General features: G+C 41.7%; 3 protein-coding genes, 1 long non-coding RNA gene and 1 pseudogene across 11 annotated transcripts in view; 3 read left to right on the top strand and 2 right to left on the bottom strand.

The window, feature by feature from the left end:
* The first annotated feature begins 66,706 nt into the window (after positions 1 to 66,706).
* Positions 66,707 to 91,151, top strand: ELAC2 (elaC ribonuclease Z 2). Of its 2 annotated transcripts, none has more exons than XM_037494780.2 (24): positions 66,707 to 66,948; positions 67,556 to 67,606; positions 67,740 to 67,810; positions 69,870 to 69,934; positions 71,311 to 71,368; positions 72,350 to 72,418; positions 74,292 to 74,399; positions 75,331 to 75,389; positions 77,688 to 77,746; positions 77,835 to 77,907; positions 78,563 to 78,675; positions 80,093 to 80,188; positions 81,111 to 81,249; positions 81,332 to 81,417; positions 82,975 to 83,093; positions 84,251 to 84,347; positions 86,128 to 86,266; positions 86,763 to 86,801; positions 86,932 to 87,041; positions 87,638 to 87,737; positions 87,813 to 87,933; positions 88,162 to 88,240; positions 88,865 to 89,009; positions 89,488 to 91,151. In XM_037494780.2, exons 1-24 carry the CDS (start codon positions 66,722 to 66,724, stop codon positions 89,722 to 89,724), a joined length of 2,460 nt encoding a protein of 819 aa, XP_037350677.1. In that variant the 5' UTR covers positions 66,707 to 66,721; the 3' UTR covers positions 89,725 to 91,151. The 2 variants fall into 2 exon arrangements, with proteins under 2 accessions (XP_037350677.1, XP_037350676.1); XM_037494779.2 differs by having other exon boundaries at positions 74,292 to 74,405.
* ARHGAP44 (Rho GTPase activating protein 44) lies at positions 90,740 to 237,611 on the bottom strand. Of its 4 annotated transcripts, XM_037494783.2 has the most exons (21): positions 237,492 to 237,611; positions 156,795 to 156,834; positions 156,329 to 156,433; positions 148,246 to 148,322; positions 143,517 to 143,628; positions 141,498 to 141,574; positions 134,500 to 134,617; positions 127,219 to 127,287; positions 125,216 to 125,297; positions 124,631 to 124,758; positions 121,104 to 121,215; positions 120,708 to 120,789; positions 118,614 to 118,694; positions 116,492 to 116,605; positions 115,737 to 115,828; positions 113,985 to 114,165; positions 104,195 to 104,416; positions 99,710 to 99,867; positions 96,623 to 97,000; positions 94,522 to 94,573; positions 92,219 to 92,257 (listed from the first exon to the last, which is right to left on the bottom strand). In XM_037494783.2, the coding sequence occupies exons 1-20, from the start codon at positions 237,542 to 237,544 to the stop codon at positions 94,566 to 94,568; spliced, it is 2,289 nt and encodes a 762-aa protein (XP_037350680.2). In that variant the 5' UTR covers positions 237,545 to 237,611; the 3' UTR covers positions 92,219 to 92,257; positions 94,522 to 94,565. The 4 variants fall into 4 exon arrangements, with proteins under 4 accessions (XP_054545749.1, XP_037350681.2, XP_037350682.1 ...); XM_054689774.1 differs by lacking the exon at positions 94,522 to 94,573 and having other exon boundaries at positions 90,740 to 92,257; XM_037494784.2 differs by lacking the exons at positions 94,522 to 94,573; positions 104,195 to 104,416 and having other exon boundaries at positions 90,740 to 92,257.
* Positions 220,639 to 220,854, top strand: LOC119232645 (60S ribosomal protein L38-like; annotated as a pseudogene).
* A 10,949-nt stretch (positions 237,612 to 248,560) lies between the features above and the next one.
* The window catches only part of MYOCD (myocardin), an 83,110-nt gene continuing 43,312 nt past the window's right edge, over positions 248,561 to 288,358 (bottom strand). For 2 of the 4 annotated variants that reach the window (XM_037492543.2, XM_037492546.2), the window contains 9 exons: positions 277,340 to 277,512; positions 274,416 to 274,541; positions 270,313 to 270,578; positions 268,949 to 269,102; positions 262,091 to 263,032; positions 259,617 to 259,760; positions 258,536 to 258,664; positions 256,206 to 256,263; positions 248,561 to 254,134 (listed from right to left, as the gene is read on the bottom strand). In XM_037492543.2, coding sequence (XP_037348440.1) covers positions 253,563 to 254,134; positions 256,206 to 256,263; positions 258,536 to 258,664; positions 259,617 to 259,760; positions 262,091 to 263,032; positions 268,949 to 269,102; positions 270,313 to 270,578; positions 274,416 to 274,541; positions 277,340 to 277,512 — 2,564 coding nt within the window. In that variant the 3' untranslated portion in view covers positions 248,561 to 253,562. The remainder of the gene's footprint in view (positions 254,135 to 256,205; positions 256,264 to 258,535; positions 258,665 to 259,616; positions 259,761 to 262,090; positions 263,033 to 268,948; positions 269,103 to 270,312; positions 270,579 to 274,415; positions 274,542 to 277,339; positions 277,513 to 288,358) is intronic. The other 2 variants (XM_037492544.2, XM_037492545.2) reach the window with 2 other exon arrangements.
* Positions 276,741 to 288,358, top strand: part of LOC119231721 (uncharacterized) — a 200,155-nt gene continuing 188,537 nt past the window's right edge. Inside the window, exon 1 of the long non-coding RNA XR_008549774.1 lies at positions 276,741 to 276,750. This is a non-coding gene — a long non-coding RNA (uncharacterized LOC119231721). The remainder of the gene's footprint in view (positions 276,751 to 288,358) is intronic.

Raw genomic sequence — 288,358 nt, 5'->3', positions numbered from 1 at the left:
CTGCTTGTACTAGATGTTAGTGTGATTTTAAGTTTGATCTGTTAGTGGTATGATTCGGTATTTTGTTTTTGGGATCTGGAAACCCTCAAAACATTTTCCCATGTAAATGAATGGTAATTGCTTCTTTGCTTTACATAATTTCCAATTATGAAATGTTTTGTAGGAATGTTCGACTTTCCAATAGTGTGGGAAATCTGTAGACAGGTCCTTCTCCTTTTTCTATACTCCACAGAAGCTCATCAAATTTCATGGTTAATATAACTCATGTGATTTTAATACTAAAAATATAACTCTCCATCTCTGGTCAGTCTTTAGATAGCCAGGTTTTAATAGCAAATAAGCTACTTGTCACCTTTAATTTGATGTATCACAAAAGAAAATGTCCCCCATTCTCAAAAAAAGAATAAACAAATATCTCATTGTCCTACAACCACCAATCTCACCCATCTTGTTAAATGACACCACATTCCATCTTTATCAAACCCATAACATATCCATATTTCCTTACTGACTCTGCTCTTTAATATCAAGTCCATGACTAAGTCCTGTAGATTCTGCCTCCACAATCCAATCATTAATCTCTACCTCCACTTGCCTCTTGGCCCAAGATCTTCCCAGATCCATCCTTTTCCTTTTCTATCTTTTCTCTAAATAAGAGATAGAGCAATTATAAAATGTAAATTAATTTGCATTTACATTTGATCATTGATCATTCTACCTGCTTAAAATTGTTCAACAGCTCTCATTCTAATTAGAATAAAATGCCCTGTCCCTTAAAATGTCCCCGCTTTATGTGGCTTCTACCTGTCCATACTCTCTAGCTACATCCCATACCACCGTTAAACAAATCCTATTACTTGTTCAATAATTTCACTTCTCAACTATCTTTCTCACCTGTGTTAGTAACTGAAAACCAACCAAATGATAAACAAACACTTGATTCAGAGCCTACTAAGGAAGGAAGTCAGCAGCCATCACTTGCATTTTGGCAGAGACTCAAAGGCAGACAGAGGAGTGACAAGTATTTACAGTGGAACAGAGGGAAGGCTTCAGGGGTGTCCTGACTGGAGACCATTGACTGGGGAAGCTGTAAGTGTATTAACTAGAAGTGAGGAATCCTATGTGATAAGTTAGGGGAACTTAAATGACTTTCTCTGGTTGATCTTCAATTGGTACTTAATAGGGAAGAGGAAAATAGTTTCCTCTCTGAAAGAATGCAAGCAGTTTCTGAAGGTTAGGGCTAGTTGGGGATTCAGGGGAGGCATGGGAGATAATGTTATAGGGCAGGGAAATGAGATGGCCTGGGTGTGAGTCCTCACCCTTGTGCTTAAGAAAAAAGAAAGAAAAAAAACCACCTCAGGATATAACCCAAAGGCAAGCACACAGAGAAAAGTTAATAAAAGGTTTATTTACAAGGGAAATTAAAAGAGGGGGAGCACACACACACACACACACACAGAGAGAGAGAGAGAGAGAGAGAGAGAGAGAGAGAGAGAGCAAGAGAGAGAGATTAAGAGCTATTAGTTGGTTAATACATCCTACCCATAAAGTTGCCTGAGCTGGGACCCTGGGTGCAAGCTGAAGGCAAAACCAAGTTCTCTCCAGCCCACATGTCCTTCCTTTTCTATCAAGCATGGAACTTAACTCTAGCCTTAGATCCCAGCAATTCCCTTTCCAAGTACTCAAGGGTTATGGCAGATCGATGGCATGATGGGAGTTGTAGTACAAGGCACCTGGGATTCTCTTCAGCATGGAGGTGGGGGGAGTCCATAAAACTTCAGTGAGTGGAGATCATTCAGGACAGATCATTCCCCCAACAGTAAGACATAAAAAGGAGAAAAGAGACAGATAAATTATAGAGAACCTAATATGTCATGCTTAAGAATGTGAACTTTATCTTAGGGGCCAGTGTTTTTCTCAAAGTGTGACCTATTGGCTGCTTGAATAAGAATGATCTAAGGCCTCTTTGTTATGCAGCTTCCTGACTTCCTTCCAGATCCATTAAATCTTGAATCTTCAGACAACCAGTAGTCATTACAGATAGTCAAGATGAGAATGTCAAATTTGGGGTAGAACTTGAGATCAACTTCATTCACAAGAAAGGAAGTTGTTGTAAAAGTTATAACAAGAAGCAGCAGGCTCTCATATATTCTCTGTTAGGAGAGAAAATCTCTACGTAAACTATTAAACTGAAAGAAAGGCCTACTTCAGAGAGGGGATTATTTTGTATCAGAGGTTATCAATGGCCTTTCATACTCAGTTGCAATTGTTAGCAAAATATTAAATCTGGCCTCTGTTCAACAGAATCTAATGCTCAGATTCTACTCTAGTGAAGAAAATTTGGGGGAGCCACCCCTTTTTCTTTACTTTGCTATGGGAAATTTCCTCTCCACCTAACCTGGAGAGAAAGCTTTTCTTACAAAACAAAAGGGTATTAGTTTTCACATTCCTTCTATCTGTTTCCAACTTGATATACCTCTGGCCCAAGATCAAGAGCTAATAATTCTAAGTTTTTCCAGATAGTTTGATAATTTTGTCTTTCAAAGTACAAATTTATTCACTCATTCAACAAAAATTTACTGAACAGGGCCTCCCCTGGTGGTGCAGCAGTTTTTGTGGCGAGGGTCCCCCCCAAAAAAATTACTGAACAACTTCCAAATGATCATCTCTGTGTAGGCACTGAGAATAGGGTGATGCATCCCACAATCACATTTTGGTCAAAGACAAGCTGCTTATGTGATGGTGGCACCAGTTCAGCTCATCATTCCTTTTTAAAACCTCACTGACCAAAATAATAACCAAATCAGAATGCTTCCCTGATAGAATTTAGGAAGCAGTGAATATTAACAACTGGAGACTCTTGGGAAGTAAGGAGCTAGGGGATCTGAGTCTGAACTTGATGGAAAATGCTTTCTGATGTCATTTTGATGAGGCGTGGTGTTTGGTGAGCACGGTTCCTGGATTACCTAAGAAAAGTTTTGGCCCACTGCAAGTTTACCCAGGGAATGAAGATGTTTGCAGAGACAAATGTAGGAGATGGTTATATTTCAAAAGGATAGGTTTATTAGGAAAAGGAGAAAGAAAAAGAGAGGCACCTGCATAGTCACAGATGAGCAGGAGAGTTGTGTTTTGCCAGTGGAGAAACTGCACTATTACAGTGTTCTTCTGAGGAGGACTCATTCCTTTATAGAATTGTTGTCTACTTTTAACTTAATTATTTCTAGGGTGTGACTAGGGTGATTTGTAAGGACCAGTGATATCTCCAATGGCCTTCCATCTCCATACCACCCCTGCCTCTGGTCTGTGCCTCCAGATACTTTTTACAGCAGTCTGATACTTGCTATAGCAATTGGTCCTAAGGATTTTTCATTTCTGTAGCTGGTTTAACATCTATGTTAATCATTTCTTCCTCCACCTCCAATTTCTGATCTTGTAGCACCTCCATCATAAATATTCTACTCTTAGTCTCCATCTCTTTCCACTGTACCCTCCTCACCTGTTTTAGCCTTGCTAGAACACCATTAGGGGCTGAACTGTGTCTCCCCAAAATTAATATGTTTAAGTCCTAATCCTCAGTTCCTGTGAATGTGAGCTTAAGTCAAAAATCTTTATATGGGTACTCAAGTTAAAAATTAGGTCATACCTACTAAACATAGAGCTTCCATATGATCCAGCAATTCCACTCCTAGGTATTTACCCAAAGGACACAGAAACATTAATTCCAAAGAGCACCAGCACTATTTACAATAGCTAAGCTTTGGAAACAACCCAAATGCCCAAAAATAGATGACTGGATCAAGAAGGTATGGTACATATACACCATGGAATGTTACTCAGCATTCAAAAAAGATATACACATGCAATTTGCAGCAACATGGATGGCACTGGAAGGGATCATGCTCAGCGAAATAAGCCAGAAAGAAAAAGAAAAATACTGGATGGTATCACTCATAGCAGGAATCTAGAAAACTTAAATAAGGGACCAGGAAAAAGAATAACTATAAGAAAGAAAATATCAAAATCAACAAATAACTATGAACCAGAGACACTCTTTGGGGGTTGGGGCAGGGAAAGGAGGGCTTGGGGTAAAAATAAGGGGGTTGTAATTGTATGGGGAATATAAAAATAAAATTTAAATTAAAAAAAAAATTAGGTCACAGGGGTGGGCCCTAGTGCAATTTGACTAGAGTCCTCATAAAATTGGAAAATTTGGAGACAGACTTGTACAAAGGGAGAACATCTTGTGAAGATGAAGATGAGATTGGGGTGGAGATTCTACAAGCCAAGGAAAAGCAAAAATTGCCAGAAAACCACAGAATCTAGAAGAGAGACATGGAAGAGAGTCTCTCTCATAGTTCTCAGAAGAAATCAACCTTGCTGACACCTTGAAGTTGGACTTCTGGCTTCCAAACTGTGAACCAATAAATGTCTGTTGTCTAAGCCATCCAGTTGGTGGTACTTCACTACAGCAACCTTAGCAAACTAATGCAGACACCAAAGCACTGTCATGGGGCAGCCAAAGTAACCTGTCATTAAGACATCCACAGAGATTTTATAAATGAATACATAAATCCATAAATGAGAGCAGTGACATTCTTAGTGACTCAAATTATATAATGTCTATAAAAATTTGTAGGAAATATATATGTTGTGTCAGGAAGGAATGGTAATTTCTTTCTACCCCTTTGAGTTCTTCTTGGTCAAATAATCAAATAAATATCAGACAGACCAATAGGAGAAAAAAACAAATTTAATTACATAAATATGGGGAATTATAGAGATATGGATTTCAAAGAATGAGGCAAAATGGGGTTGGGGGATATAGATCCTGAACTAAATGATGGGATTTGGGTCTGGGCTTCAAGGAAAGAGGAGGAGATTCACACACTGAAGACCAGATGCTCTGTCATTAGATGTTTCCCCTGCTACGTATATAACTTTGATAGGTTATTTTTGCTAAAAATCTTAATTCTGCATAATACCTATAATTTTCTTCAAGGTAGTTAAATATGTGATCAAAGTTTCTTTTGAGCCTGCAGGGTCTTGATTGACCTCAGCTCAAAATAATCAATTTGGAAGGGGCGGAGCAACATGGCGGCGAGGAGACGCTGCGAGTAAGATCTCCCATTAAAAAAAGTGAATAGGGAGGAAAAGCGGCAGGTCCCAGTGAGAACTGGGACACGGAAGATAAACGGGTGACGCCAGCGAACTGCCCGAAGAAGAAACTGGCCATAAAAGAGGACCAGAAGGGAGGGAAGCGCAGAACCCTCCTCCCCTCCCCCGCCCACAGAGGCGGCACTCTCCGACCGGCAGAGAGGAGGAAACAACAAACCAAAACGGCCCACAAGAACAAACGACGCAGCAAGCGGGACTGTGAGTGGAAAGGAACTATTGCAGCCACCACACCCCGTGAACGGGAGCTGAGGCGAACCCTGCAGGATCCGCCGCGGCGGTGAGCTGTGAGCGAACGGCTCCGGGCGCCATTAGAGAAGAACAAAGACCCCGGGAGACCCACACACAGCCCGGGCTGCCGGTAAGCTGGCGCAGAAACGCGGCGTGCTCGGCGCGCTTGAAAAGCAAGTGCAGACCTGGATCGCGGCTGCCCAGGTCCCCGCGCCTGCGACCTAGGCTTGCGGGGAGACGACCTAGGCTTGCGGGGAGACGCACGGAGGTCCTCACTGAGGTGAAGGTCCCTCCCTGAGTGAGCAGGAACCAGGCGCCCAGGCACGGGAGCGGGGTGCAAAAGGTGCCATTCCCGCGCCACTGAACTGGGCTACAGCCCGCGTCCTGGAACTGAGGGCTTTGAACTGAGACCCGGGGCACGAAAATTCGGGGCGTGGTTTCTCCACGACGGTGGGGCACAAGGCAGACACAGCACCCCAAAGCTGTTGAGGTGTACCCTACCATTCCCGCTCTGTTCTCTGTCCCACGGGGTGGGGGGAGGCGAAAAACAGCCCCCCAAGGACAATAGGAGAGATCTCTGGCGCCACCTAGCGACCAGGAAAAAAAAAGTCACTAACACCCTATAAAACAGGACATTTCTTAAGACTGCTTGAAAAGGGCAGAAGGTTTCTGGAGGACCCAGTGGCCAGCCGGGAAGTTATTCCACGCCAGGCCCCTTCCGACCAGCAGTCTGAGCCCACAGAGGGAGCAGGCACCCACGTCCGGGGCAGACCGGGTGCGCAGAAGAGTGTGCCTGAAACCGGAGGCGCAGGGACTGCATCCCGCTTCGCCATTTGAGAACAGGGACATTTCTTCAGTAAAAACTGCCTAAAACCAGCAGAAAGCTCCCCCAGAAGACAGAGATGGCTCCTGGAAGAGCCAGAGGGGAGCGGAGAAGTTCACCCAAGATGTCAGTCAGTCCGAGCAACACAGTGTCCCAACGCATACGACAAATTAGAAAACAGACAGTAGGGAGTAGAAGAACCACACGCAACCTAAAAACTCCTCAGGAAAGAAGCACACCACAAAAAGAAAACCACTCCCCAGATTGCAACGACAGCAACTTGGAAGAACTTCTGAGCCTTCCAGAAAGAGAATTTAAAATTGCCATGATTAAAAAAGTGATAGATCAGAAAAAGGAAATTGAGTCCCTAAAGAGGGAAGTAAGAGAAATGCAGGAGATCAAAGAATTAATGGAGGAACTAAAGAACTCTGGGAAAAGCAATGAAAGCAGAATAGATGAAATGGAAGAACGAATAAGTAATCTTGAAGACACAGAAATAAAAAGAACCAAAACAGAAAAGGAAAGAGAAGTACGAAGGAAAAAGAATGAAGAAAGACTTCGGGAACTATCTGACTCCATGAGGAAAGGAAATATAAGAGTTATAGGAATTCCAGAAGGAGAGGAGAGAGATGTAGGAACAGAGAAAATATTCATGGATATAATTGAAGAGAACTTCCCAAATGAGAAGAAGGAGCTGAAAATTGATATACAAGAAGCAAGAAGAACACCAAACTTCCACGACGAAAGGAAAAACACAGCAAGACACATAATAGTAAAGCTCCCAAGAATCCAGGACAAGGAAAAAATAATGAAGCTGACAAGAGGGAAGAAACAGATAACATTCAAAGGAAAACCAATCAGGCTGACATCAGACTTCTCTGAAGAAACACTACGGGCAAGGAGAGAGTGGAGGGACATAGTCAACAGACTCCAAGAAAACAGATGCCAACCAAGAATACTCTATCCCGCAAAGCTCTCTTTCCTCCATGAAGAAAGAATATGGACCTTCCCAGACAAAGAGAAACTCCGGAATTTCATTGCGACTAAACCCCCACTCCAAAAAATACTACAAGGAATCCTAAACCCAGAACCTCAGAGGGACTAATAACGAAAGAAGACCAAAAAAAAAAAAAAAGTTATTAAAAGAATAAATAAATAAAATCAAAGGAAAGACAAACATAATGGCAAATACAGATGCTAACATATCAATATTAACTCTAAATGTAAATGGACTAAACTCTTCAATAAAAAGACACAGAGTTGCAGCCTGGATTAAGAAACAAAACCCAACCTTTTGCTGTCTCCAGGAAACACATTTAGCTACAAAAGATAAAAATAGGCTCAAAGTCAAAGGATGGAAAACAATCCTACAAGCAAATGGGCCAAAAAAGAAAGCAGGAACAGCTATACTTATATCAGATAAAACAGACTTCAAACTCAAAAAAATAAAAAGAGACCCCAATGGTCACTACATTATGATCAAGGGGACAATACTTCAAGAAGAAATAACACTCATTAACATATACTCACCAAACGAAAGAGCACCAAAATATATCAGACAACTGTTGTCCTCTCTGAAAACAGACATCAGAGAAAACACATATGTAGTGGGAGACTTCAACACACCACTATCAACAATGGATAGATCAACAAGACAAAAAATAAGTAAAGAAACTAAAGCTCTAAATAAGGACCTAGAGCATTTGGGCTTAACAGACATCTATAGAACACTAAACCCAAAAAAAACGGAGTACACATTTTTCTCAAGCGCACACGGATCATTCTCCAGGATCGATCACATACTGGGGCACAAGACAAACATCAACAGATACACCAAGATTGAAATCATACCAACCATCTTTTCTGACCACGAAGGCATCAAACTAGAAATAAATCATAAAAAGAAGGCAAGGAACTATCCTACCTCATGGAGATTAAAAGCCACACTACTGGAAGACCACTGGACTAACGAGGAGATCAAAGAAGAAATTAAAAAATTCTTTGAATTGAATGACAAGGAGGACACCAATATCCTAAATGTATGGGATGCAGCAAAAGCAGTAATAAGAGGAAAATATATAGCAATAGAAGCTCACATCAAAAAACAAGAAAGAACTCAAAGAAACAACCTAATCTCGAAGCTCAAAGATCTAGAAAAAGAACAACAAAAAAAACCCCAGAACCAGTAGAAGAAAAGAAATAATAAAAACCAAAGCAGAAATAAATGAAATTGAAACTAAAAAAACAATCCAAAAGATCAATGAAACCAAGAGCTGGTTCTTTGAAAAAATAAATAAAATAGACAAACCCCTAGCCAGGCTCACAAAGGAAAAAAGGGAGAAAGCACAAATACACAGAATCATAAATGAAAGAGGAGAAATCACAACGGACACAGCAGAAATCAAAAGAATAATCAGTAACTACTATGAACAGTTATATGGAAACAAGTTCAACAATCTAGAGGAGATGGACAAATTCCTACAACTCTACAATCACCCAAAGCTAGATAAAGAAGAAATAGAACACCTAAACAGACCAATTACAAGCAGCGAAATTGAAATGGTAATTAAAAACCTCCCCAAAAACAAAAGCCCAGGACCTGATGGATTTACAAATGAATTCTACCAAACATTCAGAGACGAATTAGTGCCTATCCTTCACAAACTCTTCCAAAAAATTGAGAAGGAAGGGACAATACCAAACACGTTCTATGAAGCCAATATTACACTAATACCAAAACCGAATAAGGACAACACAAAAAAGGAAAACTATAGGCCAATCTCCCTAATGAACACTGATGCAAAAATCCTCAATAAAATTTTAGCTATCAGAATCCAACAATGTATCCATAAGATAATTCACCACGACCAAGTTGGATTCATTCCAGGGGCACAAGGATGGTTTAACATCCGAAAATCAATCAACGTTATCCAACACATCAACAAAAAGAAATATAAAAACCATATGATAATATCAATAGATGCTGAGAAAGCTTTCGACAAAGTGCAACACCCATTCATGATAAAAGCCCTTGAAATTCTTGGGATACATGGAACATACCTCAACATCATAAAGGCCATCTATGACAAGCCAACAGCCAGTATCATTCTCAATGGTGAAAAGCTGAAAGCAATTCCATTAAGATCTGGAACAAGACAAGGATGTCCACTCTCACCACTGCTTTTCAATATAATACTGGAAGTCCTAGCCAGAGCAATAAGACAAGAGAAAGACATCCAAGGAATCCAAATAGGAAAAGAAGAAGTCAAACTATCACTATTTGCAGATGATATGATAATATACATAGAGAACCCCAAAATCTCCACAGAAAAACTAATTCAACTCATCAATCAATTCAGTAAAGTGGCAGGATACAAAATCAACACGCAAAAGTCAGTAGCCTTCCTATACACAAACAATAAATCTGAAGAAGAAGAAATCAAAAAAACCACCCCTTTTATTATCGAAACAAAAAAAATCAAATATTTGGGAATAAATCTAACAAAAGAGGTAAAGGACCTATACAAAGAAAACTATAAAACACTGTTAAAAGAAACAGAAGACACAAAGAAATGGAAAGACATCCCCTGCTCATGGATTGGAAGAATAAACATTATTAAAATGGCCATCCTACCAAAAGCAATATACAGATTCAATGCTATTCCAATCAAAATCTCAATGGCATTCTTCAAAGAAATAGAACAATTATTGATGAAATTCATATGGAATCACCAAAAACCCCGAATAGCCAAAGCTCTACTGAAAAAAAGAGAAGGAAATGGAGGCATCACACTCCCAGACTTCAAACTATACTACAAAGCCATAATCATCAAAACTGCATGGTATTGGAACAAGAACAGACATACAGACCAATGGAATCGAATAGAAAATCCAGAAATAAACCCACAGATTTATGGTCAACTAATCTTTGACAAAGGAGCAAAGACTATGCATTGGAGCAAAGAAAGTTTGTTCAATAAATGGTGCTGGGAAAACTGGGTCGCTACATGCAAAAGAATGAAGCTTGACCACTACCTCACACCATACACAAAAATCAACTCAAAATGGATTAAAGAACTAGACATAAGACCTGAAACCATAAAATACATAGAAGGAAATATAGGCGAAACACTACGGGATTTGCACATCAAAGACATCTTTACAGACACATCACCCAAAGCAGTGATAGTGAAGAGAAAGATAAACAGCTGGGACTACATCAAATTAAAGAGCTTCTGCACAGCAAAAGAGACAATAACAAAAATAAAGAGAAACCCCACCAACTGGGAGAACATTTTTGCACCCAACACTAATGATAAAGGACTGATCACAAAAATCTGCAAAGAGCTGATGAGACTCAGCAACAACAAAGAAAATAATCCAGTCAAAAAATGGGCAGAAGAGCTAAAAAGAAACTTCTCTGAAGAGGAAATGCAAATGGCCAACAGACATATGAAAAAATGTTCAACATCACTTGTAATCAGGGAAATGCAAATCAAAACTACCATGAGATACCATCTCACACCAGTGAGAATGGCACATATTAAAAAAACTAGCAACAACAAATGTTGGCGAGGGTGTGGAGAAAAAGGAACTCTTGTGCACTGTTGGTGGGAGTGCAAACTGGTCCAACCACTATGGAGAGCTGTGTGGAGATTTCTGGACCTACTAAACATAGAGCTTCCATATGATCCAGCAATTCCACTCCTAGGTATTTACCCAAAGGACACAGAAACATCAATTCCAAAGAGCACCTGCACTCCTATGTTTATAGCAGCACTGATTACAATAGCTAAGCTTTGGAAACAACCCAAATGCCCAAAAATAGATGACTGGATCAAGAAGATGTGGTACATATATACCATGGAATATTACTCAGCATTCAAAAAAGATAAACACATGCAATTTGCAGCAACATGGATGGCACTGGAAGGGATCATGCTCAGCGAAATAAGCCAGAAGGAAAAAGAAAAATACCGGATGGTCTCACTCATAGCAGGAATCTAGAAAACTTAAATAAGGGACCAGGAAAATGAATATAAGAAATTGAAAATCAAAATCAACAAAAAACTATGAACCAGAGACACTTTTTGGGGGGTGGGGGGCGGGAGGGGAAGGATTGGGGTCAGAATGGGGCGTTTGCAATTGTATGGGGGAATATAAAAATAAAATTTAATATTTAAAAAAAAAAAAAAAAAAAAACGAATGCAGCCAAATTCACAGTTAAAACTACCTTCTGGGGATCTACTGTATAGCATTGTGACTATAGTTAATGATATTCTACTGTATACTTGGAATTTGCAGAGAGTTGATCTTAAGTGTCCTACCCCACCCCTACACAAATGTGACTATGTGAGGATATGGATGTGTTAGTAAGCTTGATGGTGGTATACATTATGTATACATTTCATTTCACAATGTATACATAAATCATCACAATATGTATTTTAAATATATATAATTTTTGCCAATTATATCTTAATAGAACTTGAAATTAAAAAAAGGGTTATGGTGGTGGGAGGTGACAGGGACTATATCTGAGGGGAGAAATCAAATAATGTTCAAAAATTAATGACAATGTAAGAAAATAAATAAATTTAATAAAAGAAAATGAAATCAATGAACCTTAGCCTCAAAAAAAAAAAAAAAAAAAAAAAAAGGGACCAGAAAATGATGCCTTGATGTAACTAGCCCAGTGAGATTCATGTTGAATTTCTAACCAACAGAACTGTAAGATAGTAAATTTATGTTGTTTTAGCTTATAAATTTGTGGTAAGTTGTTATAGAAGCAATAGAACGTTAATGCAGATTTGTCTATGTCATGTTTATTTTTTTTTGCCTAATAAAGGAAATATATGCGCCTTTTTGGGAAAAACTACAACACTCTCCTGACAAATCTTGGCTAGAGATGTATACATGCTCCTATATAGGAATAAAAACATTGTAAATATAAAAAAAAAAAATAAAAAAAAAATAATCAATTTGCCAAGTAACACATCTTAGGGAAGCCTGTTGTAAACATTTTGGGGAGGCCTATCCTTCAGCTGCTTCCATTCCTTTGAGGACTAATCCCTTTCCTATTTGTCTTTCCAAAGGAGTGGAAATCATGGCAGCCACTGCCTTCCCAAATCCTGCAAGTGAGCGACATAGGTTTCTCAATCAGACAACTACTAGCTCTGGGATTAGTCAGAGCTGGGCATGTAACTCACTCTGAGCCCACCCAGTGCCTCCCTGAGATTCCTCCTCTTGGAGACTAGCAAGAAAGTCTGATGCTTGTCTTTGGAATCTCAGCACAGGGAAGATGGGTACTTGGAGCTGATGACCATTTTCTAACCCAGAATGCACACATGCTTCAGGCGGCCCATCTGCAGTAGGAGGGAAATTGGTCAGCACACATTGGGAAGCAGAGCTCAGGGGAGAGAGAGAAAGTGCGAGAGGAAATGGCTGCAATGTTGGAGCTGCTAATCAACCACTGCTTCCTGTTAATAAAAGTTAGTAAATTCCCTTTTCTGTTTAAGCTAGTTTAAGTTACATTCCTATCACTTACAGGGAAAAGAGAACTGTGGGAGTCGATGCTTTTGCTTTTTTAAGAACAGCTCTCAATAGACTACAGACCTGTCATTGTCCATTTCTTAGTAAATCCCTTCAGAGGGATGCAATGAACCTGCGTTAGTAACACTTTTTCTTTCCAACTATTCACATTCCACATGTGGGTCAAGTGATGTACAGAAATGTCCTGTGGTCCTGTGCCACACTGTTTCAGCCTAAACTATCATGTAACTGCCATCATGCATTGAGATTCATGCAAATTGTGACTAGAGCTCAGTTGTTCCAGAAAATAGAGAAAACCCAATTACTGGTGCCACTACCACCCCTCTTGACCTCTCTTTTCATGAAATTCCAGCACCTTTTCTGAAAATACATGGAAATTTTTTAATTGAAGATGCCCGTGTCTCAAAGTGGACCCTTTTTTTTGTTTTGTTTTGTTTTTTTTGTGGGACTCTCGCCGGCGGCTGGGGAATGAACCGGCACTACAGAGGCTGCGGGCAGCCTCGCAGCCCAGCGCTCAACCGCTGCGCCACCAGGGGAGGCCCTCAAAGTGGACCCTTTTGAGGATAACCTCAAGGGCATCCAACTATAAGAGATGGGGTATGTTGGGGCTCTGCTCCCCACTCTGTTCAACCAGGGAAACTCTCCTTATAATTATTTAATACATTGAAAACTATAGCTATAGATAAAAAGTTAAGTAATGTTAAGTAATGTTAAGTAAATGTTAATTACTTAACATTTAGAGGATACTATGTTAAAAGAAACTGCTGTTAACACCCTTTTGGGCAGTAGATCCTGAGTAAATATTTATTGCATTAGTAACTTTTGGGTGGGCATTCAAGGACAGGGCTTCACGCCCTACCTGACATCTCCTGCCCCACTGTGCCAACAGAGCGACTGTGACCATAGGTCTGTACATGTGCAGCAGAGACGTTTCAGTGGGTGGTTACAGACATGGCATGGCACATCAAAAGAATCCCAGCTGTGCTATGAACTAGTTATGTGACCTTGGACTAGTTACTCAAGCATTTTTGCTTCCTTCTCTTATTCTTGTGGGGAATAGTCATAGTGTCCCCCCATAAAATCATGGTCCCTCTAAACATGTCATGACAATAGTGCCCACATACACAAAACCTGAAGAAAGTCCTAGGCATCCAGGGTCTTGGTCAGCCTCTGGCTCTGTATCTAAAGCTACTCCACATGGGGACAGTAAGTGGGGACACTGGAAAAGCTGGAAGGAATGTCCATCACACACATCTGTGATTGTGTGGTGAGGGACAGGGTGACTGATTCCTCCGCACACATTTTCCATTAAAAAAAAAAAAAGAAAACAGAAAAACTCTACACCATCCGGTACATCTGTCCCCTGGGTTTTGTAGAGGGAATGGCTAGCAATGACTAATCCAATATCAGAGGTAGTTTGACAGCCAAGGACTTAATTTATGAAGTGTTTAGTACATTCCTGACAAAAATCGGCTCCAAAATATGGACACACGTTCATTCATGTCTTATGGTTCCCAGCTGCAGCACTGTAGCCATAAACACTCATTGCTGGAAGGCTGGTGAAGGCTAAGAGTGGATTTCCAGGAATGAGTGTTTCTTCAGAGTGGCCCAAGAACAAGACTCCCATAAGACCCGAGAGCTTAGAAGGCTTAGAAGTATGGGGGTACCAGCAACCCCCCTGACTGGGGCACTGGGCCTTGTTTGTTGGAAGGAATTCCTTATGTTTCCCCTCTCCAGAATTCTGCAACTGATAACAGAGGGCAAGGGGAAGAGATTACTTCTTTCTTTCCAATTCATAGACAGGAAAGCAAAGAACCAGGACTTTATCGGTTGAATTAAATAAAAGATATCAACCATTTAACAGAGAGCCGAAACAGACAAGTTTTGAAGGCGATTTGGGACAGGCTCTATAGGCTATTATTTTAGGGAGAAACATTAGCTTGAGTTACTGAGGAAGTTACTTGAGGAAAGTTGAATGTGTGTTGAGTGAATGAATGAATGACTGGATTTGTGCAAGTTGCTCTTTTCAGGGAAACAGAAGTGTACATGAGAGCATACTAGACTGGGAGTAAGAATGTGTGGTGATTCTGGGATTGTCCATGATGTTTCCTAGTTTTGTGACGTGGGTCAAATTATTTACCATTTCTAAGCCTGTAGAATGGGGGTGGGGGGGCATACCCTGACTCCTTCCCAGGGCTGTTGTACAGCTCAAACAAGATGACAGTATGGAAGCACATTGTCAACTATAGAGCCAAAGTCAAGGCCAGGGGAATGTGATGCAGGTTATAGTGCACCCACATGGCTCCATGAGGTTCTGTGTCCCCTACTGCAGAGCTGGAGGAGGTCAAGAAGGAAAACCTGTAAGCACTGGTCACTGCACAGCCCCAGAGAACTCAGGTATTCCCAGGCAATGTTAAGTTCAAATAATAGTGGAACCCTTGACTAAGTTTAGTAAGGTGAAGTGAAGAGTTTTAATAACTATCCATGAAGTAATGCTACTGATCTGCCATATCTTGAGTAGGTATCTGAATTACAAGAAATATGTATGCTTGGTGGGAAGCTGTAGAGTTAATCAATTTCCCTTCACTTTCTTTTATTTTACTGACTCATGGTTAAGCAAATTTCTGACTTTTTTTTTTTTTCCTGGAGGAGTTCTTGGTTGTATTTGACAATTTATGCAAGGCTATGAGGAGCATGATAAAGAAAGAAAAAAGAAAACCATCTCTTAGCTTAGATGTCCCTCCTCTCCCTCCCACCCCCCTCCTTGTGGAGCCTGAGACAAGGATTTAGATATAAGTTTTTTATTTGGGAGGTGATTTGGGAGGCATTATGCGAGAATGAGGTAAGTATGAGGGAAGGGAAGAAAAGCCAATAATGTGTATGTAATTGAGTGTGTTGCCACTGTGGGTCGTGGGCTCTCAATCTCTACTTTTCTAAACTGTGTGGAAAATACCTCAGAATTTGAGAGGCAAAGGAGCATGGCTATTTATGCACTGATTCACACTGATCACTGCTTTAGGAATTCTCCTAAAAATTAACTCCCTAGTGCCCCTGGTCAACTCTAGCACAAGGTGAGAACATTCAAGAAGCCAGACAAAACCCTCAGACAGAAAGAGAGAAGCAGAGACTTCAGGAGGAAGATTTTAGGGTGTACAGGAAATATGTACAGAAAATACAAATGGAAGTACAGTTATTTCCAGAGTGGGGCAAGGCATATAGGAGAAGCAGAGAATCTGCCACACAAGGGATGTAAATCTGGGCAAAATTGTCTTAAAAATAAAGTATCAATGGCATCAATAACTTCATATCAACACCTGCCCCACTTGTGACTTTCTCTGGAGTCTAATGGTTCTGTGGAGCTTGGAACCTGAAAATAGAAGATAGGGTTTAAAATACCCAGTGAGTGAAGGGTTTTTCACTTTCAGCCCAGGATCTGCATCACATCTTCCTTCTGGACCTATTAAAAGACATTATTCCTCAGGGCCCCCCTGGTGGCTCAAGGGGTTAAGCACCACACTATGAAGCAATCTGCAGCCTCTGCAGCATGAGTTCGATTCCTCACCAGCCAAAGAGAAATCCACATGGCGAAGCAGACGTCTCATGTCTTGCCTGCTGCTCCCCTTAGCAGTGTATTTCATCAGTCTGCCTGTTCTGTTCCCTACTCTGTCTCTGGTGAATCCTCTTACCACACCCCCCACCCCACACCTTTGGCCTGTACCCCAGCTCTTATATGCATGAATAAATAAATCTTTTAAAAAAAGACATTATTCCTAGTCCCTACCTATACTGATCAAATTTGGATCTGGGAGGTGGGGGTGGATGGTGTGTACATTTTTAACAAATACTCCAAGTGATTCTGATAAAAAACTACAGTCTCCAACTCAGCAGCTCAACCATCACTTGAAACTTTAACAAAGAAATGGGAGACCTGTTTGTCTAAAGGCACAACCTCTGAGGCTTACATCAAGCAAGGAAGCTGGCCTAGGATGCCACAGTTACCCCCAGAACACTTCCACCCTGGCACCCTCCTTCCTAGCACCTTGGACTTGGCACACCCCGGTAATGGTCTCCCTTCTACTTTTAAGGGCCTCAAATTCAACTTTGCTACATCTGGGCTCTACTTTCCTTATCCATCTACCAAGGCTAAGAAGGAAGTAGCCATAGAGATAACCCAGGGAGAAGAATCTAGCATAATGTGAAGCACTAGGGTTGCTCACTAAATGGGGAAGAAATGAATGGGTCCCTGCGTAGCCTCTCTTTATTTTCTGCCTCGGGCCTTCTTACTCTCACTTGCCTCACTTCTGCCACCACTCACCATCCTTCTATATATAGTGTTCCTCTCTTGTCATGACCCTCATCCTCTTTCTTTATATGACTATAATATGGAATTTAAATATATCTGTTATGACGTGTCATTTGTGCTAACCACATTTTTCCTTAATTTACAAAGAATATTTGCCATCCATATTCATGGCTTTCTCTCAAACTCATCTACTTTGACATCTTAGTTCTCAAGTGTTTTTAACGCACAGAGCCTCTATATCTGGTTGGGAAATTAGTAGCAAAGAAAAAGAATATACTATTCGTAAGCACACACACAAACACACACGCCCCAAAATGTCTCAGGGGTGGTGCCCACCTGAATCTCAAGTTAAGAAACATGAACTCAGTGTTCCTAGTCTATGGTTGTTTTGTCATTCATTCTCCAATTTCACATTTAACTGCAGACAGTTAAGTAAGGATTTCAGAGAGAAGGGACTTTTGTTTAAATCCAAAAGAAATTGATGTAGCTTTTAAGATAAATAGGGAGACAAAGGAGAGGCCATGAGGATCAAGCTTTATTTCACATTACAAACTTGATCTCCACTGAACCCCATCCCACACGGGGAGGGGAGAATCATCTTCTAGCCACGTGATAAGCCAGCGGCCTAAAGCTGGAGTTAAGGAACAGAATACCATTCTGAAATGTCAGCTTGTTTATATCTCTTTTTATAGAAAAGTCTATAAATTCAGGAAGAGCTAAGAAGGAAAAGCAGGATCTGGGTGGGGGCACAAAAGGTGAGCATTGATGTCTAAAAGGAACAAGTGCTTAGTCTTTGATGATTTACAGTCATAAAATAAGGACAGAGAAGAACCAGGAGGGCTTCAAAAGGTCCAGCTGGAGCAACGCCTGCACTGTAAAGCACTGGGGAGCCCAGGAACACTTAAGGGTAGACACGGATTCTCTCAGGTCCATCCTTCTGTTTAAGGGTACTTTCAATGGGCACCCCTAGTCCAGAAATGGGAAAAATGAGGATTGGGGCGATCCTAGAAACCACCAGGAGGTCCTAGGAACCATCCAGGAGGTCTCCTTGGCTTTAAATTTATGGACTAAATCCAGAGCTTAATATCATCAATGTGGTAGTCTAATACAAGGAGCAATAAAGACTTCTTAAAGGCTGGACAAAAATCATAAGTCTTGGGAGGTGACAGGGCCAATGTGAATGGAGGACAAATTCATCAGGAGCTCTTTAATCTTCTCCGGTCCTTCTGTCCTCTCCCCCCGACAACCTCAACATAGGGAGGACACTGCAGTTGACATTAGTGCACCTCCCACCTTCCCAATCACAGTCAGGGAAGGAGAATGGGGGTGGAAAGGGCCTGTATTTCACAATTCTGTCTACACATTAGGTCAGAAAACAAGACAGGAGGGCCTTCCCGGTGGCTCAGCAGGTTGAGTACTGCCTGTGAAGCTGTCCCCAGCCTCTGCATGATTGGTTTGATTCCCTGCCAGCCAGGGAGATACCCACATGGTGCGGCAGCCCTCTCCTGCTTTGCCTGCTGCTCCCCTCAGCAGTGTTTTCAGTTTGTCTGCCTGTTCTGTTCCCCACTCTGTCTCTGGTGAATCCTCTTACCCTCCTGCGCCTCTGGCCTGTACCCCAGTTCTTGTATAAATAAATCTTAAAAAAAAAAAAAAGAAAGAAAACAAGACAGGAGGAAATTCATCACCAGAAGCTTCTCTTCTTCTCAACCATCAGGAGGAAGGGAAAGGATATTTTGGCATAGGTGCAGCTGCTCTTGTTTTCATACCAGCCCCCATCCATTCCAGTTAATACCTCAGCATCACACTGAGAATACACACACACACACACACACACACACACACACACACACACACATTCACTGTTCACATAGGACATTTAAACAGGAAAATGGTAAAACAAAACAGCAATGTGTAATTGAAGAGGGTGTCCATTCCTGTTCTGCTTCACTGTGCAATCTTCCAGTGTTTTAACGTGTCTGGAAGTTAAGGTCAACATCCAGATGCACGTGTTCACACCCATGCATGAACCAAGAAAGCCCACACAGTTTGAAGCAAGCCATGCCCCCAAAGCATTCACTCATTCATTCAACAAATATTTGAATTTCTGATATGTGCGCAGTGCTGTGATAGGCATTGTGGAAAGAGGTGATGCTTGCCCATCTCTATTGCTAGAGTTGATTTCAGGCTTAGTGTGACCCCAGGGTGAGCCAAAAAGAGCTCGCATCTCCTAAACCACAGTGCCCTTCCGTTGCTGGCATGAACTGTATCTTGAATCTTCAAAGGCATCCCTAGAGTCACATAATTCAGGAAGATTTGAGGCTGGGCAGATCGTTGGTCAGCTCTGGCCAGTTGTTGAGAATTTCTTTGCCAGACCATCTCTAGTCCCATTAATAATGCTCAATTTTAAAGGAGAAGATGCAGCAGGGGAGGGGATGAACCAGAAGGGTGTGGCAGGATGCGGGAAGGTTTTCTATGAAACATCATAAACTTTTCCAGACCAGAATTAAGAATGGAGATTAAGGGGTCTTTGCTCTGATGTGGTGAAGTTTGCCTCACAAAGGGAAGAGATGCTATTTTCCCCCAAATTAAAGCTAAAAGCATCCTGGGAACCCCATCAGTTTTTTTTAATTTTGAGGAAGGTTGAGTGATGTTTAAAGCAAATACAGGACTGAGAGAGACACCCACGGAGGGAATGCAATGCACTTGGCCCCAGTATCAAAGGCAAGTTGGCAGATGTTCCAGCTTCTGAGTCCAGTTTGGGTTTTGTTGGTTTCTGTTTTACTCTCATGCTAGATGCTGCTCAGGTCAGTGAGCAGAGCTGCTTGTTACTTCCTACCAAGAATCCTTCAAACACATGCGCTCACCACATGGCAGCCAATAATACTGAAAACAGCAGGTAAGTCCTGGAAATAATTCACACAACTCCTGGCCTAGTCCTTTCCAAAGACAATCTAAGCCGTAGTCTCTGTGTTACACAGCTGGGTCATAGGAGGGCCGCAGGGAAATCAACATCACTGGCATTGTATTTGTGTATCATCCTAAGCTTCCCAGAGAAATTACTATAGGACACACATGCACACACTCAATAAACCCTTGGTGAGTTTTGTGGGATTCTCAGTTATCCTTTAAGGGAAAGAGTGGGTGGTGAATTACTGATATTTTATTCTTAGTAAATACCCTGTGGCTCATAAATATAACACCCTGGGGCCTCCCTGGTGGTGCAGGCAGTTGAGTGCCACACTGTGAAGCTGTCTGCAGCCTCTGCAGTGTGGGTTTGATCCTGGCCAGCCAGGGAGATACCCACATAGTGCGGCAAACCTCTCCTGTCTCACCCGCTGCTCCCTTCAGCAGTGTATTTCAGTCAGTCTGCCTGTTCTGTTCCCTGCTCTATTTCTCGTGAATCCTCTCACCCTGCCACACATCTGGCCTGTACCCCAGTTATTGTATGCATGAATAAATAAATCTTTTAAAAAAATAAATAGAACACACTGGCTTGAAAGAGAAAGCCCACAAGGAAGGGGGGAGGGTGCAGGCTAAGCCTGGGGAGGGTACAGGTTAAGCCGTCAGATGCAAATGTTAATACCAGTGACATCCCACTGACTTCCCTCCAATATGTCTTCCTTCTGTTGCCCCTAGAGTCCTTGTGGAGCTGTGAGGAGCCCAGGAAGACAGACCTGGATGCTAGCTCTGCTCTGCCTGTTGGACAGGACAGCTTGAGCTGATGTTCTCTACGACTCCTTCCAACACTGAAGTTTTACAACTCTGTGATTACCTAAGATTTGAAAAACCAACATAGAGTCTTTTATACCCATAAAAAGAAACAGTCTTTGCCTCAGCTATTCCACTCTTAGGGATTTATCCTAAAGCAATCATATAACGTGTGTAAAGTTGTAGGTACAAGAACGTTCACTGCAGTGTTATTTATGACAGCAAAGAATTGAGAAAGCTCAATGTTCAGCACTCAAGGAGCTGGTTAACTCCACATTTCCTCTTGCGTTCTGTGATATGAATGCGCATGACTGAAATAAGAAAGAGATCACAACATTCTATGGTCAAAATTTTTAAAGAAACATTGCTTCAAATAAAGAATAAAGATTAAAAATAAATTCTTGAATGTGGAATTTCATTGGTCTGTGTGTAGCAAATATTAAGCATAAAATTGATAAAATTCATTTAATGATTGAACAGTTAAGTGATAGAGGGGGAAAATAGCTATTTGTTTATCTTTTTTTTAAGTCATAAAACATTATACTTCCCAATAGAGTGGCCATTGATAGAATCTAAAGGATAAAGGGTATTTTTATTTCTGTCTTTTATGTTCAGCCCCTTTTTCCTGGGAAAGATTTAAAGTGAGTGAACAGGTTACATCTTAAAAAATTCCTGGAAGTTAAGAGATCTGGCCTTGGGCATTTTTTAAATGGAAGACCCCAGGCCAGAAAATAGGCAAGCCACAAAGTAAATTATTCATGCACCTATTCCAACAAGCCTCTTCTGTTTTCTATAAGGATGGCTTGTTCAGAATGGGGAGATATATATATTTATTTGTTGGGAATCCCCAATCTCGAGTCTTCAACTATCACCTAGTGACACAACTTTTCACAAGCAATAAGGTATACTTTCTAAATAAGACGAGGGATGTGTATGTAATTTATGACTATGAGCCTTTACTCCCAGACTGTCCCCCAGAATTGTATTCCTGGTGAGCTGGGCTGGACCTCATGTGAGTTAGAAAGACTCTTTGTGCTCCTAGTACAAGACTAATCTAAAAGTAAACATATGACAAAAGCTAGAGTTTATAAACATCTTCACAGCCTGGAGTAAAAGAGTCAAAACAAAAAAAGTTATTTGCCACAATAATAATAGTTAACATTTATTGAGTGTTTAGGGGATGCCAGCATTGTTCTAAATGGTTTCATATAGATTTACTCATAACTTACAGCAATGCTATGAGGTAAGTGCCATAACTATCTCCTATTTTACAAGTGAAGATAACTAAGGAACGAGGGGTGAGGCAACTTACCCAAGTCCACACAGCAAATGATAGAACTAAGGCTTAAACCCAGCAGTCTTGTTTACAATAGAACTAAGGCTTAAACCCAGCAGTGATTGTATACCCAAGCATTTTGCCACCACACAATGCTGATACTTAAACCGGCCCAAGATTATTTTTTAAATTTACCCTACAACTTGATGACTTTTATAAAATGAAAAACTAACCACTAAATTGATCTTTATCACTGGATTTGTTTCACCTACTTTTGAACTTCATATAAGTGGAATCACATAGTATATGCTCTTTTGGGTCTGTTTTTTTTTTTTTTTTTTTCCTTATTCACCATTATATCTGCAAAGTTCATCTATGGAGCAATGGTTAATTTCCCTTCACTTTTCTCCCTTTGCTAAGAGAAGTTTTCACATTTTTTAATAGTTGAAAAAACTTTCTTTTTTTTTAAAGATTTATTTATTTATTTATACAAGCACTAGGTACAGTCAGAAGTGCGGGAGGGTGAGAGAATTCACCAGAGCCAGAGCGGGGAACAGAACAGGCAGACTGACAAAATACACTGCTGAGGGGAGCAGCGGGCGAGGCAGGAGAGGTCTGCGCACCATGTGGGACCCTCACCAGTGGCCGGGGATTGAACAGGCGTTACAGAGGCTGCGGGCAGCTTCACAGCTCAGCGCTCAACAGCTGCGCCACCAGGGGAGGCCCTGGTGAAAAAACTTTTAATGAATAACATCTTGTGATGTGAAAATTATATGAAATTCAAATTTCAGCATCCATAAATAAAGTTCTAGGGATGCAGCCATGCTCATTCATTTAAGGATTGTCTGTTGCTTCTTTCATGCTACAACAGCAAAGTAGCTGTGACAGCAAAGCCTATAATATTTACTACCTGAATCTTTGCAGAAAAAAAAATTGATTGAACCTTACTGCTATAGTAAAAACAATTGTGTCCCCCAAGGTCCCTATATTAAAATCCTAATGCCCCATGTGACAGTATTAAGAAATAGGGCCTTTGGGAGATGACTGCCCCATGATGGTAGAACCCTCAGGAATGGGATCAGAGCTCTTATAAAAGAGACGCCAGAGAGACCCTTCTGCTTTCTGCCATATGAGATTAAAGTTTAAAGATCATAGGCTAGGGGATCTTCTGCCCATTTCTTGCCTGGATTGTTTATTTTGTTTTTGTTGAGCCGTGTGGATTCTTTGTATATCTTTGTGATAAGTCCCTTATCCGTTGACTGGGGTGCAAAGACTTTTTCCCAATCAGTGGGGTGTCTTTCTGTTTTGGTTACTGTCTGTTTTGCTGTGCAGAAGCTTTTCAGTTTGATGAAATCCCAGGTGTTTATCTTTTCCTTGACTTTCTTTGCTTTGAGTGATGAGTCTTTAAAGATGTTATTGTGATGTATGTCTTGTAGTGTTTTACCTGTATTTTCTCCTATATGTTTTATGGATTCAGGTCTTAATGTCCTCATGGTTTCACTTACAGCAGGGTTATAGGGTTTCACTTATAGCAGGAATATAGGGGAACCAAATAAGACATCAGTGTAAAAAAATAATAACAGTACAAAACACAACAAAGCAAAAATGGACAATTATAAATCAGAGACATCCTGCAGGGGAAAAGGAGGGAGAGGGGTCAGAGGGAGGGAGGGAGGAGCACAGGGGACTGAGGTGATGGTGCATGGATGCATTGGTGAAGGAAACTCTATGGGGACTACACCTGAGTGGGTGGGGGGAAGAAAATATTGTTTAAAAATGAACAATGATGTAAAAAAATTTTTTTAATTTAAAAAAAAGGGCCTCCCCAGTGGTGCAGCAGTTGAGCGCTGGGCTGTGAAGCTGCCCGCAGCCTCTGCAGCGCCTGTTGAATCCTGGCCACTGGCAAGGGTCCCACATGGCATGCAGACCTCTCCTGCCGTGCCTGCTGCTCCCCTCAGCATTGTACTTCATCAGTCTGCCTGTTCTGCTCCCCGCTCTGGCCCTGGTGAATTCTCTCACCCTCCCACGCTTCTGACTGTACCCAGTGCTTGTATAAATAAATAAATCTTTAAAAAATTTAAAAAAAAAAGAGATGAACCCTTACCAAGGACTGAATCAACCAGCACCATGATCCGGGACTTCTCAGTCACCAAATCTGTGAGAAAAAAATGTCTGTTGTTTATGAGCAACCTATTTGTGATATTTTGTTGTAGCAGCATGAACACAATAAAACAAATGTTATGCAGTGCTTCATGGTATGAATAAACTATTATTATCCATTCATTTGTTGGTAAGCATTTGGCTTATTTCCAGTTGGGAACTATAATAAATAGTGATGTTATATACACTCTTGTACATGTCTTTTGGTTCACATATGTATACATTTCCATTGCTATGCCTAAATATGGATCTGTTGGGTCACTGAGTATTCATATTCTTAATTTTATTAGATACAATCAGTTTCCCAAAGCACTGCACCAATTTACACTGTGGCCAGTAACTGTTTTATAAATAATGTGAATATGTGTGAATTATTCTGGATTCTATTCCATTTTATTAACTTGTGTGTATATCCTTACATTAGTAAACCTCAATCTTAATTACTATAGCTTTATAATACATCTTAAAGTTTTATCATCTGAATTCTTCTTTGACATTGGCTATTCTTAATGTTTTCCATATCCATACGAATTTTAGATTCAGCTTGTCAATTTACACACATGCACACACACACATACACAAATCTTCCTGACTAGGATTGCATTAAATATATGTTAATTTCAAGAAAAGAAGATACCATAACAATACTGAATTTTCTAATCCATGATATGGTATCTCCCACCATTTAATGTCAGTAAGTGTGTGTAGTTTTGTTTATTTGCTTTTTTTTTGGTGAACAACTTGAATATCCTTCTTTGGACATTTTCTCAGTATTTGATTTTTTTTATATACTTTTCTGAAGCATATCTAAGAATTCTCCAAACACAAAACAACTCTACTCACTGATCCCTGAACACCCTGGGACATATGTCCAAGTTTTCTAGTCTCCATCTTCTGACATGTCCTCCTTGTTTTCCCACTTACTAAGATTTCAATTACATTTAAATTTTTTTTAATTCCATTTTTTACTTCAAATCTCCCCAAACTTTTCCAATCTCCACTGCCCTCAATTAGAGGCACTTTTTACCCTGCTACTTGGCCTCTTGGTAATAAGCTAACATACAACTTTTGATGTCTTGTGTTGCCAAATTAAGTGCACATTCACCAAAGATACACATTATCTTTTGCTTTTAGAATCCTTCAAATATTCTTTCAGGGTAGTGTGTTCAGAAGGAACTTCACATTAGTTTCTAGTTTAATTGAATCCTACTTTCATTTCCCTGAACATAGTTTAGTTTGAGGTTAATGCAAGCTGGTGAGCCATTTCCTATTCTTTCTGTAATTGACTCATACATCATACACATAGTAACATGTGGATTTAAAAATCTCATGCTTTAAAGCTAAAATTTCCAGTGAGTTAAGAGAAAGGTTTTTTTTTTTTTGTTTTCTTTTCTTCTATATTTTTGATCAAAGAGGTGGGCAGCTAGTTCATAAAGATGTTTGAGAGGAAACAAAGTTTTATCCTTGAGACTCTTTTATTAGCTCATGAAGACCCATTGAATGAGGCAGTAAAATTATAGAAGATGCGAATCCATTATACATAATTTGCAGTTGTTGACATGCAAGACCCCCCTGTGTGTATTAATAAATCAGTCTTCAAAATGCCAAGCAGCATTTCTTTTGGCTTCTAAATAGCAGTAATTGCCTATATGACCCAAATATTTTTTTTTACTCAATTGGGAAATCCTAGACATAGCCAGGCAGGTTTAGAAAAAAAAAAAAAGTAAAAATATAGAGGGAAGTAAGAAGGAAGTGGTCAGATTGAGACTTGGACCTATTGTACTTCCACACTGGCTTTTATGAAATGAAATCAGGCCAAATGACAAGGGAATAAAAATTAGAATGATTAGGCTTTTGACAGAGGGGATTTTCTGGAGAGTCTATACACAGATCATTTGGGGCTTATGTTTTGTGTATAAAAACATCACACCACAACAACCAGCCTGAGCTCTCAAAATGTTCCTAGCAGCTGGTTCCTAGAGATAAGGGAGAGGTATTTCACAGTCTTATATTAATCACATTTGAGCATTTCAAGTAAGATTGAATCATACTTTTTTCTTTCATAATATTGACTTTTAAGTTCAAAGCGAGATCTTGCTATATATATGAGAGATCCGCTCGGATCTAAAACATAAAACAGAGGGAGAGAGAAGTGAGGATGCAGCATGAGGCAGGGGGTAGGAATTAAAGAGAAGACTCTTGTCTTTTTCCAGAACCTAGTCATTAACATTGGAATTCTCATAAAAATCCAGGCTGCCGCAGCTGATACCCACATGAGAATAGATGGAGGCTGCGACCAGGACAGCCAAACCTGGGGGGGTGGGGTTGGGAGTGTGAAGTTCAAACACCCGCTCTGTCCTGGGACATTCTAGGATGTCACAAAGAGGACCCAAGGAGGAAAAGGCAAATCCTGAATCAGTATCAGCAGTTTCATTCCATCGCCACCCTTCCAGAGCGCACACCCCCTTCCCCAAGCAGCCCTGGAATTCTACATACTCTATGAACCATTGCAACAGAAAAGGGACTTGTCTATGCCAGAAAGGCTTGTTATTAATTAATTTCTTTTTCTTGAAACCATTTCTTTCCCACCTTGTCCATCTTATAGGTCTCTCATGTTTCCTTTGATGTATATATTACACTGGGTACAAGTCAGTGACTTCAGGCCCAAAACAGACATCCATTCTTAAATCAGGTCAACATGCAGGTAACTAGCAGTTAGTCACCTTTAACTCTGCTCTCTCCCACTGTCATTCCCCAATCCCAAACCCACATCGGATCCAAGGATGAAAAGTACACTCATCTGCTAATCCCATTTGCTGCCACACAAATACAACTTTATATTGCTATGCCTTTGTCCATGGTTTTCCTTTTAGAGCTCTAAATTATTTTAATTTTTACCGCTGCTTGTTAAACTTCTGGGTGTTATTTAAGAGCTGTGCCATTACCTTGTCAGTGATAATACCCCTAAAATTCCTAAGAAGAAAAATTTTTTCCATCCCATTGTCTTATCCTTCTCCTTATCTTGTGATACATGGCAAATAATCAAATAATTATAAGTCAATTCAATTTCTATTCCTAACAGGCAGTGAGCACAACAGGAGGAAAAATTATTTCTGGAACATCACTGCATCCATAATCTCTAGCTGTGGCTGGCACACAGTATATATGCAATACTATATTGGCTGAATGGATGGGTAGCTGGATGGATGGACAGATGGATGGATTGTTGCTCAGTTGGCGCTACAGGAAGGTTGGTATATAACTTTTCTATTATTTGATAAATAGACTCTGTTTTTGACAGTTGATCACTAACAGTATTTAGGAATTACCCCCTAGTCCATTTCTGCCCCACTCACAGGCAAACAGATAAGAATGCCCGGGTGCTCGTTCCTTTCATGTCAATGAAAGACTGAACCATGCATGGGAACCTTCACCCTGTCTCCACCTCCAAGCCAGTCTTTTCCCTGCTTTCTCAAGTCACTTTGGACTACCCTGGAAACTACACAGAAAGCCTTATTATGTGTGTGTAGCATCATCAGTCTCAACACCTGAACTAAATTTTGAGTAGAGGCACATTCACCTTGTCTCTAAGGAGTGACTAAAACATGCTCTAACAATTGACCACAAATTAGTGACTTAAAAAACAAATTTATTATCATTTAATTCTGTAGTTCAGCACCCAATATGGGTCTTCCCAGGCTAAAAGCAAGGCATCTCATCTGCATCCCTTTCTAAAAGCTCTAGGAGAGGATTCATTCATTTGAATTCCCCAGTTTCTAAAGGCTCCCTGTATTCCTTGGCTCTCAGTCTCTCCCTCCATCTTTAAAGCCACCTACACAGTATTTCTGACTCTGCTTACATCTGACTTCCCCACCCCTCTCTTTCCACAGCTGGAGAAGGATTTCCATTTTCAAGGACTCAGGCAATTAAATTGGGTTCTCCTGAATAAACCAGGATAATTTTCCACTCTAATTTTTTGTTTGTTTGTTTTGTTTTTTTGTTTGTTTGTGTTTTTGTTGTTGTTGTTGTTGTTGGACCCTTGCCGGTGGCTGGGGAACGAACTGGCGCTGCAGAGGCTGCGGGCAGCCTCTCAGCCCAGCGCTCAACTGCTGCGCCACCAGGGTAGGCCCTTCCACTCTATTTTTGTACTCTTACATCAACAAAAATCAAAGTTTATTTTGCTCTATCACGTAAAACATTCACAGGCTCTGGAGATTAAGGGATGGCCATCTTTGGTGGTGACCATTATTTTGTCTACCAGGGTAAACTAGATTGATCAATCAATAGATAGATGGGTATTGATACTTATCAGTCATTTAACCTAGTAATGAGGTTAATCTTTACAAAAAAGAAAGCAAAATTTGGGATTGGGAGAATCCAGGTCAACAATAACAAAATCTCACAGGAATAGAATCAACAGGAGATATAGTTATATCTATATTTGTCTATTTTTTTGAGAGAGAGATTATGATGAAGAATTGATTCACATGATGATGATAGTTGAGAAATACTATGATGTTGTAGGGTAAGTAAAGCGTAAGACTTCTTTGCCCTCCCACCATTAGGATTGATGATGGATCCCTGCGGTCCTGAATGCATGCCTGATAGCAGGTACCTGGAGTAGGATGTGGGCATGCGTAGGTGGGTACACCTTGGCTGAGAGACTGGGCTTATAAGGGCAGCATCACGGGGATGCCATGAGGGTGAAAGAGAGGAGAACAAGCAAGAGAGCAGAAGAGAACCAGCAGAGAAGCAGAAGCCACGAGAGAAAGCCAGAGAGCCCAGAGAGAGTGAAGACTGTCGTTACCTGGTAAAATTCCAATAAAACTTTGAAAAAGCCACAGAGGGCTCCAGGACTCTCCTTTACTCGTTAGTTGGATCATAGAGATCCTGCTCTGTGCCCTTCCTGGCACTACAGATGTGTTGTCTGAAAACTAGAGACCCAGGGAAGCTGGTGGTGTAATTCAGCCTGAGTCCAAAGGTCTGAGAGCCAGAGGGGTTGAAGGTATCTCAGTTTGAGGGTAGGAAACAGTTAATGTTCCAGCTCAATAGTCAGGCAGAGAGAGAGAGGGAGGGAGAGATTCAATCTTTCTCAGCCTTTTTGTTTTATTCAAGTCCTCAGTGGGTCCAATGATGCCCACCCACATTGGAGAGAACACTCTTCTTTACTCAATCTGAAAACATCTCACAGATACACCCAGAAATATTATTTAGCTAGTATTATTATCTGGGTACCTCATGACCCAATGAAGTTACCCATCACAGAGAGCACGACAGAGCTGGGTTTTGTTGATGTTATTCTCCTTTAAGGACAAGGAGTCACTCCACAGCCTTTGCTTCCTGTGGACATGTAGCTGGGAAAGATGGGAGGGTTAGGACACTGTCTTGCTTGGAAGGTTGTTACGTAGTGCTTGCATCACATCAGTGCCGGTTCCAGGGCCATCGTGGTCAACAAGCCAAAGGGTCTACACATTTGCCTATGGGAATGCCCCCCAGCCTCCACCTTGTACAGGGGCAGCATTAAGCAGATATAAACATGCGTGGCCTCCCTTCACCTCAGAGCTATGTGAGTTGGGTGTTTCAGTATGCCATGTTACAAATGAAGGCACAGATTAGAGAGGTTAAGTAAATTTCCTAAGGTTTCTCAGTTACTCAGTGATTGCTCTGGGATTCTAACCAAACCCTCTCACTCGAATGCTTTTTTCCACTTTGTGGTGATGTTTGGAATATATTTTGAGCTCCCCACAGTGCTAGAGAGCAATGGATGATTTTCCTTAAGCCTAGAGCTCTGAGACTCAGATGGAGTTGCTGCAAAGTAGACTTCACAAGGAGACAGGAAGTCAAGGTTCTGCCTCTTGTTCTGTCACTTCTTTTTAAGACCTTGGGTTGCATTTGTTTTCTAAAGATGAGGTCTAAGATATTTACATATCACTTATTTCAAAGCAGAGGCCACGTTATACACTAATAACACTATTTTAGTTCCTTGCAGGTCTATGATTCACTTTTTAAAGTAAGATACCATGATATATTGAAAGCCCTAAAGAGTGTCCTTTAAATTGTACAATCTTTACCTGCAGGGCTTAAAAAAAAAAAGAAAAAAGATTTAGAGCATATCTTCAGGGGGACGCACCCTGCTGGTGGTCATTCAGTAACAGCCAGTAGGTCAGAGTGCTATGTAAGAAAGTGTTAGACTGTGAACAAAGACATCTAGGTGTAAATTGCCTCCCTATTACTTATTACCTGTGTGTCCTATAGCAAATCACCGAAACTCTCTGTTTATAAGTAGCCTCAGCTATAATACGAGGATAATACTTGCCTTACCTCCTTTTTGATATAAGATTTAATCTCCTCATCAATATTATAAAGAATCCACCCAACCTAGAAACCTACTGAATGAGAGTCTGGAAGGAGAGAAGGACAAGGATAGGAAGAGAAATGGAGAGACTGAGATATTGCAAAGAAAGTTAAGATAGCCTTTGTTTCTACCTAAAGGCAGTAGGTTGTTTCGGTTCCCCATTGTGTCCGCAATAGAAATTATATTTACTTTCCTTGCTTTTTTTTTTCAAAGATTTTTATTTATTTATTTATACAAACACTGGGTACAATCAGAAGTGCAGGAGGGTGAGAGGATTCACCAGAGCCAGAGCAAGGAACAGAACAGAATATAACGAAATACACTGCTGAGGGGAGCAGCGGGCAGCATGAGAGGTCTGCGCGCCATGTAGGACCCTCACCTCGTGGCCGGGGATCGAACTGGTGCTGCAGAGGCAGCGGGCAGCTTTGCAACCCAGTGCTCAACCGCTGTGCCACCAGGGAGGCCCTACTTTCCTTGCTTTTATTTTGCTCCAGTCAACATCACAACTATGCACATTAATATGGGCACAATTGTTTCCCTTCTTGATTGACCTAATTGAACCATCCAAGATTTTTAAACTGTAAAAAGCTATACAAATATAAACCAATGCTGTTTTTATTAATGTCTGTAGAATCAGAACAATGTAATAGTTTAGAAGGAACTGTGGACCAAACATTGAGAAACTAACCCTGCTAGTAGTTACTTGGATGATCTTGGGCAAAATCAACTTTCTCTGCCCGTTGATCTCTATACCAGTAGAAACCTAGAGCCCATGATTTTTCCTAGTCTCCTTTGACTCTAAAATGTTTGCCTTCAACATTGACATTCTTTTTGGCATTTGTCGTGACCCATCTAAAGTGCTGGTTCTCGATCTGGTGGCCTGAATGCATTTTATATTCTGTATATTTTTAGATCTGGTGGTCTTTTTGATGTGTCTGCCTCAGCAGAAGCACATGTTAACAACAGTTACTAGTCCTGAGGCTGCTTGCCTGATTAAAAGAACACATCAAGCACGTGCAGATCTCCATGACCACCATCACACTGCACAATTCTTATGTTCAGAAAGACAGACATGGTCACTCCCAAAAAACATACCTAGAGGATGTCAGCAAAATATGCAAAGACGCAGAGTAGCAATTGAGTCCTCCCCTACTCACACTGCTTCAGAGATGTGCAATCTTGGACCTCCCTGAAATCCCAAACCAAGACTGAAAAATGTATGGAATGACACTATCTCACCCACATCTCATTTAACCTCTCAGTAGCCCTATGTGGGGCTTATAAAATTTAATATACTATAAAGGTAAAGGGAGAAAGGGAGAGGCAGGAAGAAGAAGAAGAAGGAAACGCAAGTCCTACTTCCACTGTTCCAGCCAGTCACCTAATTCATGATCAGAGCTCATTTGCTGGGCTTTTTTCCATTACTTAGTGCTTCCATTGTGTTTCCACAAATGTTAAGAGCCAAACATCCACCTTCAAATTTGACATTAAGAAAAAACGCCCTGGAGGCCAGAGCCCTGTGGCTCACCATTAGAGACGATCTCCCAGATGGATGTTCTTTGTTCTTCATCTCTAGATTCAGGTGCTCAACAAGGTACAATTATCCCTAGTTGTATCATCATTCAATCTACAATTTTTGCTCTATGTCAAGATCTTGCACACACAGCTCAAATGCCTTACTCAAAGTCAGTTAATTAGTTAAGCAATGTCAATTAAGATACAGTAGGAATTGGGGTGCTGCTGCAGGAATTTGGTGAAGGGAGTCAGAAGGTATGAATGTCTCCTTATATAATACGTAAGCCCTAGATATTACGTACAACATGGTGACTATGGCAAACAATATGTACTGTATATTTGAAAATTGTTAAGAAAGTAGTTCATAAAAGTTCTCATTGTAAAGAGAAATTTGGTAACGGTAAAGTGATGAATGTTAAATTATTAAATTATAAATAAATCATTTCACAATATATACATGTATCAAATTACTATGTTGCACACCTGAAACTAATACAATTTTATATGTAAATTATATCTCAATAAAACCGGAGCAAGGAGCCTGGATTAAGAAACAAAACCCAACTTTTTGCTGTCTCCAGGAAACACATTTAGCTACAAAAGATAAAAATAGACTCAAAGTTAAAGGATGGAAAACAATCCTACAAGCAAATGGACCAAAAAAGAAAGCAGGAACAGCTATACTTATATCAGATAAAACAGATTTCAAACTCAAAAAGGTAAAAAGAGACCCCAACGGTCACTACATTATGATCAAGGGGACAATACTTCAAGAAGAAATAACACTCATTAACATATACTCACCAAACGAAGGAGCACCAAAATATATCAGACAACTGTTGTCATCTCTGAAAACAGACATCAGAGAAAACACATATGTAGTGGGAGACTTCAACACACCACTATCAACAATGGATAGATCAACAAGACAAAAAATAAGTAAAGAAACTAAAGCTCTAAATAAGGACCTAGAGCATTTGGGCTTAACAGACATCTATAGAACACTAAACCCCCAAAAACGGAGTACACGTTTTTCTCAAGCACACACGAATCATTCTCCAGGATTGATCACATACTGGGACACAAGACAAACATCAACAGATACACCAAGATTGAAATCATACCAACCATCTTTTCTGACCATGAAGGCATCAAACCAGAAATAAACCATAAAAATAAGGCAAGGAACTCTCCTACCTCATGGAGATTAAAAACCACACTACTGGAAGACCACTGGACTAATGAGGAGATCAAAGAAGAAATTAAAAAATTCTTTGAATTGAATGACAAGGAGGACACCAATATCCTAAATGTATGGGATGCAGCAAAAGCAGTAATAAGAGGAAAATATATAGCAATAGAAGCTCACATCAAGAAACAAGAAAGAACTCAAAGAAACAACCTAATCTCGAAGCTCAAAGATCTAGAAAAAGAACAACAAAAAAATCCCAAAACCAGTAGAAAAGAAATAATAAAAACCAAAGCAGAAATAAATGAAATTGAAACAAAAAAAAAAAAACCTAAAAGATCAATGAAACCAAGAGCTGGTTCTTCGAAAAAAATCAATAAAATAGACAAACCCCTAGCCAGGCTCACAAAGGAAAAAAGGGAGAAAGCACAAATAAATAGGATCATCAATGAAAGAGGATAAATCACAACAGACACAGCAGAAATCAAAAGAATAATCAGTAACTACTATGAACAGTTATATGGAAACAAGTTCAACAATCTAGAGGTGATGGACAAATTCCTACAACTCTACAATCACCCAAAGCTAGATAAAGAAGAAATAGAACACCTAAACAGACCAATTACAAGCAGCAAAATTGAAATGGTAATCAAAAACCTCCCCAAAAACAAAAGCCCAGGACCTGATGGATTTACAAATGAATTCTACCAAACATTCAGAGACAAATTAGTGCCTATCCTTCACAAACTCTTCCAAAAAATTGAGAAGGAAGGGACAATACCAAACACATTCTATGAAGTCAACATTACACTAATACCAAAACCTAACAAGGGCAACACAAAAAAGGAAAACTACAGGCCAATCTCCCTAATGAACACTGATGCAAAAATCCTCAATAAAATTTTAGCTATCAGAATCCAACAGTGTATCCATAAGATAATTCACCACGACCAAGTAGGATTCATTCCAGGGACACAAGGGTGGGTCAACATCCGAAAATCAATCAACGTTATCCAATACATCAACAAAAAGAAATATAAAAACCATATGATAATATCAACAGATGCTGAGAAAGTTTTTGACAAAGTGCAACACCCATTCATGATAAAAGCCCTTGAAATTCTTGGGATACAAGGAACATACCTCAACATCATAAAGGCCATATATGACAAGCCAACAGCCAGTATCATTCTCAAAGGTGAAAAGCTGAAAGCAATTCCATTAAAATCTGGAACAAGTCTTATGTCTAGTTCTTTAATCCATTTTGAGTTGATTTTTTGTGTATGGTGTGAGGTAGTGATCAAGCTTCATTCTTTTGCATGTAGCGACCCAGTTTTCCCAGCACCATTTATTGAATATAAGACCTGAAACCATAAAATATATAGAAGGAAATATAGGTGAAACACTACGTGATTTGCACATCAAAGACATCTTTACAAACACATCACCCAAAGCAGTGATAGTGAAGGCAAAGATAAACAGCTGGGACTACATCAAATTAAAGAGCTTCTGCACAGCAAGAGAGACAATAACAAAAACAAAGAGAAACCCCACCAACTGGGAGAACATTTTGCACACAACACTAATGATAAAGGACTGATCACAAAAATCTGCAAGAGCTGATGAGACTCAACAACAACAAAGAAAATAATCCAGTCAAAAAATGGGCAGAAGAGCTAAAAAGAAACTTCTCTGAAGAAGAAATGCAAATAGCCAACAGGCATATGAAAAAATGTTCAACATCACTTGTCATCAGGGAAATGCAAATCAAAACTACCATGAGATACCACCTTACACCAGTGAGAATGGCACATATTAAAAAAACTAGCAACAACAAATGTTGGTGAGGGTGTGGAGAAAAAGGAACTCTTCTGCACTGTTGGTGGGAGTGCAAACTGGTCCAACCACTATGGAGAGCTGTGTGGATATTTCTGGACCTACTAAACATAGAGCTTCCATATGTTCCAGCAATTCCACTCTTAGGCATTTACCCAAAGGACACAGAAACATCAATTCCAAAGAACACCTGCACCCCTATGTTTATAGCAGCACTGTTGGCTTTGGAAACTACCCAAATGCCCAAAAATAGATAACTGGATCAAGAAGATGTGATACATATACACCATGGAATATTACTCAGCATTCAAAAAAGATAAACACATGCAATTTGCAGCAACATGGATGGCGCTGGAAGGGATCATGCTCAGCGAAATAAGCCAAAAAGAAAAAGAAAAATACTGGATGGTCTCACTCATAGCAGGAATCTAGAAAACTTAAATAAGGGACCAGGAAAATGAATAACTATAAGAAAGTGAAAATCAGAATCAACAAAAAACTATGAAACAGAGACACTTTTTTTGGGGGGTGGGGGGGGGGAGGGGAGGGATTGGGATCAGAATGGGGGGTTTGCAATTGTATGGGGAATATAAAAATAAAATTTATTATTTAAAAAAAAAAAAAACATCTGGAACAAGACAAGGATGTCCACTCTCACCACTGCTTTTCAATATAATACTGGAAATCCTAGCCAGAACAATAAGACAAGAGAAAGACATACAAGGAATCCAAATAGGAAAAGAAGAAGTCAAACTATCACTATTTGCAGATGATATGATAATATAAATAGAGAACCCTAAAAACTCCACAGAAAAACTAATTCAACTCATCAATCAGTTCATTAAAGTGGCAGGATACAAAATCAACATGCAAAAGTCAGTAGCCTTACTATACACAAACAATAAATCTGAAGAAGAAGAAATCAAGAAACCATCCCTTTTATTATTGAAACAAAAAAAATCAAATATTTGGGAATAAATCTAACAAAAGAGGTAAAGGACCTATACAAAGAAAACTATAAAACACTGTTAAAAGAAATAGAAGAAGACACAAAGAAATGGAAAGACATCCCCTGTTCATGGATTGGAAGAATAAACATTATAAAAATGGCCATCCTACCAAAAGCAATATACAGATTCAATGCTATTACAATCAAAATTTCAATGTCATTCTTCAAAGAAATAGAACAATTATTGATGAAATTCATATGGAATCACAAAAAAACCCCGAATAGCCAAAGCTCTCCTGAAAAAAAAAAAAGAAGGGAATGGAGGCATCACACTCTCAGACTTCAAACTATACTACAAAGCCATAATCATCAAAACTGCATGGTATTGGAACAAGAACAGACATACAGACCAATGGAATCGAATAGAAAATCCAGAAATAAACCCACAGATTTATGGTCAACTAATCTTTGACAAAGGAGCAAAGACTATGCATTGGAGCAAAGAAAGTTTGTTCAATAAATGGTGCTGGGAAAACTGGGTAGCTACATGCAAACGAATGAAGCTTGACCACTACCTCACACCATACACAAAAATCAACTCAAAATGGATTAAAGAACTAGACATAAGACCTGAAACCATAAAATACATAGAAGGAAATATAGGCAAAACACTACGTGATATTCACATCAAAGACATCTTTACAGACACATCACCCAAAGCAGTGATAGTGAAGGCAAAGATAAACAGCTGGGACTACATCAAATTAAAGAGCTTCTGCACAGCAAAAGAGACAATAACAAAAACAAAGAGAAACCCCACCAACTGGGAGAACATTTTTGCACCCAACACTAAAGATAAAGGACTGATCACAAAAATCTGCAAAGAGCTGATGAGACTCAGCAACAACAAAGAAAATAATCCAGTCAAAAAATGGGCAGAAGAGCTAAAAAGAAACTTCTCTGAAGAGGAAATGCAAATGGCCAACAGGCATATGAAAAAATGTTCAACATCACTTGTCATCAGGGAAATGCAAATCAAAACTACCATGAGATACCATCTTACACCAGTGAGAATGGCACATATTAAAAAAACTAGCAACAACAAATGTTGGCTAGGGTGTGGAGAAAAAGGAACTTTTCTGCCCTGTGGGTGGGAGTACAAACTGGTCCAACCACTATGGAGAGCTGTGTGGATATTTCTGGACCTACTAAACATAGAGCTTCCATATGATCCAGCAATTCCACTCCTAGGTATTTACCCAAAGGACACAGAAACATCAATTCCAAAGAGCACCTGCACCCCTATGTTTATAGCAGCACTATTTACAATAGCTAAGCTTTGGAAACAACCCAAATGCCCAAAAACAGATGACTGGATCAAGAAGATGTGGTACATATATACCATGGAATATTACTCAGCATTCAAAAAAGATAAACACATGCAATTTGCAGCAACATGGATGGCACTGGAAGGGATCATGCTCAGAGAAATAAGCCAGAAGGAAAAAGAAAAATACCGGATGGTCTCACTCATAGCAGGAATCTAGAAAACTTAAATAAGGGACCAGGAAAATGAATAACTATAAGAAAGTGAAAATCAAAATCAACAAAAAACTATGAACCAGAGACACTTTATGGGGGTTAGGGAGCGGGAGGGGAGGGATTGATTGGGGTCAAAATAAGGGGGTTGCAATTGTATGGGGAATATAAAAATAAAATTAAAAAAAAAAAGGAGCAGGGAACAGAAAATACATGCAAATGTAAAACATAAAAAGATGCACTAGGATTGCAATATTTCCTTGATTGACTAGTCTAGAAATTCCATCCAGAAGTAGAGGCATAGGTCCAGTCTGAAATCTCACTATTAAGGAATATAATTTTATCTGTGTGTATGCCATTTCTATCTGTAAGTGTTATAATGCCATTTAACACCATGCCTGATCAAAACCCAGACAAGAGGCTGAGTTAATAGCTGGGCCCCTTGCGAATTTAGGCAACAGTTGTGCTCACAGGTCTGGTACTCTTTGAAGAAGTCTCTTAGAAATCTGGGCACTGTCTCCCTGCAGTTTTCTACCTTCCAATTTTCCTGTGAGCCCTCACTATGCCTGGTAGTAGTTCCATTGTAAATGCTGTTAGGAATTCAGGAGAATAAGCTAAAATTTCAGAACAAAATCAATCTTAAGCTCATACTAGGCTCTGAATCAGGAATTTTGTCTCTAAGAACTGAGGATTAAGTTATTCAATCTAGGGTTAAGGGTGGAAGATGATGGCAATGGAATTTCTAGGAGATTTATTTGGTATAAAATGCTTTGCACAGATGTAAACATTGATCAAATTCACATGTTAATGATCCCACTCACCACTTTTCTTTGCTGAATCTTCTCAAGATGCTTCCACATGAGTGTCTGGTTCCTCAGACAGCTCTGGGTTCAGCTAGCTTCTTGGCAATGATAACTAGAGTTGGCTGCTGGGATCTTAGAGGATCAAAAGGAATTTTCAAAAATTGTACATGAGCCCAGAAGAAAGCCCATAAAATCACTTCCTTGTGTCTGTGGGTGCCTGCCCATTAATAGCCTGCCAAACCAAAATACCTGAGAAGGAAGCAGAGAGCAAGTGGGAGAAACTGCCGCTGGAGGACAAATGAAGCAATTCCCAAATTCTGGATCTCAAGGCAGATAATAGAGACCAAGGGGATATGTCCTTCCGGTGAATACCATGTATGTATGATTACAGAAAGTTAACCTTCCATGCCTGTAGTTAATTACTGTTCTTCATTTATTGTTCAAAGAAATCCACCTAATCTAGAAACTTGCTGAAATAGAGTCTGGGAAGAGAGAAGGACAAGGATCAGAGAAAAATGGAGAGACAGAGATAATGCAAAGAAAGTTAGTGACTCCTTTATTCCTACATAAATGCAGTGGACTCTTTCAGTTCCTCATTTTGTTGCCAATCTTCTCCCAATGAAAGTTATGATTGTTTGTTTGTTTTTGGCCCACAAAATATATCTATGTAGGCACAGTTGTTTCTCTTCTACACTTCGCGGACTTCATTAAACCATCCAAGATAATTTGTAGCCAGGCTACCATCAATTGAATTTAATTGCAAAGTTCACCTACTTTGAGTTCAACTTCACTGTGGATAAAAAGGCTCTTGACAAGTGAAGCAATCTGTTCCCACATGCCTCTGTGCCTTTGACAAGCTGTTCCCACCACTAACATTCCCTTTCTGTCTCACTTACCTAGTCCCAGTGACTCAACCAGTCTTAACTCCCAATACCTCTATCTCCATTCCACCCTGCAACAAGCCTGCAAGTCCCCTGCCTTCCTGCACAGGCATCAAACTTCCTCTCTTGTTTTTAACATTCATATGCTCTGGTATCATGCTCCTTACACTTCTGGCTTTCTTAGCTATGAATGAATCAAGGCAAGATCTCCAATTTACTCATTGTTTTATTGTTAGCATCAGTAAATGATGGTTGAATGAATGCTCTTTCATCAGAGAAAGTTCATCCCTTTTCTCTATCCCATAACAAATCCTGCACTTCATTCTTTGCTTTCAGTGAAGACAGATAGTTCATACATAAAAGATGGGAAGGATAAAGGCAATGGACCACATCACATATGCATGTATGTGGGTCTATAGATGGCTTATACATGGAGCATAGACTCAATTATCTTTGATGCAATTTATGTTTATTTATGGTTCTTTCCTCTTCATCACATGAGTAACCATATCCAAAATGATTACAGTAAGAATTAAGACATATTAAGAACTTCCATGCATGCTCAACAAATGATTGTTGAATGAATTAATTGAATAGTAGAATAAATGAATAAAAGCAATATGATTAAGGGCAAGTTTGCAAGATGTGGTAGTTATTTCCTGCAATTGTCTTTATTGTCTATGTGCTAGTTGGGGCACAAATGCTTAATAAATGTTAGTCATCATCATCATCATCAACAGTGCCTGGTATTTCCATTTAGCAATGACTCTATTATCATTAAAGTTGATATCCACCATTATGGTTTTTATTTAAGGTTCTCAGAGTCCGAGCCAACACAATCAGACAAGCAATAATAGCAACTGTATGTGCCAGGTACTGGACTGTGTACTTTGCAGACATTATTTTAGTTAATCCTCAGAAGAGTCCCATAAAGTAGGTATCATTATCCCTTTTTTTACAATTGAAGAAACCAAGGCTCCAAGATTAGCTAAATTGTAGGAGGTTTGAGCTAGTAAGTGGGGTTGCTGGAATTTACCCCACGTCTGTCTATCAGAAACAGCTATGCTTTTAGCATTATAATTTATTGATTTATAATAAAAAGAAATAAAAATTCCAAATGTTGACAAGCATTCCTTGCAAATAAAATGATTATCATTTCACAAAGCCCAAGATAGTACCTGAGGAACTATTATAGCAAACAAAAGAAATTATAAAACTATTAAAGCAAATCACAAAATAAATATTCAAAATGTATACCTTGTCTATAATAGCCAATAATATATTCAAAATATAATGGTATTTAGAGCTCTCACTCACAAAACAATTTAAAGATTGAAGCAGCACATCATATACTCCAGTCAAGGGGATTTGCTTTCTAGTATAATTTCCAGCCCAATTCACCAACACCCTGCCCACCCAAAAACTAGGGCCAAGTGTTTCTTGATAAGGAAAATTTTGCCAGGTTTTTGGCAAAGTGGGGGTGAAATTCATAAGTAATATTCAGGGCCTATATGAATAAAACAACCAAAAGTTTTAGTAAGAAATATATAAGAGAATAAATTAAAACAGACTGTATTTCTAGATGAGAAGATAAAACAAAAAATTTTTCACAAATTTGGTTTTACATTAACAATGCCAATAGAAACTGACAGAAATAGTTTATGAAATTTCACAAAATGGTTTTTAACATTCAGAGGGGAGAACATATACCCTAGAAAAGCCAAAAATATTTTGGAAAAGTTACTAAAAGGACTTACCACACAAATATTAGCATGTAATACATAAGTGCAATAATTAAAACAATATGTTACTTGTACCAAATGAGAAAAACAGAGTAATAAAATAGAAAAGGAAGTGTAATAGAAGATCCAAGTATACATATAAAGGTAATATCTGATAAAGGTGAAATATAAAATCAGTTAAAATAAATAGTTCAACAAATAGCTTTGGGAAAACTGACTAATCATTTAAAAAATAAATGTACATATCAAACTCACACTACACCTTAAATAAATTCCAGATGAAGTAAAGTTTTAGAAGTTTTAAATAAATTATAAAACATAGTAACTGTTTATATATAATTTTCAGCAGGATAGAGCAAAAGTGCTTCATCAAGGCAGCAATTTGAAAGAAAGGACTGAGACATTTCACTAAATATAATATTATAATGTTTGTAAGTAAAAAAAAATCATAAAGCAAATCACAAACAAAACCCTTGTAAGCTATGCCATAGAGAATTAATTTCTGCACATATAAATATCTTGTGTGAATCAGTTAGAAATGGATCAACATTTCAGTTAAAAGATCAGCAAAAGCAAGTGACAAAAGAAATACAAGTGGAAATAAACCCTACTACAGCTCCAAGGATTTTAAAGCAGTATCTTTGAGCTGCTGTTTCAACTATCCCAGTGGAAATAAATTTTTAATTTGTTGCTTAGATTAGGGGAAAGGTACTTTCACACCCAACTTGAAAAGATTTATACAATCTTTCTGAAAGATAATTTCTGTAGCAGGTATATAAAAGTGTGTAACCTTTTTGGGGAAGTAATACTAAGGAAGCAGTCATACTTGCAAATAAACATCTAACTTTCAGAACATTTATTGGATTGTCATTATATTGTTAGTTATAGTTACAAACTGAAAATAATTTGAACTTTGGAGAAATGATTTTAAAAAGTGAGTACTTGTCCCCACATGGAATACTATGCAGTCATTAAAAGTAATACTGTATGGACATATTCTATAATATACAAGATGTTCAGAATCAGTGATAAAAATTATCTATTGTATAGATAATTGTATCTATTATAGATAAAATAAAATATATATATTTATATATTATACACACACATACACACACACGCACACACACACTTGGATCTGCTATCTGTATTTAAATGCTTAAAATGTAGCTAGTGTAACTGGAAAATGATTTTTATTTATATTAATTAGTTCTAATTTGAATAGCCTCATGTGGCTATTGGCTGCCATAATGAACCATGCAAATCTATAGTTAATTCTATCTTTAACTACATATATATGTACAATAATGTATTAGAAATATATATATAAATATAAACAACAATAATCCTTGAGGAGTGGAACTATGGGTATTTTATTTGTTTTAACATGTTTAAATTTGTTTTAATAAGGGGGGGGCAGTTATTTGACAGATGGGGGTACAACATGCAATGGACTGCTTTGAAAACATTTTCTGTATGGAGAGTGGTGAAAACTCAGGGCCACTCTCATAGCCTCTGATGAGTTTGCTTGGCCACCCAGACTGAGTTATATTTAATTGAAGCCCCCAATTTTTCCCAAGGAACATTCCAGATGTTACTGCCCCACATCCCGGCACCAAGGATCACTTCCCCAGCGTCAGGGCCCTCGGCTTTGGTCAATGTTATTTTCTTAACAGTTTTCTTAACTGATGGGCAGAGAGTAAGAAAAACTCATGTGAATGATGGGGAGGGAGGCCTGGTTTTAATAGAAACCGTGCTGCAAGTTTTGGGATCAGCTGTGCATGCTTCCATTCAGCACTCCTTATCTCATCCACTGTCAAAGCTTTTCATCACATCATGTGCCCCAATCCAGGGAGATTTTCTTCTCATTATGGCTCCTAGCCTAGTACCCCATCCCAGGAGTCAGACCCAGGCATGCCTCCAGGATAAAATGTTATCCAAGCCGCTGGTACAATTGGAGAACTACTGCTCCCACTGTGGGTAGCTCAATGTGCTTAGGAACTCCTCTGATGGTGAAGAAATCACAATAGGATAAGTTCTGCCATATACCTGGGCCTCCTCCAGAACTCTTCAGGGCCATCCGCAATACTCCTTTCATCTTTATCTCTGTTTCACCCCAAGAACAGCACAGAATTATCAGGCAAAGATATAACCCTCTCCCTCTGCCCTGACTATTTATCAGTCACTGTATTTTATTTATCAGTCCAATGAGGCCTCAGCATCCTTCTCAACACAAGACAGTCATCATGCATAGACTGAATACATTTGTATTCTATTCATAGGTCACTATCCACACACCAGAAATTCTGGTCCCCAGAAATTAAAGCTCGCTGCCTCATTAGTCAGTGGTAGCAGAGCCCCTGTTGAAGCCAGTGTCTACTTTTGGATATTTGAGAGCAAACAAGAATTTTCTATGGTATTTTATTTGGAGACAGTTGTATAGTTTATAAAGCACTCTTGTGTACATATGGATATCTCAATAACTGTGTGAAGTAGAGAGGATCAGGGTTTGTTTCATGACTTGAGAAGCAGGCCCTGGTTTGCTAGGAAATGTAGTAATGTAGGTTAATATACTGTGATCTTACATCACCTGACTCTAAATGTTGGGGGAACAGTATGTCCTGAACATACTGCCAAAGAGATTGCAGGCACCTAGGACTATAACTCCCATCATGCTATGGATCTGCCATAACCCTTGACTTCCTGAAGGGGGAACTGCTGGGAACTAAGGGTGCAGTTAAACAGCCATACTTGATAGAGAAGGAGGGCATGTTGTCTGCAGGGGACTTGGTTTTGCCTGCCTTCAGTGTACACCAGGGGTCCCAGCTGGTGGTAGGCAACATTACTGGTAGGATGCATTGGCCAATTAATCTCTATATATCTCTCTCTCACTCTGTGTTCCCCCCCCCCTTTTCATTTCCTTGTAAATACACCTTTTATTAACCTTTCTCTGTGTGCCTGCCCTGAGTATTTTTTAAGCACATGGTTGAGGATTCACACGTAAGCCATTCCATTTCCCTTTGGGGTTCCCCTGTAACATAAACACAATGCTTCCTCCCCAACACAGCAGTATTGCTGGCTCAGCTGGCAGAGGGAAAGTTCCAAGAGATCTCAGGCACTTTACATCCAAGGGAGAGTGGTGGAGAATTCCTCAGTCCATACCACTGGGTTCAAAACTTGGCTTTACTGTTTACTAGTCTTATGACCACGGGAAATTTCTCTGACTCTGTACCAGTTACCTCAGCTATAAAAGTTGGGTTGTAAAACTATCTCACAGAGTTATAAAAATGAAATAATTAGCACACTACCTAATAAGCAGTCAAGTTTCACATGTGCCTCTGAGAACAACCCCAGGAAAGAGAACTTTCTTCTAGTGTGGGAGATCTTTGTACCCTGAATTAACAAGTGATTCTGTAAAAGACTGATCCATCACCCAAAAGAGAAGGACTGGCAGGGATTTTATCATAGAAGATGGTTCTAGGCTGAAGTCATTTTTCAGGTTGCTGTTGAGATGGATGGATTTGTCTATTTCCTTGGGGAGTTCAAGGCTGGTACCAAATGTGTTCAGGGTGTGTGACGTGCAGTAATCCGAGTAGAGTGCTCTTGGAATACGGTCAGCTCTCAATGCACTATTGCATCCAGCAACTGCCTCATCTCTGGGCCTCTGCATTATACCAGGAAAAATGAAGCTATCTCCTAGAAAAATTTAACTTTTGATAGTCTGCCATCCCATGGCCATAACTGGCAATTGCAGTCTTCCATCTTCTAACTCACCAAACATTTTTGTTGGGGGTTGTGGGAGACAGCAAAAAGGAGGGGGCAGGCCTGAGAGTTAGAAGAAAGTGGGAACTCTTTTAATCATCTAATGGGTTTTCCAGGAATACTTTGTGGTACAAGGTAAAGATTACTTGTATCTTAGGTATTGTTTTTCTATATTTGAGAAATTCATTGCTAATGAGGCAGTTTGTTACCACCAGCCCTATCTGTCTCTACATGTTCTAGTTGGATATACCAAGAATGCAAGACTCTGATCACCCTTTATTTGGTCCATTTCCCAGGGTGTGTTTACAACAAGCAACTTTGAGGAATAAAGTATCATGTCTTTCTAGACAGAGAACAGGTAGCTTACACTTACTAAGCCCCCAAGTTTCAGTTTCCCTCTTCCTTAATGCAACCCACCACATGTGAAGGCATTTACCAAGGCTCATCTACATTACCCCCATGGGACTTGAGTGTCATGGGGAACTGCCATGAACATAAAGCTCATGTTGCCTACTAAACTTTAATAGAGACCTTTGTCTCTGACCCAGGAGTCTCTTCTGCCAATATTCATGTATAGTAATAGGTTATCGAAATGGCCAATAAGTAGGATAAATTCTCAGGTCCTTCATAATTCTTGGCATTTATATAATGTATTTTAAACAAAATTTAGCATTTTGATGCGTTCTATCTGGCATGGTTTGCTAATGATGGAATATTGTTCTGGAAAGGTTATCATGGTGCCTTCACCCAGTCACTGACTATGCTGTGAAGATGCAGCAGGATATACGCCAGGTAATTCTTCCCATACCTAGTGACACTAGGATAAAGAAATAGCCAATTTATAAGTTGTTCAGCAACCTCAAATACATGAGCTAGGCCAGAATACACACAAGAAACACACTGTTAGCTATGAGAGCTGATCTAAAGTATAGTCGTAGTCATTAGCTAAAGCTATTAGGAAGCTGACACTAGGAATGAACAAAATATAAGACAAAGAAAGGATATGAAGAATCAAGAGAAGGAATAAACCAATTAGTAATTAGACAGAAAGCATAAGTCATGAGAAGATCAGCTGAATTATGATTAGTGGTGGACCACAGAGCAAAGACTCACACCTCCAGTTTTGGAAGTCAACCCATGAACCATTTTGGACTGAAAGCCACCCAATTCTTCCTGATCTGCTTGAGATCTCCTTGTCTGGCTTTTCAGGGGATTCTCTGCTTAGATACACTTTTCACAAACCTCCATTACTTAAGTCCGGAGTAAAACAATCACGCACCCACTCAATTCCTTTCATGGTCTATGTTGATGGAAGTGACACATGGTTTGGGGAGAGCTGAGCTGATCAGCACACCCCCTTGACTGCTTCGGAGCACTCTCCTAGGGCTGGTCTTATCTCTAATCTGACACCTGCCTGTACAATAGCACAAAGACAATCATTACATCATCTCAAATGTTGTGATTATCAATAAGTTGCTACCTAACCATTGATAACCTTTGATCCATTTTTGTCACCATAGATTGGTCTTTTTTAGAATGTCATATAAATGGAATGATATAGTACAGTACTTTCTGAGACTAGCTCCTTTACTTAGCACAAGGCCTTTTAAATCCACCCACGTTATGTGCATCAACAGTTTGTTGGTTTCATTGTGAGTAGTATTCCTTGGTGTGGCCATACCAATTTGTTCATCTACTCACCTCACGAGGACATCCTTCCAGGAGCCCACTGCTGTCTGGGTGATGGTGTTCAAGGCCATCTCCCTCTCCACCAGCTCAAAGAAGGGAGAATCAAGAGGAGAGAAACTACCAAGTATCTGATTCTCAGGATAGTGCTGTCCCTGCCCTTACTGTTTACTTCAATGGTACTTGTCCTCCCAGACATTGCTTTTCCATGTATACTGTATCTACCATGACACTTTATCCCCCCCTTTTTTTTTGGATCCTATGTTTGTTCCTGCATATGTGAATACTAAAATGACTTTTATATCTATTACCGCTCACTTTTGAAATCTTAAAAAAAGGACAGCATTGATCCAAATAGTAGCAGCATATGATACATTCTTCATGAAGCCACAATAATATTAACTGACATTTTTTCCACATTCTCATTTTCCTCCTTTCCAAACTTCTGTCCTACATTTAGCATCATACATGGCAAACCACATTGGCATGATCCAGCCCAAACCACACATCACTCTAGGGCAAATTAATAACAGCCTAAAGTAAAATAATAGCAGTGTTGAACAAACAGTTAAGTTTAAAATAAGTTTAAGTCATTCCGATTGAGAAAGTCAGTAAACCATCATATGAAATCAAACCCAGGAGTCTGTGAGGAATCAGAACAAATGATTTTGAGATAAGTTTCTCCAAAATCTTTCAGGTCAGTCACAGTCCATCCCAGGCCATCATGCAGGTAGCATCTGTCAAATTCCCCCCAATCATTATACAGTCCCGTTAGCATTTCAGGGCTGAGCCAACAACGTCTTGCCATACTTTGTAAGCACTTCAGCTAGAGATTTCCATTATTTTCCAAGACAGCTCAACTCTTATTACATGAGCCATTTACAAGGGATGTGGTATGCTCTTATCTCAATGTCTCCAAAGCTGTAAATTTCTCTGGGAAACACATTTACTCCTCCAAACGAATTGTTAGAAGGCTTCACTGATTGTGGAACCAAATCAACCTTTAATGGTCCACTCCGTAATTACAAAACAAAACCAAACCCGTTATACATGTTAACATACTCACATATTGACAAAGGTTGAGCAAAATTATATTCCCAAACCCATAGCAATTCCTCAGCATTTTAAATATGTTTAAATGTTTAGGTTTGTTGTCAGTTTTCTGACTGCAAGGATCTTTCTGGACAACTAAGTCTGTGTTTTATAAAGCCTCCTTTCCCCAAGAAACACTACTTATTTTCCTTATTATGATGATGAAGCAGCATATGACACAATAGTAACATTCCGTTCCAAAGCAATTATTGAGAATCAGTGATTGAGATTTAGCATCAGGCCTCAGTTTCCTCAACTCTAAAAGGAGGATAAAATATTTCCTCATAGGGTTTTGGTAAGTCTTGAGTTGTCAATGTAAATCACTTAGCGTGGGACCTGGCGCCTGGGAAGCATTTATCCATGTTAGCTATGTAACTCCCAGAACATTCTTTCCTGGCTTTATCACCTTGATAAAGGTATGGACAAATCTCAAGAGATCACAAAAGAACTATCTCTCACTTAAAGACAGTGTCACTCAGACTTCCCCCTCTATCTTGTTCACAGACCCCAGAAAAACAGCCCCTGCTGTAGCGGGGCAAAGGAACACCATAATGGGCTGCACCATTACTGGATTTGATGGGGTCGAGTCTCCCTAAGGATGGCTTCAGAACTCGGCCATGGCTGGCTTCCGGTCCTGGCCCACTGCGGAAACATTCTGTCCCGCTGGCCAGATATCAGGATGCCTCCAACTCTATTTAACCTGACCTCTTGCACACTCTATTTTTTAATTAACCTTGGATCAGCAAAGCAATATCTGTTCTCCAAATACAGTCATATTTTATGCAAGCAGTGACAAGCTAATTAAGTTAATTATTATAACACCTATCTGTATAATGAAACTAAGGTTGGATGATTCCAGCTGCTTCTCCTTAAAGTACATCCCAGTGATGATTAAAAAATAATTAATATTTCACCAAAGACAGGAACAAGAAGTTAATTAAAAGACGGAGGTGCAGTCTTAATGAAACATATCCAATTGTGTTCCACAATGCTCCACAGCCAAATCCCTCCTCAGAATATAGATGTACACCAGTGAACATCAGGCCTTTCTGGAGAGCATTTAAAAAACATTAACACCTCCCATTTACCCCAGCCAGCAAACATTCTAAAAATCGCTTTTACATTTTAATGAGATCAAAGAAACTCATTTATCTGTGCAAAGTCAGCTGGCTGAAAAGAACTCAAATTTGCAACAGTAATGTGACATTTTAGGGGAGCAACAGCATCAAAACCGTCTTTCTGACAGTATCACAGATACTTAAGTGGGTCTCAACTCCACAGGAAAGACCTACTGTTTGCATTTTCACTTAGCGCTCTATCCTAGCTTCGTAAGGGAAAGAAGAAACGTCATGGCTGGGAAAATTTAGAACTTTCATTCAGCTGGTTCAACTTCCATCTAGTGTGTTCCAGACACTGGTTTCTTTACAGAGGGGGGTTAAGAGGCTGGTCAGGATGCTCCAGGCCATGCCTGAGGTCACATAATGGCTGCCTGCTGGCCGATGGGACAAGAACAGAGGTGCAACAAATGCCTACGTCAGGAAGAATCCCAGGGCCCCAGGCACTCTCTGCAAGGTGAGGTCACTCTGCTGCTTTGGATGTGGAGTCTGCAGTCTCAAGGGGAAGAGAGGGGCATTAACAAAAGTCTAGTTTAGTCAAAATTGGAGCTGACAAACAATCCCTCTCAAAGATGGATGACCAGGGGTCCAGTCCTCATTCAACCACTGAGAAATTGCATGTCCTTGGACAGGATGCTCTGCTCTCTGAGCTTCTGTCTCCTTGTTAATCAAAGGAGGTGGTTGGGTCTTCACTCTAATTACAGTTCTTTTTCATACTATCATTCTATGGATCTATGATATCATCTTAGAGTTTTTGGAAGTGTAAAATGAGATAGTACAGGTATTATTAAACCTACTTTACAAATAAAAAGTCTGCTCCTCCGAGATCTTCCAGATCTTTATTAAAGTTTAGCCCCGTCTAAACCTCAGACTTCAGACTAAACACCAGAGGGCCTCCCTGTGGCACAAGGGGTTAAGTCTCAGCACTATGAAGCTATTGGCAGCCATTACAGCACTTCTGATCCCAACCAGGGAGCTGACCCACATGGCACAGCAGACCTCTCCTGTCTCACCTGCTGCTCCCCTCAACAATGTATTTCAGTAGATCTGCCTGTTCTGTTCCGCACTGTCTCTGGTGAATCCTTTCACACATACACACACACACCCCACCTCTGGCCCACACCCCAGCTCTTGTATGCATAAATAAATCTTAAAAAAAAAAAAACAGACTAAACACCAGAAACTAGGATTCCTTATCATGTGCCCAATTATTGATGCTTAAAGCAATGCATTAGCAACTAACAAAATCTCCAAATTCTTTTCCTGTGCAGAATGCCCTCCTAGATGTTGCCCCAAGTCTGCACGACGCCACTCTGCATCCTCCTCAATGTAGATCGCATTCTTCAGCTGAGTAAAGGGGGTGGGCTTTGTTTTATTTTATTTCCTATGGTGGGGTGTGTCCCAACAAAGGGGGGAGAGATTCTATTCAGGACCACATCCACATAAAAAGCAATGTAATGTAGTAATGTAGTCAATCCAGATGGGACTTAGCTACAGTAACAAATCCTGTGGCGCTCATCATTAACACCTCATTTGCAACAGGCTCTCGTGGTCTTCCTCTCAGGAAGCAATTACACACACATGCGCCCTGCCTCGAAATTTTATCCTGGCTTCTTCTTGGGGCCAGGGCACAAGCAAAACCTGGCGGAAGGGAGTTTCTTTCTCATTTATTTGGAATGGGGGATTTGAGTGCTGGTGTCCCGTGAAAGTGACGACATTTTAGAAAGGCTTTGGTGCCTGAAGAGGGATGGATGTGAAGGGGTGGGGGAAAGCTGTTCAGTGGCAGCGGTGGGGGAATCCACACATCTAAATGGCATTCTGTGAAGCCAGGCTGAGAAATGCCATTGTTTTAAGGGTTGGAATGTAAAGCAGCTTCTGATCCTTCAGGGGCTGTCGGCTACTGAGCTCTGAGGGTGTCTGGAAAGAACCCTTTCTCTTCAGAGAGCTCTGTCTCAAAAGGACCGTGGACTGAGTCCAGGCTCCAAGTAACTGCCTTGTGTGCTGAGTTAGTGCTGAGAAATCACACACATGTTCTGGGGAAGGAAGTGCACACTGAAGAGAATGTCCTGTTGGAAATCAAATTGGTGGGTTCTCCTCAACATCCTCCCTCTGCTGTTATCACTGGCGGTCACAGCGAAGAGTGTGGAACTTGGCAGACATCACTTTTTACTTACAAAGGACTGTCATAGCCACATCAAAACTGCACAAATAAGACAGCTATTGTCACCATTTCCACTTCTTAGATGAAGGAATTGAAGTCCAGAGAGGTATGTGGCTATGGCTAATGATACACGGGTTCTAAGCAGCATAATCATTACCTAGACCAAGAGGTCTGGATTTCAGCATCTCCACTGGAGACCTAACCTGTGGACGCACCCTCACCCCTCATCTCACTAACCCCTTCCCTCACTCACCAAGATTTCACCTTCTGATGTAGGCGTTTGAGACCCTTGGGTAATGCTAGAATCAACAGTACTGAGTAGACTGGGCACCATCCCCATATTTGAGTTCAAAATAACCCCATCTTTCAGAAATGAAATTAAGGAGATTTGAGGATTTGAGGTTGTTTTTTTTTTAATTTATTTTTTGCTACCCTAATTACTCCTTCCTTTCTGAAAGAAATCCAAGCCCTCTCTACCCCCAGGCTGCTCTGCAAGTTGACTGGTCCCTCTTTTACCTTTCCATGTAGTACATGGAAGAGCCCAGATGGTCGGTGTTAACTCAAGCATGGGCTGAGCAGGAAGACCTGGCAGGGAAGAGCTTGGACTCTGATTCAGATTCCCAGGGTTCATATCACATCTCTAAGTAAAACTCCGTATTTTGAGCCAGCTATGTCACCTCACTGTTCCTCAGAATCCTCACCTGTAAAAGCAGGGAAATAGTACCAGCTGCAAGGTTATTCTTGCCCTCTGCATCTCTTCCCTCTGGCTGTTCCAGAGTTATATCCTTTGGATAATAAGTTAGTGATCTAGTGAGCAAATGGGTTTCCTGTGTTCTGTGACCTGCTCCTACAAATTCTTTAAACCTTGTGGGAGACTCTGAAGCACAGGTAACATCCTGGGCTTGCAGATGGTATCTGAAGTGGAGGGTGGTCCTGGGAGGCTGAGCCCCTTACCTGTAGAGTCTGATACCATCTCAGAGTAGATAGTGTTGGCACTGAGTTGAATTCTCAAATACCCTGCTGATATCTGGAAATTTACTGGTTGGTATGGAGATGCCTCCACATACTCTCAGGACACCTAATTAGTACATAACTACCGTAGAGGCATGCCACTGTTGGAGTATACGTGCTTCCCAGCTGCTGGAAAAGTTGTAGCAGCAGATAGAAGGAGATGCTAATCCCAGTTGGGAGGGAGGCCTCAGGGAGGAAGTTAAATTTGAGTAAGATCCCAAGCAGCTGGGAGTCATAGTGATAGTAAGATAAATGCTTTGTACCATGGAGCTATAAAACCTGGGACACTGAGTCAGCGAGTGATCAGAAGCCTATTTCACTATAGCTTGACTGACTTTGACCCCTGTGGACCCTGAAATATGAATGACGGCAGATAGTCAAGAAGCACCCAATTCTTTCCACCTATTCCACAATTCCAACATATATAAGGAATTCCACATACTACAACTTTGTATGACATCAAGATGGGATTTATACTCTATGCAGCTAAAGCACTGGGAATAGTTGTATCCTAACAAAAACATTTTTTTAATTAAAAAAAAAACTAGTTACTTCTATTACCCAAGCAAATTCGCCCCTGGCACTGCAATCCATTCATTTCACTCACTCATTGTTACAATTCAACACTTCACTCACTTGCAGTTTGAAAATGTTGATGTAAAATGTGGCAGACATTTCCTGAACACACCAAAAATTTGACAACCAACTCCCAGGAGAGTCATTTCAAATCGCTCAGTGTACTTGCCACAACAGAATCCAGGGCCCCGTATGCATGCTGCATTTCAGTGGTTACAATCCTCTCCTTCATGGACATTTGCCTGGATTCCGAAGCCACAGACTATGGAGCAATTTGACATCTGGCAGCTCCTGCAGAAAGCAAAGATGCAGGGCGGGAAGATCAGGGTGGAAGGAGCAGGGTTTCAGACACACAAGAGGAAGAAGCAGGGCTATGGCTGCATAAATTCTGAGCTACTAGAGACAGCCATGTTAGTACAGCGAAAAGGAGAGGTCCTGATGCTGGAGGGGGAACCATCGGTCCCCACCAGAGGCTGGGGACTGGGACCACAGAAACCCAGAGGGGAATGGCCCGATAGGCACAGAATAAATGAGCATTAGGTTTGCCCCAGCCTTGCAGTCCATTCGGCAGGTTATTGCTTGCTGTAATGGCAGGTCTAATTCTGTTTCCCTTCAGTAGCATATCAGGGTTCCTCAGGTAATACATCTAGAGTGCTTAGGAGCAAGAAGCACTTGGAGTGCCCCTCATTTCAAACAATCAATAGCACTGTTTCCTTGACATCACAAATCAGATGTCTGTGGGCGCTAGAGGCAAGTTCCTCTCTGTTTCCAGAGAACCTCACGCCAGGGTTCTCCCTTCCAAAATTGCCACCCATCTCCAAGTCTCCAAATCAAATGTTAGGTCTCTCCTCTCCAGGGCTGAGCAAAAGCACAGGTTATAGACACACCACTTCCCAAATGCCGACTTGCAAGCAGATCACTTGGGGGCCCCATAAAATGTACAGATTCTGAGTCGGTGGGTCTGGATTAAGAGGTCTGAGCTTCTGTTTTTTGGACAAGTTCTCAGGTGATGCTAATGCTGACACTACTGTTCCGTGGACCATACATGGACTAATCTATAGTTGCAGAGGCTCACAGGGAAGGTACTGAAATCGGGTGAGAAGTGCACTTTTACTCGGGCAGATCCCACTAGGACACCCAGGGGTTGGGGGGGCGGGGTTGTTAAATGTATCAATTTCATCTTAGTGATGGTTTAATGAAAATGAATTTTATTTGTGGAGTAGCTACCTTTTATACATGCGTGTTAGTGCATTTCTCAGTCATACTGAGAGCAGGAGGGAGTTACACAAAATGACATCTGGTGTGGTTGGGTGGAAACTTTCATTGGTCTTGGAATCAGCAGACACAGATGTAAATACCAAGCTGTTTCCATCACTAGAGGGGGCTGAACATGCCCCCCCCCAATCATTTGAAAAATGGGGAAAAGTGATAATTGTCCCACCTAACCTAACACAGTTTCTTTGAAGACTGAACTAGATCAAGTATGGGAAATTTCAATGCAATTTCAAATGATAAAGTATTGATAACCCCCTATGGGCTCAGTGGCGTTATTAGCAAACATGAGATGCAAAACAACCCTCATAAAGAAGACTGTAAGTATTTCCACTATCACATTTCACGATCACTGCTTTGTTTTCCCTAAATTACATTTTAACACACTACCCCATTTTATTATCCCTCTCACGGGATAGTGACTCTTCAAGCCAAAGCAGAAGATGTGGTGTTAGCAAAACAGCATTCACATAAAACATGAAGTGGTCAAACATTCTGGCTCATTTTCTTAATATCAGAAAAGTGAGATGTATACAAATGTGCTGAATTCAAGCTTGGCTATGTGTCTGCCGAAATGCGTCCAGAGAGTGGCCCCTTTTGAAACACGGTCTGCTTTGGCATCGCACATTCCTTCCTAATGTCAGCCCTTGAGGAAACCATGACTGACAGTGACCCAAATGACACACCCAAGGGCTCCTCTTGGCTTGCAAATGGATGCCACATTCTCAGAAACCGTCAGGAGGACCAGAAAGGAGAAGCGGACAGTGTTAGTTGTAGAAATGGCTCACCTGAAAAAAAAGCCAAAGTTCATGAGACTAAGATCCGGTCAGAAATTAGGTCTCTATGAAACTAATAATCCCTGGATAAGTGTTTGCCAAGGGGTGCAAGCTGCTGCGTCCAATTTGTATCATATTTAGACAAGCAATGTTACAATCCTGGGTCTGTGCATTATACAATTACAGAAATGTGATTTTCATTATGTTATTAAAGCCTAGTTGTTATTACCGGGCCATACTCTCTGCAGATGTTTCTGCTGCTGTTGCCCCTGCAAAGCCGAAATTTCCAGATATGGGTGCCCTGTTCGTCCTGTTCATTGAGAGTCCTCTTGGGGTGAACAGGAAGGTCCTCTCAGCCCCCCTGGATTGCTTTTTGATTGGACTCCAAGGTCTGGGAGAAACTGGACTCCTGCAAAGCCCAGCCAAGTAAACAGAACTCTCCTCCCCAGTAGTCATTAACCCTTTTCTAGGCAGGCTGCAATTCACACAAATTTAAACCAGATGGATGCGAGAATCTTTGTAAGACGGAGGAAAACACATTTTTATAGGCTCCACATGGAAAATGAATAGGGGTGTGTTTTGTGCATTCATCATATGTTTCAGGAAATCTGTATTGAGTATTATGTGAAGTTGGAAATGCCCGGAGATTCAGATCAAGTGGGGGGAAAGGTCTTTACCAATCTTGGAGTAAGAAGACTCTGCTGACCATCCTGGGTCTAGGGGACCAGGATGTTGCAGGTCAGATGGGGTCAACCACAAATCAAAACTTTGGTTGATAATATCAGCTTAATCACTCAGCAACTATTTATTGTGTATATTCAGTGAGGAAGGGTCAAAAGACTTCAGACAGAGTTCAAACCCAGACTTTTAGGACAAGGTCAGAAAATGTCATCTCAAACTGAAGCTAATAAGAAGAAGCATGAAATTGGAGCAATTAGCCATCTGCAGGGGTAAGCCACCTCTTGGCAATGTGTTACTTACAGGATTGGGGTGTTCCCTAAATCTCCTGGAATGGAGACCTATCTGGTCTTCACAGCTGTTTGTTCCCCTCAGCAGTGTATTTCAGTTAGACCCTGTTCTGCTTCCCACTCTGTCTCTAGTGAATCCTCTCATCTCCCACACCTCTGGCCTGTACCCCAGTTCTTGTATGCATAAATAAATAAATCTTAAAGAGTATACCTAAATAAGGCAACTACTACTGTGAAGCTGGGACTGCCCTGCCCTAGCACTGCCCTTAGGCATCTCAGGGCAGATAGTACCTTGAGAGATTCACCTAGTTACCCCTTGAGGGAAGTAATGCCTAGGGCTAACCAAATCCCTTGGATTGATTCTGCACTCAGCAAGCAAACTAACCCTTCTGACTGATACCAGTTTCCTTACCCAAAAGACTGAATATATTTTCCGTTATACATAGCGCACATCATAGGGATTAGTGGGTTTTGCTAAAGTTTTGATTTTAGTTGTTCACCTGTTCATATGTATGTGTGTCCTCCTTCTAATGGATCTTGAACTAAAAAAAATAAATAAATAAAGGTATTTCTTACTATGGATTGTAGCAAAAAAGTTTGAATAGTTCTAGCAATGAGCCATGCCTCCCTCTCGGGTTGCCTGGTGAACTAACTTGTCCACCCTTGGTGCCAGAGCTTCAGGAAGGCTGATTGTTGACATTTCTTTGACCCTTCACCCCCACTGTACCTTCACTTCCCCAGTTCCTCCTACAAAGTATAGGGTCTGATTCCTACAATGAATCCTGTATTCCCTATTTTTTTAAGTGAAAAAATACCTGATTAGAAGAAATATTATACAGTATTTATAGTGACTTGTATTCAGGTCTAAGGTTCTACTAAAACATACAAAGAAAGTCCAGACAAAAAGTGACTTTAACAAGCAGAAAAGGCTCCTTAGACGAAGTTTAGGTCTTGAAAGATGAGCAGGTGCCCCCAGGTGTTGAAGAAAAAAACGACTCATGATACTTGTTAAAGATGGTAAAAAAAAAAAATAAAAAAGACTTGTGGGCGGTGGGGGGTGCTGTATCATCATAGGTAGGTGCAGGGATCACGGCAGTGAGGTTTTGCAGTGGGGAAGAGAGAGTGGACTCAACTCCAAATGCAAAAAGAAGTGGGAATTTAAAGCCAAGGAGCAGAGTGGATAAAAAATTGCTAAGAGATAATACTAGGGGGAATGGGGATTCTGATAAACTGACCTAACAGGACTCCCTCCAAAGGCAGGTGCAGGTATCAGACATCACCTGGGAGGAGGAATAAGAGGAGGATGTAGTACTGGATTAGATATTGAGAGTGATCAGATAGGGAGGATGGAGGATTCTGGTGAAACTGACATAGCAATAGTCTTGCTGAAACTAGACAAAGCAGAGATGAACACAGAAGTCCAGAAGCTGAAGTCTGATTGAAAAAGCGCACAGAGGAGCCTGAATAGGGTTGGATGAGAGAATCTGTAACAGAGGCATCTCCACAAAAAGGGGAGGAGCCAGGTTCCCTGGTTCACCTAATGAGTGGCAGAGCTGATGGCAGGTGAAGCTATAGAAGACTTGGAGGAGACACAGGAGAGATAGACACAGAGCAGAGACTTATGAAGGAGGGTGTGCTTGCTTCTCAGCTTTGGACTTGCACCAGGAACTTGGCGGACATGAAAGAAAACACTGGAAGAGACAAGCATATCTTATAAGAAAGATGTGGGTGAGAGACAAGTGGGGAGGCTGACAATGGCAGCCATTATCTTGATTTTCAATTTGACTTTGTTCCCAGACTTAACCAGTTCTGCCCCCATTTTAAGTTTCCCCACCAGAAGGTGCCTTAGACTTGTGGCAACCTTTCAGGCCTCAATGGCCCTGCTTCAGCATAACCCTGGTTGGCAGGGCATGTGGCCATGAGGGGATGAGTAACTTTAGGTGTTTTATTGTGTTGTTCTAAGTCACTAAGTGGGTGGCAATTTGTCACAGCAGCAGAAAGAAATGTATATGTGAACAAATGGAGAAGTGAGGTTTAAGACATCAGTGCCAAAGTTCACTTGGGGCCAAGAGATGTGTCTGTGTAAGGACATGAAGAACCATTTAAAGAGCTGGAAAACGGGACTCCCTGATAGCCTAAGGGTTGGGTCTCAGTGTTATCACCGCTGCACCATGAGTTCAATCCCCAGCCAGGGAGCTAACCCACATATGGCACAGCAGACCTCTCCTGTCTTACCTTCTGGTCCTCTCAGCAGTGTATTTCAATGGATCTGCCAGCTCTGCTCTCCACTCTGTCTCTGGTGAATCCTCTTACCCCCTGCACCTCTGCCCACACCCCAGTTCTTCTATGCAAAACAAAAACAAACAAACAAAAAAAACATTTTAAAAGAGCTGGAAGTGTTCCACATCCTGATTGCAGTGCTTACTCAGGGGTATCATCTATCATGCTACAAATCCAGAGCCTTCATGGTCCACATATTCTCTCCAATGTGCTGAGACATCCCAATCTTCTCTCCAAGGAGAATGAGGATCAAACTATCTTTTTCCTTCCCACCCACTGCCACACAGTGAGCACAAAGCAACAGCAAAAGGCAGGGTAAAAAAAAGATGAAATTCTATTTTCCCAAGTTGGGGAGGCGGGGGGGGGGGCTGGATTCCCCATTGCACCCAGGACTTTGTGCAGAGGAGACTCAGCAGAGACTGACCTCTAAGCACATTTGATGCCCTCAGTTAGACATCCAGCCCACTACCCGGCACAATTACTTTGCAATTACATTTATATTTCAGAGTGACACATGAGTGTCTCAGCAGAAAGTTTCAGACTTTCTCCTGGAGACCAGAAATGTTAAGTGGACAAGGATGACCTGTTACAGAATTTAAGGGTTCCAAAATATCTTTTTCACTGATTTCAGAATGCTTAGAATTAAAAGGGGTCTTAGCTTTCTTTAAACCTCAAGTGCAAAATAAAGGATCACAAAGGAAGATACAAAGCATGTCTCTTAGCATCGATCTGCTGATCAACATTAAGATGCTCTTCTGAGCAAATTCTGGTTCCGTGGCAGAGTGTGGTGGGGACAGGCACTGTCCACAGTAGTACAGTTAGCCCTTGGACAACATGGGTGTGAACTGTGCAGGCCAACCTGTGTATGGAATTTTTCTTATAAATTCAAATTATAAATTATAAATACAAATTTACAGCCTGGATAAAAACAAGATAGTAAATAAATGGATCGTCTCTTATTTATCATTTTCATAATGACATTTTACTTCCTTGATCTTATTTTTTTAATTATTTATTTTTGCACAGAAGAACTGGGGTGTAGGCCAGAGGTGCAGGGCGGGAGGGGTGTGAGAGGATTCACCAGAGACAGAGTGGGAAGCAGAACAGGCAGATTTACTGAAATACACTGCTGAGGGGAGCAGCTGGTGAGACAGGAGAGGTCTGCTGCACCATATGAGTTAGCTCCCTGGCCAGGGATCAAACTCAGGCCGTAGAGGTAATAGTGCTGACACTTAACCCCTAGGCCACCAGGGACGCCCTCCTTGATATTATATTATTGTAAGAATACAGCATGTAATACATATAACTTACAAAATATGTGTTAATGGATTATTTATATTGTCAGTAATAATCAGTAATTTCCAGACAGCAGCAGCAGCAGTTAAGTTTTGGGGAACCAAAAGTTATATGTCAATTTTTAACCACATAGGAGTAAGTGCTCCTAACCTCCTGTTGTTCCTGGGTCAACTGTGTCTCTCCCCAGATACCCTTGTCTTGTTAAGAGACTATCAAATGCACACACAGCCACCCATTCTTTAGAGGATAGCTCATTTTCTTTTGGCTTCTAAGCAGAAAGTCATTAAACCAAGCATCAAAGAAATACCCTATTTTTGACATAGCAGAGGATGGAGTTAGGAATCACTTGCATCATAAAACAGGGGGATCTTTCTGTTTCTTTTAGAGTCTGTCTATGAAAGCAGGACACCCAACCCTGAGTTTCAGCATCAATGAGAGCAGCACATCTGAGATCTGTCCTGCAAATGCTCATGTGGCCCTAGACCAGCACCTGCAGTATCACTTGGCAACTTTCTAGAAAGGAAATTTCACCCAAATATACTAATCAGAAGTCCTGGGGGTAGGGAAGGCACAGTCTGCTTTCTAACAAGCCTTGCAGGGGAGTCAGTGAGACTCAGGTTTGAGATCTCCATTGGACAGACTTGTCTTCCCCCTTCTTGAGTTACAGGCTCTTTTGAGACTCTGACTCAGGCCAGTGGCTAGTCCTAAGAAAAAACACACACAAAAAAACTTTTGCATACAAGTTGGGGGCTGGGGGGTTAGGCCTGTTTAAAGACCACCATGAAGCTCATTCAAGAAAAGCCCTGGCCGGGACCCTGGCTGAAAATGCCCACAGCGCCTTATAGATCCATACATTCTTAATGTTCATTTAAGGTCTCTGGATCTGGACTCCAGGCAGGTCGGGGTGTTAATCATATTTCATTCAGATGTCTGGAACAGCCTGCAAAGTTCCCAGCAGCGAGGCAGGTTCTCCAGCCAGGCTGTCATCAGGCACCTCAACAGCACCCGCTCGGCACTGCCCCTCACCCGTCAGGTTAACTGATTCCCAGAAGGAGAATGCGGGGAGTCACCATCAGGGTGGCACTCTAAGCCTTTTCATAATATTTTTTTTGGAAACCAAAAGCCACATTTAAGAAGGGAGGAAGAAAAATGTCAGTTGCTTCTTCTCCATAGACAAAGGGTGCAGCAACCCACTATCACCACTAGATGGCGGTCATAGACACACAGGTTCAGGTGGCTGGAGAGTCCTAGGGGCCCAAAATCAGCAGCCATGCATCTCCTTTTTGGCCCATAAAGTGCAAATATTTCAGGGAATTTACACAAAAAAATGTAGACATCCAGCCTCCCTTGCAAAAACAGTCCTGAGTCTGAACCTAGCTGGGCCTGCATCTCTGGGCAAACATCACTGGGCTCCGGGCAAAAGTGCCCCCTCAAATGAACTGCCACTCCAGTTTGCTTGTCTCTCTGCCTTGCTGATCACTCATGCACTTGACATGCCCAGCCCCTAGAGGCTATAGAAGTAGCTGTCTAATAGCCCAAAACCCACTTAAGTAAGTGTCAATAATTACTGATTCAAAGAAGCCAAACATAAGTTGGGAACTGCCGCACGTTTCTGTTCTTCTAACATCTACTCTGCACTCTCTTTGCTCTCTACATGCCCATGTATCTGACATGCATCCCCATGAAGCTTCTGCTAGGTGTCCCCACAGCACACTCTGAGTTCCCTAGGACAGGGCTGACCGTAATATCAGAGGCCCAGGTTTCTACTCTTCTCCCATTAGCTTGAAATTCTATGATAGCAGGGACCAAGATAATCTTGTACTTGGCTCTTCAAAGGAAACAAGGAAGCAAGGGAGGGAGGGAGGCAAGGAGGGAAAGGAAAAGAAAGAAGGGAAGGAGGGAGGGGAGGGTTTACTCAAACGAAGTGGTTCTCAAACCCAAGTGGACATCAGAAAGAAGCCCCTCAAGGACTTTGCTTCTACAGTAAAGGCACAGACAGCTGCCGCCTCCCCTGCCATGAGAGTCTCTGATTCCGCTGGTCTGTGGCAGGACCTGAGCATTCATATTTTGCGCAACTCATGGGTGATGCTGATACTGCTGGTTCAGGGACCACATCTGGAGAACCTCTGTCCCTGGTGAATCTTTTTCAAAAGACCAGTTTCTATAAGTAGTTTGCGAGTTTTCAATAATTCTCCTCCTCTCTTTAGTTTATAATCGAGCAGGTGCTCCATAAATAGTGGTTCAGTGGCACTTAAATGAATGGCTTTTGCTACCCTGCCTCGGAGGAAAGAGCAGCACAGTGACTCACTACACCTGTAACTCAGGCCCAGCACAGGAGAGGGTTCCCACGTGTAATCATTTTAGGATATAACATAGATCAGGCATCTCACCCTGCCATCCCCCAATCACATCGTGGCATAGAGGGGTGGCAAATACCTTGCAAGCATCGCTAAGCAAACACAGTTCTTGCCTGGACCTTGAGACCTCAGAGTCCTTAACACACCGCTCCAAGCTGCTAGTCTCAACCAATCTGAGTTGACACACAAGATGAGACCTACTTTCTGCCGGATATATTTGAAAGTAGCTGCTTGAGGAGCGATTTCAGTAAAGAAACCACTGCTATTCTTAAATCCAGGCCCTAATGTATCAGGGCAGATGGAGAAATCCCTATTGTTCTGGCAGAAAGCAACTATTCAGCAAACAGAACATAGTGTCACCTGAAAACTTGGTTAACTTCAGGTTATTGGTCATGGAGATGCAGTTGGCTAAGGTATTTTGTGAAGCCCCCAGAGAACAAAGCCCCAAACCTGTAGGGAGCTCTTTTCACTCCAGAGCAGCTCAGCTGCAAACCAGATGGGGGCGTGGGATGGTTCTACTTTCAAACCTCTGCCAACGGGGAGGAAAAATAAGTGTGCACTGCCACCAAGTGGTCGTGCCTAATAGTGTGATGCGGCTAGGGAAATGATCAAAACCAATTAAATATCTCATGAACGGATGCATGAAAGGATAAAAATTCTAGTTAATTTATATTAGCTTTTCTGCAGTGAAGTGAAACATGTATTTTCATTTTTTGTAGGTTAAATACTGAGGGAAAGCATCCAAGGAGGAGAGTCAAAATCTTTAAAGATCCCAGACCAGATATAACTGACCAAGAAAGAATGGATGAATTGGGAATTCAATTCAGGCCCCTTGGATTCCATCCAGATGTTCAACCAGCTGGTCACACTGAGTCCCCGCCAGTCAATTACTTTTCTTGATGTTTCTAATCAACAGTATTATATATGTGATGCTATAAACTTTTATATTTAATATTAGCTCATAACTCAAGATCCTAAACCAGATGTTTTGGGTGAGAAAGAAATTGATGACTTATCAGTGGATTGAACCCAGGCCACTGGCTGCTCTCCAGGCATTTCACCAGCTGAGCTGCAAAGCAGAGAGGTTGCTACCAGCTCCTTTCAGTTATAGGAAGGGAAAGGGAGAAGAAATGAAAATGAATAGGAACATAAAACTTCATTCAGGAAGATCGACTATGAGGTTTTTTTTTTTCCTTACAAGACAGGAGCCTGCAGTGTTGTCTTAGGATAATAACTGTCTGATATTTGCAATTCTCTGAATGCCTCCTCCTCTCTTTTATAACATCATGAAGGTGGGAATGGAGGAATGAAGACAGTAAATTATGTGGCCAAGAGAAAGTGACATCATCGACTCATGAATGGGGGTGGATAATGTCTTTAAAATTCTCATGAATTTTCCTCCCAGGGGTTTCTCCCTTTGGCTTCCCCCAACCAAACATCCAGGCCACTGCTGGGGTGGAGGATAGAGGCAGACTAGAGAGCAGAGAACAAGGCAGCTCTCTGGGCTGTGGCATTCAGCTCCTGACAGTGAAGAGGAATTCCTGCCTCACCATCCCTCTTAAAAAGAAAGCTCCCAATCTGTGGATGGGAGAGCAGTTATTAGAGGGTCCTGGAAAAGAAGGTCCTGACTGCCTGGGTAAGAGTCCTGGGGTGACAGACCCCAATGAGGGTGTGGCTGTGCTCTATCCGGCTAAGTGGGGCCAGGGTGAGTCTATGAGCGAATCGTGGGAAGCACTTAACAGGGTGCCTGGTACATAGAAAGTACTCAATAAATTGCAGCTGTTACTCCTCTTACTAGGATGCTCGTACAGTGAAGATCCCTATAACAGACAGAGGATACTTCTGTGACCAGAGACAGCCAGCTATGTCCCTCATCCCTTTTGTGTCCTTCTTCATGACATCACACATTTTCTTAAATTTGATTAAGAAAAACCATTTTCTTAATTTTAAGATTTTTTTTCTTTTCTTCAGTTTCTTACAATGAACAAACATAAATCAATGTGCGCTGGTTAATTCCATGTGTCAACTGGGCCAGGAGATGTACCCAGATATTTGCTCAAACATTATTCTAGAGGTTTCTGTGCAGGTGTTTTTTAAGTGATATTAACATTTAAATCAGCAAACTTTTAGTAAAGCGCATGATGATGTGGGTGGGTGGGCCTCTTCCAATCAGTTGAAGGCCTGAATAGAAAATAAAAAGAGACCTTCCCAAAGGAAGAGGGAATTCTGCCGGCAGCAGCCTTTGGACTTAAACTGAAACTCTTGCTCGAGTTTCCAGCCTGTAAGCTTACCTTTCTGATGTTGGACTTACCAGCCTCACAGTCACATGGACAAATTCCTTAAAATCAACATACTCTCTTTTTCTCTTTCCCTACATATAAGCACTCACACATACATTTGACTCTCTGGAGAACCCTGACAGTGGGAGAATACACAGCGACTGTACAAAAACACTTCAGAATCCACATAAATATGTTTTTCTTCAGAGTCCTATCACCACAGTGTTGGACTGGTGAGTGGTAGCCTTATGATGAGAGGGATTCTGAGGTAGTGTCTGTTCTCTTTCCACAAACTGACACTTGTGAAATGAAAGCAAGGAAGACAAGACTACTTTTGTCTTCATCCCAGGCCACATCCTCTTGCAACCTCAAAGGAGGCTCACTAGCTGCCTGAAGTGGGGAAGAAGAGAAGCAAAGAAGAAATATCTCAAAATAATGCCTCACTTTGTTTGAAATGCATTTAAAAAGTGACATAGAACGTGGATGGAGAGTAGAATGGACAGATGTTAGATATGTGATAAAGCATGTATAGCAAATGGTGACAGCGAAGTAAAGGGAGAGATGGGTGTTCAATACATGTTTGAAATTTCTCAGAATAAACTGGGGGGTGGGGGGCTGTGGGGGAAATGGGGACGTATTAGGTTCACATTTGCTAGCCTCCCTCCAGTCCATAAACTCTGGGTAAAAGTGGCGCTCTTGTTTTACTGGCATCACAGTGCTTAGCTTAACAGTTAGCAACGCAAAAAATAAGCTGTTAAGATTAGCTGGACAAGAAAAGAACCACCTCCTTCCAGGGACAGCAATCCCCAGGGCTGCGGCGCCACGGAGCCCTCTAGTGGCCGTGGTGCGCATCCCACTCCGGGGGACCATTGCCCTTTATTGCCCTGTGCTCTGACCCAGACACATGGAGGCATGATCGCACTGCAGATCGCATCTGCAGGAACTACTCAGAACATGCCTCATCAAGGATGTGGGATGGTCTAAAATCTTCACTGAGGATCTAGAAGACAATTACTAAATGAAGGTGGGGCTAATGCTCCTTCTATCAGGTGGTGGGGCCTTGCCACACAGTTTCCTTCTCTCTCTAGGCCAAGAGCCTTTGAGGGACTTTTTATTCTCTGGAACACAGCTATAAATCTGGGATCATACTCAGAAAAAGACCCCAAAGTTCTCCCTTCTAATGTCTAGGGGCAGCAGACACAGGGAATGCTGAAGAGTCCTGAGTAGAAGGACTCTTAGGGAGAAGAAGATGGAGTGAGTTCGGGGCTGAATTGTGTCTCCACTGCCCCTGAAAATTTATATATTGAAGTCCTAACTGCCCAGCCTTTCAGAATGTAACTATATCTGTAAAGAGGGTTTTTAAAGATATCGATAGGTTAAAATAAGGCCACTAGGGTGATCCCTAATCCAATTTGACTGGTGTTCTTAGAATAAGACATTTAAAACAGAATGACACTAGGGATGCAGAAAAAATGTCATGTGAAGACACGGGAAAAAAAACATCCATCTGCAAGCCAAGGAGAGAGGCCTCAGAAGAAACCAACCCTGCTGACACTTTGATCTTGGACTTCCAACTGAGACAGCCTAGGGAAAAGAAATCATGAGCCAGTGGCCTAAGAGCTGCCCCAGGTCCAGTTTAAACAGCAGAACTGAAACATGGACTGGCAAGCCCTGGCCAAACACTTGGCCCACCACACTAATGAGGCCAGGCTGGACAAGAAGCACTCGATCCTGACTAATGTACATATTGAAAATCTAGCTGCCTTTTTTTTTGGGGGGGGGGGGAAGTACATTCAGGTACTTAACTGATTTTTAAATGGAATTTTTTTATATTGAGTTGTATGATGATTGTGTATTTTGGATATTAACCCCGTATTAAATAAATGAATTGCAAGTATTTTCCACTCTGTCAGTTGCCTTTTTGTTTTGTTAGTTATCATTTTTATTTTGAACACTTATAGAGATGGTAGCATCATAATCTTTTTAGTGTTTAAGCCCTAAAGATGTAAGCAACAGCCTTGCAGTTTTCCTGACCCTCACTGGGATGATTTCAAGTGCAAATATGTTCTTACACAGTTGTGTGGTAATCTTCCATAAAAACAGGTTCGCATTTCAGTGGATCTTCCAGGTAAAATATGGTCCCTATTCATGGGAGCTTCTTGTATTTTAATAGACTTCACCGGGGTCTTTATTGGAGAGAGATCCTTATTTGCTATGTAAAGACGCAGAACTGTTCTTTTTCCCAAAGCTTTGGGACAACTGCCTGTGCGATGTCCCTGGTCAGCATTTCTTTAGACATCAGTTGAAATGTATTATTTCCTTTTCGGCTACCATTTCTTGAATGTCTTATATGTGTCAGTGCCACTCAACGTGCTCTCAACATATTACTAGGTGATTTAATTCTAAAAACCTCTAAATAGGTACTGTTATGAAACTGAGGCTCAGAGTAACTGACCCAAAACTCTCTTGCTCCAGAACTTGATCGCTTAATCCCTAACCTTGCTTTTCTTTCCAAAAGTCCGTAAAGACCTTTGAAATATGTATTCACCTTAATTACGCTGGAAATAAAATTAGCAAAAACTCTTATAGTACATAAAGCTACATAACTGACCTCCTCACAGTTACTCCTAACAACCTCAAGCAAGAACAACCCAGTTCATAATCGGTGGGTGGGAGCGAGACTCGAACCTACCAGCAGACCCGCACTCCAAGGAACAGCTTTTTCTCCAGTATTAATTTTCCGGGGCTGAACCCGGAAGTCCCGCCCCAAGCGTAGGACAATTTCCGGAAAGAATTGGCCTTGGGGAAAGCCGGAAACAGAGTAGGGGCGGGGCCGCTCGGGTCGCTCTAGCATTTCCCTACTCTATGGCCACCGCCAATTGACAAGTCTGGAGCGGCCAGCCTCCTCCCTATTGGACGCACGGCCTCACGTAGGCGGGCGGCTCAGTTCTCTGCACGTTGATTGGCTGATCCTGCCACGCGGGCGGAGGGCCTGTGTGTGGGGCACGCGGGCCGAGGTGACCGGCTTCATTCTCCACCCGGGTGGAAGCTGGTGGATGTGGGCGATCCGCTCGCTGCTGCGGGCTGCGGCAGGGCGCACCATGTCGCAGGGAGCCGCCCGCCGCCAGCGGCCGCCCAAGGACCCGCTGCGGCACCTGCGCACGCGGGAGAAGCGTGGCCCGTCTTGGGAGCCCGGAGGCCCGAACACCGTGTACCTGCAGGTGGTGGCGGCCGGCGGCCGGGACTCGGGCGCGGCGCTCTACGTCTTCTCTGAGTACAACCGGTCAGTCCGCCGAGCCTGACATTCCACGGGCCCCCGCAGTGTCTCCTCACCGAGCCCCGCCCGGCCTGCCTTGCCGCGCGCCCAGGAGCCGCACCCGGTTGTGAATAAGCACCTGCCGGAGCTCTGGTTTCCCTTGCTTGACACGTGGGATTTCACTGTCGCAACCGATCTTGGTCTTTCGGCGGGTGGGAGAGCCTAGGTTGCTTACATCCGACAGCCGCAGAGTGTCCGGGAGTCCCTGCAGAACTTCAGACTGGGGTGTAGCTTCCTTTTCCCAAGCCTCGGTGCCCGAGTTCTCCAAACTGTATCCCTTCCCGTGCATCCGGAGGAGAAGAGCCGCATCGTTGGTGTGGGGATGCGGGGCACACAGTTCTGGTGAGGAGAGTTGGTGGGGGAACATCCATCTCTCCCCAGCATACGCCTACACGGGCCCCCCCCATCCCCTCCGCGCCTCTGCTGAGGAGGGTTCGGAATCCTAATAGCAGAATGAGGGTCAGCAGTGCGGGGAGTAGACGTTTCCCCAGATTCTACCATCAGGCGTCCAAAAGGTGTTGAAATTTTAGAGTAAAGGGTCTTCTGAATGTCTTGTGTAATATCTGTCCTGTAGGTATCTCTTCAACTGTGGAGAAGGCGTCCAGCGACTCATGCAGGAACACAAGTGAGTCATCCGTTTTCTTATGGGTTGGGACTGATGATGGAGCTTGAAAGCTGAGGTGAGAGGCAGGTGTGTTTTTATAGCAGAAAGAAGGGTTCCTAGTCAATCCAGTTTGTTCTCAAATGTTTTCTCTTAGGCTGAAGGTGGCTCGTTTGGACAATATCTTCTTAACCCGAATGCATTGGTGTAATGTTGGGGGACTGTGCGGTAAGTGTATTTTTTGCAGGGTCAGAGGCTGGAGGGATGTCTCTGGGATTTGACCCTGTCCTGCTCCCTACACCCCTTATTTATTTATTTTTTTGGTCTCTTTTCTGAGTGCAGGGGAGCAGAAATTCTTTTTACATTAGCTCTGTCAGCTGCAGTACAACACATGAAAAACTGTGACTAAGAAAAACAGATTTTAACAAGGGGACTGCCTCCAAGTGTTACCCTCCTCCTAGTTTCTTGAGTTACTGGACTGGAGCTATGTGACAGTGAATTGGAGAGTGTGGTGGTGGTGATTACAGTGCCCACAATGTTTACCATTGAGAGTATCGGGCAGCTACACGCAGATACCCACTATCCAGCTTACCTCATATTCACACCCACCACCCGAGAAAGTCAAGATTGTGTTCCCACCAAATTTTGTAAGCTTTGTGATGTGGATAAGGAGTGGAGTATTGTACCATTCTATTAATTGCCGCGGACCAGCACAGCAGTAGACGATGAGGCCGTCTCAGGGTTGAGAGAAACGTGCAGGGTGGTCAGGGCGTCGGTGAAAGAAATGACAAACAGACACACTTCAAGAGAGAGTGTAAATCTGAGTGTAATTTTCTTTGAGTTTGTGACCAGTATATATATGTTTTTCAAAAGCACAGGAACAATGAATATCAAGAAATCAGCTTGCTCATGGGCTCAGCCTATCACCAACAGGGTGGTGATCTACATCTGGACCCAGCCTCATTCCTAAGTAGATAGACCATTAGTTTTGTTTTTAAACTATATAATCGCATTTTTTACTAACTACTTTTTTACCTAACCTATATTTTAATTATTACAGGGTTTAGTAATGTTTCATTTGAGTCAGCCTTGTTTTAAGGATTTCATATGATTTTTTAATTAACAAGCAATGACCTTTATAGAAGAAAGAAGGAAGTTTAGAAAGACAATAAGGGATTAAAGTTTGTAGTTCTAGAAAGACAGGATAAGGTTTTTTAGCATTCTTGTAGTGGTTCCTGGTGGTCGTTATCTTTTGATAAGCTTCTGTCTTTTCAGGGAACTTTGCTGTACTTCCCCTGCTTCAGGGTGTTTTGCTGTTCTCCCCCTGCACGCTGGGTCCTTGCCCACCCGGACCTAGTAGGGACCGTAGGGACCTTGGCAAAAGCCATTCCTAAAGGTCACTGCAGGGGGAGGTGCAGCAATTAATGGAGTTGAGAGTAGGGTGAGGCAAGGAGTTACCTAGGATGCAGAATTTAAGACCATCCCTTCACTTGCCTGACTTTACACATTGGTGCATCACTTTACACATGGGTGCTTCACCCCAGTTTCAGTCCTGCCCATTCTGGAGGCCGTTGAGGACCATTTGGTGTCCCATGTACCTCTGGCAAGCAGCATTTTTGCTGGAAATGCCAGGTCCTGCTGCCTGTCATTACAGAAAGCCAATGAGCAGAGACAGGAATTGAATCTCTAAGAAGCACGTTTAGATAGCTGGCCAGTGATCTGAAAGTGGTGGGCATATCACCCAGAAGAAACCACGCCAACATCCCATCTCCAATTGGCTGTTTTATAGTGAGTTGAACAAAAACAGTCAATCTTAAGTGAATCACTTTCTCAAAACAGCCCGTCATAGTTGATGTACTGGTATTTGTTATGTTCACCCCCCCCTTCCCAGAGTTTGCTATCAGCTTCCTGGTTATCTTGACCTTGGTACATCCTGACCTGCTTGTTTAATTTTTGATGGCATCAATGTCTAGCACTCATTGGGGCATCACCAGGGCAGGAATCTCAGTTCAAAGCAAGAGTTTTAGTTTAAAGAAAACAGAAGATTAGTCACATAGTGTGTATGTGCAGGCTGTGCTAGGTGCGTATATGCAGGGCCCTGTGCCATGTGTAGTGCTTTCCCTTCCTCCCTGACCCCCGTCAGTATGTCCTCTCTACACATGTTCCTGATAACCAGAAGCTGCAAGGAGGACAAGTAGGTCATCAGCTGGCTAAGTCAGGAGTGCTGCTCCAGGCAGCAACTGCAGGACAAGGTGACGAGGGACCTGATTGTATTCATCCTTTGTAGGAATGATTCTTACCTTAAAGGAAACTGGACTTCCAAAGTGTGTACTTTCTGGACCTCCACAACTGGTGAGTCTCTCCTGACTCAGCTTTTAAAGTTAATCTCTTTTATAAATGTTGTGACAAGTCTTTCCATTTTTGTAAACCAGTCTTCTACCTTCCAGAGATAACTGATAGCGGAGTATATAGTTCACCTTTCAAGTTAAAGAGACCTGAGTTCAACTCTTTAACAACTGTATGCCCTTGAACAAGTTAACTTTACCTCTGTTTCTTCTTGATCTGTACAATGCCTATACTGTTTCAGAGTTATTAGCCTAGATGACAAAACACTAAATGACCTTGATGTTTGGCACCAAGTGGGAATACAACAAATGGTAGCTTTTGTTTTTATTTATTTATTATTCAGACAGCTTTGTATCTTCCACACCAGCTTATTACATTGTCAAGAACTTGTGTGCACAGTTAAGACTGTTGAATGTAATAGTTCACATCCCAGTTCTTAAGAAGAATTACCAAGACTTCTTAATTCTATCTCCAAAATAATGTCTCATATCCTTCCATTTGTCTTTGTCTCATTAAGGCCTTCACGAGTTGTATACTAAACCTCTCTACTCTAATAGCATCCATTGCCATTCTTGCCCCTTTCTAATCCATCACAGCAGCAGAGTGACCTCTTAATGGCACAACTGCAGGCATGTCACTTCCCATCCGAAACCCTTCAAGGGCTCTGCATTGCATTATGACCCAAACATTCTCCTATGACCCACAAATCTTGTGGCCTTGGCCCTTGACCACACTTATATCTGTATCTGTTTCCAAGCCAGAGCTACATGGGCAGACTCAGGCTTAGCCCCCTGTCCTCCACTGAAGCTTCTTCCCACCTCAGGGCTTTCATTCATACTCGACTTCCCTTCTGTCCTCCATGCCTTTCCTTCTGAAGGGCTTAGCTGGATGTCCAGGGCTTAGCTGGACAACCCATTTACTCAGGAGCCTCCCTGACTGTTGAGACCAGTTGTATCCCAGCCCCCTGCCTTCTTCCTGCTTCTTCCAGAATACATAACAAGACTGCAGCTACTATGTTGTTTATGTTGCCATTTGTTTCACTTTTGTCTCCTCTACTGGATTCTAAGTCTCATGAGTGCAGGGACCCCCATCTCCTCATTGCTAAATCCTTGGCCTCTAAGAGAGTGGACACCCAAAAGTTGCAAGTTCAAAACACTTAATAAAGTTAATGTTGATACCTATAGTACCTGTTACATACTTGATCATGTCACTCAGTTCTGTATTTCAGGTTTAGTATACAACTCGTGAAGGCCTTAATGAGACAGAGACAAATGAAAGGATATGAGACATTATTTTGGAGACAGAATTAAGAAGTCTTGGTAATTCTTCTTAAGAACTGGGGTTTTCATTCTATCTGCTCACATCTTTATTTTCTTTTGCAGGAAAAGTTCTTAGAGGCTATCAAGATATTTTCTGGTCCATTGAAAGGAATAGACCTGGGTATGTCCTGATTGACATTTCTTTCTCACATATGCCTCAGTCTTTCAAATGAGACTTTATTAAAAAAGGAACCCAGGCCTCCCTGGTGGCACAGGGGTTCGATTCCCGGCTAGACAGGGAGAAACCCACATGGCGCGGCAGACCTCTCCTGCCTCGCCTGCTGCTCCCCTCAGCAGTGTCTTTGGTCCATCTGCCTGTTCTGCTCCCCACTCTGTCTCTGGTGAATTCTCTTTTAAAACGGGGGGGGACCTATATTAAACCTAAAAATTAAATGTCTTATCAACACAAGCTGATAAAAATATGGCTTATTGCACTTACTATACTCCCAAATATTAGCCAGGTGGGCAGGGGTGATTTCAGAACTGCCATATGCCCATATGGGTACTGGGTAGCAGTCTCCTGTTTGCACTGTGGCTCCTTCCCTAGTTCTCAGAGTGGTTCTCAGAGTTGCCTTGAATTCCTTGTAGTAGAAAGAGGGTATGTGAATAGAGCGACACACAGGTTTTGTTGCCTACATTTTACCCTGAACCTCAGCTCTGGCACTGCTGGCAATGATGTGGCCCTTTGATGCAATGAGACCTACATGAGGATACCAGCAGGGCCCTGGTCCTGGAGGCCGTGTGCTTCTCCAGCTTGTTAGCACTTCTTGTTCTGGAAACACGGATATTGTATTTCAAAATAAATATCAGCTCTTTCATTTGAGATGGTAGAATCTCTGGCTTCCCAATGCTGAGTGTTAACTTGGACATCTTAACTTTTGAGTATTGGTTTCTTTTTTTTCTTTTGTAATGGGTTGTCATCAGTGATCATGTATCTTTTCATTTGGCTGTAGTGACTCTGTTAACGAAAATACATTTTTGTTTCTTTCCTAAATAATTTAACTGGAAATTCTGAGTAAAGCAATTCATTTGCTGTGGCTAGTGATCTGAAAAGTTAATTTTCATGTTAATGCAGTCACTTTACTGTTTGCCTTTCTTGTAGCGGTGCGGCCTCACTCTGCACCAGAATACAAGGATGAGACCATGATGGTTTTCCAGATCCCCATATACAGTGAGTATGAGGTGTCCTAGGAGGAGGAGGTTGTAGGTATAGGTGAGGAAAGCATGGGTGAAAAGCTGCTGCTTGATACACACTGACTCTGTGTATCCTGCTCTGTGTTCTGGGATGACTGGGAAATTTTGCTGAAGCATGAAGATATGGTTCCTGACATAAAATCAAGGACTGGACATTCACATAGCAGACAATTCAGCAATGTAAAACACTCAAAAACAAGTGCAGACACCCTTGTTACCCACTTGTATGCATTCAGTGCAGTGCTGGGTATATTCATATGACTGAGGAAATTTCCTTACCTCCCTTTCTTCCAAAGCATCCAGATGCCGTACTGGTTGTTCTAGCATCTTTGGGAGAGACAGTTCTATCACTGAGCAGAGGTGCTGGAGAGCTTGGGTATCTTTGAGTACGGGGGGCAGTCCCTGATGACAGGACTGAGGGTAATATCAAGGGAGCGATCTTTGTGTGAGCTCATGGACAACTGCTGATGCTCTTTGATATACTTGAGGGCAACTCTTCTGTGTCTCCTCAGAGGGATCTCTTTTAACACATCTCGAAACAGTGACCCTACCCACTTCAGGAATAATCAGGCCTCTAAGCAGTTCTTGTTTTGATTCCAGGGCTGACCCAGAGTTCCTGGAGGCTCCCAGTGTGCCTCCATGTGATCTTCCTGATGGAATGAAGGAGAAAGAAAAATAAAGAGATATAGTTTCAGCCCTTCAGGAACTTATAAGCTATGGACAGACATTTAATTCATATATAATGATAGTGGTTATACTTTGGGATAGTACCTAATCAAGCTCTGTCAGGAAATAGATTGCTCTCCAACTTGCACATTTGTTGCTGAGGTTAATTTATCACAGATATAAGTACCTCCTTTGATGAGAACTTGGTAGACAGGTTTGCAGGGGGGGTTTGAATAAATATTGGTAACAATAACCAATATTTTGGTTATTGTTGTCAGCGGTCAGGAGGTCACACAAACCTTCTTGGGTCCCAGGAGAGATGTCAGCTCTCTATATCAATGCCATCCCTCAGTCTGTCTAAACAGATAATCATGGCTGGTTTTACCACTTTTGAGGAGTCATCTTGATAGTTTGCCAGGTACTGAAGGGATAGGGACAAGAACCCTTAACAAAGGCCAAAGAGTCCCAGAACTAGTGGGGAGGCTCACACTCTGGGCAGATGGAAGCTAGGAGGGCCGTGAAGGAGGGACCCAGCACGGAGCCACAAGCAAGTAAGGCTGTGGCCTGACTGGGACTCTCCATTCCTGGCTCACCTGGTCAGATGTCTTCTCTCCCCTCCCTGCACCACCACCCCCCAATCCCTCCACTACTCTTTCTAGCTCCCTTTTCCTCCCCCTCAACATGGAACAATTTGCTTCTATGTGTATTGTGTGACGGGTGCTGACCTTGTTTAGCTTGCCGGCCATGTTTTCCTAGTGTCCAGCAGGCATTTACGGGGTGAGTCTTGCAGGAGGGGAAGGCAGAGCACTGTGAGACCAACAGCCATGGTTTTGAGCAGTAGTTTTCTTTGTCTTGGCCTTGAGACTTCACTGACTGCTAGATTATGCTCCTTCTCAGGAACTTGGTAATCTTGGGTCAACGTCTATTGGAGAGTGGTGATAACAAAAAAAGCAGCCTACAACCTGCATGCTTTTTAGGCAGCAAACACCGTTATGTTCCTACTATAGTCAAGGCCTGAGCTGAGCAGAAACAAAAAGATAAGTCAGCTAAAAATGTGGCCCAGAAAGCAGACTGGGTACCTGGCACTTACTTCTGTGCAGGAGGCATGCTGATTTAGTGGGCTAGGCTTGGCCTGGGAGCTCACCTCTGTAGCGTGTGATTTGACTGTTTCCTCTTTTCATCAGGTGAACAGAGGTGTGAAGGGCAACAGCCATCGCAGAGTCCAGAAAGACTCAGTCCACAGCAGTCTTCTGACTCTGGGTCAACTGACAATGAGCAGCAGCTTCCAGATGGTAATGGTACTAAAACACAGCAGCTTGCTGTCAAGAGAATTCTGTTTTCTTAATCTGTCCCCTCTGGCTGCTCTAAGTTAGAATCTTGTCATAAGGAAGCCCTGTGTGTATGATGGATACTTTTTCCTTGGCACATTAGGCCTATGATGAGAGGGACAAGGGTTGTCATAAAGATGGCAGTAGGGAGCTTTGAGGGCTGGTTTGCAGGGCCCAAAACTTGATAGTCTGTTTGCCCAGAGGGCCTGGAAAATTTATACAGAGGGCTTTTATGGTTTACATTAATGCAGAAACTCTTAACCACTAAGATGACAAAGCAGTCATATCAATAAGTGCATCTGATCTTTTCTTCCAAAATGACATCTACTAGAACTAAATTACAGTTCCAAGATGAGATATAGTAAAGGAATGGGGCTGCTTAAGCAGTCTGTTGTCAACTGCTGGGCAAAGCTTGCTTAGTTCCTCTTTCTGTCTTGAGGTCTGCTCTGCCTGATGATGGAGAAGAGGTCAACCCTGTTGGCTATCCTTATTTGGATTGCATGAGTGAAGACTGACACCGCATTTTTTCTGCAAGCCTTTGAAGCTTTTGTGTAACTTCACGTATTCTTATGCTTATTTATAAAATGCATTACAACTTGTTTTTTCCTGCCTTCTCCAGGCCTAGGTAAAATATGTCATGTTTTCAACATTTTACCTGCTATTTCAAAGTTATTCTGGTTGGTGTTTGGTATTTTTCATTTACTCAGCTCTCATATGAATAAGAAAGAAGCGATCCGCTAGAGAAAGAATACAGTGTTTTCTTCCACCTTTGTATTGGAGGAGTTATGTCCATTTAGTTATGTGTGAAGTCAAATTAGGTATCACATCATTGTGGATCTGAGAAGCCTGGAAGCCTTCCCATTTACCTTTCTGTAACTGACTCATTTTTCCTCAGGTGTTCCCCGCAAAATGGGTGGCAGGGATCCCTCCTTGGTGGTAGCTTTCATCTGTAAGGTAAGAGCTCTTCCAGTGGGCTCCAAGTGAGCCTGTCCACCATGACCTGTGGTTAGAACTTTTCCAGTAATGCAAGGGGAGCAGCTCCTAAGTTATCTGTGCCAAGAAGAAACACAGATGCCCTATTCTCAATATTCTACCTATAATTTGACATACTCTCAAATTCTTTTCCAATTGTCTATCCTGTATATATAGATACATTTATATTTGCTTATGATTGGTCCTCTTGGACATCAGAAGTAGTTAAAGGTAGCTTTGCCTTCCCATAACTGAATTAGGCCTTTATGCCATTTCACTGTAGTGGTTAAGCTGCTAACATTGGACTTATTTTAATGTTGGACTCATTTAATATTGCAGACATAGGTCTGCAAATTTGGAGTTAGTCAGATTCTATGAAAATGTTTTTATAATAAGGTATTTTACAATCTGATGAATGGCCTGTTTTTAATAGGATCTTGCATTAAAATTTTATTGTAATCTTCAACAAATGCTTTCATCTAACGTGACCTATGCTCTGACTACACACTGTATTTCTGATTTTTTTAAAAAGCAGTGATGTTGATTTTAAAATATATTTGTAATTTCATACAGCTTGTAGCACCTACAAGTGAAAACAGTTAATAAAGATCAGTAGTAATGTAGGTATCAGTTGAAAGATCGTTGTCAGTATCACTTCCAGCAATGAGAATAATAGTAATAGTTTTTATAAAAGTTTAGCAATGATAGGCTTAATATTTGAGTGTTTGAGTTTTCAGGCAGCAAAATAATGTTCTTTTAAGTAGGTTGTATGGTAATCTTTAGGGTGCATTCTAGACGTCCAGCCTTCCTAAGTAGATTACGTGGAGTACTATGAAATGAGTTGCTTGTGATTCCGGCACAGTCTTGGAAACCCCAGCAGTGGGGGTTGTGACCAGGCAGCTGTTAAAGGAGCTGTAGGCTGCTGCCCTGGCCCTCTAAGTCTTTCCTCCCTGTCTGTCTGCTCCAGCTTCTGAGAGCAGTTTTTGCTGTATCAGCCTGAAGCATCTTTTCCCTCTTCTAAATTATTTGCTGCTTCCCAGCTAAGGGAGTGGAAGGCAGGAAAGCTGAGCCTGTTCAAGTTTTGGAGATCAGAGAAAACAGGCTGTGCAGGTGAGGATCTGAACGACTCTCATGGTAGGAGAGCCTGGACTTGGGACAGCTGTTTGCCTGCTCTGGGCCTTGTGGGCCTTGCATCCTGGCCCTTGTGTCTTCCAGATACTCTGCATTCCTCAGATGGGAACAGGTTTCTCCAGGGGTTGAATTCAGTTTATGGTGTAGGATATGTTTTGCCTGACCTCGGTCTGCAAGTTCCCGTTGAACTTCAGAAACAGTTTCTATCTGAAAATGCATTTGGGTCTGTGGTGCCAGGTCATTTTACATCATTATCTGAAGATGCCACTTAAGCTTTATCACCTTTGTGTTATATTCACATGCCTAAGCTGTCATCCTTCTACCAGGATAATGTTTTCAAGACAGAAAATTCTAGAGTCCTTATTATATTTTAGAATCTAAATTTGAGACTTTGCCCTCAGAATGATTTCTGACTTTGGGCAATTAAAAGGAAATGCGAAGTCTTTATAAAGATCTGAGGAAGAACATTATTTTTTTGTTATTATATGTGAAGCATGTAGAGCTCAAAAATGTTTGGACAGTTTTTAAGGACAGAATAATGGCATCGAGGCTTTGTGATAATGTTTTTCCTTCTTACATAATAAAAGAATATTGAGATTTTTTTTTTTTTATTCTAACTTTCTTCAGTATAAAAGCAACAGCTGGATATTGCCAAGTTTGTGAAAAACAGAGGAGAGGGAACCACCTACCCTTTCCTCACCCTATCGCTGTCACCAGAATATTGTTGTACAGTGACAGGCGTGGTGAGCATTTTTCTGTTAGACAATGTTCTGGCCTGTTCCTTTAGCTATTAATTGAGGAGTACAAGGTGATAAAACAGAATAGTGTTTCTCTTCAATGATACTTGAAAGATACTTTTAACTTGCTACGGATCAGTGACATTTTATGAAATGTAGAATGAGTTCCTGCGGATGATTAAGCACCACGTTTTTAAATCATTCAGCTTTTAGTACTGAAGCATTTCAAAATAAATAACTTCTTCAGAATAGAATATACCTTATCTGAGAGCAATAACCTAACCCCCATTTTAATGAATTATAAGAAAATAACATCAGTGAAAAAGCAAAACCAGAAAACATACTTAAACTTAAGTAAAACCAAGCTTCTTCCTTAGTCACTGAAATTACATTTAAGTTCTCTTTGTCGCAGCTTCATTTGAAGAAAGGAAACTTCTTGGTGCTCAAAGCAAAGGAACTGGGCCTCCCAGTGTGAGTGTGGGGATATGACTATTGGGAACCAGGGGTCGCCGTGCTCATCAGCCCCGTGTCTCACAGAGGGCTCGCCTCTTCATTGCAGTGGGACGGCCGCCATTGCTCCCATCATTGCTGCTGTTAAGGACGGGAAAAGTGTCACTTATGAAGGAAGAGAGGTGAGAACTCCCCTTTCTGTGATGTTTCAGCCATAACAGGTAGTCCCTGGAACATTGGACAGAGTCACTGTGGGTTTAGGCCCCAAAGACAGCACTTTTGAGAGAAGTAAACAGCTTGGATTTCAATACTTGATGACATGATAAAACTGGGTCACTAATCTAAACTTGTCTTGAAGTCAGCACTGCCTGCATGTGGTTATTTTCTCTAGATTGTGTAGGATCTAGTGGTCCTCGCCTAACAGGATGGGTGTTTTCCCTTATACTTGTTGGGTAGTGTCCAGCAACACACTCCATGATGCAATATTGGGCACCAAATATTCCTTTGGTGCGAGGCCCAAAGGAATGAAACTGTGTACTTTACCGATATGTTTTTTCGGGCACCTAAGGATGTTAAGGCCAGTAGCCACAGACTCAAGAGGACCTGTAGTGCCAAGTCTGGCTTGCTGGCCACTCTGGGCTTGAAATGCTATCTGCCAGCAAACTTCCTATTTAAGTAAAAGCAGAGAGTGGGAAATGTGTAGGTAGTGGTTCTTAGGTAGGTTTTATGCTTGCTCCGTCTTCATGCAATGTTGTTAGTGGACTTGAAGGCCAGTGGGTATGTTTGCTGAGCCATGACCTGGCTCTGGGAGAGCATCGTGACCCACTGATTTTGCAGATTTTGCCTGAAGAGATCTGTACTCCTCCGGATCCTGGTCTCGCTTTTGTTGTGGTAGAATGTCCAGACGAAGGATTCATTCAACCCATCTGCGAGAATGCTGCATTCAAGAGGTAATGAGGGGCCTCGAGGAGGGAGAAGTCAGAGCCAACGCTGCTCATGAAGCCCAGCCCAGCATCAACACAGGCACCTCACCTGATCTGCCAGTCGCTCCAGGCAGAGAATGTGTCTCTGGGAATGCTCAGCTTGAAATATCACAGCCAGACTCTTTACCTCAAGGCCAGCCCTACTAGCATGTTTCCATAGCTCTTGGTAATTGGTGGGCCTTGTGTATACAGCCTTGAAGAGAAGTTAGGGAAGAGTGAAAACCATATTCCACTGTGCACAGGAAATCAACAGCCAGTGAGAGTTCTGAGTCTAGACTTAGAATTTCCTTTACTCCCTGTATTCAAGTTAAGGAGGTAGGTCTGAGCTGTTTGAGAGTCTTGGTGCAGAGTCTGTGTGAAGGGACAGGAGCTCAGCTCAACTTTGTTCTGATGGCCTGAGTGCTGTTTTGGTGGCCCCCAAAATGTGACCGACCCATTTAGCAATTCAGGTTTGATCTTGAGTAGAATCTTTGCCGCACACGCACACATCCATGTTTAAATTTTTCTCCCATTCTTAATGTTTTATCTATCCATATTATTTTCCTGTTTTTAATTCTTATTAATCTATATATTTTCACTTATTGTTTTCGTCTATTTAACACAACAAATTCTTTTGGGAAGCTAACCCTCTTTTACATTAGTGTTACAAATGCTTCCTGAGTTCCATTTTTTATCCTCTTTGGATGAATTTGGGGCCCTGGTGTCACAGACTGTGTGTTTTAATAAAATTGTGGGCAGTTAAGCTGTCTGAAGTCACTGTGGCTGAATGTGAACTGAGCTGAGAGCCTTGAGCATTGCTGTGTTGCTGTGAGGTGTAGATACACAGCCATGACCTCTGTGTGTGTGTGCATGTGTCATGTGTGTGCGCTGTCTGTATTTTATTAAGGAAACTGAAAGTAAACATTCTTACTCCCAGTAACATCATTGTGTTAGCAGTTGTCCTCCTAGATGGTTGAATTACAACTTGGGTCCTCTGGAAGGTAGACACTCAGGTGGAATCAGGTGCAAGAGATTTATTAAAGGAAATGTCTGAAAAATTAAGGAGTGAGGGAGTGGGGGAGGCAGGGAGAGCTTGTTCTGCTCTGCAGTTGTGACAGGAGAGGACATAAGAGCTTCAGTCTGCAGCAGCCTGAGAAAGGCTCAGTCAGGGACAGGGAAACCCAGGGCTTGAAAAATAAAGGGCTCCTGTGTCAGCACTGGGGCTCTGCTGTGCTCAGGTCCTGCTGGGACCAGCCTGTGAGAGCTGGTGTGAAGGCTGTGGGCTTCCTGCTGTCCCCAGAGAATGCTGAGCAGTGCCCATCTGTGGCCGCACAGGCTCCGTTTGTCTTTGTGTATGTTCTGAGTTTGTATCACAAAGCAGAGGCCAACTCTTCCTTCTGCCCAGGTACCAAGGAAATGCTGATACCCCCCTCGCCCTGGTGGTTCACATGGCCCCAGAGTGTGTGCTAGCGGATAGCAGATACCAGCAGTGGATGGAGAGGTATGAGCCCCACCCAGCAGCATGCACTGGGAGAGGGGAAGCTCTTCTGTGCAGGACACATTCCGTCTATCCCCTGTCATTCTTAAGCTGCCTACCCAGCTGCCCACATTTTCTCTGGTATTCCTGCCCCTGAATCCTGGGAGCTCCATCTGCACTTGCTATGGAGAAGCACCACCACTAGGTGGCACAGTGTGTTCACGTCCGGCTTGGGTGGGGTCTGTTTCATATGCTTGACACCCTCCACACTGTCCGAACTTGCCTTCGTACGGGTAATTCCACAAGATCTCCTAATTCCACAAGATCTCCCACTCTCTTGGTAGTATGTAGAATATATTTCATTTTCTTTAATCTTCCTAACAATCCTGTGAGGCAGATGATCTTCCAAAATTTAGTAACCAGAGAAAAGGTCACTCAAATTTTTCCCTCATGGCTTCACTGGAGTTACTGAGTGAAGCTCAGAGTGCATAGCAGTCTTGGGTGGCATTTCAGCCTCCCCTTCTGTTTCTCAACTCTTTCCTCAGTAGCTCTGTGTCTCTTGCTTGTCTGCAATTTTCATCTTCTATTGCTTTATGGTTTGAGTCTTAGCATACATTAGGTTATTTCTTTTCCTTCTACTGGGCCCTTTCCTTCCACCCTGTGAAGACTTCTATTTTGTTACCAAACCTGAAGCTATGAGCTCCAAACTTCTTAACTTGTCTTGTTCAACTGGTGGTCTTTCCAACACACCCAAAGGCATTTGAGTTTGGAGAGAACACTGGGGTCTAAGACAGGAGTAGGATAATGCTGGGCCATTTAGCAGTAGTCTTTTTGAACGAGTCGCTTGTTCCCTTGGAACACTTCTTTCACACAGAGCTCCTAATCTAGCTACCACTTAGATGGAATGTTCCCTAGAGGATTCTGAATGTGTAGTCTGTTTTCTTAGGTTTGGGCCTGACACGCAGCACCTGATCCTGAATGAGAATTGTGCATCAGTTCACAACCTCCGCAGCCACAAGATTCAAACACAGCTCAACCTCATCCACCCGGACATCTTCCCCGCACTCGCCAATTTCCACTCTAAGGTAGAGTCACAGCACGGTGCTTGTTGGCCCAGCCTCCACGCCTTGCTTTCTCGCCATCGAGTGTGTTTTTTGTCTCCTTCAGGAAGCAGGTGCCGCCTTTAGTGTGCCCACAGTTCGGGGTGAATGCCTCCTCAAGTATCAGCTCCGTCCCCGGAGGGAATGGCAGAGGTGTGTGTGGGTCTGGGCTTATGGGATAGCTGGGGGTAGGGGGTGGCAAAGCTCTTTGTGGGAAGGACCAAGTAGTCATTATTCATACTTTCAGGCTGTAGGGTCTATGTTGCTGCCACTGCACAGCACAGGAGAACTAGACGAGTCAGTAATTGGCATGGCTGTGCGCCAGTTCATTCCCTGAAATAGGCTGAGCCTAGGCTGGGTTGAGGTGGGAAGATTGGAACCAACAATTATGCTTTCATAAAATTGTTTTCTCTGATAACAACAGTGATAATGTGTTCATTGTTCTGTAACATTGAAAGTAAGGGTGATAAAGAAAATCAATCCCCCATAATCCTACTGGCTCAAGATACTGAGTGTTAACATTTGTTGTGTTTTGTTGTTGTTTTTTTTTTTAACTTTGAGAACAGGGGACTATATTTAAAAAAAAAAAAAAAAAAAAAAATGTGGTTTTATGACCTGGCATGCTGTCAGTCCTTTCATTACAGACCCTTCAGTAATGAGATTTTTCTTGGTGTTCTAGATAGGGACGTTGGTTCATTTGAGATTCTGCCAACTTCTTGCTATTTTAATGAAATAATGACATCTGTAAACTTGTGATTGGAATTCTGTCCCGTTAGAGTAATTCTTAAGATGTGGGGATACTGAGACAACTATAAAGACTGTTGGTCAACATAAATTACCATCCAGAAAGGCCATGCCAGTCATTTTACACCCCAGCCAGTAACGAGACTTAGCCATGTTCTCGATTATTACTGGGTGCTCTGTGCTGTGCTATTGAATAGTTGGGCCCTCACAGTTGGTGCCTGACTGGGGCCTACCGACGGTGTCTTGTGGTTAAAGAGCAGGTTGTCTCCTTGTCAATGTCTGCACAGGTAGTCCATGAAGCTGTGATTGACAAACCTGATATTTTTACTCACCATGTACGTGGGAAAGATTTAGCTCTTGGGTCCTGCCCCAGGGACCTGCTGAATTTGAACCTTTAGAGTTAAGCCTGGAACTCACTTCCTAAGCACCCGGGTGCTCCATTAGGCTCAAGAGCCACCCATCCACAGCTGGCTGCTCAGTGTGTGCAGGACACTCAGTATGCGCCAGAGCAGCAGTGTCACATTGTGGGGGAGCTTGCTAATAGGCAGGGTATCTGGCTGTACCCCAGAGCCAGTGTCTGCATCTTGAAAGCCACTACCTTGGCTCTGGGCAGTTTTGCCCTCCCTCCCATGACTCCCAGGGGAATTGCTGGATGGTCACAGATCTAGAGGACAGGGAGGCTGCACAGACCTGGCCCCACCCCAAATGTCAGCAGTGCCAGTTGCCGGACTTTGAGCTGAGATGTTCTGAAGTCCTAGGGCTCTTCAGAACTTCATGAAACCCCCAATTAGCTGAGAAAGGTTCTATAAGGTAGGAGAATAGAACTGCCCGAGGTCTTAGTTGCTTATCTTTCCTTTTGATTTGAAAGAGCTTACCGCAAGTGGTCTCCATGCACTGAGTCTAGATATTCAAACCAGTGAGGCCACACACCCACTTTGGTCACCTGGGATGCTTTTCTGTCTGCAGGGATGCCATTGTTACTTGTAATCCTGATGAATTTGTGGCTGAGGCCCTGGAGCTCCCAAATTTCCAGGAAAGCGTACAGGAATGTCGGAAGGCTACCCAGGATGGTCCTGTCCTGGCAGGTGAGTAGAAGAACAACGACCACCACTCTGCTGGGCCTCTGCCCTCCTGCAGGTGTTTGCACAAAATGGTGTCACAGGGTGACAAAGTCTAGCTGGACTCACAGTGCTCCCCTATTTACAAACACCGGTGCCTGCCCTCTCTGACCAGTTAAGTGGGAATGTTTGGTAATAAAGCCCCAGCATCTTGCAGGGCACACACTGAGTGCAGCAGTTCTGGGAATTCCTGGAGACACTATGGAAAGAACTTTGAGCAGGAGCTTGGCCAACTTGGGACCTTGTCCTGGTTTTGCTATAAGTGTCCCTGGAAGATTTGGCCACATCACTCACCTTGTTAGGCCAGGAAAGTAGTTTGGGGAACTTCACAACCGCTGTTCCAGAACTTGGTTTTTCCAGTGGATGTTCAACTAATGATGGAGATAAGAGTGTGTTGAGACAGAAGGCAGGTTTAGGCGCTTATTCATAACCCAACTCTCCCAAACTTGAGGCTTTCTGTGGAAGTCTGGCTCAGGCCTCTGTGAATCTGTTGCCGCCTCCTGTCAGTCTTCCCATCTGTGTTTAGGAAGACTAACTTCCTGCCCTTACTTCCCTCTGGGTTTGTGTCTGGATTTCTGGTTTGTTTGTTGAAGGTCCATTGACTTGCTCGTGAACACTCACATGGGGCCCACCGTGTTGTCCTGTGAAGGGGCTCATGCTTCAGAATTATCCAGTATACTTGGGTTTGAATCTGAGCTCTGCCTCTCACTCTCTGGAGAGCAGATCTTCTGAGCCTCTTTCCTCACTGCAAATTGGGGCATTTCCTTACCCCACAGGGCCATTATGAGCACACATGGGAAGAGCCCATCTGTAAGAGCTGGATACCGGTTGGGTGCCAGCCCCTGTAGTAAATGAGGGCTCAAGGCACAAAGAAGTCCCCTTTCTTGTTTAAAAGACTTAGAACAATTCTGGAGAAAGGACTATAGCGATCACTTGTTCTCCCTCCCTACTGGCCCTTTAGTCATAGACTGGCCTCTCCCTAAAAAGGAGGCCATTAATATAAAGGTGCCTGCCTCATTGCTACATCAGTCCCTCTAGGAAGCTGAATCTACTCATCTCACAGCTGAATGCTGGCTCACTTTTGCCCTAAACAAGTGGAATCTTTCATATGTTTATTTGCATAGAGAAAAGAAGCCAGTATCCAGAAATCATCTTCCTGGGAACAGGGTCTGCCATCCCAATGAAGATCCGAAACGTCAGCTCCACACTTGTCAACATAAGGTATTACTCTTCCCCTGAAAACTTGCATCAAGGATCATGTTAATTTTTTAAACAAAAATCCTGCTCTGTGCACCAGGCTGATTTCAAATGCAGTAATGCAAAATCTTTTCGTTGTGGCTAGAGGGCCCCGGAGGTGGGCATTACTGCATTTTATAGACTCCTCAGCAGCTAACTTAGACTTCTGGGAATCACCACAAACACACTGTCCCCTGTTCTGTCTTTTGGTAAAAACGGCTGCTTCTACTGCAGGCCGTACACCTTGCAAAGAAATGATCTCAGCACTGACATTAATCTCGGGAGGCAGTGACTACCCATTTTATTGGTCAGTAAAGTGGTGCTCAGAGAGGTTTCTACTCTCTAGTTCCTCAGCTGGAAAGTGGCAGGTCACAGTGTGAATTGGTGTCTTAACTGCTACATGGGGTTATCCCTGTAGCCAGTTTCTGCTGATAAGGGAGACAGCTTCTGAGTTTTGTGCATTTATTTTATGTTCAGCCCCTTAACTGCATGTTGTTTCAATTGATTCTCTTGAATTGGCCTGCAGCTGTTTGTTTGCAGAGATTTGCAGGCATTGTGAAATGTTCGTGGTATTTCTGCCGGTGTGCACGTGAAGGCAGGCAGGTTGGGAAGTACCAGCTTTGTTTTTTAGTTTTGATTTGTCCTCTTAGATACTAGCTGTGAAATAACACATAAGATGCCCTGATGTGGTAAATATAGTCAGGTGTCAATTAATAACAGGGACATGGTCTGAGAAATGCATTGCCAGGCAGTTGATTTTGTTGTGTGACTGCAGCTACTACACCTCTAGGCTCTGTGTAGGGATCACCTGCACATGTGTGTAGGGTGTGTCATTCATTGCAGCTTCGTTAAGTGGTGCATGATTGTTACACAAATGAGGGGTGTGTTTGTCTTGGAACTGGAGAGCTGTAATACAGCAGCCTGGCAGGGCCCGGCCTTTAGTAGAGGTGGGATGTTCAGTGAAGAGGGTTTCATGCAGAACCTTAAGAGCGGGCCCTTAAGCCCACTGTAGTTCAGTGGAATGCACTGGCACTGTCTTGCCTTCCTTTGCTTTGCCCCCCAAATGTAGTGTGTCTCGTACCTTGATGCTCCCGTCTGAAGACGGAGCAGCTCTCTCAGTCTCACAGCTCCTCCCAGAGGACAAGGCCTGAAGGAGACATGATTCTCCCCTTAGAGTAGAGGTGGGGATGGGTTGCCCATCAAAACAGCCTGTGGTATTTGTGGAGCTGAAACTCCTGTGGAGCTGAAACTCCTACGGGAGCCTAGCCAAGCCAGAAGCTCTGATGGCAGCAAAGTCACACTCCCCTGGAGGAGCATCCATGTGGCCAGCTTTAAGGATGTGGCTGAGGAACGAGACCTGCTTGAAAAGGGAACAGATCAGATGTCATATGTACATAGTGCCTGTCTCTGGTGTTACTGACTGGAGTTGCACAGACTGGGGTCAAGCTAAATAACAAGAGTGTCACCAAGGGGACGATGTGCTTTTGCCCTCCCACATAAACTTTTTTTTGGATACATGGCATTTGCATAGCTCTGTGTTACTTTCTAATACTTAACAGATTTCAGGTTCCATGGTTAATTCTTTTATGGGATGACGATGGACCTCTAAAACTGCCTTTGTATTTATATAATCTCCTCAAAAAAAAAAAGAGTATGAGAATAAATGGAAGACATATTACCACAGCTGCTCCCTGCTCTTCTCTCTAAGACAACAATCTAAACCCTCGGGAGCTTTTCTTACCTTGGCCTCTGCTCTTCTCCCTAGCTCTGACAAGTCCCTGCTCTTGGACTGTGGCGAAGGCACGTTTGGGCAGCTATGCCGTCACTACGGAGATAAAGTGGACAGGGTCCTGGGCAGCCTTGCCGCCGTGTTTGTGTCCCACCTACATGCAGATCACCACACGGTCAGTGCCGGGGTGACCAGGGGGGCCTCCTGCCTAAGGGGAGCCGCACTCACTCTGTGCTGTCCCCTGCGTCCATGCTGCAGCTTCCCAAACTGGCCTCGAGCTTTTGTTTCCCACTGGGTGATGGTCTTTTCCAAAATCCAAGTTCAGTCATCCCACTCAATTTGATGGCCCAGTATTTCTGTTTTTCCACCGCCATGTCAGTAGGGTTTTGCCTTCATCCGTCTTGTCCTGAATCTTGCCTTCTCAGCTCGCCTGCTCAGAGGGAACTTCAATCAGGGATGGGAGACTTGGTCTCCTAGGGGCGACCTCTTTTCTGGTAACATAGCTGTGACATTTCAGGGTTATGGCTCAGCACACACCAGCCCCCAATTCTGACTGTGTTGGAGGGCTGGCGCTGGTAGGACTAGGAACCCCTGCAGGGGAGGACTCTAGGACCAGAACATGGGGGAGAAAGTTTGCACATGGCTAACCTTGTCTCGCTTTTCCTTCCCAGGGCTTGGTAAACATCTTGCTGCAAAGAGAACATGCTTTGGTGAGTGTGGCCTCTGATTTTACTGACTTTGAGTTTTGGTGAGCCACACATAACCATTCAAACTCCTATTCTAAACATGTTTATCAAGATGTTCTCTCCTTGATTTGGCTCTCTGATTGCGCTATTTCAGGCATCTCTGGGCAAACCATTTCACCCTTTGTTAGTGGTTGCCCCAACCCAGCTCAAGGCCTGGCTACAGCAGTACCACAACCAGTGCCAGCAGATTCTGCAGCATGTCAGGTGAGTCCCGAGCAGCCTGGCGGCTGAGGCCACTGTTTTCTACTTCCTTCGTGAGCCAGAAGCTTCTCCTGGGGAGGGTTAGCAGTTGCCCCCAGCAACCTTGCCCTAGACTTGGTACCAGATAGCAGAAGCAGGAGAGAAATGCTTTGACTGAACAGAAACCATTAGGTGGTTCCCACTCAGGCCTCATTTCAGTTCTGTTCAACTTTTTAGACTTTTGCCACCACTCTTCCATGAAACAGTTCAGGGCCAAGTGCCCAAGTAGTGACTGCACGGTCGTGCCCACACCAGGTGGAAGAAGGACCCATGTCCACTCCAGGGGAGCAGGTCCACCTGCCCGGCATCCATCCATTGCCAGAACTATGGGCAATGCTTACTTGTTAGGTTCTTGCAGGGGCCAGGTGGGGTTAGGTTTTTTGTTTTTTTTTTTTTAATTGACTACTCTTTCCCCATTTCAGTGAGTGATTTAAACTGTTCTTTATAATGATTTTGAGGGACTCCAGCCAAAGACTTATTCAAGTTAAAATGTTTAATGTTTACTTATTTTTTTAATTTTTGCTTAAAATTTTTTCTTCTACTGTTTCATCTTCTCACAGTATGATACCTGCTAAATGCCTTCAGAAAGGAGCAGAGGTCTCTAACCCTGCAATTGAAAGGTTGATTAATTTGCTGATGGAAGCCTGTGATTTGGAAGAGGTAATGGGGTGGGTGTCCACGGGAGTGGGAGGGTCCGGTGGAAGCACAGCTGCAGAGCAATTTGCGCCCCTTCAGTTTCAGACCTGCCTGGTCCGGCATTGCAAGCATGCCTTTGGCTGTGCACTGGTCCACACATCCGGCTGGAAAGTGGTCTATTCCGGAGACACCATGCCCTGTGAGGCTCTGGTCCAGATGGGTGAGTAGAGGAGGCAGTGAGAGTGCTTTGGGTTTTGTGGAACTGGCGGTAACCTTGCAGAGGCAGCAAACTCTGGTCCCACCTGACAGCCTCTGGTTGTCCTCCTAATATGCAGACAAGCCACTTGGCCAGGGCTGAGAGTGATTGGGCCAGAAAACAGCTGTGGACCCAGGGCCGAGTGCTTCTCAGGCAGAGGACTCTGCTCCCAGGCCTGTGTTTACTCCCTAGGGAAAGATGCCACCCTTCTGATACATGAGGCCACACTGGAAGACGGCCTGGAAGAGGAAGCCGTGGAAAAGACACACAGGTAGCAGAGACAGCTGAGCCCTTGTCACCGACCTGGCCTCCCTCCCCCAGGAGGGAGCCTCACATTGGCCTGCGCAGCCTCACATTGGCCCCATTGGGGAAGACTCCCTTCAGGGTCACGAGGCCAGCCTGCTTCCTTCCAAAGAGCCATAGGGTCTTTTGAACTGGGGTGCTTCTCTTCAGTACTTCCCACTGTTATTTCTACAAAGTTCCCTCGGCAAGATTCTGGGGGAGGCAGTTTTTGAGTGAAAGGAAAATATGCTGGGAAAAAAAAAAAACATAAGCCACATCTGGAAATTTCCAGGGGAAGTTGAGGAATGGGGGGACTGGATCCTGGCCACTTATTGTCATGAATGAATGTCTTACCCCAAGTAAGAAGGCCCTGCTTTTTCTCAGGTGCCCTCACTGACAGGTTTGACAGGCAGTACCGAGCCTGGGCTTCATTTGGGGGAGCACATGGAGATGTGGCTCTTGGAATGGTTTGTCAGCTAAAGATATACCAACTGAGGAGCCTGCCTGCTGGGAGGTTCCTGGGAGCCGGAGAAGACTGTGAGCTGGGCCTGTGCTGGTGCTAAGTCCTGCCCTGCTGTCCAGCTTCAGTCTTACTTCCTTTCTTTCTTTGCAGCACTACCTCCCAAGCGATTGGCGTGGGGATGCGGATGAATGCGGAGTTCATCATGCTGAACCATTTCAGTCAGCGCTATGCCAAGATCCCCCTCTTCAGCCCTGACTTCAACGACAAAGTTGGAATTGCCTTTGACCATATGAAGGTCTGTATCTCACAAGGACTGTGTGGGGTGGCCTGGGGGAGAGAGAACCCTCCACCCACATACTTGAGGCTGGCCCATGGGAGGACCCTGTAGGCAGACATAGGGTCCCATCGCTGGAAGTCACTGAGAGCCTTTTGGGGGGCCTGAACTTTGAGCCTCACTCACGGGAGATAAGGGTGTTCTCTCCTCTCCTTGCTCTCAGCTTCTCAGAATGAAGGGTGGGGGATGAGGTTTTGTTTGAGGACCTTGGTTTTCAAAGTCCTGACAGCCTTTCCTGAGGTCCATTCCATTTGCCACCCTCAGCCCAGAGTGAGGAGTCTGCACCCCTTTCTGTAGAGGGCCTCCTCCCCATCTCTGTGTGGCAGTTTCTTTCTTCTCCCAGTTGAGGGTTGGTGAGGAAGGGGAGTGGTGCAAGCAGACGACTCCTTCCACTCCAGCCCTCTCTGAGGTATGTCCTTGCCCTTCCTCTTGCATCCAGGTCTGCTTTAGAGACTTCCCGACAGTGCCCAAGCTGACTGCCCCCCTGAAAGCCCTGTTTGCCGGTGACATCGAGGAGATGGAGGAGCGCAGGGAGAAGCGGGAACTGCGGCTGGTGCGGGAGGCCCTCCTTTCCAGAGAGCGGGCTGGTGACCATGAGGACAGCGAGCCCCAGCAAAAACGGGCCCACGTGGAGGAGCCTCTTAGTCCACAGAGCAAGAAGGTCAGGGCAAAGTGAAGATCCTGAGGCTCTGAGCTCTGCAGGCTCACATCTCCTGCCCCACACACAGGCAGCGCGGGTACTTCAACAGGAAGGAACTTTGGAGTAGGTGAGTTGAAGCAGGGCCTTGACTTGGCTCCTGGGTACTAGCCTGCTAGATCCTCCTATGACTGGTGTTTGGCAAAGCCAGGAACAAGAGGCTGCCCAGTGGAAGCAAGCAGGGAAGTAAGGCATAAGGAAAAACTGGCACCACCCCCCACACTTACTCCAGCCAACTGATTCCCTCTGCAAGCCAGCAACAAGCCAAGTCCAGGAACCTTGGGTGGTGTACATGAACTCTTAAGTATCCAAGATTAAAGGAATAGTAATTCCAAAGAAACAGAATGCAATAAAGATTCCATTTGGAACCTGCGTGCTTTGCTTCATCCTGGTGCCACCTCCAAGCAGAAGTTTCCACGGGCAGTGTCGCTGCTGCCAGGTACCTGATGTGCCCAGAAGCCAGCTCTGATGGAGACAAGGACCCTTGGTGCCTGTCCTAGGCAGCCAGTACTGCTCAGCAGTCTAGTTTCTTGACAGAAGTCAAGTTTTACTGGCGCAAAGCAGTGGTATGGCCTTTACACACTCAAGAGCCCGGGACCTGTGCAGTGGCTCAGGAAAACAAGTCTTCCTGTTGTTCCAGGTGAAAATGGAGACAGTAGGTCTGCTCTTCCTTGCCCATAATGAGAACCAGAGTCACTAACTACCCTTGAAGTATTGAGAAATATCACATCAGCTGGTCCCCTCCCCCTTCTTTTGGGATTTAACAACACAGGTTAGTGCTTAGAAATCGAGAAAATTCATTTTCAATGAATCTGGCATTTATGTATTCTCCCCACTCAGGAGAATATAGAGAAAGAACTAAAACTCAGGTGATGAGAGAGACCCAGATTAAGGACTTGGCCTTGCCCAAACCTGCCTCAGGTTCCTCCTGAGGCAGCTAGAGATTGATTCCCTTGTCCCGCAATTTCATTATTAAAACAAGATATGCCACGCCACGCTCAGGGATAATAAATCTATTTTAATAACGTTACTTTTGACAACTATTTGTACATGTATTTAAAGGTAACTTTCCATCCCCGGGCTCCGTTACAAATTGGGTACTGAACCACCCTTTACCAGGAAATGAGCAAAGCTGTTAACATCAAAAATCTGCAAATCCTGCTGTCAGTTAAGGGTTATTTTACACTGTGTTGGGAAAAATAACTGAGCATTTAAGTTTCTCATTGTACATCTGTACATTGGTTTAGATTGAATGGCTCAAATTAAACAAATATAGAGAGATTTCATATATACAAATATTATAGCAATGTTTAGGTATATCATATCTATTTTAAAAGGATAAAACTGTGAAGTTTGACTGTGCATGCATGATCTGAATCTGTTTCTCGCTCCCTTAATCCTCAAGTGTGACCCAGCCCCCCAGTGCCTTCCTGGCCCTCCTCCTCAAGAGTGGGTGGGACTCCATGAGACAGGGTGAGTACCTGTGCAGGAAGCCAAGCTGGTGGCACTGCAGGGCCCTTCGCGCAGCCTGCAGGCTCTGCTGGCTGGTTCCACGGTCCTCGGCATGCTTTGGGTAACAGAATTATTGCTATTCACTTGTGACCTCCAGAAAGAAGAGGCAGGCTCCTGGACCCCAAGTCCCCATTGAGCAGGGTGGCCTTGGGAATGTGAAGGAATAGAATTATATCTGATAGCTCATGTTTTGGGATGTGGGGAGCTACCTTTGGTTCCTCCAGACACCCTCAAAATCATATTTATTTTTTTTTAAATCAGACATAAGAAACAATTTCTGTTCCAGGCCATTTACTTTAGATGCCACCAATTAATGGCAGCCCTATAGGCTTTCATAGTGGCTGGCCCTCCCCTCCAGCAGGCAAAAGTCTGTGCCCCAAGATGCCTAGAATTCCAGGGTTCATCCTGAAGGAAGTGTAAGGGTCCCCTTACACTTCTACAGCTGACATAGCCAGGCTTGATGTTAGCTCTCAGGGTGCAAGAGGCAGCCCCCAGGTCTAATAGACAACTCCCCCACACCCCCACCCTGCAAAGGACATTGCCCACAGGCACTCTCTTGGGTCAAGAGAGGGGTGTTGCTTGGCATGGAAGTTGAAAGTGGATTAAAATAGGCACAAAGTCAAAAGGCAAAGATCAAAAAAAAAGGCCAAAGTCACCACCTGAAGGGAACAAACACAATCTGTACCACCGACATTTGCCACACGGGCTGGAGAGGGCAGTTTTCTGCAAAACTCCAACCTCGAGTTGGCAGTGACAGCAAGGAGCCAACGGAGAACACTTGGCAAGCCCAGGGAGCTCTGGCGGTATGTGTCTGTCTGGGGCTCATGTATGTACACGCGTGTCGGGGGCAGGGCGCCATGTCAGAGGGCGGTGCTCTCAGACTCTTCCTCTGAGTCCCTCTTCTCAGTCACCGAGTGTCGCCGCACGTGCTCCAGGGGACTCAGGCGGAGCGTCGACCCGAGCTCTACGTGGATGGAGGGGATATCAAACTGGACAAGATCTGCAAGTTGGGAGAGAGTGAGGTGGCTGAGAAGGGGCGTCCGGCTAAGGGGACACTGGTGGCAAGCAATACAGCCAGCATTGGGAAGCGGCGGTGGACCAGCCACTGAGGGCCAGCTCATTTAGGGGCCAGCTTAAGCATTCTCTTGCAGGACTGGCCAGTTTGCTGCTACATTACAAGCCTATAGGACAGTTTCGAGGATCTTGCTGGACAGTTTAGAGGAACGCTACACCGCCTCCCCAGGAAATGTCAAGTTATACTGATACCCTCGCCTCAATAACAGTAGAAGGGATGTTCTCTGGGTGGGTCTCTATCCTTTGGGGATTCCAGGTCTGCATTTAGTTCCCTATAATCCTGCAGGTTCAGGGTATGAGATATGGGGAAACACCCCATTTCCTGTGAATGAATAGGGAGTCCTGGCATGGTGCTCTCTATGACCTGAAAATACATTCTGGGTGGTTGATGGCGGTGGGGTGGAGGGGCTTCTTCAGGACCCTGAATGTTGGGGCAAGCTGCTTCCCAACTTTGGAAAACCCAGCATAAGGGAAGCTACTCAAGTTCGGTTCTTACTGGGAGCTTGAAAGGTCATTATTTCTGGGCGCTGATCAGAAAGAACAGACTTGCAGTAACAGGGTTCAACCTCTGTGGGATGTGAGCAACTGCGAGTGGGCACAGACAATGCGTGTCCTCAGAGCCAGCAGCCCCGTGAGGAAAGTGGTATGTGCTGGAGTTACTGCTCCCAGGAGGGGTCTGGTGAGCTCATTGATTCCCAGGAGCTAACTGGGCCAGGAGGGAGCCAAGAACCACAGGCCCTGGATTTCTACTCTGGAGTTATCTCTTCCTTAGTCTCCTCAGCCTGCTGACAAGCTGGGCCCACAGCAGCACTCAGGTTGACAGAGGAAATGTACCTGCAAGAGGGATAGCCCTGGGCTAGACTGGCAGGGTGGGGGGGCTTCATTTTTGAGGGAGTTTTCAAAAACATTCAGCTCAAGGAAAACCATAACAGGTGGACAGACATACATGATACAAACATGGAAGCTCTGGGACATAGGACCTTCTCTCTCGTCCCCCTCCCCTCCAACAGGCCTCATCCCAGCCTGTCCTTATGCTGCCTGACAAGCAGAGACTGGGGGGTCTGAGGCTCAGCCTGGCCAGTGCCACTTCCTCCTCTGTCCCAGAGCCTGCCTGTGCCCTTCCTCTCCAGTACCTACGTGCCAGGCAGCCTCCTATGGAGGGAAGGCAACGCCCTAAGTGGATTCAAAATCCCAACTCTGCCCGCGACACATGTGGGAATGTGACCTGAGCTAGTTTACCTTCCCTGTGCCTCAGTAGTCAGGGGGCTGGAATGATGATTTCAAGGAGAGAGTGCAGACACCATTTCAAGACTGCAGCCCCAAACAGGCGTGAGGGGAGCGAAGCAGCTCAAAGGGAGCCAGGGAACAGGAGTTGGAGCTACCCCACTGGCATGGGGACCCTTGCTTTGGAAGCAGCTCAAAATGACTACAGGATTAGCTTTCAGGGGTACTAGGGATTGAAATGGGGTAGGGGGTTTTACTCCAGCTGCTATTCTACTGAGACTGAAACATCTAATTCCTTCTGGCCTCTTTCATGTTCTTTAGACATGAACCTGGTATAGACAGAACCTGGTATAAATGCTCCCCAAGTGTTACTGAGTTGAACAGGAAGGATCTGGCTGGGGAAAAGCAAGCTCACAATGAATACTAATACTATGGATTCTTAAGGATTTGCCATTTGTTTCATGCTAGGCTTTGCATCTGAGAGTGGAGTGCTGGGGCACGTGATACAGAGAACAGTCCAGGCCATGTGGGGGGGTAGTGCCCACTGTGACAGGTGGCCCTAAGGACACGCCCCGAATAAGGTGTGTAGGGTGAACACTCTAGCAGGCAATCCACTGATTCAGATTTGTGGTGTGAATACAGGTCTATCTCCCCTCAATTCTGAGTCAAAAGGAAAGGGAATGAAGGCAGGCTGAGAGCAGGTGATTCTGTTGAAAGGGAAGGTGGGGAAAAGAGCTCAGCCTGTCTGCTCATCCCTCCTCCCCTCAGATCCTAACTGAAAGAAAGACATAAAAAAGGCCAGTGAGCCCAAGATGTCAGAGGACCTCATGGATCTGGTCATTTCCTGAGGCCAGAGACGAGAGCAGCTGCCATGCGGTTGGCCTGGGCCACATGCAGAGAGCAGAGCAGAGAGCTGCCACCTGCCTAGCCGGGGCGAGGGGTAGGAGGCAAGGCCGGGGCGCTTACCCTGAAAATCCCCCTCACACGTATCCAACACTGCGTCACTCATGTCACACAGCTGCAAGAACACAATGATAGGATTCGGAGAAAGGAATAGACACGATGAAACAAGTACGTAACAAAACCGCCAAGTTTCACAGGCCGATGGGCCACACTGGGTCACTGCAGATTACACTGGCCCAGAGACCTGTACGCACGGGACAGGACCGCAGCCTGCTGCCAAGACGGTACACAAAACAAGTATGCGGGGCTGGGCCTTAGCTAAAGTCATGGGATCCTGAGCTGGCGCAAAGGAAAGTGGATCACTGCCTTCCTCCGACACTTGTGGGGGCACCATCGCCAGTGCTTCTGTTGCCCATATATGCCCCAAATTTCTCCTCTCCTGTTTCCATCTGTTTCTCTGAGTGAAGGCCCTGCTCATTCACTGCTTCCAGCCTCAACGTGGCCTGCGTCCCTGTCTGGGGCAGGCTGATGTGTGGGGAGGAGAAATTGAAGGGTGACCATGACTGTGAGCCTGAGGGCAGCAGGCCTATACCCCCACAACCCACAGGGCCCAGCCTGCACCACCCAGACCTACCCGTGGCCTGTGGGAAGTGGTGCTCACTCCTTCAAGGTGGAGCTTTCTGAGGGTTTTTTTTTTTTTTTTAAATAAGCCTCAGGCTAGATGAGCATGTACAGCTCAGCAGCTGTACTTTCAACATTAATTATCCAAAAATAAATAAGCCAAATCCACGGATGGCTGCTTCGCACAATATTCCAATCTCCTGACCCCTCACAAATACTCCAATTGGACAAGACGTTTCCCAAGTAACAAGGAGCTGACCCCAACTCAACCTTCCATTTAATCAAGGGGAAAACATCACTCTCAGAGGTGGTGGGGATAAAAGCATGATTGTTGTGAGAAATCCCAGTACACCTAGGACCCAGGACTGCACTGCCCGTGTGTGTGTGTGTGTGTGTGTATGTGCGTGTGTGCCTATCTGCGGCATATATGTGTACATATCTGTGTCTTTCTAGTGTGGTGTGTAAGTTTATGCAGTATGTATGTGTGTGTGATGTGTGAGTGCATCTGTGCCTATCTGTGGTTCCCGTGAGTGTATGTGTGGGATGTGTTGTGCACGTGCTTGTCTCTGCAGTGTTCTGGCTGTGTGTCTGTGTGAGTCTATGTGACGTGTGTATGTGTGTGTGTGTGTTCCACCTTGGGTTGCCTCCCCCTCTGCTACTTGGCTCAGCACCAAACAGACGAGCGCAAGCTCCCCGCCCCCCGTCTGGGGCAATGGTGGGCTGGCTCTGTTCTGAGACGCTGCTTTGCCGCCTGCACAGGGAAATGGCCTCCACAAATATACCCTGACTTTCTAATCTCATGCAGTCAAAGTGTCTGGAGAGATGGTTCAAAAATGTCCTCTTTCCAAACCAACAAATAGTTTTCGCTAAATGTGGTGTGTGTTTATGATTTCATGCTTACACATTTTTTATTTCTAGAGGAAAATAGCTCCATCTTTGATTTTACATTTAAAGCAAAACTAAATTTAGTAGTTGTGGGCTTGTCCAATTAACTCCTCCAAGAGCCAGGGGGGTGCTCATGTTTTCTAAAACTGACCCCTCTCTAAATATCTCTTCCTAGAGTTATAGTTCTCTAATAAGGCTGACTTCATTTATAGGAAAATGTGTCTTTGGTTCTTGGCCTCTGTTTCCAGGACCAGGACTTGTACCTACTGAGATGCCTGGGCTCCAGTGAGGAAAGCCTGGAATACCTCACCTGTGCTTTGATGGCGGCGGTTCTGCAGTCACAATCTGGCTCCCAGTCTCTCCTAAAGCACCCTCCAAAGGACACAGGGTGCTCAACCCGGGAATTAAGGACAGAACCCAAACCCTGGGCTGGGAGAAAGCCCCTAAGAAGTCCCTCCTCAAGACAGCGTGGCTCCAGGGCTGCCTCATGGGGAGGGAGGCATGTCTCCAAGGAGACCGCGTTGGAAGCCACACACGATGCCCACACAGTGCCCCCTGACCAGCAGGGGCTTGCTAACTGCAGCAAACTAACAATCCCTCCCTGCGGCACATCCTGCTAAGGCTCATGGAAAGATGAGAGGGAGTGTGGGGTGGTTACCTGTAGACATGCTTTCCCCCGGGGACATGCCGTCTAGCACGGGGTGCTCCGTGGACTGTGGACTAGAGGCTGGGAGGTTTACTGTGGGAGGCTGAGGTGGTGGCAGACTGGGTCTCTGCCGGGGCTTAGGGGTGGGCCTCGATTTGGTTAAAGTGCTTGTGAAGACGGAAGGAGAGGCCAGGGGAGGAGCTGCAGCCGGGGAGAGCGGGCCTGAGGCCAAGGAGTACCCCTGAGGGTAACTAAGTCCGTAGGGTGAAGGGGTGCTAGGTGGGGTGGGGGACAAGCTGAGTGGGGATGGCTGGCCGGCGGACTGGTCAGCCATAGTCCCCGGCTGGCCAAAGGGGACCTTGGGTGGAATTGGTGCCAACTTCTTAGAAACTGAAAGAGAAAACACAACAACAAAACACAGTTGTTCAGCGTAGTCTGTCCGTGAGGCCTGTCAGCACATACCTCACACCTCCTACCCCTGGTGCCCACCCCCGGCTCTTACCACACTGAGAACAGCCAATACAGTCTTCAAAAATTACCCCAGAACTGCAGGTTTCCATATCTGACCATCTGTTAACTAATTTCTCCTCCTCGTCTCTGAATGCCTGCCATGATCTATACACACACACACACACACACACACACACACACACACACCCAAGCCAAACTGGAGAACAAATTTCCCATCCACAGGCTGATGTCCCAGTGGCCTCTAGTCACTGCAGAGTGGGGAGAGGTATCAGGGTAGAAAACTGTTGGCTGAACCTGCCCAAGGGCTCTTGGCTCTAGTGACCATGACAAATACCAAGTCCTTCGGCCACAGAAGCCCAGTGCCTCCATCACTCTGTCCTTCCCCTCAATCCTGAGCACCTGCCTCAGTGTGTCTTCTTTCAAGAATTATACTTCCAGGTGTAGATACACGCAGACCCATTGCAGTTTTCTAAACACATCATTGCCCCAACCCCCTGACATTGCCTTCATTTTCCTCTTTTTATTTACTTAGTCATACCACAGAATGACAAATACATTATAATTTTAAATGAAAATGAATTGGTAAGGATGGCAAATTCAAACACTCAGAAGAGCCCATCAATAGTAAACATCTTAAAATAATAACTAATCTATCAGAATTAAGGATGGGATGGCTTTGGATAGCACTAAATATAAAAGAAATTGTCTTTTAAGACTCCCAGGTGCCCCAGGGACCCATCTCTCCCCTACCCTCACCATTCTCCATGGAACACAACCACTCCAGAGACCTGCCTGCGCTGCCCTGGCTCCAGCAGTGCCCATGTGGTGGTTGCACTCGATAATCCCACCAACTTGGCTGCAGATTCCCATTTCACCTGACCCACTATGTGCCCTGAACGATCTGTTTAAACCTCTCCTATGCAAAGGGAGGAAGATTTTCTTCACAGCACTGTAATCATTCAGCAGGATCAAGTATGGAATGTCCATAGAATCATGACATATAATAAAGCCCCTTCTTGGCTCAGCTTCCTGAGCCCGGGGTAGCTTTCCCAGCAGCTGCCACTGAAGCACAGAGCAGCCAGGGGCCACCACAGGAGTGACCGCACTGGACGAGAAACTAGCAGTGAGCTCACGAACGTGTTAGCATTTGACCATGCCTTCTAAATGAGCTGGAAGGGGGCAGCAGTGCCATTACCAGGATGTTGGTGATGACATTTACTAGGGAGTGATGTAAAACTGTAGGCACACTGTCAAAACCTGAGGTGGTTAAGTACATAAATCAATCAAAAAGCTAAGTAGTAGTGGAAGGTAGAGAAGACAGTTCTACTTTTCAAATGGTGGCTCTGAAATACTGAGTGCCACTTGTAAAAGGGACCTGAGCCATTTTAGGCTGCATTCCTTGCACAGGCCCAGTGTGCTGTGAGAACCAAAAAGGTCAACCTGCCCCTGGCAGCAGGAGGTTGACTAGCCTCACCCCAAAGGAGAAAACAATGGCTTCATCATTACCCTACCTTACAGGGCTGGGAAGGGGGTAATGAGCTTGTAAACAAGATGCTAAAGAACCAATATCTGTACTCAAAGAAGACCTGTTGGTGCCAGAGAAAAACGCTGAATGTCAAAATCCCATTGCCAACTGCCCACACATCCCCACAGTGCCCCAAGGCTCACAGTACAGGGCACCACCTTATACTGCAGGTCCACGTCTACCTTTCTGGTGAGGCTATGCCTGCCACTCTGATATACCCTCCGTGCCCAGCACAGAGCTCTGCACATAGTAGGTGCTCTTAAATGTTTGCAGAATGGATAGGGAACTAACCAGATGGTATGGGGTGGGTGAGGGCAGAGTTGATAGTGGGATTGCAACTTCTGTCTGGGCTGGTAAGAACCTGTCAAGAAGGCATATGTAGATAGTGAGCCAGGCCTATTCCACAGATTCCAGAGCTAAAGCCACACCTGAAAGCTAGAAAGGCTTGAACTGAGAGCCAATTAAACACTGTGCTGCTTTGAAAAAGTTAAAGACTGTTCAGAGATGATGAAAGGTGAAAAGCAAACAAACAAAAGTCAGTTCCCCACTTATGAATTACCACCGCGTCATCATGCGGTGTGTCTTTAGTTTTGGGAGTCACCTTGGAGTAAATGAACAAGCCTTTTACACTGTGTCCCAGCAGCAGGTTTTAGGGTAGATGCTCATGGTCAAGTGTAGACATTCTCAGGCCTTTCCAAACAGAAACATGCAAGGTCAGGACTTGATCCCCTCTTTCGTGTTGCCTTCTATAAGCAGCAGTGTGAGGCCCCAGTTGAGGGGGCAGGGGTGGGGGTTCCCATATTAGACTCTGTACAATGATGGTGGGGGCTGGCAGGGGCCATGGAAGACATATATCACTGCATAGCCATTTTCTGCAGAAGTCTGGGTGCACGGGAAGCAAGGCCCGGCATAGGTTCCTAATGAGTCCTCTGTCCAAATGAGTAAGCTGAGGAATAATGATAAAATGATCCCTCTAGGAGCTGTAATGCCCAGAGTAGAATTTTTCAGTAAGCCACATGGTTTCTAAAAATCCACACTAACTGAGGGAACAGACCGGTCACTTCCGACTGCCCAAGACCCATGCAGAGGGCGCCACACCATACCTTTCCGCAGGGTGTGAGGGCTCTGGTCTGCAGGTAGCTGGCTGGGGCCTGCGCCTGGTTGTGCCCCTGGCTGCGTTCCCACACAGGGTGCCCCCTGGTTGGAGCCTGGACTTCCTTTCTGTGCAGATCCTGGAGAAAGCTCCTTGCTTTTGGAAGTGCTGAAAAACAAGCACACAGGACAAGAGAGGCAACTGAGCAGCACCTGCATGACTCCCAGGCCCATGTGTTCCCCTGTGCCAGCTTGGTGTGTCCCAGCTCTGGTCTATCAGGCAAAGATGCTCCCAGAGGTGACTGTCCCTTCTCGGGCCTCTCATGGCCAAAGTCCTGAGCCCATGTCCCTGCACCTAGAGTCAATGCCAGCTCCAATTCCCTACTTCCATGCTCACTGCACACAGAGACCATGAGCAATGTGACATAGGGTCCCTGAACTCCCCACTGTGATCAACATGGGGATTCTAGGACATTCTGATGTCCACGTCTGGTCTCCATGCTCTCATCCCTTCTGTATTCATAGGACACCAGACCTAAGAGGACTTCTCAGGAGCAGAGTAGGCATAATTGGGCTCACACTGCCACACCTTCATGACTTTCCAGCTCTCCAGCTGCTTGCCCAAGGCCTCCATCACACCCCTAAGTGTGTGTGTGGTGGTGGTGGTGGGGATTCTGGGACCATTCTACAAACTCAGTAACATCTGCTAGCTGATGGTAGGTTGACATAGTTCCTGACTGTGCTCCTGAACATGGGGCAGTTCAAGCCAGTCTCCAGGCTGGAGGGGTGAGGGTTGACATTAGTGAGGGCCTCTAGGGCCCCTCAATTTGATAAGGGGACACTCTGGATCACCAGGTCCCAAAGAGGATTCACCCTTCAGTGTTGGCTCTTTATTAGGGTTCCTCCCAAGGTGACAGTTAAGACAGCTACTCAACTCTACTCCATAGACCAGGGATAGTAAAAAACTCACTGGCCACCCACCCCACAGCAGACTTCACTAACTGATCTCCATACTTCCCTCCCACAAAGGGCTCTCACTCAGTTTAACATAATGCTCCAGACAGCCTCTAGCAAATCAGGGGAGGTGATCTTGGAGTCGGGGAGCTATATGCCACCCTTTTACTTAAATAATGATGTGCTCAGGCAGGGCAGAGGGTGTGTGGGGAAACTAAACTCTTTGCAATGGTTAGTGCTTTCCCATTAAAAAAAATGCTGCTGGGGCCTCCCTGGTGGCGCAAGGGGGTAAGACGCAACCAATGAATCTTTCTGCTGCCACTGCAGCACGAGTTTGATCCCCGGCCAGGGAGGTGACCCACATGGCACAACAGACCTCTCCTGTCTCATCTGCTGCTCCCCTCAGCAATGTATTTCAGTAGATCTGCCTGTTGTGCTCCCCACTCTCTCTCCGGTGAATCCTCTCACCCCCCACACCTCTTGCCTGTACCCCAGTTCTTGCATGCATAAATAAATAAAATCTTAAAAAAAAAAAATGCTGCTGATTCCCACTAGGGCACAGTAAAGATGCTGCAAGGGAGGGAACTGGACTGGAACAGCCAACATTATCGAAGCACGATTCATTTCTCCATGTGAAGAAATGGAGAGAAGATGACATTCAAGGAAGCAGTAAATTCTTTCCAATGGGGATCAGAGCAGGTCACCCCAAAATGTGTCACCTTGGCATGTTATTTTACACTAAAGTTAGTTAAGGAGTATTAGAAGAACACTCTCACACTCCTTTGTCCTTGAGATGAATTCCCCATGTGAAAAAGCCCCCTACCTATAAAGGAAAAGTAGAAGTCATCCGTATCACCAGACATAGGAAATTTATGAAGGAAGCTTTGTTACTTCTTTACTGATCTATAAGCCCAAACTTTTCTTTCTTCCCAATTCATCTTTGTCATTTCTCAGAGTCAAAGATCTCTGGGACTCCCATACATATGAAATTCTTTTTTTTCTACAATTCATCTGTCTTATGCTAATTTAATTATTAGGCCAGCCAAAAGATGCAAGAAAGATAGGGGACAAATTTCCTCTCCCCTCTCTATCTCCTCTTCAGGATGAGTTTTATTCTATATCCAGGAGATTCCCCAAGGAAAAAGCCATTTCATCCAAAGGAGCCAGAAGAATAACAATTCTCTATTCTGTTAAAACAACATCAAAAGCAAACACAGGAAACCCTTGTCTCACTTTGGTTGAATAAGAACTTAACTTTTATTCTTCTTGAGAACCCCAGATATTAACACCAAATATCTATCTAATCTTCCATCCTTTCTGTCACCATCAAGAAGAGGGTAAAACAAAAATGAAAAAACATGAAACAAGCAAACAAAAATTTGCTTTACTGGCAGCTGGGGGGTACTAGACCTTTCTCCTTTACTCTAGATATACAAGACATCTGTCCAGGGAATTTAGGGACCCAAGAGCTCATCTTTCCTTTCCCTCCCACCTGATTCACTTTTCCCACCGCAGAAACAAGTATTTACCTACTGAGCCTTGTTCCTCTCTCTCCAGCACAGGTGCAGCTGACCCAATGGGGAGAGGTAGGGGATAAGGAGGTTGTTAGGAGAGCTAGATGGATGAGGTACGGTTATGCACATTTGGGGGCAGGTTAGTTCTGGGGACACATGATTTAGTCAATGAGCTGGGGTAACCAGGGGCAGAAAGCAGAGTTTGGGGTTAGGGTTAATGCCAAGCAGATGAACAGGAGGTGGAGGCTGAGCCTGGCTGAAGAGCCACCAGGCCTGGGCAGGATGGACCTGGGTGGGGAATGGAAAGCTGGGATAAGCCAGAGGGAGGGAAGGGCCTGCCATCCTCGGGGGAGGGGGAGCCGTAACAGGAATCCCGCAACTGGAGGAAACATCATCTGGGCTGCAAATGTCCAGAAAACAGAAAAACAAAAACAACAACAACAAAAAAATGGAACACCTGTTTGTATCAGGAGGGACTCCATGTTGGGAGAGAGAGTGGTCACAGGACAGGTAAGAACACCAACACCCAAAGGACAGCTCGTAATTGATCACCCAGGAAAGAAGGGCAGAATGAGGTAGATGTACAGGGCATGGAACTGGCCTTTTAAGTAATCTCAACCGGGGTCCATGTTCCCTGCCTGAGAGTGACTCTGCAGGGGCACCCATCCACAGTATTCTAGGAAAACCTTCAGAATCTGGGGAAAGGCATCTTTGAGGGGCATTTCCTAGAAGTAGCATTTATACACCAAAAAGTCATTCTGTACCCGTCTCATTTATAAGGAAAATCATGAGGCCCCAACAAGGGAACTGTCCCAGTAAACCTTGTATCTGTCTGCCCATCTCCTCCTGAGCAGCCTAGTGGGCGCAGAGTGTTTCTCCATAAACCTGCTCTCCCCCACCCCCATCTCCCAAGCTGGCGTGAAGCCTGCTGCATGCCCCACCAGGACAGTGTCTGCTCGTCCAGAGTTTGCGCCATCTGCAGCAACCCAAGCACATCCAGCGTCAGACTCCCCTCCCCAACCATCACTGTGTCCTTTCTAGTTTGTCATTTTCCCATTCCACAGGGAACGTTCCTTCCACCCACTGAAGGAAAAGAAAGGCCCAAATCCCCTTATTTAGGAAGTTTGCACTTGTGTGTGTTTGTGTATGGGTGAGTGTTGGTGGTGATGATGGTGTGCATGTGCATGTGTCTGCTTCCCCAAGTTACCAAAAATTTTCCAGCAGTGATAATGGAGAAATGCTATATCTGATGCAAAGTAACTTTCCTGCTTCTCCAAATTGTTTTTTTTTTTAAGCAGAAGCAAACAGCAACACCCTTTCCTTGAGTAAGTCCCACTTCCAGAATCCCCTCTGACCATGACCTTTTCAAGGAAGGGTCGTGGTCGGTTCCTTCAGACCCTGAGCTGTCATGATTTGCCAGTGCCTGTTTGCCCACTGGGACGTAAACTCCTCAAGCACACAGATAGCATATTCACCTTTGGCTGGACACAGTCCTCTGTAAATGTTCACTGAACTAGTGATGGAGCAAGCTCATTCCCTTTTTTCTTCTAACATAACAGCAATGCAGCCACCCAACACAGCATGCTGCAAAGGTCACCAGACCCAGCATGACATCACCACCATCCTAACCAGATTTGCACCCATTTTTGTATTAAAAATGGCCCCTGTGAATCTAAGGTAAAGCAAAGGGAAAAGACATTAAAATTCTACTTTTCAAAATAGGGAAATTATAATGGCAGAGGCAGGGAGAGATGCAGAGTTGGAGAACTTTGATTCCTCACACTGCTGTAGCAAGCTGCCACTTTATACGTTTGCTTGGGAATGCTATTCTTGGAAAGACTGGGCTTTCTCTGACAATCCAAGGTACTGTGGATGATTTATTTGGTGCCAGCACGATGCAGGAAGCCAAGCATGAATGCTTAGAAATGGGGAATGGGGTTGGACAATGACCAGATCCAAGAGGACTCCAGAGGGTGCAGCAAACCCAGACACCCCCTGCATCACAGGCCAGCCTGCCCCCGGGCTTACCTGGTCCGCTCAGCCCCGGGCTGGGGGCCCAAGCTAGATGGAGAAAGCGAGGGCACTGTGGGGCCATCTGGGGGCTGCTCCAGAAGGGGCGATGGCAGAGGCGCAGCAAGCTCGGCGGGCGGGGCGGGAGGCTGCATGGTGGGTGGGGCGCAGGACGCTTTTCGGCCGGCAGAGGAGCCTCTTCGAGCCACCCAGGATGTATCCATGACCCTCACGCCCATGCTGGCGAGGGACACAAAGACACCTGCTTACCCACACATGACAGGCGACAGGCTCCCTCCCCCACGAAGCGGACACATTCAAGCACGTCTGTGTTAGAACAGCAGCGCAGCCTTAGCACCCACCAGGGGCCAGGGAAGCGAGCATGAGGCCGTGCCCCCTGGAACAACGTCGCTTGGAACATCCCGGCTGTTTGGGATGGGCCTCACACCAGCAGCCCTGACATGGCTGGCAGCTGCCTTCCACCCTTTGCCAAAGCCAGCTGGCCTTAGACTAAATCGCCGACAAGCTCCCTGGGCATGAAATCCAAGCTTCCCCAGAGCAGGATGCAGCCTGTCTGGGGGCATTCACTCCTCCCGCATGGGAGATGGAGGTGGACATGGCAGGGACCAGGCAGCATCAGATGAGAACATGGAACCGATCAGCAAGAGACAACCAAATATCCATTCTTCCTCTTTCTGTCACTTGGGGGTCTACAGCATAAGACCCATTGAGGATTCCTGCCCTAGCTGCAGGAACCTGGCCAAGCCACACCTCTGGAGGCCACACCCACTTGTCTACACTGCAGGAATGAGGCTGATCATGACTAGGGTTACTCCCTGCTCCAATTCTGTCTTAATGATGGGAACACAGTCAGCTTCAAGTAAGTCGGCCAAGCAACCAAACACGGCACATTCAGCCTCGCAGAGCCTCTAGGCACAGCTTCCTTGGTTCTCAGAGATTGAACATGGCCTCGTGGCTACCAGAGGATACCGTACCTTTGGATTTTCCTAAGGCTGCAGGGACAGAAACATACAGATATTAGTGTCAAAAAAACTATGCCTTCCTATGGACACACAGGCTGTCTCTTGTCAAGGCCAGGGTCTTAAGTGCTGGGCTTCTACTGTGCCATGGAATTATTTCAGTTTGGTTGGTCTCTGCAGTTAAAGTGACTCTTCTATTTGTATGAGTGAAATCTTATCCTTCCAAGCACACAGATTAATAAAGACAGCAGTGGAAGAGTAGGTATTGGTATATGTAGGGATTGGATGGGAAGGAGAGGGTGTCATAAGGGAGAAAAAAAATCAGTGAAACTAGTCATCTGCTTGCTTCTAAGTTATATGACTCAGAAGGCTGTCAATTCCCTTTCTTTGGTCTAGAAGGTAACTGGTATGGTAATAGTCAAGACCTTCACCAACAAAGGAAAGAGCTAATGTTTAATATGAAGGGCTGTACAAACACCCATGCAGTGAGAAAATGTACTCCTGCTGGTGTCTGCCTCTTCCAAGTGTATGCACAGTGGGGTGTGGCTTTGAGAGTTATTGTGCATTTACTCACACCCACATGTGGCAGTTGAACAGATTTGAAATCCTGCCTGCCTAAAAGTCTTATTTCCTTTGTAGAAGTACAGCAAAACTAAAAAAAAAAAAAAAAAGTAAGTAAATAAACCCAAAGGTGCAAGTGTAGAGATGAACTGCAGCAAGTAGGATTTGAGTCCTTTAAGAATAAGTCTCAGGGAGGTACACTGTGGGGAAGTAGATGGGGACTGCCTCCTGACACTTCCTCTGCAGCATCCCCAGAGACGCCAGCACCATGAGCGAAATTTCTTGTCTCTCTTGGATGGCTCTGAGCGGGTGGAGATAGCTCTTTCCAGCACCCAGGAGCTTTCAAGCGATTTTAGGTCTGAGATCCTCCACCTTCTACAGCGATCCAGAATCACTTGTGGAGGCCACTTAAATCTCTGGGACATGGTCCATTTGCATCCCCTGATATTTACAGTAGGCTGCAAGGGAGTGAGGAAAAGACTATCAAACTATGCTCTTTGGGCTCCCAAATTTATTAGGATAAAAAGAGCAGAAAGTTGAAGAGTCCACTTGGGGAAGGGAACTGATACCACAGAGCTGCAATGGTGGGTGAGCATGGCAGGCTTGTAATGCATTTCCCATGGCGATTTGCAGCAGGGGAGCCCTGTAGGAGGTAAGCCTTACCCTGTTTTCCCTTCCTTACCCTATTCTCATTCACTTAGAAAGACTTCTCTCACTGGAGAGAGAGGGGCACTGGCTGCAGATTCAGGGCAGGTGGGGGATGCCTCCCACTTCCAATGGCATCTTCCATGATCACTAACCTCAGACAACAGGTCACCTGGTGATCTTTCTCCTGGTTTACCAAGGGAAGGTGCCAACTAGGGCAATGGGTGTGGACGAATATGACCTGTTACATAGCAGCAAAATGTCAGCAGCCAAGAAATAAGAGCTAACCATACACTTCTGCTTTTACAAAGAGACTGCCGTGGCATCTGTAATGGCTACTATCCAACCGAAACTACTTTTTGATGGGAGGCAGCATCACAGAGAATAAGCATCGAATGTTGACTGACATTTTCAAAAAAGCAATATAAATCTTTATAGAGTGAATCAATCACTAAGGCAGTAGCAATGCTTTTGGAGGTCTACAAGTATATTTATGTTCATAAGCAAAATGGATTAATAGTATCTTTAAATGTCTGAATGTCTAGATAAAACTCAGCCCCAAAACAAAAATTATAAAGTTAGTTGGCATGTTGCCAAGAAGGGGAATCTACTCAAAGGTGGAGGAATATAACCAGAAGTTAGTATCAGCACTTCACAAATTTGTATTCATTGTTTTATCACATAAAGCCAGAATCAAGAAACTGCTTGAATTGCAAGTGTAATTAATTAAAACAATCAACGCCAGCAGAAGTCATTGCACAGCCTGGCTGTCAGAGATTTCCATGGTCCACTGCTTCTAGTTAAAACAGAGAAATTTGGTTTTCCGATCCCTTTATAGATGAATCAAGGCAAAGCAAGAAGACAGAGACCAGGAAGAACCTTCGAGGAGCAAAGGATTAGGACAGTAATAAGCAGGAGGCTGGAGGGCATGGCAGAATCTAGGAGAGCGCTCAGGCAAGCCGCTTTTGGTAGGAAATGAAGACCTGCAGCATTTGGAGAGCTGACCCCCTCCTCTCTTTCAGAGTAAGGAGACAAGGGTCAGGGTACCCAGAATTCTCACCCCCTTATCACTGGGATTCAGATGGGATTGGCCATTCACATTTTGGTACAGTAACCCCACTGATGTATAAGCTGCCCTGTTTAACTCCTCCAAGTCTACCAGGACCTAATATTAGCATGCAACCTATCATAAGCCACACTTTATACTTTTCATGAGAGAGAGTATCACGGAATAGGTTCAGCAACAATGCAGGCCTCTACTTCTGCTAAACCGTTCACTGATCCAGCAGACCTCTCTCCTTATTACACATGAGATCTATGACTTTAAAAATCAAGAGACCAAGGCCTGTTTCTCCTCCTCTCTGAACCCCCAAACTGAAGTCTGTTGGAAGATCCTCATTCCAAGAATATCACTGAACAGAAGTTTGATATGGGATATGGACCATCCTAGGGTTTAGTTATTTTGGTTTCTTTTTTTCCTCTCCAAAGGACAAATGTATTTGCCATGTTGTTTTTAAGTCCTGATCAGGAACAATCCTAGCCAGAGGCGTCAGCCAGTAGAAAGGTTTGAGGTACTTGAGCCTATAGAGATCAGGAAGGTTTTGAGTTGTGGTACTAGAAATCAGTTATATTTGGTAAAAGTCAGCCAGCAAAGGGGAAAGAAAACATAGCAGCTGCCCAAATTGCCACAGAAACCTTTCAGGAACAGTTTAAGATAAACCTGGTGGCTGGACAACAGTGAGGAGAGGTGCGAGGCGTCACCAGATGGTGCCCAAGGTGAGTGAGAACCTAAAAATGCTAAAGGAGCTTTGGTTATACTAACCCAGGGAGGCTAGAATCAGGTATTTCTCAGTTCCCCTAGGGATGATTTCTTTCCTAACTACATAGCAACAAAGTTTCTTCACCTGCCAGCTATAAATAAAGGTTGGAATCCTCTGGCAATATTCCACAAACCTGGTATCGGCATCTGTAAACATGTAAACCCTGAAAACATGGAAGCTGAAGTGGGGCCCGGGCCAAGAATATACCCCTCATAAATCCAATCTCAAAATAGAAGTCACTTTTTCCCTTGGTATCTAGGCTGCCTCTCCTGGTAAGCCCATCTTCTCAGAAGTGCAGGCTCTATGCGAAATCAATCACTGCAGCGTCAATCTGTGACCTACTCCCTGCCAGGCTCCCTGTGCTGTGTGCAGCCCATGCTCTCCCAGTAAGGTCTACAGAGGACGCTGATAGCCACAGTCACCAATGCAAGTCCCTTGGAGCACTGGTCCCGAATGTCTTGTGACAACAGGCTTTGTGATAGAGGAAACTCAGGAGGTAGTGCACGCCACAGCCCTTTGTGGACTTAGTCACTTACAGTAGCATGTTAAAGCCTCTCAGAAGTCCTACGCTGCAGACATTAATTTAAATTTGTTGAATCATGTGTTTCAGGGACTCACTAGCCTCAAGATTTCCATCTTCCCACCCCATTATTTCAAAGAGTGGAGATAATATTTCACAGAGTGCTGTTCAGATTGCTCTCAAACCCTTCCCACTGAACCTGTCTATTCAAATGACTGAGGATCTAGTAAGGTCCAGGTGGGTGGGACAAGCCCCGCTGCAGAGCAGCTCTGTAGCACAGGTCAAGAATGAGTCAAACACCAAAGTGAAGTCCAAGGAGATCACTGGTTCTGGTGTACATACCCTCATAGATTTTAGGGGTTACTGTCAACTAGTTCTGACAGAGGACCTCTAAGGACCACACCACTGAGGAGCATGGGAAATAGAGAAGCTGCAAGTTGGTCTTCTCAACATAAAGAGCCAGGGTAACTGGGATCTCCATGGACAAACTGCCACCCACTGGGATCCCAGGGTCTGCGGGGAGAATCACAGAAGCTGTTGGGGCCTTGCCACCAGTGGGTGTATGGGTTCAAGAGGCTGGAACTAGGCAGGGGCAGTGGGGCAGGCATGTCAGTCAGCAAGGCAAGTGCAGAGAGCATGGGACAGAGAGTCAGGAGGAGGCAAAGAGCAAGAGAGGAAAGCAGGCCCTAAGAGAACCAGCAGGTAAGGCAGGGAATAGGCAGTACGGAGTTGGCCAGGTCTGTCTGGAGGGAAAGGAGGGAGAGAGGAATAGAAAGGAGGGGATAGCAGCTATCAGAGGGTGAAGATGGGAAGCCGGGAAGGATGCTTCATTGCTGACATCATTTCTATTCTTGCCTCTGACCTTGACCGTCATTCCCTCTACAACCTTAGCAGAGTTGGGAACACATTTGACAAATGCTCACAACCCATGGGTCCATCAGAACAGGCAAGAGCATGTAGGCATCTTGGCCAGCTCTTTGGAGGCAGTATAAAAAGGACATTGCATTAAAAAATATTTGCTGTGGGCCTCCCTGGTGGCACAGCGGTTGAGCGCTGGGTTGTGAAGCTGCCTGCAGCCTCTGCAGCGCCAGTTCAATCCCCGGCTGCTCCCCGGCCACCGGAGGAGGGTCCCACATAGAGCACAGACCTCTCCTGCTGCCCGCTGCTCTCCTCAGCAGTGTGCTTCGGTCCTTCTGCCTGCTCTGCTCCCTGCTCTGGCTCTGGTGAATTCTCTCACCCTCCTGTGCTTCTGACTGTACCCAGTGCTTGTATAAATAAATAAATAAATCTTTAAAAAAAAAAATTTGCTGTGACTAGGAATGACACCTCTGCCATTGTCAGAAAAATAGAAGAGATTTGCCAGTTACTATCAGTATTTAGGACAAATAATTCAAGAAATAAAATCATTACTCTATAAAACAAACAAACAAAATACAAACAAGGCATCAAAAATAAATTAACCCACCCCCTGAAATTTCCAAGTGGGAATTCAGGGGTCTGCCAAGGGCACAAGTGTGACCCATTCAAGACTCTGTCTCTGTTGTTCAGCAGTGCTGGCACAGTGAGGATGGTCTGCACAGATTCCCCCTGTACATTAAGCCAATGTTCATTGCTAGAATAGGAAGGTTTGATTTCAATTTTTAAAATGGCATCATTGTCAAATTCTTTATTCAGAATGGCACTTTTTTTTTTTTTTTTTTTTTTTTAATGATTCAGTGGTTCTCAACACTAGATGCATATCAGAGCATCTGGGACACTTTTAAAGTTTATCAATGCCCAAATCCTAAGCCAGACCCAATAAATCAGCTCGGAAGAATGGGAGCCAGTGGCATGAGGAAGACATTAGTATTCTTTTTTAAAGTTTCTTCTGACTGTCTTTTGTGGCCACCACTCTCAAAACTTGGTAGCTTTTTAAAAATTTTGGTCACAACTTCACAGTATTGGCAATTTGGCAGGGACAGCATGACACAGCTCTAGCTGAGGTGGCCTGACTTGGGCTGGAAGTCTCCAAGATGACCGGTAAGTTGGTGCTGGGTGTCAGCTCGATGCTCAGCTTGGAGTGAAGGCTGGGGCTTCAATGTTTTTTTAAGGGGCTGCTGGGACTCCCGCACAGCATTACAGCTGGGTCCGAGAGCCAGCGATCCAAGAGTCCCAGGGATATCCCAAGGCAACTTTTTCTGACCTAGTTTCAGAAATCCCAGACATTTGTTCCATCATATTCTGTTTATTAACTAAGTCAAAAGGAGGGCAAGCAGATTTCAGCTCTCACTGGGAAAGGAATCAAAAGCTCCTTCTTCCATCTTCACCACAAAGCTCCTGGGTGGGTTAATTTCTTGTGGCATCTGTAAATAAGTACCACAAAGTTGGTAAACAACAGAAATTTGTCTCTCCCACTTCTGGGGACCAAAGTCCAAAATTAGTAGCACTGGGATGACATCAAGGCATAGCAGGCTGTGCTCTGAGAATCCATCCATTCCTCACTATATCCAGCTGTCGGTGGCCATCCGTATTCCTTGGCTCACGGTCACATCTTCAGACTGGTCTCTGCTCCACCTTCACGTCACCTTCTCTGCGTGTGTTGTCAGACCTCCCTCTGCCACCCTCTTCTGATACAGGTGATTGTATTTAGGGCCCACCCTCATAATCCAGGGTAATCTCCTTAATTCAAGACATTTTAATCGCAGCTGTAATTATCCAAATAAGGTATTATTTCAGGTTCCAGGGTTTGGGTTAGACCTAATAATTTTGAGGAGGGGCATTAATTTTCCTTCCACAATCATGATAAATGTAGACGTGACCTCCTAAATTGAGCTCCAGGACTTGCTAAGAAACTCCAGTTTTCTACGTCATCTGAATTGGAAAGCATCAGGACCAATACCAGGAGCTGAGGTGGGAGTAAAATATTTTGCATGATGTATTTTTCTTCCTCCAATTTTTAAAAAAATATACTTTATTGATATAGAACTTATTTTCTTTTTTTAACCTGACCAAAACACCTTAATAAAATGAGTTTAAATTTGTTAGTGCTGAAGACTTTGAAATGCATCACATAGATTTTTAAAAGCTCAGAAATTGGGATAAATGTGGAGAATTCCCCTAGTATTGCTAGAATAACACAGGATTCAAATAATGCAAATTCCTTTTTCTATCCCCTGAATACTTACGGTTTTAGGTTTCTGTTTCTCTTAAAGTAAATCAAAAATTGGCCATATACAAGCTCGCTGTGCTTTCAATCATATGCACTGGTATCCCAGACAACATGCTGAGGCCCTAACTCAATTAAGCCCTCCATTTATGTTAAAATAAATAAAACCTATGCATTTCATGTGCAACAGTAATTTATGTAGTGCATCTCCTATAGCATTATTGTCTATGGTATGTTTCAATTTTATATTAAAATGGTATGCATAACAGGCATAGTATTTACACAGTTGTTGAACAGGAGAACCTTATCAGTGATGAAGCACCTACATAAAATAGCATCATCCACATCTGCCTACAAACTATGGGGGCTAGTGGCCTTTGAATGCAGGATTCCATGGAGCATAACTTTCTCTTGAAAGTCATCTGGATTTCTTTTTGGAGGGTGCTCAGAATCAGAGGTCTGATAGGGAGCATAGAGGAGTACCTTGTCCATGCACAGACCCAGAGACTAAATGAGTTAACCCAAGGCGGGACCAGAATTGACCCAAGAGCATCCCCTCAGGCAGACACTTCCTAGAGGAACTGAGTTACTGAGTTACTTAAAGTGAGTTACTTAAAGTGAGTTACTTACTGAGTTACTTAAACTGAGATTGAAAAACAACGTCTAATGCACTTGTAATCTCTTTGAATCGTGCTCTCTCTCTCTCTCTCTCTCTCTCTCTCTCTCTCTCTCTCTCAAAGCAACGATCAGATTTTGAATATGCTCTTTTTTATAGATTTAAGAAATTTTCCTCTTTTCCCTTCAACTTCTAAGTACTTCTACTTTTTCCTTCCCCACTAGACAATGAACAACAAAGAACTGCACAGAGCCAATTAATAAACCCCACCTCCCACCCCCTCCCACAAAAAGTCAAGTGGCCAGTAGGTATACTGCCCTTTCTGACTCCTTGTCCATCCTCACAGGACAAGGTCTAAGTCTCCAGTGCCAACTCCCTCTCAGACAAGAAGAAGTGAAAAGTAAGACTCATACACTGCTAGAGTTTTTGGTTCTCAGCCTTCCCTCTGAAGTCCACTTGGCCAGGAGCTGTTCAAATAAGCAGATCTTTCTGGTGACCCAGTGTGGTCCAGTAGGGAAGAGGAAGGTTGCAAATATTATACTTCCTGTTCTGAATGCTCTTGTATATTTTGGTAGAGAAGTTGCTAAATTTTATTTTATAGTAGCATTTTTAATGCCTCATCAGAGTTTACTAAATTGACTTGCTTGACCAGGCAATGCAACCCATTTCTTACAGTATAAGGCTTATTAACCGGTATCTTCAGCTGCACAATACTCATAGGCCCACATGTTTTGGATGCCACAGCTGAATTGATGCTTACCATGAATCAGTTGTGCTTGTTATGAAACTTGTTTATGCCCATTTTACTTGTTATGAGAATCATATTATGCAATTACATATTACATAAAATGGTTAACACAAGTGTGGAGAGGGTCATTCCTATGAGAATTGAGTTGAATGCATTTATGAGTCTTGTAACAGCTGCATCAAAGTAGGCGTTAGTGTTAATTGTCGGTGATGGGGAAAATTCTTAAAAACTTACAAGTATTTTATACTCAGAAGGTTTCAATTTTTAGGTTTCCTGCTATTTCCTGCACCAGGGAATACTAAACTCTGCATGAAAGGTGTTGCTTATGCAAGAATGTTGCAGAAGAATGCAAATGAGCAGACCCATCAAGACAGTGAAATCATTAAGGATTTGAGAATAGATATACATTTACGAATCTTGAGTCAAAATAAAGCGTTTATGTATTTTTTTAATTTCCCTTGTTGATCAAAGTTTATATTTTCTTTCTTTTGATGAGAACAAGGTTTGTATTTTCTTTCTTTTGATGAGAACCAATCAATACTGAATACAACTGTGGCTCAGAGGGTTGCACTTACCTCTGGTTCAAAGCTAGGGCAGCAAGCCAAGACTCATCCCAAATAGCACAGATGAAAGCATCCCGAAGGAGGTAACAGTTTAGTTGCTACAAGTCACCTCGACGACTGCCAGTAAGTGCAGCCTTTGTGTCCACCCATTTTTTCTTACATCTCAATCCCTCCAATCCCCAACGCTGAGACAGGGACACTAGTTCATACCCATCCTTTTTGTAAAACTCCAGCATCATATTATCCGTGGCAACGCTGAGGGGCCGGCGGGCCTGCTCGGGTTGGCGCCGGTCTGCGGGGTCCATGTCTGGGGAGGGCATTGAGCTGTAGTTGGCGTTGTGATTCACGTGGACTGGACTCCCATAATTCCCTGTGATGTTGAACTCTATGTCTGTGGGGAAGAAAGAATAGGTGTGCATGATCTATTGGTTTCTCACACTCTTCCTGGCAAGACAGAGATGAACAGAGATGATTTCTCCCTCATACTTCACTCCTAGAAAACTTTATCCCATGGCTCTGTGTTAGGTGATCTATTGCTATTAACTCAATGTTAGGATAATTCATCATATTAATAGGTAAATCACATGCTCCTCTGTCATATTAACAGGGCACTTAATAAAGCAATGTTCTGTTTGTGATTTAAAAACTTAGTCAAACAGGAACAGATGGGTAGTTTCTGAAAAAAAAGTAAAACCATCCATCTCACGCCTCATGGTTAATATTAAATACCAGAGCAGTCTTATTCGTATCAGGAAAAAGAGCAAGGCCCACTCTCACCACTGTTATTTAACACTCTTTGAGAAGTGCTAGCCAAAGGAATTAGTCAGGAAAATAAAAGGAGACACAATATTATTATTTGCTGATGATGATATTTCTCTTCCTGGAAAACCAAGGAAACAAAATTGAAAGAATTAGAAATAGTAAGGTATTTCACAAAAGTTGTTGGCTAGCAAGTGGATACTCACCCCATCTTTTCCTAGTAATGGCCTGTTTATCTGCAATGGTAATTAACTTGTCCTGGGAACTTACAGAATTATACTTTTAACTCCTATCGCCTTCATTTCTTTATCCTAATTTCCTACCCTCACCCAATTCTGTATGATCAAGAGAATTCTTATGACACAAGCAGTTCAGAGCTTTTAAAGTCGAAACACATGAAATAAAATAAAGATAATCAAACTTCTTCAGTGGAGATGGGCACTAACTGATCACCTCTGGTGGATACAGCACATAATTATTAACATTTTGTCCTGGTGTAAGTTAATGGCTTGCTTTGCACAGCTGAAAGCATACCCTTAGTGTTTACTGAACATATGGGACAGTACTTTTTTAAACAAATACTGAATTTAGTGTACCAACTGCTGTCTCTTCAAAACTGTCACCATTGAGAGTCATGCCCTTATGCAATGCTCCCATGGCTAAGAACATTTATAAAACTCCCTTTTAGGGAGCTGCCTTTAGAACCCTATTTTGAACCAGGCACAAAAATAAACCTCATGGCCTTTGAGCCCCATGTTTAGAGGATAACTTCAAGGACATAGTTTATGATTACAAAAGGATAATTAATACTGATGTGATCCTAAAGCTCTGAGGAGAAGTCCATCGCAGGCCTGTTTCCCTCTGCATCTATAAAGTGAAGGGCTTGGAGCAGAGGACCTCGCTCTCCTTTCTGCACCTATTTTTTCATGATTCATCAATTTAAAGAAATCTTGATGTGGATATTAGACCAATACAATTATGGGCATGGTTAGTGTAGGCAGTAAACACTCAGGTCAGAGAGTAGAAACTGCCATCATCCTTCCTCCGTGTGTGTGTGTGTGACAGGATTAAGAACAGAACAAATATCTATGGGCAGTGGTACGTGGTTTCAAAGGTTCAGAACTCATAGTTACACTCCTGCTCTTCCCCAGTCCCCGATTCCTTTCTCTTACACCCCCACCCCCACTTGATGCCACCACATACCCCCAGGGAAGAACCAGTCCGCATGCTGGATGATGGGTTCAATGATCCCAACAATCTGCAGAGATACTGTGGTCATCATCTCCGTGATGTTCCTGCAGGCACACAGCAAGAAGGGCCGGTGGGTTATCATCAAGGTGGAGTGATGGACACCCTTGTCCACAGTTGGGGAGGGCCCTGGACCCTGGTTGGGAAGGCTGGAGGCCTACATCAGAGAACAGGATTTCTGGCTTCTTCCTCTTGGGAGGAAGGAGAAGTGTGCTTTCCTGAACCTGTCTTTCCACATCAATAGTGGGTAACCACAGGAGCCCTTGTACAAGGAGCTGTGATCACCGTGGGACAGACATGTGACCATCACCTGCAGGGCACCCTGCATTGTGGGGTATGAGTCTCATAACTGCCTGACTCACCTCACTCCAAATCGTTCTCTCTCTTTGTAGACAACCCTCCAATCTGAGGATCCTGTGCCGGTTGTGTACTCCAGAAAGGGATGACCGGTGCCTTCACACCAGTGGCCTGTGCCTTTCATCCTGATGTTGACTAGAGCTTACAGAAGACCTCACTGAGATCTGTAACTTCTAAGACTAAGAGAAGAGACCTGTAGATTTCTGGACCTCCTACGCTTGGGAAGGTAGCAGGCCAAGACAGAAATAAGACCTGAAAACTAAAGGAGGCTGGAGATGACATGTGCCCTGGTCATGCCGCCCATGCCCCCCTACCACATGTGTGACTACACGACCTCTCCTCCCCATACTCACCCTTCTGCCTGGGGCCATAGGAGGTTGGGTCCTAACACAATTGCCATGTTGCTGGGAGTCATCTTGTTTACATCTTGATATTCTGACAGCTTGGATAAAAATTTGATCAAGTATCTGAAAGGAAATCAAAAGGGCTGGGTTTGACTAGCGCTCAACCCCAGCCATGGTCCCTAGCAATGGCAGAAAACTCTGTTCTGTGGCACAGCTTATTGACAGAGACCCTCACATCCTGCAGTATAACGAAGGTGAGTCACAAGTCCAGAAAGGTGAACTCTATTCTCTTAGCCAAGAAAAAGACAGTCAGACCTCACTCAGTTGGATGTCAATATTTGGCCAGAAAAATTCGCCATTTTTCCTTCTGATTCAATATATCATGACCTAAATTGTTCTACCTTTTCAATCACCTATGACCTGCCACCTGCTCCCACCCCCACATGCAGAGGTAAGAAGGCAAGTTTCCAGGTATCCACAGGGACATGTGCATGCTAGGGGTGCATGTGCATGCTAGGAGTGCATGCTTCCAGAAATTTTGGCTAACCATACTGACAGCCACCAGATTCTGTCCAGGGGTCCAGTAGTCCTGGGGCACATATTTTCTCCTCAACTCTCAGACACAAAAGGCTGTGGTTCTAATCTCATTTTCTGGGGTCACAATGTATGGTTCCCTAAGGAATAGCCATGTCAGCCCTATAGAGAAGCCACCAGCCACTAATCCCTGAGCTGTCACTGTGCCTAACCTAGTCACAGCTTCTCCTGACCATGTCACACCCTCAGAGCCCACATACACCTGCACCAGCACGTGGGGCCGAAGCTGAGAGCAGTCAGAGGCCAGTGGGCTAGGACTGTGGTCAGCAACACTCATGAACTGTATCAATCTGTCTCTTGCTCTTGGGATTTTTTTTTAATTGTGATAAAATTTATCATTTTAACAATTTTAAGTGTATAGTTCAAGGATTTCGTAGCGTCACACTGTTATGCAATTATCACCACTATCGTCTCCAGGGTTTTTTCACCAATCCAAACTAAAACTCTACCCATTAAATGCTAACCCCAACTTCCCAATCCTCTCCACCCCATGGGAAAGCACCATTCTTTCTCTAAGAGTTTGACTACTAGATGAAACATAAAGTAGATCCGGACACCTCATGTAAGTAGACTCACAGAGTATTTGTCTTTTTGTGTCTGGCTCCAACATTCATCCATGCTATAAATGAAATGTCCTTCCATTTTAAGGATGAAAGTTGCATTTTATGTATAATTAGTTTATTCATTCATCAGGCAACTAACATTTAGGTCATGTCCATCTCTTGGCTATTGTGAATCATGCTGCTATGAACATGAGTACACAAGCATCGAGTCCCTGCTTCCAAATCTTTTGGATATATACCCAAAAGTGGCATTGCTGGATCATAATACAAATCTATGTTTAACTTTTTGAGGATTCACCATACTTTTACTCTTGGGGTTTTTAACAGGAAAACAGAAATAATCAGGCAGATGGCAGCAGGAGCTGAAGCTGAAAATCTGCAGCTAAGGAAGCATGAAGGAGCGATGGCAGGGCCAGGAGCAGGGCTGGCAACACAAAGTGGTCAGGAAGCAGAGAGTGTGAAGCTGGGTAGAAAAAAGATCCACAAAGAAGCGGCTGTGCAATCCCAGGCGGTGCAGGGAAAGCGAGAGACAGACAAGTGGAAAATAGCTGGTGATGGTGGAACTCTCGAGAATATTCTCCTGCCTCTTCTGCCTCCAGATTAGGCTCAAGGCTTCTTCTGCCTGTTCTACCTGTTCCAGGTTGGGTCAGCTTCTCCCAAGTGTCCATGAACACCATATTTAGCATAAATCCCCAATACCTTAAAATAGCCTGCATTCATCTTTGTCCCTTGAACTTAACTAAATTAGCCAATGACCTCCAAAGTCAAGTAGCTTCTTTGAATTGGTTTCTTCAGCACAATGTGGTAATTAACAACCTCACAGGGTATTTGAAGTTGAAAAGTGATCATGCATGTTAACAACGCATTGGATGCCATAAAATGCAGTGCTTGCTAAGGAGCACAACCTTTAGCCAGGAAACCGTGAGTCTGGGGCTTAAATAACCCTGAGCCAAGTGTCTCCAGTCTCTACTCACCGGATGTTGTTGTGATTGGCCTTGGGTAATTTCTCACAAGCATTCCACAAAGCCTGCAGCCTCTTGTCTTGCTCCTGGATACTGAGAATTTAATAGGAAAAGGCATTGGTTGAGATGTATCCATGATGTCTCACTGGCAATCATATTAACCAGTCATCATAATATAAAATAAGTAGCCAATCACTGTTACTGACCATATCAGCAAGTTATCATTATTCAAGTGTTTGGTTTTTAATTTTTCCCTCTGTGTTCTTGTGTGTGGTCCTGTGCTATTTTAATAAAACTTCTCCCTGCATGTATCACATGTCCCAGGTGAATGTGGGCCAGGGAGACAGGTGGGAGCAAGGGCAGAGGTGAGACTGCACGAGGGCCACGGAGTTGGCAGGAGGGAAGTCTGGCATACAAACCCGGATATAGGACCCCACTCAGGGAGTTCAACCTACTTTCACACCATGGTGGCAGCCTGTTGTCCAGTTCAATGGATGTTATTGAATGCACAGTAAGTTCGTTGGCATACAATAGATGTAAGTAAGTTTTATGCATTCAATAGAGACCCAGGAAATCTGATCTTTTAAGAGCAATTCAGGGATGGATACTTTCCAGGGACCAAAGGACTGCAAATCTATAAATACATTGCTCTGAGGGCGTCTTTATTTATAAGTCCTCGGAGAATGTAAAGAAATTACTTTTAGAGCTACATATTAAATATACTTTTCATGAAAATCGACATCCAGGTCTACACAACTAGGAAGGTCTTATGCCCACGGTCAATAAAAGGTTTTCTGAACCTTTTTTTCAAAAAAACTGAAAGGAAAATGTCTTCAGGATGAGGCCCTTGCTCTGGACCCTAGACTTGGGCCAAGGTCAGAGAGGTGGCCATCCCCGCGGCTTCATTGCTAGGTCCCCAGAGGGATTTCTTCAGGTCCTGACCAAGGTAAGAAAAACTCCTTTCCTAGGTTCAGCCTTGAAGACAAAACGATCATTCTCTAAAACAGACTTTTGCTAGGAAATGAGGCAAGTGAAAACAAAATGCCACATTAAGAAATGGAGAAATAACACATCCCATTTGCTAAGCAGTCATTCTCTGATCAAAGGCCGGCCAAATGGGGTTTTTTGTCAGGAAGACCCAGCACCATCCTACCTGTGACTTTGTACCAATTATCTCACCTCTCTGCTCCTCACTTTCCTCTCCATCAGATGAGATTATTAAGAGAATTTCCCTCATAGAGGAAAACTGGTCTCTGTGACCAGTTTGAAGGAGAATCTGTGTGTGTTAAGCAGAGGATCTGTTCATGGAAAGTTCTCCAGGACAGCTGCTGCCACTGCTGACACCTATCAGTGAGGTGTTCCTATGGCACCCAAGCCTCACTCCTTTTCTGCTACCATCTTTTCTAAGGTAGAGGGCAGGTTCTACCAAGAACTTTCATTCCATAAAAATCAACAAACACATATTGAGAACTTTCTGTGTGCCGGACATTGTCCTAGGGACTAAGAAGCAATCAGGGTATTGCTCTCTCAAAGCTACAATCAAATTGGCAATATAAATGCAGTCATAACCAGGTGATCAATTATAGGCAGAGAATTAACACAGGGAATGGGACAGATCAGTTGCTTTACATGGGGTCATCAGGGAAGGTTAAATTTAAGGTGAAGCCCAATAACCAGAAGAAGGTGATCAGGGAAAGGTCTTGAGGAATAGCCATGTCTGAGAGAGAGTGAGGACCCTGCCATTCTCAGGAAGATGTCCTAGGATTGGACATCAGTCTTTGCCTCCCTTCTCAGGCACCACTCAATGCCCAGGCTATTCTGAACCTCTGTTTCAGAGCTCCCTATCATGGAAGTGTAACAGGGTGGTCCCCAGGAAGGTTTGCGGGGTTTGGGCTGCCCCTCTCCCTGTCCTATAACAGAAGTACTTCATTTATGTGACTTGTAAAGATGTCACCTTTGAATATGGATACACATACAAGCATTTCTCCTTGACAGACACCTAGAAATGGTGTTATTACATCATAGGTCAGCATGCTTCCATAATTTCAATCAATACTTGCAAATAAATTCCAACTCCCAAGATCCTCCATAATGTGGCATACTCACTTGGAAGCCTGAATCCACTCGTCATAAAGTTCAAAGGTCATAAGAGGTTCTGGTAACTCTCGGAGGTAAGACTTCAAAGCTCCTGGGCAGGAAAACAGTAATGACCGTGAGCCATCCTGACATGGCAGAATCAAATGGTGGCTTCCCAAGTGAACGGACCCTCAGTGTTGGCAAGGCATGGGACCTGGGCTGGCAACTATGTTGGCCTCCCCCTCTTATTTCCCACCTTCTCTTGGCATTCTAGGGAGGCAGGCCTTCCTTCAAGGGGCCATGGCAACCACGCCTAAAACAACTGAAGCATGCTGGGAAGTCACAAGTGGTCTCACACCCTTCCTGTGGGTTCTCCCTTCCCAGTGAAGCTCTAGGAAGCATCCTACTCAGAGGGTGGACCTCTACCTGCAATGGCATGGGGGTCTGCTGAGTACTCCTGCACATCCACCACGCAGCAGTCCAGCGCAGCTTTCAGCTTCTTCAGCTTGGAGGCAGATGGGGCCACTCGGAAGAGTCCCTGCCAACAGGACAGAGGGTCAGTGGGCAGCCTTGCAACTCAAAGCCACAAGAGCCAAACCAAGAAACAGACTCCTCTCCTCCACAACCTTGTAGGCACATTTTTGCCCAACACAGCTGCCTGTTTTGTAAATGTTTCTTCCTTTAGACATAAGCAACTTGAGAGCAGAAACTGGGTCTTCCCCACCGTGTCTCCACTGCCTAGTATGGTTCAATAAGAAGTTGTTGAACCTGAGCACTTGACTTCTTTTTCTGGGGTATTTATTTATTTAATGTATTTAAGACACATTTTGGAGACTATAACTGAGATGTGGTCAGACCTGGGAGTCTAGGAATTTGGATGTGAAAGGTCTGTGGGGGGGTGTGTGTGTCGCACAGGGAGACAGAGGGCTACACCTCTAGAACCAAATGAAGGGAATGCGCAGATTTGGGGTTTGTGAGGAAGCAACGCCTCCTTTGCCCCTCTATATTTCATTCTTCAAGTTACTTTCAAATCATGATCCTCTCTTCCAAGTGACCACTGTACCTTGTGAAGAAAGAGGAGACAGAGATGTATGAAGACAAATGCAGGTCGGACTTGGGAAGGAGCCCCCACATCACAGGTAAGTTAGATGTGGGTTGAAGACCTTTTGGTTTCTGTTTTGCCTTCTTAGCTCTCTGCTTTCTGTGATGCAACCCACAGACTGATAAACAGGCTGGGAGATACTCCTTGTTCCTTTAACTTTTTATGGCCATTCAGATTTCCGAGTTCCTTTAGAAGAAAATTTTCCTAGGATGGAATACCGAATTTTGACCTACTGAGATCACTAACCTCCTTCTCATATATATCAATAGTATATCAGATAAAAACATGTCCAGGGGCCTCCCTGGTGGTGCTAGGGGTTGAGCACCACACTTTGAAGCAACCTACAGCCTCTGCAGCATGAGTTCGATCCCTGGCCAGCAAGGGAGAAACCCACATGGTGCAGAAGATCTCTCCTGGCTCGCCCGCTGCTCCCCTCAGCAGTGTACTTTGGTCGGTCTGCCTGTTCTGTTCCCCACTCTGTCTCTGGTGAATCCTCTCACCCCCCGCATCTCTGGCCTGTGCCTCAGCTCTTGTATGCATAAATGGATGAATCTTAAAAAAAAAAAAAAAAATGTCCAAAGCGCTTAAGCATATAGGAGGAAGCCACATAAACTTGTTTGGACTAGGGTATACCTAAGGCTTCTGTGATACATTAAAGCAGTGGATTAGGTCCTCATAAAACCATGCCATAGCAGTAGAAAAGCAAATAGCATTTGGTGATAGAAAATGCCAAAGAAAAGGAAATAGTGCTGTCAAATATGAGCTTAGAATTTTGTGAGCTGATAAGGCTGTTACATTGAGTTATATGTAAAAGCTAGGAGTGGGGGTACTCTTAAAATAGCTGAGGATGCCAGTTTTTGAGGTGTTAGAGGAAAATCTACATGGAAATATTAAAGAAAGGCAGCAAACATGGGAATGGAGGGGTGAGAACCCTGGATCCTCACTGAGGTTGAGGTGAACTCCTCCTAGGGAGGAGTTCAGAAAAGCTTAGAGATCGTGGAGTGCACTGCCCAGATGATAAGGCTGGAAAGATCATCAGGATATTCCTCACAGGGACAAGAGGGGCACTGGGTTGCCCAGGGAGGTGTTAGTTTCAAGAGTGGCCACATTAGTAATGTCACAGGAAGCAATGTGTCCCAGAGGCTGCACTAAGTCATGGAAACAGGCAATCCAGGGGCCTGTGAGGACTGTAGAAAGTGAGTGTAGCCCTATGGTGGGGAAAGAAGTGTCAGTGCAGGGAGGCAGGTGGGTAAGTGATGGCAAGGATGTAAGAGCAGCAAATGTTGAGAGCTGTTTAAAGAAATGACTAGCAGAACAAGAAATCCCTAAAGACAAAGGGAAGGAATATGAGGTATAATGAGTTGAAAGAAGGTAATTCTCTAGGCTATGCAAAAGGAAAAAAGCTGATACAAGTAGGGGAAAATGCAAGTCAGAAATTGAGGTCTGGCAAGCGATGGAAAGGCCCAGAAATATTCAAGAGTTGGGAGACAAGTTGGAAGACACCAGAGAATCTGTTCTTTAATCAGTTTACAATGATTAGATACTTAAAGATACTAACAAATGAATTTTACTTTTAAATACAGTAATGTTCTAATTAAAAACATGCCCTATCTTTTAGAGAAACATGCTAAAATATTATAGATCAGATGACAGGAATGTCTGGGATTGGCTTCAAAATATCCCAGGTAGGGGCTGGGGAGCAGCAAATGGAGAAAAAGATGAAACAGGGCTGGCCATAAGCTGGGTGATGAGGCTCATTATATTACCTTTATGTGTTTCATTTTCCTTTAATAAAAAAAAAAATGATGGGAAGAGAAACGACCTTTTTCAGGTCCCTCCATGAAACGATACCTCAGGGTCATAAAGATGCACTCATCTTATAATTGAAAACACACATGAAAATGGCTGACACAGTGTGGTCAAAAAGATATTTGCCTCCATTCCTTTTGAAAAGCCAGTATTTAGAGCAAGTCTGAGAGACAGGAGGTGCCAAAATCCCTTTGAATGTTGGCTTCCTTTTCTTCCACAGCCCTCAGTTTGCCCTGCGTGACCCACTTCTTAATGATTTACAGATGGTTTTGGATTGATCAGTTTATTTGATGGTTGTTAGACTTATCTCTCTCAGTAAGTTCTTAACCCTCCATCTCACTCTTTTATACTGAGCTCATTAAGAAAATGTATAGCATGCCTTAAATAAATATTGATTAGCTGATCAGATCAAAGGAAGATGGGATAAAGATTTTACAATAGCCAACAGATGAAACCAAAAATGAAGTCTGTCTCCCAGGAAATGATTTACACAGCAATAAAAAGTATAGTTGCCAATTTCTCATAGACCTTTTTCACGCGTTACTCTTAAGAAATATTTTCCTAAAGTCTCTATCATTCATAATTTCAGGATCTCTATAAAAGGGTCATGTGAAAAAAAAAAGCTTAAAAGGCCTAATTTTAAAATAAGGGACTATATTCAGCAAAAGAAGGATGAACAGGAGGAGTAAGAGGGGAGGTAGAGGGTGGGAGAGAAGGAAGAGGCCTCGGATCACAGGGATGATGGGGGAGGGGTGGAAAAGTCCAATCATGTCAGATATGAAGATTGACTGGAGTGTGGCTATAATTCCTTATGGTCATTGGTATCAGTCTCCCACAATCCTCTACTCTCCTTGCAAAGTGAAGGCTCATGGGAGAAATCAGGACCAACTTGCATTCTCAGGGGAGGGGACTGTATCATAACCTAACATCTTTGGACTGTGGACACCCTGAGGGATGATGACAGCAAAGGACACAACCCTTAGACTCTGTCTCATGGACGAGAGACCTGCTTGTAGCGGGGTTTAGCTGTACCCAGACCTACCTCCTCCTGCATCCCACATTCAAGCAGCATCGTCACACATGCCTCAATGGGAAAGGCAATCTCCCGGCCGCTGATCATGAGGTGCTCCTCCAGGGGTTTCCCAAAGGAAGGCTTCTCTACCCAGGCCTCTGAGGGGATAAAGCAAAAAAGGGGTCAATCAGCAGTTAGTGACGGTCACACAGGCTGGGATATTTCTTTCTCTGGTCATACAGAGTCTTCTAAAGTGACTGAAGACATGGAGGCTCAGTGGAGTACTCATTTTGGCAGTATGGGAGATGTCAGGCAGGATAAGGTGGGAAGATTGCCAGCCAGATGTTTCCAGAGATGCTGGGATTCCTGTTACACACCTGCGTACACATGCACGCTCATCACCACCCCCTCATTTATCCCCTTGAGACAGCAAAATGTTTGTGAACCTGCTTTGCTTCCGTGCAACTAGATCAGGGAACAAGTTTGTAAAGTTCTTGCAGCTCATGTGACTCTGTTGTGGAGTATGCAAAGGTGAATAAGTAGAGGGAGTTGGTCTTATCGGAGAAGGCAAGCAGGTTCCCTACCCACCCTCCTGCAAGGGAGCTCAGCTCTTACCTTGTTGTGCTTTTATCTGAGGCAACACAGCCTGCAAGAGTGTCAATGACTTCCTGTGATATTCAGCTTGTACTTCTATTAGCTGAGAAAACATAAGGGCAAGCATTACCCTCTGCCAAGGGGTGGTAGCACAGGCTTCAGTGTACTGTAGGGTGTCCTGCGTGAAGGTACCACTGTACATACAGGGGAAGGAGGTGGCAGCCCATGCTCCCTCTGGAACCCACCTAGATTGACGGACATGCTTCCTTTTTAGCCTCTGTCGCAAAGGAGTGACCACAAGTAGAAATGGGGGCGGGGGGGGGGTAGAACCTTGAAGGAATAGGGAGAATAGTTCCAGAGCTGGGGCATTCGAGAATCTGTCTCAGAGCCCCCCTACATTTACTGAGCAACCTCTCCTCCCAGTGAAAGGTAACACAGAGCAGTGCAACAATAGGAAAATATAAATAGAAGGCACATTTAGAAACCCATTTGCCTATAAGATAGAGCTAAGTGCCATTATTCTATATAGATCTTGGTTTCTGCAAAATGAGTCTAAGATATAACAGGTCAGAAAACTGGGGATTCACAACCACTTCAAGTACCTTGGGAGCTAAAATTGCTTTGGCTATAGCAATGCAGCCCAAAGAACAAATTCCTTCAAGATTTTCTATTTTGGCCATTCCATTACTTAGAAAGCTGCTGAGATGTTGAGAACAGATGAAAACCTGTGAATAATAGTTACTTCATTTATTTTCTGAACATCCTCTTGCCCCTAAAAGGGGAATGTATGAGGAAAGGAGAGGGAATCACTGTTTAAATGCTTGGTGTGAAGGGTAGATATTATTATCTCTAAGTAAAACTAATAAGGATTTTTAAAAAATCAGAATATCAAAATAAATGGTACACAAATGACAATTAGGCAGTTTAATAAAGCTTGGAATGTCAACACTTTCATCAGTTTTAGAAACTCTAAAATTAAATATTATCTTTATAAATAAAATCAATGGAACATTCTTGAAAGAATACTACTATTTTTAAATAAACTGTAAAGTTAAAAGGAATGCATAGCAGTGCTTTTTCTGGGTAGCGGGAACTCCTCTGACCAGGATTCAAAGTGCTGGAAGACTGCTGATAGCTAACAGACTGCTAGGACCACAGTGTCAATGCATTTTAAACTTTCAGGATTTCTCCTTTCATTCCTCTTTACCTTCCTTCATTATCATCCCATCACCTCCCTGACAAGAAATAAAAGCTTTCAGGTCTGAGTTTTAGTTCCAAGTTTAAAAGCAGATGAACTTAACTCTATTTTTATTTGCATTTTTTCTCTCCGAGTTTGTTATTGTCCTTGTTGTTTGACTTGCCTTGCATTCACCCTGGGGAAAAGCCAGGGTCCTGATTATTTGTATGAGATTGTTCCAGCCTAGATAGCTCTGATCCTGTTTCCCTACTCTCTAAATTTGCTTTCATTGATGAGAGACAAACAGGCCACATCAATAATCATTTACTTGTCATCATCTCTAGGGAAAAAAATTAGATTACAAAGATGAGTAGGGAATGGGGTTATCATATTTTTCTTCCCCAGCTCATTCAAAACGTTGGCCCAACTGACATTTTGGACTGGGCATCTGTTTGCTGTGGGGGCTGTCTTGTGCATTATAGGATGTCTAGTAGCATCCTGGAACTCCACCCACTCGAGGTGAGTAGCAAATTCCCTTCCCCCACCATGGTGACAGCCCAGAATGTCTCCACATATTGTCCACTTGAAGAGGAAGAAAGCCCTTGAATGAGAATCACTGCCACAATTACTGACTTGCAGTAATTTTCGTGGATGGAATTAAGTTTTCTTCTGTTTTAGGAGAAAGAAGTCCAACAAGGAAAAATAGAAGGCATATATTCACAGGTAGAACAGTGAGAGCTCCACCCTTTTCCTTGACATACTCAACCAAGGAGCCCTTAGCTTCTCACCCACGTCCTCCCATGACTCTTGCCAACAAGCTTTAAGATCTCACCTTCCAGACTCTTACCGTTTGAAAGTAGTTTGCATAGTCAATTTCTTTGGCCACAAAACTGTACATGTCAGCTGAAAGCTGGTCCTGTGGAAAGTAAAAGACACAATGAGATAAATATAAAACAAGAGGACAGCTAATGTCTGAGTGTAGATATCACAGAAGAAAGAACCTTATGCATTGCTTAATCTCATTTTAATAATGCTCAATATTAAACATTGCCTATGGGCATTTCCACGTTTCCCTGCCACAGCTGTGGAGAATGCATACGCATGGAGAGAACACCTAAGCCAGGAGCTTCCCAAGGACTTTAACACATGGGCCACATCTAGAGTGAGGAGAGCTGGTGTGGGAGGGGGGTATGCAAATTACTTTCATACATCTCTGGAGGACAGACTATGCCTCTGTTCCCTCCTTCTGCCCTTTGTTCTCTCTGATCATTCTCTTTCTTTATTCTCAACACTGACTGGCTGATCAGAAGCATATGGAAAAGAGATGGAGGCAGACGAATTTACGGAAGTTGGATAGACATGTAAGCAAGGAAAGAATTGCTGATTCAAAAATGTGGAAAAACCTGGACTCATCCAACATCACATGTGAATCTTATAGTGTTAACAGTCCTTCGTCTTTCAGCTCCCAAGGGGATGGGGGTAGGAGCAATGACCATTTAATGCTGCAATTGAACTTGGAATGTGTTCTCCTCTGAAGAGAACAGTATTCATTACCATGGAAACACCCAGAGCAGGATACAGTAAAAGTCATTTTGAGCAAGATGTAGACTGCCAGCAACCATATCTTTGAGCGTACCATGTCTCTGAACTTGCAAGTCCTGTGATCTCTAAAATTCCTCCCAGTTAGGTAGTCTTAGGAAGATCTTCAGAATAGATGCTTGGTTGAGGAGAAGAGAGTCTATAATGTTCTAGATGAGGTGAACATCAGAATAGCACAAGAAAGCTGAGCCTGATGCTAATGGCTCACTGCGAGCAGCTACACGCTTCCGAAAGAGCATGCCTTTTGGGACCTCCAGTGCTCTACACCAAGCCCATAAATCCTCAGCCCCTCCAGTGCTGACTCAGCCTATTTTCAGTCTGTGAAGAGTAATCTGTTTCCTTTTTAATAGGCCAGCAATTATTGGGAATATCATTACAGAGTTCTTGTTCACAAGGCAACAGAACCAAAGCACAGAGTTAAAGGCAATCTGCTCTCTCAAGCACAGATTAGGCAATGTTACTGCTTGGTCTTGTTGCAGAGAATGAAGAAAGAGTATAAGCTTCAGAGAATAAGCATGTAGGCTCCAAGCACAGCATCCCATGGAATTCTCATCTATCAATAACTCTTAGATAAAGTGTTGAATTCTAACTTTGGGTCAGTAGCTATCAAGAGTTCAAGGATCATATATCTGTCCTCCACTATCTCAAAAGTGTTTAGCACAGGTTGATAACTATTTGCTGAAAGAAAAATGGAAGAGGCTCAGCAATGGCTACATTACCTGTGAATAAAAGAGTCTCCAAGACCACCCACCTCAGCTCCCTTTGACCACAACATCCCCAAGTGAATGTCTTTGTAGGACTGACTGCCCGCCCTACTAAAGAGCCAAGTGAAAGGGCTCTGTCAACCTCGTCTGCCACCCACCCCAGCAGCATTACTCAGGAGACATCCATCACTGATTCAGCTGTGGTGAGAGAGACATCTGGAGTGAGGGAAAAACTAAGGGTAGAGTGATAAAAATGACCTGGCAGACAGAGGAAAGGAAGGGTGCCTGGGAGGACTAAGTTCTGCATCAAGCACATCTCCAAAGCCTCCAAATTTGAGCTTGGCCAGCAGGATCTTTAAAAAATCAGGTAGATGAAAGGACATTAAAATACACAATTAAATTACTGTTTTATTTAGTTAACAATACAGATTTCAAATAAGTCACAGTGCATGTAGAAAATAAGAGTGGAAACTGTAAGCTAAATTTCCATCTATCAAAATCATCAGTGAATTTTCTTTGTAAAGAGGAAAAAAAAAAGTTCATCAATAATCACCAGTTTGTATTTAAGAGATTGTTTTCCTATTTTGTAACTATCTTACAATCATAAAAAATAGTCAAATAAACCTGCAATGCATCCAGGAAGAAATAACTATTACCAAGCTGTGATATTTGCTCATTTTGTATCTGCTTAAGTCAGTTGTATGTTTTGTGTCAATGCTTGGTTTACAAAAAAATGGGGGTAGACTGCTTTGTATTTACCTCTAGATAAACTTGCTTAGTAGCAGTCACAAATGTATGTAATGTATGTATGTATGTAAATAAACATGGGATTTAATGTATGGACAGTGTTTCTCATGTTGCTACTGGCTCTAACTTTTCACTATTTTAACAGTACTTGAATAAGCATCTGTTTATAAAGGTGTGTACCCATCTCTTGATAATTTCTTTAAGCTAACTTCTGCAGTTAAAACTAATTCTGATTATATAATTCCTTAGAGCTAAATTTTAAATTATTAGAAACATAATAATGAATTAGAACATTCAGACTTTGGAAATACACTGTCAAATAACCATCAGAAAGACCGCCATTGATAGTACAAGGAGTAATCTGTAAGTGTTTTGTTTGTTGCCCAAAACAACCTTTTAATTCTGCTCAATCATTATCAAATTTAAATAATATGTTCTCTTTTTTTTGAAAAGACTTATTTTACTTATTTGTGCATACAAGAACTGGGGTATAGGCCAGAGGTGTGGGTAGGAGGTGAGAGGATTCACCAGAGACAGAGTAGGGAGCAGAATAGGAGGATTTACCAAAATATACTGCTGAGGGGAGCAGTGGCTAAGAGAGGAGAGGGCTGCTATGCCATTTGGTCTGCTGGCCAAGGATGGAACTCATGCCACAGGGCTGGGTAGTGGATGGCAACAGATTGATAACGCTGAGACTTAGCCCCTGAGCCACCAGGAAAGCCCTAAATAATATGTTCTTAATTTGTAATTTTTTTAAAAGATTTATTTATTTATTTATTTATACAAGCACTGGGTACAGTCAGAAGTGCGGGAGGGTGAGAGATTTCACCAGAGCCAGAGTGGGAAACAGAACAGGCAGACTGAAGATACACTGCTGAGGGGAGCAGTGGGCGGCAGGAGAGATCTGTGCGCCATGTGGGACCCTCGCGGGTGGCCGGGTATCAAACCGGCGCTACAGAGGCTGTGGGCAGCTTCGCAACCCAGCACTCAACCGCTGTGCCACCAGGGAGGCCCTTAATTTGTAATTTTTTAATCATGAAGTTAAGTTTCTTTTAGATTTATTGTCTATGACTACTTTTCCTGAGGCTTCATCTATTTCTAAGATGTGTAAGAACTACTTGAATTGATAAGATCATTGGCTTTATCAAATACTACTAATATTTTCACCAATTTTGCCATGTTTCTTTTATTATACTATTTACAACTACTGTTTTGGTTCTGTACTTTTTAGAGGTTTTTCCACATAGTGGTATTCATTGAATTTTTCTTTTTATGATTTCCTCCTTTGGTGATATGCTTAGGGCTTCTCCACAAACAATGTAAGCACACACATACATATGTTCAATAGAGAATGTAAAATTTTAATATTCAATAAACTTGGAAGTTATTTAGTACTTATATCAGATAAAGAATTTTTTGAAAGCTAACCAAATGTCTCAGAATTGTTTATGAATAGTATAGACTATCAATATGGATTGAAAATGGCACAGATGAAATGTCTCATATTCTTGGGCTTTTTACTTTCTTCTGGTGTGGATCTCTTTCTTCTCCCACTGATCTATTTAGTTTTGAAATCATACCTAAGTTTTAAATACATAACTATAATATTTTAAGGCTCTATAACTCAGTTTCAATAACTCTCCTACATTAACTTTAGAAATCTTACAACCTTTTGAAACATTTACTACAGTTTTATTTACTTATCACAGTTCCAATCAAATTAATTTTGGGAAATTCAAAATTTTATAATATTGATTCTTATCATTAAGGAACATCTCTCAATTTTATTAAGTTTGATTTTTTTCAATAATATTTTATAATTGTCCTGTATTTTATGGTTATAATGGTAGGATTTTATATATTACTATTATGTAAAAAAAAAAAATCCAAGCTATTCATAAATAATGGTCTCTTAAGTACTTTTTAGGATAAAAAGTAGAAGGTCAATTTTTATTAATTTCTCATTAATTAATTTCTCATTTATTAATTTCTCATATAAGGAGCTAAGAATTCACCACTCAATCTAGACAAGAAAAATGCTGAAAAAACTGAAAACTCAAGAACTCTTCTCATTTATATCAAAGAGTTTGTTGACAGGGCAAACCACTGTCTCCAAATTAGGGAAAGTGGTGAATATGAGAATCACAACTTACCCGAACAAAAATCCTTGAGCAGAAATTTCCATGGAAACCAGTACTGGGCAGGAAAACCTAGACTGTCACTGACAAACTGCTGGAGGTTCAGTGTGGAAAGCCTGGGAGATAAAAAGTCCATGAGGACCTATCTGCTGGGAGGTCCCACAGTTTTGTGGGTTTCACCTCCTATATTCCTACCAAGTCCTCACAGTAAATGACAGAGAAAAATTCTCTGCCTGCTTCCAGCAAGGAGACAGAAAAGGACAAAAAATTTTAAAACACTAGAGCCTTCTATTCCTGAGAAGGCATGTCCTCAGGTGAAATTATTTTATTTTTTCAAAGATTTATTTATTTATGCATACAAGAGCTGGGGTGCAGGCCAGAGGTGCAGGGTGGTGAGAGGGTTGACCAGAGACAGAGTGAGGAGAAAAACAGATGAATCTACTGCAATTCACTGCTGGGGGGAGCAGTAGGTGAGACAGGAGAGGTCTGCTGCACCATGTGGGTCAGCTCCCTGCCTGGGGGTTGAACTCATGCTGCAGTGGCTGTGGGATAGCTTCATAGTGCTGAGCCACCAGGCAGGCCTGGAGGAGTTATCAGTCTTACAGATTTGGGGGGAAGGAAAAAAGCTCAATTCTAGCAGGTTTTAGCCTTCTACACAGGGAAAAGAAACAGTCAATTCCAGGATCCTCAAGTCATCCTGTCCTACCTAAAAACAAACAAAACTGAGAAGCTGAAAAAAATAATCCAAGAAGCACTAGTGACATTCACTGTCCAGGGGCACAGGCGCACCAAAGGACCGAGATCTCATCGCAGGACTACAGAACCCTCCCCACCCTCCACATCTCACCACCACATTACTGTGGCCAATATATTTACCATGACATTAAGTCCACTTTTCAACAACAACAACTACAAAAAAAAAAAAAAAAAAAAACTGCAACACACACTAAAAGGTAAAAACACAGATTGAAGAGTGTGAACAAATCTCAGAACCTGAGTCAGAAGTGGCAGGCATGCTGGAATGACCAGACTGGGAATTTAAACAATTTTTCACTAATATGTTAAGGGATTTTATGGAAAAAAGTAGACAGCATGCAAAAACAGATAGATAATGGAAATGGAGAGATGATGATTCTAAGAATGAGTAAAAAGGAAATACTAGAGATGAGAAACACTGTAACATAAATGAAGAATGCCTCTGACAGGTTCAGCAATACAGTGCACAAAGCTAGAAAAGAATCTCTGAGCTTGAGGATCTAACTACAGAAAATTCCACAACTGAAAAGCAAAGACAAGAAAGACTGGAAAAAAGGAGTCAAATATCAAGAAATTGTGGTACAGCTTCAAAAGTTGTAACATGTTCATGTTAAGAAGAAAAAGGTACAAAGGCAATAGTTGAAGTAATAATGACAGAATTTCTCCAAATTGATATATGATACCAAAACCATAAGTCTAGGAAGCTCAGAAAACACAAAGCAAAATAATTGCTAAAAAAAAAACAACAAAGTTAAAGAAAAACTCTTGAAAGAAGCCAGGGAGTAAAAACATCTTACCTATTTACCTATAGAGGAGCAAAGATAAAAACAAATCTGACTTCTCAGAAACCATGCAAGTAAGAGGAGAGAGGAATGAAATGGTTAAAGCATTGAGGGAAAACTTAACAGTCTAGAAATCTGTATTCTGTGAAATTATCCTTCAAAAGTAAAGGAGAACCAAAAATGTATTCAGATGAGTGAAAATTGAGGGAACTGGCTGTCACAGACCGGACAAGTTGAAAGAGGACTTGTAAATATATATTACAAACTCTAGATCATTAAGAAGTTTTTTTAAAAGCTTAATTGAGATACTAGTAAAAGAAAAAATAAAATCATAAACTGTTCAATTAAAATCTCAAAAGGCAGAAAAAGAGTAGAAGACAAAAACAGGCACTAAGAATAAGGGCAATAAATAGAGAACAGTAACAAATAGGGTAGATAGCAACTCAATAATCAATTAAAACTCAATTGTGTATATATAACTCAATATAAACTCAATGGTATATACATATAGCAATTAAGAGACAGAGATTGTCAGAATGGATAAAAATATGAGACTCAGCTCTATATGTCTCCCAGGAGGCAAAGTATTCATGAAGCTGAGTCCCAGGGCAAGTTAGGGTTCAAAGGATTCATTAGGCAGCTTCAGGGACAGTGTAGGCAGGGACTTTGGGAGAATTAAAGAGGCTTCTGAGATAAGGACAGTAAATTCTAAGAGGTGCTAAGCAAAACATACTCCAGAAATGAGGTCAGAAAGTCCAGGAGAACTAAACAAAAACAGTAAAACTTGAGAGAATAAGACCTTGGACAGGGGAGGTAAACTCTAAGATAAGAGAGAAAAGGTTTAAATACCCCTAGACATGGGCCCACAACGGCTTGCTTGCCCCTCCCAAGTACAGCATACCTGGGAGTCCTTACTTTCTTCCTTTAAATAGTTTTCTTTACTTTACATTTGTTTCTCTCAGCTTACTTATCTAAAATGTCTGCAAATTCCTTTTTACAGCTTAATGGGACAAGAACCTGTGGTGATTCAACAGCTAAATTAACAGCACACACCGGCGTCAAAGCGACTCAAGAAAATACCAAAAGGCAAACTAGAAGATAATATCAACAGAGAGCAAGGCTACTTTATGGTCAAAATTCTCAACTCCTCTGTGCAGCCTCTGTGCCGAGCATGCAGGAACACCAACTCTAACCTACAGCTACCCCCATCTAGGTCACTGTCAAAGGCCCAAATCTTAGAGCTCATGCTGGATCCAAGAGATGCCAGAGTCAAACTTGGGAACATTTAGGTCAATGTCTAGAGGCTCACTGTGTGGGCTTTAACAGAACTTCAGTGAACAAAAAGGAACTCCCTGAGGGTTCCTGGTCTACCCAGGTAGAGAAAAGCAAGGACATGGGGTACCCTGCAAATCTCCACTCTGTTGGCAGCCTCCTCCATCTCCTCCCTGAGGGCGTCGGCTTTGGCACCCGCAGGCTGTAAACTGCTGGACAAACCCGAAGACTTGGAAGTCTGCTGCCACCTGATGGAAAACAGGAGAAAAGAGGAGAAGCATGAGACAGAGTCCTGGGGAAACTGGTTACCGAGGAAACTGCCGGTTACATATATTATCCAGAGAGCAACATACCCTCAAAAAGAGAGCAGATGGAAAGGTCCCAAGTACTGAACCAGGAGAACTGTTCACACAGCTGTCCTTGACAGACACTGGGGACCCATTGTCCCTTCGAGGATCATATCCCCCAGTTTCCCACTATTGTCCTTGTCTTCTGAACTTTAAGGCCCAATGTCACCACCACTGCTTTCTCTGAAGTATAGTCTGAGTGATTCCTTTAAGTCCCCTGCCTATCTTGTGGACATTGGAGTTTAGAAATATTCCCCTACTTGCTGAAGCCAATCATGCATGCCAGGTGTGAGGGCAAGTGGGTAAAATGAAAACAAATCTGAAGCAAACACGTCTACTATAAGCACAAAACAACTTCCTAACAACATCCAGACACCTCTGTTATTTTCTTAAATGTTTCTCTTTGTGTGGGGAATACTGGCCTTCTGAGGAAGCCACCTGAGAAACTTTTATGGGCAAGTACAAATATTTCTGGCTGCTATGCCATCATGGGGACTTACAAAAAGCAGGCCCTGAATGGTTCCGATTACACTAGATAGTTGTAGCTGTAGGAGGGAAGAGAGTGGGTTCCTCTTCCGTTAAGTCTGTAAATTCCATGGTTTACAGGGCCCAGTAAGTGCAAAAAAATAAGTCAAATGAGTCATTAACTTAAAAGCTAGTCCAATATGTCCTTTATTTCTGACTTGTAGTAGGATCATGAGATATTAACTATTTCTGGATGATCAGGTGAAAGTGCAGGAGAGACCTGGCTGCAGCCTCAGAAGGCTCCTGGAAGGAGAGTGTCTCACCTGGAGGGCAGCTACTTTTCCTTGGGGGCTGATGCAGCCCAGGCTGAAGGTGGGCCTTGGGTTGCCAGGTGTCTCAACTGACAACCTAGAAGCTGCTGTGTGAAAATTCCTGATGACATGTGGCAAGGGATTAAGTAATTTCTCTTAAACAGCATTCAGGCCAGTAGTGCACTGAGTGGTCCAGACAGCTGTGTGTGTGCTCGCTGGCTTGAACATACCATGTCACACTCATTTTCAGAATCAAGAAAAGAATCACTAGCTCTTTCTCTCACAGTTTTTCTTTCCTCTCTTGTAATGTGTGGGAAAAACAGCTGCATGCAGGATTCTGTGATAGAAAAGAGGGAGAATCAAGTCCTTTGCTATTAGCAAAAAAGTAGCAAAATAAAGAATTCTCTGTCACTGAAAAAAAAGTGGGAAAATTACTTTAAAAGGCTTTGGGACAGCAAACTAGCTTGAAGCTCCAGAGATGGGCACACACCCTGGGAGAGTCCCAAGTCCAAAACAAATGAGAAAGGTGGTATTCTATTCAAAAATGCTAAAAATTTAAGCTAACAGGTAAGGATTAGTAAAAACTCCTGAGCAATTCTTTCTCATATTGGTTTGTCCCACAGAATTGATATATTTAATAATTACTTCCCAAGTCAAGCGATTCTAAATAAAGCATTAAAGTGTAATTTTTTTTTTTATTTTGTGAAAATATGAGATGACTCAGATAATGTATATACCCACAATGTAGACTATGGGATCAAGTCATAACCACCATCTGATTCATGTTCTCTGAAAAACAAACAACTAACCAAATATATAAGTGTAAAAAAATTAAGTTACCATAAACACTAAGCTGATTTTTATGGTTTTATAGGTTTTGATTATAATTTTTAACCTGAATTGCACTTAATGTATATATATTAAAACAAAGACACTCTCCCATGTTGTCTTTCTTTTCCCTTCTAGTTCCCTTAACTTTTTTTTTTTTAAAGATTTATTTATTTGTTTATTTATTTATTTATTTATACAAGCACTGGGTACAGTCAGAAGCGCAGAAGGGTGAGAGAATTCACCAGAGCCAAAGCAGGGAACAGAACAGGCAGACTGATGAAACACACTGCTGAGGGGAGCAGCGGGCACAGCAGGAGAGGTCTGAGCGCCATGTGGGACCCTCACCGGTGGCCGGGGATCAAACTGGCACTGCGGAGGCTGCGGGCAGCCTCGCAGCCCAGTGCTCAACTGCTGCGCCACTGGGGAGGCCCCTATTCCCTTTAACTTATCCCCTAAATTTTGTTCTGCAGTATGTATCTCAGTGGTGTAAAAACAGACACCTTTCCCCTACCTTTATAGGGAATTTTATTTGTAATATATAAACAACCTATTTGATATAATGAAATAATGACAAGATGCTCTAAAAACGTCCCTATGTAGAAACTGAATAACAAAATATCAAGAGAAATCTGGAAATTTTTGTATAGGTTGGGAAAGTAAGATTTAACATGGTATCCATTTCAGGGCATGGCCATCTTCTTGGGCACCTGTTCTACAAAATTTAACAACTCTCCTGCTCTGTCAAGACAAGAAATGGGGAATCTTATCCAATAAGAGTTTGAGTTTTGAAATTCAAAGAGCAAATAGTTCATTTCTTCTCACTAAAGTAGCTGATGTTACACACCATTCTCTGGGAATGATGTGATCAGTCATTCTATGATCTGGGGGTATAAAACTTCTGGGACTAGGAAAAAAGATAAAGAAGGCAAATGAAAGATCAGTGCAGGGCAAAAGGAAGTCCAAAGGAAGCATTTCTGGGGGCAAACAGGAAGTTTTCTTTAGTGGATATTTATTGCTTCATCTGTGCAGTCTTCTTCTTCTGTCATCAGCTTCTCTACTCTCTGAGGTCCTGCCCCACTCCTGGCCAAAAGGAGCTGCCATTTTTGTGTTGCCCTCTCAATGAGTGGCTTAGGTGAGTGGCCCTGATGCAAGTCAAGCTTGTGACTATCCTTCACAAGGCAACTGACAGGCCAAGGAAGTGAGTGTATAAGCAAATTCCAAATGTATGGAGTACTTCCTTTGAACGTTTGGAGTTGGAACAAAAGGAAGAAAGCTCACACTACAGATTCATAAGCCCAAGGGACATCCAGTAACGATGGAGACAATGGATCTAAGATGCTTGCATGTGGAGAAGTGGAGATGAGGAGCAGTTCCTGAGGGCAATGAGATCCTGCTGGCAGTGCCAAAGGACCTCAAAACTGCCACAGCTCCAGAATTCTACTTCTAGTTGTCCATTTCTTCTCCTTTAACTCCTTGAACTTCCCAGTATCTTCCCCCAAACTCTCCTGTTTTACTTATATTAATTGACTTGTTTCCAAAGAAGGTAAGTGATCTTAGTCTGCTTGGGCTGCCAAGCAAAATGCCATAGCAAAAAACCAAATGAGTGATTGAAACAGCAGACATTTATTTTCTCATATTTCTGGAAGCTAGAAAGTCCAAGATCAAGATTGTATTAGGATTTGGGTTCTGGAGAAGACTCTCTTTCTAGCTTGCAGATAACCACTTTCTTGTTCTACCCTCACTTTGTGTTTCCCCTGACTGCATGCAGAAGAGAAAGACCACTCTTCTTCTAAACCATCAACCCTGCTGGAATAGAGACCTACCATGAAGTCCTGATATAACCTTAATTAGTTCTTAAAGGCTCCACCTCCAAATACAGGCACACTAGGGATAAGGGTTTCAACACAAGAATTGGGCGAGAGGGAACACACAAGTCTGTTCACAGCAGATCCCAGCGGCAGCTATTCATCAAAAACATAAAGTAAGCTGACCTTGAGATACATGCCCCAAAAAAGACAAGGCCAACTTTGCAAAGGAATGGGCTCCATTTTTACAAAACACTGTTAACCAGATCTATCACAGGAAAGATGTTTTTCTATTATTCATATTCAATTAAATTCATAATTTTAATTCCAGCATAAAGCTTGCTTGAGCTTACCTCCATCCTTTCCATCTATAATCTTTTAGTCTTCTCTAAGTTTAGTCTTTGAAGTTATTAAGGTTTATAGAATTGGCTTTTGTAGCAGACAAGCCAGATCAACTCAAATTGTGACAAATGTACACTTTGGTTTTAGAGCTAATTAAACATTGGCTAAATTAGTTGGATTTGACAATATCTACCAGAGTTGTGGTTGAAATCTAGGATCCAGGCATAGAACTATTGATTTAGATGTGCTGAAAGATATAAAAAGATCCTGCATTTCTTAAAAGGCAGAGCATGTTTTTACCTGGAATACACTGTTGAGTCCGGGTAGTGTAGTTCACAAAGGACAGAACAGAAATAAAAGAAAGATCTGGTGATCAGAAGCAGGATGCAGGAAAAAAAAGAACCTAACTTTTCCCTATTACAGTATTTGGTCTACTCTCACTGCTGTGTCTTGGGATGTAGTCTTCATGCTGGTTGAAAATGAAGGGTTAAGGGAAAGGCAAGAATGTGAGGTGGTTGGCTGTTTCTCATAGCTTCCAGCACAGAGCCCAGAGGCAACACTGGAGATTCATACCCATACGGGGGTATCTTGCTCCTACAGAACAAACTCAGGCTGCAAATGGCTAATCTGAAAGCAAAGTGGGAAGAAAGAGGACACCTTTGCTAAAAGTCCCCTCTCACCTCTAGCCCATAACCTCCACTGATGGAAAATCCATACAACTTGAGGACTTGGGTTAGATCCTTCACCATGGTCACTACAGCGGAGACCTGAAGGGAATTTAACCAGGTTTTTGAAGAGCTGTCCTGCCAATAATCTCTCCAAAGCAACCCTCAACCTCCAAACTCACAACTACAGAGTGGGCTATGTGAAAAGGAAAAGCACCAATATGATAAAGAAGATGGGTGAGGTTTATGAAGATAAACTAAGGAATTTTTTTTTTTTTTTTTGGTCTTAAGCGATTGTAAAGATTGTAAAGAGTCATTGTAAAGCCTACAATGTGTCAATCAATGACACTTCCCTTAGGATTCAGAATCTCCACACCACTTGGTGTCACCATTCAAAACCTAACACAAGACTAGCCTGACCATGGCTGTCCCCCAGAAGTAACTCTCCTTCTCATAATAATGAATAAACATGTGTAAATGGAAACAGCAAGGGCATGCTTTGATGCTAGCAGTTAGCCCTCTGCCCAGAAGCTCTGTGCTGGAAATTAGAATTTTCCTAACAGAAGCAAAGATCAGATCTCAGAGCCAAGAACCAAGACCTTCACAGAAGGAGATCACGCTGTACCCCGGGGGCTAGGTGTCCACCATCATCCCACAGACAGAGTTTCTTCAGTCATCCCAGGGGACTCCAGAATTAGGGGCTTGACCACTGGGGTGATAGGAGGCAATTTTACACGAGACAAGGACACGGAAGGAAGTGATACCAAATCAATACTCCCCACGCAATCTGGCCTCTGTCCCTCCAAGTACGCCACAGGGGTCGAAGATCTGGGTCAGAATAACTTGAACAACTTTCCATCTTCTCCTCCTGCTTTTTTGCAAAAGGAGACAAGCCTCAGGGTCACAGCCTTCTGTAGGCAATGGGATCTAAAATTTAATAACATTGGTTTTGCTTTCATGCGCTTCACTTTTGTTTACTTGATATTTGGAGCAAAGGGCGCTGCTTTACAAGTATGGCGTTGCTATAAAAGTTTTTTTATTTTTCTCTTTGTAGAGCTAACATTGGTTTACAACATATATGATTTAGGGGAATAGGCTCACACCTCATCAGATTTATGTTACTACACCACCCCCACCATCAAAGTTTGGTCAGGTCGGTTTTTTCCCCCTCTATATTCCACATGTTTAATGACATCACCCAGTATTTGTTTTTCTCCTTCTGACTTATTTCACTTAGTATAATCCCCTCCAGTTCCATCCATGTTGCAAATGGCAAGAGTTCATCTTTTTTAGAATTTGAGTAGTATTTCACTGTGTATATATACCACATCTTGATCCACTGATCTCAACCTCCTCAAATCAACCTACAAATGATGTTACTACCTGTGTACAGGTGAGGACACTGCTATTCTAGGCAGTGGGTGACTGGACTAGGGTCACAGGAATAGAGAATAGATGATGTAGATCACACTACCTCATTTCTGACTCCTGGTTCAGCACTCTATTCTATGTCCCTACATTTTTGTTTGTTTTTAATTTCTGCTCCCACTATACTCCCCTCCTTTCTTCTGCCCTAGCCACACTGGCCTTCATTCTAACCTTGAATTCAGCATCTTTTTCCTACCTCAGGACCTTCGCATTTGCTATTCCCACTATTGTGGACAGTTTTATATCAGATGACTTTACATGACTACCTCTTTCTCATCATTTATGTTTCAGATGAAATATCATCTCAAAAAACCTTTTCTTCACACTTCCAGTGATAAAAGTCAGGCAGTCATGGCAAGGTAATGTACAGGATGTACCTGCAGTCTGTAACACTGGATTGCATGTTTGAAAGTTGCTAAGAGAGTAGATCTTAAAGTCCTCAACACAAAGACATTTTTGTAACTACATATAGGGACAGATAGTGACTAGATTTATTGTGATGATCACGTGGCAATACACACAAATACTGAAATATGATGTTGTACACCTGAGACTAATATAATGATATATGTCAATTATATCCCAATTAAGAAAAAGGCTTTCTCTGTGTTACCCAACCCAGTGCTGTTGCCACCTTTCTCCACCCTCCCTCCCCTTCCAAAATTGCCCTGTGTTACCTTCTTTTACGACTATGGCTGCCTGGAATTTTCCTGTTTGTTCACTTGCCTAGAGTCTATCTCCAGAACTAGAATACAGCTTCCAAGAAAGCAGGGACCCCGGGTCTCTGGCTTACCCTTCTGGCACACAGAGGGTGGTAAGAAAAACTTGGTGACTGAAAACATTCACACATGCACACACAACCACACACAAAACTCTACCCCCAATTATGATCATTGCTGCTTCCAAGAAGCAAAACATAAAGGAATTACCGTACCTTGTTCGTGAAGAATCCATGTCCAGCACCAACTTTGCTAAATGTTTCCTCTGTTTTTGAATATTTGGGATTTCTACCTGTTGTTACAGGAGAAAAAAGACACAGGTGAGTTGAAGCTTAAGATAAATTCTTACAGAACTACTAACAAGTTTGCTAGAGGTCCCCTAGTTCTATTTTCAGATGAAATTCTTGATTCCTTTTCCTGCATTAACTCTGTTCTTTCTTTACTGAGCTTCTGCCAGTTCCTCCACCAGTCCAGACCCTCTCAGGATTTAGTCCTCCCTGATCACAAAGACCCAGCTCATGCCTAGTCTCACTCCAGAAAACAGGGGCTCTCTACGGAACACACAGGAGCCCAAAGTTAGGAGAAATGCTGGGAGTTGAGCAGTTAAGAGCTGACACAGGGACCTAATTCAAAACAAATCACAGAAAGACAAAGAGCACTGGTCTCAGGAGATCTGAGATTCTATGGGTAATGCAATTAGGAAATATTTTTATAGAAACAAAAGTTTTTTTTTCCCCAAGTAAATAATGAATAAACATCACTACGGCTTTTCTCAGTCACAAGAAATTCATCCATAGTGGTTGTATATAGATGTTCTTTTTATACTTTTATTTCTAAAAATGACTTAACATTCCAGTGCAGGATTTTGGTTCCTGGCCCAGCAAAAGTGGGGCAGGATGTGAGAATTTTAAAGGAAAATTGGTCATAAATTGAACCAAAGTCATCTCAGGCTGCAACTTTTATAGAGAGAAAAAATTGTGAGGATGATCCAATGTTCTGTGAAATGCTTTCTGTTCACTCTTCTGAGCAAGGTGCAGAGTTCCTATCAATAGGAAGGAGAGGGATGACAGTTCCTGGTGTCCTGGCATGATCATAGAGCCCAGAGGCCACACCAGCATATCACGTGGGAGCATCTTGCTCCTACAAGCCAGTCTCAGCAACCCAAGTCTCTAGACTTGCCCCTTGGGTTTGCTTCTAGCTTTGGCTGGAACCCTAGGTCCCCTTTATGAAGAACAGATGGTCACTCATCCATGCTTTAAGCTGGGCTATGACCTGGTATGGCATCTGAGAAGTCTAGACTGATCTACGCCAAACACCATATCTAGAATATTCTCCTTGAATATGTTTAGGCACATTGGTAATTATTTATCCATATACTTGTCCTAGAAATAGCACAGGGGATGTGCAGGTGCTGAGGGTGGGCGAAAAGGAAACCAGACATGGTCTAGGGCAATAAGGTAGACTTGAGCCATTTGGCTATGCCACGTTCAGTTCCTATGCACAAAAAGGAAATAAAATAAAAAATTCTCTTCCTCAGTTGCACTAACTATAGAGTTCAATAGCCTCAGGTAGCTACCGGCTACCAGACTACAAGTAGAATATTTCTATTATGGCAGGGAGTTCTATGGGAAGTGCTGGTTAGATTTAGCATGAAGGAGATCTAGAATTCAGGGCAGATATAGCTCCCCAATCATTTCTGTTCTCATTTTTGAGATTTAACTCGGTTAACGCTAACAAAATCAACACATAGACATTCAGATTTATCATTTTCACTAGTGCTCTTTAAAGTCTAAGAGGATGAACCTATATATAAACATGAACTTCAAGGGCTTCTCAGAGTCTTTCGGACACAAGTCCCCCCATTCCTCATGAGGAAGGGCCACTGTTCATTTTACTGAAGACTTGAGACAGGTAGAAGGCAGAGGTGGAGGCTGCGGTGGGACTCTGGTGGGAAAGGAGGCATTGCTGAGAGCTTTGTCTCTCCAGCCTCTGAAACGCCAACAAGTGAGGGTGGAAGACGAGGGTAAAACTGAAAAGAGCATAAAACTGAAAGTGCTGTTAAATAGGATAGTCTTGACCATGAAGTTGGACAGTAAAAATCCCTAAAGAAAAACAGAGTCACAGAGTCGAGGGAAGGACAGAAACAATAACACAAGTGGAAGTAGAATGACTAAATGACTGTCCTGTCCTTCCCATCCTGTTCACTTAGGCCTTGCCTCATTTCTAGTCCTTACCTCAGCCAGCAAAAACAGGGGCTCAATCACATCTCTCTCGACTTGGAGTTCAAAATGAATCAGCTCCTGGGCTAGCTTGTCCTCCGTCTCTCCACAAAGTTTCAGCATCTTCCTAAAACAGAAGAAGAAAAAGCCACACTGAGTACCCTGGCAAGAAGGATGTCACCAGTCTTGCTTTCATCACCTCCTGGCTGGGCAAACTTTCACGAGACAGTATTAAAGTGGTTGTTTCTAGAATATCCCATTGACCAATTTGTTGCATTCCTTTTCATTTCTGAAATTACAATTTTAAATGATGCTGAACACGTACTGTGTGCTGGGGTAAAAGGGACATGTGGAGAAACAGAAAAGATATGTGAACAGTCTCACACATGCTAAGTCCTAAGCACCAGCCAGGTGCTTCCAGCTCCTCTCTAAGCACTGGAGGAACTGGCTACTACCAATACATATCAATCCAATCTCTTCAAACACACACAAGGAACTATTTCAATAGTCTCTAATAGGATGAAAACGCTTTCTCCTAAGTCAGAAAAACTTATTTAACACATGATGAGTAGTTAATTATCCATAAAAAGTTGGAAAGGAAAAAACATTCCAATAGTTTATTAGTAGCAATCAAATAAAAGACCTAAATGAGTAGAAAGTCATGCCATAGTCCTAGATGAGAGGCTATAATATTTCAAAAATACTCATTTCCTCTGAACAGTATATATGCAGTTCATACGTCATACATCCCCACCTTTGCATGGTTCCATGGTAAACTGAAACTCACATAAAAAGTTTCACAAACCAATGAAAGTATGAGAGGAGTTAGCTGTTATTCTACAGTTAGTATGTACCTTTCCTGCCCATATTTTTTATACTTTTACTGTATACAATTGTGCTCACATACATATGTATAATATTGCTGCTTCACCTAGTTAACAAGTTTATATTAATTATTTCACCCTGCACCTAGCCTTCTATTGCACCCCTTTAAATTTATCATTATCTTTGGGGCTCATTCATCTTGCTACATGCAAAATTAGATCACTCAGCTATATAGAATTCCATTCTATGAATAGACCACCATTTATCAAGCCTCCCCCTAGTCAATAATTTTTAGCTATTACATGCAGTGCTGCAGTACATATGCTTACACTATCTTTTTTTTTTTGCACATGTGAAATTTTTCTGTGCAAAGCAGAGAAGCCATAAATTCCTTAACCTTGGGAGATATTCCCAAATTGCTTTTTAAATGATTATACCACTTTCACTTATTAGCACATATGAGAGTTCCCATTGTTCTATACACAGGTGTTTTAATTTTTTGCCAATTTGGTAGATACAAAATATCATCTAATTCTAGTTTTAATTTGTATTCCTTAACTACAGTGAAGCTGAATATCTTTTCACACTTGGAGCACTTCTTCCATGAAGTGCCTACTCATATTCTTTGGCTATTTTTGTATTGAGATCTATTTATATGAATTTATTTGTAGGAGTTCTTTATATATTTGGACATATGTGTGTGGATATGGAGTGGGCTCAATTTTTCTCCATATCTTCCGTAAATGTCAAGTCCCAGATTATGGGTTCATCTTTGCACCTTTTTAATGTGTCTTTTATTTGCTTCTGCTACCAGCTACATATTTCTAATGGTGCATTTTAATTTTAAAAATAATTTTAGGCATTAGCAATTGACTCTCAACTGTGCAAATGGAAAAGTAACTACCTTTATATTTCCCTCCCAGTCACTCATTTGTATGGGTAGATCTTTAGTATTTACACTTATTTTGACTCAGAGTTAAACTGGGTAGAGTGTTATCATGATTATTGGCCTTTCCTATTTATTTGTTCTCTCTGGAATTAATAACTGCCTTGTTTGGGCTTGTTTGTTTAGTTTTCTGTGGGTCTGATTGAACACAAAACCTCTGTCACTTTTCTAATTTGTCTAAGACAGTGAATGGCACTTGCTATAAATGAGTTCAATCTTCTTGAATTAGTCTCTCCTGGACCTGTGCCAATCTGGAATAAGCTTTCCTTCTACCCCCAGCACAGCTGCCTTCCTGCAACTTTCCTTCACTGTTTCTTGGAATTCTCTCTCCTGACATGGGTTGGAGGTCCAATTCCCTGTATCATGCTACCTCTCTTGGTTCCTCACCAATGTGCTTACTGTACTTTAGCTTCCTTAGAAAGAGGGTGTGGGAAGCCTATATCTGAGTTCTTGGGTGTCATAACATCCTCTAATCCCTTCATGTTGACAGATATGCTGGGTATCAAATTCTATGCTAAGAATCCTATTTCTTCTGAATTTTGAAAGCACTACTCAGTAATCTTCAAGTTGTCATTATTGTTTTTGGCAAGTATAGAAGCATTCAGATTTCTCATCCTTTTTTTATAGAGGTATGGGTAAGAGATGGGTTGAGTGATCCAAGTGGGACCTGACTAGCTTTCAACTCATATTTGTGATTTTAATAACCACATAACTCTCAAAGACTCACTATTCCAGAGATCCTTGGTGCTGTCAATTCTTGAGCCTTGTTAGCATTTCATGGTGTGACTCATGTTAGCTCTCTGCTTTATATTACTTCTGGCTTGGGAGACGGCTTTCTGGGACTTGAGAAGTCAGTTCCCAGTCAATCATAGGTTTTACAGATCACAGAATTTTGTTGCTGTTCTCTCTTCATTCCTGTTTTTCCTGTCTTTGTGGGTTTATGCCTTTTAAGAAAAAAATCCTTTTATTATAGTGGATTTTGGAAGGGAACATGATTACATGTGTGTGTTCAGCCTGTCATCTTCACCTGGGTGTCTTCCTTCTCATTTCTTTCAACCTTACTGTGTCATTATATTTCAGGTTTTTAGAAATGGCATACAACAGGCTTTCATGTTTGTCTACCCAAGACTCTCAGCTTATTCCATTAACATCTCATGATTACATAATCATATGCAGTAATTGCTATTACCTTCATTTTCTATTAAGCTTTTTAAGCTTTTCTTGGTTTAATTTTTTTCTCTTTCAGTGCCTTCTATGTTTTTTTTTTTCCTATTTCATTCATTTTCCTTTCTTCCTTTTACCAGTTTTGAAATTATACACTGTATCTATTCTTTTTTGTGGTTACCCTTACTTTCTTAAAATGCACACTTTCCCTTAACTTTAAATGGAATTACTTTATTCTCTTTTTAAAATATACAAGAGCTAGAAATGATTCTGGTTCCAATGTTACATGTTAAATTTTCTAGTACTTTCATATCATTGTGCTTTAACCACCCCCCAAATTAATCATTATTATACTGCTACTTTTAAATTCAAAATTTATTTATATTTCCTTAGACTGAAGGGTAGTAGAATATGCCACTCCCCAAAAATGCCACTTTAGCATAAGGATTATTTTGAGCTGACGGCAAATGAAAAGAAGTAGATGCAAGAAAATCTCTCTGGTCGCCCCTATTTGATTAAAAGCAGGACATACATCTGTAAGGGTTCCTCTTCCTTTACAGAAATTAAGCAGAGACGACTAGAGCCCCTCATGTGTCAAGGGAGGGCTGCAGAGGAATCACAAACCTTACTAACTGACCTTGTCTTCTAGGAGTTTGCCCATATATTTGCCTACCTACAATAAAATTTGCTGGCTTGGAAACTCAAATTTCATTTCCTCTGTCTAGTCACTTATTCTTTTGTTAAAAAAAAGCCAGGTAAGCCCAAATTCTGGTCACCCCTTCCAGTTACTCATCACTGAGTTCTCCCACAAATAACTGCATATGTTAACAAAAAAGTGTATGCCTTTGTTTTGTTAATCTGTCTTTTGTGTATTTAATCTGTTTTTTGTCTTTTCGGTATCCCAGTCCAAGAACCTAAAATGGATAGAGAGGAAAGAAATTTGTTTGGACACCTCACTCACTAATCTTTCAAGCTACCTTGCTACTTGTATTCTATTTTATTCTATTCTATTCTATTTTTCTTTTCAAGAACTATGAGTAGCTGATGATGTAATCACTTTTATCATCCATGTTTCTGGATTTAATGTCTACATCCTTAACTCTTGCAATTCATTCTGTTCATTCCAGGTAGTGACTTCAAATCTGTTTTCAAGTACACTGACTCTGTTTGCGTGCAAATTCTAGTTTATCTCAACTGAATTTAAATTTCTTTTTTAATAATTAAAAAAAATTAAAGTCCTATTTGGTTTCTCTTTGATTCTGCCCATTTTTTATACATTGTTTGATTTTTTTTTTTTTTTTTTGGTCAAGGCTATTTTGGTTCTTATTTAATTTTTAAATTACATTTAAAAATATTTATATTGTCTTTCAGGTTGTTCTATTATTTTCAGTTCCTAGGGTACTAATTCTCCTACTGATTGTGCCTGCTGGTTCCCTCTCATGGCAATTCTATATTTAGTCTGTTTTTATTATGAGCTCAAAGTCAGCAGGGGTTGTTCTTCTGGAAATCCCATAAGTTCTGACATCTGACATTGAGAGGTTTCATATTTGCTTCTGCTGGAGCCCTAGGGAACTTAATTGTCCTTCAACAGTTTTATGGTAATTTCTCCACTTGGGAATTGCCTTGCTGAACAGACATTATGACTTCTGATTTCTAACTAGCAAGCAACCTTTTCTTCTTCTCCACTTCACCCCAGTCACCAGCCAGACTTCAGGGGTCCTCAGTGCTTCCCTGAGCAGTTCGAAACCTCTTTTTAAGGATGAGGATTTACCTAGATCTGTCACAAACCCATGCCTGGTGTGACCTTACCCGAGAAGCGTGTCATCTCCCAGGATAGCTGACCCTTCCATCAAACACTGAGCCAGTGTTGTCAAAGGCAATTTTTTCTGAAAAGAGGAAAAGTATCGCAATGAAAATTACTTCAAGGGTCATCTACTTACTCTAAAATAGCAAAAAGTCAAGTATTTGCCTAGATACTCTATTAACAAAAAAACAAACTCACTTTCAAATATGCTTAAAGTCTACAAATTCACAGGATACAATGATAGGTTATACTCAGAGATGTCAAAATTCAGCAAGTTAAAACAATTAAATTTGCCAATATGGAAAATAAGCCTAGATTTACATTCTGCATTTTAAAATAAAATGGAAAAGCAGCAAAGACAAAAAGGTAAGATTTCAAAATTACATTAACAAAGATTTGAACAGTGTTTTAATTTCCAAAAACCAATGCCCTTGCCGAAGAAGTATCACTGAGGGGTGATATTTAAGACACGACCAGAAGCAAGAGAAAGAGTCAGCCATGTCCCACTCTGTAAACAAGGGAGGTTAGCATCAGGAAAGAGAAGTGTGTCCACATACAATTTAGCAAGATAGAGAAAGTAAGCATCAAAGTGAAGGGACATGGCAAAGAAAATATACAAATAGACAACAAGCACATGAAAGGATGCTTCACATGACTAGTCACTAGGGAAATTCAAAGTCACACACACCAGGATGGCTATAATGATATTAATAACTTTTTTAAAAAACAGAAAATGAGTATGTGTGCACATGTGGAGAAATGGGAGCCTTCATGCATTGCTGGTAGAAATGTAAAATGGTGCAGGGCTGTGGAAATGTTTGGTGGTATTTCAGTAAATTAAAATTACCACCACATGGCTCAGCAATTCCATTCTTGGGTGTACACTCAAAATAACAGAAAACGGATGGCCAAGTGAAAATGTGCATGAATGGGAATGGAGCATTAATGACTAAGAGCCAAAAGGTGGAAACCGTTGAAATGTCCCTCAATCAATGGATTAAGCACAATGTGGTATGTCCATACAAATGGATATAATTCAACCACAGAAAGGAATGAAGTCCTGATGCAATCTACAACATGGGTGAATTGAAAATGCAGTGCTTAGTGAAATAAGTCAGGCACAAAAGAGCATATGTGGTGTGATTCTATTTACAAGAAATGTCCAGAGAAAGCAAATCCATGTAGGCAGATTAATGGTTGCTGGGAGATGGGAGAAGGAGAAAATGGGGAGTGGTGGCTTAATGGACATGTGGTTTCCTTTTGGGATGATGAAAATGTTCTAGAACTCAGTGGTGATGATAGTTGTACAACACTGTGAGTGTACTAAATGTCACTGACTTGCATACTTTTAAACAGTTAAAATGGAAAATTCTGTGTTATATATTGAATACATAGGAAGGCAGCCAGGAGAAAGGGAAGGAAGGCCAGAAGGAGGGAGGATGCTGCTACGAGTGAGCCATGGCTCATTCCCTCCTTCCTGACAAGTACTGACAAGCCCTCTCCTCACTGGGCTAGACCATCCGGCACATGGTGAAAATAACAAGGTGAAAACGGCTAGCATATCCTTAGGTCTTTCGGTCCACACTGCCGCACAGATAGTTATTTGAATGGGAAGTCACCAAACTACATCCAGTCAAGTCTCCTGCATCATTACATGAAGAGGTTTGGCTATAATGCACTTATTAGTCCTGCATTTATGGACTGCCTGCCCAGGCACTACAGCAGTGATGAATGAGACTAGATACTGTTCTCATGGAACTTATATTCTAGTTCAGGAAGACATAAACAGACACTATGAAAGAGCTTACTTCAAATAGATGGAAGATCTGTGGACAACAGAAAGCAGGATGATGAGCAGAGTAGGCCGAGGTGGGGTATGGAGCAAAGGGAAGGGATGGCCTCTCAGAGAGGTGATATTTAAGCAAGAGAATAAGTCAACCATGTCTCAAGATTTGAGAAAGAACATCCCAGGCAAAATCAACTGTAAGTGCAAAGGTCCTGTGGTAGGAACTAACAAGGCCAGCTCCAGGTTCCAAGGAGGCCAATGTGGCTGCAGCACAGTGAGTGGCAGGGAGAGTGGTGGGAGAAGAATACAGATCAGTTCCTTGCAGCCAGCAGCAGACACAGGGAGTGTATTCTAAGGGCATCTGCAGGCCACTGAAGGGCTTATTTAAGAGCATGACCACATTAAATGGGATCACTTGCAGAGGGGGGAGGCAGATAAGGTGCAGATAGGGTTTTAGAGCTTCATCCACTAGAATTTAAGAATCTGGTTTGAACAGAGCCCTGTGTGCTCTAAGGTATTTCCAGGGAAGACCTTGAATGATATAGAATGGAAGTACAGGTGGTTCCCAGATAAGTCCAGGTGGAAAGAGCCCAAAACACCTGTGTGGGTAAGGTCTCCAGAGGTCAAAAATCTAGCCCCTTCCTGCCCTTAGTCATGCCCACTCCATGAGAGTCAGATGACTTTCATTCAGGGGTAACTTCCCACTCCATTTAAAAAGAATGAAATATTCTTCTCCGTAAAAACTAGACTAGGAAAGTCAGTATTAAAACATCCAAATCTAAACACTTTCTAGTTGTTCTACAAAGCTATTAGGTACAGGATTCCAGGCACTTAATTAAAGGCACAAGATACAATATCTTCCTCCCACATTACCATTAAAAAAAAAGTTAAAGAATATTTTTTTAAATTGTCGAATATGGTTAAAAAATAAATTATTGAGCAGCTATAATATTTATTATCTTCACAAAGAGGTGATTTTGTCCCTTTAAGACATCTGGCAAATTCTTCAGATGATTTTGTCTGTCACAGCATGGAAAACAATACTGGCATTTAGTTGGCAGAGTCCAGGGATAGTGCTAAACATCCTACATGCACAAAATAGTCCCCAGAAATAAAAAATTAACCAACCCAAAACATCCAGAGTGCCAAGGTTGAATAACCTGGTTCGAGAAAAGGTCTTTGATCTGAAAATTCCTAAAATATCTCAAAAAGCGATCAGTGAACAAGCTCCACCCAAATAGCATATCGTACAACTGTGGTACCCATGAGCTCACACAGAAACACCACTCTGATTTGTGTGGAGCATCCCAAGTCCCAAGACCCCCTTTAAGGCTGCAGCTCAGGTTTCCAAATCATCTTTCAGAATCTAACAAGGAAGCAAGAAAAGAGAGAGGACTTCACCTAAAACTTCTAATAGCCCAGGAGTTGGCAACTTTTGCAGAAATGCATCTACCTGTAGGTGAGTAGAGTTTCTCTATATACGGAAAAAGGAAATTTAATTAATACTGGAGAGAATGAAGCACAAACAGCATCTGTGGGTAACTAAAGGGTGTAGGTCAAGTTCAACAGAACAACTGCCACTGACGACATGAGGTTAATCAGTCTTAGAGGGAGGATGGTAAGGGAACTGGCAAGTGTCTGTTCAAAATTCAGATTGGATAACCAGTTTGGGGAGATATGTCTAGAGGGGTTGTGATATTAAGTCAGGAAGACAACATTACTTTCTAACCCTTTCAAGTTACTTAACATCCCCACTGATGATTTTGAGATGCTCTTAGGTGGCTAGGAGGGTAGCATAAAGAGACAAATTAGCACAAAATGAGAAAGTTATTCTTCTTTCAACTGCCTTCTTATTCTTCAGATTTTTAACAAGGAGAATGACCTCTTTATCCCATATCTATCTATCTACCTACTTACCTATTCATCCATCCATCCATCCTCCAAGATGAATTACAGCTTACCCTAAGCATAATGGCTTTGAACTACATGGATCTACTTAAATGCTCATTTTTTCAATAAATACATAAATGCACTTTCTCTTCCTTGTGATTTTCTTAACATTTTCTCTGGCTTATTTTAATATAAGAATATAGCATGAAATACATATAACATACAAAAATACAAATTAGTCAGCTGTTTGTTATCAGTAATTTCAACAGCAGCCTATTAGTAGTTACATTTTAGGAGTCAAAAGTTAGACGTGGATTTTCGACTTCTAATCCCCATGATGTTCAAGGGTCAACTGTAATTCATTTTCAAGTAGGAAATATGATACAAAACTCTAAAGGTTCTATGGGCCTCCCCGGTGGTGCAGCGGTTGAGCGCTGGGTTGCAGCCACTAGAGCGCCGGTTCAATCCCTGGCCACCAGCTGAGGGTCCCACATGGCGCACAGACCTCTCCTGCCGCCCGCTGCTCCCCTCAGCAGTGTACTTCAGTCCTTCTCCCTGTTCTGCTCCCTGCTCTGGCTCTGGTGAATTCTCTCACCCTCCCGCGCTTCTGACTGTACCCAGTGCTTGTATAAATAAATAAACCTTAAAAAAAAAAGAAAAAACTCTAAAAGTTCTATAGGGCTTAGAGCAAAATGCCTCTCTCCTATCCTTAACTCTCAACCACCTGATTTCCCTCACCAGAAACCCATAATGGCAACCACTTTTTTGTGTATCTTCCCATAATAGTCTAAGCAGATCTAATTATATATGTTGTATATGTGTGTCCATTTTTTGTAGATACATTACCCTACAAATGCTAGCATACTATACCCCTCTACGCCCTGCTTTTCTTTTCATGTAGAGATATCATTCGTGTTATCTATCATGATATGTTGTTGAGCTGCCTCACTTCTTACCTTAAAGATGACAGATCACTAAATGAAGTTGTCAATATTTATTTAAACCAGTCCTCTCCTGAAGGTGTAACTGTCACTAACTAGGGCCTGTGCTTGTGGTATGCGTGACTCCCATAAGGAAGCATTCACTCTAGGAGAGATGCTGAGGAAAACTGAGTGTTTGAATTCCAAGGGAGTGGGAAAAAACCTCAGTGGAAATTAATGGTGAGTTTTTATTTGTAAATACTTTAAGAATCAAGACAGTAGAAGGAAGTCACCATGTAAAAACAGAAATGAACTACAGTGGTGGTATAATGTCACATCAAAAAAGGGGATAATAACAATCTATAATTAAAGGCAGTAGAAATTCATGAACTATAACCCACAAAAGACTACACATTATTTCTATGTCTAAAGAAATTCTTTGAGACAAAGGAAATGTGGAGGACTCAGCAGATGCAGCTCACCATGTTGATCTTACCAAACCTAATGACTGTTTGCTCTTTCCCTTGTTGTTTGTTTGCTCTTTCCCTGTTTGCTCTTTCATATCTTGTTTATATTGAATCTTAGAAGGCTTCAATTGCCCAAAGATCTGAAAAGTGCTGAAGTTTCTTTATCTCCACTGACAGGGATCTTGCACAATAATCACCTAATATTCGGGTGGTTACTAGTGCCCAAGAATAAAGATTAGCAAACTCCTGGCCATGATTTTCCAGGTCAAAGAGAACCATTTAAAATAAACTTTTCCTTGATTCTAGAGTACTGATAGAACCTTAAGAATCAAGGGAAGGGAAGACAGAATGTTCTAGGATTAGGAAGAAGTCAATCTGACTTGTCTGAAATGACTGTTCTCTAAAATTATCTTGGGCATAAGCAGCATCAATTTGTAGGATGACTCAGAGACAAAAAGTCTTATTCTAATATCCACTCTGCTTTCCAGACACACACACACTCTCTCACTCCCTCTTTCCCCTCCTTCTCATGCTCTCCCCATACCTTTCACTCTCTCCCTCACTCTCACTCTCTAATCCCCTCCTCTATCTCTGAAAACTACTGTCTATCATCCTTTAATCCAAGTCCAGGAAACTAGCTCTTCTGTGGTTCACCTCCCATAAGACACGATCCAGACTTGTTGCTCAGGGTTCAGTAGTTTCCAATGGTTATTTCAGCCAAACAGTGGAACCAAAAAAACAACAGTATATTTTTCAGTATTTGTTTACATTAAGTATTGTGCAATGTATTTACATGCATTACTTCACTGAACTCTCAAACTACTTTACTGGGTTGGCATTCATTACTGTTACTATCAATTTCCAAATGAAGAAATAAGGCACTTGGAGGTCATTGACTTGCCCAAGATCAGGTATAATTAGGAAGCAGCAGAGATGGGCTTCAACTTTGAGTAGTTAAATCCTGGAGCTTAAACTCAAAACCACTCATGCCAAATTGCTTCTGTATAGAATAGGAAGGATTCAAATAGTTTGCCGATGTATGAGCCCCAAAGTATGCATGAACCATCCTTTCACGATACAAATTTAATTTTAGTATGTGGCGGGCTCTGTTCTAGGAATTAAGAATATAGTCATGATGAAGAGACAAGATTCTTGTTCCCATGGGCTCACAGATCAGTGATGGAGACATGAGCAAAGGAATGGTCACAACGATTTCAGAGAATAATACATGACTGAGGGGAAAACCACAAGGAGAAGGTGATACCTGAGCTAGAATAAATAATAAGAATTGTGTTTATACCTTACCTGAAGGGTAAGAACATTTCATAGAGAAGATAGAGCAAAGCAAAGACCCCAAGATAGATAGGAGCAAGGAATGTTCAATAATGAAAAGTACCGCTGTAAAAATGAGACTGTGGTGAAACGGACCAAGAGCTGAGCTCAGAGATGCAGGTAAAGGACAAATACCAGGGTCTCAGGGCAAGGCAAAGAGGTTGGACTTCATTCTACAATGGGACTCCTTTGGTGGAGTTTAAGCAGCAGAGTGGCATCATGTGATTTGCATTATTTTATTTTTTTAAAAAGACTTATTTATTTATTTATACAAGCACTGGGTACAGTCAGAAGCACGGGATAGTGAGAGAATTCACCAGAGCCAAAGCGGAGAGCAGAACAGGCAGACTGACGAAGTACACTGCTGAGGGGAGCAGTGGGCGGCAGGAGAGCTCTACGTGCCATGTGGGACCCTCACCCTGTGGCCAGGGATGGAACCAGTGCTCAGAGGTTGTGGGCAGCTTTGCATCACAGCGCTCAACAGCTGGGCCTCCAGGGGAGGCCCTGATTTGCATTTTAAACACTCACTCAGGCTGTTGCAGAGAAATTTTGGGGGTCACAGTGAAGACTTGATGGGAACCACTTTGTTAAGGCAAGACATGATAACCTCAAGGACTCAGGGGTAAACATGGAAGCAAAAGGAAATTCTTTGGAGGAAGAATCAGTAGGAAAGGCCAGGTGGGGGGGGGGTATGAAAGTGAAGAATAAAAGATGGTGTCTGGGATTTAGATTTGAACAAGTAGGTGGGTACACAGTACGATTCTCAACTTCTCTGCTAGCTCCTCTTTCAGTAAGAGCCTAAAATAATGTAGTTCTTGGAGTTCTTGATTCAAGAGGCATTTTGTACCCTTTATTTTCTCCTTGAGTGGACTCAACAATCCATGAGGTTAACATAAAGTGGGGTGGGAGTGGAAGACTGCACTCAGGGAAACCACCATGAAGAAGTCAACAATGACTCAAGGTCAGAAGAAATCAGACAGACACTAGACATGTAGATTGTAAAGTCAAGGAAGGAGGAAAAAACAAAACACCCTAGATTGGATATCCTCTGTAATAAAACCAAGTGAGTATTTAAAATATCCTTTAATCTTTGGTGGAGCTGAGGGGTAAGTGGGTCAAAAGGGAAGCCAGCATTCAGTGATTGCTTTTACCCAGGGCTGTTCAATGGGATCACATTTACAAATCTGTAACTACTAAGTAGTGGTAGTATATACAAAAACATTGGAGCACTTTTATTTAGCGGGCTTTCTTTATTGTTTCATTATAGCACAAAGAATTCAAGGGCCTTTGGAGGTTACTTGTAACCTGCAAGCCACAGTATAATTTTTTCTTTGAGGTCTTAAGATACTACAGAAGCAAATGGAACCTCTGAATGAGCTGAAGCAAGGTTAAGAGAAAAGCTAAAGCTATTCTAATGGTCAGTTCTCCAGCATGCCCTGCTATCATCCCAGTTACCCGAGTTTGGGCAAGTCAAGCAGAGAGGGCTGTGTACCTGGTGAGGATGAAGGATGCTACAAGCAGTGTTAAAAGGAAGGCAGATTTGGAAGAGCTACCATTCTGCAGGAACACACCACAGGTGGATTCTCAGACACAGAAATGGCTGTATTCAGCCACACCAAACAGCTTCAGAAGTGGAGGGGCCCCCTGTCCTCAATAGGCAAGTCTGAAGCTGTTGAGCTAGGAAAACACTTACGGAACGCTTGTCAGCTTCTGCCCCTTGCTGGCCCTGAAGACAAGCAGTGAGTTTCTTGTGCGTGCTGTGGGACACCTGCTTCACTAGTTCCAGCCGTTTCTCCACCTGCAGATACAGAAATGGGAGTGTCAGGAGTGAGAGGAAAGGTCAGAGTGGAGTCTTTGGTGTGCACAGTCATGGGAAAGACTCTGGGAGTTAACATTCAATACTGGATAATGGGAGGGGAGTGATCACAGACTCTGGGTCTACCTGGTGACTGCACAGTAAAACAACTTGAAATGTCTGCAAAGAAAATCTTACCTACCTGGCACTCAAAACACAAGGTTCTATTGTAAAGACAAAAAGTTGTGCTCCTAAATAGATTTAATAGGAACAGTTGAACAGCTTAAACAGTACTGGGAATGACTTAATTGTAAGAGGACAGTACTTTGGTGTTTAATAAGCTATGGGCCAGCGACCACCTTACCTGCAGAAGGTCTTCACTCAGAACTTCAGTCTTTTCTGCCCTAAAGAGAAAATTGAGAAACAATCAATAAGAAAGCTAGGAACACATTCTCATACCTATTCCCCACCCTCTTCACTTATGGTGAGACTAGAAAGAGGCATTCGCAGCAGAAATTTCTAGTAAGAGAAAAATACATACAATACTGAAATTTCCTGGGAGCCCTTAATAACTGGCAAACAAGAGACTCTGAAGAGTCTCTTGCTACAGATAAGAACCTGGATGAAGGACAACAAACACATCTCTTTTGTGACCAGGCATTTTTAAATTAAAATTCAAAAACAGGGCCTCCCTGGTGGCACAGCAGGTTGAGAGCTGCGCTGTGAAGCTGTCTGCAGCCTCTGCAGCACAGGTTCGATTGCTGGCTGGCCAGGGAGATACCCATGTGGCGCAGCAGACCTCTCCTGCCTCTCCCACTGCTACCCTCAGCAGTCTTCGGTCTGTCTGCCTGTTCTGCCCCCCACTCTGTCTCTAGTGAATCCTCTCACCCTCTTGCACCTCTGGCCTGTACCCCAGTTCTTGTATAAATAAAAATAAATCTTTTTTAAAAATTCAAAAACAAAGTAGGTTGCCCTGTCTATACCCTTTGCCCCTTCCCCCCAAAAACAAAGTAAGTTAAAATAACAGAAATTTAGGGATCAATGAATAGCAGTCAGAGAAACAGCATTGAGTCCTGGTGACAAATGCAGATATACCTCTGAGATTCAGCAACTAAGTGTTAGGCCCACCAGGAAGTGGAGCGACTTGAACTTGAGATTAACACATTCAGGGAAAGAACTTAACACTGGCTAAAGGGGTTCCAACCTGTTAGCAACTTTGTCTCAGAACAGAGGAAAATGCAGATCTTTGGAGCAAAGCACTCCCAATGCACTGCCTCAAGATTTTCAGATATAGGTTCCATAATGATATCTCACATAGGATTACAGTCTCTCCCTCTCCCTCTTCCTTCTCTCTCTCTCACACACACAAGCTCCAATTCACATGAAACAAATGATTAAGACTAAAGGACAAAGAAATAAGAAGTAATACAGAGTGCAGAGAACTTTAATGACTGAGATTATCAAAGATTGCAACATAAGCAAGAAATAGTCAAGAACAATGATAGATTCAAAAAAAAAAAAACAGTGAGAAGACTTCTACTTTTACAAAGATGGAATAAACATATTTTACTTCCTCCTCTCGCTAAGTAGAAACAAACCTTAGAAAATTATATTAAAAAAAACCAACAAAACTCTGAAAGGCATAGAGAAGGCAGACTGGCCAAGTACTACCAGACCCAAGGGATGGTAAGGTAGAGACTTCTTGCTTCACACAGTTCAGACTCTGAGTTTAAGAATCTGGCAACTTGAAAAGCAAATGTCTAAATCTGGTATCTTTAGACAAAGTATCAGGAAAGTGGAGTCTAACAGTATTTGTAGACAATCATTGCTCGCTGCAACCAAACCACCCTACATACACACACACATACAAATTGTTGTCCTACTCCAACCATACCAGCAAAGACCACCCAAATTTACACTACTACCAGAATAGAACAAGGCATCAATCAAACTTCTCACAAATGCAACAGTGTTACAGAAAGTTGAATATGATGCTGGGACATTATCACTGCTGGAAAGTAACAATAGAAACTATATGAGTCATCTAGACATCCATTCTTACCTGGTGGTGATGACACAACCCTCTCCCTTCTCATCAGGATGGTATAACAGGAGGCCCATGGGAAAGTGAGGGCTTCACGACTACACAGCAATAACAAGGCCACCCTCTCCCATGGCATGAATGGAAGCCATGGAGAAAGCAATAACAAGACATTACTATCCTTCCCAGCAAAGAAGGTATCAATAAATGTCTAGCAAGGAGCCAGAATTCCCCTTCTCACTAGCAGTAAATGAGGAATAGTTCCCTCTTAGGGGAAGGGGAAATCAATGAAGGCCACGTGGGAAACCAAGACTTGTACTCCCACTTCTTAAAGCAGACTTTTTCTTTTCCCTGCCTGAGCAGTAGCAGAGAAAGACAGCAAAAAGAGAAAGGGTTAATAAGATCCAAAGACTCACTACATACAAGTTTCAGTAAAAAACTTACTCATTATACCAAGAACCAGAAAAATCTTATATTGAATGAAAAAAGACAATCAGTTATCATCAAAATCAAGATGGCAGAGGTGTTAGAAGTATCTGAGAAAGACTTTAAAGTAGTCATTATAAAAATGCTTCAATGAGTAATTATTTGAAATATATTAAAGCTATTCACAGAAAGGAAATGGAAGACAGAAAGAAGAATCAAATGAACATTTTAGAGCTGAAAAATGCAATAATCTAAATAAAGATCCCAGGGGATGGGCTCAACTGCAGAATGGCGCAGACAGAGGAAATAATCAATAAACTGAAAGAAAGCACAATAGAAACGTTATAGTCTGAGCAACAGAGCAAAAATAAACCAAACAAACAAAAGCAAAGCCTCAGGGATCCGTGGGCCTATGACAAAAGATTAAATATTTATGTCATCAAGAGTCACAGATGAAAAGATGGTAGGACTTTAAAAAGTATTCAGAGAAATAATGGTTGAAAACTCCAAATTTGGCAAAAGGCATTTTCAAGTACTGAAAGAAAAGAATTATCAACCTAGAATCTTATATCCAATAAAAATATCCCTCAAGATTGAAGGAAAAATCAAAACACTCCCAGATAAAGGAAAATTTATAATCAACAAATCCACCTAAATACATACTAAAAGAAGTTCTCTGTGGAGTGAGGGGGAAGACAAAATTAAGAACCCAGATATATCGGGAAGGAAGAAAGAATACAGTGAACAAAAATATGGTAAGTAAAACATTTTCTTCTCTTGAGTTTTCTTCAGAAACCTGCAAGTATAATCACATTTCAGATTCAAAGACAAATATGATTATCTCGACCGATGCCGACAAAATTCAATATTTTGTCAGCATTGGTTGAGATAGAAAACACAAGGAAAATCTTTAACTTGATTTTTAAAAAGTAACTGAAAAACATTATTTTTAATGGGATGTTAAAAACAGCCCCTTTATAATAAGATAATGTACCTACTATCACCCTCTAACTAGCTCAATTAGATACAGAAGATTTAAAAACATAGAGGAAGAACCTGAACTGACATAATTTGAAGACTGTTTGTTTACAAATAAAACCCAAAGTCACCTATAGAAATTGTTAAAAATAATGAAAGTTCAGAAAGGCAAATGAATATAAAATCAATCTAACAAAATCAATATAACCAGTTAATACTTAGAAAACCTTGTTTTTTAAATAATACAAAAAAAAAAAAAACTCACCTAGGAATAAATTTGACAAGAAATAGGCAGTTATCTTTATGGAGGAAAAAATTAGTAAAATGTATTAACAAAGACAAATGGAAAATTATACTCTGTAGAAGAAGAAGTACTTTTGTAAAGATATCAGTTCTTTTCATAGCAATGCAACTTCAATAAAAAGTCCAAATAAGGGGGTCTCCCTGGTGGCGCAAGGGGTTAAGCACTGCACTATGAAGCACTCCGCAGCCTCTGCAGCTGGCCAGAGAGAAACCTACACGGCGAAGCAGACCTCTCCTGTCTCGCCAGCTGCTCCCCTCAGCAGTATATTTCATCAGTCTGCCTGTTCTGTTCCCCTCTGTCTCTGGTGAGTTCTCTTACCCTCCGCATCTCTGGCCTGTACTCCAGCTCTTGTATGCATAAATAAATAAATCTTTAAAAAAAAAGTCCAAATAAGATTTTCAAAAATGAATTTAACAAGCTGAACCTAAAATTTACATGGAAATACAAAGATTTAAGGAAAAAAATAAGATTATCCTTCAGAAAAGTTAAGAGTTTCACTATCAGGTATTTAAACTGCTCAAAGTCAGAGTATCTAAGACAGCATTGTATCATTGCTTACGCTGGGCATGAGAACAGGAAGAGCACTCGGAACAGACCCACACAAATGCAGAAAAATGACATGACAGGGTGCTAGCCCAGATGGGTGAAGAGAAGAAGAAAATGAATAATTCAAGACCTAGTCCTGGCTCAATTGTTCATCCATATGAGGAAAATAAAGAAAGAAGAGTTTCTATCCAACACCATGCTCAAAAGTCTAGTCCCAGTGAGTGAAAGACTTAGATGCAAAGTTCAAGACATGAAACCTTCTAGGAGAAAAAAATACATACATACATACATACATAAATCTTTTCACATGCTCTCACACACACCTACATGTAAATTAAAATAATCAATAAAAACACTGTGGTTACTAAACAGGTGATAAACTGTTTAGTTTATCACTAAACAAAACTCTCTCCTTTGAGGAAAGGGATCTGTGCTGGACACAAATTCAGCTCAAGTTCTTAAAATTTAGGGGTTATAAATTTACTTGAAGAACAAAAAGATTGAATAAAATTCTAGAAAATGTTCTACACCATGGTGGGGAGGAAAAACATCACTTTGAACTGGAAGGCAGCAATGGAAATCACTTAGCCCAATTTTCCACTCATCTGAAAGCATCTCCATCATTCCCCAAAATACTTCAACAGAGCATTCAAGACTGACCCATGCAGCTAATCTTCAAAAAAGACAGGCAAGCTAATAGATGATGCTATTTTTAGGAAACCTGGTATTTTTGGACTCATTTTTGTAAATGAAAGAGCATCATTCATTATCAAGATAATGAACATATCTACCATTTTCAGGGAATGAGTCATTCCACAGGATGACAGCCACTGTGTACATGACACTGGGTACAAGTCATGTATTTTTTATACTATTTTTTATACCAATAGACTAAAGCAAAACAGAACTTTGGCAAACTGATCTAAAAATTGTGCATTGTTCTACTTAGGAGCTTCAGGAGAACAATCAAAAACCACCCACAAAAATCTTGATTGTCACCAGTGTGATATTAGCTTGTTAGGTCACAGCGGCATTTCCCAAAATGAATTTCATGAAAAAGTAGTTTCATAAGACACTCTGAAAGAGAAGGATCTGTGGACAAATAAGGGAAATATTGAATAATACAGTCTTCATTAACAAAATGTCATTTAAAATTAAGTCCTATAGCAAAATAAAATGTCCTAATTTTAGCTAATCCATCATTTCCCAAATCTATAATAATATGAAGATCTATTTCACATAACTAGCACCAATTAACAACATCCTGGATGCTGAATATGGTCCAGAAAATGTGTGGCACAGAAGGAAATACACATTATAGTACTTCTGGACTCTGGAAATCTTCCTGACATGCTACCTAGGAGTTCTGGCCTCATCCTAAAAAAGATTTCAAAGTTGGATTAGAGCCAAGCAATGAAGACTTTTCAGTTACCATTACACAAGTCACTAAGTGAAGCAGTAAGGGTGCCTTTAAAGCAGAGATGGTCCTGTCACCAACTTTATTCAAGGGCATGATCGAATACTTTGCAGAATATTAGAAAAGAGAAACCAACTAGCCTTGGCACTAGGCAAATTTCTCCTTTATGTAAGCAGGTATATTTACTGTGGAACATAAAGAAGGAAACTGACATGTTATGAGCTCTTCAATGGACATTTCAATGGTCAAAATAGTACTTACTTGACTTTTGAGCTTTTAGAATAAATCTATGGATAAAGCATAAAAGATCTAATTATGTTGATTATTGGAGAGAATGAGTGATTACAAAGACAGAAGGAGAAGGAGAGGAAAAGAGGAAGGGAAGGAGGGAAAGAAAGGAAGAAAGAGAAAAGTGAAAGGAAAAGAAAACAGCTCACAGTAGCAGAGGGAAAGGAAATAATGCTCATTAAAGCCAGTCAAGAGAGGGGCCTCCCTGGTGGCACAAGGGGTTAAGACACAGCACTACGAAGCTATTTGCAGGCAGTACGAGTTCGATCCCCAGCCAGGGAGCTACCCACATGGTGCCGCAGACCTCTCCTGACTCGCCCACTGCTCCCCTCAGCAGTGTATTTCAGTCAATCTGCCTGTTCTGTTCCCCACTCTGTCTCTGGTGAATCCTCTCACCCTCCTGCCCCCCACACACACTTCAGGCCTGTACCAGTTCTTCTATGTATAAATAAATAAATCTTAACAGTATTTGTGTGTGTGTGTGTGTATGTGAGAGAGAGAGAGAGAGAGAGAGAGAGAGAGAGAGAGAGAGAGAGAAAGTACAAACACTAAAGTATAAGCATGTTATTTGGGGATATGGAACAGGCCTGGAGTTGGATCATGGTAAAAGGGTATGTACCTTTTCATTGTAAATCTCTCTCTATAACTTGATTTTTTTAAACCACATCTACCTTTTATTCTGATTTTTTAAAGGATAATACTTAGGGTTCCTGGGATATAAACACTAGCCCTGCTCATTTATAACCGCCGGAAACACTAAATGATATAATCTTTCCTGAGACCAATTTGATAATAAGTTCTCAAAGTCTAAAAATACAGAAAATCTTCCTCAAACTAACCTAAATGGAAGAACTCATGCTGAAAAAATAATTGAGATTGTAGACAGAATTTTTTCATGGTAAGAAAGGTCATCTGAGCAGTGCTCTAACAGGGCTATGTTTGTTTGTATTTAATCTTTTGTCTCATGCTAATCATTGTGCAGATAGACTAGGGAAAAATCCTAAGGGGATTGAGTGAACTTTCATAAAAGAATTTAAAATGATGATATATATTTGACACGTAAAGATACTTCAAATCCATTATACAAGAAAGAGTGGGATACAAACCAGTACACACAGCATAGAAATACACAGAGGGGGAAAAAAAGAATATATAAATACACACACACACACACACACACACATATATATATATATATATAAAATTTTATAAAATGTAAGAATATAAATAAGGTCTATGTTGAAACGCTATTATTAGCCAGGCCTCTGTTTCTCCTTTGCTGTTTTTATTACAAAATGTTTTGCCTAAAACCTGGAAACAACCCAAATGCCCAAAAATAGATGACTGGATCAGGAAGATGTGGTATATACACACAATGGAATATTATTCAGCATTCAAAAAGGATAAACACATGCCATTCGCAGCAATGTGGAGGGAGCTAGAAGGAATTATGCTCAGTGAAATAAGCCAGAAGGAAAAAGAAAAATATCGCATGGTTTCACTTATAGCAGGATTATGGGGGAACCAAATAAGACATCAGTGTAAAAAAGTGGTAACAGTACAAAACACAACAAAGCAAAAACAGACAATTATAAACCAGAGACATCCTGCTGGGGAGGAGGAGGGAGAGGGGCCAGAGGGAGGGAGGGAGGAGCACAGAGAACTGAGGTGAGGGTGCATGGGTGCCTTGGGGAAGGAAATTCTATGGGGACTACACCTGAGGGGGTGGGGGGAAGCAAATATTGTTTAAAAATGAACAATGATGCAAAAAATTAATTATTAAAAATAAAATTAAATGTTTTACCGAGGTGGTTGTTAGGGGCTGGGGCGCAGGGAGAGTGAGTGAGTGCTTTATGGGGACAGAGTTTCAGTTTTACTAGATGAAGAGTTCTGTGCAGGGTTGTGTGGTAACCACACAAAAAAGGTGCATAAACTTAATACCACTGAATTGTGTATTTTTAAATGTTTAAGATGATAAATTTTATGTTGCAGGCATTTTAACACAATAAAAAATTCAAAACACTTCAAGGCAGTGAAAATGTACCAGATGATAGTATAATAATGGATTTAAAGATTTAATTCAAATTCATAGAATATTCAACACCATAGTGAACCCTAATATAAACTATTAACTTTGGAAGCATTAACTGGCACAACCTGTTAATGGAGGTTCATCCTTGTAAAAAATATACCATCTAGTGAGTGGTGTCAATAATGAGGGAGGCTATGAGCTGCAGAGGCAAGGGTTATTATAGGAAATCTTGTACCTTCCTCTCAATTTTGTTATAGGCTTAAAACTGATCTAAAAAAATGGTCTTTAAAAAAATAAAAGCATTATAAAATAATGTAAACTGGAATATTTTATATTGCCACATGTAATATGTTTATGAACAGACCAAATTATAAATATCATCTAAATACTGCTATGGTTATCCAAATGAATACATTTGTAAGAGTTTTAAAGTTGCATATATTTCTCTCCAAATGTCACTTTCTTCCTAATCTCCAAATGGAAAATCTCCTGCTTGTTCCAAACTATTTTTAATCTCTAATCCAAATTCTACCAGTTCTTCATTGCTTTCCTTGAGTCTTCCCAGCATTATCAATCTTTCCCAAAGATGTTTTCAGGCTGCCTTCTCAAAAAATAAGATGTTTAAATCTCAAATGTCTTGACAGCCATTATAGTAAATCTTTAAACATGCATTTCTTGTGTTTTCCAAATTAATTTTATGTTCTTTTGGGATAAGAATGTACATGTACACACACATTCTCCCTTATGCCTACAGATGTGTTATTTAAAATGTCTTAAAAATCTCTCACAGTTTATCTTAAGGAACAGGGTTGTGAAGAATGAGCTTCCCCATGATTTCAGGAGTGGTTTGGGAAACAGATACAATGATCTTAGTGTTACCTGCCTCTAAAGTTGTTATATGCTGTGTCCCCTAAAAAAAAAAAATCACATTTGAAGTTAGTACCTGAGGATATGTATTTGGAGACAGAGTCTTTACAGAGGTAGTAAGGTTAAAATAAAAACATCAGTGTGGGCCTTTATCTACATAATTTGACTGGGATTCTTAACAGAAGAGGTGAGAACACAAGAGGGGAGACCACCTGGAGACACAGGGAGACAACAGCCACCTACAACTCAAGCAGAAACTAACCCTGTGGACACCTTCATTTCATACTTCTAGTCCCTGGAATCATGAAAAAATAAATTTTCATGTTAAGCTACCACACTGTAGTACTTTGCTATGGCAGCCCAAGGAAATTAACATAGGAGTGCAGAATCCTCTTCCATCTCAACCCTCTCTCACTGCAAATGCTGAGACTTTGGGGCCTTTGTGGTTTTAACAGTGGAATCAAATACAATCTTGGATCCCTGGAATAGAGTGAAGAGAGTCATGTGTATGTTGTCCCTCTAGTCACGGTCCGGGTTCCATGTCTGTTGGAGACCACAGTGCTATTCTAGGCTGGTACCCAAGAGGAGGAGCTGATGTGTGGGCACAAGAAAGGCTCCCTGACAAAGGGATTTAAACCTGGGGTGAATACATTCCAAGCCCTCTTTCAGAGCATTTTCCTTGATATCTGTCATTGAAGAATGGTTCTCTGGGGTGAAGTTTAAATGTGATTCTCTCTGAAGTTGAAGATGAACTCAATGACCAGCCAAGGTCTTTTTCTGGCCCATGGTTCTGATCGGTTTTAAAAATAAATTTATGATCACGTCCAACAGAAAGTGGCTTGTAAGTAGAGATCTCCAAGGTGCAAATCTGTGATACTGAAAATGACAAAATATCCTGATTCTTGAATGACTTGCAGATTTTACCTTGGGAGCCAGCCCAGCCCAGGCTGCAGTAAGCAGGACCATGGAGACCACTCAGGAGACCACTCACTACTGAGAGCGGATAACAGCCACAAACAAGGGCTTACACTCTTCACTCACTTTTTTGCCCTCGGCATTTCGGGCAGGGCAGGACTATGAGAAAACAAGTGTTATTCTGCCAACTACCTCCATGAAAAGGGAGAAGAGTCCCCATCAAGACAAAGTGTTTTTTTTGTCAGCAGTGGGGACCTCTCTTTTGGTGTCCTTCCCTGCCCCCTCATACCCCTCTCTAGCAGTTCCTTTTCATAGCTGTTAACCCTCCATGGCTTCTAGTGGTGAGAGGAGTGCATACTAGATTGCTTCTCCCACTTCCTATAATCCCATATTCTTTCTCAAGTGTGGCTGAATCTCTAAGCCACACTGTGCAGGCTTTCTGGTAAATGAGCAGCCACCCATGAGATTAGGCAGATCATGGTCCAGGGCTGCTACTGTGGGGTGCACAGGCACAGATGCTGCTGATGTTCTTGAGGTTAGGATTTATGGGGAAAGGACCTTTCCAAGAAAAGTAACCCAAATCTCAGTATGGCTGGTGTCAAAAGTATCAAGGTGCCTGTGAGATGTATCTTCAAAGTTACGTGCTGCAAATCAGCCTCCATCCTGTTGTAGAGCAATCACCCAGCAGAAGAGAAATGAACCCTGATTTGACTCATAAAGGAACTTCCCAGCTTTAAGATCAAAACTGGACTTATTCCTCTTTATTCACTTATCAGTAGAAAATAACTCTGCCTCTAAGTTATTTTATGTCCTTTCTCTTCTCCCCTGGCTCCATGAGACCAAACATTTAGAACATGTTTTTTTCTAATGACCAACTCCCACCTTCCTCTCCTGAGTTTGGCCGAGATTTATTTCAGGTTATTAAGTTTTTCCCTTACAGTCTATTTTATTGCAATAACCATTATTTAACATATACCAAAGATTCTTGGTAAAAACAATTGCATCCATTGAGGCTATCCTACATATTCATCACAAGATTCACTGCTTATGATGTTTTCTGGCCTCTTCTAGATTCTGGAATCTCTTTCTGATTTGCCATTTTACCCATTGCTCTCCCCAGCTAAATCATACAACTAAATAAACTCTAAAGCCTTCATGTCCCTAAAAAGTCATGTTACCTGAGTGATAGTTAAGTTGCATGAGTATAAACTCCACAGTCTTTATCTGTTAGCCTTGCAAATGGTTACTGCCCTTGACAGAGGATTTTTTTTTATTATTATTATAACCCGTTTGCTCTAATAGTATGTAGATATTCTTCTACTTCTAACTTCTAGAGCTCTATTAAAAAGTCCGAAAATGATCTAATTCTTTTGTTTGTACCTGTTCAGGTCATAAAATTTTAAAATTCTTAAAATTTTAGAATCATTAATTTAGAAATGTCAACACATGTAGATTGAAATGTTCATTAGCCCTGAGTGACTTCTTAACTCTGAGAACTTTCCTTCTTATATTTAACTATTACTCCTCTTATGATTCTTTTTCTCCTCTGCATAGTAATGTTAAGTCTCTGTTTCTTATCTTTTCCCTCATATTTTTTTTTTACCTCTTTCTTTGTTCTGAGGGATGAAGAATGCTTTCTTCTTTTTAAAAATTTTTAAAAGATTTATTTAATTTATTTATGCATATAAGAACTGGGGTGTAGGCAAGAGGGCAGGGGTATGGGGATTCACCAGAGACAGAGTGGGGAGCAGAACAAGCAGATCTACTAAAATGCACTGCTGAGGGGAGCAGCAGGTGAGTCAGGAGAGGTCTGCCATGCCATGTGGGTCAGCTCCCTGGCCAGGGATGGAACACTGCAGTGGCTGTGGATAGCTTCATAGTGCTGAGGCTTAACCCCCTGTACCACCAGGGAGGCCCCAGAATTTTTTCTTTTTGATCTTCCAAATAGTAATTATATCCTTAGCAGTGACCATTTTTAATAGATCTGATATGAGCTTTTTATAATGTAGAAACAATGCTTTTTAGTTACATGAAATATGTTATTTATCTTTGCACTACACTTGTATTTCCTCAAGAGTCTACTGTACTTTGTTACAAGTTCTCTTCCATCTCCTTTTGGGTTCTACTTCAACAGGAGCTATATTTTCTAGTTCAGGGCTTATGCTCATAACTTATATTACCATGACCTCTTTAGTTAGTTGTGGTGTTTCTCTGCATTCTCAGTAACATGTCACCCTTATACAGATACCAGTTGGGCTAATGGTGCTGAATAGAAAAATAGTAGCAGAGGATAGAAAATAAAGCTTCCTACAAGTAGATATTGAAGGAGTTAGGTGAGGTACTACAAGGGTACTTGACATAAACACTAATCACTTTCTAATAACAAGGTCAAGGAGTAATTTAACCTTCCAATTTAATCCACTTTGAATCCCCTGTGGTCAAAATAACTCAAATTTTGTGGTCAAATTTAACTCCTGTGCTCACACTAAGACTAGAGGAGGGATTAGCATGTCCCACTCTGGTCTTTCAATTCACACAAATTGCCAAAAAATAAAAATAAAAAATAAAACCTAACATATAAACAAACATAACTGAGCCCACCACCACCTCTCATTTGTAAATAACCAAGGTAAGCTGTCTTCGGACACAATCTCTGAAGCTTTGTCACCATGGCAACTGGGAGTTTTCAGAAGGGCCACAGCAATATTTCAAGTCCTCTATCTCTGGCTACTCCTTTTCCACCACTCCATTAGGAGGTGAAGTTTATTTCCAACCACTTGAACCTGGGAGAGTCTTTGTGACTGACTCATCAAATAAAATGTCACAGAAAGGACATACCAGGTTAGGTCACAGGGATGCTCAATCCTGCAGCCCAGCCACCATGTTGTGAGGAAGCCTAGAGTAACTATGGGTGTGTATCTGGCCAACAGCAAGCTGAGGTCCCCACTGATTGTTAGCACAGGTGATATACAGCATACAGACATGTGATCCCTCCAGATGATACCAGCCTCCATATGTGAACCATGTCACAAATGTTGAGTGCAGCAGAAACCAGCTGTCCCTCTGAGCTCTACCCAAATAGCAGGTTCATGAGGAACATAAATGCCATGGCTATTTCAAGCCATTAGTTTTGGGGTGGTTAGTTACACCACATTAGGAAACTAGAATAGTCACTATTATACTTGTTCGCCATGCTCTTCCTAGAAGAAATCAGGTATATAAACTCAGATCAACTATCCCTAGAACCCTTGAGAGTTTATAATTTGATGCAGAATTTTCATAGTATCCAAGGATGCAGGGTTGTCTCCAGATGTCTTATTTCTTGGGAATGGCTTTGAGAAGACTCTAGAACAACCTACCTCTTTGATACTAAAATGACTGTCAGTGAGAAGTAAAATGGGAGGAAACTGGCATAATATGATAATTTTATTTTATTAAAATACACTAAGCAAAAGACGACATGTTAAATGTTATGTCAGTTCTCAAGTTGAGACTCAATTATCTTGAGTTTTCTCAGTGAATGACATTAGGTTTTTTAAATTTTAGGGGAAAATACCCATAAGTGAATTCACTTAACTCAAGGAATTCTAGAAATGTCATGTAAATGAGATCAGCCATCAGGATAAGCCCTTGTTTCTCACTGGTCTGTTTCAAAGCTGTTCATTCTCCAGTGGAGTTTTCTTAGCTTCTCCAGGTGTCAATTCCCACATCTGTTAAGTGAGGAAATTGGGCTAAACGACCTTTAAAAGAATCCTACCAGCTTGACCTTTCTGCAGAAGTTTAATGAATATTCATATGTTGATACCAAGAGCATACTGTCTACCATCATTTCATGGATAAAAGAACCAATGAGAACTTGAGAGGTTAACAAACCCAGGAGAAGGGAAGGGACAGAATTCTCACTACTGCCATCATATGTTGCCATGGAACTCTGCCAGTCGGGTATCAATCCAGATGTTTTTCAATATGGAACTACAACCTATGATCCAAAGAGCAATACATAAGGGATTCATTCATACTCCACCTATGTGATCTTTGCTACCAATCTTACAATGAGGAAACAAGTAACACTGATGGGAATGAATTAATTGACTCTATGAACAAAACTGGACCTACAGACATCATCAGGACTGGCCTGGTTCTTATCAGTTTGGGTTCTTTTTTTGGCAGACTGTTCCTTTTAGAGCTCCAACATAACTGTCAATAGCTCCAGTTTTAAAGCCTATCTTTCCAGGAATCCCAACAGAGAAAGAGTCTGCTCCTAACAAAAAGTTGAAGAACTGAATGTCACCAACTGCAGTAGATAGAATTCCCTCAAAGATGTCTATATCCCAATCCCAAGGACCTGTGAACATATTAATTTATATGGAAAAACAGGATTTCACCAATGTGATTAAAGACCATCATACGGGGAGATTAGCCTGGATTATCTAGGTGGGTCCAGTTAATCAAAAAGTTCTAAAAAGGTAAAGAAGAGACAGACATTCAGAGGGAATACAACTATAAATGGCAGCTCAGAATGATGGGATAGGAAAAGAACTTGACCTACTGGTGCTGGGAGATGACACATTCATTTTAGCCCCATCAGTCCTGCACTGGAATTCTGACACAGAGCTGGAATCCTCCAGAACCAAAAGATATAAATATGTGTTGCTTTAATATCACTGAGTTTGGGCCTCCCCGGTGGCGCAGCGGTTGGTTGAGCACTGGGTTGCAAAGCTGCCCGCAGCCTCTGCAGCGCTGGTTCCATCCCTGGCGGCTGGGCGCGGGTCCCACATGGCACGCAGACCTCTCCTGCCACCCGCTGCTCCCCTCAGCAGTGTACTTCATTAGTCTGTCTGTTCTGTTCCCCGCTCCAGTGAATTCTCTCACCCTCCTGCGCTTCTGACTGTACCCAATGCTTTTATAAATAAAATAAATAAATCTTTAAAAAAAAAAAAAATCACTGAGTTTGTCTGCATGGTATTGGAACAAGAACAGATACACAGACCAATGGAACTGAATAGAAAACCGAGAAATAAACACACAGATTTATGGTCAACTAATCTTTGACAAAGGAGCAAAGACTATGCATTGGAGCAAAGAAAGTTTGTTCAATAAATGGTGCTGGGAAAACTGGGTTGCTACATGCAAAAGAATGAAGATAGACTACTACCTCACACCATACACAAAAATCAACTCAAAATGGATTAAAGAAGTAGAAATAAGACCTGAAACCATAAAATATATAGAAGGAAACCTAGGCGAAACACTACATGACATGTACCTCAAAGACATCTTTACAGACACATCACCCAAAGCAGTGATAGTGAAGGCAAAGATAAACAGCTGGGACTACATCAAATTAAAGAGCTTCTGTACAGCAAAAGAGACAATAACCAAAACAAAGAGAAACCCCACCGACTGGGAGAACATTTTTGCACACAACACTAATGCTAAAGGACTGATCACAAAATCTACAAAGAGCTGATGAGACTCAACAAAAACAAAGAAAATAATCCAGTCAAAAAATGGGCAGAAGAGCTAAAAAGAAACTTCTCTAAAGAGGAAATGCAAATGGCCAACAGATACCTGAAGCTATCCGCAGTCATTGTAGCATGAGTTCAATCCCCAGCCAGGGAGGTGACCCACATGGCACAGCAGACCTCTCCTGTCTTGCCTGCTGCTCCCTTCATCAGATCTGCCTGTTCTGCTCCCCACCCTGCCTCTGGTGAATCTCTCACCCCCTGCATCTCTGGCCTGCACCCCTGCACTTATATGCATAAATAAATAAATTTTAAAGAAATGTTTTACTTGGGTGTGATAGAACCAGGAAAGGCCCCTCTCAGGGTCGAATAATTCCTAGAGAAAACAAATAACTCACTGGTCAACACGAGTTTGACATACGAAGTAAATAATCCCCAATCCACATCCCCACCCATCTCTGCTTATCAGACTTTTACAATCCAGAGGGACACTATTTCCCTGTCCTAATCACTCCCGGGCCAGGTACTACAACCAGGGACTACTTCCATCGCCCAGAGCCCATCCACCTTATTCAAACAAAGCTATCAAGTTTGTACCACCTACTTACCTCACCCATTCCTTTCCCACCGAAATAAAGACTCCTGACCACAGTTGGCACCTCTCTATCTGCTCATCGATCTTTTGCGCTTTCCGAGTGGCCCTGCAGAGTGTGCCATGACTCCTGCTTCTGGAGACCCGTGAATAAAATAAAACACTTTTTCCTCCATGGTAATAATTATCAGGTCTGTGTGTCTTACTCTACCTGCTCAGAACAAGTCCCAGGTACATTTTTAGATCAGAAGACGGCAGCTATGATCCAACAACAATGGGAACTCTTGGGAAGTGATAAAAGGACATAACAAAGAAAAGCCAAAGGGCGAACTTTAGGCCGTGGGTGCTAACTCAAAATGCAGGCAGTGAAGCAACCTGGGCGTTTTCCTGATCACAAGAAGTCAGTCCTCTGGGTCTGAGCAGACCACATGGGGTGATGGGAACACACTGGGAAGAAGAGGCTAGATTCTCTATTCTAGAACTTATGAAAAAGCTTCTGTATTACTTTCCTAAGGCTAACGAAGTACCAGAGACCAGGTGATTTAAACAGAAACTTATTGTTTCACAGATCTGGAAGTCAGAGGTAGGAGATCAAAGTGACAGCAGGGTTGGTTCCTTTTGAGGGCCATGGGGGAGCCGCACTCTCCTGCTTTCTGGTGGCCTTAAGTGCTCCTTATAGAGGCTACTTATGCTGTGTCCTCACATCATCTTCCCTATGTGGATGCATGCCTCCCCGTCTCTGGCTCCAAATGTCCCCTTTAGAAGGACACATACAGGCTCACGAAATTAGGGCCTACCTAAGGATCTCCACTTTACTAAATCATCTACATAGACTATTTCCTAACAAGGCCAACTCAGAGGTATTGGGGATTGGATCTTCAACATCATTTGTGGGGACACAATTCAAACAAAAGATCCCTGTCCCTTGGAGGTCTTCTCTTTAGCTGGACCTAGTTTGCCCCTCTTTGCCACTTCCGAAGTGAGAATCAGGCTGCAGGCTGGAACTATGGGGAAGGACCCAGGAGAGTGTTTTAATCTGGTCTGATGCTAATACAATGAAAGGATTCCAAACACACTGGCGAGATTCCAGACTGCTGGTGACACCCCTGGCCAGCACCTGATGATTTCCTAGTCTTTCCTCCTGGACATCTGAGGTAAGGGTGAATGAGGGACTTGGCCTGTGGAATCTCTCACTAACAGAGGGCAGTGCAGGTAGAGGAGAAGAATGAGACATGGCTGCTGTGTACGCAGTTCCTATGTTTGTCTGACCTGGGTGTTTTCAGCATCATCAACTAGGTAGAAACTTGCCATTCATAGGATTTCTGTGCCCACATACTGTGAGCTAACACACAGCCATTTACTCCTGTTCTTCTTTCCAAGCTCAAGGAAATGCTTGTGCCTTAAAATATATAGGAGCAAGAAACTATAGGGCCCAACCACAAATAACATAAGTGAAAGCAAATCCCCCAACCCACTGGCAGTGGCAGAGTGTATTTGGCCCCCAATACAGGTCTGCCTCAAATTGGACATTATACAATATTTGATGATATTTAACACATTTACAAGTACCTTTAGACATGGGGACAGGATATAAACAAGTAAATAACATGAACAACCAAAGCAAGTAAAATTGGCTAGCGGACAGGGCACTGTATTACAGGAAATATAGTTACAAGTCATTTCCTAGAAAAGTCAGTTAATTCCAAGTCATTCTACCTTTACAGAATATCTTCCCTAGCACAGCTGCATTGGAAAGCCAATTTTTTTCTCCACAAAAATAAAAATTCAGGGCCTCCCTGGTGGCGCAAGGGGTTAAGCACCACACTATGAAGCAATCCACAGTCTCTGCAGCACAAGTTCGATCCCCGGCTGGCCAGGGACCCACATGGCACAGCAGACCTCTCCTGCCTCGCCCACCACTCCCCTCAGCAGTGTATTTCAGTCAATCTGTCCATTCTGTTCCCCACTCTGCCTCTGGTGGACCCTCTCACCCCCTGCATCTCTACCCTGTACCCCAGCTCTTGTATGCATAAATAAATAAATCTTAAAATTAAAAAATATATATATATATAAATCCACTCTTATAATATAAAACCACTCAAAGAGCAGAAAAGCAATGGCAGGCATCTGTTCTCTTCTGTATTAGTCTATTTGGGCTACTATAACAAAATGCCACAGACCGGGTGTTTTATAAAAAACAATAATGTACGTCTAACAGTTCTAGAGGTTGGCAAATCCAAGAGGTTGGCAAATTCAGCATCGGGTAAGGGCCCTCCTCCTGGTTCACAGAGGGCTGCCTTGTCCTGTGTCCTCCAACTGTGGAAAGGAAGAGGGAGCTCCCTTTATAAGGGCACTAATTTTTTCAAGAGGGCCAAACCCAATGATTTAATCATCTCCTAAAGGTCCTATCTCCTGAAATCATCACACTGGGCATTAGAATTTAACATCATTTTCAGGGATGGGGAGGTGCGGATACAGGCATTTAGTCAGCAGTATCACCTTGTAACAGGGTGGTCCCCAGGAAAGGGGGAGGTTCCCTGCCCCACCCAAGGAAGGGTGGAGCTGAGCAGGAAGAGGAGAAGCTGCAGAAGAGACTAAGGAAGGAAGGAAGCAGGATGGAGCCAGGAGACCTGGAGGAGGTGCATGGAGCCTAGAGACACGTGAAGAAACTGCGCTTGTCTTTTGGTCGTGGACTGGGTGACACAGATGTGGGTGAGACCCGTGGGGAGGTGACAATGGCAGCTTTTATCTTGATGTTGATTTTGCTCTTTTCCTTCCGGGCTTGTCCAGTTGTTTGTGACCCTTTTCTGTGGGTCTTAACTGGAAGATGTTTTAGACTTGTGGTAGACTTTGGGGCCTTGTTCTGGGCCGATCCCATATGGATGGACTTTTACCCACGAGGGGATGGGTAACTTTGGGTGCTTCATTTAGAAACTAGACTCTTTGCCTTACCTGTATTGTTTCCTAGTTTAATTAAAGTTCCTTCCCATTAAAGTCTCCTATGTTTTGTGTTGATGCGGCGGATGGCAGAACCCATTTAGAATAGGCAGGTTTGCGGGGCTTGGGCTGCCCCTCTCCCTGTCCTATAACAACCTGTGTAGGGGTAGGTGGGTACGATTTACTTCATCCTATCTCTGTCAATCCCACCACTCGCTGGTCTTGAGGGGGTTTTTGGGCTGTGGCTCAGGCACTGTTCAGATCTGGGCTGAATTACAGCCAGCCTTAAACACTGACTGGAAGGAACTCTGTGCCCTGGGGCTTTCACCCCATGGCACATGTCTGACTTTTGACAAAATCTTACTTTCAATACTGAATAATAATTAATATTTAATCTGTCCTGAAGCATAGGGCCTCCAAATCTTTCTTGAACAGTTCACAGTTAATGAACCCAAGGACCTATTTACAGTCTGACCCATGCAGGACACAGCAGGAGGATAAACTTTCCTTTTTGAATGGGGACTGAATGCACATTTAACTAAGTTCTTGAGTCCCATTTGAAGTGACTTTTGTTATTTAATATTTAAGGTAGTTCATGCCTTGTCCTCTTAAAGTGCTGGGAAGCAAAGCCTAAAATATCACAATGAAACAGTCAAGCCTTTCGTGTTTTAAGAGTGTCAGCCTCTATTTGATGTGATCAGACACTCAGGCTAACACAGGAATGATTAACCAGGTCTTTGCTTAAGAACAAGTTTCCCATTGGCATATGAAAAACAAAAGTATTTCATAAAGAACTTATGGAGCAAAATCTTATCTCTGTGGTATCTTAAAATTTTCTCTAACTATTCCTATTGTTTTATAAAGTTTTTTTTTTTATAATATGCATTTGAAGTTCCTCAAGGTCAATCAAAATAAAAAATCCATGTAGACTGAGTTAGAAAAAAAAGAACACGTTTCCATGGGGAGATGCACGAAGTAGAGTAAAAAGAACTTGGGAAAAGAGACCCTTTGCCACTAAGCACCGGCATTGAGGTTCAGAGAAGTGAGGCTACTTATTTTTTTTAATAAAATCTGGAAAGAGGCATGGAAGATTTCATTTGAAAAGTATTTCATTTTTCTTCTAATAATGTATTATTTATTCTCAGAATACAAATTACAGAAAGTAAATCTCAGCATCAAGGAAGGTACAGCATATGCAGAAAATGCAAAGAGAATGCATTACCATAGTCAGCATCTTTACTCATTTACAAACCACCAAAGCACACAAACATTTATTTAAGCCTTCACTGAGTACCTGGTGGTGCGGTAAAACCTGACATTCATTTAACTTTCACAACAACTTCTGAGGTTAGGACTATTAAGAACATCATTTTATTGATGGGGAAATTGAGGTTTATCGTGTTTACATAACGTGCCCAAGGTCACAAAGCTTGGAGAAGCGGCTTGTGAATCTAGTCTGCGCTCAGAGAGCACTTGACAATTATATTATAACAACTTCACAAAAAAGTTTAGAAATACTGGCAAACCCTGAAAGTGCCTTTCAAATAAAAACTTCTTTTGTGGAAGAGAGGGAGGGTGGGGATGCAAAAATAAACTTCACCTACTTCACAATTGCTTAGGGCTAGCTTTCAATACGTTCTATATATAGTCTTACTGCTTTTGAAAAAACAGCAGAAAATTATAGCTCCCGGGATACCTACGGGGAAGCAGGGAGGAAAGACACTGCTGTTGGCATCTGTCATGCCTAATAGACTCGCTTCACCTGCCCTAAAATCCCTGGAGCCAGATAACCACACAGATAAGGCAACAACTCCCATCTCTGCAGCCAAAATTGATCGGGGAGGGATAGTGGTGGGGAGCAGGATGGTGAAGATCTATGAGTAATTCAATTCCACTGAAATGTTAAAATAGGAGAGGACAGTCAGCTGGAGCTGGCCTGTCAGGACTAGTGGCTTCAATGGGCTACCTGTAGAGAAACTTGGAGGACCAGAAGGGCCGAGAATGAGATACCTTGGGTGCCATGGTCCCTGCTCCCACTGTGACTCGTGTCTCGCTGTGATGCCCAAGAGCTTTAGGTGTCAGCCTCTCTGAGTTTGCTGCCTGGGAGCTTCCCCTTTCGTAATGCAGCTTGGATTTTCTGTCTTGTTTGGTTTCACATTTTGCAAACCAGGGCTTTGCCCAAAGTCAGGTGCTTTTATGCACACACCCCATTCTAGGCATTTCCAAGTCTCACAGCCAAACTCAGTTTCAGACATTTCTCCCGTAGTAGCAGCTTCCACTCAGTCACAGGACTGCGCCCGAAATTTCATCACACAATCGTCTCTCAAGCTTCAACATCAATGGACCATTTAATTGGACTTCTGTAGACAAAGCAACCTCTAATTGTAGACAATTTTTAATAAGCAGTGCAAGTATGTAACAGAATTTAGAATACACCAAATCAGATCAGTTGATTGTTTAATAAATGGTGTTGGAACAACTGGCTATCCACTTAGAAGCATTCTTTAATCCGGTTACACAGGGAAATAAATGGATTAAGGAGTTGTAAAAAATAAGATGATGAAAAAATTGGGGGAGGGAGGGAGAATGAAGCTAATATATATTCTAAAGGTAAGAGAGGTCTTCTCAGGCAGGACTCTGAACTCAGAAATCAAAATATGATAGATTTCATGACACAAATTTCTTAAACTGTCACGAGAAAAGACATGATAGTAAGCGACAACTCTAAGAGTGGCAAAAAATATCTGCAATATACATAACAAAGAACTAATTTCTTTGCAGAGGGTTCCAGTGGCATTTGTAAAACATAGGGTGAAATATGAAAGACTAATGCTGATATGATGTTTCAACAGCTTTCTTTGCATCTACATGCAGGTCTACCTAACTTTCTTTATCAGCTGTGTTAGATATTATTGACAAAATCATCATTTATCTAATTTATTTAATCATCATTTATCTAATCATCATTTATCTCCAGCTGATAGATATATAAGTTGTCTTCAATGGCTCACTATTATAAACGAGGTACCCATCATCACCTTGTACATTGATCTCTGTGCACATGTCATAATACTGCCAAATGGAAAAAAGATTACAAAACTGTAAGTGATAATACCCTGAAATGGTTGTAAAAGCAACCACTCACCTATGTACAGAGAAAACAAATGAGAACATACTGAAACTATTACTAGTAGACACAATTTGATAACTGGACTGAATAACACATTTTCTTTAAACTCTTCTGGGGTTACAATTTTCCTCCAATGAATACTATAGCTATCAAAGAAAAAAAAATGTTACAGTATGAGTTAATAACTTCTGAGTTCTCAGCTGTGTTCTGAGGGTGGATGTTACTGAAAGAACGGCTTCAGGGTAAGAACAGGACTCTTGTGTCCGTGCACACATCTCATAAAAGTTCAGAACAGATGATCTGATGGCTCATCTGGTGTCAGTACAGCGGCTTTTATCAGAGGAAGTCAAAGGTAGGAAGCATGGCTGAGAATTCATCAAGACAGATGGGAAGCTGCAGTCTTTGGGCAGGCAGTGGAATAAGGGGAGGTTCCAGGCAGGCCCAGAACAGGGGTCCATGAGTTAGTTATCATGTGCCACCTGGAGAGGGTGCTATAAGCATCTTGAAAAGTCTTCCCTCATGCCAAAGGAAAAGATTACCAGGAAGCAGACCTCTTGAGTTAAGATTCCATTGTGTCAGTCATATAGACATAATTAAACAGACAACTGAATTTTTCACTTATCTGTTTAATCAGAATTGCCTTCCAATAACTCTACCACTTCTATATCCCCCACTCACACTCTTCAGAAACATCTAGCCTCTTTGGACCCTCCTAGCTTTTGTTGAGGACTTAGGCTCATGCTCATAGACTGGAACAATAGAGATTGCAAAATTCTGCCTGTGTATGATGACACCTAGTCATCATCTAACTCATGGACAATAAGAAAGATGGTGTTGATGGCATGGTAAGATATTGTACTTAGAGCATCAGAATGCTAGGTTCAGGAGAAATGGTTTGTCAGTGATGGTTTTTGCAAAGGTCCTTTTCCTGGACCTGGAGTGTAATGTAGCTGGAGGAGGAGAGGTTGGAAAGTCCCACTGGGGCTTCTGCAAGAGGGCAGGACCTCGCTTGCACAAGCATAGAACTCAGGAATCTTGAGAAGCAAGGGTCACTGAACATTCCTCTGTATACCATTTTGGGGTGAGTTACATCACCTTCAGTTCCCTCCCAGCTAGCCTGCCTCGCCAACTCCCAGGTAGTCAACTCCCCTCCTCCTCATACACACACCTACCCATTTTCTCCCTAAATTCCCACTCAGGGCCACCAAATGCTTTGGGGAAAGAGAACACTGCAAATCAAACCACTGTAAATGCATGCTGACTTTAGCCCAACCCTTGCTCACAAGTAGCTCTTTACACTTGCTGAGATTGTAGAAGCTGTTTAAAACCTTCTCTCCTGCTACTCTCTGGTTGGATTGAGGCCATCTGGTGAGGGTTCCTCCCGCCTGCCTGCTCACCACCTTGACACATAGCACTTGTTTCTAAATCCAGCCTCTCACCCTTGCTGTGCTCAGATGAGATGGCCCTGCCTCCTCCCCACCCTGGCCCTTGATATGCTAAGGCAGAGGCATGCCAAGCCCTGAGAAGCACCAAAGCCAGCGTGCTGTGGGAAGACTAAGGCATAATTACCATAGACCAGAGGCAATCAGTGGTGAAAGGAGTAGGAAGTCAGAGTCAGGGGGACAAGATGAGCTAGAGTCAGAAAACACAGAGAACTGGAACAAGCAGTGGTAGAGAAGCCAGACAGAGACTAAGGACAAGACCACCAGGAGAGAAAGGCAGGTGGCTCAACACTCAGGCAGTTAGGAAGTAGGAAGTTTGCAGGAAGTGGAGATGCCCAGAGCCATAGGTAGGACAACAGTTTTGCAGTCATACAACAAGCTCCCTTGATGTCAAAGAAAACAAATTAATACACTTTTCTATCTCGGGGGATGTTACAGAGGATTTGGTTAACTGAGAACCCCTGACTAAGAGGAGAGATTACAGAGTCAAGGATGAAAAACTGAGCAACAGCACAAACGATAATATAAACGATAAAGGGGTTTTCAAAAAACTTTCTAGAAACATCAATTACTCAAACTGACTTTAAAAAATTTTAAGTTAAGACTTAAGGATAGGGCCTCCCTGGTGGCACAGTGGGTTGAGTGCAGTGCTGTGAGGCTGTCTGCAGCCTCTGCAGCATGGGTTTGATTCCCAGCCAGCGGCCAGGGAGATACCCACATGGCGCAGAAGACCTCTCCTGTCTAGCCCGCTGCTCCCTTCAGCAGTGTCTTCAGTCCGTCAGCCTGTTCTGCTCCCCACTCTGTCTCTGGTGAATTCTCTCACTCTCCCACGCCTCTGGCCTGTACCCCTGTGCTTATATAAATAAATACATCTTTAAAAAAAAAGGTCTCCCTGCTGGCGCAGGCAGTTGAGCACAGCGCTGTAAAGCTGTCCGCAGCCTCTGCAGTGCCAGGTATGGAGATGCCCTCATGGCGAGTCAGATCTCTCCTGACTCATCTGCTGCTCCAGTGTACATCAGCAGTGTACTTCAGTCAGTGTGCCTGTTCTGTTCCCCGCTCTGGCTCTGGTGAATCCTCTCACCCTCCCGCACATCTGGCCCGTACCCGGTTCTTGTGTAAATAAATAAATCTTAAAAAAAAAAAGACTTAAGGATAAAATAAATTTAATTAGGATTTAAAATCTATCCCCTACAAAATGACGATGAACCTTTAAGATAAAGCAAATGGATTCATTAGTTTTAAAGTCTTAGGTAAGGTAAGGGAAACAGCCAGGCTAATGTCAAGCTTCTCTACTTAAACTAATCCAAGGAATTGAGTCCAATTAATTTCTGTGCCCTTCAAATAAATAAAGCACAAGGAAGTTAAGAGGCTAAGTTCACTTTTTTTTTTTTTTTTTTTTTTTTTTTTGGAAATAACTGATTTTCAGCAGCAACACAACCACTCCACTAAAGAGTATATTCTCCAATCTCCCTCTGACTGAAGTGTGGCCGTGGTTCCTATTTTGGATCACCGAGATGTAGACAAAAGTATACACAACTTGGTTTCCAGAAACTTTTCTCAAATTGACTTCATCTATTTAGTAAGTAACCCTTTTTCTTTTTAGATTGTAAGGGTGATATCTGGGGGGCACTGGCACGCCAAGGAGGAAAGAAGTCTATAATGAAATCTTCTATCCTCAGTACTGGGCATAGCCTTACTACCTGCTAGATGTCTCTATAAATGAAAAATAAGTGCCAGCTTTATTCAAGGCTTCCATTTTGTTTAAAACTCTGCCATTTATGGTCTTTCTGTTATAGACAAGCCAAGCTATTTCCAGTGGGTATATCTTGAGCCAAATCAGCATGAGGGACCCATAGAGAGGCCTCAATGAAGCCACCAGTCTTCTCACATGGCTGAGAGCACCCTGGAGGCGGGACTAAGGAGTCAAGGTGTTGCCACGACCAACGTTCCCATTATGTGAATGCTCGCATACACGAACAAGACAGTGGAGTGGGTCCCTAAGGTCATCTCACCCAACCCTGTCATTTACTGATGGGGAAAGTGGAAATGACTCACAAAAGTTCATATTGATACAATTATGATTCCAATTCAAATATGTGTGGATTTTTCCCACACCACCAAACAGTTGATTGAACCTGAACAATTCAACCCAAAATGCTGACATTATCTACCTGTAGAGAGCATCACAGGTTAAGGCTCAATCCCACAAGACTACACACCCTCCTCCTCCAATCCCCCTTTCAAATTCCAACATCAAGTCCAGGTTGTTATTGGCTGATGATCTGAGTTTCCTACAACCCCCCTTTTAAGGTTCAATTAACTTGCTAAAGTGGCTCACAGGACTCAGGAACATGGAAGGGAGATGCAAAGGACGAGGTAATGGGACAGGGCTCGGAGCTCCACACCCTGTGAATACACCACACTCTCTACACTTCTACATGATCATCAACCTGGAAGCTCTCCAGATATCCTTTTGGATGTCTTCGGAGGATTCATTGCAAGAAGCGACTGTTTAAATCATTTGTCACAGGCAAGCAATTCAACCCTGAATGCTTCCCAAAGGTCAAGCGGTGGCACTGAAAGTTCCAACCTTCCAAACCCCTGGCAACCAGCTCTCACCCTTTGGTGCTCTCCAGAAGTTATCCCTAACATGAAGTTGGGGTGGCTGAAAGGGATTTGTTAAGAATATCAAGACAGGGCCTCCCCGGTGGTGCAGCGGTTGAGCGCTGGGTTGCAAAGCTGCCCTCAGCCTCTGCGGCACCGGTTCGATCCCCGGCTGCTCCCCTGCCACCAGAGGAGGGTCCCACATGGCGCGCAGACCTCTCCTGCGGCCCGCTGCTCCCCTCAGCAGTGTGCTTCGGTCCTTCTGCCTGCTCTGCTCCCCGCTCTGGCTCTGGTGAATTCTCTCACCCTCCCGCACTTCTGACTGTACCCAGTGCTTGTATAAACAAAACAAACAAATAAATAAATAAATAAATAACATGCTTCTATTAAAAAAAATACTCATTAAAAAAAAAAGAATATCAAGGCACCTTGATTCTCCTTATTACTTGAGAAATTACAAAAGGGTTAGGAGCTCCTGCAGGAATGAGGACAAGGATCAAACACATACCCACGGTGATATGCAAACCAGCAGAGGGGTAATCTTCAGAGCACAGGAAAGGCCCTCATGATCTCTTAGCCCTGTCTAGGATGTGTGGTTTGAGGGAAAGGTAGGCTGAGCGATACAAGAGAGGGAAAAGGACCCCTTACAGGTCAATGAAACTGAGTAAGGCAATTGCAATTTCTAAAAATGGACGCTCTATTCCTTGTCCTTTGCTGACTTTAAAGTTTAACTCCATTGATATATACCACATACAGTGAAAAGCAATTGGCTAAACACAGCTTTGTCACTGTGAGAGCCTGACATGGTCCCTCACTCCTTATCAAACATATCTGGGTTAGCTCTCGGCTAATTGACTTTATCTGCCTAGACCTTTATGTCCTTATCTGTAAAATGGAGCTTGTTAGAACATGCTCTCTTAAGTTTCTTGACTCTAAAATGTAAACATTTTATATTTACATTTGATTTATCTCTTGAGAAAGTCTTTACATGTCAGTGACATTCAGCTTTGGCAATTTAGCAACTTGTACCCTAGCAGGCAAAAGTGAATCTGGTGTCTTAAATTGAAGCATAAGGAAAATCTGAATGCTCTTTTATGGGCAATTTTTTTCAGTTTGGGATAAAATGAACATTTCAATGACAGATAAACTGAATCATCACAGAATCACTTGTTCAAACCAAAACTTCCTGGACAACCATGTCATAGTTATGCCACATCAAATGCTGTTTGAAAAAAAAGGAAGCAAAGTTACAAATGAGTAAATAGTACATATCTTTTATAATAAGAACCATCAAATTTTGGGACCTGGAAGGTATTAATATATAGAAAGCCAACACGTAGTAAATACCAGTAAGCCTTATCTTCAGAATGAGCTCAGGCCTGGATTTGGGCAATTCTTACTGATTAGCTAAAGCAGACTTAACTGGAGTCAGACATATCCAAGGTAAAAACACTTGGGCCTGGCAACAGAAAAAGAGCAAAAATCAGAAGGAAAGACTGAGTTACTTGACTAATGTCAGAAGCCAGAGAGATCAGGTTCCAGGTAGCAACAATTCAAACCAGAAACAGATAAAGAGATTCAGGTTAACAAGCCAATTCAAGGCAAAATGATCCTATAGAGAGTGACAAGCATCCCAAGCACAAAGGCAAACTCACAGATTGGTACAGGGTCACGCTGCAATGGCAGCTGATGAAAAGAGAACAGCAAAGACCCAGGGCAGGTAAAATGCTGGGATACACATTTCTGTTCATCCAAGTACTTTCCAACAGACTCCCAAAAGTGCATTACACAGAACATGGCCAGTCCATAAACACAAAGGATTCATTCTCATAACATAAAAGATACATTCTCAATACTCTTTGCACCTAAACTCTGAATGCTCTTTAATAGAATTGAGAATGCTAAAATCTAGTCAACATTTGTTTTAATAAGTAATCATGTATCTGTGTTCCTTCTAACATAGGATAAGACTCTCCAGTAAGAAAGCGTCTCTGTACTCAGAGATCTGAGAATCTAGTAGTGATGATGAAGCAAATCAGGGATTTCTGAGGCTTATACCTGCTGGGAAACACTCACAGAGAACTTGGTAATCGATTTCTAGAAGAATCTTCTGACAAAAAAAAAAAAAAAAAAATACAGGCATTGGCATGAATTACAGGAAAAATGTATTAGCAAGAATACTTGAAGGATACTCATGTTTCATACCCAATCAACAATTTTAATAAAAAGTGAGAAATGAGTGGGTTGATACTGACAGTGTGATTGAAGCAGTATGTAGCGTTTCCATGCAGAAGCAACAAATCATTTCAAAGGCTGGAACTTTACACCACAAAAGGCAGTAAAGGAAGTCCCAGGGGAAAGGCAATTTGAAAAATAGTACTTGTATCTTTGATTCAAAGTTATTATTAATATTATGCTTAAGCAGAAAGATATTTAGTCTATACTTCAAAAAGGACATGAATTTGAGTTTTCACATTTTTCATCCTATTCTTCTTGAAAGAACAAAGAGGCTGATACTTGTCTTTATTCAAGATCACATTCGAAGTGGTTCCCATCTGATTGTTTGATCACCTCTACATCATTTATAGCGATAGAGTACAAACATTTCTACTAGGATGTGATTGGTGTTTTCCAAAAAACTATGCAGTATGCAATAGGGCACACTGAAAGGAAAAATAGGGTTTTCAATAGAACATTATAATCAGAGCATTAATACAAGCAAGAGCAAGCCTAGCAACTAGTACAGTTGCAAAGGTTTATTAAACTGAAATCATATCTTTTGAAAACACAGTTAAACTTGTTTTAATCTTAAAAAAAAGATGATGTAGCTTGAAGGAAGACGTAATACTTAGGTTATTGAGTTATGAAAGTAAGAGCAAAATGCACAAAGATTGAGCACAACCCTCCCCACTCCTCCCACCCAAGCACTTCCAAACAAAGCACCTGGCCAAGCTCAGCCTGAAGAAAGAATGGGCATCACGACAGGTAGCTTATTCCTTCACACCTAGGTGTGTTCAGTGGTATTAAGTTTCTTTTGTGTTCAGCTCTAGTTACTTGGTATAAGAAAATGTGAACGTGCTGGGGAAATCGCTGCTAAAGCAACGCCAACTTCCACTTTTTATTGACATTATTCCTTTATTTACAAATCATGTGTGATCTTATTAGCACTTTTCAGTGTGTTCAAACATTGATGCAAATCATTTGTACTGTTATCCCTTATTATTATTATTTTAAAGAAAAGTATGTGTCAAATTAGGTAAATAAAATTGTGTGCTACATTATGCTGAGTTAAAAGACACGAACAAGATGTAATTCAGAATAGGTTGGAGCTCAATTAATAGATGTGCCACTTCAATGACTTTGCGGTGCTGTGCTCCTTAGTGGGATAACCTTAAACAACCTAAAAACACCAAAATAGAGAAATAGCCCACCCACTCTCACACCATAAATATTCTCCTGTGAATGACAGCCCATTAAAATTACTTTGTAGCATGAGTCAATAAAATGATGGATATGCAGTCAAAATGAATTTCAACTGCCTAAAGGAACTAAGGAAACAAATATTAGTGTTCCCCAGTTGAAATCATTTTAAGTTATCTATGAGTTAGTCTTTTCATTAAATCAAACTCTGCTCCTTCATGCATATATTTACCTTCAGAAATGGCATTGTGAGATGCATGGCATTTGAAGATGTTTCAGCTAGTCGAGGCCACCAGAAATACTACAAAAGTAATTTCACTACTACTTCTTTGATAGGTGTTTTTCTAATAAAAAATTCCTTTGTTTTCAGCATAAAATGCTCTTCCTTAGGGGACTGGTTAGTGCATGATATAAAATTTTAATGAAATACTACAGGCATTAAAAAAGACAGCATAGGGCCTCCCCGGTGGCGCAGCGGTTGAGCGCTGGGTTGCGACGCTGCCTGCGGCCTCTGCAGCGCCGGTTCGATCCCTGGCTGCTCCCCGGCCACCAGAGGAGGGTCCCACATGGCGCGCGGACCTCTCCTGCCGCACGCTGCTCCCCTCAGCAGTGTGCCTCGAACCTTCTGCCTGCTCTGCTCCCCGCTCTGGCTCTGGTGAATTCTCTCACCCTCCCGTGCTTCTGACTGTACCCAGTGCATGTATAAACAAAACAAACAAATAAATAAATAAATAAAACATGCCTCTATTAAAAAAAAAAAAAAACTGTTCTTGAAAAAAAAAAATAAAATAAAAAAAAATAAAAAAGACAGCATATTTATATGGGTAAATCTATGTAAGTACATATAGAAACAAATTTTCACAACAGACATGTTGGAGAGGATACACACACACATACACACATATGCCATGTGCAGCCAGTAGTATCCTAAGTATTGTTAGGAATAGCTGCCTCTAGGAAAGGGGTATGAGGAGCTAGAGAGGTGAGAAAATGATTACATTTTAAATTTGCACTATTAAAAAATGTCACTATGCTTATGGATGTGTTTTCTAAATTTAAAAAAAAATGTTAATAAAAAGGTAGTAAAGATTTTAATTCTAGGGCCTCCCCAGTGGCGCAGCGGGATAAGCATAGCACAGTGAAGCTGTCTGCAGCTTCTACAGCGCAGGTTTGATTCCCAGCTGGCCAGGGAGTTATCCACATGGTGTGGCAGACCTCTCCTGTCTCACCCGCTGCTACCCTCAGCAGTCTCTTCAGTCTGTCTGTCTGTTCTGCTCCCCACTCTGTTTCTGGTGAATCCTCTCACCCTCCCACACCTCTGGCCTATACCTCAGTTCGTGTATAAATAAAAATAAACCTTTAAAATAAAAAAGATTTTAATTCCAACCTAAATGGAGCTAAGTCTGCATTCTTTTAGTTAAGCTTCCAAGGCCCCTAAATTCATCCATCCATTGGTCAGCTGAACATTTTCCCTACAAACATGCTTCCCTACATCATGACTCTGAAAATGGGATGAAAAACCAAGATTAGAAACAAGCTCAAAAAGTTTTCACTAATCTATTTTTAGATATGTTTTCATAAATAGATTTTTAATTATAGAAACCCTGTCTTAGTTATCTTATCCCACACTTTGAACCTTAGCTCTTGTACAGGGACCAGCTTCCTACTTATACAGAGTAAGTACTCTACTGACATTTGCTGCAGCACTCCTGTGAGATTATAGTTAAGTGGTGTGTGTACTGAATGAGAAGAAGAGAGTCTAAATGTATGGTAATGTAAGTTGTTAATACAGATATTTCAGGATAAAAATATCACAAATGGAGAGATATGTAACCAATTCCATTCTTCCCAGGGATGCATAAGATTCCTAAAACTCAGTAGGGTAGTTCTCTAAAGCATTAACGAGCTTAATTAATAATTAATCAATACTTACTGAGAGCATAGAGTGATGAATAAAACAAGGCTGTTGTTCTCATGGGTTTATGTTCTAGCAAGAAGAGACAGATGATAAAAACATAACAAGAAAATCAGAAAGTGACAAATGCTATGAAGAAAAGAACACTGGGTAATAGGATAAAACTCAGGGAAGTGGAAGAGCGAGCGGTGTCAGGGAGAAATTCTCTAGCTGGCAATCTCTGTGGAGCCTACAAAATTCAGAATTGAACAGAAGTTCTTCATTCTGAGTACAGAGTGAACTCAGACTAGAATGAAAAACTGAATCTTAGCCCAGCTCTCAGCAAAGGTGAACGCCAACTTAGTTTTGTTTGATTCTTGGCAAATTCTATAAAAGTAATTGTTAGTTCAGTTTTGGTAATGGTATGGTATATCCTATCAGATCACCCTTTCCAAGGTAACTATAAACTCTGGACAAAGCAAACAAATAAGCAAAAAGATTGTCTGCAGGAAATGAAGAATAAATAAAAGGAGGCAAAAAGTGTAAGGAAGTTCAATGCTTGGACAAAGAAAATGAAATGGGTGAGATACTCCTTTTATAGTTTTTTGCTCAAGAACAAATCACAAGCCATGCCATGAAGCAGCAGTTAAAACTGGATGGTAAAGAAAATAATCCAGTCAAAAAATGGGCAGAAGAGCTAAAAAGAAACTTCTCCAAAGAGGAAATGCAAATGGCCAACAGGCATATGAAAAAATGTTCAACATCACTTGTCATCAGAGAAATGCAAATCAAAACTATAATGAGATACCATCTCACACCAGTGAGAATGGCACACATTAAAAAAACTAGCAACAACAAATGTTGGCGAGGTTGTGGAGAAAAAGGAACTCTCCTGCATTGCTGGTGGGAGTGTAAACTGGTCCAACCACTATGGAGAGCTGTGTGGAGATTTCTTGATCTACTAAACATCGAGCTTCCATATAATCCAGCAATTCCACTCCTAGGTATTTACCCTAGAAACAATTCCAAAGGGCACCTGCATCCCTATGTTTATAGCAGCACTGTTTACAACCACTAAGCTATGGAAACAACCTAAATGCTCACCAACAGATGACTGGATCAAGAAGATGTGGTACATATACACAATGGAATATTACTCAGCAATCAAAAAAGATAAACACATGCAGTTTGCAGCAACATGGATGGAGCTGGAAGGGATCATGCTCAGCGAAATAAGCCAGAAAGAAAAAAGAAAAATACCGGATGGTCTCACTGATAGCAGGAATCTAGAAAACCTAAATAAGGGACCAGGAAAAAGACTAATTAATACAAAGTAAAAATCAAAATCAACAAGCAACTATAAACCAGAGACACACTACAGGGGGGAAGGATGGAGAGAGGAACGATTAGGGTCAAAATAAGGGGGGTGCAATTGTTGCATGGGGAATATAAACAAAATGAAAATGCATACATTGTGCAAAAATGAAAAATGATGTAAGAATTATATAAAATACAATATTAAAAAAAGAAAAAAACCTGAATAGAAATGGTCAGTACTGTATTGAATAATGAGAGAACAGAGTTCAAGGTTACCTCAGCAGCTGAAAAATGAGGGAGAAAATGACAGTCACAAAAGTCTGTCCAATTTCTAGCTAACTCCTGAACTTTGCATGCACAGAGTACTCCAAAGAGTTCATCTAAGACTAAAGAAATAAGAAATTTCAGTAATTGAATGAACAGACAGCAGATCTCAACAGAAAACAAGACCTATGACAGATGCCATAGATGTAAAGAAAACACTGGTCAGAAGCTGTAATATTGTGATTTATAATAGGAAGTATATATTTGGTCTTCATCCCTATTCGTAGCAGAATTCCTAAAATCCTTGAAATTTCCTAAGAGTGACAGAAGTGTCTGTTGTTACATTAATGAGGTAACTTTTGGAAACCCCCCAGGTAACCTAAGGACAGGGGTTGGTTGCCAGGTGGACCAGCTATGTGGTTAGAGGGTTGGAACCCTCAACCAACAGGTCGGGGAGAGGGGCTCCAGATTTAGTTCATTCACCAATGACCAATTATCCAATCAATCATACCTATGTAAAGAAACCTTCATGAAGACTCAAAAGGATGGAATTCAGAAAACTTCCAGAATGGTGAACACATAGAGATTTGGAGAAAGTTGTGCAGTCAAGAGAACCTGGAAGCTTTAAACCCTTATCCTATATCTTCCAATATGCATCTTTTCCATCTGATTGCTCCTGGATTGTATCCTTTTATAATAAACCAGTGATCAAGTAAGCAAGATGTTTCTGAGTTCTCTAAGTTGTTCTAGCAAATTAAGCAAAACTGATAAGGGGTTATGGGAACCTCAGGTCTAAAGCCAGTTTGTCAAAAATACAAGTGACAATCTGGACTTGTGATTGACGTTTGAAGTGGGGTTTGGGGGCAGTTGATAGTATTGAGCCCTTAACCTGTGGGATCTGATGATATCTCCAGGCAGAGTGTGTCAGCACTGAGTTGAGTTGTAGGATACCCAGCTGACATGGGACCTGTTTGCAAGTGTGACAGTAGAGTCAGAGTAAAGGCCAAATGAGCACTGGAGAAGACTGCAAGATCAACTAAGGCATCAAGGATAAGGTTACTAGAAATCAGGGGAATAAAGACAAGACACAGGAAGGGAGGAAGAAAAGTTAGAGTTAAAAAGAGGTCAGAAGACCTTATGGCTGATAACAACCCTGCATATTTCTCTTATGCAGCATAACAATGGGGCAGAAGGAACACTTAGATAATTTCTGCCTTATAGACACAGGACTGACTTACACAAGGCTTCCATGACAGGCAGTTGCTAGAAATGTGGGGACTAGGTGAGAGGTGATTTATATGACATAAACAGCCAATCTCCATGCTTACCACCCCTCCCCCAACCTCAGCATATAAGAACTGTGATTCAGCAGCCTTGGAGAAAATACTCTACCCTTCTGCTTCTAGGGATGACAGAAGTGATCAAAAGCCCTGGAAGGGGGTGGTGGGGATAGTGAGAGGACAATGTGTTAAACGGTTTCTACCCACACACCCATACTACTCTAAAGGCTTATATACATTAATTTCTGCCTCCTGTTACAATAAGAACAATTGTTTTATTAAACCTGTTCTACGGTCTGTTTTTCTGTGCTCAGAGATAGACATTCAGAGTGCCTGCATGGGAGAGTCTAGTATTTCTCTAAGCAGCACCTGGAAGCTTGTTAGGAGTGCAACTTATTAGGTCCCACTCTAGATGTACTGAATCAGAAACTCCAGAGTGTAGCCCAAACTTTAACAAGCCCTCTAGGTTTGCACTCAAAAGTTGGACAATCAATGAACATGGAACCAATAAGCATTCTCAATCTAGGCAGCCTATTTCAATCACCAGGGGAGATTTTAGAAATCTCAATAAGAACAGCAAACCTTGGAGAGTGGCATCTGGGCATCCGTATTAACAGCTCCCCAGGTGATTCTTGTGTTCAGCCACGGTTGCGCATCACAGCTGCACCACGCTGCCCTCTGTATTCTCCTGACCTCAGAGACCATACTGAGTTTGCTGAGTTGCTTTATTTCCTGGCAGTGGCTATGCTGTTTCAAACTTTCTTGATTTCGTCCACACCAATCCCTCTACCTGGGATGCTCTTTCTCCAATGTGGCCACATAATTATATATATTTGTAAAGTGTACAAAAGAACATTTAAAAAATCATTTTTAAAGATCCCCCTCTCCCCCCAAATCATATAAGCTTCATACCCAGGAAAATCAAATCTGCCTCAATTAACTGATTTAAAAATGGAGAATTGATGGCTCAGAGAAGTCATATAGCAGGCCCCAGATCACAAAGGCGAGAAGGGGAAGGGACAGTGGAGTCCAAATGTGCCCATCAAAGACCACATTTCTTTAAAAGATTTATTTATTTATGCATACAATAGCTGGGGTACAGGCCAGAGGTGCAGGAGGGTGAGAGGATTCACCAGAGACAAAGTGGGGAGCAAAACAGGGAAATCTACTGAAATACACTGCTGAGGGGAGCAGCGGGCGAAGCAGGAGAGGTCTGCTCCACCATGTGGGTTGCTCTCTGCCGGGCCGGGGATGGAACTCGTGCTGCAGAGACTGTGGATAGCTTCATGGTGCTGTGCTTAACCCCTTGTGCCACCAGGGAGGCCCAAAGACCACATTTTGAAGAATCTAAAAGTCACCAGCAGTTCTATTTCCTAGTTCTGGGTCCTCACTCCCAAGGTAAACTTCCTCTGGGGCACATCTGCACCAAGTTAGGCTTCCCAATGTATAAGTGAAACTGCCATTGCCCAGGATGTGGCTTTGTGCAAACTGGAAAAGGCATGTTCCTCAGATGAAGGCATTTTAAGGCTACTATGTATTTGCACAATGATAAGACCTCTGGCTGCAGAATGACCACACAGACGTGCCCACACTTGCTCTCACCTGCTCACCTAGCCCTCAGCCCCTGGAAACAGCATACCAGACGCCACGCACACTGAGGGACTATGCCAGCATCAGAGTCCTACCGAACAGGCACTGACTTAAGGGCCTCTTAGGGTCCATCAGGTTGGGGTACCACTGACACAGAGGTGAGGTTCATGCTAAGGACACCAGTGGGTTTTATAGATGGGGCTCTCTTCTGCAAACTCACGGCTCATCAGGAAACCCAGAATTTGCTTGTCCACTTATGTTCGTTCGGGTTAATTTATGTTGCTGGTGTGACCCTTGCTCTCTGATATGCAGCAGCTCGGGCAGGTGAAACTTGCCGTGCCCTTCACAGTGGTGCTGAGTTGCACCCCTAATCCTCTCCCTTGAGGAATCTCTGCCTTCTACCTTCACACCCAGATGAGCCACACCAGCACCACCTCCCACCCACCTCCTCTGCTCTCCCGTGTTGAATAAGGCTTTTCTCTATTCTCATGGAGGAGAAAGAGGAACTGGGATATAAATTGGTGTCTCAAGAAACTGCAGGTCAAAGCAACTTAAGTTCTGCTGAGAAGAACAGAGTGGCCAATAGAGACAAAGGAAAATGGCTTCTTTGACCTTGGCTCCATGCGTCAGCAGCCTGAGGTCCAAAAGGCTCTTGGGTCATTTACTCGTTGGGTACCTACTTAACTATTCCTTTTAAATCTAAGATGAAAATAAAATCGAGACATGGCAGAACCCATAATCTCTTGCACCACCAGGGAGGCCCCTGAAATATTCTTAACTTTCCTTAAGTTTTGAGTATATTTTATTTGAGACTTCTGATACATAAACATAGATATTTTTAACAAGACTGCAAATATGCTCACACAAACATAAATGTGTATCCTATTTCTTCTCTTACTTCCTATTTGCCCAGGAAACATCTTTCTAGGTCTTGAGAAATTGTGTAAACACACAATTTTTACTGACAAATATAACCATAGGAATTACTTTTAAATAAGTACACGAAATGATCTGATGGTAGTTTTATTTCTATAAAATGCTATTGAAAAATTCATTACAATGAAGATTTTATTGTAATAATATTTATTACAACAAAATATTTGTCTATGGCATTACCAAATATTATCTATCTATTGTCAAAGAGAGATGGAAGGGGAGGAAAACTGGCTAGGGCATTTGCATCAGGTTGCACAAAATGACAAGTTATTCAAACAGGTCATTTTTAATAGATATGGATACATAATTATGTTAATTATTAAACTTTCTGATGATGAGAAGTCTCAATAATGAATATTTAAATCATAAGAGTAATTAAGAAAATCAGGTCTCAATAAATATATCCACAACAAATGACAAGGCAAAATGGATGCTGCCAGAGAGTAACACAGGTGGAGGGACCATCCTGTGCACTGGAGAGAGGTGCTACCTGAAATGTCACAGAAAATATTTGAGTGTGAGTATTGACTGTAGCTTCTTGCCCATTCTAGGTTAGTCTTGATCTGAGTCACAGAACAAATTTAACATATTATTTACCCTATAAGAGTCAATGCCTGATCTGCTTTATTTCTGGTTTAATGTCTTAACTGTATTTGGAAATAAATAGAATCTGCATGAAGGCGAGGTAACATCTGGAAACAGAAGAGGAGTGAGGAAGAAAGTAATATATATATTATATATAATATATATATACACACATATGTACACGCACACATATGTGTAGATATAGACATATATACATAAACACATACATACATCTTGCAATTTAAAGTACTGAATTTAAAGTACCTTCCAAAAAATGCACTCTTTACACCTAGGGTCATTGGTGAAACAACTCAACAAATCTTTGCAGGTTTCCACTCAGCTAGTTCAGAAAACTCCTTAAGTGGAATATAATCCAACCAATGAGTTCAGGCATGGAAATAACAAAAAGTGTCTGGGACCAAGTCTCATCAGTTTAAGTAAGCACTAACCAACCACTGCACCTAATTTTGTTAACAATAAATTGTTCTTATTGTCATTCGAGGAGAGATCATTTCAAACTAATTGGATTTCACTGCTACTAATAAAGCTCACAGGGCATGGTAAAAAAGGGCCCACGGGGTGACTGAGAAGAAAACTGGACTCAGCTCAAAGAGGCATTATTTTCAAAAGTGAGGGCATTCAGGGAGCACAGGCTGCACAGAAGCATGACAACAGTCCTTAATTTTGAGACAGGAAGATCACCACCCTGGGGACGAAATAAGATACACTGGGACCAGACCATGACAAATGGCCAGTCTTTAGCTAAGGTGTCAGCCTTTCAACTGTTGAACAAACAGCCTAGCAGTGGATCTTTTGGCTGCTATCACCCTGTTATGTGAAATTCTCATAGAACACAATCTGAGAAGGTTTGGTGAAGATACAAAGAAATAAGTGAGCTGGTACCCACAGAAGTTTTCGAAATCATAGTTGGGAAGAAGAGAGTGAATGTTTTCCAAATCCTACTATACCCAAACCAGAAATTCAGGATGAATTTTTCAACAAGGGTGCCTTACTCCCAACTCTTCCAACCCCACACCAAATATGGCACAAATTCACTTTAAGTTAGGGAGAGCTAGGGTACTTTTTAAAGTTGGAGCACTGAGCTCTAGTGCAGGAAAGACAGAATAGTCACAGAATAACATGCAATAGAAAGTTGACCACTAGGAAAATGCTGAAGTAAAAACTTCTGAAATATTCTTTTTTTAAACTATTTTTTAAAATAGTTTATTTTTGCATACAATAACTGGGGTACAGGCCAGAGGTGTGGGGGGTGAGAGGATTCACCAGAGACAGAGTACAGAACAGGCAGACTGAATGAAATACACTGTTGAGGGGCACAGCGGGCAACACAGGAGAGGTCTGCCGCGCCATGGGGGTTACCTCCCTGGTTGGGGATCGAAGTCGTGTTGCAGTGGTTGCAGATAGCTTCATAGTGCTGACACATAATCCCTTGCACCACCAGAGAGGCCCCTGAAATATTCTTAACTTTCCTTAAGTTTTGAGTATATTTTATCTGAGACTTCTAACACATAAACATAGATATTTTTAACAAGACTGTAAATATACTCACACACACATAAATGTGTATCCTATTTCTTCTCTTACTTCCTATTTGCCAAGGAAACATCTTTCTGGGTCTTGAGAAATTGTGTAAACACTATTTTTATTGACAAATATAACCATAGGAATTACTTTTAAAGAAGTACACAAAATGATCTGATGGTAGTTTTATTTCTATAAAATGCTATTGAAAAATTCATTACAATGAAGATTTTATTGTAATAAGATTTATTACAACAAAATACTTGTCTATGGTATTACCAAATATTATCTATCTATTGTCAAAGAGAGATGGAAGGGGAGGAAAACTGGCTAGGGAGAGTCCAAAATAGGCAGCCACACGTAGTGGTGCAAATAAAAGTTGGCAGGAAGGAGGAGGATCCTGGAAAAGTCAAAGGATGGGTTCCTTGTGTGTGTGTGTGTGTGTGTGTGTGTGTAGAAGAACTGGGGTGTAGGTCAGAGGTGTGGGGGGTGTGAGAGGATTCACCAGAGACAGAGTGGGGAGCAGAACAGGTGAATCTACTTAAATATACTGAGAAGGGGAGCAGCGGGGGAGACAGGAGAGGTCTGCTCCGCCATGTGTGGGTCAGCTCCCTAGCTAGGGATGGGACTCAGGCCATTGCAATGCTAGTGCTAAGACTTAACTCCGAGACCACCAAGGAGGCTCCAGAGGATGGATTCTAATGGAGCATGTTAACCATCTTCAAATATGAGATTATAAACCTATTTACTCAGACCTTCTCCAAGCAGGACAGGGACTACACAGGAGAATACCATTACTTGTATTCCAATCTTTACCCTCAAAGTTACCCTCAATTTATAATTTATTTATCCAGCATCCATTCATTTTAATGATAACATCATCTTATACATCTTCTTAAAATGCTAACAAATTCATCATCAGCCCTTGCCATCGGCTATTTGCCCATATCCACAGGATACTGGCCTGATTTATAAAAAATGAGAAAGCCTCCCATAACTTACTCTTCACAGGTGAGATCCTACTGGCTACTGCTATCTTTTCTAAATTTCTACAAGTCAGCTCACTCATCATTTGCCCTGGCATCTTGCTTGCGATTTGAATCAGGCAAGTCCATCAACAGTGTCTAAAAAACCAACCCACTTTCTTTAAAAAACAAAACCAAAAAAACTAGCATGACTGCTCAGCACTCTTTTCATGCCTTTCCGTCCTCATGTACAAATTTTTATGTTACCAGCCATTCTTACTTCTGGGCTTATATCCAAAAGAACTAAAAGCAGGACCTCGAAGAAATATTTGTACAGCCATCATTCACAGTAACCATTATTTCCAATAGCCAAGAGATGGAGGCAACCCAAATGTCCATCAAAGGATGAATGAACGTTTAAGCGAAATGTGGCATATGCATAAAATGGATTATTATTCAGCTTTAAAAAAAGGAAATCTTGTGACACACTATAGCATGGATTAGTTTTGAAGGTAATAGGTTAAGTAAAATGATAGGCCAGACATAAAAAGACAAATGCTGTTATAATTCCATTTAACGAGGTCACTAAAATCATCAAATTCATAGAGACACAAAGAAGAAGGTTGATTCATAAGGAGGACGGAAATGAGATGTTGTTTAATGGGAAAAGAGTTCACTTCTCCAAGGTGAGAAAGTTCTGGAGATCTCTTAAACACTACATAAATATATTTAACACAATTGAATTGTACACTTAAAAAAGATTAAGATGGTAAATTTTATGTTATGTGTTTTTTACAATAAAAAATGTTATTTTCTTTTTATAAATTTACCAGCTATTATTTCTTAATTTTATCAAGCTAGGAACAATGGTAAAGAAAAAAGTAATGTTCTCTAACAAAATCTGAGGCTCTAAATCCAAATCACTAACACTCACTTTACCCCATTAAATCAGAAGATTCTCAGCAGTCTGAAGACAAAAATGAGGATTTAAATTATTAAGCCCAAGAGTTAACTTATCTTTTATACCATTTTTCAAGAAATTCAGATATGCTTATTGTTCATCTTGTTTGAACACATTCGAAAACATCCTACACACACACACATACACACACACATACTTCTTTTTCTTAAGGGTTAGGCAAGCCTTTCCTCAACTGGGTTTTAGGTTTTCCATTAAAAACCATACTGACTGACACCAATTGGTAATTTTCAACTTAATTGAAAACCTTTTTCCTTGTTTTAATATGTTCATTCTTAATTAAACTTATGAAATACTAAACCACAAGTGCTTCTATAGGATATTCTCCATTCTCCAGATGACACTGAATTCTGTCTCTTACACAAGATTATATGGGATGATGAAAAATAAATTTACTATTTCAGATCTTTCCAAATCTCCTAGCAAGCTTGCCCTTTAGTCTCCTTAGCAAACAAAAACTTGAAATAATTAAAAGCAATTAAACTTATATTAGAATAAACTATACTTTGGGCCCTCCCTGGTGGCGCAAGAGGTTAAGGCGCTGCACTATGGAGCTCTCAGCGGCCACTGCAGCACGAGTTCAATCCCCGGCAAGTGAGGTGACTCACATGATGTAGCAGACCTCTCCCGTCTCCCCCACAGCTCCCCTCAGCAGGGCATTTCTGTCAATCCGCCTGTTCTGTTCCCCACTCTGTCTCTGGTGAATCCTCTCACCCCCACACCTCCAGTGTGTGCCCCAGTTCTTGTATGCATAAATAAATGAATCTTAAAAAAAAGAAAAAACTATACTTTAAAAACTATATATTATAGGAAAAAATACATGTCATGTATTTTTTAATATAAATACATGTCATTTATATTAATAAAGCATTGTAAAGGAGACTTATTTTTATTGGGTTTTTTTTTGAAGATTTAGTTTATTTATTTATGCATACAAGAACTTAGGTGTAGGCCAAAGGTGAGGGATGGTGAAAGGATTCACCAGAGACAGAGTGGGGAACAGAACAGGCGGATTGACAGAAATACACTGCTGAGGGGAGCAGCGGGGGAGACAGGAGAGGTCTGCGGCACTATGTGGGTAGCTCCCTGGCCTGGGATCAAACTCATGCTGCAGTGGCTTGCAATAGCTTCATAGTGCTGAGTCTTAACCCCTTGCGCCAGTGGGGAGAACCTATAAATTAACTTAAAAGAGGGTATTTCAGGGCCTCCTAGTGGTACAGGAGTCACGGGCTATAAGGCTATCTCCAACCACTACTGCTTGAGTTTGTGTCCCAGCCAGGGAGCTAACCCACATGGTGCAGCAGACCTCTCCTGTCTCACCTGCTGCTCCCCTCAGCAGTGTATTTCAGTAGATTGCCAGTTCTGCTCCCCACTCTGTCTCGGTGAATCCTGTCATCACCACCCCTGCCCTTGTACCTCTGGCCTACACCCCAGTTCGTGCATGCATAAATAAATAAAATAAATCTTTAAAAAATAAGAAGGTATTTGAAATTTCCCAAGCTATCTCCTACTTATTCTCCTTGTTCTCCAACATCCAAATGTTATACCTCTTCTGAGAAAATTACTTTTGCTAGAAAACCAATTCCACAAGAGAAGGAACTACGTGTTATCTCCAATGCCTGCATAGTGACAAAAACATAGTAGGCATTACTATTTGAGTAAGTGATCATCTCAGGAAGGATTTTAGTTCCACTGACCAGCTTTCCAATGCTGAATTGGAATTCATAGAAATTCATAGCAGTGCTAATCCTTATGCAAAGAATGTAAACCTAACCTATGCATTTAGTATAGCTGGGATCTCACTGTCAATTAGACAGATGGAAGAGTGGACAAAAAAAAGAGTTCAATATAAGGAAGCAAAGGCTGAGAGTAAGGATCAAGAAGGGAGGGGGTAGGGGAAAGACCAGTTCCTGGCATTTGGCAAATGCTTAAAATACAAAAACGGAGAGGTAGGAGATGGAAACTCAAAGATGAGGTGAACAGAAGCAGGGGGTGATCTGATCCAAGGCACCATGAGAGAGCCTGGCACAGGTCGCAAAAATAACCCTCTTCAAGGTAAGCAGGTCTATAACACCATCCAAGGGAAATATAAGTTCTGTAAGGTAGAAAAGGAAAAAACAAAACAACACACAAACAAGAGTTAAGAGAATCAAGGAGGATGTGGGTATAAGCTCCCCATTATAAAATTGGGCTAATTCTGCCTCAATATCACATCCCAAGATTGTGATGCAGAAGCTGTTTAAAATAAGCCATCGGGGGCCTCCCCAGTGGCGCAGTGGTTGAGAGCTGGGCTGCGAAGGTGCCCGCAGCCTCTGCAGCACTGGTTTGATCCCCGGCCACTGGCGAGGGTCCCACATGGCATGTAGACCTCTCCTGCCACGCCCGCTGCTCCCCTTGGCAGTGTACTTCATCAGTCTGCCTGTTCTGCTCCCCACTCTGTCTCTGGTGAATTCTCTCACCTTCCCATGCTTCTGACTGTACCCAGTGCTTGTATAAATAAATAAATAAATCTTAAAAAAAAAATAAGCCATCAGGAAGCAAAGGTTGGAAAGGGGCATGAAGGACCTTGGTAGGGGATTACTGGTGCTTTGATGGTGGGCGTGGAGGGATAACATACATCTGAAGACTCAAAGTACAAAGTAGAAGACTCAAAAAACAATGTTTTTTGAAGAAATCGAACAAAAAATATTGGGACTTATGGAACCACTAAATGTCTTGAATAGCAAAAGCAATCCCAAGAAAAAGGAGACAAACTGAGGTATCACATTATCTGACTTCAAATTCTATTACAATACAGTACTACTAACAACAATATGGTACTGGCATAAAAATAGATACCTGGATCAATGGAACAGAATAAAAAGCCCAGAAATAAATGCATGGACACATCAGTACCTCAGCTATGATAAAATAACTACAATCTTATAATGGGAAAAGAACAGTGTTTTTAATAAATGGTGCTAGGAAAATGAACTGGAAAACCACACATAAAATAATGAAGTTGGGTCCCTAACTCCATACAAAAAAATAAATTCCAAATGGATTAAAGATTTAAATATGAGATCTGCAACAAGAAAACATTGGTGATATGTTCCATTACATCAACAACAAAGATGTTCTTGGTGACTTAACTCCTATGGCAAGGGAAATAAAACCACAGATCTGAAGAGGTGTGAACCTGTACTCCTAAATCACATACAGTGTTGGAACTAAATGTTACTGCAATAAAAATGATACAATTAAAAAAATAAAATAAATTCATCAGTATAACTCTCCTTTGCAAAGCAAAAGCCCTCCACAGACAAATGCCCTTGCAGACAATGCTAGGCATTGTCCTCGGTAATTGCAATTGTTTTCACTTCCCTCCTTGGTCTTTGCTCTCATCCAGCTGTGCAAATCTCTCAGACAGGATTGAAACCACACTGTGCTCTTTCTACAAAGGATGCCTTCCTCAGCCTGGGAATGGAGTGGGTAAACAAGAGAGCCCTCAAGTAGTACTGAGCCCTGGACACAGAAGTCAGAAACATAAAGAAGGAATAAAATGCAGTATATTGTGAGGGAAGGAAAAAGTCAGCCAATGCAAGGTTTGGTGTCCATTAGAACACAGAAGACCTGAGAGTTTATGATGTGGCTGCCTTGGCACCAATTTCATTCAAGAACCCCAACTTCGGGGCCTGCCTAGTGGTGCAGGGGGTTAATCGTCAGCGCTATGAAGCTATTCCCAGCCACAGCAGTACGAGTTTGATCCCCAGCCAGGGAGGTGACCCACATGGAGCAGGAGACCTCTCCTGACTCACCCACTGCTCCCCTCAGCAGTGTATCTCTGTCAACCCGCCTGTTCTGTTCCCCACTCTGTCTCTGGTGAATCCTCTCACCCCCAGCACCTCTGGCCTGCACCCCAGCTCTTGTATGCATAAATAAATAAACCTTAAAAAAAAAGATCCCCAGGGCCTCCCCTGGTGGTGCAGTGGTTAGGCACTGGGCTGCGAAGCTGCCCACAGCCTCTGCAGCGCCGGTTCAATCCCCAGCCACCGGCGAGGGTCCCACATGGCGCGACAGACCTCTCCTGTCTCGCCCACTGCTCCCCTCAGCAGTGTATTTCATCAGTCTGACTGTTCTGTTCCCTGCTCTGGCTCTGGTGAATTCTCTCACCTTCCCGCACTTCTGACTGTACCCAGTGCTTGTATAAGTAAATAAATAAATAAATCTTTAAAAAAAAAATAAGAACCCCAACTTTGGACAAGCAGGGATGAGATCTTTACATAACTTTTTTTTATTTTTTTTAAAGATTTATTTATTTATACAAGCACTGGGGTATAGGCCAGTGGTGCAGAGGGGTGAGAGAATTCACCAGGACAGAGCAGGGAGCAGAACAGGCAGAAAGACCAAAATATACTGCTGAGGGGAGCAGTGGTCAAGACAGGAGAGGCCTGCTGCACCATGTGGGAATCTCCCTGGCCGGCTGGGAATCGAACCAGCGCTGCAGAGCCTGTGGACAGCTTCACAGCGCTGTGCTCAACCTGCTGCACCACTGGGGATGCCCTACACAACTTTTAAAAAAAAACTTTTTAATGTGTACAACTCAATAGCATTAAATATATTTCTAATGTTCCTGTTAAGGGGAAGGAGGCACATGGAGCCTAGAGACACGTGAAGAAACTGCGCTTGTCTTTTGGTCGTGGACTGGGTGACACAGATGTGGGTGAGACCCGTGGGGAGGTGACAATGGCAGCTTTTATCTTGATGTTGATTTTGCTCTTTTCCTTCCGGGCTTGTCCGGTTGTTTGTGACCCTTTTCTGTGGGTCCCCACTGGAAGATGTTTTAGACTTGTGGCAGGCTTTGGGGCCTTGCTCTGGGCCGACCCCATATGGATGGAGTTTTACCCACGAGGGGATGGGTAACTTTGGGTGCTTCATTTAGAAACTAGACTCTTTGCCTCACCTGTATTGTTTCCTAGTTTTTATTAAAGATCCTTCCCATTAAAGTGTCATGTTTTGTGTTGATGCGGCGGATGGCAGAACCCATTTAGAATAGGCAGGTTTGCAGGGTTTGGGCTGACCCTCTCCCTGTCCTATAACATTCCAACTTCACAGCCAAGGAGAAAATCTCTCCTTGACCAAATTCTAGCCAGGCTCCTTGAGCCCTCTTCTCAACCAGGTTGAGACCTTAGCCTATTGAAACCATACTTTCAACACAAATTATTTTGTCCACACACCAATTAAAAGATTTAAACACTAACACAGTTTCTAACAGCTCGAGGCCACATTCCTAGGACGAACCTAGCTCCCCAACCCTGACCCCTGAAAGTGGCCATCTGAGGAAGCTCAAGGCTACAGTTTGTGCTGCTCTGCACCTGACCAAGGCCCGAGACCACCTTTTCATGGAGCAGGAACTAGAAAGGGCTTACGGTTGTGAATCCTTCCTTGGTCCCTTAGAGATGCATGTGTCTCTCCCACAATTCAGAAGTGTCTTGCTCTAGGACCTGAAAGACACTTGTCACAAAGATGAAGCCTCTGTCTTCCAGTCTCTGAGCGAGGACAGAATCCTAACTTCCACCAAGTGAGCTAACAGATACGGCTGACTTAACCAGCACTTACACTACCAACCCTCAGAAATTCTTCACTTCCCTGATTCTCTGCTCTTCCCCTGCTTCTTCCTTGATCTTCCTTTAAAATGCCAATTGTCTCCATACAAATTCAATTTGAGTCCAGTTCACATTGAATGCTCTTCTCTATTAAAATACTATATTACAGATTAAAATACTTCCTTATGGGACCCCCCTGGTGGCACAAGGGGTTAAGTCTTAGCACTGTGAAGCTATTACAAGCCACTGCAGCATGAGTTTAATCCCAGGCCAGGTGCAGCAGATTTCTGTCTCGCCTGCTGCTCCCCTCAAGCAATGTATTTCAGTCAATCTGCCCATTCTGTTCCCCGCTCTGTCTCTGGTGAATCCTCTCCCCCCACCCCACACCTCTGGCCTATACCCTAGCTCTTGTATGCATAAATAAATAAATCTTAAAAAAATAAAATACTTCCTTATGACTTGACTTTGGTGGAACAAAGAAAGAAAAAACAGCAGGAAGTGATCAGGCAGCCCAGGGCCTGACCAGCTAGTAGACCTCAAGATGGTTTCCTGAATCCATAAAAGAAGACACCACCCCTACACCTCACAAGGGTGGTTGAAAGGAAATAAGTTATGGCATGAAATTAGGATCATGCTTGGAATATAGTAAGCACTCAATAAATAACTCCTAGCAAAACTACCAAGTCTAAGCCTTTGGAAGGTTCATTAAAATTATGCAAGTAGGCAAAAAAACAAAAACAAGGGAAAGTTACACATTTAAAGAAAAATAACTGCTAAGTCAGAAGATGTGTCCCCAAATGAAATCAACTGTATCCTCATATCTCTTCTCTTATATATTAGATAATGTTCCTTTAAACAACCTAGCTGAACCACTTTCTGAAAGCAGACAGTTGCTAAGTGTTGCCAAGGGATACAGGCTAAGCTTGTGTGTAAATTAATCATTGTGTGTAAATTAAGCAAAACACCAGATGAGAGCTGTCTGGAATAGCTCCCTATCAAAAGAAAAAAAAAATAACATTTCACAGAATTTTTTGCTTAGCTTCTGAAAAAAAAGTACTTATAAGAGCAAGTAATCTGATCCTATTTTACATGGAGGAAGTCTTAGGTCCCCAGAGGTAAAATGACTTGCTCAAAGTCCCAAGGGAATTAGTGACTAGCCTGGACCTACAAACTAATCTCACCATACCTACCTGATTCTTCCTAGTAACAGTTTAAAGAAAAATAGCATCAAGCTAAGATATACCACCAATCTGGACATTTGAGTCATGAGACAGTATCTAAGAACAACCTGAAAAGTAAAGATTTGACAGTCTGAGATCAACCCTTCCCCACCCCTACCCCTTCCCAGCTGGGTCAGAGCTGAGAGGTTGAGCACTGAGCAACCAAAAAAAAACAAGGAAAAAAATGGAAGTGCCTCTCTTGTCTCTACACCAGACAGAATATAAGAGACTCGAGTATCCTTGAGAGGTCCTGAACCCTTGTAAAAGAACTGAGCAAGAAGGGAAGACAGACACTATCCAGACAAGGCTTTATCAGGCTTATGTGGGACCATAAGGGAGACAGCACTGAAAGAGAGGCTGGTTCCCCAAGGGGAGCTGAGAAAAGGTTTTGTCACGGGTTAGTCTACTTGGGCGGGGCAGAGGGAAACAGTGTCCTAGCAAGCACTGCACTGGACTAGACTACACCAGGGCATGCGCAGACATGTACATACTCCTTTAACATCCTACATTTCCATGCAGGGGTGTGCAGTTTAGGATGCTAATGAGACCTTGGCCACTCCAGGTCAAGTTCTTTTACTATTTGCATACAGGGCCCTCACCCACCTTCCCATCTAGGATACTGTGAAACAATCATTTGTCAAGATGCAGTCCCTTTGGTCGAGGCACGGTGCCTCTGGTCAGTAGGAGGGATAGGTTTTTTAAAACTATCTGGCAACCTGCCAGATCACAGTTTAATCCACCCAGGCTATCTCAAGATGATCACTCAGCAGAACATCTAAGGACTGAAAAAGTTCCTCGGCCTGAGAGAATTTCACAATCAGAGCAAAAAGATTCAAGGCATGCAAATAAATATTTATGAAAATACTTCAATCCCTCAGCAGCCCCAAAACCCTAGCACAGATTTCCTGCCACATACTGGTAAAAGTCTAAATTTTTGAGCAGGTTCTTAATCAAAGGTTGGCATATTTGATCTTATTCATTTATTCTGCATTTACTGAGGACCAACTATGTTACAGGCACTCTTTTTGGACACAAAGATACATAATGAACAAAAAGGATAAAATCTCTGCCTTTGAAGACATTACCTAACAGTGGGGCATAAGGGAAGAAAATAAATTATATATATGCAGAATAAGTAGGTAGGTAGTACCATGGTGTGGGGGGGGGCAGGTTTGATGAGAGGAACATTAAAGCTGAGGCAGGGGACTACAATTTTAAGTAGGTTGCTCAAGAGAAGATCTATCACAAAAGTAACATTTGAGCAAAAACTTGTTAAATGTAAAGATAATGCTTGCAGGTATGAAGCAGAAGAAAGAAAAGATAATGTAAAAACCGTAAGGTAGGAATATGTTTGGTGTGATAATAACAATGAAAGGCCATTTTGACCAAAGATGAGTGTTATATTATCAAACGATCACCATTAACAATAAGAGTTTAAACAAAACCTAGGCACTAGGGTTAAAGCTTACAATCCAGATTTTGGGAGGGGAACACCAAGGGGCCCTTGATACATATATACATAGAGATAATTACATAGTGTAGTTTGTACTAAGGGTCAAAGAGTGAGAGACAATAAATGCTACACGAAGTAAAAAAAAAAAAAAATAGAAGGACTGCTAGAAGACTGGGAGCATTAGAAAGGGTTTGGGTGATTTTGGATGTACTCTCTGCTTTAGAGATAAGACTAAATAAACTGAGGAGCAGAAAGTTTCAGGTCAAGAAGAACGGGGAAGGGAAACATGCTGTGATAGATATAATAATAAATTATAATGATAGGCCAGCTAAGGAACCAGTTAAGGTTATGATGGACCAGGTAGTATGTAAACTTTGGAACCTGAGACCCAATAGTTTTCATGAGTTCTGTCTTTTAAGGAATAGATAAGATCTACCATATACAAATTGTTCCAGAAAATAAAGTTGTTTAACTTATTTAATGAGACTAAACGTTACAGACTTAATTATTAAGTCACATAAGGATTATAAGAAAATAGAACTACAGGACAATTTCCTTATGAGTGATATAAAAAAAAGTTACCTAAATAAATCCAACTGTATACTTTAAAAATAGAGCCTAATTAAGCAGTATTTATGCCAGTAATGTCAGTCCACAGAAAAACAATATAGCAATCTCATAAGCTATATATTTATAGGAGAATGTCATATAATAATTTCAATGGATACAGAAAGAGTATTTGAATCAACACACATCTATTTGTAGTTTTTTAAAAAATAATAAAAATACCTCATGGAAAACCAAGATAAAGGGAACTTCCTAAACTATCTATATGCCATTCTAAAACCTAAAACTATAGAATACTCATCAGTGCTATTTAAAATGATCTGAAAAACCTAGGGAAGGAAAATATATATAAGGTAAAAAGAAAGAGAAAAACTATGAATATTTGTAGATAACACTATTAGGTCGAACTTCTGAAATTACAGTTTTATAGACAAAAATGGTCAAATATCAATAAAAGTACAATACAGTTAGTAACCAAACAACTGTGAGATTGGTAAGAGTCTTCATCAAGGTTGCTGATATAATTTATAAAAAGATCAATCTCAGTACTCTATAGCAGCAAAACCCAACTATGAAATACAGCATAATAATAAATCAGTCACAGGAACAATGCAAACCATGAAATATATAGAAATGAGTTCAACCAATGTATTAGCCCTCAACTAAGAAAAAGTACTACACTCTAATGCAGGAAATGATGGGAGTAAAAGGAAAACACAAAATGAAAGCACTGGGCTGTACGTTCACATTGCATCATAGATAGATCTGAAAAGAGATGAATATATATAAAATATAACAAAAATAAAATGAGAACTAGAGTACAATTATTGCAAATTAAAATACCCAAAACAACAATACATATTTTATAAGAACATATGCAGACAAAAAACAATACATTCCATCTGTTACTCTAGGGAAATGGAAGAGAATTAAATAATAAAAGAACAAATTTATGTAGACAAAAGAAGATACAGGCCATGATCTGAGTAATTAGATTGACTTAACCCTCTTTACTGAAGGTAGAAAGATCTAATGAAGAAAGGAAATAAAAATTCAGATATTATCTAATATGTAAGGAGGACCAGTAAATGAGTTCCATAGTGACTGGAGGTTGGAGGTTGGGGAGAAGCTAATACTTAAGAATAGTTATCTGGCATCACTAGTTACAGAGGGTTAAAGTTGGGAGGAGAGTGGTGGAATAAGCAATAAAAAATCTATAATTATGTATGAGTCCATAAAGGCTTGTTGGAAGAAATGTATAAACAAAATGATGAACCATACCAAGAAAGAATCAAGAGAATTTTGTAATTGACTGGGAATGTTTGGGGTGGAAATGGCATGGATGACTCGAAGCATTTTTGTCCTCATGTCCAGCACCAACATCAGAAATAGAAAACTCTGGGGATGGGGCCACGATGATATGTTTGGTTTTAGAAATAGAAAATTCAGCACTATGTGTTGCTATAGCCAAATGGCCAATAAAACTTAAGAGCACTGGGAAATAAAAATGCAATTATCTCCTTAAATAAAGCCAAGGTCTAATTACGCTAGAAACAAATTGGCTATGGTTACTATACCCAAGAAAATAGGAAAAAGACACAAAGAAGAGGGTGAGAGAAGAGCAAATCAAAGGTTTAAGTCAAATGGCTGATAAGGTTTCTCTTTCAGATCCTTATAAGAGTCTGTAAAGAAACAAGCTAAGGGGAGCAATAAATAGATTATAAAGAAATTTTAGAGATATTACTTGAATTTAAAAAAGGCTCTTCAACAGAATATTTTAGAATGAACATAACTACTTCAAAGAACACTGCATGCAGCCTTGAAATCATTAGCCCCACTGGCACTGGCTACAGACAGAAAAATCTAGAAATCTTAACACTCCCAAATCCATACTCAATATTTATTGAGTGTCTTCTCAACAATTTGAGTGTTTCACATGTCCTGCACTACGGTAAGCAATGAGGGTAAAATGATGGGCTTAAACAGACATGTTCCCTGTGATTTTATGTGTCAACTTGGCTTTTTTTTTTTTTTTAAGTGGAATCCAGTTTTTAGTCAAATATCAGTTTAGTTGTTCCTGTGAAAGTATTTTTTTCATATGCAATTAATATTTAAATCAGTAGTCTTTAAAGCAGATTACCTTCTGTCTTAGTTCATTTGGGCTATTATAACAAAATTCCATATACTGGGTGGCTTACAAACAATATAAATTTATGTCTTCCAATTGTGGGGGTTGGGACTTCAATATCAAGCTGTTGGTAAGTTCTGTGTCTGGCAAGACCCCATTTCCTGACTTAAAGAGGGCAGGCTTTCTGGGGTCCTCACATGACAGAAAGGAAGTGGGAGCTCTTTGGGGCATTAAATTATTCAAAAGAGTTGAACACACAGAAGAGAAAGGACATAGTAAGGTTTGGGAAGAGCTAAGACCCTGGATACACATGGAAGGAAAGGGAAGGGAGAAAAGGATTCCACCTCTATTAGGACAGGTGGGAAGAATGGTGGTCATCGACATAAATGGTATTCTGAGTTCACAGTGGAAAGTTAAAGTCATCCATTCTTGGATAAAGCTCCGGTTTTCTCAGGGCTGTAGAAGGTAAGGTTGGTGATGACAGAATGGGAGAGGAGGCAGAAGTGTGGAAAAGTAGGAAAGGAAAGAAATACTCTTGCTTTGGAAAGTGAAAGAAAAAGCTGATCTTACAATTAGTGGGATTCAGAGACAGCAATGGAGGCTCATCTGAGATGGGTGGTAAAGGATCAGCTGGTCTCAACCTGCCTGTTAAGCATGTCCCTCCAGCAGGGTTTCTCTCTTCAGTGAAGGCACAAAGATCATAGGAAGTACTTCAAGAGGGTTTATGGTTAGCAAGTGTATTAGAATTATTAAGGGAACCTGGGGCTCCGAAGATTCATTTTAACATGAAGACAATCATGTACCTACCAAGAAACAAGCTGATGGTGCTATCCATTGTCAAGAGACATTGCCTAACAGAGCATTAGTTTCTATTATAGAGTCTACACTACACTTTACCAAGCCAGATGTCTGAGTTAAGAGATTCTGCAGATTAAAAAGGAAAAACTGGAAAAAATCTATTTATACACTACAGCAAATAAGAAGAAAGTTCTGCCCAGTTCCCACCACCACACTGATACTTTAAAAAGCATGACCTGTCTTCTTGTTGGCTTTGACATCAACTATGTCCCCAGAACAACTGCTTCTTTCAAAGACAGTATTTAATTACCTAAGTCTAACCTCAGAAGTTAGATATTACCTAGGGAAGGGGAGAATGGTGGAACTGCCAGAGCAGAAGGACAGCCAGGAGAACCAGCAATTTCATTATTCAATGTATCTCTTTCTGACTCTGTTGCTGTAGACAATAGACTTTGTTCAGCTCTCATCACATCCACTCAAGGCCTCAGGTGGTGAGACAATTATATCCTGGTTTGCATTCTAGACTTTGTTTTCTTTCTGTGAATAATTAACAATAATGGTTTATTAAATAGAGCATGGGCTTACTTGTGCTCCACAGACCTCCTGGCACTGAACTCCCTCAGGCATGCAAGTTTTAACCCAGGTTCCTGAAGGAATGTCATCACTCTCCCTCCCAAGTCAAGGGAAGTCAAGGATAATCTATGGCAGGGGTCAGCAAACTATGGCCAGGAAGCCAAATCCAGCTCATCACCTATTTTTGTACATCCCACAAAGGAAGAATGATTTTTACATTTTACATTTTTTAATCAAAAGAATATTTCATGAAACATAAAAATTACATGAAACTCAAAAAAAAAAATCTATATTTAGGGCCTCTCTGGTGGTGCAGGTAGTTGAGCGCTGCACTGTGAAGCTGTCCACAGTCTCTGCAGCGCGGGTTTGATCCCAGCCGGCCGGCGAGATTCCCACATGGCGAAGCAGACCTCTCCTGTCTCGCCTGCTGCTCCCCTCAGCAGTGTATTTCAGTCAGTCTGCCTGTCCTGTTCCCCACTCTGTCTCCGGTGAATCCTCTCACCCTCCCACACATCTAGCCTGTACCCCGGTTCTTGTATAAAAATAAATAAATCTTTAAAAACATCCATATTCATAACTATTTTTATTAGAACATGGCCATGCCGATTAATTTCCATGTTGTCCATGACTGCTTTCTCACTATATAGAGCCGAATAGTTCTTCAACTGCCTCACATATTTAGTATTTGGTCCTACACAAAAAGGTTTTTGTAACCTTCCTTGTCCAAATCCAAGTTCAACCTTTCAGGCCTTTTAAAGGACACTGTTCTGGCAAACTAGCAATTGATTAGACATGGCACCTAGAGATAATAAGATCCCAGGGCCATTTTAGCATCAAGACCTCAGGTCTTTATAAGTAATTTGTAAGTGATCATGGAAGCTGACGAAGGCAAAGCTAAAACTATGCTACAATGACCTTTTCCTTTAGCAAGTCAGTCTATAACACAAGCCCAATCATTTATTTTTTCTCTTCATAAGCAGCACTGAAAGTGAAACCAGACAAGACTGTGATTCAAATTGCTCAGGAAATATGCCAAGGAAAGAGAGAATGTTTCACTTCCTGACTTTTGTTTTTCTATTTTCTCTGGTTGGTGCTTGGAGCTCAGTTCATGATTATCTGTCAGATACCTACCTCAATGGCATTCTAGTTCATGGCAGGTCGGGGAAAGCCCTGTGTCCACTGCCACCTGTATCTCATCATACAGTAAAGAGATGGATTATCTATCATCGATTATCTAACAATGATGTGAATATTGTCTGTCTTAAGGCTATGTAGGTTGAGATGGCTTCACATTCATAGTCATGAACAACATTAGGGCAAAGGTACGTTTGGAACTCTTTGTGAACCAACTTCCAACCTTGTGAACAAATACCAACCAAACAAAAGAAGCGATCTCAGAGTGTCAGCAGAGCTGTGAATGCTGTCACCTATCACGGACAGCTAGGTAAATGGAAACAACTGAGGACGTCACATCCCTTATTCATCACCATGCCTACATTTTTGTTTTTTTCCTTTTAATCCTTGTTGAGTTGCATGACTTGTTTATTGTGATTTGGGTTAGATTTCACCACTGCCTTCTGTTAGCCCATAATGTTCCTCCTTCTATCTGTTCAAATACATACCAAGTCATCTGAATAGGTGAAGTGTCATCAATGCCAAAACATTCCCCAACTTCCAAACTAAAATCTACTGGGCACACTGGAAAAGTGCATGGAGATTAGACAGCTAATAAAGGTTAAAACTTTTAAGACTCCCTCTTCATCCACACAGTCAAGAGACATGACTCCTCCTCCAGGGCTCTGGATATGGTTTACGGAGCCCCCACCTGTCAAAACAAGTGATGGAAACAGATTTCTGTCCCCAAATTCACACATCCTCATGTTCTCTAGCTACCACACAGATATAATATAAAATCTCTATCACTTAGTCCTCTTTCTCAAGTTCTTTTAGTTCTGTTTGGTAGGCGTATCTGCTTGGAAATCATATATCAACTAACTCACAACACTGAACAGGACTGCAAAGGTACATGTGGCGCTGCGAAAAAGAAGAGACTTGCTGCATGGTCTGTCTCTCATGCCAGTTTATATATTCCTCAAAGACGATATCCACCTTATAGCTATTTCAAGATGATACACATACACACACACACACTTCACACATATATATACTTCACATATGTTGTGTGTGAAGTGTGTGTATGTGTGTGTGGTTTTAGGTTCACAGAAAAATTGAGAGGACAGTATAGAGGTTGCCCACATAGCCCTGAACTCATACATGCACACCATACCTCTTTAATCAAAATCCACCATGAGAATGATGCATTAGTATGACTGACAGACACTGCAACATCATGACCCAGAGTCCACAGTTTACATTAGGGTTCATTCTTGGTGTTGAATATTGTGAAAGTTTGGACAAATGTATAATGGCATGTGTCTATCATTACAGTAACATACAGAGCACTTTCATTGCACTAAAAGTTCTCTGTGCTTAGCCTATGTCCCTCTACCACCATCTTACCCCTCAATCCCTGGCAACCACTGTTCTTTTTACTGTCTCTCCATAGTTTTGCCTTTTCCAGATGTCATAGAGTTGTTACATTAATTTTAATGATATAGTCTTTTCAGATTGGCGTCTTTCACTTAGTGATATTCATTGAAGTTTCCTTCATCTTGGTCGCTTACAAGTTTTGGCAAATATGAATATGGCTGTTATCAACACTTGTGTGCAAGTTTGTGTGTGACTACATGTTTTCAACTCCTTTGGACAAATATCAAGGAGCCTACTTCTGGATCATAAGGTAAGAATGTGTGTAGCTTTATAAGAAACTGCCAAGCAATCTTCCAAAGTGACCATACCATTTTTGCATGTCCCCTACCAACAATGAATTCGAGTTTCTGTTGGTTCACATTCTCCCAGCATGTGGTATTGTTAGTGTCTCAGATTTTGATCATTTTAATAGATGTGCAGTGATATTTCTTTTTTTTTTTTTTTTGCAGTGATATTTCATTGTCTTAATTTGCATTTCTCCAATGACATGCAGCAGAGCATCTTTTCCTATACTTATTTGCCATTTATATCTTCTTTGGTGAGATATCTATTAAGGGTTTTGGCCTGGTGTTTTTTCACCTTTTCAGAAGCACAGAGATTTATTCTAATATCATATTTGTGCTTTTTGTACATTCTTTTTTAAATTTATTTTATTTTATATAATTCTTACATCATTTTTCATTTTTGCACAATGTATGCATTTTCATTTTGGTATATTCCCCATACAATTGCACTCCCCCTTATTTTGACCCTAATCCTCCCTCCCCTCTTCCCCTCCTTGCCTGCCATAGTGTGCCTCTGGTTCCATATGATCCAGCAATTCCACTCCTAGGTATTTACCCAAAAGACACAGAAACATTAATTCAAAAGAGCACCTGCACCCCTGTGTTTATAGCAGCACTATTTACAATAGGTAAGCTATGGAAACAACCCAAATGCCCAAAAACAGATGACTGGATCAAGAAGATGTGGTACATATACACCATAGAATATTACTCAGCAATCAAAAAAAGATAAACTCATGAAATTTGTAGCAACATGGATGGAGCTGGAAGAGATCATGCTCAGCAAAATAAGTCAGAAAGAAAAGAAAAATACCGAATGGTCTCACTCATATCAGGAATTTAGAAAACCTAAATAAGGGACCAGGAAAAAGACTAATTGGCCTGTTTTTAAAAGTGGGTTGTTTTCTTATTGTTGAGGTTTAAGAGTTTTTGGTATATTTTATATAATAATCATTTATTAGGTCTATCTTTCCAAATACTTTTTCTCAGTTTATGGCTTATTCTCTCATTCTCTTGACATTGTCTTTTGCAGAGCATAAGATTTTAATTTTAATGAAGTCTCACTTATAAATTAATTCTTTCATGAATCATGCCTTTGATTATAAATCAAAAAAGTCTGTAATTACCACACCCAAGGCATCTAGGATTTCTACTATATTATCTTCTAGGAGTTTCACAGTTTTGCTGTATCTTACTCACTTTTGATTATGCCAGCATTACAGTACAGGCTTAACAATAGTTTATCAAATCCATTTCATAGGTCATAATTGGAACTAAGTCTTAATGAAATAGTCTCCACCTATCATTATTAGGAACTTTTTGTTCTTTTTCTCTTAGTTGGTGTTTGAAAAAAGTATTATTAAATATTGAGTAGCTACAAAAAATGTTTAAGACTTTAAAAGACTGGTAACATACAATAGAAAATACAGTCCAGAAACAGACCCACATTCTGTTTACTGGTTTGAGACAGAAGCAATAAGGTACAGATGGTTGTTCAAGAAATGGTACTGGAGAAATTGGGGATTCATCTAGAAAAACAAAAGACAAAATTGAACTCTATGTTATAACACACTCAAATACCTGAAGCGGATTATAGATCTCAATGTGAAAGGTAAGTAATAAGCTTCTGAAAGAAAATATGAAAGAATATTTCTTTAAGAATGATTTCGCCAATAAGATACAGGAAGTACTATTAAGAAAAAAATGAAAAGTTGGACTTTGTCAACATTTAAAATTTCTAATCATCAAGAGACATTAAGAAAGTGAAAAGCAGGGCCTCCCCAGTGGTGCAGCAGGTTGAGCGCAGCACTATGAGGCTGTCTGCAGCCTCTGCAGCGCGGGTTCAATTCCTGGCTGGCCAGGGAGATACCCACATGGTGTGGCAGACCTCTCCTGTCACGCCCGCTGCTTCCCTCAGCAGTGTCTTCCATCCGTCTGCCTATTCTGCTCCCTGCTCTCTCTCTGGTGAACCCTCTCGCCCTTCCTGTGCCTCTGGCCTGTACCCCAGCTATTTATAAATAAAAAATAAATCTTAAAAAAAAAAGTTTAAAAAAAAAGAAGCAAAAAGCAAAAAACAACCAGCAGAAAGTACTGGTAACAATTTAATAAAAGATCTCTGTTCAGATCAAAACAAGGATGGGAAGAGCACAAGGGACCATGGTGATAGTTCACGTGTGAATGGGTGGTGGGAATTTCACAGGGATTATAACCCAGATGAAAATGCATACATTCTACAAAAATTAAAAATGATGTAAAAATATATAAAATAAAAAAGATCTCTATTCAAAAATTTATAAAGAACTCCTACAAATAATGAAGAGACATAGAAACCAATTCAAGTAGGGGTAAAAGATCGAATAGGCATCCATAAAAGAAGATACCTGAATGGTCAATAAACTCATGAAAAGGTTTTAGACAATTTTAGTTGTTAGGAAAATGCAAACTGAAGCTAGAAAGAGGCACCACTATATAAGGATCAATGTTAAAAATTAAAAGGATGGACCGTACCAAGCACTGGCACAAATATGGACTAACTGGATTCTCCCATATAACTCATGGGAATATAAGAGGATACACTTTGAAAAATTGTTTCACCATTTCTTGTAAAATTGACCTGCACTTAGATTCCTGGATATGGATCCAAAGAAACAAGCACACATTCACAGAAAGACTTATATAAGAATGATCTTAGCATACTTTTTTTCAAAAAAGCCAAAAACTGGAAACTATCCAGTTGTCTACCAGTAGATGATGGATAAACAAACTATGAGTATATTTAATCAGTGGAATTCTATAGAGGAAGAAAAATAAGCTTCTGACACATGCTACAATGTGGATAAATCTCAAAAACAATACTGAGAGAAGCAGCCAGGCACAAAAAAGCACATACTGTATGGTTTATGTGGCGTTTAATTAATTGTCCCAGCACCATTTGTTGAACAGACATTTCTTTCTCCACTGATTCATCTTTGCAACTTTGCCTAAAATCAATTGACCGTATTTGGGGGAATCTTTTTCTGGCCTCTCTGTTCTGTTCAATTGACCTAAGTGTATATATCCTTGTCAGTACCACTCTGTTTTGATTATAGTAGCTTTACAGTAGTTATTAAAATTGGGTAGTATGATTCTTCCAAAGACATTCTTTTTAAAAACAACTTGATACTCTAGTTCCTTCATGTTTCTATGCATATTTTAGAAACAGATTATATCAACAAAAATATCTTGTAGAAATTTTGATTGGAATTACATAAAATATATAGATCAACATAGGGGAAACTGACATAACTAGACTGAGTCTTGGAATCTTGAATATGCTATCTCATTTATTTTGGGTCTTTAATTTCTTGCATCATTGTTTTATACTTTTCAGCATATAGATGCTGCACATGTTTTACTAGATTTATCCCTAACTTTTCTAAATTTCATTTCCAATTACAAGTATATAAAAATACAGTTGATTTTATACTTTCATTTGTATCTTAAGACTTTAATAAGTACACTTATTAGTTTTTAGGAACTTTTTCACAGGTTCTTCAGTATTTCATCCATAGGCAAACTTGTATCTACAAAAAGGGCATTTTATTTAGTCCTTTCGTCCTTTCCAATCTTTATATTTTTCATGCCTTTTGCACTGACTAAGCTCTCTGGTACACGCTAGATAGAAGTAAAAGAACATCTCTGCCATGGCTCCAACCTTTGAGGAAAATCATACAGTCTTTCACCAACAAATTGTTGTTAACTGAAGGGTTTTCTTAGATACCTTTTATCAAATTAAAATTCCTCATATTTCTAATTTGATAAGGTACTTTACATAAATGGATTGTAAATTTTGTCACATGTGTTTATGTTACCAATTGACACACATTTTGGTTTTTCACTTCAATCATTTAATATGGGAGATTACAATGATTTATGACTGTTTGCTAATCATACATTGCTGGGATAAATCCCACTTGGTCATACCTTATTGTTTCATATACAGTATTTGATTTGCTGATATTTTGAGTTTTGTACCTTTACTTATGAATACTATTCATCTATAGTTTTCGTTATCAGGGTAATGATGACCTCACATAGATAGGAAGTGTCCTATTTTCTGAGAGAAACTGTGTAGAACTGATGTTATTTCTTTAAATGTTTTGTAGAATTTGCCAGTAAAACTTCCTGTACCTGGAGTTCTGTTTTTCGAATGAACTCAATTTCCTTTTGGATATAAGACTATTAAAGACACTTACTTCTTCTTTATTGAGTTTTGATAAGTTGCAGCTTTCAAGGAAATGGTATATTTTATCTGAAATGTCCAATTTATATGCAAAGTTGCTTGTAGTACTTTCAATCACTTCTTAAATCTATAGTGATATACTCTTTTACCTAACCTGATAGCAGTCTGTGTCTTCCATCTACGTTAGCCAGTTTGGCTGAACCAACTTTATGGATATTTTTAGAACATCAGCTTTGGGTATCACTTATGCTTCCTACTGTTTGCTGTTTTCTATTTGATTGCTATTCCTCCCTTTATTACTTTCTTTGTATTTAATTTGGGCTTATTTTCTTCTTTTTCTGTTTTCTTAGGATGAAAGCTTAGATTATTGATTTTATACCATTTTTTTCTAATACAAGTATTTAATCTTTTAATGTCTCCCTGAAGTATATCCCCCAAATTTTAATATTCTATATTTTCATTGTTACTCAAATAATTTTTAATTTCCCATATAATTTCCTCTAAAGTCCATTGATTATTTATAAGGATGTAGCTTATGAACATTGAGATTATCTAGCTGAATTCTATTTATTATATCTATATATAGAAATATATTGTCATAGATTTCTGGTTGAATTCCATTATGGTCAAAGAACATAATTTGTGTAATTTCATCAATTTAAGTTTAAGATTTATTTTATGACTGAGGATAAAATCAAACTTGGTGAATATTTCCAGGTACATGAAAAGAGTATGCATCTTCTCCTTGTTGGAAGTTTTCCATAAGTGTCAATCAGATCAAATTAATTTATAGTATTATTGAGTTATATGCCCTTGTTACTTTTCTGTCTGCTAATTCTATCAATAACAGAGAGGAGTGTTTAAGTCCCCTCTAGAACTGTAAATGTCTATTTCTCTTCTCAGCATTAGCACTTTTTGCTATGTATATTATAAACCTCTCCTCTCAGGTGATATGTTTAAGTTTATTATGTTTTTTTGGTTTGGGGAGGTTATCTTTGGTGAAGTATATTTTTTATCATTTAATAAATCATCTATCCTTGTAATTTTCCTTGCTCTGAAGTCTACTGAATTGTTTATTAATATATTCACTTCACCTTTACTTTATATGAAGCAACCTTAATAAACTTAACAATTCTAATTACTTATTTGTGGGTTTTTGAGTTTTCAATATAGACTATAATATCTAATGATAGTTTAGAGCATCTTTCCAATTTTCAGACCTATCTGGCACATTCAGACTCTTACTTTGACTTATTTATTCTTCTTAGAATGGTAGGGATGGAGATGTGCCATTGCAACCGAATAGGGTCCCTTATCACATTCTGCTCAAATTAATTTACAACTTCTTCCCTTTTAGTCTAAAAGCTTATGAAGCAGTTTTAGCAAAGGGGGTGTATGGTTACTTTTAAACCCTCACAATGGGGAAAGGTAGACTTACAGGCTCACAACTTTTAAGATAAATAAAGAAGGAGCCGTGGGAAAGAAAGAAAATCATTACCTCACAACCAAATATAATTAAATATCCACGGGTTCAACTGCTTTGCCTTCTGTTTGACATTTTCCTCGTTGGTCTCCTCCATTCTAGGCTCTCCCTTTTTCAGTCTACGCAGCAGTTAAAGTACTGTTCTAAAAAAACAATGCTGTTAACCTCACCCTCCCTTTTCAACTGCCTTCAGAAGCTCCTCACTGCCTAACAGTACACACCTCACCAGCTCTGCTTCATTTCCACGGTTCTCTAAAGTCCGAACTCCCGCTCTCCACAACTGATCTCCCATCAACCTCCACAACACCCACGTCCTTCTAACAGTTTCGCCAATCCCACTGACTATAAAAATGCAACTTCCATTCCCTTCCTTGCTTTTCTTCTTTGGATTGTCTGCTCTTCTCTTTATTTAACTCTGAACTATTCTGAAAGCCCATTTTCAAGTTACGCCTCCTCCATGAAGCTTTCTCATGCAAAAAGGAGACGAGATGTTTCAAAGTTTTTTGTGGTGTGATCTGTATCTAGCTCATGAATGTGCTACCAGATGGTCAGTCTGGGACCAGGTCAGTGTCTGGATTCAGGTGGGTTCCAGGTTGACATATTTGGGCATGTTTCTTATCTTCTTTTTTTTTTTTAATAATAAATTTTATTTTTATATTCCCCATACAATTGCAACCCCCCCATTTTGACCCCAATCCCTCCCCTCCCGCCCCCCCACCCCCAAAAAGTGTCTCTGGTTCATAGTTTTTTGTTGATTTTGATTTTCACTTTCTTATAGTTATTCATTTTCCTGGTCCCTTATTTAAGTTTTCTAGATTCCTGCTATGAGTGAGACCATGTGGTATTTTTCTTTTTCTTTCTGGCTTATTTCGCTGAGCATGATCCCTTCCAGCGCCATCCATGTTGCTGCAAATTGCATGTGTTTATCTTTTTTGAATGCTAAGTAATATTCCATGGTGTATCTTATCTTCTTTTGACTAGCTCACTCTTCTGTAAAAGAGAGTGCTGGGTGCTCTCTAGCAGTACTGGGATTTACACACCAATAACAGTCCTCAGTGATCATTCAACTGTCTAACCCACAATCCTGCTCATCTCTTAATCGTTACCATGCTATATTCTTCTGTTCACTACTTCAGCCTTTTCTACCACACCAGAACTATTTTTCCCAATGTTAAACATAATAAACATGTACAGACTATGAGAGAAACAACTACTTTCCCTCACAGAAAAGGTATTGGGAGGGGGTATGTTTGCAAGGAAATACAACAGGCACTGATATATTAGTGTGCACATTCTAAGTGCCTAAAGGATAACTACGAGGGGGAACTGCTTCTCCTCCCCTCTCTATTATATTCCACAGAAGTCTCCTATTCCAGGCGACTCGGGAGAATAAGCAAGGCAGGACAAGGAGTTTCTTTAAGATCAATGAATAACATGAAGCAGTCCTTTTGTCCTCGCTTCTCTGTACAACCCAGGAAAGATGTAAGGTGAGGGCTTGTGGGAGAGGTTTTACAGGAAATGGAACCAGAATTCCAATACAGGGTGGGGTGAGGAAAGAAGGTGAATGGTGGGTTTTTTTTTCCCCACAATAATCTGACCTAACAATTATCCAGCATTCAGTATTTCTAACACTGTAAGATTTGTGGGAAGAGATGCGGTCTTCTTTAAAAACAGGCAAAGAGGAAAAACAAATCAAAAGCAAAAAATAAGGAAAGAACAAGTGATAAAAAGGCATAAAGAAAAACAAGGGAGGAACCTAGGTAGAGTGTAGAAAAATTCATTAATAGGCATATATACGTGAGCACACATGCATATATATGCATGTCGTTTTCTATTTGTCTATAAGGTCTATTTATATTATTTATAAATGAGCTTCCTGGTCCTTCGCATCAAGTAAGGAATGAATCTGCATCTGTTCAAGGTACAGAAAGTTTACAAAAAACAAATTGGCAGCTTTATGCCCCAGGACAGGATTGGGTATGTGACCTGGCATGCCCCATCACCTAAGGGGGGCATATCAGAATCTGAAAGGCCCCAGTGAGGTGGGTATACAAATATTAGGCTTATCAAAAGGAGATATTGAGTCTCGCAAATACTTAAACTTTTTTAGTCAGCAACAAAAAGACAAAAGATCATCAATAACCCTGATAGAGAAGGAAGCTATTGCTATTCGGAACATTGAGAAGAAATCCCAAAATGTGACACCAAAGAGGTGAGGTCAAGGGGCCAACAAGAGCGGGTCAGAGTGAGTCTGAGAAAGGGTACCTCAGGTCTACACTGCACTGACACTCCACAGGCCAGAAGAAACATCAGCTCCAGGTGCCTGAGGGCCTGAGCGGGGGTGGCCCATCATCCTGTGGTCTTGCATTTGTGCAGCTGAACTGGCAGGATGATATATGCAGCTCCTTAGGGCATGCAAAGCAAATTCATTATCATAAGAAATGGAGCAGGAAGGAGGATAGAGGACAGAGACATGGGGACTGGCCCAATTGCAGCCTGGCCCAACACACAGAGAAGTAAGAAAGGCTAAGGCAGCTGTAAGAGTCTCTGGGTCCTGCAGGCCTGAGCAGTTCTGTATACCCTATACCTATGCCTCAAAAAATTGAAGAACTCAAGGACTTTCTGCTTACAGTCCAGTGGAATGATGTCAAATTCATCAAGGTCAAGAAAAACAAGGATAATGTGAAGTTTTAAGTCTGATGCAGCAGATACCTGTACATATCTTGGTCACCACAGACAAAGACAAGGCAGAGAAAATGAAGCAGTACCTGCCCCCAGGCTTGGCAGTAAAGGAGCTAAAATGAACCTGACGTGCTGATGTGAACTGTATTTAAAATTTAAAAAATCTTAACTTGTCCGCTGTCTTTGAAGATGGGAAGGGAAATGTGATTTCTGGTGGGGACAGAGTGAGGGGTCTAGTTGCTATTTCCTTGCATCCCTCATCTTGGGCTATAAATCCAATACAAAATAAAGCCATTCTTTAAAAACAATAGGCTAAGGTTCAAATTGACCAAGAGCCCTGGCAGGTTGGCACGAGATCTACCATTGTGCAGTGAGTGGATCAATAGGAGCTTACTTAGGTAAGCAGGGACTGTTGCAGTACCTGGTATGGCTTTGATTTCCCCTTAAGTCTCTGGCTTTAATCACTATCTACAAAGTGTTCATTTCTTCTTTTTCCTACTTGGATAAAAATGCCTTAAGGAAAAAATTATCTGACATTCATTTTTATTTGCCTTATGGTTCCCAACACTGAGTTTCCCACAATGCAGGCAAAAAGTATGGTGTTGGTTGAATGACAAATGTGTGCTTTGTGGGTATTATGAGTTAAATTGTATCTGGCCAAAAGGTATGATGAAGTCCTAACCACAGAAAGCTCAAAATGTTGTAGCAAATGTAATTAGTTAAGAGGAGGTTGTACTGAAGTATGTGGCTCCCTAAGTCAATCTGACTGTTATCCTTGTAAGAAGATGAGAAGAGACAAAGATGAAGACACACAGGGAGTGTGTCATGTGATGATGGAGTCAGAAACTGGAGGGGTGTGTCTACAAGTCAAGGCACACCAAAGACTGTTGGCAACACTACAAGAGAAAGTTCTGACATTATTCTCTGATACCAACCAGATGTCCTATAATTCAATTCAGTTCTGACACTAACTACTCAGAGTTAGTGCAGATCCCACAAGTTAAAGACAAAGTACGTCATAAGACTGCCCCGACTTCAGATGCCAGCCAAGAGTTTTGGGTGTCCCCAGGTCATCTATAATTCTGCTCAACTGGCTACAAATCCAGGGTTTCCCACTGACCCTCAACAATTCATTAAAGAACTCACAGAACTCACTGAAAGCTAGTTTTATGTATATGTATAAATGATGCAACTCAGGAATAAGCCAGTGAAAGAGATGCAAAAGGCAAGGCGTGGGATGGGTGAGGGGAAATGCCAAGCTTCCATCCTCTCTCCTAGCAGAATCCAGGTTCCCTCTGGGTACATCAATTTGTTCCCCAACAAGGAAGCTCCACTGAGCTTGGATGTCCAGAGCTTTTACATGGGGTTTCATCTCAAAGGCTTAATGGATTAGGTCATTGCCCGTAACTCTGGATTTCCATCTCTACCTCCCTTCTCCTCCCTGGAGGCTGAGCTAGCTCGAAGTCCATCCCTTTATTCAACCGTTGGTCCTCAGGTAACTAGCCCCCATCCTACATTCCCTGTGGAAATGCAGCCAAATGACCATCCTTAGTGTCTACGCTTTGGTTTTGACTAAAGATCAAGGAGTCTTCCAGGGGGAATCCACTTCTAATGACTGATCAACGCAGAGGTATATGGACTGAGGCCCTTCTGCACAACTCAGGGCAATTCTGAAGAGACACCCAAGCTCTAGAGGCCACCATGGATTTCCTTGGGGTTGTAGTACAGCTAACTTCTCCTGCTGCCTAGTCCTGCTTCCTTTCACTCTCTTCCACAGGTACCTGGTAAGAACTCTGCATGTTATTCTTAGTTTCTACTTTTCAGGGATCCAATCTGTAACAGTAGGTGTCAACACTTATCTGTTTAATTAATGATTTTTTTTAGCTCAAGTTGTCATGCCTTACATATTCATCTTAGCATCTATGACTACACAATGACAAGTGTATGGCTTGTGACTAGAGGATTACATTTTTTAATTAAAGACAATTCTTAATTCAAAGTGAAAAATTAAAGTCATATATATATGGATAGCATAGTAAAATACTGGAAATAATGAAAGAATGATTACAAGCCCACAACTAAATATTCAACATGGAAACCTCAATTTAGGAGTGAATTTTAAAAAAATCATTCTGACACTTGTCAAAGCAGCACATACAGGGCCTCCCTGGTGGCGCAGCAGTTGAGCGCTGGGTTGTGAAGCTTCCCACAGCCTCTGCAGCACCAGTTTGATCCTGGCCACTGGGCAAGGGTCCCACATGGTGCGCAGACCTCTGCTGCTGCTGCCCGCTGCTCCCCTCAGCAGTGTACTTCGGTCCTTCTGCCTGCTCTGCTCTCCCCTCTGGCTCTGGTGAATTCTCTCACCCTCCCACGCTTCTGACTGTACCCAGTGCTTGTATAAATAAATCTTTAAAAAAAAAAAAAAAAAGCAGCACATACAGTTTCATCTCCATACCATTGAATGATCTGCCCCACTAACTGCAAAGCACTACGGACAACACAGAATTGTAAGACCTGATCCTGAAAACACACATCTACCAACCTATTAAGAAAACAGAATCAACAACAGAAATCAAAGCATGAAATAAATGATATAAAGTTGTTCCAAAGCAGAATGCTATGGATGCACAACGGAGCAACTGTGGGAGAGAGAGAATGGAGCAACATCTCAATTGAACCCTGAGAATGAATTTGACAATCAGTTCCTGAATCCCTTTTACATACCTGACCCCGTGCTGGGGGTCTAGAGACTAGAAGACTACGGAGAGCAGATGGATGCAGAACTGAGATGATAATACAACACGCCAAGTTGTACACATCAGTATGGACCAGTGGTCTGGGAATACAGTTCTGAGAAGTACAAAGGAGAGGCAACAGCTTGATCAAAGGTAAAAACACTGCCAAAGTAAGATGTGCACTTCACCGACTGACATGCCCGTGACATGACCGTGACACACTACAAACTGCCCAGCAGTGACTACTCCAAAGACGCAGGCTTGAGCTCAGCCAGCCCACAGCGTTGCCTCCCTCCCGCACACATTAATGGCCAATGGTAAACAGATGGAATAAACTGGCTTAGACCAGAGGAAAGGACTCTTGTCCCAAGGGCTGTTCTTTTTGTCTTTGGGGCTGCTATAACAGAATACAATAGACTGGGTAGCTTGACAAAAAACAGCAACTTATTTCTCACAATCTTGGAGGCTGGGAAACCCAAAATCAAGATGCAGTTGCTCTGAAGAAGGTTCACTTTCTGATTCTTGATGGTGACTGCTCTCTCTGTTCTCACCTGATGAAAGGGTACGGGATCTTGGGAGGGCTGCTTTATAAAGACACTAATCCCATTGGTGAGGGCTCTGCCCTGATGACCTAAATTGCTTCCTGAAGGCCCTAGCTCCTACTACCCTCACCTTGGGAGCTGGGATTCAACTTGTGACTTTGGGAGTGGGGGGAAGGGGACATACACACTCAGACCACACCACTTCTTCCCCACGTTCCCTCCTTGGTGTGTGAACATTAGAACAAATTACTGCAGTTGCTGCTGGCAGCTGTATGTTGACCACACAAAAAGCCAATCTGAGGAAAAGGCCCGGCACAGATGAAGACAAAGCCAAGAAAAATGAGAGACAGCAGGTGCCTAATCACAAGACACCAGGATTCTCCCCTCCTTTGGATGCCATGACACCTGAAATAAAGTTTCCTTGTTTAAAAACCATGCTGACTTGACATCTGCTACTAAAGTCAAAAGCACTCTAAGTAATACAAATCAGTTTTCTTTATTTCAGAACTCTGAGCCTTAAATACAGATACAGATTATAAATTTCTGAGGAGGATCTATGGAGTCCTGCATTTCCCACAGTCCTAGGGTTTTTTCCCTACACAACAAAAGTTTACAGAGAAGGCACATGACATTCTTCTGTCCATATCGAAAACTTCGGTGTGGTCTGTGCTGCAGAAAGTCAGAGAAATGAGATTTAAAGAAAGAATAAAAGTAAGGAGAGCACTGGGATAGTCAAGGGGAAAGACTCTGGGTATAATTAAAGAATCGGAAGTGAAAAAAGACAGAGACAAATTATAACTCAAAAATAGATTTGCAGTAACTGGCTGAATATGCAGGGGTGAAAAATGACTTCTCTGAATACCAAGAAACACATTCATTAGATCACTGCTAAGTTAATAGATCCTCAGCAAACTGATCCAAGGAGGGTCTTCAATGTCATTCATTAGTTTGGTCAACATCTGGTATACTGAATGGTCATCATCCTTTCTTGGCCGTCTGGGCAAAGTCTTTGCTTTTCCTTTGGGGTCTGCCCCTACCCCTCTGCAGTCACTGTGGATGTGCAATCTGAGAGCTGCCCACCCTTCCAATGTCTTGGAGGGAAGGTCAGGTCATATGACCCAAACTGAACCAATTAGACTCTCTGCTGGGAGGGAGGCATAGAGTGGATGCAAGAACAGAAAACAACTGTAGAGCAACCGTCTGAAAGTCTGCACTGCAGAGTGCATCAGGGGCACTATCTGAGCATCCCTTTGATTTTGTGAGCCACCCTCATCCTTCCCAAATCTCCTTTATTGGCTTAGATTAGCCAGAGTCTATTTCTGCTGCTACAACCCCAATTGCCCCCAGTTCCAAGTGATGCAGCAAGTTTCAAAATGTTATATGCTTTTAAAATTAGCAACTCTAAAAGTCTATTTGCATATCACTTCCTAATAGCAGACTATTTTGTTCTACAAAATGAGATCTGACATCACGTCCATCATAAGCAGCTTCCCATGTTTGAAATGAAGGTTCAAGAGAACTTCAAACATTCCTTTTTAGACATTTTGGAGCCCCAAACTTAAAAATATCATTAGAAGACATTCCGGTTGTATTTTACTGGACTGAATCATGGGAGGGGTTTTTGTTTTCTTTTATAAAATACATGTTTATGTTAAAGAACTTAGAATTTTTTAAGCACAAGCAACAGTAATCAAATCACTCATGATCCTACCCAGAAATAAATACCACATGCTGAATCTTCCAGTCTGTGCTGATTTCCTTCTAGACTTTTCTATGCATTTTTTTAAAAAACTATACAATCTCAACTCTGTAAGCTCTTCTATATACTGGTTCCTTATCTGAAACATTTCTCCATAAACTTTACATTTTTTGAGTGTTATATAAACACCAAGAGCATTACAAACAAACTAGAATTTAAGCACTCCACTAATATTAGACAGTTCAAGTTTTCACTTTTCCCCTACTTACAGTCATTAAAGCATAGCAATGAGGAGCATCAGCATCGGAGTCAGAGACCGGGGAGCAAATCTCAACTCCTTCCTTTACCAGATGTGTAACCCACAGCAACAACACCACTCTCACCTGCTCCGAGGCTCCTGCAGAAAGAGGGAAACCCTAGAACCTACTGGCAGAGTTGTTGTAAGGGATAAAGAGGAATGTCCATAAACTACTCTACAAATGTCAATCACAGGACACACTCAATAAAGGGCAGCTATGAAAAGAAGCGAGTTTGCGTGTTGGCCAGCGCAACCGTACCCTCAGGAGAGGGCTAAAGGTCTGTTCCTTTTTCAAGGTTCCTGTTGGGTTAATATGTTATATACAAGTCAGCAGGGCTTTTGCAGATCATAGAAACTACTTTCTTTCAACATACCGCATAGAGCTAAAAAAAAAAATCAATTATTATTTCAAAGGGTAGTCCCTTACCCTTTCTGATGAAACTGCAATAAGGAAACAAAGTGAAGAATTTTCTGATGATGGAAATTTCACTGTCTGCTCTGTGCAGTTAAAGGTACCTATAAGATATGCTGTGACCTTAAATGAATATAGTTTTTACTTTATTCAAGTCAAGAGCAGTTAATTAGCATTTCCAAAACACCTCAACTGAAGTAATTAAAGGGACCAGAAGCTGTAGAGACCACCCTCAATGACAGCAGACCAGGGGAAGCTTTCCCTTGCTTGCCCTACTAGGGACCAAGCTCAAATCTAGCTCTGCACCTTTCCTGGTCTGCTCTTCTAGCCTCAGCTCCCCATGTGTAAAATGGGGCAATAATTCCCCCTTTCTATAGATATGCAATGAGTTGATGAAAATCATGCTTATCACGTTCATAGCCCAGTTCTTGGCTCCAGGTGACAGAGCTGAGGCCGTCATGGCTTTCCTCTTTCTGGATCCATTAAGGATTGCCTTTCTCTGCCCCAAGTGAAGTGGGTATGGCCAGGTTAGTTTGGTTTGTCCAGTGAAATAAGAGTAGAAGTGATGTGCATCACTTCCAGAAGAGACACCAGAAGCCAGTGTGTGAGTCACCACACCCTCACTTATTGCCATCACACAGGTATGTATGCAACACAGCCATGGCAGTCAGCTGGCACATGGGCCAGTCACATGCCCGGGCCCATAAACCACTGGGATTTGGGGGGGTTTCTGTCACGGAAGCATAACCTAGACCACCCTAAGTAATACAATATCCATTAGTCACAAGGGGTATTAAATGAGTGAAGTTATCAGTATTATGGTTACCGCAAGCTATGTCATGCTTATACTAAACACAGAAAACTATATTTGATTTGGGAAAACAAGACAAACAGATATCAATTTCAAGCTGTAATTTTCAGGTACTTAGGAACACAAAAAAAGGTCAAAATGAATGCCTCGTGTCAGAGATTTTCAGCACAGCAAGGGAGAGTGGCAATAACTATAATTTACTGAGTGCTTATTATTTCCCAGGGTTATGCTAAGGATATTACATGTATTATATTATTTAACTCTGGCAATAATACCATAAAGTAGGTGGTGTCATTCCAATGTGGTAGGATAAGAATTTCTCATTATTCCTCTCCCCACAGTCATAAGGTCATCGTAAGAAGGAAAAAAAAAAGTGAATTTTGACATGAGAGGATATCAGCAAAAGTTCATTATCCTAAAAAAAAAGTTCCCTCGGAAGAGTTTGACAGATTCCTATAGAGGACTATGACAGAGAAAGAATGACCTCCTCACACTTGCACTTTGGAGGAAAGGGCAGGGCAGAGGGGACTGGGGTGAGCAGAAGGAGTCAAAGAAAACAGGAATGGACGGGAGAGAAAACACTCTGGTTATTCAACTATATTAGAGGATCCCCATCTCTACCTATATCCAGGGGCGTGTGTGACTAGTCCTAGTCAATGAAATGTGAACAGAGGTGATATCTGTAAGTTCCAGACCCAGGAATTTAAGAGCCAGATGCCCATGTCTATATTCTCTGTTGACTGTTAGCAGTGCCTAAAAGCCACATATGGTGGTAGTGGGGCAGGGGGCGGGGATGGATATAGACTGGATCCCTGAATTACTCCTGTGGGAATCCTGTCCTTGTAGTCCCTTGATTCACATCATATTTCACAGGTATTTAAAATAAAGTTTGTGAGTTAAGACTCTGAGATTCCAGAGCTTAAATGTTATCATAGAAGAGCCAAATCTATGCTGATTAATACAACACGGAAAAGGGAAAAAAAGACTCAGAAAATATTAGGAAAGGGAAAAAAGCCCAAGAAAGTGAGAAGAAATGTAAAAAAAAAAAAAAAAAAAAAAAGGAAAGCAGAATTTACTACAAAGAGAGAAAGAAGACACTGATCAAGAACTAGTGAAGAAGAATTTTTTTTTTTTTAAATATGGGTAGATTAAACCTAAGAGCTATAAGGTTTGAGGGGGAGGAAATTCTCTAGCAAAGTCAAGGTAAAAAGAGAGACAAGGAAACAGGATGATAGAGAAGATCCAGTCATATACTCAAAAATGATTCTATTAAACATTAAAATTATAATAAAAAGAATGCCTCTCTATACAATATGCTACTAAAAATGATACAAGAAAAGATAGAAAACATAAATAGTTCTTTAACCACTGAAGAATTGATATCAAAGAACTATGGCCCAAAAATGTCCTAGAAAAGTTGTTTTCAACCTTCAAAGTAGTCCTTCTTCACCATTCATTGTACAAAAAAAAGCAAAGTGAATAAATTCATTTTGCACTGTTGTCAAAATCTGAAAGGTATAGCAAAAGAAAAAAACAGATACTCTCATTTGTGAATATTAAATACTAAAATCCTAAATAAAACTGTAAATCCAACAGTATATAAAAAAATTAATAAGTCATAGTCAAATAAAACTGACTGTAAGAAGGCAAGGAGAGTTCAAAATTAGAAAAATCTACTGAGTTTAAGCTTATAAAACACAAGCTCCTTATGGGTAGGTCGCCATCACTGATGGATCCGTTGCACAGAAAATATTGCCTGAAACATTGTAAGTTCTCAATAAATATTTATTACACAAATTACTGAGTGACCATATTAATGAATTAAAAGAGAAAAATATAAAAGGCTATCATTAAAGACCATGAAAATAAAGTTAGTCAAAATTAACTTTGGTGACAAAAAAAAAAAACAACGTAAAATAAGGAAACTATGTCATATGTATGTAACATGGTTTAGAAACAAAATCTTTCAAACCAATTATCATGCATTTCCATGAGGATAATTAAAAAGACATGGATGCCATATTATCACCACAATATGTTAACAGTTTTCTACAAGACCTAAACAATGCAGCTACACAAGAAAATAAAGTATAAATACTGAAGAGGAAAAGCAAAGTATCAGTTTGCAATAATGGCTATTGTAAATTATTATTACTATCCAGTAGACTCAATTCTTTTTAAGTACTTAAAATAATTGAGATACTAAGCAAAAGGGATAGTTGTTAAGAAATGTATCAAAAAGGGATTTTGTCACTGTGCAAATGTCACAGATTGTTCTTACATGAACCTAGATGGCATAGCCTACTACATACCTAGGCTCTCTACAGGGACCGGTGTCATATAGGAGGTGTATTTTTGACCAAACTGTCATTACATGGCACTTGACTATAGTTCATGAAGTGGTTAAGATACAAAAATTCATAACTTATGTTCCCACAACAAAGAATAAGAAAATATAACTGAACAAAAGATTCCAATTAGTTAAGGCTACAATAAGGACCATGACAAATTATCCAAAAATTAAAGAAAATTATACAGGACCTAAATGGATAAAAACTACTTTATAAAATCACAATCAGACTTAAACAAACATACTCCTTTTCTAGATGGGAGGAATTCTCACTATACTTAATATTGTAAAAATGTCAGATTTTGCTATCTTAATATATACATTAAAAAAAAATATCAAGGTTGAACAAATGAAAATATAATCAACTCTCTTTCATAAGGGAGAATGTATAGACTGGCTATAGTTAAGACACACCCAGATACTTCAGAAAAAGCTGTTGAGTTCTTACTGCCAGGCTGAGGAATTACTCTGGACAAAGCTGGGAGGAAGGGACCATACTAATTCTATTGCTCCTTCTGCCCAAAATAGAGGACATGCCACCAACTGTTCACCTAGGAAGCTGAGCCATTTCAAATTCTTGTCACAACTGACAAAAAGGTTAAGAGAACAGACTAGAAATCCTAGAAATAGATACAAGTAGATGAAATCTTATAGCACATAGTAATGGTGATATTTCAATTTAGTGGGTAGGAATTACATTATTCAATTAGTAGGGTAACTTTTTATTATTTTGATTATTTTTATTGAGGTATAATTAAAAAATAAAATTATATACAATGTGATGATTTGATATCCATACACATTGTAAAAGATTGCTACCATCCATCCAGTCAATGAATATATCTATCATAGCATACAGAGGGAAAGTGTTTTGCTAATTTTTTCCCTTCCCCAAGGGTAATATTTTTAAAAAAGAAAAACTAAATATGACACCTAAATTCATGTCATACATCAAAATTAAAAACTAATAAAGATTTCATGGTAAAATAAAATACAAATAGTAATGAAAATACATAAATATTAATGTAATCTGGGCTTAGAAAAGTGTTCCTAAGCATAACATTTAAACATCAACCATAAATTGATAGACTTCAGATCACAAACATTAGATTTCCTTATGGCAAAAATGACAAAATACAAAAGATCAAAAGAAAAAAAAAAAAACGAAAGATGTGTGTGGCAGATGACAAAGCATTTTTGCTTCATATGTTAAAAATTACCTTAAAATCAATAAGAAAATAGTTATGAAGTCGGTCTTAGAAAAATGAGGCAAAGACATATGCAAGCAATTAATAAAAGGAAACAATGTTCAGTAAACATAAAAATGCTCAATGTCTTATTGCAGCACTATTTACACTAACTAAGATATGGAAACAACCTAGATGCCCCAAAACAGATGACTGGATCAAAAAAATGTGGTATATATACACGATGGAATACTATTCAGCAATCAAAAAGACAGACTCATGCCATTTGCAGCAACATGGATGGAGCTAGAAGGGATTATGCTCAGTGAAATAAGTCAGAAGGGAAAAAAAAATATCAGATAGTTTCACTTATAGGAGGAACATAGGGGAACCAAATAAGGGATCAGGAAAAACAAAAAAAGATAAAACTAGCAGACAAACTACAAATCAGTGACATTCCACTGGGGAAGGAGAGGGATCAAAACAGGGGAAGGAAGAGCACAAGGAGACTATGGTTATGATTTATGGGTGTCTTGGAGGTGGGGATATTACGGGGATTACACTTGAAAGGAGAATGAACAATGATGTAAAAATATGTATAAATTAAAAGAAAAATGCTCAAGGTCACTAGAAATTAAGAGGAGAAAGGGGAGGTTTTTGTTTTCATTCATGCAATTAACAAACTTGCAATATTAATTGTTGATAGAATTGGGGAAAAACTGATATTTCTATCAGGATGTGTATTCATTCATATAAAATATACACTTACATAGTCATGAAAGTAAAAGGAGATTGGCTGACTAGAATGGAATATTACACAGCTTGAGAAATTATATTATAGATACAGTTATTGATGTGGAATGATTTTGAAGATATAATATGAAGGGGGGGAGCAGGTTGTAAAATAGTATACACAGCATGACCTCTCTTGTAAAGAATATATGTACATTTATCAAAAACTAATTTTTGATAATATTAATTGCAGTCTCCAGGTAATACGATTGTTGGTAGGTTTTTCTTTCCTTTTGACCATCATAAGTTTATAACTTTTCTGCAATAAACAAATATCATTGATGTAACCACGAAGAAAGTTTGAAAAAAAAGTAAATTGAATTCTGTGGGAAAGTAAACATTTATACTAAAAATAAACTCCAATGTTGGAAAATGAAAGCAAAACATCTGCTTCCTGGACAGAGAGAATAGTTTTAAATTGCTAGACAGTCATGCGCTCCCAGGCAGTAGGATTCCAGGTACCAGCTTACTCAGATGCCCTGCATCCAATGGGAGAGCCCTAATTCCTGCTCCCTCCCCACAATCTTCTCTCTGACCCACAACTAACCCAAAACAAAGCTTAAACATAATTTTATTATTTGCTGTCATTATCAACATAGCAGTTGAAATAATCTTCTCTTGATTACTAATAGAAGGGACGCTTACTAATCCCTCCTAAAAGGGATTTACAACTGTAAATTAAATACTTGTTTTACTCAACTCACATGGTTTCTAATTTGCTCTTCCTAGAGAAACAAAAGAAGGTCCATCAAAAACAGCACTCAATATCCATCACTTTCTTTGGTGGGGTAAAATGGGAAGTGAAGTCATTCATTGTTATCGAAGAGAATGGCTCTATTACAACGTCTTGCAGGTCCAGGATAACAGAGTTCTGCAGGAAATTCAGCAGCCTCACACTGACTGCTGAGAGCAGTCCAGCAGAAGGCTGACACTGACAAATCTGCACCTCAGGAGCTTAGAAGACAAGAGCAAAGAAAATTCTCTCTAGATTTGCCAGCCTGTTCATCAATCGGTGAGCATATTCTGTTATTTCACATATATACAGCACAGCAGGTGGCAAGACATAGGCTTCCATAAAAACTAATGAAAAACTTCGCTCTGAGACCTAATAAACATGCACAGTGCTCGCTGGGGGACAGGTCTGGGTCTGCCTGGCCCTGCTGCGCTAACAAAAGATCCAGCAGAGTCTGTGTTGATGCTGATCTGACAGGTCCAGATCACAGTCAAGGAAGTGGGGAGAAAGCAATCCAATGATTATTCTGGAATTGGTTCTGACTTCTCCCTAGAGTCCTCCTGACTGGGTCATGGCTTTCAGGAGGCCTGCTGAAGGGCAGGAGAGTATCTCAGAGAAACCTTCAAGGAGATCTTCACCGTCTTTGGCTGCTGTGGACTGAGCACAAATGCCTACAGCACCAGTGTTCCTCAAGGTGGCTGCGTCCTCAGCATCTATCTTGGAACCACTGGCTGCTGCAGTTGGATCCTGAGCACTGCACAGCAGCAAGGATACTCAGCCAAGCTGTGCACCACAGACCAAGCCTGCTCACAGTGTGTGCTGAGCAGTCTAGGAATGGAAAACGCGGCTCTGCAGACAAAACTTTGTCTTCCATTCCCCAAGTCATACTCTTTGAAACCAAACAATCCCCAACTCAACCAACCTTGCTGCAGCCCATCCTCTCATTCCTCCCACACTGCCATAGCTTCTTACCTATTCTCAAACACCTGGAACATCACTTGTTTTTGCACAAGAGCATCGATTCCATTTTACAATCACCACTGGGCAGTGACCATTGGAATCAGTTTCTAAGTAATACTTTAGACTTAGGAAGACAATGTATTTTTGGAGGCTGAATGAGCTAGCTGGAAAGGAAAATGACAATGAGCCTCATCATCCATTTGTTGGGCTCTTCATGTAAGGCAGGCTCTCTTTAACCTTAAATTTCAACTTAGGGCTTTATTCTACTCAACAGAAACCAAATGTCATTTCAAAAAAAAAAAAATTCTATGTTTCAGGGTGATTCTCACCCGAGTAACCAAGACAGTCTTTTGAAGTTTAAAAAATAATAAATAATGGCACCATAAACCAGGCATGAACTAAATCCGCCCTTAAATCTTGCTCTAGTCTTCCAAAACCCACAATGTGGCTGGGCCTCACTCCTCTGAACACCATTCCCACCTCAAAACAAAGAGACAGAATCCAGAACTTCTTCCATCTTTGAGTTACTCGATGTGACTCCCCTATCTATAATAAATGACTCCTGCTGACTTATTCAGTTGCCAAAGAATTTCAGAGAATCTACTATTATGCTGGGCATTAGAGCAGTGTCCCTGCCCACAAGGAGCTTAAAGTCTAGTGGGAAATATAAATGATAAAAAATAAAGCTTACAGTACGATAAAACCACAGCATGCCTTTAAAGTGCAGATTCCAAGAGAAGAGGAATTTTGTTTACTCTGCACTCCAATAGTCTCTGAGTCAGGGCAGTGCCTGGCACACAGCAGGCACCAAATAAATACTTACAGAATGAATGAATGAATGTTTGCCATAGTGTATATAACCCAATAAACATTTATAATATTTGTCTCAAGTTATTTGTATCTACTATTTATCAAACCTGCCCCAGTGCTGAGCACTGTGTTAGGCACTTTTCAGGGGGTAATCTCACGCCATTATGACCACAAGTACTACATTACCACAGTGCAACCCTGACTGTTTCCATTTTGCAGATAAGGAAAGAAAGTGCAGAATTAAGCTCAAGACCCCTAGCCAATAAGCAACAGACCAGCTCTGTCCCACTCAAAAGCCTGTCCTGTTCCAAACATTAGGCATCCAGCAATTCCGTCTGAAAGACCCAAAGGAAGATGCCCCAAGAATGAATGAAGGGAAGGGATGGAGAGGGGAAGTAAAAAAGGAAAGAATGTAGGCAGCGACTGGAGAGGGCGACCAAGAAGATGAAACTTTCCCATTAAATGCAATGGGTTTTATAAATTCTTCATGATCGCTCTATACAGATGTGAGCATTTAAAGAGAAAATACTGGTAACTCTGTAGAGTACACTGAAGCACAGAATGTCCAGCACTGTTAAAGCGACTAGATTCAATCCCTAGCAGTTTCATATTCCGAAGAACTCTGAAACCTACAACTTACAGAAGGAGAGCAAGGTGTACAAATATCAGCTCCCTCAATCCCATATCTTAGTCTTCCCTCAAAAAGAGGAAAGTCATCACTTCAAAGATATGCAAGGGTAAGAAAGAACCCAGTGGTTTGCTGAATAATGCAACTCCATAAATTCCAAAATTCCAAATCATAAGGCTTCTGCTGATTCAAAAGTTAAGAAGCAGTTTTAAGATCACAACTAAGTACATTCCCAGTAAGTTAAAAATAAATGCTGTCCCTTTTATTTACCCACATGGACCCTAGCATAAACATTCTGATCTTGTCAAGACATGACTTGAGCAGCAACTGTCTACAAGTCATTGCACAGTATGTGCAGAGCACACGTTGGTCAGTATGTTTTATTGGGGGCAAACAAACAAGAAAACAAAAACTGCAAAAAGCATTTCAAGAGTAATTACTGCTTTGACAAAAATGAACGGATGATCACTTAGAGAGCCAATGACAGTGTCTCTCCAAGGCCTATGAGCTGAGACCTCAATAACTCCAAATGGGGAAAGCACATCTTTAGTGGGCAGGAAAATGTGAAAACAACAGAACAAAAGCCCCCGGGAGGGAAATGAGCTTGGTATGTTTGAGGCCACTGTGGCTGAAGCACACCAAATGGGTAGAGGATAGAACAGAATTAGTATGAAAGACATAGAGGGACCAAGTCAGGTATGGTCTTAAAGGCCATTGGAAAGATTCAGGACTTAAGTGCAATGAGATGCCATGAACTGATTTTTCTCTTTACAGGGTTCACTTTGAATGTCATCAAATGGACACATCAGTGACACAAAAATGAGCTGGTCCTTACTATCCCTGGTACATGACACAACAGCAAAAAGAGTAGGAGTACTCTTTATCACAACTGATAAAGAGTAGGAGCCACGGGAGTCCCTACAGACAAGTGGAAAGTACCTCTTGGTGATCAGTTGCTGGGATTTCTAAGTACTTTCAAAAAAAGTAAGACCACTTATTTGAAAATCCAACTTTCCCTGTCCTGTTGTCATTCCCTCCATATGGATGAGAGTGAAAAATAAGATTTGATGCCCAAATCTTACTATTTTGTAGCAAATACTGAAAAGAGACAGGAGGGTTGTGTTTCAGAGGGGCAACCTTCCTAACATTGAGATTCAAGCACTGAACTGAAACCCCAGACCAATCAGATGAGCCATCCAAGTTTACAGTCAGGGGCATCCTGAGTGCTTGGTTGGTCCGATGTGATGGCTGGTGCAGAGCAATGCAGAAGTCAAGACCTTAAGACAGGTCAGTTTGACTGTCAACTGCTAAATAATCAATACCAGGAAAACATTATTTAATGTCCAATCTATCAAAAGGCAGCCCACGTGAGGCTATATCTGTGGCAAGACCACGCCAGAAATCTGGGCTAATCCGACTCTGCTATTCATAAATTCTCCCTCTGTTAAAGCACATGTGTTTGGGAAAGAAAAATGAATCCAAGTCAATTTTAGACATTGTTACTTGGAAACCATCTGGAGTCCCTGGAAGCCTAAGAAGCCATCACATCCCCTGCCCTCAAATGTCCATTGTTAATTAGGGCACTATCCTCACATCCGAGTTTAATGTCCCCTATTCCTCCAGGGATGTCCCCACCCCCACACTACCAGGTGCCAGTTCAGGCTGCACTTCCCACCCAAGGAAGGTATTTGGTTTCTTGGTAAACCTAGTGAAGAGCCCTCAATGTGTTGAGCTTGCACTTGAATTGCACCCAAAGCTGGGTTCTTTGCTTTCTACTTGCTGTCAAACTGCACACCTGAATTCCTTTGCCACAGCAACAACACAGGGTTCCACGCTGGGGTCAGAAGTCCATGAAAAATCCCCTCTACCTAACAATCTCGTGTTCAAAGCATGTCTAGCTTTGGAAGAGACCCACCAGCAGCCTTATGTAACATTAATAGATGTTGGCACCCGGCAGAGCCACTCCTGGAGGCATTAGCCCAGAAGTAGCCCATTTTCACTGTGATGACAGGCTGGGTCTTGCAGCTTCCTGGGGCCTGGCTCTTCCAGATTGTAGGGCCTCTGTCCCCCTCCGCTACCTGGCTGTGATCCTCTGCTTATCTCATCTTTCGGAGGAGTTGGGCCGCCCTTTCTGCAGCCTCCCTCCCTTCCCCAAAATCAGTCTCAGGACCAACCAACGCCATTCCACCAGCACCTTCCCTGCCCCCCACCCCACCCCTTTAGATCCTCTCTCCACCACCTCACGCCTTAATACACCCGGCCAGGAAAGAGATCCAGAATCTCCTACAGTCCTACGCCCAGAAAACAAACACGGCAGGAGGGGCTGGCTCAGCTCTGCCAAGCCGACCAGGCCCGACACTTTCCTTGGACCCCGCCGGAGCCCCGAACTCGACGCAGGGCATCTCCGATCTCCGGAGAGCGACTGCGGTTTGGCTCCCTCCGGCACCATCAGAGCAAACACCTGTTTCCAGGAAGCCAGGCGGCCGCAGAGAGCAGGGAGTCCTGGGGAAAGGCAGGGAGGACGAGGTGAAGGGGCAGCTGGGGACGCAGGTAAAGGATGCGTCACACTTTGCGCTTGGCAACCGGCGCCCGGGCGCAGCGGGCAGAGCGCGAGAAAGGCTTGGGGGTCTGCGAAGTTCAGAAAGGAGGGGTCGCACCTGCGAGCGGAGCCCCGGGAGGCCGGTGCAGGGAAGGGGATGGCGGGGAGGGGCAAAAAGAGAACGGGAGGCCGGGCGGGCTCCATCACCTGCGCGCCCCAGCGGATGCTGCCTCGCAGGCGCGCACCGGCCCGCGGGCGACCTACCTGCCCACCGTCTGGTTGGCCAGCTGGCGCATGCGATTGAACTGCTTCTTCATCGTGCCCCGCTGCCGCGCTAGCCCGGGAGCCGAGGAAGGACGGAGCAGCCCGGCGCCCGCCGCAGGGTTACATGGCTCCCGCGCGGAGCCTCCCGGGCGACGGCGGCACTGCGGAGCCTCCGGGAGCCGTCTGGCCCGCGCGCGGCTCCCTCCCGAGGGCACCGCCGCCTACTCCACCTCCTGCCGCGGCGGCTGCTGCTGCATCCTCCTCACGCGCGCCGCAACGCCTTCATCGTAACGCCCCGGGCTGCCCTCGGCGCCGACCAGGTCCGCCCGGGGTGCCAGCCCCCAGCCCCAGCCCGGCGCGGGGACCCGTGAGTCTCCGCAAGCTGCTGGCCCGCTGGCCGGGTGGTCCCCGCTGCGCCTGTGCGGAGGGCGCCGTGCATTCTGGGATTTGTAGTTTTTCCGCGCCCCCGTGCCCACCTTTCTTCTGTCCAAAGTTTGCAAGCACCGTGGAGTGCAGAGGTGAGAGAGGGCAGTGTCTCCAGGGGCCTCTTGCGTTTTAGCAGGCTGGGAAGGAAACCGTTTTCCTGTTTTAAAAGTGGCCAAGGGGAACCAAGACTACAACTGCAAATATAGAAAGAGCATCTGTCTCATTGTATTGAAGGGAATGTTAGGCATTGCTGTTCTGAAGACACAGAAGAAAAATTTATGCTAGCTGGTACTGGCTCATAAAGCTTATTGTTGAGGTGCAGGCTTACACTTGGAACACAAGCGTTTGATGGAAGAGTTTTGAACCTGGCATGGCAAGCATCCCAGAAGTTTGATCCTTAATTTTCACCAAACCCAGTAGTAATCAGAAATCAGTGTAGAGGAGGGATATAATGGTAGTGACATTGTCTATAGGCCCAATTTGACCTGGATAACTTTCTCCTATGGCTAAGATTCAGTTTGCATAGCTATTCCAATTCCCCATCCAGCTTGGAAGACCAACGGGCATAAGCTGTGGCAGGCCTGGAGCACTACACACTGGTATCACATCAACTTCAGTTGGTACTTGAACAGGTGTTATGACTTTCTTCAGGCTCTCAGGAAAAGAGAGGTAAAAAAGATAGGTGATTGCAATGAGATAATTATTATCTATCAAGTAAGAGCAATATTGTTGGGTGTCAGGGCCTTTAGATCAAACAGATATGTGTTCATCTATTAGAATTGAAAGTCCCAATTATATAAACTTAGGAAAATTTTGTAAACTCTCTAAGCCTCAATTGCTTCATCTTTAATACAGAAACAATACTGCCGCAAAGATAGCAGAGACAGAGATCTATTTGTTAAATCTCTAATATTCAAATAACATAGAAATAACAAATTTCTATGTAATACTTTAGGGTAAGGTAAAAAGTATTAGGCTTTTCTGCCCTCCCACCATTAGGATGGATGACGGAACCATGTGGTCCCGAATGCATGCCTGATGGCGGGCACCTGGAGTAGGGTGTGGACCCATGTAGATGGGATTCACCTGGGCTGAGACTGGGCTTTTAGGGGTGGCGTTGCGGGGACGCCAGCAGAAGCCGACAGAGAAGCAGAGAAGCAGAGAGCAGAGAAGCAGAATGAAGGCCGGAGAGCCCAGAAAAAGTGAAGACTTGCTGGGGGCTGGGAGGCCTGCCAGCCTCCTGGCCCCCCAGCACCCCTACCTGCCATGTACCCAGTAAATCCCAATAAAAGCCTGCAAAAACCACTGAGGGTTCCAGGACTCCTCTTTACTCGGTCTGCTGGATCAGAAAACCTGCTTAGTGTCTGTTCCTGTCCTTACAAATACGTTGTTTTATTCACTTACTACAAGTATGAGTAAAGTTAGCAATCATATAGAAAAATACCATTCCTCCAATGAATTACTAAACGTATAAATGGGATACATTTTTTGAAATGGGATATTTTGCATATGTTGATTATAGTTGCAAGATGTCCTAAATATGGTTCTAAGTATCTTGCTGGCCAGCTGAACAAAAAATGGTTTGAGGCATGTCTTGGCTGAATGATCATGAAATCTTTAATTAACTGTGAACTTAGCCTCTGTTTATTAGGTCAGCTGCTCTACTCAATTTATAAGTGATGGCATTATTTGCTTCTAACCAAACAATGTAATGTCTATGATGTCAATATAATTTTTAAACAAACTGAAGTTCTTTTCACTTTGAAATCTTTATAAAAAGCCAGGGCACAGCATGGTTTAAATATGTATTCCAGCATTTAATATGTCGAAAATAAGACTCAGCACTATACTGTAAATGAAAGATATTACTTATCCTATTCAGATTCCAATTTTCTTTATACCTACAGATATCAAACTTATAACACTTAAGTACATCTGTTAGTCTGAGGTATTTTTTATACAAGAGGCTACATGTTCCCACTTTTGGACATAGTAGATTGCATTGTCAACCAATTTTTTAACACTTCTCAGATCTATACCTCAGCTACAGTCTCATCGTGGGCAGAGCATATTTCCCTACCTAATAACCTTGGACTTAACTATGTGACTGCTTTGGCCTATGGCTCGTGGGTGGTGATGGCGCTTGTCTCCTCGAGGAATGCATTAAGCAGCATTGCTCACTTTCCTCTGGTCCTCTTGTACCTCTGCCACCACCAAAAGAAGAACTTCCCTCAGGTGACTACTAGTGTCTCACCTTGGACTGCAGAACCAACATTTGTGGGGCAGGCCTGAAAAGGGTCATAGCAGAAACTGAAGGAGCGATTAATGAATTCATTAGGATATTTTAAGATTTATTTTATTTATTTATGCATACAAGAGCTGAGGTGTAAGTCAGAGGTGCAGGGGGTGAGAGGATTCACCAGAGACTGAATAGAGAGTAGAACAGGCAGATCTACTGAAATACATTGCTGAGAAGAGCAGCGGGGGAGATAGGAGAGGTCTGCTGCACCATGTAGGTTAGCTCCCTGGCTGGGAATCAAATTATGCTGCATTGGTTGCCAATAAAGTCTCAGCTTCATAGTGCTGAGACTTAATCCCTTGTGGCACCAGAGAGACCCAGAACTGCTTATTTTAAAACATACATAAAATGGGGCCTCCCCGGTGGCGCAGCGGTTGAGCGCTGGGTTGCGATGCTGCCCGCGGCCTCTGCGGCGCCGGTTCGATCCCCGGCTGCAACCCGGCCACCGGAGGAGGGTCCCACATGGCGTGCAGACTTCTCCTGCCGCCCGCTGCTCCCCTCAGCAGTGTACTTCGGTCCTTCTGCCTGCTCTGCTCCCCGCTCTGGCTCTGGTGAATTCTCTCACCCTCCCGCGCTTCTGACTGTACCCAGTGCATGTATAAACAAAACAAACAAACCAGCAAACAAATAAATAAAGCATGCCTCTATAAAAAAAAAAAAAAAAAAAAAAACATACATAAAATGTATCCATCTAAAGAAAGGGAAAAAGAAGAAACGTTGAGACATCTGTTTTTAGGAATGAGAACAAGGATTTAATCACAGATGCAAAAAATAAATAAAAAATTATGACTATACTTTTGCAATTTTATGTTTACTTATTTTAAAATAGGCCCTTTTTGCCCTATTAGGAAAATATAAATTGCTTCAGGTGTCTCAAAATTAGGTAGCAAACTTGCATAGACCTAAAACACTGAAGAAACTGGAAAAGTTGTCACAGAACATCACTCCAAAAAGTAGTCAGGCCCAGATGGTTTTATGGGGAGCTCTTTCAAAACTTCAAGGAACAGAAAATTCCACTGCTATTTAAAGTGTGCCAGAGCACAGAAATAAAATTAAAGAAAACCAATTTATTCAATAAAATTGGCCTAACCCTGTTACCTAACCTGATGAATACAGCACAAATATGAACAGCAACCTAATATCACTTGGGAGTATACGCATCAAATTACTAATAAAATTAATTTACCAGTAACAGTGTTAGTGAATAAAATCTAAGTCTATATGTTTATTTACACATGCATATATATTTAATAGTATTTGTTGAAAGGTAAATAATTTAGCTAAATTAAAAAATTAAAATCATGTATTTTCTTACTAAGCAAGAAAATATGAGGTCATAATATTTTTCAAATTTGGGATCACACTGTCAGATCAATCTACTTTTCCTATATTCTATTATTCTAATTACCTCTGTAATTAACATGTTGGTGGCCAAAATTTTGCACATATATCCATTTCCTTAAGATCAATTCAAAGAAATAGAATTCTGCATCAAAGTGTGTCATGGTTTCAAGTTTTTTATACATGTTACCAAATTTTCTTCTAGAAACAAAATGGAAACTTTCGCACATTAATCCATCCTGCACTAACTGTCCCATTTTCTCTACATCCTGACCTACACTGAGTATTAGCTCTTTTAATAATCTTGCCAGATGATAGATGAGAAGTAGCATCTTAATGCTATTTTAATTTGCATTTTTATCACATTAAACATTTCCCCACATGTTCCATGGTTATTAGTATCTCTTCTTTAGCTAATTGCTTTTTTTTCACATCCTCAAATCATTTTTCTCTTACGGGGCTCTATATTTTCTTATTGATTTGTAAAAGTTCTTTAGTTAGATAATTATACTAATGCTGTTATATAGAAAATGTTTTTCTAGTTTGATCTTTCTCTTTTAAAAATCTCTAATGTTAAACTTTGTCTTCCAGAACATTTTTAATCTGCTCAAATTCATCAATCTTTGCCTTTATGTTTTATATCTTTGGTTTAATGCTTAGGAGGCCTACCCGATAGAACTATTCAACTGTATTTTCACCTAATCATTTTATATATTAACTCTTTATTTACAGTACATTTATAGTACATATAGTACATAGATTAAACATTTTTTTTTTTTTGTGGGACCCTCGCCGTTGGCTGAGGAACGAACCGGCGCTGCAGAGACTGTGAGCAGCCTCGCAGCCCAGCGCTCAACCACTGCGCCACCAGGGGAGGCCCCTAGATTAAACTTTTAGGACCAAAATGCTAAGTAACTCTACTAATTTTGACTCATTTCTTCCTCCAGTATCATTTTGTGATAACCCATCAAATATAATAGACAAATTCTATTCTTGGCAGAAAATGACACAGGTGAATTCTGAATGAGGGGCTCACCAGTCAGGCAGGATTTGCTATGTGTGACAATCTTTGGGGTAAATGAAATAAAAATGTCCACCGTCTCTGATAGACTACCTCCACCATCATCTCAGCCACCAAATTTGGAACCACACCTCTCTACATGAGAATGAACAAACAGAAAAAAAAAAACCCTCAGTCATTCAATACAATAGTAAAGATGCAGCTACTAACAATGATGATGAAGATAACACAGTGGTCCCCACTTATTCTAGGGGGGACATGTTCCAATCCCCCCAGAGATGCCTGAAACCATGGATAGTACCAAATCCTATTTGTACTTTATTTTTCCTAAATATTCATAACTATGAGAAACCTTAATTTATAGATTAGACACAGTAAGTGACTATGATAGTCAATAATAACACAATAATTATTACAATGCACTGTAATGAAAGTTATGTGAATGTGGTCTCTCTTTGCTCTCAAAATATCTTACTGTACAAAATAGTTTTGGACCATGATTGACCATGAGTAACTGAAACTATAGAGATCAAACTGCAAGAAGGGATTAATGTAATAATGGACCATTTTAGCTAAGTATACTGTGTTTTCAACATAATTGTTTTCATCATAGATTATTTTTTTTAATCCATGAAAGAACTCTGGGGTGAGAATTTTATTATCCTTATGAATTTAATAAAAACTCAGAGGATTTAGATGAACTCAAGTTTCACAACTGGGATTTAAGCCCAGGTTTTTCTAGTTCATTTTTTTTTTTTTTCTGTTTTACAAGCTATAACCTCCATGAAAGATGGAGGTGAATCTAAGAATTTAGAGAAATGGCCTTCAGTGAAAAGTTAAGCAGGAAGAAAGGGAAATATATTTTTAAACTCTAATTTGTATTCTTAGTGAGAACTGAGAGAACATTGCTTTAATATGACAGGAGCTGGTTGCCATGAAAAAGAGCCATATTAAACAAGAAAGAGCTCTTGGATAAGAAACACATGACTCCTAAACTAATGAAACTCAATAGAGGCAGGAAATAGCAGATTTGGCTCTGCCCAAAACGGAATTGGAGCATCAGAAGATGTGCTGAAAGAATGTTCTCAAGATTCAGAGGGAAAAAAGTAGGTAATTCAGTGAAACGAAGGGAAGAGGAAAAGAGACATGCTCTCTTTTTCAGAGCATCCCCAAAAATATATAATAACATTTCCAGAACAGATGAAGAAGAAATAAGCATGAAAATTCTAGGAGAACATTTTTCAGAGCTGAGGAAAAGTCCAAGACAAAATTGAAATTATTTACCAAGTGCCAGAAAATATTACTGCAGGGAGAAGATGTATTTTGGTCAAATTCTGAATTTCAATGGTAACTACATACTGTAGTGTGTATTTAAAAGTTGGTAAGAGAATAGATCTTACAAGGTCTCATTACTAGAATAAAAATTATAGCTGTGTGTGGTGATGGATGATAACTAGATTTATTATGGTGATCATTTCAGAATCCATTTATATTAAATATTATTTCATATACCTGAAACTCATGTTATATGTTAATTATATTTCAATTAAAACAAAAACACAACAACAAAAAGCAAAGAGACAAATGTACATAAGTGTTCTTCAGAGAAAAGAAGTCTAAGAAAAGAGAAACTGATTTGCTTCATGCTTCCTACCTGCTTACCCTAGGGCCAGTAAAACTTAGAGCAACTTCACAGAGCTCCAAAGGATATAATTCTGAACTCAAGTGCAACTCAAAAAGTTTACAACCAGCCTAATATCCACAAACAAGAGCAAAAAAATAAGTTTTAAACATGTCAGGGTTTATCAGGCAACACATCCTCTAAAAAGCACTAAAAAAAAAAATTCATCCCCAAATAAATAAAATAAGAACTAGACACATTTCTACATGACCTTGGGGGTAGACAATGATTCCTTAAACACAATAGCAAAAACACTAACGTTAACAAAAAAATTGATGAATTGGTCTACTCTACAGCAAAGGATTTTGGTCTATCAGATGATACCATTGAGAGAATAAAAAAGTAATCCTCAGAGTGGGAGAAGTTATTTGCAAACATAGGACTGTCCAAGGTTTTGACTCCAGACTATTTAAAGAATCCTAGAGTTTCATGGGAAAAGGACAGAAAACCTAAAAGTGCATAAGAGACTTGAACGTGGGCGCTTTACCCCAGAGACAAATACAAAAATGATCAAAGAACATGCAAAGTTGTTCAACCTCATAATTCATCCAATATATGCTAATTGATAGGACAATGAAATACTACCACACCCACAGAAAGACTAAAATTCGAAGACTGCAAAACCAAGAGTTTATTTTCCTTTATCAAGGAAACATTGGTTGACAACACTGCACATGATTTAAGGGAATAGCTTCACACTTCCTCAGATGTATGTCACCATACCACACCCACCATCAAAGTCTTTTACCCCAAGACATTGGGTCCCCTCTCTTCTTCATCCCCTCCCCCACCCTCTCGCAGTCTAATTCTGCAGTCATGTTTCTAGGGTTTGTTTTGAAAACCAAATGTTGATGAGGATGTAGAGCAACGAGACCGTCTACGTTTTGGTAGGAAGGAAATTAGAACAAACGCTTTGGAAAACTGTTTTGCATTATCAGCTGTGGCGAGTACGTATACCCCATGACTCAACAATTTCACACATTCAACAGAAATGTGTACTTTTTTTGCAACAAAAGTCATGTGATGGACTGTTTGCAGCAGCAATATTTTTAATAGTGAAAAACTGGAAATGCTGACCTGTCCATCAACAGCAGAGTGGATACAGAGATGGCGATACAGCCATAGGATGGGTGGATATGCAGACAGCAGGGAAAACAGATGCAGTACTGCCACACCCGACAATGGGTGAAAACAGAAGATTCTCACAAATAAGGCAGAGCCAAAAAAGCCAGATCTATAGGAATGCACATTATGCTTTTACTTACATGAAGTTCAAAAGAGGCAAAAACAAAAACAAATCAATGGTAATAGAAGTCAGGATAGTAGGTACCTGTGGTGGGGTGAGGGGTCAGAGGGCAAGATGGAGATGTGGTATTGTCTGGGAGGGGATTCAGGGCCTTCTACGGGTTCCAGCAAAAGAAACGTCCTATTTCTTGATTTATGTGATTTATGGTTATAAGCAGCTAAGGGCAAGGAGTGGGAATACCTAGAAAGTAGCGGAGCAAATGAATGCATCCGGTAGCTAATGGTCAAAATCTCATGTGACAACACACCAATGCACAGAATAGAAAGATAATGTAAAGAGAATATTATGTATGCTTTTTCAAAGGCAAGTCTCAAGAGTGTATGGCTTGGCCGTACCGTGATGCAGACAAGGATAGAGAGACTGAAGACAAGCAAGACTCGCTGGAGTTCTCCCTCTCACTTACCTCTTCTCGCTCCTCCCCCAGTGCTCCCATTCTATCAATATCTACATTCCGATGTTTCTATTAATACCTACCAAATGCATCGGAAACTCCTCTCCCCTGGGGCAGCCATCACGCTGTCTTCTGTCTTGTATTGCACCAGCTCTCCCCAATCCTGCTCCCCCCAACCCCACTGCCAAACCACCATCCTCTACTCCAACTGCTGTGAATTCTCCCAGTTTTTTGAAATGCACCTTATCACTTTTTTTTATAGCCAAACAAACAGGAGGGAAGTAAAGGACACTTGCTGTAGGGACAGGACAGGGACACTGAGCAGGTTTTCTATGATCCAGCAGACCGGGTAAAGGAGGAGAGAGTCCTGGAGCCCTCAGTGGCTTTTGCAGGTTTTTTATTTAGATTTACCAGGCACACGGCAGGCAGGGGTGCTGGGGGGGCTGGGAGGCTGGCAGTCCTCCCAGCCCCAGCAAATCCTCACTCTATCTGGGCTCTCGGCTTCCGTTTGTTCCTGGCTTCTGCTGGTGTCCCCAGGACGCTGCCCTTATAAACACAGTCTCTCAGCCCAGGTGTACCCACTCCAGGTGCCTGCCATCAGGCATGCATTCAGGACCACAGGGTTCCCTCATCTATCCTAATGGCGGGAGGGCAGAAAAGCCTGATACTTTTTCCTCACCCTACACTTGCACAGACACAAGCGGGGAGCAGACAGAGCGGCCCTGATAAAGGGACAGGTTTGCTAAAAGAGACGCATGCCTAGTTGCCTAGTCACAGGTGGGCAGCCTTGGGAGGAGAGTGCCTCCGCTGCTTTGTAAACAAAAAAGGTTGGTGAAAAGAAACACCTGCATTGTCACAGACTGCTGGAGAGCTGCTGCCCTTATCACTTTTTAAAAAAGATTTATTTATTTATGCATACAAGAGTTGGGGTGCAGGTCAGAGGTGTGGGGGGGTGAGAGGATTCACCAGAGACAGAATGGGGAGCAGAATGGGCAGATCGACTGACTGAAATACACTGCTGAGGGGAGCAGCGAGTGAGTCAAGGAGAGGTCTGACGAGCCATGTGGGTCACCACCCTGGTCTGGGATCTAATTTGGGCTACAGTGGCTGCCTATAGCTTCCTAGAACTGCAGCTTAACCCTTTGCACCACTAGCCACTAGGGTGGACCCTATCCCTTATCACTTTTGCCCCAGGCCTTCAGTGTGTGAATGACCCTGGTGGAAACACTTCAACTCCTATGATTCATGTTTCAATTTAAATGTCTGGGGAGCCTTCCTTCCTCACTTAACAACCCATGTTATTACCGCGACTATAAACTCCGACATTCCTCTGTACTTCTTCCACAGCTCCTTTATTCCTTTGGGTAACAGCACCCTGGATACCCCTTAGAGAATTTCACCTTCTCTCCTGTTAGTTGGAGAGCTTCAAATGATCTCACTCCTCGGCTCAGGGGTGAACAAGGGATCCAGGCCCCATATACGAATGTGTCCCTCCTCTCAGGGCCACAGGGGTGAGCATGGAGAAGGTCTGGACCACCCAAACCATTGAGAACCTATTGCGAGATTTTTTTTTTTAAGATTTACTTATTTTTATATACGAGCTGGGGTACAGGCCAGAGGCGCAGAAGGGTGAGAGGATTCACCAGCAGATGGACTGAAATACACTGCTGAGGGGAGCAGCGGGCACGACAGGAGAGGTTTGCCATCCCATGTGGAAATCTCCCTGGCCAGCTGGGAACCGAACCAGTGCTGCAGGGGCTGCGGACAGCTTCACAGCGCTGCACTCAACCCACTGCACCACCAGGGAGGCCCTATTGCGAGCTTTTTCTGGCACTCTTAGCAACGAGCAACTCTATTGGAGTTACTTATCTGGAAGGATGTGCACCTGAGCTGCTGGCGACCTTGACCTTTTGCTTCTAAGGGGAAGAACCCTCCGCAAGGCCAGAGTAGGCAGGCAGTGCCACAGCAGGAAGCACAATCAAGTCTAGTCTAAAAGAGGGCTTAGGAGCCTCACTTTGGGGCTCTTTTCACAATGTCACAGTTCCTCCCTGTGGTTTATGTACTCACTGATGAGTAAATGAATGGAGAGAAATGCAGATCAAACTGGGTCTTTCTTGGGGATTCTCTACCCAGTTTATTCTACATTATTACTCAGTGGTTAAGTGGATGAAAACATCGGGTTGGCTAAATTATGTGTGTAAAGTATTTTGATGGCGTATACATAATTTAAGAGTCTCTTTTCAGAAAATCCCTTATTTCATTAGTGTGACCAGTGGTAAGCGCAGGTGAGATGTGCAGTGTTAAAGATCAGGGGCTTTGGGGATATGTACAGTTTGGCTGCTGCTCTGTCATTTTTCTACTTGTGTAGCATCAAGTGATTGACTTGGCTTCTCTGAGCCTCAGTTTCCCGGTCTGTAAACCAGGGATAGTTAAGCACCACTTTAGGCACCACACTGAAGATAAAATGAACTATACATGGAAAGGGCAGAGCACTGTGTCTAGTTCATCACACAGTCAAAAAAAAAAAAAGCGTGCATCTCTTTTTAAAATAAACATTTTATTTAAAAATATATATATATATTTAAAAAAAAGAACACATGCCAACTTTGGTATTTTAGCCATTGCTTCTTTTCTCTTCCTGGTAACCCACATTTCTTTCTGGTTATGTGGAGTTCAGCAAAGGAGATCAACTTGAAAACAACACCCCCCACCTCTCTAGCTCCTTGGATGTCTGTACCCAGTGTCTCTGTTTCACCAAGGGAGGACTTCATGGCACCCAACCACGCACTGCCCTCTTTCCTCGCTGTGGGCGCACTGGAAAGTTCTCTTCCTTTGGAAAACAAGGAATAGCATGCAGGATCCCCATTGTTGCATTGCTTTTTCCTATAAAAACTCAGGAGTTGTTAAACCATCTACAGGAGACTCGTGTTACCAGTGTCCATGAGAGGGGCAGGTGGTTAAAATAGGCAGGAGACATTTGGGAATTTGTCTTAATCCACAGAGGAAAGCACCAAACACTAGAATCAGAAGGAAATTGCTTGCATGTTATTGAATCCAGAGGATTCTATTACCATTTCCCTGGCAGACAGAGGAAGTCTTCCCAGATCTCTTCCTGTCTTAAAATCATCTCCTTGGGCATAGTCTCAACTGAACCAGGGCGCCTCTGAAAGTGTGGATTCTAGAATCAAACCCTGCTCTTTAACATGACCTAGCAGCTCTCAGAACTGCGGGACTCTTTTGTGTCTCGTAATATCTTCTGTGTAAGGAAGCATCTCAACCACCTGCTGGTTTATGTGGAATTTATAGGAAAATGAAGACCCCAGGCTCTTTTCAAGGCTCCAAGTTCTCTCATATCTGATAGCAAACTGTGCCAGCAGATGGGTTTCCCACTGCGAGGGGTGCAGCACAAACCTAAGGGGGCGCCCGAGCTGTTTTCACACTGCAGCTTTTCTCCTAAATAACGGAGGTTTACCATGTGCGCCCCTCCCCCAGTAAGTGTCCCTTTTGTTTAGAAAGTTTATTACAGAGATTGAGGATGGGGGTGGGATAAAAGTTTCCTTCCTCCTTCCTTGATGTGCAAGGGACTTCTGTATATAGCAATTAAAACCAACCTTAAAACTCTCACAGATGGTTTAAGTGGTGGGAAATGTTACAAGATTTCTAAGTGATATAAGCACTGTTTGATCATAAAGACAAGAATGTTGGTGTGGGAAATAACTTTTAACTAAAAGGGAGCTCTTCATTCTTCTTTCTGGAAAAATGAGGACTTTTTTTTTTTTTTTTTAATCATAGCTAAAGGGTTTCTGGCCTGAGAACTGGGATGTTTCCCGAGTTCTTGTTTATAGAAACTACAGCTCCCAGCTCACTCAAAATCTGAACCACACTACTGAGTCAATTTGGTATTGGGTAATTGAGGACGTACATGATTTGTCCAGGTTAACGTATATGATTTGTCCAGATTAGACATCAAGTAATTATCCACTGGAGGAGTATATCTGAACAGGAGCTTTCAGCTAGGTCAGCATTTATTTCTAGAAGAACTGATAGCATTTCAAATAATTTTTGAAGAAAGAGCTGTTCTTGGATAGGTTTCTTGGTTATTGGTGGTTTTTTTTTTTTTTTTTTTTTTTTTCCTGATTAGAAAGAAATGTTCTTGAAGGGTAAAGACTACCAGTTCACAGATCCTTGACTTTTCAGGTGAAGACTCTTGGTTTCCTCATTTATTGGTGTAATGATGGCATGGTTAGGAATGACTTCTCATTTAACATCTGTGAAGCACTTTGCATGATGCAATATCTTAGATTAACAGAACAGTTCATAGATGGGAAAGTTGAGTCCCTCCCTCGCTACCTTCCTCTCTCTCCCTTATGACCGAATGTGCATCAGCTCAATAACATGGCTAGAAGCAGGGCTACTCTTCAGAGTGCTGGTTTAATGAAAACATCCACACAAAAGAATTTTCTGACTGTTGGGTAAGTGTGGACTGAAGGGACTGCAGCAGCATCAGAAATGATCGCAAACATCAGCAGGTTGTCTTACAACCGGGGTTTCAAAAGTCTTAAGAAAATGACTTTTCAGATTGGTCCTTTTCAGGCTCTAAGAGCATTAGGAGACTTCACGTCCTGTACGTCTTTTAGTCACGCCCACTTGTTATCAGAAAAGAAGACATAACTGAGAGTTTAAAAGCACATAAAATAAAAATCCCCAAGAGGAGACAGATGAATTGACATGAACCATCAGATCTCCTGCAAGCAGAAAAACTCATCAATTTTCTCCCAATTATCCCCACCTTCATCCTCTCAATCTCACATCTGAGCTCAAGAGAGAGAGAATCTGGTGCAAGGAGACGGTGGGAAAAGGTCAAGACCAATAATCCAGGAGTCTGTTCTGAGCTAAGTGTGTGGTTTGCAGTAGCAAATAGGAGCCATCTGATTTTTGTCTTGTGTGAAATGTTTCTATCAGTCTCAGGTAACATCCTAAAATGAACCCAGTGAAAATGTACAATCTTGTGAAGTACTGGGGACCCCAAACCAAGTCTAGTTCTTCAGATAGAAATACCCAAAGGAAAAAATAATTAGCACTCAGGTTAGTCTCAGAGTAGGGACACTGAGTTTGTTTCCCAAAGGAAGTAAGGGGGGAAATAACATACAAATCACACAACATGGCATATGAAGAATATGCTGACCAGCAAGCTTGTCAAGAACCAAATAAAGCTTCAACATCTAAGGGATAAACAAATGTGAGGAATGTATTATAAAGTTTTCTTCCCCATAGCTTCATCTTCAGAGAAAACACTGGTCATTTTTCCCTCTAGATTTTTGGTTGTGATGACTGACATAGAAACAAAAGGAAAAATTTACCATGCGGATCTCTTAAAGCACAGTGCAGATCAAGGAATGTAAAACATTCACGTTCCTTTTATGCTCTTCTGTAAGAGACCATGTTACCATTTCCAGCTACAAATAGTGAGGCTTTTCTGTCTTTTCCCATCCATCGTCATTGTCATGATGAACTTGTTCATGGTAAGCAAGTGGCTGTGAGTCATCGGGATGGAGCCATTAGTCATACACAGAGAGGCAACGTGTAGTCTGGTTGGTTAATCAGGAACTCATAGTGAGAAAGGCCAAGTATCTTTTCACAGCAGATTGAGGCTTAAAGGTTTTTGGCACAGAACTCGGTAACACTGCTTTTCAAGATGTCCACACATACACATGTGTGTATCTTGTACATGTGTGTATACATGCATACACACATGCAGATCTAGGTATATATCTATCCCTCAGAATAAGATCTGGCAGTTTTCAGAGTAGCAGTCACCAAAAACACTTTGTGTTCACACACATTTACAAGTTAACAATGGAATGACTTCTAAATCTTTGGTTTATCAAAAAGAGAACTTCTAAAATCACAACATTTTTTGATTATTTTCTCCATAAGTGCACAGTGAACATTATTTTTACAAAAGAGAAAAAACAGTGCCTTAGTGATTTAAATTAAAAAAACAAACCCTGCATTAGCTACTTTCTACAGCATGCAACGCTATCAAACGGTGAATTGGAACCACAGGGAGCCTTCGAGAGACTGTCCTGCGTTGAGTTTTTCAGCTCCCAGCAAAAGCATGAGAGGTGATGAGGAATGCACAATTAGGACCATCATCTTTTTTCCTTTTATCATTTACAATGTGCGACTGTTTTCTTTCAGAAACCAGGCGTAAAATACTCTCTGTCATAAATATAATTCATATTTATCTTTACAATATAATGATTTCCAATTTCCCCAGAGCAACCTAAATCAAAGATTGCTGTAAATCAAATGAGGGTAGAATGAACATTGTGACTGATGGACCGAGTTACCACTTTCCTCCTCAGGAAATTCTTTTAACTTCCTTTTGCAGCAAATGATGCACATAGAGAATAAATTTTCCAGGAGAACCTGGATTTTTAGGTTTTAAAAAATATGGCTTTATTAGGAGTGTGGTAGACTGAGAAGTCCTCTTCTCCCAATGTTGGCACACAAAAAAACTATATCCTCAAAAGAGGAGCAAGAAAGGACTGATATCTTGAAAGCAAAGCAGAATGGGAAAAAGATAAACTGAGGTGGACTGCCCACCCCCAATAAGAAAACAACAGCAAAAAGTTGGGCTGCCACGAATAATTGTCCTGTTATGTCCATGGTATAATACCCAAGGTCTTCATCCCCATGACACAGGAAAAGCTCACTTTTCCTGTCTGAATTATCCCTGATATTGTTTCCTGAGGCTAGAGGTATCCTTCCAATCTGCTGACATGGTCATCTCTAGTCTTTGGAACTAGATGGGGATTGTGTTGGAGAACCTTCCACAGCAGGAGGTTCCTTTGCTTAGGGTTCCCCCGTTTCACAGTGCTTATTGCCACAGACTGCGGGAGTGATTTGGCTACTGGTTGAGACATTGGGAAGTTCCGGGTGGAGTGCTCTGGACCAAATGTAGGTCAGTTATTATTGGTGACCACTCAGTGTTCTGAGCCCTGGATGGGAGCCATCTAATGGGGCAACTTTGTGGCTAAGGGACACTGGGAACAAATTGGTTCTCCCCCTCTAGCTCCCAAACTGAAGCTGGGCATGGTTTCTATTTTGAAAGATGGGTCATGGAGAGACGAGAAGCAACCTCCACCATGGGTATGTCTTCCACAACTTTTGATAGACTGGCTTCCCTGTACTCCTAAGAAAGCTTACATTTCTTTCCACAGTACATCTAATAAATTCATGAGAAAAGTTTACAATGTGAGATTTTATGCCCAACAACGCCTGAGAAAATTTATGAGTGAGAAAAAATATTGGTGTTTGAAAGGTAGTGAAAGATTTTTGTTTTGGTACTGTTGATCTGAGAAAGCACATTTTTGAATGCATGGCTGAAATCATTAACAGTTAATGAATGTTGGTAAATATCACATTTATATATATTTATATATAAAGACTGCTATTTGCTCTTGCTGATTGTCACAGAAGTCTCTTTTTAATTTCCTCTTCCTCTACCTCCATTTCCTCTTTTTGGCTAACATAAGGATGGTAGCGTGCTTTTCCCCATGGACTTCCTTTGGTTGTCCTCAGCACTTTTGCATCAGGCATTCTACCATTGTTGTAAGTGAAGGTCCATGGGGGAATTCAAATTGAGATCTGTGACATCCAGGAAATCAATGTTAAAGATGCTGGGGCCACTGGTGGGAAGGGAGCCAAAGGCCGGTGTGGAACTTGGTGGAGTGAGGTCTAGCCACTCCATGGTTTCCCAAGGAGATTCAGTGAAGCTCAACTGCAGCCCATTGCTGTCCACAGATGAGGGTGAAAATTGAGTCTGCATTGGGGAAAGAGGACCTGGCAGGATCTCATGTGCGTTGAAAAGGTCTTCTGCAGTCTTCCCAGAGAATCCATCCATTATCCCATCAAAAGGTGGCTCCTCGCTCCCAATTTTAAGAAGGGCAACATCGCTCACCTTTCCTAAGGGACTCTGGGAATTTAATAAGACTTCAAGATGCTCATCACTGTCGGTGCCATAGTGATCGAAGGAGAGCTGGCCTCCTGAAGATGCTTGTTCAAAGGAAGCTGAGGGCTTGGGAAGGGGAGCAGTAGGGCTTCGGGAAGACCTGGGTATCTTTGGGACTTTTTGAAGACATGAATGATCCTCTCTGGCATCAGCAGGCATTTCTGTTGGTAAAACACAACGGGAATTGTTAAATCACTGCAAATCGAGCATGCCCCACATTGAGTCTAAGGAATGAATGAGTTCTTCATTGGTCACCGCCTGTCACCCAGTTTCATTCCTAAACTGCTGAATATATCCCAGTCTTCTCTCTGGTCTCTCCCCAAACTCTTTTCTTCTAGAAACTCCTCTTGTGATGATCAAACTCTTAAAGAAGACTCCTCTAGCCTACTCCTTCACTGACACCTGGCTGCCCCTGGAGACAACGCATCCTCCTTTACACCTTCAGTGCGGGCTCATTTACTTCAGCCACAGGATGAGTTGCTGGTGCCAGCTCACTTATCCAGTACCTCACAGCAACCACTCCTCAGTCACATGGAGTCACTCCAGACTCCTGACTACTATTTTATCACCCTCCATCAGCCCCTACTGATTTTCACTTCTTCCCCTGGCCCAGTCAGAGCTACCATTTCTCCCTTGACAATACCCTTGGATGAAGTTCATCATCTGATTTCTCTGAGTGTGCAGTGGATTGGTAGGATGTTGCAGAGAAAAACAACACAATGAAGCTGACTGGTTCCAGTTTCAATTCATGATATCGGGCCTACAATTAGTATTTAACACTACCTAGTAATCCAACTGTGCTTCTCCAGAAAACTCAATTCATTCGTGATTGATTCATAACTTTCCTTCAATCTTCCACACTCCCCCTCTTACCTACACTCTTTGTTGACCCTGTCACGTATTTTATTAAAAATATAGGGGTGTCAAAGGACACAGAAACATCAATTCCAAAGAGCACCTGCACCCCTATGTTTAGAGCAGCACTGTTTACAATAGCTAAGCTTTGGAAACAACCCAAATGCCCAAAAATAGATGACTGGATCAAGAAGATGTGGTACATATACACCATGGAATATTACTCAGCATTCAAAAAAGATAAACACATGCAATTTGCAGCAACATGGATGGTGCTGGAAGGGATCATGCTCAGCGAAATAAGCCAGAAAGAAAAAGAAAAATACCGGATGGTCTCACTCATAGCAGGAATCTAGAAAACTTAAATAAGGGACCAGGAAAATGAATAACTATAAGAAAGTGAAAATCAAAATCAACAAAAAACTATGAACCAGAGACACTCTATGGGGGTGGGGGGCGGGGAGGGGAGAGATTGGGGTCAAAATAAGGGGATTGCAATTGTATGGGGAATATAAAAATAAAATTTATTTAAAAAAATATAGGGTGTCCAATATGAACCCTCTTCATTTTTCTATGTATCTATATACAGACAATGTATATAGACATATCCACCTGTGTCCAACTTTTCCTTTTTTCCTCTTGTTACAATGGGGGGAAAGCCAGTTCATTTGTTTGCTGCCCTTTGCCCTCTGTAGACTGTACCCTCCATAAAGGCAGGAGCTTTGTCTGCTTTGGCATTGAATATAGTGCCTGGCTACTCCTCTGAAACTTTAAATGTTACTTAAGGACTCACATCTTTACTTTCTATCGACACTTTTTTTTTTCCACGACTGTATTCATTTGTGTGGTTTCAAACTCTAGGCACATTCTCTGTGATTTTTAAAAAAATGAATAAATTATTTAAAAGGAGGCAGGATGGCATGCCGATCATTTGTTTTTGCTAGTTTCAGTAATATTTAAGCATGAACTAGTAATCATCCAGTGGAGGATTACTAGTTCAATTTCATTTTGAGTAAGTAGCACAAAACTTTGGTTATCTGTTCTCTGTGTTTCCTGCAATACAGAAACTTGAGATTAGGAAAACAGAAAATTGGTATAGCAAGAGAGAACATTTAGAGAAGCAGGGCCAAGGTGGAAAGGTGAAAACTGTTCGGATGATTCATGAAAAGTGTTGCCGAGACAAATGCTGTGAGGAACCGTCAACTGCTTCTTTCATCTGCTCCAACTTGGACAGGAAGCTCCCACAAAGTTAACTCTGCTTGTGGATGGCTTTTTGGTCTGTCTTACACTGAGCTCCTGACCTAGGTCCTGAGGGTTCTCTGCCTAGAGTACATGCAGGGGGTAGAGCCCTTGAGGGGTTCACACAAGGGTTCTTACCTCCACTTTCAATGAGGACATCCAGGAGTTCGTCCATCTGCTGACTCCGAGTCATTTGCTATTGCAAATTAACCAAAGGCAAAAAGAGAAGTTAGAAGGCAGCACTACAGGTTTTTGAATTAGGTTTGGTTAGGGTTTTTTCTTTTACATTGTGGTAAAGAACAAATAACACAGAGTTGACCACCTTGACCACTGTAAGCGCACAGTGGCATTAAGCTCATTCACAGTGTTGTGCAACCTTCAAGACTCTGTCTCCAGGACTCTTTCCATTCTGCAAAACTGAAACTGTCCCCAGTAAATAATAACACCCCATTCTTCCTGTCCCCAGTCTGGCCTCTGATGACCACCATTCTCTTTCTGTTCCTGAAAGGAACAGAATTTTATGAATTTGACTACTGTAGATGTTTACATGGAATTACACAGAATTTGTCTTTTTGTGACTGGCTTATTTCACTTAGCATAATGTCCTCAAGTTTCCATGTTATAGCATGTGATAGAATTTCTTTTCCTTTTAAGGCTGACTAATATTTACTGTATGGATGGATATACCACATTTTGTTTCTCCATTTCTCCACTGATGGACACTCAGGTTGCCTCAACCTTTTTGGCTCTTGTGAATAATGTTATAGACATGGATGTAACTGGCTAAAAGGTTTGAAGCACATGGAATTAAGGCTTAAAATTACTTTTGAACAGGAAAACTACTGAATGAAACAGTCCAGTATAAGAAAAAGGAGAGGATGTGGAATGTTAAAACTGAGTAAAGGAATGAAGTCAGTTGTTTGAGAGGTTTCCATCTCAGATGCAGGGCATTTTAATACATTGATAGTATTTTTTAAAGATTTATTTTTTCATTTATGCATAGAATGCAGGGTGGCGGGGGGCTTGTAAGAGGATTCACCAGAGACAGAGTGGGGAGCAGAACAGACAGATTTGCTGAAATACACTGCTGAGGGGAGCAGTGTGCAAGACAGGAGAGGTCTGCTGCCCATGTGGGTAGCTCCAGGGCTGGGGATTGAACTCATGCTGCAGTGGCTGGCGATAACTTGATAACATTGAGACTTTAACCCCTGCACTTCCAGGGAGGCCCACATTGATAGTATTTCAATACATTGTGGATGTGATCCATGAAAGCGGCTCATATTTCTTGGATACTTCATCACAATAGATAATCTGTTGATTCTTGTCAGGAATATAACCCTCAGCTCTGGCTCATTCGCGGAAGCACAGTTTGCTGATCCTTTTCTTTTCTTTTGAAATCATGAAGGATCAGTTCATGTTTACAGATACCCAAGGGAGGGGAAGAGGAGAATAAAGACAAATATCGATCTCACTCCTCTAAGAGCCCTGTCCCAAAAAACAAAGGCATTGATTATCAGTATGGCTGGGGGCACAGTTCAAAAAAATGAGTCATTTGCTGATACAGGAGGCATTAGATGCCTGCAGGGTCTGATAGTGATGTAAATGAACAAGTATAGAAAAATAGAGAAGGGTGAACTGCAGAACTTAAGCTGTGGATCAAATAGGTTGTGGCTGCTTTGTTTCAGGCAACCACTGGCAGGAGTGTGGCTCCACTGTTGCCAGATCCTCTAGTTTTTTAGAAATGAGAAAGCCTACTTTTTGCACAAAATTCCTGATATTTGAAATATTCTCTCAGCAAGTGAAACCTAACTGCAGGCTGATCTGGAGCCAGGAGTTTCCACTATGCAGCAACTGATGGAGAGGCCCTCTTCTGGGTTAAGCAACACCAAGGAATAGCTGATATTTTCTCTAAGCTTAGACCATTTGAAATATAAGACCATTAATGCTTTCCTTTCATTTTTTATATTGAAAATTTCCAACATAAATGAGAGTGGAGGGTATAATGAACCCCCCTATTACCAGGTTTAACAACCACCAGCACTTTGCCAGGAGTCCTAAATTTTGAAGCTAAGAACACAAAAAGGTATAACCCTGACAATGCCTTTTATATATTTGAGTACCTAACCTGTTGCCCTATGTGGGAAGTGCTCCATTATCTAGAATTCTTGCAAAGTAGACAGTATCCTTATTTTATATGAGAAGTTGAGAGCTTGTCGAACATTAATGGCAGTGGCAGCTGGCTGGTGGCTCAACTGGCATCTAGGTGGTCCGTCCCGACCTCTTTTTTCTAGGTTTCATATGGCTTCTCCACACACACAGCACTTTCTGCAATAAGCATCATGGCGCTTTGCCTATTCAAGTTGAGGGGCACTAGATGCACTCAGTATTATCTGCATTAAATTGAATAATATAAAATAATATCCATTTTGTTAGTCTATTCTTCTATAAAGAGCAAATTGAGCAGTCACCTGTTTTACTGCATCTTCATAGGATGGAGGCTGTGTTATCTCTGACACTGCTGAAGTTGACTTAGAGAAAGTAGGGGATGGAATCGAAAACTTTGGCCCTGCCTTATCAGAGGAGTGTAAGCCAGCCATCTGTGGGTATAATGCAGAGAAAGACAATCAATTGATGGGTGAGTCAGAAGTGGAGCTTCATCTCTTTTAGAAACTACAGGCTAAATTTTGGAAAAATCAAATTAAGTAAAAGAAAAGAGATAAGCCTTAGAAAACAGCCCTACTATATTCACAGTGGCATGTATCACTGCGGACTTAGTGCTCGAGGCATCTTAGAATGGGAGCCTTACATACTTATTTTCCCTCTAAGGGATACCTTCTGTTAAGAGAATAAGAGATGAGAAAAGGAAAGAACTCCAAAGAGTCCAATCCAATACAAAGTCTCCTAGCACAGGAATTTTCAGGGTAATTTATCTCCCAAGCCATTTTGATTATTTGCAGTTAGATACTCTCCCAGAGTACCTTTTCATGAGTTAGTCTTGTGTGTTCTGTGGCGCGCCTGGGTCCTTTCAAGGTCTCTGACCCAAGGGAGACCCTGCCCTGCATGGATCATTTTTGCATTGTGGCCATTTGATGTCTCCCTCCTGCTCTTCACCGTTGCACAGTCCCTTGGAATTGCCCACATCTTGGATACTTCCACCTGTTGATATCGATCAGCTCTTCCTTTTTCTGTGGCAGTATTGCAACTGTGGCACAAACTTGCTGTTCCTCTCCATCCTTTCCATGGGTCAGTATACCTCTCTCTTTCTCCAGCATTGTTTCCCCATGCACCTCTATTCCAATCTTAAACATCATTGAAACTGGTCTGTTTGCCATGTTTCACGAGCCTACCATGGCCATTTAATCCTCATGATTTCTAGATGACCTCAGGAAATAATTCCTTGGCATACTGCCTAACATATAACAGTACATCAATTTTAGTCCTTTCCAGGGGGACCTATTTCTATCTAAAATGTCATTTATCTCTGTCACTGAAGTTTATCATCCACCTTGGAAGACGGGGACCACAGAAAACCTTTTTGTAGGTGCTTACCTTTTGTTGTACACCTGGGCTTTGGGGACAAGGGGTGCCCCCAGCACCATGACTGCTGTCTGCCTGGGCTCCAGAGAAAGGGGGGTGGAGGCCGGAGGGCTGGGGAGAGAAGCTTGGAGGATGGCCCTCATGTGCCCCTGAATTCTGTAGAAAGGAAGGAACAATTTAACAGCAGCATGAATGAAAGCAGCCATTGCTGAGATAACTGCTGCTTTCCCTGGTGTCTTCTTTTCCAACTACCCTGATTTCATTACTGAAATCTCAAATTTGGCTTTGTACAAATTGGGCTTTGATCATCTACCACTCAAAAACTGTCAATGGCTCTCACATAGTCCCAGCATATGCTCCCCAATTCTAACCATGGTAATATGCTCCACAGTCTAGTACTATTTTTTCCTGCAAGCTGCAATTCTACTAATTCTTCCATGAACTTTCCTCAGCATGCCCTACACATTCAACTCCTTATCTATTTTCACAAGGAATGCCCTTTCCTTGACTCTCGATCTTTAAAACCTCTGAATTCTCATTATGTTTGACCTTCCACAAAGCCTTCCCTACTTTTCTAGTCTTTCCTAATCAATCTGCCCCCATGAATATTTTGGGCACTGTCAAAAGCATGATAAATCATATTATCCAATATTGCCCTTTATTTTTTATCTTATTATTATGTAATCACTCATGTCTTAGAGTGCTTTGAAAACCACAAATGACTGTACAAATGTTAGTTCTTCTTGGCAGCACTAAAATCACTGGAATTGACTAACTATGGTCCAGAGCCATGTCTTGAGAGCTACTTTTACCATTGAGACCTCACTAGGACACTATGAACTGAATCATGATGACAATAATCCAGGCAGGTCCCAGCTCCTCTCAGCATACACACTCAGCCACGGGCATCACTCATTTCACTGTGTGGTTCTGAGAGGTTTGTAAAAATATATCATCATTATTTATGGGTGACATTTCATATTCCCAGGGTAGAGAGTATTCTGAGTGAAAAGGGGTATCCTTTAGAATCAGATAGTGTAGGCTTGTGCGACCCTGAGCAACTATTTTAACCTCCCCGAGTCCTGTCCTCAGTGGCAAGTAAAGAATAATAAATTGGAGCTGATAATGTTGTGACAATGAGATTGCTCGTATTCATGGTGCATAACACTTGGCATGCAGCAGGTACCCAATTAATGTGGATTTTCTTCCTTCTCCCTGTCTAATAATATAGATTTCAAAATCTTTTGATAACTTAGTTTTCATTCTATTATCTTAATTAGATATTTCTAATACTTCTTTGGTTTCAAAGAAAGGAAAATCTCTACTGATCATCGTGCTCTAGCCTATGAACTAAAATTTCTGAGTTATCTCTTACAACTCTCCTCTTACTTTGTTCCAGCCACACTGACTTTCTTCCAGGGCCCTTGCACTTGATATTCTTCCTCTGCCTATAACTATAACACCTTCACCCCAAATATTCAGTAGGCTTCTCCTTTACCTCATTCAAAACTGCTCATATGTCTCTGGCCCTCCAACTTAAAGCTGCAAACTTCCACTCTCTACCTCCTACTCTGCTCTTTCTTCCTAAGATGTATCATCTCCTGATGCATTTGTATACTTATTTTGTTTTCTGTCTGTCTCCCCTTGAGAACAGGCATTTTTAAAAAGATTTGTTTATGCAAACAAAAGCTGGGGTGTAGGCCAGAGGTATGGGGGGGTTAGGGGGGAAGTTGTGACAGGGTGGAGAGCAGAACAGGTGGATCTACTGAAATACGCTGCTGAGGGGAGCAGCACGTGACACAGGAGAGGTCTGCTGTGTCATGTGGGTAGGCTCCCTGGCCAGGGATCGAACTCATGTTGCAGTGGCTGCCGACAGCTTCACAGTGCTGAGACTTAACCCCTTGCCCCACCAGTGTGGTACTGAGAATAAGCATTTTTTGTCTGGCACTATCTTCAGACACTAGAACAGGACCTGTTACGTAGTGCTCAGTAAATATTTGCACTCTGTAGACTATTCCATGGAGGGATGATAGGGTCTCATAACTTTCTCTTTGGTTCTTTTGATAAATTGGTTTGACCTATGGAAAGGCTTGACACCAAGGAGTCCAGAGAAAAGGGATTAGCATTCTACTCCCCATGAGCCAAATCTAGCTGTTTTTGTAAAATTTAATTGGAACACAGTCATGTGTTTTCATTTACAAGTTATCCTTGCGAATGCAAAGGTAGAGTTGAGTAATTATGACCAGCAAGGCCAAAGATATTTACAATCCATAACTAGCCCTTTATAGAAAAAGTTTGCCAAGCCCAGTCTCAAAGAAATGGGTTTGATCTACTGAGAAGGTCTGAGGATCATGGTGTCTAGGAGGTGCTGCTGAACTTTTAGTAAACCCTGCCCATCAACAGTCTCAAGGACAGTTTTTCATAAGTTGGAAATCCACCTCCCACTTCCAGAAAGAGAAACAGGATGAATGGCAGGGAGTTCTCACCTGTGCAGTACACACCTGGCTGCTGCTGACAGGTGAGGAGACCCTGTGCCCTTCCGCTGGAGTGCCTGAAGATGGGGGTAGGAAGTAATGGTTGTTTGGCGAAGGGGGCAAACTGATATGCTGGGGGCTTTTCACAGCCCCAAGTGGCGAATGCTGAGGGGAGCACTGCGGGCTGAGAAACGTGGAAGAAAGTACGTTGGTTTGACCTGAGGAGTCCACACAGTGGGCGTTCCCGAGGGGCAGGAGTGGAGCAGCTTCACAAGTGGAAGGTTGGCCCTCTGAGCTATTGCTTTGTCTTTTCACAGATATTTGTTGGGATGCGAAAGGACAGCTGGAAATGGCATCCTCCTGTTTGATGGGGGCGGCCAGGAAAGGCAAAGGCTTCTTCTCAGAACTGTTGTTCCTTTTCTGCTTCTGCAGCTGCATCCTCAACTCCTCCACTTGCCTTTGTTCTTGCTGGAGTTTCCAAGTCAGCTCGTTTATCACTTTCTGCTTCTCTACCAGCATCTTGTCCTTCTCAGAGTCCAGCCCGTCCAGCTCAGAAGGAACAGAGCCCCCATTCAGGCTGCTCATGAGGCTCTCCTCAGTGCAGACGTGAACTGGGGACGGATGCAGGCCGAAGGAGGGGGACGCATCGTTGAAGGTGTCCGGCAGGGACCCTGCCACCGACAGGTCGGATGAGGCGGGCGAGATGGGGGGACTGGAGCTGGTGCTGCCGAAGTGGTAGAAGCCGTTGGATAAGGCACTGGTGGAGGGGGAGGACTGGTAATTGGGCAGCGCGCTGGTGGGCGTAACAGGAAAAGTGACAGTGGTTATTTCACCAAAGTTCGGCATGGGGTTCGCAGAACAGTCCTGGAAGGGCCGGAGCCGGTCCATGAGTGCTGTCTTAGTGCCTGATACTGGCAAGCCCCGTATTCGAAGCTGTTGTCTTAATTCAGAGACCTAAGAAAGCAGGGTGTTGTTAGTATGCTGTGCAGTGATGGTCTTAAAAAGTGCATTTGTTATTAAATTTAAAATTAGCTTTAAAACATCACAAGTGGAATTTTACAATGTTCCTCTGTTCTTTTTGTAACCTCTTTCCAACTTCCTCCCCTTTACCTGATACACTTTTTGCAAAATATTAATGATAATATTAACATTAAGCATATACCATGTTTTCATGTCCAGAATCATAGAAATGTAGAACTCAAATGAAGTATAGAGGCTACTTACTCTATTGCCCTCCAACTACCATCTCAGTTCTTGACCCCACTTATAGATAACCGGTGTCTGCCTGGGTTTAGACTTCAGCTCTCAACCGACCATCCCCAAGTATACTGACTCCCAGGTTTTCTGCTTTCTAAGGGAAAGCTCTCCCTACCTGGCTTTTTGTTGTGGTTCTAATCTTGAGCAGTCACCAGAACCCCTGGAACTGGGGTACAGCACAGACAGCTGGGTCCCAGCTCCTAGTGCTGATTCCTAGGGCCTGGGATCGGGACTGAGGATGTGCCTTTCCAACAAGTTTCCAAAGGATGTTGATATCACTGTTCCCTGAAGCAGTTTTTGAGAACCATGGTTCTCACCAATATTTATGTCCTAAATCTAACAACTGGCTGGATGGTAATGGCCTATTGAGAGATGATATGGGTGGAGATAAGATCAATTCAAATTCTGGCCTCTTACTAGCTCAGTGATCACTCTGTGTCTCAGTTTTTCCTTCTGTAAAATATAGATATTAATACCTACCATATACATTTTTCGCCATTGGATTAAAATGGCGAGGATTAAAATGGTGAGGATTAAAATGGATTAAAATTTGTCAAGTATTTGGAATGGTGCCTGGCAAATGGTTAGTGCAGTGTCAGGGCTTGCTATTATTATGTTGATTCACATGTAATTATCTCATTCCTGCATTTTTTATAATGTTCATAAATTATAAACTACTGTCTAAAAATATGGAAACTTAAATAAATTATAGTGCATGCAAGTGATGAATACTTCAGAGCCATTAAGTGATACTATAAATATTTGTTGATATAGAATAATGGATAATTATTTATGGTATATTATTAAGTGAAAAGGTTTAAATTGCTAGATTCTATTTTCTAAAAATTATATAAATATATGTGTGTATATATTCAAACATCTGCTTCCAGATAAAAATATCTGGATAAAGATATGCTACAATGTTAATAATCGTTCTTATTTGTATTTCTTAAATATTCCTCATAACCAGTTTACTTTTGTAATTAGAACAGGAAGCATATTAAATGCCCCAATATCAAGAATTCCATGAAATAACAAAAATTCATAGGGAAATAGTCCTCTGATAGGGAAAACTCTTTTGAATAGAGAAGCAAATAAAGTCTTCACAAAAATATTGACAACAAAAATTGAAAACATTTGCATGTCAAAAATACCAAAAAGAAAATACAAATGCAGGGCCACCTGGTGGCGCAGATGGTTGAGAACAGTGCTGTGAAGCTGTCCGAGCCTCTGCAGTGCCAGTTCGATACCTGCCGGCCTGCGAGAATCCCACATGGTGCGGCAGACCTCTCCTGTCTTGCCCGCTGCTCTCCTTAGCAGCATATTTCAGTCAGTCTGCCTGTTCTGTTCCCCACTTTGTCTCTAGTGAATTTTCTCACCTTCCTGCGCATCTGGTCTGTACCCCGATTCTTGTATGCATGAATAAATGAATTTAAAAAAGGAAAATACAAATGCAAACAGTTGCTTCAGGAAAATATAATTGCAGAATAATAAAATGTTGGTAAGTTTAATGTATCAAGTGTGTTTAACAGCCAAAACCAAAAAAGATTGACATCCATTATAAAAAATAGGTAGTGGTCGTGATCCAAACTTTCACATACAAAAGATAAAATTTTTTTAAAAGGGCAATAATGCTTTAATGTTATATGTAGCATTATTATTATTAGTCATCCAAGAAATACAAATAAAATATGTACACATTTTTGTATTTATCAAATTGACAAAGAAATGAATACACTATTACTGAAGTAGCAGCAAAAATAACTAAAAATGTTAAAAAAGGTCTTCATTTAGACATTCTTTTGATAGGACAGAAATTTAAAATCCATCAGATACATGCAAAATAGTGACTCATTTCCCTCCTAATTTTGTATTTTTCTTTATCTAAGAACATGTTAAGCATCCACTTATGTGTACATAAAATGTTTCTGCATGTAGCTCAGCAAAGCAACAGCCAGCCTCTGTTACACAATGAATTCTACCAGTGTGTAGAATTCATTCAAGTTAAAATTCTAACTTATTTTATTTTTTAACACTGTTTATTTTTATTGCAGTGACATTGCATTAAGAAAGCTCTTTACTACCTTGCTATTCCCAGTCTGGTTCTTGGACCAGCAACACCAATAATATCTGGGAACTAGTTAGAAATGCTGAATCCCAGTTCTTCTCCAAATCCAATGAATAAGAATCTGCATTTACCAAGAGCCACAGGTGACTCTGTGTTTCTGTGTATGCATTTATGTTTGAGAACTGCTGCTTTCACACATTGCTTCTAGGAATAAACTGGCACAAATTTTCAGAATGGAGATTTGTTAATATGTATCAAGAACTTAAAAAATACTAAGATGTTTTGGTTGCAGAATTCTCCTCCCATGTATTTTAGCCTGGAGAGGTAATTGAGAAATTGATAAATGTATGCACAAATTATATTTTTAATAACAAAAATTTGGAAGCAAGTTAGATGTTTAATAGTCAGGTATTAACTAGTTGGTGAAATATGATATGATGCTATTAAAATTTTTTATTGAATATTAAGTTATGAAAGAATGTTCATGATATGTTAAATAATAAGGCATACCAGAAATTTATGCACACATATTATTTTAAAACAAAACATGTCCGTAGGCATTTTCAGTCTTGAGGGAAACATGATTTGCAATTCTATCTTGAGTCTTAATGGTCCTAAAAAAATATTCTTTGCTTTTCTGTAAGTTATCATACTTCAATGGTGAATATGTATAACTTTATAATTAGCTAAAATTTATTTTAAATGAAATGCATCTACTTACATACTATAAGCAATAAATACATTCTCTCCCCCATAGTCTTTCTAGCTCTGTTTTATCATTTTCTTTTACATGTACTGGTTTGAAAAAGTGCAAAATGGCAACTCATTATTGTTTTAATTTTGAATTACTTAAAATTAATGAGCTCTACATTTATTTTTAGAATCTGTTCTGACACTGAATAATTTCAAGTACATTATTAAATAATGCAGCTCACATTCTAAAATAAAATGAATACTTGTTGAGTTCAATTTTTCTTAAATTCCAGGAAACTTTGCTATGTGGGCTTGTTTGGGACAAAGATTTGTGTTCATTTTTTTCTTATTTTCACTGATGTTTTCATGACTGATAATTTTTAAAAACCATTTATTATTGAAAACTTCAAACATACAAAAAAGTAGGTAGAAAAGTATAATGAACCCCATGCATCCTCCAACCTGCTTTAACAATGATCAACACATACCCAATCTTATTTCATTTACGCCCAACTTACTTATTCCCATAGCTACATTTTCTGAATTATTTTGAAGCAAGTCAAACTTCCTCTGTAAATATTTTGGCGTCTTCTCTAAAAGATGATTACTTTCTTGAAAACTGTAGATATACTACTATTATTGTACTTTAAAAAATGCAAGATTAATTTCTTAATAACCATCAAATACCTTTCTAGTTTTTGAATTTTCTCCTCCCTCCCTTTAAAAAAATCTGTAAAAATAAAATTAAAATTAAAAACATCTTTTTATTATGATAAAGATATGTAACATACAATCTGCCATTTAACCATTGTGAAGTGGACAGTTCAGTGGCATTAAACAAATATCACCACCTTCCATCTCTGAAATATTTTCATTTCTCAAAATTTGCCCCTTTATTCTTTTTTAAGATTCATTTACTTATGTATACAAGAACTAGGGTACAGGCCAGAGGTGGGGGCGTTGAGAGGATTCACCAGAGACACAGTGGGGAGCAGAACAGGCAGACTGACTGAAATACACTGCTGAGGGGAGCAGCGGGCGAGTCAGGAGAGGTCTGCTGTGCCATGTGGGTTGCTCCCTGGCCAGGGATCAAACTTGTGCTGCAGTGGCTGTGGATAGCTTCATAGGTTGTGTCTTAACCCCTTGCACCACCAGGGAGGCCCCTGGCCCTTTAAATACTTTCTGTCTGTAAATTTGACTAATCTAGATCTACTACTTGTAAGTGCAGTCATAGAGTGTCCCAAGGTGTCTGGCTTATTTCTCTTAATATCATGTTACCCAAGAAAGAGAGCCTACTTCAGTGGCTACAGAATGATGATATGAGAATTGGAGGTGGGTGACACCAATTCTGGAGAGCACTATTAGGAGCTTGGCATCCTCCTCGAGGTTGATTGATGCCAAATTGAAATAGGTTCAATGAAACCTAAACAATTTTATTCCAAGTGGAAGGAATAAATGAACCTTTGATATCAGGGCCTGAGATACATTTTACTTACTGGTGCTGGCACTTTGCTATTGAATTGCCTTTGATTAGAAGTAATCCCATTCTTACTTTTTCCCCAAAGAAAATGATGACCAGGACTGAGGATGGGCACTGAAGACTGAAGGGGCAATAGGATTGGCACAGTGAAGACTATGGAGACATTTAGAAGTTGAGCTTATGGAGAAAAGTAAGATCCTTTGGAGGGAAAGTGAGAGTAGTATGGAAAACAGGGAATTCCCACAGTCCGTATCTAACTACATTTCAGGACAGAAACGTTCAGATTTGGGAATGCCGTGGAACAGTCCATTGCTGTCCATTATATAACTGACATAGGGTTACCAACATTTTATCTTGTAAATTATGACTAATCTCCTTATTTAATAATATACCTATTTAATCAAAAGAAGTAAACAAAACTTGATCAGAAACACTTGACTTTCATCCATCACTATCCTAATTCCCTAATAGAAAGGATATTTTAACATTCAAAACATCAAGAAGAAAGATATACTTTGAATAAAGATTAATGAAAGATAAAGATTGAATTGAATTGAATTGAATAAAGATTTATGAAAATCTGTTGACATGGTTCTATTTTTCTCATCTCACCAGAGACTGGTAAAAGCAGTGGTTTAGAACACTCCGGAAGCTAAATTCAATCTCACCTCATCTCCATGCTCAGCTCTAGAGTGGATTTCATTTGATTCTTACAATAACTTATCTTGGCAAAAGAAGAATTTGAGAGACAAAAACCAGTCCAATACTGCCAAGCCAGTGAAAGGGCTGAGTTGGGAGCCTAGGATCTCATACTCTGTCAGGGCTTCTGCCCTAGCAGTTAAAATTCTGTCATATTTTTAAGCCTCTCCCATATGCATCTCCCTCCCACTATTTTATGCAAGAAATCAGTTGGTAAAGATGTTCTTAAGAATATACTGAGGGCCTTCTCTGGTGGCGCAGCGGTTGAGCGTTGGGATGCAAGCGGCCCGCAGCCTCAGCGGCGCTGATTTGATCCCTGGCCGCCATTTAGACCTCTCCTGCTGTGCCCACTGCTCCCCTCAGCAGTGTATTTCGCCAGTCTGCCTGTTCTGTTCCCCACTCTGGCTCTGGTGAATTCTCTCACCCACCCTCCCTTCTGACTGTACCCAGTGCTTGTATATAAATAGATAAATAAATAAATAAATAAATAAATAAATAAATAAATAAATCTTTTTAAAAAAACTTAAAAAAAAAAGAATATACTGATGCATGTGTGTGTGTGTGTGTGTGTGTGTGTGTGTGTGTGTGTGAGAGAGAGAGAGAGAGAGAGAGAGAGAGAGAGGGAGAGGGAGAGAGAAAGAGAGAATAAAGAAAATGATGTCAACCCTCGTACCTTCAGATCATCTAGGTTTGATGGGAGTGGGCCTGGTTTGAGAGAAGAGATACCAGTTTGTCCAGAAAAACTGTTTTTGACGGGAGACAAAGGGTTGTTGCCCAGTGGTGCTGATGAAGAGTTTGGATTTCTGACCATCTGTTCATTTGGTTCCCTGAAAAGCAATATAAAAGGAAAACTTAAAATATGGTCAAATACATACACTTGACCCTTGAACAAAATAGGTTTAACTGCAGGTTCGTTATGTGGATTTTCTTGTAAACAGAAAATGTAAACTTAGGGTATAAATAAACACAGTTCAGGACCATATATGTATTTTCTCTTCTTTATGATTTTCTTAATAAAATTTTATTTTTTCCAGCTCATTTTATCGTGAGGTACAGTCATCTAATATATTATAAAATGTGTGTTAATCACTTTGTATTACCAGTAAGGAGTAAGGCTTCTGGTCAAAAGCAGGCTATCAGCAGTTAAGTTTTGGGGGAATCAAAAGTTTTACATGGATTTTTGACTGCAAAGGAGGAGGGAGGTTGGTGTCCCTAACCCCTGTATTGTTCAAGGACAACTATATATGAAGGTCATTTGCATTTAGATCAGATCTCAAATTAATTGTGTCCAAGGAGTAAGCATGTACTCAATCAGCAGAAGAGGCAGGGAGAGGAAGAGCTACAGGGCAGGCTCCATGGCAAGTGACAAGTTGAGTTTTGGGGCGACAACAAGAAGTGGTGGAGACAGCGGCATGTGGGAGTATGCTTGTCCATCCCTGCTTCAGCAGATGTGCCATCTTCCTGTGGGGAGGCAGGAGTGAGCCACACCAGGCTGGACTGTGTTCAGGACTCAGGATAATTGTTTGCATGAGCTGAGGCTGCACAGCAATGGGCGGGGAAACCCACACCCCAATTTTATAGTTGAGGAGACTGACCATTTAAAAGGTGACCTAGCAATGGGTTCACACATCCAGGCTCAGGAGTCAAATTTGAGCCTGTCACTCCAGTCACTCAGCTTTATTGTTTCCTAAAGCCTACCTCGTGCTGAGCCAATCCATGAAACAGAACCCATATTCCTCAAAATACCAGTGTTACATTCTTAGCTGGTTTCTCCTCTTTTCCACAATCCAATCTGAAAGTGTGAGTTTCATTTTTCCAGAGGTCATTTTTTCATGGTATTACTTTACTTTTTTCTTCCTGGCCTTATGCTTCTGAAATGCTATGCCTGGTTTCTAAATTGGGTCATTTTCTTAACTTGCCAGATGAAGATCTGGGGCAATATGAGACTTGCCTGGTCCCTAAGTGCAGGCCCTGGTTGCCCCACGCAGAGAACCATCCCACTGTCTGCAGCCCCCACACCGGGCTGGCCTAACTTACTTGAGCTGAGCTTGGTGAATCCCGGAGTAGTTGAACCTGTGCTGCTGCTGCTGCTGTTGCTGCTGCTGCTGCTGGCTGAGTATCTGGAGCTGCAGAAACAGCTGCTGTTGCTGGAGCAGCCGGGCGTAGGCTGAGTCCATGGGCGGAGGAGACTTCTCGGCCTTCTGGTCAGGGGGAATGTATTGGTGATATTTGAGTTTCTTCACCTTCGGCTTGGGGTCCTTGGGTTTTTTGTGGCGGTTCTTACTGTCACTCAAGGACTTAGACTGTAAAGCAGATGAAGAAATGACATGAGCTTTAGGAGACAGAGGGGAATGACCTGGCATCACAGGTACGTAACAAAGAGATTTGATGGATGTTCTCAAGCCCCAGAAAGGCAATACAGCAAAGTCATGGTGCACAAAGAGATTCTGGGATATTAAGGTATCTAATGAACAAATCTACTGTGAGTGCATCGCAGGACATTCCATAGGAAGGGAATTTTGTATCTTAGAAATGGAAATCCAGGAGGATTACCTTCTCAGAGTACAGTGAGATGTAAACTTACGTTTTTGTAAGGGCACTTTCCTAACCCAAGCCCAACTGATGGGCAGATACTTTCTGATCTTGGGATGGATCCATAAGAAAGTTCTTTCATATCTATACATGTAAGTAATTTTTATTAAGTGCTAATTATGTTGACTTATGAATGGCATAAAATTAGATGAAATTAAGCTAGATTTGAAAGTCCCAATGTGGATTTTTGTTGCTTTGGGCTGAAAAGTAAGACACTCCCTTTCCGCCTACCAACCCCAAATGCTGATATGTGATCAGGAAGTGACACCCTCTGAAATAATCATCCTTTTCCTACTATGGAAAGGGCAAGCCACCCACTGGAGCCTTACCATAAGTGATAGAGTATGATTTGGACGCACTGAAAGAAGTGAAGGACTCAGGTTTGGAAGTTAGGGCAAAGTTCTGAATGTGGTACAATTAATAAACTTTACCACATACCAGTCACCTCCCCTGAAAGTTGGGGGAAAGTATTTTCTACTTTCTGTCCCAGTAATCAATATAAGGATGATAAAAGATAATACTGAATAACAGGTCTCCAGGAGTGTAATTCTTCTTGGTATGACCTCAAATGGCCACAAAATAGTAACAAACAATAATTACATACTGTAATAAGTTAAAAAATATAAGTTTTCAACCCCTGAGTGTATTACAGAAGGTTGAAATGAAGAACATGGATATGGTGGTAGAAGATTCTTGATCTTCTATCAAGAATAGAAGGGAACGAGTAGTGCCAGCAGTGTCCAGGAGAGGGAGCTCCTGAATAGCTGGCAGGCACATTCTGACTGGGCAGCATTCCCATTTTAACCACAAAATATACATCTGAAAGTGGCCTAAAACTTGCTTTTCTCTGACTCAGCGCATCCCACCATGGGCTTATGTTTTCTCAAGGAGGCTTTTTTTTAGAGAATGAATAATGAACACAAGTATTCCCTTGTGCTTGTCGGTCCAATTCTCCCTGATTAATTGATTAATATTCCAGTTAATTAATCAGTCCTCTGCACTTGGTAGAATTTCTGCAGGGATCTGCATCAACTCTGCTCTGCCTTGCTCCACTCAGCTTCTGCTCCCTCCTTATCCTAAGACTTGCTGTCTCTGGAGGAAGACAAGAGCTGCCACCCGAGTCTAGGAGTGAGTGAGGGGCTTAGGAATTTTCTATGTTGCCTTAGCCCCAGGGATGCTGAGCATTCCAGAAAGCACTAAAGTTTTGTTTTCCATATAGAATGGCATGGCCAGTAGAAGAAGAGCACATTCATCTTTCAAAAGCAAAGGTGCACTCAGAATCTAGTGGTTTAAGGTCCAGTCATAGATGTGATGGCAGGTCAGTGTCAGCAAAAGAGAATGGTGTGGTCTGTGGCTACAGAATGTAGGAGTTCCCAAAGGCATTCTAACTTAAAACTGCATACACACATACACACACACACCCCACCCCCACCTCAAGAGCCCATAATTGGCCTGTCTTGCCCTGCAAGATGAAGCTCAAACTATAGTCTGCCAAAGACAGTTCACCCAACTGCATAAATCTCCTCTCCTGCCCCCAAAATTTATACCTTCTGACTCTTTCCTTGCAATTTTATGCTGTGGGCAACTTCTGTTCCACTTGCTATCTAACTCCGGCTCATCCTTCGAGGCTGGCTTAAGCCGTGGCTCACCTGGGATGCTTTTATAACTCACAACGATGTCTCACATCTGTGTGACTCATGATATATTAAGGCTGTCTGATAATGGCTATGCCACTGTATATTATTCTAGGGGTGAGGGAGACTGAAATGCAGCCTCTGTTCTGCTTCTCTGACTACAGGTCCTGATGAAGGATGCAGTTGCTTGCGGAAGAGGAACCTGTTTTTGTATTGTGATAAAATACAAGTAACATAACAATCACCATAGTAACCATTTAAAGTATACAACTCAGTGGCATTTAGTACGTTCATAATGTGGTGTCACCACTATCTAGTTCTGGAACATTTTCATCATCCCAAAAGGAAATCCTTTATCCATTAAGCAGTTGCTCCCCATTCTCTCCTTCCTCCAGCCCCTGGAAACCATTAATCTGCTTTCTGTCTCTATGGATCTGCCTATTCGGACATTTCAAATAAATTTAATTGTATATCTTGTGACCTTTAGTGTTGGGCTTTCTTCACTCAACAAAATATTTCCAAGGTTTAATCACTTTGTAGCATGCATCAGCATTCATACCTTTTTATGGCCTAAATAATACTCCTTTGGTTATGACACATGTTTATCCATTCTTTATGGATCGACAATTGGGTTAGTTCCAACTTTTGCCTATTATGAATAGTGCTGTTATGAATATTACCATACAAGTTTTTATTTGAATACCTATTTTCAATTCTTTCCAATAGATAGGCGTGGAATTGGTAGGTGATATAGTAATTCTATGTTTACTTTACTGAGAACCACCAAACTGTTCTCTACACGGATGAACCATTTTATGTTTCCACCAGCAATCTGTGAAGGTTCTAATTTCTGTGTCCTCATCAGCATTGGTTATAATCCACTAGGATTATAGCCATCCCAGGGAGCCTACAGGTTTGCTCATTTGGAATAATGAGAATTTGAATATGTTGGAAGAAATAGTAATACACCTTCTCTTTGTATACAGCATTGGAAATAAGGTGAATCATCACCTGCTCTTTCCACCTACAATGAATAAAACTCACCAATAGTTTTCACATCATTTCAGAGTTGTTGAGGTGAGCAAATTGCAAGCTGGGTTTAAACTATGGCAGTTTGGTGAGGGAGTTAATTTTATAGGAAACTGAAATCTTTTCAGTCCATTTAGAATATGAAAGCCACATTTGTGTTTATGTCACGGAAGCATGTCATGACTTTAACATGGATTCTTACTTAATTTACAATAGAAAAAAATTTTTCAGGACAGTCATCTCCGCGCTGATTAAACAGTGACTCTGGAGCTGAGAAATCATGCTCCCAGATCAATTAGAAGTTATTTGAGAGGAAATATTACAAAGAAGGTCAGGCAACCACCAGAAGTTCATTGAAGAGAGAGCACTCTGAATTGTTAGATATAACACTGAGAAAATGAAACCAAATGTGTGCTACATGCTCATAGCTATTTGTTTACTGCGAATGTAACCCGTCCCCTTATTTGTATTTCTACAGGGACACGGGCTTGAATGATACAGGTTTTACTTGATGCAAGGTCCCTTGCATAAAATCCAAATGTTCTGCCCTTGTATTGTGGCATTTATAAATCTGTGCAACATGATTACTGCGTCTACCTCTAGGATGAGCTTATTAAGTCTTTTAAGACAGGAACATGCTGGCTAAGCTGTTGAGTCCAAAGAAAGGCCAACAAGTAGGCTTCTCCTCCACAGGAAGCCCCAAGGTATGTGGCCTCTATAACAGAATCTTGGGGTGGCCCATCTCTGTACTTCTGTCTTGCAATGCTCCTAGTGGGCTAAAGCTATACAGAGTGTGAGTTGCCAGGCCTCATTCAGAAAGCTCTGCAGAGATGGGTCTGTGAGTTGAGAGCTCAGGCTGGCTTTTGGAGGCTAGCCCCTCAATACCTTTACAGCAGCATGCACCGGGATAGGGGTGCTGAGGGTGCCAAGGCTCTGCTTCCCCGTGTCTGACTGGTTGCCAGGCTGCGAGGTTGAGTCATTCCTCTCATTTTCTGAGCCAGAAGTAATATCCTGAAACCCAAAGATTCACAGTATTAGTATACAGGGGTCGAAATGGGGTGACATAGAGTCTCTCACATGTAACTCTACTGTTTTAATTCTAGTTTCTTATCGAAGTAAATATCAGACTACTTCCCCCAAGGGAAGGAGACAAACATAATTTGTCAACCAATTGAGAACACTTCTGGGAGAGAAAGGGGGCAATATTAATAATTATTCCAGAGGACAGGTAAAAGACTGACCTGGGCCAGGCAAACTGAGACATCTGGTCACCTGTATAATGGTTACATGTGACAAGGTCCTCCTGTTGGACTTGACAATGGGATTGAAAAAGAAAGGATGAGGGAGGAGTGGGTGTAGAACATCTAAGAATGAAGGACAACAAAGTTACAAGAAAAGGTTGTTTGCCTTGGAGGGAAAGTGTATGTTTCTATGTATTTATATGTATATGTGCATATGTGTATAAGCATGTATGCATATATATGCATATGCATGTATAGGAGTCTTCGTGTCTGTGTATATATGTCTGTGTCTGTGAGTGACTGTGAGTTCATGTGATGTGCATGTGTGTATATCTGTATATGTGCATGCATGTATATGTATGTGCACACATCTATATATGTGTACAAAACATGCAGGTATGTGTTTTTGTGTATATTGTTTATGTAGAGGTGTGTGTATCTGTCTGGGTACATGTAAGTGTATAAAGGCATATATACACCTGTGTGCATATACCAATATGTGGATGTGTATATGTGTATGTGCCTGTCTGTGGTGGAACACCCATGTGTATATCTGCATGCACGTGTCCTGTGTATATATATACCTGTATCTGTGTGGTGTGTATGTAGATACACATGTCATGCACGTATATGTGTGTGAATCTCTATGTGTGTGTATATGTGGGTATGTATGTGTGTCGTGTCACAGAAAACCTTTATGAAAGGCACATTTCTGTGTGCAGAGGACTCTAAAAAAGGAACAGTTATCTTTTCACCCTCTTCTACATTCCAATGTGATTTGACTTGAGAGAGCAGGAGCTGCTTATGATCTCCCCCTGGAGCTTCTAGTCCTTTCTTGATCCCTGGCACCTGTCAAAGGTCTGCAGAATCCTATTTTCTTAGGACCTCAGTGTTCTCGTTTATCAAATGGGCTTGCTGAATGAAACAATGTTTTATTTGCCTGGCTCACTCAGTGCTTTATTCCTTTCTTGCCTGCTCCTAGGGGTAAGCAAAACAGAACTTGTCTTTCCCTTAAACCATCCTTGAATCAGAAGCTGATTCTGTCAAAATAATAAATATAAATGGCCTGATATACTGTTTGATGTTATCAAACAAATTTGGTTGTGAAGACCAGCTGTAGCATGCAGGGGAAGGAAAAGTGTTTTGATGATAGACATTTGCACAATAAAAATGCATGAATATTTTCACTCTGCTTTTTATTTCTCCCCTTTCCCTTCCATTCTGCATTTTGCTCTGATGGAGGTAAGAAGGGAACGGCAACAACTACAGACAGGGGCCATTTTTGAAACCAGGGCTCTGAGTAATAATTATTATAATAACTATAAGAAAGTGAAAATCAAAATCAACAAAAAACTATGAACCAGAGACACTTTTTGGGGGGTGGGGTGCGGGAGGGGAGGGATTGGGGTCAGAATGGGGGGTTGCAATTGTATGGGGAATATAAAAATAAAATTTATTATTTAAAAAAATAAAAAAATAAAGTGTTTCATTGACAAATAACTGTCCCTGACACCTGATTGGAGCTTCATGGTTTAAGAAATGTTTTCACATATATTTGATTTCAGACCACCCAACAATTCCTGTGAAGCCAGGAGGAGGAAATTCTTTCTGAGGGTCCCTCTAGAGCAGGGAGAGGGTAGAAGACACACCTCATGGCCACAGTGGTGCAGCTCCTTCCCCCTATTGCATCGACACCCACACTTCTTCTCTCAGGGGTTCTGTGAACCCCATTGTGTGAGGCTGAGGATATCCTCCTCCTGCCTGTGTGTGGCTTCTAGAAGTGAATATGCAGGAGTGGTGGTGGTGGGGTCTCTGCAGCCTTCATGGATATGACACACCTACTCATCCTCACAAGCCTGTGCTCCCCCTCTGTCAGGAACACATCAGCAATACCTGCCAGGAGGGACTGGGAGGGCCGACAGAAAACGCTCTGACGGCCTAGCTGTCCCCGGCATAGCCTGAGTGCTTAATACATGGCAGTAGCTGTTGCTAATAATCACTATGGTTCTCTATATAAGTGCTTTGGACACTATTTTTAATATGCATCCCTCATGTTTTGAGAGTTTGTGGACTGATCCAGAAAGAGGTGAGTGTTGTGCTCGGGTGGGGGCTGAGGTGGACCTTGCAGTGGCTGGGCAGGTAGAAACTAGTTCAAGGTAGAACCCGTGTGGATGTCTCTGCCGTTTGGCCAGGGGGCACCCCCTTCTCCCCTCTCTCAGGGTGTGGGGAGACTCTGGGCCTTGAAATTAGCTCCACTGCGGTCCTTTCTATCAGGAAGATTGTGGGTGAGTCATCTAATCTCAGTGACACTCGTTGCCTTGTCTGTAAAAATGGAGATAAAATGTATCACCTTAGCAGAATAGATGCTTAAAAAAAGCCAAAGCGAACATTCCTGGGAACTATCTCCCATGCTTTCTGGAGACTCCTGCTCCTAAACACAGATCGCTGGACCCAACAGGGATCTATTCAGATGTGCCACCCAGTCAGACCTCTGGGATCTCTAAATAAAATCATGGGGGCAGTGTTGACTTTGTGAAGAGATGACAGTCTGAGATGTGGTTTGTTTACCTGGATTGTCCCCAGGGGACCTGCGAGAGGGGTGTCTGTAGCTTTAGTGTCTTGGGGGGATGCCGCTGAGCCCTGGGGGTCTTCGTTTCTAGTCTGATCTGGAGAAAGCCCGTCACTGCTGTCCTCTTCAAAGGCAAATGCATCCGCTGACTTGGAGAAGCTCACCTGGTTACCTGGGGAGTGAAGTCCAGGCACTGGTCAATGATGTGGGCACAGCAAAGAGCTTTTAGCAATGTGGCCACGTGTTACCCCATCAGAAGCACTCGTCTGCCGCCCTAGGTCAGTTTCCAGTTCACATAAGAGTGAAGATAAATATTAAATTATTTGGTTTCTCACATATTTACTCCATATGGGAACGTGCATTTATGCATGTGGTGTGTTGATCAGGGAAGGAGTGACATAGTAAAAGTCTATTGTCATTTGTTAAGCTTTATTTGCAGGTTTATCTATTCCTTTGTCTTTCCTGGGTGAACCCATATCTTTTTTGAAATGAAGTCAGGGAAGATGAAGGAAATAAAAGGGCTGTTGGATCCAAAATGAGGCCCAAGAAAAACACAGCAGGGGAATGCCCCATCTCCCCAGGTTTTACGACAAGGGATATAATCGACTTGACAGCTTGCCATTTGCACCATGTTCAAATATAAAGCAGGGCACACAGCACAAAATGTTTAACAAACTTTGCTAATAAGGATAAGCTAGGGCAGCTACTAAGTTTAAATTCCTAAATGTCAGAATTAGCTAATGTCACCAGAGTGTCCCTAAGCCTCATTCAACTAATGCATATCTGTTTATAAAAGTCATAAATGTGTCTCAGAGACTTCAGCATGCTTTTTATTTTATTATTATTTGGATTTTCTCTTTATTCCCCATATCTTTGTGTCTATTTTGGAAATCCTCAATGCCTCACACATGCAGATATTGTGCCTCAGCAGCCAGTATGGCCTTTGGAGGGGAACAGATACACTAGCTGGGGGAGAGGGGTTATCAGACCAGATGGAACCATAATGACATCCTTATATGTCCCTTGTTTTTTAATGGCCAAATTTCATCTGGTTTATTATCCAACTGCACGGTACAAAATGTGCTGAGGCCACATAGCTCTCCTGACCCGATTCCAGGCACGGCTCTTTGAAAGGAATTTAGGTATTATCAGGAAGTTTTCCAGCCCGCTATTCTGCAATCACACTTGACAAGAACTTTTGCCTCCTGCTTTGTGCAGATAAGGGAAAGGACCTTTCACCGTGGCGATTGGAAAGGCAGTGAGGAGCTGGAAGTAATGGAACAAATGTGGCTTTGGGCTTGTCATCGCTGCCACTGCTGGCATCTGTCACGGACCCTCACTCAGACATCCAGTGTCAAATCAGGAAAGAGGCCAGACAAGGACAGAGTGGTAGAAACTTCAGGCACTGACCCACTGGGCATCCTGCTAACCTGGAAGGGCCAGGGAACCAGCATTTCTGCTCCATGGCTTCAAGGATCATTGATAAAAAGTTGTTATTGCTTTTCTGTAATTAGAAAAGCCATATATACTTAAAAGATCCATACCTTACAAAAAGTCTAATGTGCATACTAATCACACTTCCTGCTAATGGTTTGCTGCCTCTTTTAGATTTAGTTCTAGGCACACAGCACATTTGAAAAAAAAAAATATATATATATATATACACACACACACACACATTTGAAAAGAATTTCATACAGATCAGACTGGGTGAAATACACTGTGAGGTACACTTGCTTTTTCTCACTCTACAATGTTTCTTGGAGGTCTTTTCATTGGAACACAGAGAGATCGTTCTCAATTAAAATATTTTTTTTGTTAACAGCTATACAGTATTCCATTGTACTTATAAGAACTTTAATTTTTCAGCTTTTATTTTCTAAGATGCGCTTTTTAAACTATAAAAATTTGAAGTAGAAAAGTATAGAGAATAATATAAAACATCTGTTCATATATTACCCCAAATAAATAAAAGCTAGCATTTTCTGATGTTTGTGTCAGAAATCTATTCATTTTTAATAGAAGAATTTCAGTGGATATTTGAAAAATGTCCACTTTCTTTTCAGACCAGAGCTCACACTTCTCCCCACTCAGTATTCTACCTCCAACACCTCCCTATGTGAAGAGCCCAGAATTTGCTCACACCATTCCCTTCTCTTTCTTACATCAAATCCTGGGCCCTAAAAACAAACCTCTATTTGTCATTTTCATGCAATGTGCAAGAATTTGTATATCACCGTTTTTTTCTCCAGGAGATCATTGGCTCATTATCTCCCCAGGTAAGGCCTTCCAGTTGCCTCCACAAATAATCTTACATTGAAAATTCAACATTTGTTTCCTTTAGAAGTCATGTTTTCCTTAAAATTTTAAGACCTACCTCCATTTGTGGAATGGAAGTGTTGTATCTATTGAAAGGACTAGGTGTATTACTGAGGGTCAGATGGGCATGGAAGTGAGGTGGATGGGTAGGTGCTGAGTCTTTACCACCCCAGAAATCTCAGCATTTCCTTGGGATCTGCGTAGCATGTACCCTGACCCAACACCATTACTTTTCTCAGAGAACCCTGTAAGGGGCTGTGCTAGCCTCTTGGGGAAGCCAGTCTTCTCTGCTCAACAGGGCCCTCCAGCTAAGAGGTGCTGTATTCCCTCACCCCACTCCTTCTCATTCCATCTCCTCCCCCACACCCAACACATATAATATCACATCTCAAACGTGTACCTATTAGAGGGAATTACCAAATCACAAAGTTGTCTAAGTAGCTGGACACATGAGCAAAAATGTTATAGGAAGTGGGGAGAGAGAATTGTGTCTCATCCCCCAACAACCCCACTTGAATAGTGTAAAGGGAGTGATAGTCAATGACAAAAGCAAAACTTGTATAAATAGCTCACTTAATAAGGGACCAGGAAAATGAATAACTAGAAGAAAGTGAAAATCAAAATCAACAAAAAACTATGAACCAAAGACACTCTATGGGGGGTAGGGTGCGGGAGGGGAGGGATTGGGGTCAAAATAAGGGGGTTGCAATTGTATGGGGAATATAAAAATAAAATTTATTTAAAAAAAAACAAAAAACAAATGGTACTGCTTATTTATTTTTGAGCTCCAAATTGTTCATTGCTAGTATATAAAATTACAAATTTACTTTTGCAATATAATTAACATGTAATTCTAAAATGAGATATAAATAACATTAGTTTCAGGTCTACCACATAATGATTCAATATATAAGCATATATTGCAAAATGATCACAATAAATCTAGTTAATATTCATTACCACAAAAAAAAATAGCTCACTTAAGAGCAGTAGCTGTAACAAGAAAATTCACCTTTTGCTGGGCTTTATAATGGGCAAGTCAGTCACAACAGGGGGCCCATTTTCTCAGCTCTGTTTTGTAGGTGAGGACTTTGCAAGGTCCAGTCCACCCAGTTATTTGGGGATTTGGCTGAGAATGGCGGGTAGAGCAGCCTTGGAATGGCTAGTGTCTCTTCTTTTTCTGCACACACTAAGGACATCTCCGAATTCCATGACAGTTTTGATTTCAGATTTTGGGATTGGAGGGGCTGAATGTGACATCCTGACTGCGAGAATAAAGAAGCAGGTGATTGAGGGAAGGGTAATCAGGGTGATTTCATTGGGCCTCATCACAGAGAAGGGTGGAAAGGACTGCAGAAGCCATGTTGTAACTAATCAACATGCTCTTTCCACTTGGACATGTGGCATTTGGTGACCTCAGGTTGAGGAACTAGAATGATGTGAAAAAGTCTAGAAGTAGAGCATCTGGAATAAAGGAGTAGGTCATCAGCCCATTCTCCCCAGCACTGAATATAGCCTTCCTCAGCTATTTTGCTCACTGCTTTTACACATCATATGAGCAGCAGAGACTAGCTGAAGCAGAATCAGAGAGGAAGTGGTGACGGGGTCGAGAGCCAAGAGCAGGAGTGATCAATATTTCTCTGTAGGACACATAGAATCTGTCCAGGACTAGACTGACTGGTGAGTGCTGTTGGTGGTTAGACAAAGGGACAGCTGTGGAGAGCTGTCCAAGAAGAGGAAGAGGTAGGGTTGAATTGAGCCTGAAATGAAGATCAGCTGAGAGAGACAGAGAGCTTTTGACAATAATGGGAAAAGTAGAAGGGAAGTAATAGATTAGCAGAGATGGGGTGGGAAGGGGCGAGAGAAATTCTCCCAACTAGGAGAACGTATTATTTGGGGAGCCAATCCCTGAAGATATGAACCTTCAAAGAATCTATGTTATCAACCAATATCAATCATTTAAATCAATTAAAAAAGCCAAGTCATTATGCACTGAGGTTCTAGAATCTGATGGACTTGTTTTATCCTTGGTTCTAACTTTTGAGTGGGAGTGTGACTGTTGGCAAGTTTTTAAGCTTCATGACCTCAGTTTCCCCATCTCCTAAATGGGAATAACCACAATAGCTCCCTCCCAGGATTTTCAAGATGAAAAACATAAGCATAGCAGCCTGCCCCTGATGCATACGTGTTCAATAATTTCTAGCTGTTGCTAGGATTGTTTGTGTTAGAAGTAGCTGCTTATCTCAAGTTTGCCATTATCAAAAATAAAAAAGACCACCCAGGAGGGAAGTTTTATCCTGCGGTCAGCTTTGCAAAAATCAGCACAACTCAGAGCTAGGAAAATGGGTTTGTCTAGAGGTTCATTCTGAAAAAGTCTAGAAGTAGAGCATCTGGAATGGATGCTGTCATGGAATTCGGAGATGTCCTTAGTGTGTGCAGAAAAAGAAGAGACACTAGCCATTCCAAGGCTGCTCTCCCCGCCATTCTCAGCCCAATCCCCAAATAACTGTGTGGACTGGATCTTGCAAAGTCCTCACCTACAAAACAGAAAGCAAAGACAGACCTTCCCCAGAGCAGACGTGTCACTGGAAAGGCTCTGTGTTACTCCCTGGTTCAAGCCTGGCTCATGTGGAGAGGTACAAAGGTCACCTTATCTGCCTGCCTCAAGAACAACCCAGCCTATCGGCTCTGTGTGGTGACCCTGGGCCTCTGCTCCAATCTCCCACGGCGCGAGGCTCCCTGGGAGCTGTTGGAGTGCAGTGTGCTGGCTATTGTCCCTGTAGACCCGTCAGGCGTGTGATGACAAGGACCTGCTTTGGGAAGTCCTGACATCATCCTCTGGCTATGCCCACAGGGCTGGCTCTGGGCACTGGCCCCTTGGGGATCTTGGCCTGAGCTTTCCCTCTCCCTCTTGGAAGTGATTAGATGAATGAGTCAGTTGTACTTTCCTCTGAATAAACATTTAAAATTCCAAGATTAAAGTGAGATAGTTGAGTCCTAGTTACCTTTCTGCTAGGAGCCACACCAAGGGCTGGCAACTATGAACAGGAATGTGAAAATGGACCTTGCTTATCTGCTCACAAGCTGGAACACTGAAGGAGAGCTATTTTAATTCACGGACATCCTCCTGGAAGAGTCTGAAACAAAACCCATTTCCTAAGGAAGATGATCCATGTGAAAGGAGCTGTAGTTAAAATGTTGCTTTTGACTTAAGATATTTCAATATACTGATGCCTCTGTCAGTAGCAGGTGCATTGTATGCCAGACAAGGCAGAGCCCGCTGCTCCTGGAGGGGGTCTGAGGCCTTTACTGTGGAAGTCGTTGTAAGAGGGTGTTTGGAGAAAAAAGCATTTCTCTTTCTCAGATTCCTGGCACTTTAGAATTTTGCCTCAAGTCTTTTGATACATCCTGATCCTGGACCACAAGTAAAGAAAAACTGAAGTATAAGCCTCCCCAGGATGCTCGCTTTGGCAGGTGGATTGTTTCAAGCTAAGGGCTCCGCAGACTCACAGGACAATTTTATCACTCCTTTACCCAGAATAATGAAAATTAAAGTACTATGCAGAATTAGGTTTTTTACACAAAAAACCGTTCTGTCAGAGAAACCTATTTATATGGCAGGGCAGACATCTAATTACAGAGCATCTGATTTTTACCATGTGAGTTGCTTTCTCCTCATTATGGGAGCCCCCTGCTCTCTCCTTGAATCCTCAGGCCCCTATTCTATTGCCTAAGTTAGGAGATATGTATCTATTTGTCTATAATCTATAGATACATATCACCTCCTTTTGCCCCAAAGGCCTTCAAATCTACATCCACAGAAAATTTCCATATATATGTGACTAAATTTGTTCTTTTCTCCTTAATCTGTGTGATGTTAATTTGATTGTTTGATCAGCTCAAGGGGTTGGTGGGAATTATCTCTTGGTCTTTACAACAGTTAAAGTGTAGTCAGCTCTTGAGGCTCATTTTCTAAGGATGGACAAGAACATCTGATTGTAAGGACCCTCTCACTTCTCCTGCATAGGACCTCACCTTTTCACAAGCCCTCTCAGGATGGTGGGGACCAGTCCCCAGCTGCAGCCTCCCTAGGGCAAACCCCACACACCTCTCGATTATGCCTGCAATCACTTCAGAAGGGGCAAAGTCTTCCCCTTTTATAATAAATCAATAATTTACTAACTAAATGATTTCTTGAGTTTTGTGAGCTGTTCTAGCAAATTAATCGAATCTGTAGAGGTTGTGCTGGGACTGATTTCTAGCCAATTGTTCAGAAGTGCCGAGTAACAACCTGGACTTGTAACTGGCATTTGAAGGCCAAGAGGAGGTCACGGGAACTTCCAGTCTGTAGCCAGTTGTCAGAGCAGAGGTAACAACATGGGCTTGTCACTGGCATCCAAAGCAGAGGGCAGTCTTGCGGGGCTGAGCCCTTAACCTGTAAGGTCAGATTCTATCTTCAAGTAGATAGTATCAGAATTCAATATAGCTGGTGTCTGATAATTGCCTGGTGACATAGGAACACCCCCACCACCCCACATATTAGAACTGGATGCTCAGACCCCTTTAGTGGCTTTCTATGGAAAAGCAGGGATTGAGATGCACACTCCTGTGGGATGTGACCATGAGGAGGCCAAAGGCTTTCCTGTGCTAGCCAAGTCAGGAAGCACACTCTTCCTTCACATGATGTCACTGTCATCTGATGAACTTCTGTTTTATACAGCTGGAGTCTAAAATCCCACCTGACCCAGAAAATAAATTTTCAGGCTGGAAGTGGATTGACAATTTGTGCCCCAAGGAAATGAAAGTATGTGGGGTGGGGAAGACTTGCTGGGGACATTCTGCTGACTGCAAGAAGAATGACATCTGGGAATGAAGAAAAATCCCAGGGTGGGGGTAGTTCTCTGTCAAAAATACCCTGTGTGGGGAGAGAGGTTCTAGATTATTCTGTCAGAGTTGGAGAAGAGTTGGTCTTTAATAAAAACTGGAGGGGGGAATACTATGATCGAGTATTCTGGCTCAGAGCTTGTCAGAAACAGAAACACAGCTGCAGAGAGAACTGGAAAGTATAAACACATCTGGAAAGGCACGTGGGGAGAGGAGAGGAAAGCACAGACACGAGGAGAAGGAGCCACAGTAAACCACAACCCTGAATAAACCACAACCATTTCCCCAAGGGAAGATCTCAGCAAGTGACAGAAGGGCGGGCTAGATCCACATCACCACTGGGAGGGCTTAAAACACTCTCTGCATGTGGTCTCTGAGCAACCCCCTGTGTATCTATCTGTGACATTTCATGTGAGGGCTTTGCCTTGTCCATAGACACTCTTAAGCCCATTCACAGATTACTGCTAGAGTCGGATGCACGGTTGATAACAGGGCCTCAATGCCCCACGACTGGTGTCTGCTGCTGAACTTTCTTAGATTAGGTCATCTTATACCCTCTACCTCTTTCTCTAGCTACATCTCTTTATTTTTCAAAGATTACCTGCCTCTACCTTAAATATTACAGCTTAACAGCCTTATGATAGTCTTCTTCCTTTTTTTTAATATCCTCTGCTTACCCCAGTTACTCTTTACTGGACATTTCTGATTCTTTGTATGTGGTACTACTTCTATTTTTACATTTTTATGAACTTATAACCTTTCATTATGATATATAATTATTTATTGTATTTTTGTTTGCTGTCTGTCTCCCAACTAGAATATAAGCTCTATTAAAGCAAAAATCTTTTTTTTTTTTTGTTCACCAAGAGATCACAAGCACTTAGAATAGTATCTGATACATAGAAGATACTCCAGAATTGAATAAGGAATGAAATGGCAATCTTATCTATTTCATTAGTTTAAATACAGCTACACTAAAGTTTCAATCTGTTGCTTTAGAGCAACATACTTTTCTGAATTCTAGTTCAATAGAACTCATGGCTTACTTAATCCCTGCCCTTGGATTTCCTGTGGGTCTCTTAAATGCAATAGTTGCAAACAAAAAATTATCATCTCTACCCAATTCTGCTCTTCACTCATGGTCCCTGTCTTAATGAATAGCTGCCTGCTATCCAGTTACTCGAGAAACACCTAGCTATCATCTTTGACACATCCCTTGGTACAAATTGATGCATATTTTGCTAATCAGCTAATCATACCAAGTCAGTTACCTCTAAGATCCTCTTTTTTTCATATGCACAGCCATGACACTTTGTCAAACTCTCATCCAACGTCTAACAGCCTCCTAATAGAGTCCTCTGATTCTATTCCGCTTCCCCCTCCCCCTTTTTTTGAGGAGACTCTGCATTTGCTTTTTTCCCCCCAAAGATTTATTTATTTATGCATATAAGAGCTGGGGTGTAGGCCAGAGTTGTGTGTGGGGGGGTGTGGTTAGAGGATTCACCAGAAAGAGTGGGAAGCAGAACAAGTGGATTGACTGAAATACACTGCTGAGGGGAGCAGCGGGCGAGACAGGAGAGGTCTGCTGCACCATGTGGTTTAGCTCCCTGGCCGGGGATCGAATTCATGCTGCAGTGGCTGCTGATATCTTCATAGTGCTGAGACTTAACCCCTTGTGCCACCAGGGAGGCCCTATTCAGCTTCTCTTGAGTCCACTTTGCAAAACAGCAAGAGTGATTTTTCTACCAGTAAAATCCCCACTATGTTCCTACACAAACATAGCTCTGGCTCCCAAAGGCTCTTCACTGCTATTACTATTACTATTATTATATTATTGTTATTAAGGATATTATTCCTTGTTGGGGAATTAGAAAAGTGCTTAAGTTCCCTTAAGCAATGAGAGAAGTTTGAATTTCTCTACTGCTTTTTTTTTAAGAAGTGGGGTACAGGCCAGAGTCATGGGGGGTGGTGGTGAGACAATTCACCAGAGAGAGGGGAGAGCAGAACAGGTAGATGTACCGAAACACACTGCTGAGGGGAGCAGCAGGTGAGAGAGGAGAGGTCTGCTGCGCCATGTAGGTTGTTCTCCAGCCAGCCAGGGATCGAACTTGCGCCACTAAGGTCACAGACAGCCTCACAGCGCTGCGCTCAACCACCTGCGCCACCAGGGAGGCCCCTCTCTACTCCTTTTAAGACACAATTGAACATGCCTTTATTAACCTGACCTTGCTGAGGTCTTCACCTCCACCCTTTCCTTTTAGGACTCACATCTTCCAGGATGTCCTGGTTCAGTACAGGTATGTGTACCTTCTCATTGTGCCTTTTATCTACTCCCCTCAAAGGCATTATTGCACAAGAAAGATAAATATGTCTTCCGTGTTTCTTTTCTGGTGAAAGTGTGAAATTTGGGAGGTCAGAAATGGGACTAATTTACATGTTGTCAGTGCCTAAATTATTTACATAAATTTTTAAATCAAATTCGCCTTAAAAAAAAGGCCTATGAGAGAGCCACAGTTAGCACCAATTGATGTGACCTGGCTTAAAAAAAAAAAAAAAGCTTGTAAAGGGAAAAAAAAGAAGACTTCAATAGGTAGAGATACTATACTTCTGTCCCAGAAGAATTAATGTTATAAATGTGTGAATTCATCATAAACTATGAATTCACTGCCACCACAAACAAAAGTCTAACAGTATTGACAATGACATATAATAAAATGATTCTAAATTTTACCCACCATATACTTGTGAAAATAGGCAAGAAACATTAGAAAAATCAGACCATTGTAAAGAACTGTCAAGATCGATACTAAGACAATTGTAACATACATCACTAAAATTGGAGAAAAATAAAATAAGGCTGTCCTTAAACCATGGACTTAAACAATTTTGAATGTACTATGTATTGAAATATGAAAATAAAGTATTTTTGTTAAATTAACATTAACATAATGTAAATGTTGGAAAACAGTTTAGGTGAGTAACTGTATTCTTGAGCTAGGAAGTGTTCTCGATAAATTACAAATTCAGAAACCACAAAGTAAAAGATTAATAGATTTAACCACATAGAAATTTAAAACTGCAATAGGTTAAAACACTATACACAAAAATCAAAAGGCAAACGGCAAACTGGTAAAAGGATGTGCAATCCCTATGATAGACCCAGGGTTTTTTATCCCTCAAATAAATAGTTTTTACAATGATGTAGGGGAGAAAATGCCCAGTGGGAAAAAGAGAAACAGTCATGAATTTTAAAGGACACATAACCACATGAAAGAAAATAATCTCACTACAAGTTAAAGAAGGCAAATTTGAGATCTTTTGCCTAGTATATGAGAATCAATAATGAATTTACATGCACGGAACAGATGTTTAAGAAATGAAAGTGATGCCCATTGGAGATGTGTTCCTGTCCTAGATTGTATCAGAATAAAGGTGGAGACAGTGCACTGCTGGGAAGGCTAGTCTAAGTTCAAGGGCATGACACTGAATGTGGAGGGAGAGAGCAAAAAAGAGCAACAGTCATACGGGATATTCAGGAGGTGATGATTAGGAGCATATTGACTCTATTTGAGTTGATATTTTCATATTTGTAGGTTCCAAACACAAAATTCTTGTGGCCTCTCAAAGGGTGGGTGAGAGCAAGATTTCAGAATGTGGATAATAAACTTGATTAGTTTAATAATGAACTTAGTGTTTGATAAAATGTCTCTATATATACTTTTTGACAATGTGTCCACACTTTAAATATATATATTACTTATTAATGATCTATAATTATGCTTGAGGGCAGAATTGCAGAAAGCAAGTGAGCCTTG

Source organism: Talpa occidentalis, unplaced genomic scaffold (assembly GCF_014898055.3).
Source record: "Talpa occidentalis isolate TD23 unplaced genomic scaffold, MPIMG_talOcc4v2.1 talOcc4.7, whole genome shotgun sequence".
Classification (NCBI taxonomy): Eukaryota; Metazoa; Chordata; class Mammalia; order Eulipotyphla; family Talpidae; genus Talpa; species Talpa occidentalis.
The sequence above is the reverse complement of the archived record's forward strand: the minus strand, read 5'-3'. Positions and strand labels throughout refer to the sequence as shown.

Bases quoted from the DNA above. Each gene is read 5' to 3' on its own strand.
- ARHGAP44 (XM_054689774.1), bottom strand. From the start codon at position 237,544: ATGAAGAAGCAGTTCAATCGCATGCGCCAGCTGGCCAACCAGACGGTG. The intron at 127,288-134,499 runs GTACCCCATGTC...TACTTTCCACAG, and splicing joins ACAGAGTGGAGATTTGCAGG to GACCAGCTTTCAGCTGACAT. The intron at 114,166-115,736 runs GTATGTGGTGGC...TCTTCCCCACAG, and splicing joins GGACTGGTTCTTCCCTGGGG to ACATAGAGTTCAACATCACA.
- ELAC2 (XM_037494779.2), top strand. From the start codon at position 66,722: ATGTGGGCGATCCGCTCGCTGCTGCGGGCTGCGGCAGGGCGCACCATG. The intron at 81,250-81,331 runs GTAGAGTCACAG...TGTCTCCTTCAG, and splicing joins TCGCCAATTTCCACTCTAAG to GAAGCAGGTGCCGCCTTTAG. The intron at 86,802-86,931 runs GTGAGTGTGGCC...GCGCTATTTCAG, and splicing joins TGCAAAGAGAACATGCTTTG to GCATCTCTGGGCAAACCATT.